We start from the raw sequence: 283,042 nt of genomic DNA, 5'->3' as shown, positions 1-283,042 counted from the left end.
GCAGGACCCACATGGCAAGGAGCTGAGGGTGGCCTCTGGCCAGTGGCCTCTGGCTAGCAGCCTCCAAGACACTGAGGCCCTCAGTCTGTCAACCCACAAGAAACAGAATGCTCCTGACAACCATGTGAGCAAGGAAGTATATCCTTTCCCACTCTCACCCCAGAAGAGACCACAGCCCCAGTGATCACCTTGATTACAGCCTTGCAGCAGACACAGCTCAGCTGTGCCTGGACTCCTGATCTATAGAAACTGTGGAGTCATGACTGTGTGTTGTTTTAAGCCACAGAGTTTGTGGTGACTTTGCTCTGTAGAAATAGGTAACGAATACAACTAGATAATAAAAGTATGAAAAAATATTTATATCCTCACTACCCAGAGATTACCATTGTTCACGGTTTCGTGGATATTTTCTGGAGTAAAATTAATACATAATCTTTGAAAAATCATAATTTAGGGGCATCTGGGTGGCTCAGTCCATTAAGCATCCAACTTTGGTTCAGGTCATGATCTCGCAGTTCGTGAGATCAAGCCCCGCGTCGAGATGTCTGTTGTCAGCATGGAGCCTGCTTCGGATCCTCTGCCCCCGTCTCTCTCTGCCCCTACCCCACCCCCTCAAAAATAAACATTAAATTAAAAAAAAAAAGCTTTCTCTTACCCATACTCACCCACACTAACTCCCCCAGCTCCTTGTATTAGAGTTATCGTCACAACATAGTATGCATATGTTTACCTGTCTGTCACTTTCACGTCCAATTAGGACAGAGCCGTGGACCAGTCTCAGTCGGAAACAGGTGCCACTGCCAAGTTGGGAAAGTCCATGGGGACTTAATAAGGGACAATTCAGCAAGACAAAGGCTGGCAGAGGGGGAACCACAGAGGATGCCACAGTACCCAGAGCCAGTAAAGCCAGAAGGAGACAATCAAGTGGAAAAGGGTCTCCTTTACAGGAGGGACATAAACAGCCCGAGCCAAGCATACAGGGACAGGAAAGGACAGTCCAGGCAAATCCATACCCCAGCCTCACCCCCCTCCTGCCCTCTGGTCTCTACCAAGGCTCCCCATGGGCTGAACCGATGCCAGAGGGCAAGGAGTCCCGGGAGGTGGTCCACAGAATCAAGCACACTTCTGGCAGAGAGCAGGGAGGGGGGGGTGGAGAGCCGATCTGGCTGGGCAAGGGGAGCTACCCAGCGCGGAGTGTGTCCCATTTAATATTTATGTCCCTTGGGCCCAGAACAACCCTCGTTTAAGATTTACATCCCCAGTGCCCAGGAAAATCCTTGATAGTAGGGGAGAAATTGTAGGTATATTTCAACCATATTGCCAGGCACCAGAGATAAAAGCATAAATGTTAATAATCATTTGGCTGGAAGGAGAGCATGAAAGATGAAGTAGAGAGGATGGAGGAGGGAAGGAAGAAAACTTTGCTAAGGCATGGGTGTCTGATTAACTGGAGGGTGCAAGCTTGCGGGGCTCCAGACCTTCTCTCTGGGGACTGAGTCAGGTGCCCCAAAGCTGAGGGCTTGTTTGGGGAACCCAGGAAGAATATTCACCCATCCTCTTTGCTTTAATGTTTTATTTATTTATTTTGAGAGAGAGAGTGCAGGGGAGGGGCAGAGAGAGGGAGACGCAGAACCCAAAGCAGGCTCCAGGCTCCGAGCTGTCAGCACAGAGCCTGACGCGGGGCTCGAACTCCCGAACCGCAAGATCGTGACCTGAGCTGAAATCAAGAGTCTGTCGCTTAACCGACTGAGCCACCCAGGCACCCTGCTTGAGACTTTAAATGACCGTTGGTCCTCTCCACCACCTTTGAGGAGCAAGCAGACTGACAAAGCTGTCCCTCCCCCAAGAATGTCCTCTACTAGTGCCCTATTCAAATGACATCTAGGAGAGTGATCAAACAGCAAAGCCGAACCGCAGGCCATGGGCAGCACAGACAGGGAGCTGGCTCCAGGGAGCTGAATCAGGGCCCTTCAAGAACGATGCTCTCCCTGCCGAGGTGGAGGAGTGGGGGCTTCTCAGAATGTCTGCGCGCCCTCAGTCTTCCTCTTGACCGGTGACTGTGGTGCACTTCCTATTTTCCTTTGCCGAAGGAGTGGTTAGTGCACGGATCCTGTCGTGACACAGCCATTGCGTACGGGGTGGGGGACACAGCTAGCCCAGCTTTCCTGCTCACTGGTTTCCAGGTAGATAAGACTGCACCTCATTCACTAAAGTACAGGCTGTCCTGAGACCCCGAATTGTGAACTGGAGACTGAAAATGGATGGGACATCTGGGCTCCAAGGGGCAGGAGAGAGGGATGAGTATATTCTGCGCCCAGCGGGAGGGTGAGCCGGGTACTGGGCCACCAGGTGGGCAGAGTGTGGGGACCCCTGATGATGTTCGCTCACTAAGCACTCTGATTTTCTCCTGTTCTGGGTACAGAGTAAGGTTGCACTTCTGGCCCCCGAAAGTAGAAACTTCTCTCTACTTCCGTCCTTTGTGATTGGAAGGACTGAATTATACTAGTGCAGTTTTTTGCCTTTTGTTCTCACTGCTGATACGTGTGCACCAAGAAGGTAGTCTGCGAATCAACATATTAGAAAGTACAAGTATAGGTTTGAAAGAAAGAAAGAAAGAAAGAAAGAAAGAAAGAAAGAAAGAAAGAAAGAAAGAAAGAAAGGAGAAAGAAGGAAGGAAGGAAGGAACGAAAGAGAGAGAAAAGAAAGAAAAGAAAAGAGAAAGAAAGAAAGAAAGAAAGAAAGAAGAAAGAAAGAAAGAAAGAAAGAAAGAAAGAAGAAAGAAAGAAAGAAAGAAAGAAAGAAAAAGAAAGAAAGAAAGAAAGAAAGAAAGAAGAAAGGAGAAAGAAAGAAAGAAAGAAAGAAAGAAAGAAAGAAGAAAGAAAGAAAGAAAGAAAGAAAGAAAGAAAGAAAAAGAAAGAAAGAAAGAGAAAGAAAGAAGAAAGGAGAAAGAAAGAAAGAAAAAGAAAAAAAGAAAGAAAGAAGAAAGAAAGAAAGAAAAAGAAAGAAAGAAAGAAAGAAAGAGAAAGAAAGAAAGAAGAAAGGAGAAAGAAAGAAAGAAAGGAGAAAGAAAGAAAGAAAGAAAGAAAGAAAGAAAGAAAGAAAGAAAAAGAAAGAAAGAAAGAAAAACGTAAACAAATTATGGGTACAATAAGAGCTTAGATAAGCAGACGGGAGAATATTAAGAGAAGAGGGGCCAACAGTGGCACTAAGTAGGAAGAGGGCAACTTGGGCCCCCATGACTGGCAACTTGATGAGGTGCTTTGGTTCATTTATCGGCTCAGTACTGGGGTTTCCAGCCCATCGCTGACTCCCAGCAACCCGCGTGGAGATTACAGAGGAATCACATCGCGAGCGAAGTGTGTTCTTGGGCATGACATTAAGGCTACACTTTGTATCTTCCATAATGTGGGGTTGGTGCCACTGGCTTGCTAACTCCAATCTAGCACGGAATCCCACACCTGGCAGCTTTTCCGGGAAGAAAAGGCCCATTGGAAGGATCCATTGGCCAGCACTCAGATATAATTGGTTATATGCATCCAGACCAGCGACAGAAACATATTGAGAGGGTTTTATGGGGATTTGCAATTTTGTTTTATTTATGTAATTAAAAATTATTTTAATGTTTATTTATTTTTGAGAAAGAGAGCGCACGAGCCAGGGGAGGGGCAGATAGAGAGGGAGACAGAGGGTCCGAAGCAGGCCTTGTGCTATCAGCGTAAAGCCTGATGTGGGGCCCGAACCCACGAACTGTGAGATCGTGACCTGAGCCAAAGTTGGACACTCAACTGACTGAACCACCCACGTGCTCCAATTTATGTAATTTTTTTTTAAATTGCCCAACCCTGGGACTTGGGATTTTAAAGCTCTTCTGCTGGGGTGGGAGAGGTGGTGGGGAGGAGGGTGTTACCGTGACTTAAGACAGTGGTGATGGGTCCACGGCCACCACGGATCCCAAAGGAATTAGGCAAGGTGGATGAGTCAGCCAGACCACCACCACACAGAAGGGCAGCATTGCTGTTCAAGGCCATCCTAGCTCCTCCTATGGGCAGGCGCCTTGGTTTCTGCCACAGAATTCAAAGAGAAAAGGCCTTGGTAATCGAGAAGCCTAAGTCTTTGGAAGAGCCCAGAAGGAGGTAGGTGACCTCCTGGATAGGTGCGCTTCCTCCCGTGACACTTAGCAGCCCTGACCGGAAGCTTGATGTGATCATCGAAGGAGACGTGCTTGGCTTTTCACCCCTGAAAAAAGACTGAGACTCTCCAATCGTCTACACCATGGTCAAGTCTGCCTCCTTCTCCATCTCTGGATTTCTCTGTCCCTGGAGCACCTGTCTCTCACTCGGCCACCCCAGCTTGCTTTCGGAAGTGGATCTTATTCCAAATGTGATGTCATCATTCCGTGGCGCCCAGCGGCCGTGTGGCGAGCAAATACAGGAAGGCACACACACCGCCAGGAGGGGCCTGCAACAACAGAAATGTATTCTCTAGCTGTTCTGGAGGCTAGATGTCCAAAATCAAGGTGAAGTCGGGGTCACGCTCTCTCTCAAGGCTCTAGGGGAGGATCCTTGTCTCTTGTCGCTTCCGGTGGGTGCCGGCAGTCTGACTCGCAGACGAGTTACTCCAGACCTTCCTCTCTGTGGGTCCGCGTCCACATTTCCGTCTTCTGACAGGGACACCGGCCATTGTGACCTCACTTTAACTTGTCTGATTATTTCTGCAAAGACCCTATTTCTGAATGAGGTCACATGGTGAGGTTCTAGGTGCACATGGCTTTTAGGGGACAGTAGTCAACCTGGGGACACCGCAGTGACTAATCACAGGAATGCAAGTCTGTCTGGGCATCAGGGCGTGTCCCAGAGTGGCTGCTCCGTTCTCCCTCCCGTGCAACACCTTTACCTTGGCCTCTGGTCTGCCCCAAGGTGGCCATCACAGTTGAGCACTTACTCTGGGCCAGGCTTTATATAGTTTTCTGTGCAGTAGCTCATTATTGGCACACAAAGCCCAATAGGCTGACTCTCATCTTCCTCGTTTGGCAAAGGACACTAAAGGTGCTGAGAAGGCGAGTGCATCGTAGACGGACCCCCACAGAGGCACCAGACCACCTCTGTGCAGAGCATTTCGGTGTGGACAAGGTTTGCTTTCATCTGTTTATTTTGCTTTTTGTATTTCTAAGACAGGTAAAACTTTAATTCCATTGAGAAAGAGTACATCAATGTCCAAGTTTTTTAAATCATAGATTTGAAAAGTGAATTAACCGAGATAACGCAAACAACCATCTAGGAATGAGAACACAGAAGCCTGCCTATGAAGAAGACAGCACAAATGTCTTCCAATCGGCCATGTCCAGCTAACTTAAACCAAGTCCCGGGGTTGGACACCTGAGTGCTATGAGCTAGGTTTTCCGCAAAAGCGATGAGCATCGTGTCAGAAAGGTGCCTCATGTGTGGTCTCCGTGACTGTGACAGCAGCCGATCTCCACCTTCAGCAGCAGCCCGGAAGAAGGGACAACCATTCTGGCCCTAATCAACTCCTCTCTAACTGAGTGACTAAGATGGCCCTTCCATGGGGCGCCTCCCTCTCCTCTGTCCCCGCGAGTCCATCAGGCTATCTCTGGAGAGACGGAGCACCCCCACACGTTTTAGAGAAACCACGTTCCCTGACACTGCCTCTCTCACCGGCCACAGCTGTGACACGGGCACTGTGGTCCTGGGGCTGCCCAACCGTGCCTCGTCGTTTATTCCAAATAGTCATTGGAGCCTGCTGGGCAGCGGGTAGGGGAGGCAGGGAGAAGCCACGGTGACAAGGTGGGCAAGTCACTTTCCCACTTATGTTCTGGTGGGGAGAAGGGCATTGAACAAATCAATGAGCTCATTGCAAAGAATGAGATGGACCGAGGAGACAATGACACTGGTGGTGGGGAGTGACCTCCGGGGTGAGCAACACGAGTTTGGGGCCCTGGCGGAGGGCTTCCGTAAGGAGATGATGTTTGAACTGAGAGCTGAACACGAGAGGGGAAGCATTTGTCAGCCAGAGCGGGACTGAAGGGACATCCTCCCGGCCACCTGGATCTTGGGGGCTCGCGGATCCCGCCAAGGACACAGACGTCCCCGCTGCGGCTCAGCGCCCTGCTAGACTTTACACTCGGTACGGGCACAGCAATGTCACCTAATAGGACAGGTGTAAATTAAGTATAAAGGTGTGTGTATGAAGCTCTCGCTCTGACTGCAAATGGAATGTGTTCAAACGGATGTGCTTTTAGGGGCGCCTGGGTGGCTCAGTCGGTTGAGCATCCAACTTCTGTGCTGCCAGCACAGAGTCTGGAGCCTGCTTTGATTTTGTGTCTCTGTCTCTCTCTGCCCCTCCCCTGCTCATTCTCTCTCTCTGTCTCTCAAAAGTAAATAAACATTAAAAAAAACATCTTTTTTTAAATTTTTTTTTCAACATTTATTTATTTTTGGGACAGAGAGAGACAGAGCATGAACAGGGGAGGGGCAGAGAGAGAGGGAGACACAGAATCGGAAGCAGGCTCCAGGCTCTGAGCCATCAGCCCAGAGCCTGACGCGGGGCTCGAACTCACGGACCACGAGATTGTGACCTGGCTGAAGTCGGACGCTTAACCGACTGTGCCACCCAGGCGCCCCAAAAAAACATTTTTTTTAAAGAGTCAAATGCTTAACGGACTGAGCCACCCAGGCCCTCCACCCCCCCCCCCCCCCATTACCCTTTTAAGGTCTGATTCCTCCTTTCTCCTGCCGGCTGCCTTGTTACTTTGTGTAATTTCCTGTGTGTATAAAAGCCTGTGTGGCCTTGCTGGAGGTTCTGTGCATCAGCTAATATCCTTTGGTAAACCCCTTTCTGCTGGAAGGAGCTCGAGGGGCTCCTATTGTCTGCCACTAAGAGCCCTGATCCGCAGAAGGCTATTGGTCCTCCGTACGGATGCTCGAAGCCTTCTTGTATTTCTCTAGCGAATCCTCCCGTCTCCTCGCTGGGGGTCTGCAGGGCAGTGCTCCGTCCCTGGCTCTGTTGCTTGTACAAGTCCCGTGCCTCATGCTGATGCAAACCCCGTCCCACCAAATGTTCTTCGTTCGACAATCATAGCCCAATAACTCCCTCTCGTTCTGGGACAGTTCCAATCCCCCCACTTTCTCCAAAAATTGAAGAAAAAAAAATAAACTTATAAGAAAGTCTTTTTATCTACCAGAGGGGAGAAAAGTCCAAGGCCAGGTGCCTTCTTCATGCTCAGTTTTTTTTTTTTAGTGTTTTTTTATGTTTATTCATTTTTGATACAGAGAGACAGAGTGCAAGCGGGGGAGGGGCAGAGAGAGAGAGGAAGGCACAGAATCCGAAGCAGGCTCCCGGCTCTGAGCTGTCAGCACAGAGCCTGACACAGGACTTGAACTCACAAACTGTCAGACCGTGACCTGAACTGAAGTCGGACGCCCAGCTGACTGAGCCAGCCAGGAGTCCGTAATACTCAGTTTTTAAAGACCTGATCCTTTTTCTTGTTTTCTTCCTTTTTTTTGTCTTTGGTAAAGTATCTTAATGTAAAATTTAAAATAAAAACCACCTAGGGGCATCTCGGTGGCTCAGTTATTTGAGCATCCAACCTAAGCTCAGGGTCGTAATCTTGCAGTTCATGAGTTCGAGCTCCACATGGGGTCAGAACCTGCTTTGGATCCTCTGTCCCCCTACCCCTACCCCTACCCCTCCCCGACATGTGCTGTCTCAAAAAAAAAAATAAACATTTTTAATAAATAAGTAAAATAAAAACAACCTAAAAGATCCCTCTTTGAAGAGTATGAGAGTGGGTAAGATTGATTCAATGGCATCTTGCTTAGACACATCTGTTTAAAAATTGGTTAAAAGGTATTATTTAACCAATGAACCATAAGGGCTCAAAAAAAAAAATCCCAACACAATAACACTCCCTCAGGTAAATGCCCCTTCAGACAGTTTTTTAAATGTGTATCATTTATTTGATAAAGCATAGCAGCTTATCCAGAGAGGAGTTATGGTCTATTGCATAAATAGGCATTTGGACAGCTTTAAAAATGCATACTCTTTACACCCAAATGCCGAGTGAAAATCCCAACAGAAAGTGGTCATTATGCGCAAAGAGCAGCCACTTGTCAAACCCAAGAGGTGATCCAGCCAAATGATGCCTTTCAAAATTTTCTTCTCCGAGAGCTGCATAAACATCTACTTATTTACTTATTTAAATGACCACTAGTCGCTTCTGGGTCTGGGTCAAGAGGCTCCCCAGTACGAGTGAACTGACCTTCCCTGAGCACGGGCTTATCGGGGTTCTCACCCTTGTGTGCTCACCAGAATCACCAGGAAGCCTATCCAGACCCCACCCCGAAAAGCCTAGGATACGGTTCTGAAACCTCCCCAGGGGATTCTGATGTGCAGTCAGGGTTGAGAACCGCCAGGCTTAAGATAAAGAATCCAAAGCCCAGAGAGGCCAAGTGACTTGCCCAAGGTCACACAGCAAGCCTGGGGGAGACGTAGGTATCTGGATCCTAGGCTTCACTCTTGCTGCTCCTGTATACTCTCTCTTTTCCGTGTAGAGTTGCCTTTTTGGTTTACTTTTAATACAGTTTCGTGCTTTCTTTCATTACATCTACGTTGCAACTATATAAATGGTGTGTAAAGTAGTTATATAATTACACCAAGCAAACATTTAGAAAACACAATGAGGAAAAACATACTTCCATTTTCCAAATACCAGATCAATGAGTCCTTTTGTATTAATTGTACCAGATAGCCTTAGATCTAAGTTTCTTCTTTATGTATTTCCCTTCCTTGTAAATGTGAGTTTATATGTTTGTGTGTTTTAAAATTTCATACCCCAGGTATTCTACCTTACTGCAAATTCTCTATTGGTTTTAAATTAATTATTTTATTTAAGTTGAGAGAGAGAGAGAGAGAGAGAGAGAGAGAAGGAGAGAGAGAATCCTAAGCAGGCTCCGTGCTGTCAGCGCAGAGCCTGATGTGGGGCTGGGACTCACAAACTGTGAGATCATGACCTGAGCCGAAATCAAGAGTTGGACATTTCATCTACTGAGCCACCCAGATGCTCTGGTTTTAAATTAATTTTAAAAATAATAGATGTTCACTGAAAATTTCAAGGAATATAAACATATGTAAGATAGAAAATAGAAGGCCCTAAACCCTTCCCATCCCAGTTGCTAGAAGAAATCTTTTTTTTCTGTATATATGCTGAAATGGGAATGAATAATGGATACAATTCTGTAATTTGTTCTTTTTTTTTTCCTTTTTTTCCTCCTAACTAAATGCTTTGGGCATCTTTCCACGTCCCTACATACTTATTATTTCATTCACACTATGCCATTAAGTGGGTATGCCATAATTTATTTAACCCATCTTCTATGGAAACATTTAGAAGCCTTTTCTATCAAAAACATCAAGCACGTAAACAAACACCTAACCATGTGAATGTCAGGGCTTCCCAGCTGCGGCTGCGGCCCACCCGGGCTGCCCCCTCCAAGCTGCCCTGCCCACTCGGATGCAGGTCTCCCAGGCACACAGTGTACTCTGCAGACAGAGGGCTGGAAAGACTCCTGTGGTTGACTCCCCGACCCGTGCTTAGAAAAGCAGCCCACAAGGAGGGACACTGATAATTTGCCTCGTTTCCAAGGCAACTCAAAGAACAGGGAGGGCGGGGCCCAGGATGCATCTGATCTGCATGTGCTTTCAGAAATCCCCAAAGCTGCCAGAATTCAAGGACTGTGGGTCTCCTGTGCAGACTCACTGCTGTTTTCTGGGTCCCTCCTCCTGCTGCCAGCTCAGGGATGGGGTTGGGGGGGGGGGCAGGATATAAATAGAACCATTCAGCCATAGCAACACAGGTGTTTTTGTCTTTCACTTTTGTTTTTAAACATCAAGGAAGGAAGGGAAATAGAAACTCATTGTCAAAGAGTGGATTGTGCAGAAAGCAATTTAGCAATGTTTCAAGAGCCTTAAAAAGGGAAACTCTGACCTGGAGATTCTACTAAAGACATGATCACACCTATGCAGAAATATTAGGAGCCCCGGCCCTGGAGGTCCTACTTACACCAGGGTTTTCCTGGCCTGTGACTCTGGACAAGATACCTCTCGGTGCCTGTTTGCTCATCTCTAAAATACGAATAATCCTTGGACTTCCTCACTAAGGTCTTGTGAAGATGAGGTGAATTAACCCACGTAAGCCATGTAGACAAGGACCAAGAAAGCTTTGTAAATGTTGGCCGTTGTCGTATTTAACAGCAGAGATGGATAGAGGAACCATGAAATAAACAATGGAATATTACGTAGCCATGAAAAAAATCACCCTGAGACAATGCTCACAACATAGTGTTAATTGAGAAAGAATCAAAAACAAGTGTACATAATGTATGCTATTAATGACACAAAAATGACAGCAAAGTATTAGATATGTCCAGATTATAAGATTATGAGCATTTTTATATTAAAAAAAATTTTTTTAATGTTTATTTCATTTCTGAGAGAGAGACAGAGCACAAATGGGAGAGGGGAAGACAGAGAGGGAGACACAGAATCCCAAGCAGGCTCCAGGCTCTGAGCTGTCAGTACAGAGCCCGACATAGGGCTTGAACTCATGAAAGGTGAGATCATGACTGGAGCTGAAGTCATATGCTTAACCGACTGAGCCCCCCAGGCACCCGAGCATTTTTATATTTTTACATATTTTATGAGGTTTTCTATAATAAGAATCTATGACTTTTATGATCAGGAATCAATAGTTTTTTTTTTTAATACAAAAGGATCTTGAAATATGGATACGTATCAAACAATCCTAATCCTTTTCTCCCAACATTAGCGCCAATGCCACTCCAAAGTGGGGGGTTCAAGGGTTGTTTGTTCTCTTGGTGTCCCCACTGTGTGTGGCCCTTCCTGAACCACTGTCTTGTCACTTACTTCCTTTCTCCCTTACTTGGCTTCCTTTCAAGATAGGAGTCTATGAAGTCATTTACTCAGGCTCAACTGTCAAAGACTGTTAATGCTTAACATGTGATGCTACCCGCGACAATATGTCTCACCAGGGAACAAAGGCAAAGGATGACATCCCTAACAGTAGAATTTTAGACACCTCTAGACAGTGGAGAATACTGTTAAATAAGCAGGAAGGAAAGTGGTTTCCTAATGCCTCTGAAATCACATCCTGGTGATTCATTAGGCTGACTCAGCCCAAAACCACCAAAGGTTCAAAGTGCAAAATCCTCATCTCCTGAGAGGTGCAGACCTTGACCTAGTTACTAGGAATGAATACGCCAGGTTGGAGGTGGGGTGGAAGAGGGCTATAGAAAGGGCAAGTTCACCTAGGAGAGAGTTTTACCCTTTTGAATATAATATCAGTCCTTAACGAGCCTGTAGGGTGTTGAGAAGGAGATTCTGGGAAATGATGCAAAGTCCTTAGTGAGGGTAAGAAAAACACCAGTGGCCTCCAAGAACTGGCCTCCAAGAACCTGACTTTCTGCCCACTGGAGGTAGAAGGAAGGAAAAATGAATGCCCTTCCCAAGTTCAAAGGGCACTGGGAAAAGGAAGCCACTGGAAATTGACATTGTCTGAACCCAGGTTTGTAACAAAGAAATTGCTTCATAATTTTAAAATTATTCATTCCCACCTATGCTGTGGCTTCATCCCAGGAAGTAGCAAGTCAACTGTGTCCAAGGAGGGATTAAAGATAATAAATAAAAGAATAGCAATTAATTGTGCATCCTGATTTAAGAGTCCGCACTGCCTGGGTCATGCTCGGATGGCTTATCAAATTTAGGTCTATTATGATTGTCTTGTATTTCAATTGATGTCTGTGCTCACGTCTGAAGGCACTCGTGCCATGAGGCTTTTCAGATATAAAAGAGTTTAAACGTACAGATTGTTCCAGGATTCTATCATTCTTACAGCATGAGGCAAAAGTGTTCAAAATGGCAGTTTAATGAGTCATGCAAAGCGGCTCAGGATTCAAAGTCGCCGACTCGATTATTTTTCCCTCTCCGAAGGCCATGCGGGGCAGAGTAATATGGTTGTTTTCCAAATGCCATGGTTCTGACTTGCCTTTTTGTAATTCTTGGTAATTTCCTCGCTTTCCGAAAGGCAAAAAAGCATTCCAGGGGGCAAAACCTGAGGTGGTCTGATAAGCAGAATCATTATGGGAGCCAAACAGGAAAACAAAACAAAACAAAACAAAAGGTGAGGAAATGGGCCCTGGGACTTGGGCAGCTCTCTCCGCTCTCCGAGAATCCAGCCCTTCCTGAGCTAGAACATGGCAGTGGAGTCTGGAAGGGCCCTCGCTCAAATGGGCTAAAAATCCCCTCCTCCGTGGCCGTGGCAGTGTCCTTGGCCAGAGACCTGGGAGGGTGCCCTCAGCAGCCCCAGCAGGCAAAGGTTTCCCTGCTTCATCGGCAAATCTAATTTTAACAGTGCACTAATTTCTTTCATTTGCTGCCCTCCAGAGTTTCACCTCCAGGCCATAATTTTACCTGCCAGCTCAGGTAAATAGTCTTTAACGGGACAAAGGCTTCGAAAGGTTATACCGTACCTGCCTTTGTGCTGAGACTGTGTATTTTCATGTTGAGCCCTCCTCAGAGAGATTTTGTCATATAAGCCAAGCGTCACCGCTCCCCTAGGGTCACCTCCTGGCGGTACTTTTGGGAAGAGAAGGGTGGTTATATCTGCTCCTACATCCTATGCTTTCCTCCGTCCAGTTGTGATTGGACCTAAAAGGAGATAAACGTCCCCCTCCCCTTGCCGTCCACCTGTCCTCTCCCTCGATTTTGCAGTGACATGCTGAGGACATGCTAACGGAAATGACAACTTAGGAGAGAAGGATTTTAAACTGAACGGGAATATGGCTTTTCCCATAATACAAGGGAATGGCTCTCAAGAAAGAAAAGGAACAGAACGTAACATCATTATCCTGTGCCGTACTACGTAGAAATCAGGATGCTTAAATTCATCCCTGGTTTTCTGCAACGGCTTTATATGGGGCAGCACAGCTGATCTGTAACACCCCCACGGTTGGGCAGACCAGGCAATCGGAGGTCTCTAGAAACCCCGCAGGCTGATATTACATTGGATTTTAGGAAACCTTCATCATTGGTAGTTTGGCAATCAGTGGCACTCAGGTCCACAGCCACAAATTGCTGTCATATTAATAGTTGGCGTCTGTGGGCTCAGGGAGGTTCTCCTACCTTTTCCGAAGACGTGATCACATTATTTGTGGCCTCCCAAATTCATTAGACACCCGGCAGTCTTGGGTATTGTATTCGTTTGCTGGGCTGCAAACAAAGTACCTCTAAGTAGGGGGCCTAGGCTACAGAAACATACTGGCTCACCGTGCTGGAGGCTGGGGGGGGGGGGGTTCCTCCTGAGGCTGGGAGGGGGGGATCTTGGCCCAAGCTTCTTACTTAGCTTCTGGCGGTTTGCAGGCAATCTTACCTGTTCCTTGGCTTGTAGACACATCATCGCATCATCGTGATCTCCGCCTTCATTTTCACACGGCCTAATCCCTGAGTGCATGTCTGTATGCAAATTTCCCCGTTTGATAAGGACACCAGTCGTACTGGATTAGGGGCCCAGCCTGCTCCAGCTCGATTTCATTTCAAGTTGACTAATTACACCTGCATTGACCCCACTTTCAAAGCAGGCCACGTTCCGAGGCCCTGGGGGTTAGGAGGAATTCAACACATGAGCTCTTGGGGGACACAATTCAACTCCCAATAGATAACTTTGCCTTATTTCTAGAACAAATGGTTGAGTGGGTCGTTGAAATCTGCCAGCATGAACCTGCTTTTGTTCAACACAAAGCTGGTTTATAAATAAAGAAAATAATGTTGGATTTCTTAAAAAAAAAAAAAACAGCGCAAACACAAAACTTGTAAATATTAGCTAGTTAAATGACCTTGGGTGAGTCCTATAATCTCTCTAGATTCTGTTTCCTTATCTATAAAAATGAGAAGTTTGAGATCAGTTTTAACGTTTTCCAGTATTAGAAATCTAAGGGCAAACAGCACACAGGAGAATTTATAACTTGTTTTGAAAATAGAATGCAGAGGGGCGCCTGGGTGGCTCAGTCAGTTAAGCGTCTGACTTTGGCTCAGGTCATGATCTCGCAGTTTGTGAGTTCGAGCCCCGCGTCGAGCTCTGTGCTGACAGCTCAGAGCCTGGAGCCTGTTTCGGATTCTGTGTCTCCGGCTCTCTCTACCCCTTCCCCACTTGCACACACACACACACACACACACACACACACACACACTCTCTCTCTCAATAATAAATAAACATTTAAAAAAAAGCAAATGGAATGCAGACATAATTTTACAGTGGGCTTATGGTCAGATAATAAAAGAATGTCCAAGCATTTTAAAGAAGGGGCTATGTAGCTGCTAAGTAAGACAAGCAGACTGGCTCTTGCCAGAGTTACGCACACACAGTTATTGCGTGAATGGCCCCAACTATCCATCCAAAGGATTCTGGCTCCATTATGGACACACGTGATCCTCTAAAGTCTTTGACATAGCTACCCTGTCAGCAACACAGCCCCCGGCCACGACCATGATCAGAAACAGCCACTGAGGCACCCGGGTGTCTCAGTCTAAGTATCCGACTCTTGATTTCGATTCAGGTCATGATCTCACAGTTTGTGGGTTCAAGCCCCGCATCAGGCTCCGTGCTGACAGTGCAGAGGCTGCTTGGGATTCTCTCTCTCTCTCTCTCTCTCTCTCTCTCTCTCTCTCCCTCCCTCTCTGTCTGCCCCTCCTCCTCCCCCGGCTGTCTCTCTTTCTCTCTCAAAAATAAATAAATAAACTTAAAAAACAAAAGAAATAGCAACTAAAACAAAGCTAACAATAAACGCACAGGTCACTTGTGAAGATGGGGTCTGCCCTCTCAGGGGGTGTAAGCACTTGCATTAGTCTATTGCTAAAAACCAGGTTCTTTCTTACAGGTCACAGAGTGAGCTCCTCGATAAAATTGTTCTCTAAAACAATCATGTTCACAGAACCATGAAAATACCAGCATCTGGAGCAGACGTATTTTAATCACCTAACAGAACACGGGTGAACTGGCAAACCCACTCTGTTCTCTTCCCTTCTATTTGTAAGCAAGGCTCTGCTAGATTCCTTGGCTTTCAATGCCGAGCACAGGAGTGCAGACCTAAGCTCACTAGCTTCAGAACGTTATTCTTCCTGCCTCTGTGACAGTGGCATTCCTGGTCTTAGCCTCTTTTAAGTAGATATGATGCCAGACACGGGGGGTTGGGGGAGGATGGAAAAGACTTGATCACTATGAATTTCTTGCTTTGCTCCTTCATTACTGTGCTTGGTCTTTTTTTTTTTTTAATGTTTTTATTTTTTATTTTTGGGACAGAGAGAGACAGAGCATGAACGGGGGAGGGTCAGAGAGAGGGAGACACAGAATCTGAAACAGACTCCAGGCGGTCAGCACAGAGCCCGACACAGGGCTCAGACTCACGGATAGCGAGATCATGACCCGAGCTGAAGTCGGCCAGCCAACCGACTGAGCCACCCAGGCGCCCCAACTGTGCTTGGTCTTAATGACAGAGTTGTCTAACTCTGCTCCTCTTTTACGGCATTAAACTGTAAACAAGTCAAATGTTCCAACTACAAATGAATTTTTTTTTTAATTTTTATTTATTTTGAGAGAAAGGGAGAGAGAGAACACAGGCGCATGCATGAGCTGAGGAGGGGCAGAGAGCGGGGTGAGAGAGAAGCTCAACCAGTCTCCACGCTCAGCACAGAGCCCAACTCAGGTCTCGATGTCATACCGTGAGATCACGGCCCGAGCCGAAATCAAGAAGCAGCCATTCAACCGAGTGAGCCCCCGGAGCACCCCCAGAAGAACTTTCTTCAGAGAAGCAAGAGGGTCTATTGCAACTAACTTGACTCGATAACAACTGGAAACAATAACAATCAAGCAACTTGTTTAAAAGGACATAATTTTACAATATGCTTCTATTGCCGCACAGGGATATTTGTTAAGAGGATAAACCTTTCATAGGGAAAAAGGTTAATTATTAAAGATCTACTTGGTGGAATTTTATGCATTGATTTTAAACGATGGTCTATGTAATGACATAAGGAAAATTATATTAGTAATGTCCCAGGGAAAAATCAGGGTGATAAATGTGTTTTTACAAATGTATATACAATGATGAACAGAATAAAGTCCCACACTTTTTTGCCTAGGCCTGGATGATCTGGCCCCCTGACTAGCTCTCTGACCACATCTTGTCTCCTGGTCCTAGTTCTGTGCTAGAGCCACCCAGCGCCTCTTATAGTTAACATGCACCCAGCTTGTTTGTACCACAGGGTCTTTGCGCCTGCTCTTCTCTCTGCCCAGAATGTTCTTTGCCTTCTCCTCACATGCTAGCTCCTTCCTCAGTGCAAGTCATGGCTCAACATTACCTCCTCAGGAGGCTTTTCCTGAGCACCTGATCCAAAGACGACACCTCATGTCTCCTGACCCCCTTGTCTGATTTTCTCTATAGTGTTGGCGAAGGGCTGAATTTATCCTTATTCCACTTTTTCACTTATCGTTTTTGTCTGTGATATCAGGAGTTTGCTTATGGTTTACAATTAGATTCCCAGGTCCCAGAATGAAAATCCATCGGATATTTGTTCTATGAAAGAATGAAAAGTTGCATAAGAAAAAGGAAGGCAATACATCAAATTGCCAGCACTTTCTACAAAGATACTGGAATCAAGAGTGATTTTTTCCCTCCTTTTCTATATTTTTTAGGTTTTCTATAATATTCTATTTTATAATTAAAAAAGAAAAAAAAGAAATTATTTACTTTCCAAAATGCCCCCATAAACATAAAAAGCACAGTCCTATTGTATACTCCAAACTATGGTAAATTCATAATTTGTTCCCTTAGTAAACCAGCTCCAAAGATCCCAAAGAAAGTAAGAACATTTGCATCTGCTTTTGGAAACATTAGAGCTAGCTCAAAGAGAAAGTGATCACATGAAATCACTCAAAAATATTGTATTTTTTGTCTTTTTTTCTGGAAAACTATATAATGCAAATTGGGTTTAGAAGTTCTACCCCGACATAAATCAGTTTTTCTGTAGATACCACGGGCTCATACTTATATCTGGCTTCCTGGAAAGTGCTGAATTATGATATCAATTGCAAGTTGCTTGCTTGGATTTTTAAAAATAATCTAACCTCTTCAATGAAAATCATATAAAACTTCTAATCACTAAGTTGATAAAATGGGCAGGATATATATTTGGTAAAATTGATGAAATGCACATAGAAATGCCTGGAGGGGCACCTGGGTGGCTCAGTCGGTTAAGCGTCTAACTCTTGATTTCAGCTCAGGTTATGATCTCACGGTTTGTGGGTTCAAGTCTGGCTTCCAGTTTTGCACAGACAGCGTAGTGCTTGGGATTCTCTGTCTCCCTCTATCTCTGCCCCTGCATTGCTTGCTCTCTCTCACTCTCAAAAATAAATAAACTAAAAAAATCATTTTAGAGGAGCTCTTGGATGACTCAGTCGATTTAGCATCCAACTCTTGATTTCAGCTCAGGTCACGATCTCACGGTTTGTGGGACTGAGCCCCACGTCCAGCTGTGTGCTGACAGTGTAGAGTCTGCTTGGGGTTCTCTCTCCCTCTCTCTCTGCCCCTCACCTGCTCACCCACACTTTCTTTCTCTCTCTCTCAAAATAAATAAATAAACTTTAAAAAAACACACATTAAAAACCATTTTAAATTTTTTTTTTAATGTTTATTTATTTTTGAGACAGAGAGAGACAGAGCATGAACAGGGGAGGGGCAGAGAGAGAGGGAGACACAGAATCTGAAACAGGCTCCAGGCTCTGAGCTGTCAGCACAGAGCCCGACGCGGGGCTCGAACTCACGGACTGCGAGATCATGATCTGAGCTGAAGTCGGACGCTTAACCGACTGAGCCACCCAGGTGCCCCTAAAAACCATTTTAGAAATGTCTGGAAACCATGAATTTTGACCAGAAAACTCTAAGAGGAGACAAGACCAAAAAAAATAATGAATTTGAACTGTTCAGTGGGTCTTTTGATAAGGATTTTCCTGGTTCTGTAAATAAGGGGGCCGAAGAGGAAAAGAAAAAGAAATTCCCTAAATCTCAAAAAAGACAGTGACGAATGAAAGTCCCTCCAAATGAGCGGCCCGTTCATGCCACCTACTGGATTCTTGTTGCACTGCTTACTCATGTCTGGATTTCAAGGCGGGTGGATTCTTGTCCTCGGACCGTCAACAAATCCTCTACCCTCTTTAATCCCCGGTTGGACTTTCTTCTTTCCTTCTTTGAAGGGCTGGGACTGTCACCTGATGTTCACTGGACGTATTAACAAAAAAAAAGGGACCTCTGAAAATGCACTGCAGGAACTTGCCCAAGGCTGGTCCTCTGCAAAGCCCTCCCTGACACACCCCAGGCAGAGATCCTCCCCCCGTCGCACCCCCCCCACCCCCTCACGCCCCCCACCCCCCCCACCCCCCGTCCTTCCCTGCTGACAGCCCAGGTCACCTGTACTGTGAGTGCTGCTGGGTCCGTCCCCACCCCCCAACTCCCCAGTACGTGAGGCCCTGGGGGACACGTTGCTTCGGAGCCTGGAGGATGATTCGGTGTTCATTTCGGCAGGCTTCGTTCAGGCTCTGTAACTCGTTTCATCCCCACAACAACCGTGCGGGTCAATAGTATTCTCCCGATTTCATAAACGAGGAAACAAAGCACAGAGAGGTTAAGTAACCTGTGCAAGGACACCAAGGCAGGCAGGCCGGTTCCATGGGCTGTGCCCACCTCCGTTGCCATTCTATCAGCCGCTCGGTGAACACGCGTTGTCATGTGTGAAACTGGCCCTGTGCTCACCTGTCCCAGAGGGCCCCCGTGCTGGGTTTCAGCACTGCCCTCCAGGCGCCCTGGGCTCTCTGCCCCACTCTGCTCCGTGCGCTGGGGTGCTGCAGCCACGGGCCCCCTTACTGTCTGCCTCCGGCTTGGGTGCGGTCGATGGGGGGCCCTCCTATGGCCTGGGTGGGGGCAGGAGAAGGGCGGGAGGGAGTACTTCCTTCCTTGGTTTTCTCCCCATCGGTGGCCAGAGGCTGGCTCGGGTCTCTGCAGAGGCCGCAGCACCTGTCAGGAGGCCCTCTCCAAGGCTTCGGCAGCTCTCGGGTTCCCAGAACGATTCCTCCCCACACCCCTTCAGGGCCGACGCCAGCCGCAGTGTGCCGAACCGTCCCATGTTGGTGTCTCTTCACCGTCCCCGCACCCCGGTAAACCGTGCCTTTATTCAGTTCTCCTTTCCCCACTGAGGGTCTGTCCCCCTCCTGCCGGTACCTCGAACCAGTCCTGCCTCCAGCACGTCCCCGGCCTGCTGAAATTCTGCCCACCTGCCGAATCCACCGTTCAGTCTTGTGGGTTAAGGTTTTGTGTTTCCGAGCGTCCTTTGTGTAAAGGCAAATGCTAGGCATCTCAGACCGATCATGACAACTGTTCATCAGATGGCCACCCATCCCTGCCCCAGGACAAGTAGGTGTTTTTTGCAGTGGGGAATAGGAACAAGCGAGCCATGTCGGCAAGAGCCAGCCAGGAGGGTAGAGAAGGGAGAAAGGGGATGATGTGGGTCCCAGGGACAAACTCTGCCAAGGTCCTGAGGACAGCTTCAGAGAAGTCTCTCTAGTGTGGCGGTTACAGCCGGGCCCTGGAGGGGACAGCGATGGGTTAGGGTCACAGCTCAGCCACGTGCCAGCTGAGAGCACCGCCCCACGCAGAGCCCCTTAAATTATAAAAGGTGAACAGTAACAGTATATGTTTGCTAAGGTTGTGTTGACGATTAGACGAATAATACAAGCCAACACTGCCACGGTCAAGCGTTCCACGCACATTAGCAGTCGCGGACTCGGTTAGGGAAGCTTTTCGTGTTCCCAGTGCTTTGTGAGGCTGAGCGGAAACCGTTCACTTTGCGATCTGTGAGCTTGGGGAGGGCAGTTGAGGGACAGCAGGTGCCGTCGGGAAAGCAGGGAGCTCTGAAGCCAGGAGGTCCTGGACTCAGATCCTGTTCCATTACATGACCTTGGGCAAGCTTTCTGTCAACGTTGGGTGTCTCAGTTTTCTCCTCTGTGAAATGGAGGTGATTATATCTACCTCACAGCATTGCTGGGGGTGGAGGGGGGGTCCAATGATAGCGGGATGGTGATCACACAAGAGATACTTTATTTTCTTCCTTTTAAACCAAGATCAAATGTATCTAAATCTATATCTACCTCTATTGCTAAGAAAGAGAAAGAGAGAGAGAGAGAGAGAGAGAGAGAGAGAGAGAAATGGATGTATTTTAAAGAAGGAGCTAATGCAACAGTGGAGGCTGTGAGTCAGCGGTCTAAAGTCAGGCCAGAGGGGCTGGACGCCCGCACGTGATTTCTATGTTGCAGCCGTTGAGCAGGATTCTTTCTTAGGGAAAACTGTGTTTGCTCTAGTGGCCCTCACCTGATTGGGTGAGACCCACCCATGTTGAGGACTTAAGTCAACTGATCGTAGATATTAATTACACTACAAAATACCTTCACAGCAGCATGTACATTAGTGTTTAACCAGTTGGGCACCGTAGCCTAGCCAAGGTGACGCGTAATATCAATCAACACGATGATCATCTCAGTTCCATTTAGTACTATCCTTTTTTAAAGTTTTCCTTTTTAAAAAAATTTTTTTTAATGTTTATTGTTGTTTTTTTTGAGAGAGAGAGAGAGAGACAGAGCACAAGCAGGACAGGGGCAAAGAGAGGGAGAGGGAGACACAGAATCCGAAGCAGGCTCCCAGCTGTCAGCACAGAGCCCGATGCAGGGCTCGAACTCACGAAGCTCGAGATCATGATCGGAGCCGAAGTCAGATGCTTAACTGGCTGAGCCACCCGGGGGCCCCTGCACTTACTGTCATCCTTTAAAGACCAGAGGAGAATGTAGCTCTACAATTTGTTTGTGTGTGTGTGCGTGTGCATATGTGTGTATATGTCTGTGCATATGTATGTTTTCTTTCCTTGCTTCTCCTTTAGGTCATGAATTCTCAACAGAAACAGAGGTAAAAATTAATTTCTTGGGGGGGCCAAAAAATTCCTAGACGCTGCAAAGACTTGGGTTCCTCCAAACTCAAACTCTGACAAAATTATACTCCTCAGTATTTAATTTCTCTCATTAGGAAGAAACTGAATTACATAACCATGCATTTCATGTTGAAGAATTTAACAATTTCTTTAAGCTTGGTTAATTGATTTAAATTTATTAAATTAAAATATTTTCCTTCGAGGGTGATAAGGAACAGAGGTGAGGAACACCACCTTAGACCCTTTCGTGGAACATATTAAGACATCTCTGGCAACGAAAGGAAAGGCACGTCCCAGGGTTCTCCATTGACTGGGCTGGATTCGACCCTTTTTGCTCTTCTGTTCTTTAATTTCATGAATGATGAGAGGAGTTTGTGTTCTCTGATTTAGCCCATCTTTAGAAAAATGTGGCCATTAAGTTGTAGTAACTCAATTATTAAAAGAAATTTCCGTAGAAATGTGTTCTGCAGTCAGTAGCTGGGGCACAGCCTCCCCACTACTCATCTTCTGACAGTGAACTTGCACCCTCCACCACAGGGTCTTGGTTCACTCTGCCCAGAAGAACCTCATTACAGGCCGGGTGAAACAAGTTCTTTTTTTTTTTTTTTTTTAACGTTTATTTATTTTTGAGAGAGAGAGAGAGAGACAGATAAAGCATGAGTGAGGGAAGGGCAGAGAGCAAGGGAGACACAGAATCTGAAGCAGCCTCCAGGCTCCAGATCTGTCCGCACAGAGCCCGATGCGGGGCTGGAACTCACGAACCTTGAGATCATGACCTGAGCTGAAGTCGGACGCTTACCCGACTGAGCCATCCAGGCGCCCCGAAACAAGTTCTATTTATGGTGACAACTTACAGTTAAATCTCCAGCTGGGGCCTCTTCCTCCTGAGCCTCTGTCCTATTCAAAAGGCCATTTCTTTCCAGAAAGGGTTAGCTATTTCTATTGAGTGTCGAGGGAGCCGCCAGCCTGTTGCCTGAAAGAAAACCACTTGTTTCTGGGGACCTTTCAAAGTTTCCTTTTCAACGCGAGTCGCTTAAACACCCAGAGCCCAGCCTCCAGCTGTATCCTTCTCTCGGTGTGTGGCCCAGACGGGTGACTTGGCAACGCAGAGCCTTGGTTCCTTCATGGACAAAGCGGGGATTACAATGCCGGCTTGTCCCACCCCAGGAAAACACTCCAGAAGCCATGAAGTGCCACCAAATTTCAGGTCTTTTTTTTTTTTTAAGGTTTTTTTTTTTAAAGCTTTTTATTTATTTTGAGAGAGAGAGAGAAAGAGTGTGAGTAGGGGAGGGGCAGAGAGAGAGGCAGAGAGAATCCCAAGCAGGCTCTCCACTGTCGGTGCACAGCCCGAGGCAGGGCTTGAACCCACGAACCATGAGATCATGTCCTGAGCTGAAATCAAGAGTGAGATGCTTAACCCACGGAGCCACCCAGGCGCCCGTCAGGTCTTATGATAATGAAGCAAAAGCTCCAGTATTTTCTGCAGATAGGTTATTACTAATGAGAAACGACACACACACTGTTCCTCCAGCTCTTCCTTCATCCGCACACTTCAGCCTGACCCCTTGGGTTCATCCCTCGGGTCTCTACATACAGTTACCTCTTCAGAGAAGCCCCCTTGGTCTCTCATGTGCACCACCCCCTGGTTACAAGCCATCACTGCACCCTTCGGTGGATTCTCTGGACGCAGACATTTATTTCTGTGATTCTTGGCAAATGTCTAGTCTCGGCTCCTGGAACGGAAGCTCCAGAGAGCGTGTTCCTCATCTGCGAAGTTCACAGCTGCAGCCCTACTCTCCAGCACGGGGCCTGGTACTTAGTAGGCGTTCGATAAATATTTATTAAGAGGGAATAAACGTGCCTGTCCCTCTTGAGATTCTCTTCCTCAAAATTTGAAGAAAAAAAGCTGGGGCTTATTTTCTCCTCCTAATTTCAGACTTTTTCTTCTTAACCCCAAACAAACAAACCATAAAAGGAGGAAAGAAAGCTTAACTGCCGTTCACACCTTGCTAAATCTGCTTAACAAATCTTCAGAGACTTGCTCGGTGGAAAAGTGACGCTCAAGAAACTGCCCTTCGTACAAAAGTTGGCAGAAGTTGGGACAGCGTTGACAGAAGTCCCTCTCTTGAACGATAGTGTAGTGACCTTGACCTGCAGTGACCTATCTCCGGACACGCCCATCCCTTTCCCTGGGTCCCCTGAGGAGCCTGCTGGCCGTGCCTTTCCTAAGCATCTCTCCTTGGTCTTGAATCTCACCAATATCCGTGTCTCCCCTGTTCTCTGCCAAAACTCCCCTCCATTAGGAGAATGGATTCGGCACCAGTTCGAAATTAAAAGACGATACACGAACTTATTTTCACGTGATCGTATGTTTTCTCTTGGCAATGGGACAGACATTCACGTGACCGTTATTTATGACTGAGTAGCCAGCCTCTGTATGATAGTGGGTTGGGTATGGAGGAAAAGGCAAAGGCTGATAAGAACACAGCTCTTGGCCGACTCCCATTCCCAAAGAAAGAAAAAAGAAAAAAAGGCAGGATAGGTATTTGGGCAACTTCCTGCGATGACAGGCTTATAAATTCGGTATAAAATATTATAAATGTCCTATAAATGCGGAGCCGACAAGAAAATAAGGGAAATCCCCAGAGGTCATTCACAAAGAAGCTGAAAAACTCAGGGTGAGCAAATGGAGTCTTTGGGTACCCTGGTGTGGTCTGTCAGTCTGTACGTTTTTAGCGATCAAGGGGCTGGCTCTTAAGACTGTCACGGGGCCAGGAGGCAAGGCCTTGGGCTCCCGCCTAAAAACTGAATTGGAATCGATACCCAAACACAAAGCAGGGGTTTTCAAGGGGGCGCGCCCTGAACAAAGGAGTGGACTAGATGAGGAGGAAGCTTGCCTGCCTGGGCCTTGGCTTGGGGTGCAGGGGGAGGGTATCAGGAGGATACCTTCCATGAGAATCTATAACAGCAAACCACACATTTGCAGAGTTTTGGAGTTGAAACGTATGCTACCTGTGAAGGCTGAGAATCTCTATGCAGACGTATTAATATAAAAAGTGTTTCTGGGGGCGCCTGCATGGCCCAGTTGGTTGAGCGTTCGACTTCGGCTCAGATCACGATCTCACGGTCCATGAGTTCAAGCCTCGCGTCGGGCTCTGTGCTGACAGCTCGGAACCTGGAGCCTGCTTCCAATTCTGCGTCTCCCTCTCTCTCTGCCCCTCCCCTGCTCGTGCTCTCTCTCTCTCTCTCTCTCTCTCTCTCTCTGTCACTCAAAAATAAAGAAACATTAGAAAATTTTTTAAGTAAGTGTTTCTGGGCTCTTAACACCCATGGAGGGGGGGGGGATTCTGGCAGGATCAAAGGCAAAACATATCTGGAAGAATGTACCCTCAACCCAGGATGCCTCTTCCACAGATGAAGCCCGCCCCATGGACCATGAGTCCGGAGGCCCAAATTTCAAGGCAAAGATACAACATGATTTGGCCCATCCTGGAGCTTACAACCATTCAGAAAGACAAGACACACTTTCAATAGAATGAGATCAATCCACCTCTTCTCTGCTAAAACTCCCCTCCGTTAGGAGAATGGATTCGGCACCAGTTCGTTCATGGGTTCAAGCCCCGCATCTGGCTCTTTGCTGACAGTGCAGAGCCTGCTTGGGATTCTCTCTCTCTGCCCTTCCGTGACTAGCACTTTCTCTCTCTCAAAATAGATAAGTAAATAAAAATTTAAAAAATATAAACAGTTGAGGTCTACCCTGTTAGTCTTTGGGGTTTGCCTTAGGTTTTCACAATGAATGGAAAATTTTAAGCTGTGGGTATGTTTTTGGATGTTGGTTCAGTTTGCACTGTCTGTCTAGCGGAAAGGAAAGAACTGCACGTGGGAAAAGATCTACCAGGACAACAGACTCCGGTGTGGAAAATACTGATCCAGACAAAATAAAGCTCTGGAAAAAAAAAAATATCATTACAAGTGACCAGGAGAGAGATTTCACTCTCCGTAAAAGGTGCAAGCCACTGAGAATATGTAATAATCACGAATCTTTATGCCCCCAGAGCCATGGCCATGTGAAATGAATAGATCTGTGTTTGTGGTTATGGGGACACTCGAGCACGTTGACCTCAGACATCAACAGATCACCCAGGTATAAAGTAAGGATGCAGAGTATATGAAAATAAAATGAGCTTGGATGTATGTTCAAGCTTGAACATATGTTCAGACTTTGCACCTACCAGAAGTAACAGTCTTTTTAAATAACTGAAGAACATGTCCCCAAACTGATCATGTATTAAGTCCCACAGAAGAGCTTAACACGTTCTAAAAATCAGAATTTATTTTCAGGAAAGCCAAACTACATGCATTTTGCTGTGGCGGGAAAGCTTAGAGCATTCACTATGAAAACCCCCTGTCTTGAGTCTCCAGGGTTTTCATTTGCTAAAGACATTCAGCACTTGTGGGTATGATTCCGTTTACCCCCCCGCCCCCGCTTTCTGCCAAGAAGGCTAAGAAATTAAAATCCTACTTGCTTTCTCTTTCTTTATTTTTCTTAGAATTTTATTTGGCCTTACTCCTGTTGATTTAAAGAAAAGGCTTTTTCTTCATCTTCCCCTGGCACTTCTGCCTCGTTCCTTCTAAGCGTTTCCTTCCCTTGCTCTTATTTTTTTTTTTTTCAATTGAGATATAATTGACAGGTAACTTTATATTAGTTCCAGTGCACAACATCATGGTTCAATACTTGTGTATATTGTGATGTGATCATCACCATGAGTCTAGTGACCATCCATTGCCACACATAATTACAATTTTTTTTTCTAGCTTAAAAAAAAATCCCCTCAGGTTTATTTCCTCCTTGTTCCAAGTACCTGTGTACCTACCCTGGGAAGCCCAGCACCAGTCTGCCTCCCTCTGAACATGTGACAGTTTTCCTGGTGACCCTTCCTCCTTGCCTCCCACTCTCCCTTGGCCATTTTCCCCAGTTAGAAATGGGCCTTTCTGGCCCCTTTCTTTGCTCCTTGGTTCTTGACTGCTTACCACGTGCCAGGCACCTGTATTAGGCTCCAGAGAGACAGTGGTGAGTAAAACCGCTCCAGCTTTCATGGAGCTTCCGGAGAAGGTAAAAAACTGCAGCCATGGGGCGGCGCCTGGGTGGCTCAGTCGGTTGAACGTCCAACTTCCGCTCAGGTCATGATCTCACAGTCTGTGAGTTCGAGCCCCGCGTCGGGCTCTGTGCTGACAGCTCAGAGCCTGGAGCCTGCTTCAGATTCTGTGTCTCCCTCTCTCTCTGACCCTCCCCCATTCATGCTCTGTCTCTCTCTGTCTCAAAAATAAATAAACATTAAAAAAAAAAAAAAACTGCACCCAGCCATTTTGCAGATAGGAAAGTTGGAGCTGAAGATCAGCAGGGGTTTGTTTTGTGTTCTTCTGGATTCCTTGACCACAGCTGTGTGATCTCTTTCTCTCTGGGATTGATATGATCCTCCGATCTGTCATTCAAGATTCCTTCAGTATCTATATTCCCTGGTTTCCTACAGGCTGTTTTCCCAGTCTGATGAATTACTGTCTGACCCCTCTGCTTCTTCCTTCACGGGCAACCAGCCTCAATTTTGATACTGAAAACAACAATGGGTGACGGTGGTCAAAAGCACAGACTTCCAGTTATAAACTAAATAAGTCCTGGAGATGAAAAGTGCAGCTTGGTGACTACAGTTAATAAAAGGGTATCGTATATTTGAAAGTTGCCGTGCGAGTAGATCTTAAAAGTTCTCATCCTGGGGCGCCTGGATGGCTTAGTCGGTTAGGCGTCCGACCCTTGGTTTTCATGATCTCATTCATGGTTTGTGGGACTGAGCCCTGCATCAGGCTCTGTGCTGACAGTGTGGATCCTGCTTGGGATTCTCTCTCCCTCTCTTTCTCTGCCCCTTCCCTGCTCCCTCTCTCTGTCTCTCTTTCCCTCTCTCTCTCTCTCTCAGAATAAATAAATATTTTTTTAAAAGTTCCCATCACAATAGAAAAAATGTGTAGCTGTGTGCGGTGATGGATGTTAACTGGCGATCAGTTTGCAACATATACAACTATGCAACCTTTACAGTGTGCGCCTAAAACTACCGTTTTTTGTTGATGATATCTCCATAAAAATTAAATTACATTTTTAAATCTGAGAAAAAAAAAGAGTGTAGGTTAATGCTAACCTTAGTATTCAGCTCCTGCTACAGAATGATGACGTGGGCTAGCTATGTCACTTTTAAGGCAGTTACAGAAGCAGCAGACATCTTGACGTCCCTGGTGGACCACAGGTCTGGATTCCTTACCGATTTCCTGCAGCAAGAAGAAAATACCTCTGCATTCTGTTTATCAGAAAGGTTGTCGCCTTTGTTCCATCTGCAGTGAGGATTCAGAGCGCGTTCCAGGGAGAACTTTTTAGTCTCTGAACTGGCCCTACGATGTGGGACTCGCGGATTCCAGCTGAAGGGGAGCAACGCTTCTGGAGAGCAACATGTTCACGGACCTAGCACAGAGCTTTCCTGCCCAAGCACACTGGGACGTCAACCTCAGGAATGAAACATTGAGATACTGACAGTGCAGTTTGCAAACCCCTCAGTTGTCTGCGAAAGAACTTTTCCTCCCCACAAAGAGTTAAATTTAGCAAACACAAAATATAAGTGATGGGAGGGGTCAAGAGGTAGCCTTCTGGAGGGCCGTGAACAGTCTGCATCTTGCTCTGGATGGCAGTTATCTGGGTATATACAATGTAAAAACTCACGGTGGGGAACACTTTGGATGCTTGCACTTCACATGTGTTCTGCTTCGACATAAAAATTTTCAAATAGACATGGACGGTGGTGATGGTTGCACCGTGTGAACGTGCTCAATGCCGCCGAACTGCACACTTAGAAATGGTTAAAATGGTGCATTTTATGTATATGCTACCATAATTTAAAAAAATTCACGAGCTCGATCTGGTGCAGGTCACGATCATATATTAAAGGATGCTAATTAACCTTAATGATAGCAAAGTTATCCTTACCAGTAGGTGGAAAACCACCTTGAGAATTTGCCTCGGCTCTGTATTCATTTTCCCAAGTTGCTTCCTTCCCAAGGTCTATAATCTCTACTAGAAAGTGGAATAATATCTGTGAACGTGGCTCCTGTCCGGGCCTCCCCATGACCCTGACCTGACCCAGCCCTCACACTCTCCCCTGCGTGCATGGACTTCCAGGGTTGAGGGAAGCTGAACAAAGACCGAGGGTTCAAGGGGAGGGCAGGGTGCAGAACAGGGCAAAGAGAGGTGGGGAGGGGCCCAGCCGGTATCTCTGCTCTCCTCCAGGCTCTCTCTTCCCCTGCCCTCCCTTCCCCCAGCCCCTGGAGGAGGCAAATTACAGACTCATAGATGGCAAGAGACCCGAGGTCATGAAGTTCCACCTCTTTCTTTTAATTTCATTTTGTGATTTAATGAGGCAAGCCAAGCTCAGAGAGGTGAAAGGTGAAGGGCTTTTCCAAGGTCACCCTGCAGTCAGAGGCTGAGCCAGTACTAAGGTTTAGGTGCCTATTGTTGCCCTGGACCTGCATCTTTCTCTCTAGCCCTTTCTCTCGGCTGCTCCTGACTCCTTCTGTCCCTTTTTTCTCCTCTACCTCGCTTTCCCTCCAGGGCATTTTTATTTTTTTTTTTAATTTTTTTTAAGAAAAGTTTATTTATCTATCCTGAGAGAGAGTGTGCGTGGGCCGGGGCACAGAGAGAGAGAAAGAGAGAATCCCAAGCAGGCTCTACACTGTCAGCACAGAGCCTGATGTGGGGCTCAGACTCACAAACCATGAGATCATGACCTGAGCCGAAATCAAGAGTCAGACACTTAACCGACTGAGCCACCCAGGCGCCCCCCTCCAGGGCATTTTTAAATAACAAATTTATGGAAATATAATTCATAAAGTCATGAAATGTGCCCACTGGAACTGTGCAATTCACTGGTTTTTGGTATATTGATAACTGTGCAACGACATCAATTTTAAAACATTTTCATCACCCAGAAATGAAACCTTGTACCCTTAGCACTCACTCCCCCTTTGCCCCCAGCACCCTAGGAAACTATCAACCTATAAATCTTTCTTCTCTGCACGTTTCATACAAACGGAATCATACAATACGTGGTCCTTTGTGGCTGGCGTCTGTTACTTACCAGGCTGTTTTCAAGCTTCCACCATGGGGTAGACTTCCAGATCATCAAGTTGTTCCTGGCAAGGGAGGTGGAATAAAGGTTGGAGGGAAAGATAGGAAAGAGAATTCTGTGGGTCACAGCACAGCAGCAAAACGAAATGAAGGCAGGAATTGGTTCCCTCCTATGTCCCACACACCTAGGCAGGCAACTTCATTTCTTTTGTTTCTTAAAGATTTTATTTTTAGGGGCACCTGGGTGGCGCAGTCGGTTAAGCGTCCAACTTCAGCCAGGTCACGATCTCGAGGTCCATGAGTTCAAGCCCCGCCTCAGGCTCTGGGCTGATGGCTCAGAGCCTGGAGCCTGCTTCCGATTCTGTGTCTCCCTCTCTCTCTGCCCCTCCCCTGTTCATGCTCTGTCTCTCTCTGTCCCAAAAATAAATAAACGTTGAAAAAAAAATTTTTTTTAAATAATAATAAAAAAAAATAAAGATTTTATTTTTGAGAAATCTCTACACCCAACCTAGAGTTCAAACCCCAAACCAGGAGATCAAGAGTCACATGCCCCAAAGCAGTCACATGCCCCAAGGCAGGCTCTGTTCCTTATCTCATTGAATTGAATCTTCATAGCCCGAGAGCATCACGAGCCCCAATTCAGATGTGAAAACTGGGGGATTCAGCCGCTGTTCCGCTGTTCCGGGGGAATGCGGTTCGTAAGGAGCCGAACACAGATGGGAATTCACATTTGTCTGCCCAAAGATCCATTGTCTTTCGCTTGACCAGCTCACCTCTGGAGCTGTCAGATTCTGAGGGTGGGCATTTCACAACCATGGTGGTGGGTGACTTCCGGTGAATCTAAAAAAGTGGTGATTGTTGTGCTCTGAAGTCATTTTGTTTCCGTATCCCAGCGTTTCCTCACTCTCACCCACACATACCCCGTTGCAATGCCACCTCTAGAAGCAAAGGAAGAAAAAGGTGGACATGTACAGTGTAGAGTGGCACATCAATGCAGTGGGCACAGCCCTACGACAGACTATCAGGGAATAATTTCAAAATATGTCTAGCGAGGGGCACCTGGCTGGCTTAATTGGAAAAGCATGCAACTCTTGATCTTGGGGTCGTGGGTTTGAGCGCCACACTGGGTGTGGACATTACCAAAAATAAATAAATAATAAACTTAAAATATATATATGAACAACAGCCATGCACCAAAGCGTGTAAAATATGCTACCACACACACAAAAAAAAAGTGTGTGGGGGGAGAGAATAAATACTTGCACTTACGCGTGCATGCGTGTGCACACACACACACACAGACACGAAGCATTTGCTTGTGTATGCACCCAATAACTGCAAGAAATCTCAAAAAATTTAAAACCTGGCTGCCTGTGTGGAGGGGAACTTGGTGACTGGGGACAGAGGCAGGAAGGAACTTCATTCTCCGGTTTTTTGAATCTTTTAACTTCGGAACCATGGGACTGTATTATCTATTCAAAAATACATATCTATTTTATATTTTTAAGTATTTTTTTTATTTTCAGAGAGAGATAAACAACAGTAGAGTGGCAGCGCGTGCGTGTGCTTGAGAGAGAGAGAGAGGAGAGAGAAAGAGAGAGAGAGAGAGAGAGAAGGAGAGGGGGAGAGGGGGAGAGGGGGAGAGGGGGAGAGGGGGAGAGGGGGAGAGGGGGAGAGGGGGAGAGGGGGAGTGGGAATTCCAACCAGGCTCTGGTCATGAGATCATGACCTCAGCTGAAATCAAGAGTCAAACGCTCAAAGGAATGAGCCAACCAGATGCCCCCAAAATACGTATTTATTTTCAAATTCACTCCTTCATTGAACAAACATTAATGAGCCACTAGGGCATCACAGGTCCTGGTCCAGGTGATGGAGACACAGCTGTGAACAGGACCAAACAAAAACACGAAAGGACTGTCATAGACTTCATACCCCGTGTTTCTCAGAGTCCAAAAGACCAGCTCAAAGGCAGCCCTTCTGCCACCCATTCTAACTCTATGACGAGCAGGAATCTTCCTCCCCTTTCCTCTCTGATCTGCCACAGGATTTTTTGGTCTGCATCACATGTAAACCATGAATTACCTGCCCCCTTTGTTTTGTTTGCTGTGGCTTCAGAAAAGCTCATTGTAAATCACCCTGATTAAGTTGCTATCGCCGTTCACACTGTTAACCCTAAAAATAAACTGTTTAACGAGTTTGTTTGCGAACATCAGAGAATTGCAATCCAGCAAACCCAAACCACGTGAAAACAACAGGCAACCCTGAGAACAACGGGGAGAAACATCTTTTTATAGAGGGAAGGGGGGCGTTGGGCAGGGCTGTAATAAGCAAAGCGTCCATTGGGATAAACTGGGAGTTTGAAGTATACTGGCTCCTCATTGGCTGGGTTGTGACCGTCTCCCATTGGCTGGGCCGTTCCTGGGCAAGGAGAAAACCTTCCCTCCTCCCGCCGGAATAGTCAAGTACAGGCTTGTTCCTGCGGGGAACGAAAGGTACTGTCTCTTCCTGTTGGGGTCTGCAAGTGGCAGGGTGCCAGAGCCCGGAACCCAATGCGGAGCTTTAGCTCAAGACCCTGAAATCAAGACCTGAGCTAAGATCAAGAGTCAGTCACTTAACTGAGCCACCCAACTCCATTTTATTTATTTGTTTGTTTGTTTGTTTATGAGAGAGAGCATGAGCAGGGGAGGGGGCAGAGGGAGAGAGAGAGTGAATCCAGGCAGGATCTGCCCTCAGCGCAGAGCCTGACGCAGGGTTCAGTACCACCACCCTGGGATCATGACCTGAGCGAAATCAAGAGTCAGTCAACTGGTTGAGCCACCCAGGAGCCCGGATAGACTTCCTTAATACATGTCCAGTAGAGCCCTTGATTTACGTGTCTGTCTCCCCTGGTAATCGCGAGCTGGGGCAAGAGAGGGTTTATGTCATGTTCTTCCTTCAACCCACCAGCCAGCAGGGGCTTGGCAGGGAGAGACCCTGAGGGGTAAAGACTGGAGCCCCATTTTATTTTATTTTATTATATATATATATATATATATATATATATATATATTTAATGTTTATTCATTTTTGCGAGGGAGAGTGAACGAGCAGGGGAGGGGCAGAAAGGGAGACACAGAATCTGAAGCAGGTTCCAGGCTCTGAGCTGCAGCACAGAGCCTGACGCAGGACTTGAACTCACAAACCCTGAGATCATGAGCTGAGCCAAAGTCGGACACTTAAGGGACTGAGTCACCCAGGCACCCCTGGAGCACGATTTTAAACCAAGCCTGCTGTCCACAGAAGACTTTCAGTGTACCTCCAAATGTGTTTTCCCAGTTGGAAATACTGTCATTTGTTTTTTAAGTCATACTGGGAGTCTCAAAAAAAAAAAAAAGAAAAAGAAAAAGAAAGAAAGAAAGAAAGAAAGAAAGAAAGAAAGAAAGAAAGAAAGAAAGAAAGAAAGAAAGAAAGAAAAAGAAAAGGAAATCCATAGCAGGGATCCACACTCTTTTTAGGTAACAGGACCAAATAATAAATATTTTAAGCTTTGTGAGCCATGTGGCCTCTGTTGCCACTCCTGGCCCCTGCCCTCCTATCTCTGAAGCAGCTACGAGCCGGTACATAAAGGAGTGAGTGGAACTGTGTTCCTATAAAACTTTATTTACAGGCACAGAAATTGGAATTTCATGTAATTTTATGTATCACAAAACTTGTACTTTTGATTTTCTCAGACATTTAAAAATGTATAACCCAGGAGCACCTGGGTGGCTCATTCGGTTAAGCAACCACCTCTTGATTTTGGCTCAGGTCGTGATCTCACAGTTCATGGGTTCAAGCCCAGCATAAGGCTCTTCGCTGATGGCAGGGAGCCTGCTTGGGATTCTCTCTCTCCCTCTCTCTCTCTTCCCTTCCTCCACTTGTGCTCTCTCTATCTCTCTCTCTCTCTCTCTCTCAAAATAAATAAAGCTTCAGAAAAACGTAGAACACATTCTTAGCCCACTGGCTATACAAAACATACAGTTACCTGAATTTGGCATATGGGGATATAGCTGGAGGACCCCTGGCCCTAAAGGTTTTTTTTTTCCCTACTTCTAAGAAGACTTGGGGGAAGTCATTTTTCCAAGAACCGGTAAAATTAGAATCGCCATATTTGGCGAGTTAAAATACAGAAATTCAACCTGTTTCTGTGTTGAAATTCAATCTCAGATAAACAAGGGTAATATTTTTTAGTATAAGTATGTCCCAGGCAATATTTATGTATTTTATCTGGCTCCCTTGCTTAACAGAGTATTGGTTGTATTCTCTGGGTATGAGGCTATCAATCCCACCCTCTAGTCCCACCACCTGTCACCTCCAACACCACTGTGCTGGTGCCTACCTCGCACGTGGAGACCACTTTCAGCTCACAGTGTGTGGGGGGGGACACACAGACACTACCTGTCAATCACTGTGGAGGAGGGGCTCTTCTGGGCAGGAAATAGGGCCTGAAAGGGAGCAGGAGGAAGCTTCCTTGCTCCACCCAGGACCCCCCACCCCCCACACCGGTGCATGTGTGCAAGATGACCCAGTCCTGTGGGCCAAACATACTGGCTCGCAGAGGCACTGTGTAAAGATGATGCCTGTCTTGCGGTGGCAAACATGGCCGTGGGCTGGTGGAGCCCTAGAGGGTGACCCTTCCCTTGGGAGTCCCCAGGAACTGGGGCGTGTGCAAGCAGGGGTGTGTCCATTTATGGCAGTCTGGGGTTATTTCCTTGTTTGCCCCAGCTTCTCTGAGTATTTTTTGTAATGTTTATTTATTTTTGAGAGAGAGAGAGAGAGAGAGAGTGAACACGAGTGCGGGAGGGGAAGAAAGAGAGGGAGGCACAGAATCTGAAGCGGCTTCACGCACAGAGCCCGAAGTGGGGCTCCAACCCATGAGCCCTGAGATCATGACCTGAGCTGGAGTCGGATGCTCAACCAACTTAGCCACCCGGGTACCCATTTTCTGAGTATTTGTAAGTAATAATAAATTGAAAGTACTTCATCCTTGTCTCAGTAAGATTCCTAAAGGCAAAGAAAGGCTTTGTGTGCCTCCTGAGTCTATTGAAAGCAGGAGAGATGTGTCCATTAGGAATGCCCATCCAAGTAGGGCAGTGAGGAATGATGGGGGCTGGAGGAAGTGCGCACCCTGGGGACAAAAATTTTCAGGACAGAGTAGAGGCTGCCTGAATGTCCCCATCATGAGACAGCCCCGTTTCCCCCTTTGGAAGATGTGATTCTAGTTCGTACCAGTCTACCACCCCTTCCTGATTTGGTTCATTAATCCCAATGCTTCTCTCCTGAAAGCCTGCTTCTTCCAAGAAGCCCCCCAGCACTCCCTCCAGTCTTCAGTGTGTTTGTCTTCTAAACTCCTTAGTGCTTAATGTCATCCTCCATTTGGGGATGAATTCTGCACTAACTCACGACCTTTCTTGAGCTGAACGGTTACTGGTGTTTTCTTTGGTGAAATATTTTACACGTTTGTCTTGTTTTCCGAGCACCAGATACATGCTTTATAGTGTTCTGAAGTCACGTTTGGTTAGGGGTGTTCTGCCCCTTCAAGTCATAGTAGCCAACTGTGACAATAACCATATTCAGTAATCAACTTGAAGCAACATTTATGAAAGTAGTATAGAAATGTATAATTATTTCTTTTGCCATTTTAGACTTAGAGGTCATTTTAAAATAATTTGTGCTAATAATTGCAATGAGTAGCCTCAGTCTAATTGTTGGCATCCAGTACCACAGTCATCCTCACTCTCTAGCTTCTTGGCTAGAAGATTCTAGAATAGAAGATTCCTTCTTGAATTAGACAAATTTTTGTTTTTACACCAGATTTCTAAAACTTACTGTAGTTTTCTTCCATTTGCCGGGAAAGGAGAAACCTGACAAGGCCTTCTTTGGGGGAAAACAACAACAACAATAACACAAAGTTTGCTGAAGCACATAATAACTGATGTGTCTATTAAAGGTTTCAATTTTTAAACTTTGAATCAGCCACAAAATAATTCATTTTACTATTCTCAACGGCTTCTGCCTCATGAAATGGCCCGTGGTAAAAATCCAAGCATACTCACATTGTTATTTATCTTGGCAGTATTTGCACTCTGAATCTATCTGTTTATCTTATTTTTATTTTGGTAGCAAACTGAGAAATTGGCCAGAGAGTGGCTATTGAACCCCATGGGAGATGTATCTGAGCACCTTTGTTGATATACATTTTAACTTCCGATTCATTTGAAACTCTTAAATGAAAAGTTATTTCAAGATTTGTGATTACTGTTTCCTCTGGTCTTTTAAATCTGTGATGGCAGAAGGCACAGGAAAACCCTTGCAAGAGCCTCCGTTTACCAGAGCATTAGCTGTATAAGAAAGTACTTAAATAGACAGTAATTTCAGGGGGATTATTAACATGAAAAGTAGGGGCACCTGGGTGTCTCAGTCGGTTAAGCATCTAACTATTGATTTCAGCTCAGGTAATGATCTCACAGTTTGTGAGTTTGAGCCCCGACTCAGGCTCTGTGCTGATAATGCACAGCCTGCTTGGGATTGTCTCTGCCTCTCTCTGTGCCACTCCCCAACTTATATGTGTGCACGCTCACTCTCTCTCTCTCTCTCTCTCTCAAAATAAATCTTAAAAAAGTTTTTTTAATTTGACACTGATTTTTAATGTTTATTTTTGAGAGAGAGTGGGGGGGCAGAAGCGGGGGAGGGACAGAGAGCAAGGGAGACACAGAATTTGAAGCAGGCTCCAGGCTCTAAACTGTCCCATGCAGGGCTCGAACCCATGAACGATGAGATCATGACGTGTGCCAAAGTTGGACACCACCGACTGAGCCACCAGGCGCCCCTAGACACCTTGGATTTTAAAGTATTTTATTTTTAGGGGCTCCTGGGTGGTTCAGTTTGCTAAGCGTCAAGGTCTTGATTGGCTCAGGTCATGATCTAATGGTTCGTGAGTTGGAGCCCAGCAACAGGCTCCGTGCTGACAGCTCAGAGCCTGGAGCCTGCTTTGGATTGTGTCTCCCTCTCTGCCCCTCCCCTGCTCATGTTCTGTCTCTCTCCAAAAAATAAATAAATAAATAAATAAATAAACAAACATTGAAAATAAATGTAAAGTTTTTTATTTTTTTATTTTATTTTGAGAGAGAGAGAGAGAGAGAGAGAGAGAGAACAAGCTGGGGCGGGGCAGAGAGAGAGAGAGAGAGAGAGAGAGAGAGAGAGAGAGAGACAATCCCAAGCAGGCTTCATGCAATCCGCACAGAACCCCTCATGGGGCTTGAACCCATAAACTCTAAGATCATAACCTGAGCTGAAATCACAAGTTGGATACCTAACTGACTGAGCCACCCAGGTGCCCCGGTGTACTGTTTTCTCTCCCCACCAAAATAAATTTTATAAAATAAATTTTTTGGACCTAATATTTTATTTTTTGAAGCTTTTAAAACATTTTTTTATTTTAAATTCTAGTTAACATACAGTGTAATATTAGTTTCAGGTGTAGAATTTAATGATTCAGTAATTCTATACATTCCTCAGTGCTCATCATGATATGTGTACTCTTCAATTCCCATCCAAAATAAATATTTTTAACCAAATTTCTTCTTGACATTTTAAACAATTGATCCTACAAGAAAAACTTACAATGGCAAGCCATTTTCTTTCTTTAGCTTAATATAAAAGGGTCAAGATGCTGCTGACAATTTTGGAACAGCAATTAAGACTGAAAAATCCTCTATAGTTATCTTCAAAATACATTTTTAAATTTCTCTGGATGATGAGTATTTTTTTCTGGATCACTTCATTTGACTATCAGGTTAAGTAATTTTTTTCCCCCACATAACTTAAGCTTTCCCTTCATTTTTTTAAAGATTTTTTTTTTTTTTTTAATTTTAGAGAGAGAAAGGTGGGGGGGGGGGAAGGGCAGAGAGAGAGAATCTCAAGCAGGCTCCACACTCAGCCCAAAGCCCGTCTTGGGGCTCCATCCCAGGACCCTGGGATCATGACCAAAGCGGAATTCAAGAGTCAGGCTCTCAACCTACTGAGCCACCCAGGTGCCCCAAGCTTTCCCTTTAAATGTCATAACATTTACATTTTAACAATTTTTCCTGGGGGAAAAAAATCAAATATTTATATTCTTTGCTTAAACGAAGAGTAAGGACTAGAACAGGATTTAAATTTGTGTTGATGACCCACAGGGCGTTACTTGGGAAAAATCAATCCTTGCATGGTCTTAGAAAATCCGGACGCCCGGGGCCGGGGGCGGTGGGGGGCGGGGGGGGGGGGGTCCTGCAAGCCGCAAGCCTCTGCACCGAGTTAACTCAGAGCCCCGCCTCCCGCGTGCTGTCTCCTCCCTCCCATTGGCTCCCACCTGTGCCGCTCTTCCTGCACTACCTTACTGTGTCAGTCTTCCTCGGAGTTGGGTCCCAGATGCTCAGATAAGGTGGGGGGCATTGTGCCTTGTGACAGATGTTAGCTACTCAGAGGTTCCATCACTTAATTCCAAGTTCCAGGCGGGGCTCCTAATTACTGACTTTGTCAGGACCTAATGTTTACTCAGGAAGAATTAGCAGCCTGTCCAGATCCGAAAACCTGCCTCCTAGTTCCCCTCATGTCCCCTCTGTGCTTCAAGATTCCTCCTGTGGAATTCTGAAACACCTGCTCACACCCGGATGGTGCTTATTCTCTTGCAGGCACCAAACTCAGCCCTTGATGTATGGTAGTTACTGCATCATTACAATTCTCAGATCCTCTCCAATTTCCAGATGAAGAGAGGGAGGCTCAGAGACATTAAGTGGTTCGTTCAAATCACACAGTAATTGGCAGACCCGCCATTTTTATTCCCCAAACACCTCAAGGACAAAAACCTTCATCATTCTCCGTTTGCCTATAGGATAGAAGCCAAATTCCTCCCTGGCAGGCAAGGTGCCACGCTATCTTTCCAACCTTATCTCCTGCTGGGCTCCAGCTTGACTCCTCTGTTCCAGACTGGCATGCCTGTGCCCTCTCCCCCAACCCACAGGCTCACTCCCCGTGTCCAGCCTTCCATCCGTTGTTCCCACGACCTAGAAGGTCCTGTTTTCTCCTTTGTGCCTGCTCACATCCTGCGCGACTGCAGGCCATGGGGCAGTGTGGCCTTATGGCAGGTCCCCCTGCACGCCGTGCCTCAGGTTCTATTGCTCTCATCCCTCCTTAGACTCCTACTGCTCATACCGGTCGCTGGGTCATTGCCCACACACAGATGCACACCAAGGCTTTAGTTCAGGCCAGTAGACTCAGGGCTCCACGCTTGACCCTTGAGCTGAATATTTTGAGTGGTATAGTATCTACCTTCACATATTTGGTTAGAAGCACCACAGAGAATTTTCCTTCTAATCTATTGTACGTAGACCTTAGGCAAAAACTGCTTCCTGTGGACAAAATGCAAAGTAGATGTAATTTATCATTGGTGCTTTCTAATATAGCTCCCCCCGCTAAATTATACTAACGTGTGGAAGGTTAGACGTATCTGTACCCTGCTTTCTCCCTACTCTTTTTTCTTTCCAATATGGAAATAACAATAACAACAATAATGATAATAATGATAATAATAATAATAACCCTATTACTGGTAACCAGATACTTTGCTAAGCACTTCATGAGTATTAACTAATTTAGTATTTCTAACAATCCTTTAGGCAGATATTATTATTATCCTCTTATTCTCCTATTACAGATAAACAGACTAAGACACAGAGAGGTTAAGAAACTTGTCTAAGGTCACACAGCTGGGATTCAAAGCTAGGCATTTCATTATGATGCTATACTGCCTCGCTCATAAAATAATGTATTTTTTTTTCTGATGGTGAAAGTAATGCCTCCTAAACACTTATAAAAATCAGATAAAGTGTAAGCACCACTGAGCTATAGTAGTTAGAAAGCAAAACACATAATAATTTTTTGTGAAATGAGCTTAGTTTCTGAATTATTATTTTTTTCAATGTTTATTCTTGAGAGAGAGAGAGAGAGAGAGAGAGAGAGATCACGAGTGGGGAAAGGGCAGAGAGAGAGAGGGAGACACAGAATCTGAAACAGGCTCCAGGCTCTGAGCTGTCAGCACAGAGTTCAGCTCTCACGAACCGTGAGATCATGACCTGAGCCGAAGTCTGACGCCTAATTGAGTGAGCCACCCAGGTGCCCCTAGTTTCTGAATTCTAATGCTAAGAGTGCTGGCAAATTGGGGTTGACCACGGGACTGAGGCTGCACCAGCTCAGCCCAAACCTAGTTATCAGCTCTTACCATACAGTCATGGAAAAGAGACAGAATGGAGGGTTCCAGAATCTGGATCGACTTTGCAAAATTATAAAATAAAAACAAACTATAAGATTATCACCCATAATCCTGTAACCCAGGAAGAACTAAATAGCCTATCAAACAGATATAAATCCACATTAGTTTCTATTTCAGAAATGGAACCACATTGTATATCATGGTGTTTTTTGTTTGTTGCCTTTCAGCACAAAATTATAAACAGCTTCATTGAGCTATAATTTATATACATAAAATTCTCTTGTTTTAGTCATACCGATAATTTTAATAAATTTGCAGAACTTTGCAACCATTACCACAATACTATTTTATTTTTTAAATATTTTATTCATTTTTGAGAGAGAGAGAGAGAGAGAGAGAGCAAGCAGGGGAGGGGCAGAGACAGAGGGAGACACAGAATCCAAAGCAGGCTCCAGGCTCTGAATTGTCAGCACAGAGCCAGACACGGGGCTCGAACCCACGAACCGTGAGATCATGACCTGAGCCGAAGTCGGACGCTTAACCTACCAAGCCACCCAGGCGCCTCTACCACAGTGCAATTTTAGACCGTTGCATCACCCCCGAAAGACCCCTTATACCCGTTTGCACTTCCTTTTCATCCCTCCCCCAGCTCCTGGTGAATGCTCGTCTATCTTCTCTATATTGGTTTGCCTCTTCTGGACATTTGATATAAATGGGAACATACGATATGTGGTATTTTGAATCTTTTCCTTAGCATGTTTTCAAGGTTCATTCTTGCTTCAGCATGTATCACTATTGTCATCCCTTTTGATGCCTGGATAATATTCCTTTGTATGCATATACCATATTTTGTTTATCCATTCATGTGTCGATGAATTGGGATTCTTTAAAATGAATAATGGTGCTATGGATATTCATGTCCGGGGATTTGTTTGGACTCATATTTTCATGTCTCTGCGGTAGATATCTAGGGGCGAAATAATTTGGTCACATGGTAAAGCTTTCTTCCAAAATGGCTATGCCATTTTACATTCCCACCAGCACTATATCAGAATTCTGGTTTCCCTACATCCTACCCAGTACTTGCTACTGTCCATGTTTTCGACCACAGCCATCTTCGTGGGTGTGAGGTGACACCTCGCTGTTGTTTTGATTTGCATTTCCCTGGTGACTGACCATACCAAGCATCTTTCCATGTGCTTACTGGCCATTCGAATAATTTCTTCGGTGAAATGTCCATTCAAAATGTTGCCCATTCTTCGACTGGGTGTCTCTTTATTATTGAATCTCAAGAGTTTTTTTTTTTTTTTTTTTTTTTTATGTATTCTAGATACAAGTCCTTTATTAGGTATGATTTCCAAGTATTTTCTCCCAGTCTGTGGCTTTTCAGTTTCTTAGAGGCACAAAGATTTTTGAATTTTGATAAAGTCAGTTTAGCTTTTTTTTTTTTTTTTTTTGGCTCTTATCACCTGTGATTTGGTGTCATATCTAAGAAGTCTTTGCCTAACCCTGCCACGTTTTAGAACAGGCTTCCCCACCTCCACCGCTCATCAGTATGTCTTCACCATGTTTCTGCCTCAGTACATAGAGATCTGCATCATCAGCCTTCATAGATCTGGTTTCTGGAAAGAGGGGCGGGAAGAAAGGAGACAAGAGGGCCAGGCCACTCGGAATATCCAGAGCCACTCGGCTCATCCTTGGGAGCTCCCTACTTTCCTTTTGGATCATCTTGCGCCTGGTACCTCCTCTGTGGTTTGTGAATAAAAACTTTATTAGGCCGTTAGCTTCATCACATTTTATGTGTTAGCACCTTGGTCGCACAGATTCCTAGCCTCAATGTTTCTGTAGCCTTAAACCCCTCCATCACAGATCCCAGGGAGGGGAGGCTCCCCTGTAACATAGAATTTGACAGTCACTGCTTCCAACATTTACTCCATTCTCTAAAACTGGATTGGCCTTTGGGAATAATTCTGCTCTAGCTAATGTATTAAAGTATAAATGTATGGAAAAAGGTAAATAAATAGTACCTAACAGCAATTGGCCTGTGTGTTTTAATGGCAGTATTCCTCCACAAACTGGTGGTGATCACGTAACAGGTTCCAGAACAAGATGATTGGTTGGATCCTGGCCTCTGTCCGGAATAGAGCTTCACTGACTCGATGGGTAGCGTATGAGGGATTGTGTAAAGCTAGAAGCTTCTTTAGAAAATAATTTGCAGCCAGAGAACACTAATGGAGAATGTGAAAAATGCTCATTTGCTAAGTGAGGGTAACCAGATAACCACCTCGATGAGAAGCCAAGTAGGGTGGGTTCCATCCTTTGCAAACCTAACCCCCCCCCATGGGGGCCCAGAGTTTGGAACCTGAGAACTAATACTGGAGAAAACAAGGAGAGTGGGGGGAGGGCAATGTTAGGGCAGCCCCCTGGCTGGACAAGGGCTGTTGTGGGGTTAGGGAGGTGTCACCAAGTAAACGGGTAGGTAAAGGACCCACAACAGTCCTCCATGCTGGGTGGAAACTCTATGAGGCTGAGAAATGCAGAGGGAGGTCATTCAAAGTCCTTTAAGACACAGCCTTCGGTTTTTTAACTTTTGGTTTTCACAAGGCAAACAATACCAAGCCACTGCAGGGGCCAGCTGCTGTTTGCATGGAATATACTGGAATACTAAGAAACAGGGAGACCCGCTGGGAGCTACTGCAGATCCAGACAAGGGAAGGGCTGGTGTTCCAGGGACACGTGGGTGTGTAGGAAGAAATGATCTGCGGGCCTTGGGAAGGGATTTGCTGTACCTGTGAACAGAGAGGAAACACACATGGGTGGGGTGGGGGTGGGGGGAAGGCTGTAAGATGACTGACGGTTTTTAGAGGGATAATTACAGTGAATGCACAGATCTTAAGTGTGGGATGACTTTTGAGAAATATCTACATCTGTTAAGCACACCCCACCCCCATCAAGGTTTTTTTAAAGGCTGAATTTCACGTGCCTGCAGATCCTATGTGAAGCTGCCTCAAGGCAAGAAGCTGTATGCCCCCAAAGTGAGAAGCGACAAGAGCTGGAGCTGTGGATTTGAAAGTTATCTGGAGCCAGCAGGTGGAAATCCTGTGAACGAATGAACATAAGTGCACGAAGGGATAACTGGAGAACAGAAAGGCCCAATTTTTGGTGCCATCGAGCCCCACACAGTGAGAGTCTCATTTGCTGATTAAGTGCAAAGACTTCTCTTTTCTCAGGCCTTCAATATCATACTTCGTTCTCTTAAGTGAGACAGAAGGCGCTTTACTTTCAGAGTTGGCTTCTGCCAACCTCTGCCTTAGTTACCCAACTAACTTGGAGAATGGGGGAAGGGAGCGAGAGAACCCCACCGGGGGGTCTGCATCTCCTCCAAGCAGCTTGCACGACCAGGATGCACAACTACGCCCTCGCCCTGGGGAGCTGAGCTTCCTGCTGGTGCAGCGCGCTTTCGCACCTGGGCGGGCACAGAGATCGCAGGATCGCCGCGGCTCTGCATCTCTGGCTGCACTTGCAGCCACCCTGCAGCAGTGCCCTCGGCGTTTGCAGCCAGTGCAAGCTAGCTCGCGGCCGGAACGCTAGGGCCAGAGTTGGGGGGCGGTGGGCGTGGCTGCATTCCCTTTCGCCTTCTCCCGCCCAGGCAGTCCCGGGAACGTTCTGAAAAGTATCTAAAAGTTGGGCGCCGCGCGCGCGCGCGCCAAAAAAAAAAAAAAAAAGGCACAACCTCCTCCCTCCCCACTCCCGCCAGTCTGAGCGTTGTGTGGCTCGACCTCGCCACTCCGGCTGCACCTCCGGCTGCGGCGCGCACGCTTTCTGCGCCTTCCGCTCCCGAGCCTCGCCGTCGGCTGGGCTCTTTCCTTGCAGCCGGCTCCAGACCAGAGAGGAGTCCAGAGGGTCCTAGCACTTCTCTCTGGGGCACCATGCCCAACGACGAAGCATTTAGCAAGCCTTCGGCACCGTCGGAGGCCGGGGCACCCCCGCAGGGCAAGACGGGGGGCTTCGGCAAAGCGGCAGGACCGCAGCTAACTAGCAACGGTGGTGCGGGCGCCGGGGGCAGCGGCGGCGGCGGCGGAGGCGGCGGCTCGGGCTCGGGCTCCGGCTCCGGCTCCGGGTCGTCGGGCATGGGCTCCGGGGGCAAGAAGTCCCCGCGGCTGCCCAAGTGCGCCCGATGCAGGAACCACGGCTACGCGTCGCCGCTCAAGGGCCACAAGCGCTTCTGCATGTGGCGGGACTGCCAGTGCAAGAAGTGCAACCTGATCGCCGAGAGACAGCGCGTGATGGCCGCGCAGGTGAGTGCGGGCGTCCAGGAACAGGGGGATCAGCCCCGAGCTTAAAGTCCCTCGAACGAGGCGGGCGCCACGCGGTCCAGGGGTTCTGGAGGGAGGCCGTGGGGCTCGCTGACGGCCGCGGGGCCCAGGCCTCCCAGCTACGCGACGCGCCACGCCACCCTTGGAGGACCGGGAGTCGTCTCCCATCCGGCCCGCGGAGGGGGGAGGTGCGGGCTTTGCCCGAGGCCCCGGAATCCCTGATCTCGCCCTTAAATAGAGTTGCGGGGTTCGCCCCTTTGGGGGTCCCCAGGATTTCGGCCCTTTTTCAGAACAGAGTTAGTTGCTGGGTTTGCGCTGTTCGGAGTCTCGGGATCCCCGACCCCGCCCTCTAGCAGACAGTTGAGGGGTTCGCCTCTTCGGGCGTTCCCAGAATCCATCCCTAGGATGGCTGATCCTTTCCAAGCAGTACGTTTCAGGGCTCGCTCTGTCCCGGAGTCCCTGGATCCCTGACCCCGTCCTCCAGGAGAGTTACGGGGTTCGCGCCTTCGGGGGTCCCCAGAATTCCTTGGATCTCTGATGGTTTTCTTGGAGCACAGAGGTGCAGGGTTCGCCCCTTGGGGGGTCACCAACATCCCCAGGATCTCTGATCCCGCTTTCAGAGCAGAGAGTGTTGGGAGGCCAACCCGCCCGCGGTCCCGAGGATCTCCGACCTCGCTGTTGGAGCACAGAGTTGGGGAACCCACCCCGCTCCGGAGGCCCTAGGATCCCCGCCCCCGAGCAGAGACTAGCTCTCACTTTGGGGAGGGTGCTGGAGGGCTCCCGCTCGGCAGATTGGGGGGGAGGGGGGGCAGCACGGAGGTCACAGCGGCCGCCGCTCTTTCGTGTACCGCGCGGGTGGCGAGATCCTCCTGGAAAAGTCGCTGCGGCGCGCGTGGTCCCCGCGCACCGCCAGGCGCCCTTCCCAAGCTCGCCGCCCGCGGGTCCGCGCCACGCGCATCAGCCATTTTGAGCCGCGGAAATTTTACTAGCGTTTCAACTTTTGCCGCCTGGACCTGGCCTACTCAGGTCCAAGTTCCTTTGAGTCTGTTTTAAAGCACTCCTAAGGATATTTGAAAATCAACTCAGGGGAGAAAATGGCAAGGGTTTAAGGGTAGATCTGTAGTTCTCTTTTTTTTTTTTCTAAAGCACCCCAAGCAGGACAGTAGTTTAGCGTCTTCAACGGAAATAGTTAGCGTCCTTGGTATCCTGAAAGGATTTTTAGGGGAGAATAATATACATTCTTTCCAGCTAAAATTTGTTTCATCCTTTTAAGACAGTTTATTTAAGATTAAAAGATACCAAAGAAATGTTTACTAACGATGCGCTACTTTTGACTGGGATCGTGTAGATATCCTCCGTGGAGAAGAACTCCTATAAGCGGTTTAACAAGACTGTGCTTTTTTATATCCGTCTGAATTTTGAAAATGTGTCTGCAATTGGTTGTATGTTGCCTTCACGGGTCGCAAGTGGACACGCAGGTTATTTTCCTTCGTTTCCTTATGGATTTTTAGCTTAATCTGGAGTGGGTGAAGAGAGAACGCTGATGGAGGGTTAAAATGCATCCCCGTGAGCTTACTGAGAAAGACTTCGGGGCATTGAAGTTGTGTTTGTAGGTAGAAAAATATTCTGAACGTTTAGTTGTTAGCTTAAATATTTAGTGTGGAGAGTATGCTTGAGAGGGGAGTTGTCCTCAAAATATAATTAAAAATCTGTATTGAAATAGGGCCATTCATTTTGAATAAGCTTGCTTATTACAAGGGGCACCAACTTGGAAAAAGCCTGTTTGCTTATGTTAAAAACAAAAACGACGCAGGGTTACTGGTATAATATGAAACTTCAGCATTTTCTGCACCAGAAAGCTTGCACTGTGCTAGATGAAATCCTTTAAAATTTCCCATAACAGCCATTCTTTTCGTTCTGAGTGTGTGAAATTGAATTTAAATATGACCTTCAAGTGGTAGTGTTTCAATCAATTGCCCCACCTTTCTGGATTAAATAACATTTCTTTAAGATCTTTGAGAGGTCTTCTCTGTCCCTCTCCTGCTCGCCTTCTCTCTCCCTCCCTCTCAAAATAAATAACTTAAAAAAGTAAGTAAAATATTTGAGAGGTCTTTATAACAGTGTCCTTAGTTTATGGCGTATATAATAAACACCCTGTGCATTTTGTGCATGCGTGGGATTTGTGTAAATTGGGGTATAAGCATGCATTGACGTATTTCAGAGATCTGTGGGTATTTTTTGCTGTTGTTGCTGCTGTTTCCGTGAAATCTTTCATATTCTGTTTCTAAACTTAGTTATTAATGGAGAATCCAAGACTTAAGGCTAGTCGTTTTATCTTGATTATTTAAGGATTTTGTTTTGTAAGTTGAGGATTCTTGTTGTGAGGGAAATTATTTTCAGGTTAATCAGTTTGCTAAATGTGGACTACAGTTTTCCTAAAACAATATATAAATCGTAACCGTGTTTCTGGTTAACCATTTTGATTTCGACTTTGGGCTTGTAGTTGGGCCGCTGAGGTAGAGATATTTTACTTTCTCATTTCGCTCTTACCAATAGTCCAGTTTCAACAGAAATACTCCTCTTCTGTTATGTGTGGGAGGCAAAAGTACTTTACTTCTATTTGCTTTACACTTTTTCCCCCCCACCGAACCTTTAACAATGTTATTTAAAAGCAGATAAATTGAAGAGGGACCGTGAGGAGTCTCTCTCCTAGGTTAGGTCCCTTACACCCTCACTTCCGGCTCCTTCCTGCCAGCCTGTCCTCTGCCTTTCTTTCCCCCTGCAGCCTCTCCCTTCCTTTCCTTTCCCCAAGGACCTCAACACGGTGTTCCAGCCCCTTCCTCCCATTTTGGCTCTGCATGCTCCTCCATTCCAGAGATCTGGGCCCTGTGGGGTTTCCTGGACAGCCCCTGCCTTTCCCACCTACCCTGCTCCCCTGTGCTATGTTGTTCTGACCCTTCCTTCTTGCCGGTCCAGGCGTGCCTCATTCTGTCCTTCGAGGCCCTGTTCCAGTACCACTTCTGGCTGATTCTTGCACTCAAAGCCATCTCTGTCTCCAGAGTCCTGCTGTGGGGGTGGGTGTGTCCCTGTCCTGTGGTATTTGCCACATTGCGTGGTGAGTTGTGGCTGCCCATGTGCACCTCCTGCTTCTGCTTTTCAACAGTGAGTACCTTGGGATGGTGGACTCTAATCTCGCTGTGTCTTGCTGGTTGCTGTTCCCAGCATGGCGGCCTTTTATGTGTGGAGAGAAGGAGTGAGTGACCTCACTCTCCTTCCTTCCTGTTCTACCCTCGCTGACTTCTCTTCAGACTGAACAACTCTGCTTGGCTGACTCTACGGGTGTCCCCCCCCCAACCCTGCCCATCCTCCCTGGCCAGGCTCATTTCCTGCTCCTCTACATACTCCTGGGTGTAGGGGACAGGCTGTGACCCACCGTGGGCTCTAAACCACCTTCTACTTTGGCTGCACCTCCTAGGTATCGAGGTGGCTCTCTTTCGCAAGGAATGAGAGGATCTTGGGCCTCTGTCCTGAAGCCCCTAAATCAGCACGCCTGGGGGGACGGGGGCCTGGTGGTTGTGGCGCAGCTGTGCTGTCCAGGTGACGGGGGTCGGGGGGTGCAGGAGGGCTGACCTGCTGCCCTGTGCTTGCAGGTGGCCCTGAGAAGGCAGCAGGCCCAGGAAGAGGAGCTGGGGATCAGCCACCCCATCCCGCTCCCCAGCGCTGCCGAACTGCTTGTCAAGAGAGAGAGCAATGGCAACAACCCGTGCCTGATGACCGAGAGCAGCAGCCCCTCGCAGCCGGGGCCGGCCAGCACCCCCACCACTGCCGCATCAGGTAAGGGGCCCGAGGCGCACGTGGTCGCCGGCCAGGACGGAAGAAGGGCCGCGGTCCACGAAAATGGTCTCGGGACTGGCCTGAGCCACGCGTCACATCCAGAACGTGAGCCGTCTCCCTCTGCGGGTCTGTTTTTAGCTACCTCACGAAGGAGATGGCCAGGAATTCTCGAATTGGAAGTCTGGTAGCTTCGATTTCCCGTTGGCTAATAGCTAAGTCTGAATCTGGACAGAGTCGGACTCACTTGATATCAGAGGGCCGAGATCGGCCCAGAGTCCATCTCAGTCCACCCTCTGTTTTGAGGCCCTCTTGGTGGGAGGTAAAGATCCTTGTGTTCTAGAACCGTAAGTCCCATTTCTCTGGCAAGGACTGCGGTCCATTTGGGGAAAGTATCTGCAAAGGTCCTGAGGGGTAGGGAGGTTAAGTGACCGGCTGAGTCCACTGAGCTAGAAAGTATCTGACGTGGTCCATGTGCCTCCAGAGCTCATTGTGCTAAACTGGTCTCCAAATGACCTCAGCAATCATGACGGTCTAGAGTCGCATTGTCCAGGATGGACGCCCCTTGCCAGGTGTGGCCATTGAAATTTAACCTAAGTACAGTGAAATAAGATGAAAACATGAGACCAAAGAAGGTATACAATGAGCGTTAGCGATCATTAGGGAAATGCAAGTCAAAACTATAGTGAAATACCACTTTGCACCCATTAGGTTGGCGGCTCTCAAAAAAAACGAAAATAAAAACAAACAAAACCCCAGAAAATAACAATATTGGCAAGGATGGGGGGAAATTGGATCCTTTGTGCACTCTTGGTGGAAATGTAAAATGGTGTAGCTGACATAGAAACCAATATGGCGTTTCTTCCAAACATAGCAAAGAGAATGATCTGTGACTCAGCAACACCTCTTCTGGGTTTGTACCCAAAAGAACTGGAAGCAGGGTCTCGTAGAGACCCCTATACTTGTACACCCACGTTGATAATAGCATTCATAATGTGGAAGCAACCCGTGTGTCCACGGACAGGTGAGCGAGTAACAAAAATGTGGTAATGTGGTCTATACATATAGTGGAATGTTATTCACCCTTTAGGAGGAAGGGAATTCTAAACTTTTTTTTTAACCTTTTTTTAATGTTTATTTATTTTTGAGAGGGGGAGAGAGAGAGAGAGAGAGAGAGAGAGAGAGAGAGAGACATAGTGTGAGCAAGGGAGAGGCAGAGACAGAGAGGGAGACCCAGAAGCTGAAGCAGGCTCCAGGGTCTGAGCTGTCAGCACAGAGCCAGACGCAGGGCTTGAACCCACGAGTTGTGAGATCATGGCCTGAGCCAAAATCAGACACTCAACCCACTGAGACGCCCCAAGAAGAAGGGAATTCTGCCACACACTAAGACATGGATCATCTTGAGGATATTATGCTAAGCGAAATGAGCCGGTCACAAAAAGACGGATACCGTATGGTTCTGCTTATATACTTAAGAGTATCAAAATCATAGGGACAGAAAGTGGATTGGTGGTTGCCAGGGGCTGGGGGGAGAAGGGAATGGCGAGTTAGTGTTCTGTGGGTGTAGAGCTGCACTTTACAAGGTGCAAAGAGTTCTGGAGACAGATGGTGGCAATGGTGGCAACATTACAGAGGTGTTTAATGTCACTGAAGCGTGCATTTAAAAGTGGTTAAGACGGGAGATTTTACGTTACATGCATTTTACCATTATAAAAAAAAAATGTGTTTAAAAACGTAAAACCTTTATCTCCTCAGTTGCACTACCACATTTCAAGTGCTCAGAAGGCACTTAGAGCTCAGGTTCTAATTATTTAAATTATCAGAAAGCGTACATTTCCATTTTTCACAGAGTTCCTTTGAATGGCACTGGCCTAGAATGCAGGAGTTCTAGGAAATCCACCAAGATCTGTGAAATCCTGTTGACAAATATTTATACTGTTGACCCTTAACAACACGGGGGTCAGGAGTACCAACACCCTTCTCAGTCAAAAATGCATGTATAACCTTTGGCTTTCCAACAACTTAACTGCTAATAGGCTACTGTTGAGTAGAAGCCTTACCAATGATATAAAACAGTCAATGATATAAAACATATTTTGTATGTTATGTGTATTATATAATATATTTTTATAATGAAGTAAGCTAGAGAGAAGAAATGTTACAAAGAATGTCATAAGGGGGAGAAAATACGTTAAAAGAACTGCTGTATTTATTTTAAAAAATTCACGTGTCAGTGGACCTTTGCAGTTCAAATCTGTGTTGTTCGGTAGTCCACTGTATTACATGCTAAAAATTCATGCCGAAGGGCGTCTGGGTGGCTCAGTCAGTTGAGCAACCAACTTTTGATTTCGGCTCAGGTCATGATCCCAGGGTTGTGGGATTGAGCCCCGCACCCAACTCCATACTGAGCTTGGAACCTGCTTAAGATTCTGTCTCATTCTCCCTCTGCCCCTCTCCCCAACTCATGTTCTCTCTCTAAAATAAAATAAAAATAAAATAAATAAAAACATACGCTGAGATTCATAGAAGATCTTTAGAGTCCACTAAGGCTCCCTGAAATACAGCCTTGCAGTGTGATTCCTCTTCACTAAGCTTTTCTTGAGTTACTCGGTTTGTTCAGCGGGGCTGAAGTTATTCAGCTGCCTTGCCACTTATTTGCTGTGCAACTTCAAACAAGTCACTTAAGCTCTCTGGGCCTTTGGTTTCCTCATATCAAAATGGGGGAGGAGGTCTTTGAGGGTTTTGAAGCCTGAGTCCCGACCATTATAAAGAAGGTAAAGGTAAGTGGGCACCGAAGAAAGCCAGTGAGAGATGGAACCCTTGTCTCTGTGCAGCAGGTAGGTGTACCTCTCACTGTGAGTATTGCTGCGGCTCTAGGTTCTGTAATCTACAAGGAGAACCGCCTTTTTTTTCTTTGGCTTGGTTTCTCATAATGTATGCTTACAAAGGGTTTCCAGACTTCCCTTTTGTTAGGAAGGACTGAATACATTTATCAGCAGTGGGATCTTTACACTTTGAGATTATATGCTGTGTTTAAGGTTGATTACCAAATAATACCGGGTCAGGGGCTGGTCTGGTGGGTTTCGCTGGAGGGCTGAAATGGGAAAGGGGTGTGTCAGAGGAATAAAGAGGGGAGTAACTCATTTGATTTTCACAAACATCTTCTGAGGTAGGCACTATTCCCCGTTACAGCTAGGGAAACCAGTGGTAAGGGAGCTGCCTCAGAATAAAGCTGAGTTGAACTTGGATTCTGTCCAGGGCTGTAAGGCCTCAAAGCCCATGGATTTTCCATTTTACCTGCCTGTGAAGAGAGGCTGGGGGAACAGTTGCCATGTTTCCTTGTCAAAAGGACCAATCACAATTCGAGGCTGTGGTTTAATCTTCAGAAGGGATTTAGGGCTACCCGAGACATTAAGAACAACTTAATTAGGGACAGAAGTCCCTGCCATTCACTGTTGTTCTAGAAGGCTGTGGCCACCGGTCTTCATGAGGAGGAACAGAGGGAGAGGCCCGTGATGGGTAGATGTCCAAGCAGGGCAGTTTACAGGGCACCGCAGGTAAGCCTGGCTTAGCCAGCTGTCCTGCACTCCGCCTTGTGGAAGGGATGTCAGAGTTGGATTGTACACCCAAGAGAGGAGCTTTAGAGAAGGATCTCAGGGTTGACGGAGTTCAGCGTGACAAAGACGTTCTCGAAGAGTATTTCAGAGTAGCAGCAGGGAAAGTCACAAATAGAAGCAGCAGGGGAGCAAGCTAGAAGGTTCAGGGTCAGGGAGGATGTGACCAGATTCTCTTTTTTTGCCTATGGAGCTGGTAGACCTTGGAGTCATTTTGGAGTCTTGGACTCAACACTCAGCAGGAGGGAACGAGGAAGCCAGCAGTGTGCTGTGCTCGTGTGCTTGGGAGGCATCGCTCTGGAGGCCCTCTGCCTGTGGGCTCTCCCCTCACCAGCCCACCTCCATGGGGCAGGAGCCCCAGGTACATGGTCTCACTCCCAGAGCAGGGGGAGGGGCAGACAGAGAGAGAGAGAGAATCCCAAGCAGGCTCCATGCTGTCAGCTCAGAGCCGAGTGCAGGGCTCAGTCTCAGGAACCTTGAGATCACAACCCGAGCCAAAATCAAGAGTCGGACGCTTAACCGACGGAGCCACCCAGGCACCCCAAGGCTTGCACCAAGGCTCTTGAGTGGAGATTGATAATTTCTGGACTGAGCTAGGATATGAGCAAGAGAAAGACAGAAAAGCCACTAGAGATAAACTACATAAATATATAGAGGGAGGAAAAGAGAGGAAGGGAGGTGGGGAAGAGAGAGAACCAAGAGAGAGAGACAGACAAACAGACTGAAGAGTGTCCTTCAAGGTTTGTGAAGCACGTGGGGCCCAATTTAAGATAGTTTGCTGCTAACACATAAGTAGAGCTTATATTAAACTTCCAGAGATTGGGATTTATTTGAAATAACAGTTAACTTCATGCAGTAAAAGGGAAACAGTACAAAAGCGTATTCAGTGAAATGGGGTTGTACTTCCAGTCCCAACCCGCAAATCCCTTCTGTTTGGCATTCCAGGATTACTGGCTGGACATACAGGCTTATGTGTCTGTCTTTCGCTTTTGTAGATCTATTATTCATGTATTTAACTTAATGAGAGTGCATTGTTCCTACTTGGAGTTAGTTTAGTTTTTTTTTTTTTTCTTAAAACATCTTGAAATTTTTTTTAACGCTTGTTTTTGAGAGCGAGCGCATGCGAGTGAGCGTGGGGGAGGGGCAGAGAGAGAGGAAGACAGAGGATCCGAAGCAGGCTCCAGCCTCTGTACCAACAGCAGACAGCCTGAGAAGGGGCTGGAACTCATGAACCGTGAGATCATGACCTGAGCTAGTCAGAAGCTCAACCGACTGAGCCACCCAGGTGCCCCACAGCTTGGAATTTTTGACTGGGTTAGCCCTCCATCATATAAATGTGAAAGGCTAGAACTTTATTTAGTGAGGGGTGAAAGCTGCCAATGTGGTCAGGGAATAGTTGCCCTACTCACACGGAGGCAAGCTGTTCCCCTTCTCCCTCTAATATCTAATGTTTAGTGTCTACAAGGGCAGTAGTCTAGTGAAATTCAGTAGATTTTCATGTCCTTGAAGTTTCTTAGCTATCTCCTTTTGGCTCCCAAAAGTGCCAAAGTGAGAGTGGAAAGCACCCAAGAATTATTGCCCACATTATTGGCTGCATTCGAAGGATGCTGTGAAGGAAATTGGGTTCATCACCAAGCTGTTTTCACTTATTGGAGAGCAGACTCCCTCTGAATAGGATCCTGTACCTTAGAGGGAAGTCTCTCCACTCCTTAACCAGAGACTGGCTACCATCTACCAAAGATTCCTAGAATAATGGGGTGGAAACGATTTCTTACTATTATTTTCATCTATGACGGTGGGTATTACCGTGGAAGAAACAGCCTTTTGAAGCACTGCCCTATTCATTGTTGTTTCTTACGCTAGCAGGATCATTTTCAGTGCAATGGCAAAGGAAAAAAGAAAAGCATTTTTTATTGTAAATAACAGTGAGTTAACCGCAACTATTCAACATTATCTCAGCGGTTTTCCATTTTTAATTTTAGTGTAAAATATGTCTTAGAATTTTTTCTTTTAACGTTTATTCATTTTTGAGAGAGACAGCGTGTGAGCAGGGGAGGGGCAGAGACAGAGGGAGACACAGAATTCGAAGCAGGCTACAAGCTCTGAGCTGTCAGCACAGAGCCCGACACGGGGCTGGAACTCACAAATCGCGAGATCATGACCTGAGTCGAAGTCTGACACTTAACCGACTGAGCCACCCAGGCGCCCCTAGCATAAAATTCATCTTAATTTTCAAAATTACCAGTTGACTTTAAAAAGTCTCACATAGGCGTTCTTCCTCTTTAAAATTTGCATTCCTCTTTGTTTTAGTTTTCATTTATTTTTATTTTTGAGAGAGACAGAGTGTGAATGGGGGAGGGGCAGAGAGAGAGAGGGAGACACAGAATCGGAAGCAGGCTCCAGGCTCAGAGCTGTCAGCGCAGAACCTGACCTGGGGCCTGAACCCACGGACCAGGAGATCATGACCTGAGCCGAAGTCGGATGCTTAACCGACTGGGCCACCCAGGCGCCCCTGTTTTATATTCCGCTTGTCCTTCAACTCCTGCACAACCAGTCGGAGGCTGTTTCTTGCATGGCTTGTGCTGAGGTCTGCGTGGTTCTTGGCCTCTCCTTTTCTGGGCACAGCTGTCAGATGAAGGGTTGCATTGTAGCTCATCTGGCGCGTGTGTGTCCTTTGTAAGTAGGGACCTGAATGTTATCGCCCTTGGGGCCCTCCCTTCTGGAGCACCGGGCACTTCCACACACATTCACAGTCACACTCCCTCGCATCAGACCACCTCCTACCGTCTCTGGCCTCCCCCCTGCTGCCGGGCCGCCTGTGGCCTGTGGCCCACTTTCACTCACCTTTCCCCTGTTGGAAGGGTCAGTCAGGTCTGTGTCTGATAATGATGCGCCCCCCCCCCCCACCGCCTCCAACTTCGCTGCTCTTCCTTCACAGTAATTTCTCACTCGAGCATACACAGGGAGCAAGCACATGCTGGTAGGGGAACACATTTCATTGTGTGTCTTCTCCGTGCTTTACAAATGGGAAATGTGGCAGTTTGAAAATGGAATCGTGTGTCCGTGCAGCTCTTACCAGTAAGAACTGTGGCCGATGAATTAACAACAGAAGATACTGAGTTTAGATTTTGTTTTTTTTTTTTAAATAAACCGTATTCTTTAGAGCAGTTACAGGTTCACGTCGTGGCGAAGAGGAAGGGACAGGGATTTCCTGTGTGCCCCCGTCCCCACACATGCACAGCCTCCCCTGCCATCAACGTCCCCCACCAGAGCAGGACACTTGGTACAGTTGAACCTGCGCGGACATGTCGTTACCCCTGAACTTTGTAGTTTACGTGAGGATCCAGGCTTCGTGTTGTGTGTTCTATGGGTTTGGACAAATTTAATGACCGTTTGTACCCACCATTGTAGTGTCACACAGAATTGTTTCAGTGACCTGAAAACCCTGTGTGGAGTTATTGAAATTTAAAATAACATTCCAGGGGTACCTGGGTGGCTCAGTCGGTTAAGTCCCTGACTTCGGCTCCGGTCGTGACCTTCTGGTTTGTGAGTTCGAGCCCTGAGTCGGGCTCTGTGCTGACAGCTCAGAGCCTGGAGCCTGCTTCAGATTCTGTGTCTCCCTGTCTCTCTGTCCCTTCCCTGCTTGTGATTTCTCTCTCTGTCTCTTTCTTTCTCTCTCTCTGTCTCAAAAATAAATAAACATTTAAAAAATAACATTTCAATTAAAAAATTTTTAATGTTAATTTTTGAGAGAGAGAGTGCAAGCTGGGGAGGGGCAGAGAGAGGGAGACACAGAATCTGAGGCAGGCTCAAGCTTTGAGCTATTAGCACAGGGCCCAATGTGGGGCTCGAACTCACAAACCATGAGATGACAACCTAAGCCAAAATCAAACGCTTCACCGACTGAGCCACGCAGGCGCCCTCATTTCAGTTGTTATCTTTGCAGTTTTCCATTATTGTAAAGAAGGAAGCACTTCATTTAAATGAATACCCAAAGCATTTCATCTAAACCGCTTTGAAGATTCACTTTTGAGGAATTCTGGCCACTTATATGAGATGAGCTCCATCAATTCTAGACGGAGTTCTCAATTTCTGTTAGAATAGAAAATGTAGATACTTGTTTTTAAAAAGAGTTTTGATAAAAGTATGCCCCAATTTTACTTTCACAGTCAGGGAAATTTCTAGAATGTTGTACAAAACAAAAACTCCTTCACCCAAGCTACAGTTGGAGGCTTGAATACAAAAAAGGAACACTGAAGAGTCATGGTGCCGATCATCAAGTATCTGTTATTTTAGATCGGCTCTCACTTGATTTTATTTCTTCCGAGGGAAGTCTTTGCTTGCGTGGCAGACGTGGCAATTAATTGGGCTGATAGAAATTCTCTGTAGATAGTATTTCCGGAGAGCAGTGGCAGTCAACAAGGTACACAGGAGGTAGCCTTCTGGTTTCCCTGCGGCTAAAGAGAAAAGTTAGAAAACATCTAGAGCCACAAAAAGATAAATGCTAGGTTTCAAGCACAAATTAGTTGTGTAACAGCATTTGCAAAAGACATGAAAACGTTTTGATAGGTTTACATCTTTATCTCCTTTGTGAAAATGTGATCTTCTGGGCAGGGACTGTATTTTGTTTATCCCTGTGTCCACGTGCACAGCGCAGTACCTGGTTTTACAGTAAGCGGTCATAAACCATTGTTGAGTGAGTGAATGGTGATAGTTAGCATTGGAAGTTGTGTTTTAAACACTAGACTAGTTGTTGGCGGCGGGGGGCGGGGGGGCAGGTGCCTGGGTGGCATGGTTGGCTAAGCGTCCGTTGCTTGATTTCGGCTCAGGTCATGATGTCAGGGTTTGTGGGATCAAGCCTCACTTTAGGCTCTGTGCTGACAGCATGGGGCCTGCTTGAGATTCTCTCTCTTCCTCTCTCTCTCTCTCTCTCTCTCTCTCTCTCTCTGCCCTCCCCCCCCCCATAAAAATAAAAAAATAAAAAGTAAAAAGGTTAAAGCACTAGACTAGTGGCCATGCACCCATCTGCAGATGTCAGGGAGTAAAATCATTGATCAATGTGCGTTTTTGTTTTGTGATATTCTTAAAATGTATCTGGAGTTTTGAAATGCTAAAATGCCAAACATAATTTAACAACTCAGAGGTGTAATTCATGTACTGTATAATTCCTGTATTTAAAATGCACAACTCATTGTTTTTTGGTGAATTCACAGAGTTGTGCAACCATCACCAGACTCTAATTGTGGAACATTTTTGCCTCCTCCTAAAATGAAACTCTGTCCATCAGCAGTCACTACCTTCCTCCCAATCCCATACCAGCCCTAGGTAACCACTAATATGTTTTCTGTCCACACAGATTTACCTACTCTGGACATTTTGTGTTTTTGGACACTTCCTGTAAATGAAATCATATATGTGGCCTTTCGTGTCTGGCTTCTTTCACTTATCCTGATGTTAGCAAAGTTTATCCATGTTGTAGCATGCATTAATTACTAATTTTTAAATTAAAGTTTATTTATTTATTTTGAGAGAGAGAGAGAGAGAGTGCGCAAGCAGGGGAGGGCAGGCAGAGAGAGAGAATCCCAAGCAAGCTCCGTGCCCAGCACGGAGCCTGATGTGGGGCTCGTTCTCACAACTGTGAGATCATGACCTGAGCCGAAATTAAGAGTTGGAGGCTCAACTGACTGGCCACCCAGGTGCCCCTTCATTTTTTAAATTAATATTCCATTATATGCATATATCCTATTTTTTTCATCAACTGATGGACATTTGGGTTGCTTACACTTTTTGGCTCTTAAGGAGTAATTTTTCTGTAACATTTTTGTACCAGTTTTTGTATGAACGTGCGTTTCATTTTCTTAGGTATGTACCAAGTAGTCCCAATTGCTGAATCATATGGTAACACTATGTTTTTTAACCTTTTTGAGAACTTTTGAGAATGTTTTCCAAAGAGGCTGCATTGCTTTACATTCCCACAAGGATGGTATGAGGGTTCCAGAAAATTCAAATTTAAGTTTTTTTACTGCTTATTATTTTTTTTAAGTTTATTTATTTTGAGGGAGAGAGAGAGGAATGCAAGTGGGGAAGGGGTGGAGAGAGAGGATCCCTAGCAAGCTCTGCACCGTCAGCACAGAGCCTGACCTGGGACTCGAACTCATGAACCATGAGATCGTGACCTGAGTTGAAATCAAGAGTCAGATGCCTAACTGACTGAACCACCCAGGTAGGTGTCCCCAAACTTAAGTTTTTAAAAATTTTTTTAATGTTTATTTTTGAGAGAGAGAGAGAGAGGGGGCAGAGAGAGAGGGAGACACAGAATCTGAAGCAGGCTCCGGGCTCAGAGCTGTCAGCACAGAGCCTCACGTTGAGCTTGAACCCATGAATCCTGAGATCATGACCTGAGCTGAAGTCGGACACTTAACTGACTGAGCTACCCAGGCGCCCCAAGTTTTTTAAAATTAAAAGGTAAGATACCTTCATCCTGGTAAACATTACAGATATAAAACCCAGTGAGAGTCTCCTTGATGACCAGAAGTTTAGATCATGGAGGATTCTCTAGGTTTGCATTTTATTTTCACTGGAAGTATGTTAATATTCAGTCTCTTACAGTGTTTCCTCTTTTACCTCGTTATCACATACAGTTTTTAGTGAAAGGAATGGTGTTTGAGAAGGTACACCACAGAGGACCTGGTGATGGGCTTTCTTTGCTGTATTTTGGCTAACGTAACTCTTCAGACCTTGGGGGACAAGCATTTCCTCAGAACAATGGAGAAAGAATTCTGTTGCCTTAGAAACTTGGCAAGAATAATTTTTATCCTTGGATTTCTGAACATAAAAAACCACCATTGCTTTGGTGGAACCCAAAAGCGGAAAGCTGAGGGTCGGTGAATATGGACCCCTGTCCTCCATATTCCGGTGGGAAAAGGGTATGGTTCATAGACTGTCTTAGAATTTACTGCCAATAGCTGGTCACAGCAGTAGGTGTTGTCGTCGTGTGACACAGCCTTGCATTTTCTGTCATGGGAAACTCTTGCGTGTCCAAAAGCTCACCTGTGTCATCTGTTCGCTTGCCCACTCTGCACCATCCCCCGGAGTCCTTGAACCATGGATTCCTGTTAACTGCTGATTCAAGAGTCCTGTCCATTGACCACCCACTCATCACTCACTGTTTTTTGCATCTTGTGGACGCCTTTCCGTACCTCCTGTTGTTTTATGTAACTGACTTTTTAAAAATTTTTATTGCGTCAAAATATACATGGCGTAAAATTGACCATTTTGACTCTTGCTGGCGTGCAGTTTTGTGGCCTGCAGCAGTCAGGCTGCTGTGCCGCTGTCCCCACCATTCGTCTCCAGAATTTTTTTCATCTTCCTAAACGAAAAGCCCATCCCCACCAAGCGGTAACTCCCCATTCTCTCCCTCTCATTAACTGTTTTGCTGGCACAGCTTTCTTCAAAGCTTCTCGGTCTTTGAAATCACCTGTAGACTCACATGAGATAAGATGATCCCTTTTTATCTCTGTCCGCATCCTTTCTTTCTCCTCCTCTTCTCCCAGCCCCTCAAGTTCTGCTTTATTGCGGACTTCTCTCTTTGTTTTACACGCTGCGCCAATCCATGGCTCTGGGGTAATGAGGACTGAGGTTTCTCCAAGGACTGAGGTTTATAGAGAGAGGGGCACAGGGGAGTGTCTGCTAACACCCCCTTCAGGACACTATAAATTCTGTACCTCTGGCAGGTGATCTCAACTCCTCCGAGACTTGCAGTGTTCCATGCGGTGCCGTGAAGCAAGGGGAGAAGGGGAGGGATGCCCGTGGGACCCGTGGCTCCGGCCACCATCCCGTGGGTTCTTCACTTGTCAGGGTCCCTTTTGTCGTTGTCACAGGCAACTCGGTAGTGCAGATCTGTGTTTCTGTTCCAGCCTCTGTCTCTTAGTTTTCTTTTTTTCAACTTTTTTTTTTTTTTTGGGGGGGGGACAGAGAGACAGAGCATGAACGGGGGAGGGGCAGAGAGAGAGGGAGACACAGAATCGGAAACAGGCTCCAGGCTCCGAGCCATCAGCCCAGAGCCCGACGCGGGGCTCGAACTCACGGACCGCGAGATCGTGACCTGGCTGAAGTCGGACGCTTAACCGACTGCGCCACACAGGCGCCCTGTCTCTTAGTTTTCAACTTACAAAAAATTCAATGTGACAGCCGTTTCGACTCCCCTAAGAAAATGCACATAAATATTGGTCCCCGTTGCTGAAGCAAATTACAGTTCAAACCCAGTTTACTGTAGTCTCCTGATGTCTGTTGGTGGACATCACAATCATTAATCTGGTGTTACTGTACAAGCTCACTGAACATGCTTTTCGGGAGAAAATATGCACAAGAAACTTTTTTTTTTTTAATTTTTTTTTCAACGTTTATTTATTTTTTGGGGGGACAGAGAGAGACAGAGCACGAACGGGGGAGGGGCAGAGAGAGAGGGAGACACAGAATCGGAAACAGGCTCCAGGCTCTGAGCCATCAGCCCAGAGCCTGACTCGGGGCTCGAACTCACGGACCGCGAGATCGTGACCTGGCTGAAGTCGGACGCTTAACCGACTGCGCCACCCAGGCGCCCCTAGAAACTCTTAAAGTATACTATAAATAGCTGGTTTCTTGTCAAAAGAAAATATCAATTCAGTGTTCTAGTAATAGCAGGGTTTTTTGATTTTATTGGTATTAAGAATTCTTACATATTGCTTCAACCATCCAATATCAGTTCATTATATATTAACAGATGACTATTGATCTCAGCACTTATAAAACTACTGTTTTTGCACTATCCCTTAACTCTGGTCCTGAGGTTTGAGGTTTATCTAAAATATAGGCTATGAGTAAATTTAGGGAAGCAGATTGCATATATCAAACACTAATATGTTTGCTGAACTGCATTGAATTATCTTGGTTGGTGAGTCTGCTTTCTGAACAAGATTCCCTCCTTTCTTCTCTTTCTTCCTTCTGTGTTTTTTTTTTTTTTTTAAATCTAACTTTTCATTCAGTCAGCAAATGTTCATCATGCGACTTGGGTCAGACCTTTTTCTAGACGTGGGATAGACAGCAGCACGTAAAAAGCGTGTGCCTCACGCGGATCTTACAGATCCAGAAGGGGAGACAGTTTATAAATAAGTACACTAGTAAACACAAGGTATTTTCAGAAAGTGTTCACAGCTATGAAGAAAGACAAAATGATATGATGGTCGTGTCCAAGGGGACAGTGGGTGTTTGATAGGATAGTTCAGGAACGGGAGCCTCTCTAAGGGGAGTCAATGGAAGCCAGTCCTGAGTGATAGTGAGCCCTTGTGGTCAAGGCCTGGGGCAAGAGACTTCCAGGTGGGGCAGAGAGGTCGCCTGGAATGGGAAGGAGGCCCGTGTGCCAAAACCAGGGGCTGCCGTCCCCGGAGACCACATCTCCGGGGGCCTGACAGGACGGGAGAGAGTTGGGGTTTTATTAGGAGTGCAATGGGAAGTCACTGGAGTGTTGAAGCACTGAGTGACGTGACCTGATTTACTCAGGTCTCTCTGCTGCGGCGCTGGGCGTCAGTGCGAAGGGGAGGAGTGGGTCAGAAACTGAAGCGAAGGCTGCAAGTGCCCAGGTGGGGGGAGAGCTGCTCTCACGGGGGCGGGGGGGAGTAGAGATGGAAAGAAATGGTGGGACCCGAGGTCTCTTTGGGAGGTCAGTTTAAATGCAACTTTGGGGGATATCGTGGACGGCACCCCGTGCAGAGAGCGGCTGCCGCATCATTGCCAGTGGTAGGTACGGTGTCGTGGGCGCCTTACCGGCCTGACAGGTGAAGCGTTGTACATTGCTGTGGTCGTTAAAGTAATGGCCCCCGAGAAATGCCACACCCCAGCCTGGGACTTGTGAGGATGTCACCTTCGATGGCAGATGTGATGAAGTCAGACATTTTGGGATGGGAAGGTGGTCCTGAATTTTTCAGGTGGGTCCGTTCTAGTGGTGTGAATCTGGAGAACCGGAGGAGCCTTCCTGGCTACCCCCCTCCCCCCCCCCCACAATATACCACAGTGGGAGGAGTTACAGAGGGGTGGGGTTTGAAGCAGGAGCCTTGACCTTTGCTGGCTTTGGAGGTCGAAGAAGGGGCCCCGAGGCCAAGAGTTCGGGAGGCCTCTAGGAACTTGGGACAGCCCTCAGCTGACAGCCAGCAGGGACAGGGGACCTCAGTCGTCCCACTGCCAGGAACTGAGCTCTGCCGGCGCCCTGACTGAGCAAGGCCCCAGACTCTCCCCTGGAGCCTCCAGAAGAGAGTGCGGCCCTGTGGATGCCTTGCTTTTAGCCCAGAGAGACTCGCGGGCCCACAGAGCTGGAAGATAATAAATCTGTGTTGCTTTAAGCTGCTAAGTTTGTGGTAATTGTTGTATGGCAGTAGAAAACAAATCTGGTACGTGATCATCTTTTTTCTTGCGTTAGTGAGGTTGAACCTTTTTCACATGTTTAAGGGCCATTTGTAATTTTTTCTCTGTGTGTCCTTTGCCCGTTTCTCTGCTGAATCCCCTACATCTAGGTGTCCCTCATTCATTATGGAGACTGGTCCTCTGTGGTGTGAGGTGCAGCCCCCAGCTCCCCCATTGCCTGGTGTTTCGAGAGACCAGCTGGTGTTCCGTGAGACCACTTGCGGACAGACTGCAGAGATGAGGGGCCCAAGGCCTGAGCCCTGGCCGCCGCACTCCTTGGGGGTCAGGTGGAGAAAGCGGAGCTGAAGCCCGTGGCTCTTCTGGTTCCCCGTGAGCCGGCCGTTAGCCAAGTGAAAACGGACATGGCAGATGGCTAAATCTGTTGTGTCCTTCGTATTCTTCCAGCTTCTGCTCCTCAGTTTAACCTTGGGCAGACCTCATGTGAATCCAATGGCCCCAATGGCTTAAACCATCTCAGGGTCATGTCCAGTGTTGTGGTCTGGCAGGTGTGTACAGGAGGACTATTGGGTGTGTGTAAACTGGTATGGTGTGACTGAGGAATGGGATGTAGTGTCTAGTCAGATATTCTGCTTACTAGAGAGTAAAATTTCTCTTACCAGTGTTACATGACATTAGAGTGCACGTTACCATCAAATACTTCAGAGTAATTTTATTGCTTTCTTTAGTTGATGTGGGACATACCCAGGGCCCTGCTTCTCCTGGGGCAGGTTGTTAGTACCACGTGGCTGTGCTGGGTTCCTCCCCGGAAGAAGGACATATGGTAGTAGAAGCTTGATCAGAGGTCTTGGAGATTGAAGGCATCTAGAAAAAGAGTTTGGCTGGTCTCTTGAAACTTCCTACCTGGGGAGGAAGCCCCATGTCGTGAAGGAAACCTAAGATCCAGGGGTGCCTGGGTAGCTCAGTTGGTTAAACATCCTGACTTTGGTTCAGGTCATGATCTCACGGTTCATGAGTTCGAGCCCCGTGTCGGGCTCTGTGCTGACAGCTCAAAGCCTGGAGCCTGCTTCAGATTCTGGGTCTCCCTCTCTCTCTGCTCCTCTCCCACTCCTGCTCTGTCTCTGTCTCTCTCTCGAAAATGCAAATAAACATTAAAAAATATTTAAAAACAAAAACCTAAGATCCAGAGTCCGAGACCTGGCTGAGGTACCTGCCACCTCTCTGATTTTGAGCACTTGGGTTCACTTCTTTGTCTGTTTCTTCATTTGTGATATGGAGAGAATAATAATGCCTGCCCAGTTTACAGTGCTCCCCTAAGAAGTGTATGTGAAGGGTCTTTGTCAACCCTGACAAAGTACATAAACGTGTTTAGCACTCAAGTCTCAGATACTGGTGGGGGAACGGGACAGTGAGCTTGGGTTCGGTCCGTCCTAAAGCCATGACCTGGTTTCTTGCACAGACAAAGCTGCATGAACTGATAGGAAAAGGGTGATGTCCCTGGGTGAAGGTTATGTAGCCTGTCACATTTCCCTCCACCCCACCTGCACCCTGATGGCCAGGAATCTCTGGCGTGCATCTTAAGTTTTTATTCAAGTACGATTAACGTACAGTGGTATACTATTTTCAGGTATACAATGTAATGGTTCAGCATTTCTATATGTTGTTCGATGCTCCTCATGATTAAGTGTGTTCTTGATCCCCTTTGCCCCTTTCACCCATTGCCCACCCCCTGCCAACCACCGGTTTGTTCTCTGTAGTTGAGTCTGTTTTTCTGTCATCTCTGTTTCTTTGTTTTGTTTCTTAAATCCCACATGAGCGCAACCATATGGTATTTGTCTTTCTCTGACTGACTTCTTTCACTTACCATTATATTCTCTAGTTGTAGTCACGTCGCTGCAAATGGTAAGATCTTTCTTTTTATGACTGAGTAATACTCCGTTGTATGATATACTACATCTTTATCCATTCATCAGTTGATTCACCCTTGGGTTGCTTCTACATCTCGGCTATTGTACATAATGCTGCAGTAAACATAGGGATGCATATATCTTTTTGATACACGCAAGACTGGAATTGCAGGATCATATGGTAATTCTGTCTTTAATTTTTTGAGGACCCTCCATACTGTTTTCCACAGTGGCTGCACCAATTTACATTCCCACCAACAGTCCACGAGGGTTCCTTTTTTTCCACATTCTTGCCAACATTTGTTGTTTCTTGTGTTTTTGAATTTAGCCATTCTGACAGATGTGAGGTGATACCTCATTGTGGTTTTGATTTACATTCTCCTGATGAGCGATGATTGGCCATCTTTCCATGTGTGTGTTGGCCATCTGGATGTCTTTGGAAAAATCTCTATTGAGGTCTTCTACCCATTTTTAACTAAGATTATTTGGGTTTTTTTGGTGTTGAGTCACAGAAGTTCTTTACATGATTTGGATATTAACCCCTTATTGGACATATCACTTGCAAATACATTCTCCCACTCAGTAGGTTGGGTTTTTGTTTTCTTGATTGTTTCCTTTGCTCTGCAGAAGTTTTTTATTTGAGGTTTTGTGAATGGTGTAAGAAGGTGGTCCGGTTTTCCCAGCACCATTTATTGAAGAGACTGTCTTTTCTCATCGCATATTCTTTTCTGCTTTGTTGAAGATTGACCATATAATCGTGGGTTTACTTTTGGGCCGTTTTGTTCCATTGATCTATGTGTCTGTTTTTGTACCAGTCCCATACTGTTTTAATTACTATAGTTTTGTAGTATATCTTGAAATCTGGGCTTGTGATACCTCCAGCTTTGTTCTCTGTTTTTCTTTTTTTTCAAGATTTCTTTGGCAATTTGGCATCTGCCGTGGTTCTACAAATTTTAGGATTATTTGTTCTAGTCGTGTGAAAAAGGCTGTTGGTATTCTGATGGGGATTGCATTGAATCTGTAGATTGCTTTGCATAGTATGGACATTTAAAAAATACTGGTTCTTCCAATTCAGGGGTCTTCCTTTTCCTTTTAAAATTTTTTTAATGTTTTTTTATTTTTGAGAGAGAAAGAACGAGAACAAGCACGGGGGAGGGGCAGAGAGAGAGGGAGGCACAGAATGTGAAGCAGGCTCCAGGCTCTGAGCTGTCAGTAGGGAGCCCGACGTGGGGCTCAAACTCAAGAACTGTGAGATCATGACTTGAGCCGAAGTTGGACACTTAACCAATTGAGCCACCCAGGGGTCTCCCAATTCAGCCTCTTGATGCTTACACACAGGAAATGCATTGTGTCCTCACATTAAAATAGGAGTAAGCTTCTCCCTTTTCTTGGCCTCACTTTTCTTTGTTTTACTAATTTTACTGACTTCTGCCTGTAGTGTTAGCCATCTCTTATCCTTTCTAAGGGTATAGGAATGTTGTGTAGCCACACAAATACTCAGGGCTCTGAGACAAGGAACTAGCCTTCAGCAAAACAGGTAAAGCGCCATCAGTACCTTGCTGCCCTTGAGGGTTTGGTCAGAAGGAGCACTTTTTAGAAACCTTTGGCCTTGTGTGTCAGAAGAAAAAGAAGAGAGTGTCGGCATAGACCTGGTGGGGGCGGGGGGAAGACACTTAGACATCACCACCTTCCAGAAGAAGTGTGCAGAAGCTGAACTAGGTGAGTCTCAACTGTTGCCCACCAAAATGAGGTCTGTCTGGTGGTGAGGATAATGTTTGTGTTTAGTTTTATACGTTTTTATTTATTTAAGAAAATTTAACGTTTTATTTATTTTTTTAGAGATAGAGACAGAGTGCTTTATTTTTGAGAGAGAGAGAGGGAGGGAGAGAGCTCGAGCAAAAGAGGGTCCGTGAGAGAAGCAGACACAGAATCCGAAGTAGGCTCCAGGCTCTGAGCTGTTAGCACAGAGCCTGATGCGGGACTCAAACCCACGAACTGTGAGAGCATGACTTGAGCCAAAGTCAGACGCTTAACTGTCTGAGCAACCCAGGTGCCCCTAGAAGTTTTCATTTTTTTTTTTTTTAATTTTTTTTTCAACGTTTTTTATTTATTTTTGGGACAGAGAGAGACAGAGCAAGAACGGGGGAGGGGCAGAGAGAGAGGGAGACACAGAATCGGAAGCAGGCTCCAGGCTCTGAGCTGTCAGCCCAGAGCCCGACGTGGGGCTCGAACTCACGGACCGCGAGATCGTGACCTGGCTGAAGTCGGACGCTTAACCGACTGCGCCACCCAGGCGCCCCTAGAAGTTTTCATTTTTAATAACACTTCCAAATGTGTGTGGAACATAAACGGTTTTTGAAAACAAAATGTTTGAAAATGAACACCGTCAGATGTTTTTGTGAGGGGCCGAGGGCGTCTCAAGGCCACCGTTCTGATGCACGCACATGCAAGTCCGTGGCTATGGATGGGGAAGGGATGAGTGGAGCCTAGCACACAATTCCTCATTAGCGAGCCTGAGCCTCTCTGGGACCGCCCGGCCAGCCACGCCGGGACTGCTACCTCTGAGAGCCCCGGCCATCCTCTTGAGGAGGGTTCTGTTTGTTTCGCTTATCACTCTGTGCCTCGGTTTTTATCTGAGCGATGGAATTATGAGTTACAGAAGGAGAGGAGTAAGAAGCACATCAAAGAATTTTCTTGTGGCTTCTGAATAAGGGGCCTTACTGGTTGAGGGCTGTTCGCTTTGGGTGTGCTGTTTTCATCATGAAGCACCTGGGGTTTGTTTTTCTCCAAAAGATGTAGATAATCTAGAGAGAATCCAGGAGAAGGACAACAAAAATGATGTATGGCCTGGAGAGAAGGAGAATAACAGTCTATAAATATTTGAAAGGTAATATAAAAGAAGGAGAGAGATTATTTACAGCAGCGGGAGGAGTTTGGCAGGGAACACACGCTTGCATCGAGGAGCAGGGGAAAATTGGGTAGAACTGAAAAGACCAAGCATTATAAGGATGATTAAGCAAAGAAATGTAATTCTCACATTCGTTCGTGTTGCCAGGGGCCCGAATGGCAGGAATAAGTAATGTTTCTGAAACAGGATCCACGCACGAGTGTGAATAATGTTTTCCTAATTCTTCAGTGAGAAGGGAGGACAGTGCTTTTGTTCTTTGCCTTCTGAGTGTGTAGTTTAATTCCCAGCTCCTTGACTTTGTGTTTTCAGAGGTGGTAATAATAATTACAGTATTACTAGCTCTCAATTACTGAGGTCTGGCTCATGTCAGGTATGGTCTTGGCTGCTTGGTTATTTATACTCTCATTTAGTCTCTGCAGCAACTCTGTAAAATAGGAACTATTTTTTCCACCTGGAAGGAAACTGAGGTCCAGTCACGTGTTCGGGATCACACGTGTATTGGGTGGTGGGGTCGGGATTCCAACCGAGGTCTGGGACTCACAGCTGGTGCCCTGCCCTGTGTTGGGGTCTGTTACCCTGGTCGTGACAGTAGTTGTTTGGGACCCACTGGGGAGCCAGCTTGCTCAGCCAGGGAGACTTTGCATCCAGGTGTGAGGTGAGCAAAATCATTGGCTGTCCAGAGCTCCCGTTTTCTTTTCTCTCCTCGTTTTCTTGAGATAAATTTGCCCAGTAGCAGTAAGTACCAGGTTATTATTTTACATTTTCCCATTCCAGATTTCCAGTTATACATAAGCTTTTGGTCATCCTTATATAGTGACCTGTACAATATCACATAGGAAAGGGACATTTTATAAGGCGGGTATTGTCCTCAATCTTTTTCATATAATTTTTTTAATGTTTTTATTTATTTTTGAGAGAGACAGAGCATGGAAGGGGGGGCCGGGAGAGAGAGAAGGAGGCACAGAGTTGGAAGCAGGCTCCAGGCTCTGAGCTGTCAGCGCAGAGCCCGACGTGGGGCTTGGACTCAAGAACCGTGAGATCACTGCCTGAGCCGAAGTCTGACGTTTAACCGACTGAGCCACCCAGGCGCCCCTATCCTCGATCTCACGTGCTTGTTGTACTGGAGGTTCCTAGGCAGCTCGTAGGCAGTGTTCTGTACTCCCTTTGGCTTTCTGGCTCTGCAATTTTGTCGCATCCGGTGTATTGATGATTACTAAAAAACAAAACAACACAGAATTAACTATTCAGAACAAAGGCAGAGAGCTGGGTGTCGGGATTTTTATGTGATTGCCAGGGGGTTCCAAACCTGGAATCAGAAGGCCAGTGTTGGGGCGCCTGGGTGGCTCAGTGGGTTAAGCGTCCGACTTCGGCTCAGGTCATGATCTCGCACCTCGTGAGTCCGCGCCCCACATCGGGCTCCGTGCTGACAGCCTGGAGCCTGCTTCGGTTCTGGGTCTCCCTCTCTCTCTGCCCCTTCCCCACTCAAAGCTCTCTCTTTCTCTCTCTCTCTCTCTCTCTCTCAAAAATAAACATAAAAAAAAAAAGGCCAGTGTTGAATCCAGACTCCAGCTGCTGCTTTGTTCCCTTGTGTGGGGGGGGCCCCTGCTAAACCACCACCAGCTCCTCTCCCCAGGGGGCATCGTGCATCATACTTCCTGCTGTCTCCACCCCGCAGTTACTGCAGAGTTCTTGTGGGTAGCAACTGCAAGGATGTACCCAAATGGCGAGATATTCCATAAAATGAAAGGTGATGCTCGCATTAAAAGTTAGCATCATTTGCTTTAGTTCTTTTCTTAGCTCAGCTTTTCTAGAGTTAGTAAGGGTTGAGACTTGCGAGGCAGTTGACATTATTCAAAGGGGGCGGTGTCAGACTTTTACTGGGGGAGAAAGAGCAAGTGTCAAATGAGTTTCAAGGACACTTCTGTATGAATACTGCCACCTTGCTTCTTCCTTCCCTTTGTTCACCGTGGCCTGTGGTAAAGACCACGCCCAATCTGCTCGCTAGAGGTTGATGGTATAGAAATCCAAAATGTGACTCAAGGCTCTGGCAGTTTTCACTTACGCTTTCCCCGTTGCCCATCCTGTTTGTTGCTCTACAGAGGAAGTACCTTCCCTCTGGAGTCTTGTGCCTTTTGAAAATAAAGAGCTTTTTGATTTCTGTCTCCATGTTATTCACCTCGTAGTGGTGTCTAGTGAATTTCTCTCTGAAGTCATCCCTAGATTACTTTTACCGTAAACTGTAATGATTTTACCCTGGTCATAATTTCTCCCCAGGTCTCCTATCTCGGTTACTTGTAAGGCTACTCCTCCCCTCTCATGTTCTCTTTGATCTTTTATAATTGGCTTAAAACTCGCCATATTTAATCTGCAGTGACTTTGTTTCTCCTCCCTGTTTTCGCTTTTCCAGTCCCTGAGAATTTAATAATCTGTTGCTTATTATTTCCTTAGTTTTACCTGAGGCGTCCTATTTTCCGTCGCTCAGCTTAATAGCCTTTCTTTTCTCCTTGTCTACGTTTGTCTCAGCCGTTAATGCAAATCTGCATCTGCCTGTGTTTTGGCTGGCAATAAATAAGGTCCTACATCTTCTGTGGTCTTGATGGGCGTCCTGGTTTCAGACTGAACCCGAAAGCACCTGCAGATGCATATGGTAATGTCACGATAAAGTGACCCTTCGTACCTTGGAGATAAACAGTTGTGCGCTTGGCTGGTATTGAATGAGTGAATGGATGGATGGATGGATGGATGGACGGATGACTCAATCTGAATTGTGAGAGCTTTTTCTTCCAAGTTGACTTCTGTGGGGCAAATGGCTGCGTGACTGCTCAGCTCATATGAAAGAACCACTGTCTTCCCTCGTCCATGGCTCACTTCTTGGTGAATCCTTCCTGTGACAGCCATCTGCTTACAGCGTGGCGGTCTCTTCTCAGGAGAGAGGACTTCTTGGTGCTTTTCTGGTCTGTGTCCAGTCCAGGATGAAGGAGCCACCCCCAGGTGGGTCTCCAGGCTCTGCCTGTTCTATTGTGTCTTCCCCAGGGCTGGGGGGCAACGTACTGTTAAAACTTGTGTGTTTCCAGGAGTGTGTGCTGTTTCGTTGCTGCTCAGATTCTAGCCTTGTCTCATGGTTGAATTGAAAAAAAAATTCTCTTACTTGTCAATCTAGTGTCAGAAGAAACTTTGGTGGTTGACCCAGCCGCAGGCGATAGCAGGTGCTGCCCAGTTTGCCACAGACATGGCTCCCTTAATGCAGCCCCTTGGGTTAGAGATTGTGCACCCCTCCCTCTGTGCCACGGGCTGTGCATCACTGTAGGGATGTTCCTAGGGGCTGGGCGGGCTTCCTTGGGCCTGGGCCATGAAGCAGTTCTTGATAGTGGAGACCTTTCTGTGAAGCGGAATGTCTGCAAGCATGTTAGGTTTCTGGTGATCAGACGGACAGAAATCTGTACGACGCAGGTCACTAGGCGAGGAGGATAAAGGGAGATGTGATGCAGCTGTCCCCGGAGGCATGCGAAGCCGTCCAGTTATGTAGCTTGTGTCATGCTGTTTCTTAGCTGCCGTGAGAAAATTCTAGTTGAGTCTTGGTAATGATTTCTTTTGGTTAAGATTTGGCTTCTCTGCTAAGATGTTGACTGATGTACATAGATAGAGATACAGGTGTGGGTGTAGATCTGTCCGTGTGTGTGCAGATGTGTGTGTGTGTATACATACGTGTCTAAATACGCACGTATGTATCCCAAGGTGTCAGAGACTTCAGAGCTTTGCAGCTGCTGTCTCTGCCATTACTAAAAGCCAGAAGCCTCTGGCTCCAGCCGGGAAGAAAGAAGGAAAGAGAGGGCTCTGTTCCAGGGGGAAGGTCTCACTTGGGCAATCTGATGGGCAGAGCTTGCTTACTGGGTGTACCAAGGCCTGAGCTGCACCGAGGCTGGGGATCGGAGTCCCGGCCTCCATAGTGGGGGAGGCAGGCATGGTCACAGGTATGCCATCTTTTACCGTGCCCTCCCGTCCCCGTGGTTAGTGACACATGCGGGGGAGCAGTTTGCTGTGAGGAGGTCTCAGAGAATCTAGGTGACTTGTATACACACTTTGAGAACAGGATGGCACAGTTGGATTGGCAGCAGCCGGGAAATGAGGCTGGAGTGAGCTGTCTCGGGGGTGAGTCAGTGGAGCCACAAGTCAAGGGTTTGGGGGCCATTGTGATGCCCTCTGGACCAGATCACCACTCTCAGCCCCTGCCCTGCCTGCCCTGTCCCCTGGTGGCAAGGATGAGGTGCTGACTGTCCAGGTCTCCGTCTTTGGGATCTGAGAACCCTCTTGACCTCTGTGTTTGAGGTCTGATGGGCCTCTGCGAGCCTTTAAACCGTTAGCAGTCATGTAGATTCTTCTCCAGGAAGCCTTTGTCAGGAGCAACAGCTGTTTTCTAAACGTCGGATGTTCATTGGTCTGTCTGTGCAGCCTCCTTTTCCCTTGACGACACAGCCCCGTGGTGAAGCATAGGATCTTCAGCCCTGTCACGCTGCCAGTGCTCACATGTCCTTCGACTGGCCGCTCTCTTCCAGGCGTCAGAACGAGGGGCAGAATTACCTCCCAAGCCTTCCCTGCCGCCAGGCTCCAGGAAAAGCTGTTAGGTTTAATTCTCTGTGGCTCACCTTACCTGACTTTGGTAAAAATGATGCTTGAAAGAGTGGACGAGTGTTTATATTTAGGATTGACTTCTGTTCATTTTAGAGGAGCTTCACTGAAAAGGAAGGAAAGACCGCAGGAAAATAAGGATGTCAAGGGCAGGCCGCTCCGCACATCCGGGAGATTCTGGGGGGCCGTGGCAGGGAGCGGCCACACCACAATTGAGTGGTCTCATGTCTGGCAGTCAGTGCCCTTTCAGATTTTGTTGTGAACCGTGTGTGTGCTTAGAGGGGCGTTGCCCACCCCCGGGTTCTGCAAGGAGGCCGTAGTGGGGAAGACACGCAAGTGCCGTGGATGGCTGAGCCCTCCAGCACCCAGGCCACGTGCAGCCAGCGATCGCCGTCCCCTCCTCTCTTGCCCCGCTAATGCTGTTAAGTGACTTGCTGGTGTGACTGAATGTCAGTTCTAGAATTCATATTTTAAGCGCACATGGAATCCCCAAATTCCATTTTCATCACTGATGGGGACGTAGCACTTCTTCCCACTCAAAATAACCCTAAGTGTGGGAGCGTATATATTGAATTTGAGATTTAAAGTTTTGCCCTCCTTTACCTCCACCTTCTCCCAGTAGCAGTCTTTAAAAAAGCGTGATACAATTAAATAGCCAAGTCAAAGAAAAGGGAGTGTGAAGGGCTCCAGATAATTCCCAGTTTGGGTTACCGGCTCCCACATAATGGAGACTTGATTATGCTTTGTTTTCCTGTTTGCTTGGGTGGAGGTGCATCAGGGAAGAAATCTCAACTGTTCCTGATCACAGAAAAGTGTGCCTGAAAAGAGGCTTTCCATGTCAGCTCCGGAACAGACCCTTCAAAGCGCTAAAGGTCAGAAGGGCTTCATTCACGAATTTCGTAAGACCAGCCGTTAGCTGTAACAGAGTGCAACCCTGGAGGTCACAGACCAAGCCGGGAGAAATAATTATGCATGGTAATGGGCAATTACAGATAATGGGCTTCCGGGGGTGGCAGAAAATACACAGCCCCACAGTCTTGCCTGGAATGAACATTGAATAGCACATTAACTTTATAGCAAGCTAAAAGTTCAGCCTTGGAACAGCAGCAATCCCCCCCCCCCCAAATAAATAAAATCCCCAGCTTACTTAAAGGAAGCACCATAGTAGCTGTGCTTCTCAAGAGCAGAACTGCATGCTTAAAGGGGTGGGGCGGGGGGGGGGTGCAGAGAGTCTGGGGAGAGGAAGCAGGGGTCAGTTCTTCTCCACCTGGCCGCATTCACCTCACTAAGTGGAAATGGTTTTCAGGCCTGCGGCAGGTACACAGTGAAAAGGTTGTTTGCTTTCCTGGCTCCAGGTTTGTGTTTGACGTTTTAAAATAGCCCTGTCATGATCGCCTTGTGGGAGAAACAGATTGTTCCCGCATTTCCTGATTATGACTTTAGGGAGTGATATCACACCGACTGTACTCAAGGCTACTGTCTGACCTCCGAGAAGGCCAGGAGGAGAGGATTCCGCTCCTTTCCAAGTTCATTCGCCTCTGCCAGGTGCAGCCCTGCCCTCCTGTGGGACCCCAAGGATGAGCTTTTTTTTTTTTTCCAGAATTATTTGGTGGCTCTCTTGCTTGATGGCAGAGAATGCCATCACTGTGCTGTGACTGTGATCATAACAATAGCGAACATTTCTCAAGTACTTACCGTGTGTCACAGCCTTCCCCCCCACCCGCCCCCCGTGCCCTCTGTGGCGTGTGTAGCAGTGTGATCCCCACATTACAGAGAGACACTGGCGCACAGAGCCCTTAAGTGCCTGGATCCAAGGTCATGGGGCAGAAGACGCCTGCCAAGCACTTTGACTTGGGAGCCGGTGCTCTCAACCAGAAGTTCTGCTGCCTGGCCGTAGTGTGCAGGAGTTAGTGTCTGTTTCACTGAAAGAAGTATTTCAGGCTTAAGCACAGAGCCGAGGCGCCCACTTGAGACTTGACTGCTGAATGCTAACTGTGCAGCTTGCTCACAATGAGACCCTGGACCCCACCTGCCCTGAAATCGGTCTTCTCAGAAAGGGAAGAGCTCATAAGACAGAAGTTTTCAAACCTTTCAGTGGCAAGGACCCCTTCACATTCTACAAAATTATCAAGGACCTCCAAGAGCGTCTGGGGATACGGATTCTGTCGATCAGCATTTATTGAATCAAAGCCAAAAACTGAGAAATCATAAATGTATGTTCATTCCTTTAAAATAATAACATCTATCCGTTGTTAGCATAAGTAACATATTTTAATGAAGAAAGAACTATGTTTTTCCAAAACAAAACTGTGACATTGTACATTTCTGCTAATCTGTTTTCTGTCTGACTTAGTAGGACATAGCTGGGTTCCCAATTGCTGCTTCTTCAGTCTGTCATTTGAAATACATGCAAATTCAGTTCCACATAGAGAAATATTTGGAAAAGGGAGAGAGGTGTTTGAATAGCTTTTTTCAAAAATTTTTTAATGTTTATTTATTTTTGAGAGAGAGAGGGAGACACAGAGTCTGAAGCAGGCTCCAGGCTCTGAGCTGTCAGCACAGAGCCCGACATGGGGCTCGAACCCACGAACCATAAGATCATAACCTGAGCTGAAGTCCGGTGCTTAACTGAGCCAGGCGCCCCTGAATAGCTTTTTAAAAAAAAAATTAATATTTATTTTTGAGAGAGAGAGAGAGCATGAGAGAGGGAGAGGCAGAGAGAGAGAGGGAGACACAGAATCTGAAGCAGGCTCCGGGCTCCAAGCTGTCAGCACAGAGCCCGACATGGGGCTTGAACCCACACACAGTGAGGTCGTGACCTGAGCCGAAGTCGGAGGCTTAACTGACCGAGCCACCCAGGTGCCCCTTGAATAGCTTTTTGAGACCCTTGTGCCTGTTCTCTGAAACTGGACCAAAACTTGAAAGGTGATAATTTCTTAAAGATTAGTTGCAGGGTGGAGTCCAAAACCATGCCAAAGAGCTTTGTTCTCTGTTACATTAAAATCCACTGGTCCATCTTGCACTTTAAATGGATTTTTCACCCATGCATCATTTTGTAACATCATGAACTGGTCGTTTGGAAAATATTAGTTCACTGAGTTGTGCAGGTTTTCCAAAGGTTGTCCTGTTTCATTGCAAAATATCGGGAAAATCCCATTCGTTATTAATACTACAGATCTTGTCAAAAGAGTCTTCAAGTTCGGGAAGCTGTCAAGCCCGTGATGGCAGACTTAAGTTTTCAAAAATTCTGGTTTTTACTTGAAAGCTCGAATTTTGGGCAATAAATCCTATAACTTTTCCTTGAAGGGATAGGCTCACTTTGTTCTTTTTCAAGGCAACATCTACCAAATATCCAAGCCCCAGTAACCGGAGAGTTTCATCACTCTTAGAGTGTATGGTGTTCCAAAAATAAGTCAAGAAGCTCTCTTTTTTTTTAACATTTATTTATTTTTTAGAGAGAGAGCTAGAGTGTGAGGGTGGGAAGGACAGAGAGAGAGAGGGAGACACAGAATCCAAAGAAAGCTCCAGGCTCTGAGCTGTCAGCACAGAGCCCGATGCGGGACTCAAACCCACACACCATGAGATCATGCCCTGAGCTGAAGCCAGATGCTTAGCCGAATGAGCCACCCAGGCGCCCCAAGAGTATAAGCTTATCATTCAGACATTTGCACCAAGTCTTGTTCAAGGAAACCATCACCCTTGGGTTGCAAGAGACCTGCCTCATGAGTCCCTCCCATTTTGTCATGGGCTATTAAAAAGGCGCAAAGGCAGAGATTTAATCCAGTGGGGTTTTTTTTCCTACTTCATCGAGGGCATCGTAAGCAAAATTGACATTTAATTTTGTAATATTAGGGGTGCCTGGGTGGCTCAGTCGGTTAAGCGTCCAACTTCAGTTCAGGTCACGATCTCGCGGTCCGTGAGTTCGAGCCCCGTGGTCGGGCTCTGGGCTGATGGCTCAGAGCCTGGAGCCTGCTTCTGATTCTGTGTCTCCCTCTCTCTCTGCCCCTCCCCCATTCATGCTCTGTCTCTCTCTGTCTCAAAAATAAATAAACGTTAAAAAAAATTAATTTTGTAATATTATACAAAGTAAAATATTCCAAATGAGGACGTCAGTGAGGAATCCAGTGACCACTGGTGCAGTTCGGTGGGACCACCTTGATGTGTTCGAAGGCGGTTTTCCCTGCCACTGCTTCTGCATCACCGGTGCAAGTGTCCACACAGTGAAAAAAGGTGAATGACGTCCTTCTGTTGCTGTGACAATCCATGTGACCTGGACCCTTGGCTGGGACAGCGGCTGGGGGAATATTGCCACCACATTTCTGGAAGGGCCGCAGTAAGATGTCAGGTGTGACTTCTTGGCTTGAAACCTGGGACTTTCAGGAGCAAAGACAAATACCTGGGATCTTATTTTTAAAAGCAAGTTCCGGGGCGCCTGGGTGGCTCAGTCGGTTAAGCGTCCAACTTCAGCCAGGTCACGATCTCGCGGTCCGGGAGTTCGAGCCCCGCGTCAGGCTCTGGGCTGATGGCTCAGAGCCTGGAGCCTGTTTCCGATTCTGTGTCTCCCTCTCTCTCTGCCCCTCCCCCGTTCATGCTCTGTCTCTCTCTGTCCGAAAAATAAATAAACGTTGAAAAAAAAAAAATTAAAAAAATAAATAAATAAATAAATAAAAGCAAGTTCCGAAAGCGGGATCTGACAGCCTTGTGTTGAGCACCCTTCGTGGCCAAGCAGAAGACCCCCGTGGTTGCAGCCCCTGCATTTTAAGTTGTCCGAACACAATTCAAAGCAGAGCTTTCCTGTGGGGACCTAAATTCTACGTTCACAGTCAGTCCGAGATGCCCCTGACCTGAAGTTTTCTCCGTGCGAGGGGTACTAAGGAGAGTGGGGAAGGGATTCCCTCCCCATAAGGTCGCCTTTGGAACAGATCACTGGCCGTCCTTCCTCTCTTCTCTGGTCCCCCCCCCCCCAACCCAGGCCTGGCCACTGGCCTGTTGGTGGCCCCGCAACTCCTCCAGGCCGCTGGCGGTGTTGACGGAGTCTCAGATTGTCTCTGGCATCTCGCCAACGATAGGGAATTCCGAGCTGGCCTAAGGACAGAAAACGTTCCGGCCATGAGATAGGCTTTCACGGCCACCAGACATTCTCTAGCAAAGTCAGAGACATGGCATCTTCTCCATATCTGACTCCCTCTGCAGGCCAACCATGTTCCTGGGTGCCCCCCGCCCCGGAATCCTGAGGCTCACACAGATGGGGTGCGGAAGGGGGAACACACAGGGAAAGCGGAAACCCGGGAATAGGAACACGGGTAGGTGCGTGGGTGTGGGAGGTCGGGGTGGTGAGTGCCAGTCTTTCCAGATCCAGTTAGGATTTTTCCTTGGATGAGTCTGAAGTCCAGCCTCCTGTGCCGGCAGTACCCTCATTCTCGTCCTGCTGGGAAGATAGACATACTTGTGTTTTGTTTTGTTATTTTTAGAGACTCTGCGATGGAAACCTTTTCTGATACCTTGATTTGTCCTTGGGGCTTTTCATCCGCAGAGAGTAAGCTCTTTGAGGCCAGGGATTGCTCTTTGCTCATTGTCGACATTCCAGGAGATGGGAGCCGGCAGGGATGGGACAGCACGTGGCTCCGAGGGGCCCAAACAAACTAGGTGTGGACACTCGCCGTGGACAGAAGTCCACAGGCAGAGAGACAGTAGTGATGAAACGAGTTTATTTCAGTGAGGCTAACACCAGGAAGACAGCGGGCCAGCGTCTCAAACACTGTCTCCAGAAGTGCTGAAAGTACTTCCAGGTTTATCGAAGGAACGTGTTGGGCAGAGGTGGATGAGTCTGTGCAGGTGGGCTGTGAAGGTCAAGTCCATCATTGTCTTGAGGTCAGTGCTTCTGGGTCTCACGGGCTCAGGGCTGTCCTTGTTGCTTGAGGGGGCATTTCATTCCCCATCAGGGTTGGTTTGTCCACAGGGTCTTTTGCCTGAGTTAAGAGATAAACTAGAAAGAAGAACTTAATCATTTAGAAGTTTGAGGTCAAAATGTAGGTAGTTGAAGCCTTCTTTCAGGAATTGCTGCACACAATGGACGTGTGTGTGGCTCACTGGGCTTTTCAGTGGCCCCAGGGCGGCCTGTTTCAAATCTTGGCTGGGTCCCTTGGAAGGCCCGTATTTGCCTTTCCCCGCTTTATATTTTCCCCATTTCCGCCATATGTCCTGCTTGGTCTGTTTGATGCGGTCATGCTTGGCAATCAAGATATTCCTCCCCTCCTCTGTCTCTGTCTCCCCCTCCCTCTCCGGATCCCTTTGCCTCCCACATTAATATTTTACACACCTTTGAACCAAAAACCTGCACCTGGCTTGCAAGACCAACTTCAGGTTCATTTTGTTCTGGAAAGCCTTCACCCTGAGAAAACTGAACTTGGCGGGACCTAATTACACTTAGCAAAATTCCTTGGGCAAAAGGCGACATTGGCTCTAACACATTCCATGCTTTGTGTACAAGAGTGACGTTAGCGAGCCAACACCAGCAGAACTTGTACTTGGGAGGCTGGAGTTGATCTCGCCCTCCCTTCCTGCGGCCTTTGTGTTTTCTCACAGCCTTGGTCTGTCTCTCCTTCTGTGTGTTTGTTCGGAGCCTCCCCTGTGAGTCCTGCCGTGTCAAGGACTACGGCCTTGGTCTGTGCCCCAAAGTCCCAGACAGGTTGCCTCACACACAGCACGTTTCCTGTGTGGGATATGAATTGCGTCCCTATCAGGGGAAGGTGACAGTGGCGATGACAAGTCCCTCGTTCATTCCTCGCTGTCAGCATTCAGGGAACAGTAGGCACACTGCCACCTGTGTAATTGGGCCTCTCCCTGTGCCAACTCTGCTTCCCTCTGAAACCCGACCCGTTCCCTTGTCAGGATGATGAGCTTGTCTTGGGATCATATGAGTGCTTAGAGGGTCCAGGGACGGCCCACAGGACAATGTTCTCTCTCCCCGTGTCTCTCTCCAGGCTCTCACCCTTGTGGGAGAGGAGTCCTGAAGCATCTCACTGGGTTTCTCCATTACTCCTAAATCTAGGAAATGCCAGGAGCTATTACTCTGGACATTGGGTGACCTCGCAGAGAAGAAAGCTAAAAGCAGTTAGCCGAGCCAAGCCTTCTTGTCCCAGGGAGGTACCTCTGCTATCCTGATTCCATCATCATGTCAATCACTGAGCGTAATCTTGAGACCTCAGTTTTCCTTTAAAAAAAAAAAAAAAGAATAGAGAAAATGACTTACACTTTCTCTGTACCCTCCTAACACTCAGCATAACGTGTTAGGTAGATAATTTTGAGATCTTAGACTTAGGAGTAAACAATTTTGCCTGGTGGGTAACTCTTAAAACTAGAAACTAATTATGATAGGAACTAAGCAAGGCATGGGATTACAAAGAAAAATAAAACCTGGTGATGAACGGGTAAAGAAGACGTGGTTTATATATATAGTGGAATACTACTTGGCAATGAGAAAGAATGAAATTCTGCCATTTGCAGCAACATGGATGGAACTGGAGGGTATTAATGGTAAGTGAGATAAGTCGGTCAGAGAAAGACATATCATCTGTTTTCATTCATACATGGAACTTGAGAAACTTAAGACCATGGGGGAAGGGACAGGGAAAAAATAGTTTCAAACAGAGGGAGGCAAACCATAAGAGACTCTTAAGTACCAAGAGCAAACAGGGTTGATTGGAGGTGGAGGGGAAAATGGGTGCTGGGCATTGAGGAGGGCACTTGTTGGGATGAGCACTGGGTATTGTATGTACACAATGAATCATGGGAATCTACCCCCAAAACCAAGAGCACACTTTACACACTGTGTGTTAGCCAACTTGACAATAAATTATATTAAGAAAAAAAAAAAAAACTTGGTATATGCCAGTTAAGTCGAGGATCACTCACAGTGAATCATAAATAGCCTTATTGTTTGTAAATTATAAATTCTGGTTTTCTGTGTGATCTTTCATACAGGAAACTGTGGGGTTTGGTTTTGTCATTGAAAAGGGAGTAGACTCTTGGTTTGAATGTGAATGACTCAAAGTGCAACAGCTCTGGGGATCTTGACACTAGAGGAAGAGCAGGGAAAAAAAGCCTTCACATACCTTAAAATGAATTACTGGTTAACAACTATTAATATGCCACGGGCCCAGAGACCAGCATATAACACTGCAGGATCGATACGGGTATTTATCATGTGTGGGTATTGATCCTTCATGAAGGAGTGAATCATATTTCACGCTGCATATGTTAGTGGGGAAAAAAAAAGTAGCAGAGGGATTGGGAAGCCTTATCCCAGAACTGGATGTGCGGAAGGTAAACGTATAGAGCCACAAATAGGAGTTTCGGAATAAGAGGGATCAAGTCTGTGGGCAATACCTCTGTGTAGACGTCTTTGCTCAGACAAATGCTGTTGGTCGTTTTTTCCAGATACAGACATACTCTTAGTTGTTGAATCCAGTCCTGCTGACCTTTTTTTCCTTCTAGCACAAATTAATGCTAACCCAGTCATAAGTACCAGCACTTAGAACGTCTGGCTTCACTCTTCCATTGGCGTCTTGACAGAGGACCTACAGGTTGATAATTCTTACATGGTACTGCTGGTTAAAAAAGCGACCACACCCTCAGGACGCCTGGCTGGCTCAGTCCAAAGAGCGTGTGACTCTTGGTCTCGGGATTGTGAGTTCGAGCCCCACATTGGGTGTAGAGATTACTTAAATAAAACTTTAAAAATGCACATTAAAAAAAGAAAGAAAGCTACCACATTCTCTTGAGAAAGCCTGTTCTGTTGTGCTTTCTATACTAATACCATCACGAAGTCATCTGGGCCAGTGTTTAGCCTACAAAAATAAACCGTGAGATCCAGCTTCAGAATTTTCAGCAAACTCATTAAGATGTTTCCGCCGTCTTTGTGCTTCGTCATGTTGGCCGTGCAGTTAAAATGTCCCTGTCACACTGTATGTCAGGCGTGGGGGGAGCAGGAGGAATTCATGCGGGCAGCTCAGGTTTGTAGAACCAGCTGTCGGTATTTGCTTTTTTTTTTTTTTTTTTTACCCTGTGACTCAGACAAGGGTTAAGAGTAGCCCAGTAAGAGTTTGGTACGTGGGAAATGGCTTCTTGAATTTATACCTACATATTCATTTCAAGTTTTGTATGGTTAGTTGATCTGTTTTGTGGCTTATGGGTTGTAAATCTTACCTTCGGGTTTATTGCCAATCAGTGACACTTTGCCTGACTTCCCAGCTTTGGTGACGTCCCAGGGTTCAAGGGAATGTCTCTAGTTACTCTTTGGGAACTCTGCTGTAGCAGAGGTCGGAGAGGGGGCACGTGCGGCTTCTGTTCTCACTCTCCCTCAGCCTGGGTGAGAGCTCTGTGTGCCTTTCCAGGCTGGAGTGTCGCATGGTCACTCAGCAATTCAGCAAGTGTCTGATAAGGGAGCTCGGTGGCTTCCCGGCGTCCTGGGTGACAGGTATCAGCAGTGTAACTTGGTCGTTTGGAGGGAATGCCCGGAACAAGACATGCCAGTGATTTTCATGCATTTTTCCCCCATTATTACAACCTCCCTAGATACGCTCATAATTACATCTTCAGGCCTGGAGTATGTAAAGAGCCTAGTATAGGGGTGCCGGGGTGGTTCAGTCGGTTAAGCGTCCGACTGTGTTTCAGCTCTGGTCATGGTCTTGCAGTTTGGTGGGTTTAAGCCCCGTGTCAGGCTCTGCACTGACAGCACGGAGACTACTTGGGATTCTTTTCTTTCCTTCTCTCTCTGCTCCTCTCTCTCTCTCTCTCTCTCTCTCTCTCTCAAAATAAATAAAAAAATTAAAAAAGAAACTAACGAGCCTAGTGTATACTAGCCTATAGACCATATATGCATATATGGAATAGACTATTCTAGAGTAGTCTATACTCCTACCTCCTTAGTCTCTTAGATCTGTCCCTGGTGCTTGGATCAATTCTCCTAAAACATTTTTATTGTTACTTGCTTCCTCTGAAAACCTTCATTGACTCCCTGTAGCTTGAGGAGAAACCCGAAGTCCTTGACTGGCCTCCCCATTCGAGGCCTTCCACAATTTTAACTAAGGTCGCTTCCCATTCTCATTACCTGTGGGCCCTTGACATGAACTGTGTACTGTGGCCAGGCCAATCTGGTCACTGTCCCTGCCATGGGACTTGTGTTTTTCCTCCTTCATGATCCTGTTGGTATCATTCTCTTTCGAGTGTGTCCGCACACCATCATCTCTAAATCCCCTCCACCCTGGCTCCCATCTCCACTGCTTTTGTTGACGGTGACATCTACCTATACTGTCATTGTGGCAATGAGATGATTGCTTTGTAAGTGTCTCAGATATGCTGACAGCTCAGAGCCTGGAGCTTGCTTTGGATTCTGTCTCCCTCTCTCCCTGCCCCTCTCCTGTTCATGCTCGCTCGCTCTCTCTTTCTCTCTCTCTCAAAAATAAATAAACATTTTTTAAAAATTTTAAAGAGAAGAAATGAAACATTTTGAATATTTCTTTGTGCCTTGTACATCTAAAGCAAAGCTTTGGACATAGTTGTTCTGGGATAACCAACGAATGAGCCAAATACAAATACAAAAATACAACTTGAGATCAAGAATAAATGATTCTTACTATGAAAAATTATATGCCAACAAACTGGACAACCTGGAAGAAATGGACAAATTCCTAAGCACCCACCCACTTCCAAAACCCAAACAAGAAGAAATAGAAAACTTGAACAGACCCATAACCAGCGAAGAAATTGAATCAGTTATCAAAAATCTCCCAACAAATAAGAGTCCAGGACCAGATGGCTTCCCAGGGGAATTCTAGCAGACATTTAAAGCAGAGATAATACCTATCCTTCTCAAGCTTTTCCAGAAGTTAGAAAGGGAAGGAAAACTTCCAGACTCATTCTATGAAGCCAGCATTCCTTTGGTTCCCAAACCAGACAGAGACCCAGCAAAAAAAGAGAACTACAGACCAATATCCCTGATGAATATGGATGCAAAAATTCTCAACAAGATACTAGCAAATCAAATTCAACAGCATATAAAAAGAATTATTCACCATGATCAACTGGGATTCATTCCTGGGCTTCAGGACTGGTTCAACATTCGCAAATCAATCAATGTGATACATGACATTAACAAAAGAAAGGATAAGAACCATATGATCCTGTCAATCGATGCAGAAAAAGCATTGGACAAAATTCAGCATCCTTTCTTAATAAAAACGCTTAAGAAAGTCGGGATAGAAGGAACACACTTAAACATAAAAGCCATTTATGAAAAGCCCACAGCTGATATCCTCAATGGGGAAAAACTGAGAGCTTTCCCCCCTGAGATCAGGAACACGACAGGGATGTCCACTCTCACTGCTGTTGTTTAACATAGTGTTGGAAGTTCCAACATCAGCAATCAGGCAACAGAAGGAAATCAAAGGCATCAATATTGGCAAAGATGAAGTCAAGCTTTCACTTTTTGCAGATGACATGATATTTTACATGGAAAATCCGATAGACTCCACCAAAAGTCTGCTAGAACTGATACATGAATTCAGCAAAGTTGCAGGATACAAAATCAATGTACAGAAATCAGTTGCATTCTTATACACTAATAATGAAGCAACAGAAAGACAAATAAAGAAACTGATCCCGGGGCGCCTGGGTGGCGCAGTCGGTTAAGCGTCTGACTTCAGCCAGGTCACGATCTCATGGTCTGTGAGTTCGAGCCCCGCATCAGGCTTTGGGCTGATGGCTCGGAGCCTGGAGCCTGTTTCCGATTCTGTGTCTCCCTCTCTCTCTGCCCCTCCCCCGTTCATGCTCTGTCTCTCTCTGTCCCAAAAATAAATTAAAAAACGTTGAAAAAAAAATTAAAAAAAAAGAAAGAAACTGATCCCATTCACAATTGCACCAAGAAGCCTAAAATACCTAGGGATAAATCTAACCAAAGATGTATAAGATCTGTATGCTGAAAACTATAGAAAGCTTATGAAGGAAATTGAAGAAGATATAAAGAAATGGAAAAACATTCCATGCTCATGGGTTGGAAGAATAAATATTGTTAAAATGTCAATACTACCCAAAGCTATCTACACATTCAATGCAATTCCAATCAGAATTGCACCAGCATTCTTCTTGAAGCTAGAACGAGCAATCCTAAAATTTGTATGGAACCACAAAAAACCCCGAACAGTCAAAGTAGTTTTGAAGAAGAAGACCAAAGCGGGAGGCATCACAATCCCAGACTTTAGCCTCTACTACAAAGCTGTAATCATCAAAACAGCATGGTATTGGCACAAAAACAGACACATAGACCAGTGGAATAGAACAGACCCACAAAAGTATGGCCAACTAATCTTTGACAAAGCAGGAAAGAATATCCAATGGAAAAAAGACAGTCTCTTTAACAAATGGTGCTGGGAGAACTGGACAGCAACATGCAGAAGATTGAAACTAGACGACTTTCTTACACCATACACAAAAATAAACTCAAAGGACCTGAATGTGAGACAGGAAACCATCAAAACCCTAGAGGAGAAAGCAGTAAAAAACCTCTCTGACCTCAGCTGCAGCAATTTCTTACTCAACACATCTCCAAAGGCAAGGGAATTAAAAGCAAAAATGAACTATTGGGATCTCATCAAGATAAAAAGCTTCTGCACTGCAAAGGAAACAATCAACAAAACTAAAAGGCAACAGACAGAATGGGAAAAGATATTTGCAAATGACTTATCGGACAAAGGGCTAGTATCCAAAATCTATAAAGAACTCACCAAACTCCACAGCCAAAAAACAAATAATCCAGTGAAGAAATGGGCAGAAGACATGAATAGACACTTCTCTAAAGAAGACATCCAGATGGCCAACAGGCACATGAAAAGATGCTCACCGTCACTCCTCATCAGGGAAATAGAAATGAAAGCCACACTGAGATATCACCTCATGCCAGTCAGAGTAGCAAAAATGAACACATCAGGAGACTGTAGATGTTGGAGAGGATGTGGAAAAATGGGAACCCTCTTGCACTGTTGGTGGGAATGCAAACTGGTGCAGCCGCTCTGGAAAACAGTGTGGAGGTTCCTCAAAAAATTAAAAACAGATCTACCCTATGACCCAGCAATAGTGCTGCTAGGAATTTACCCAAGGGATACAGGAGGGCTGATGCATAGGGGCACTTGTACCCCAGTGTTTCTAGCAGCACTCTCAACAATAGCCAAATTATGCAATGTCCATCAACTGATGAATGGATAAAGAAATTGTGGTTCATATACACAATGGAGTACTACGTGGCAATGAGAAAGAATGAAATATGGCCCTTTGTAGCAACGTGAATGGAACTGGAGAGTGTGAGGCTAAGTGAAATAAGTCATACAGAGAAAGACTGATACCATATGTTTTCACACTTATGTGGATCCTGAGAAAGTTTAACAGAAGACCATGAGGGTGCGGAAGGAAAAAAAAAAAGAGGTTAGAGAGGGAGGGAGCCAAAACATAAGAGACTCTTAAAAACTGAGAACAAACTGAGGGTTGATGGGGGGTGGGAGGGAGGGGAAAGTGGGTAATGGGCATTGAAGAGGGCACCTGTTGGGATGAGCACTGGGTGTTGTATGGAAGCCAATTTGACAATAAATTTCATATTAAAAAAAAGAATAAATGTTTTTTGCATTACCCACTCCTCTTGGTTTTGCAGAAGCCCTGTGTGGAATATTTCAGTTTTTCGAAGGGAAAAAGCACTTAAATAAATTAAACTTTTGTGGTTAGAATAAATGAAGAAAGCCTGGGTGTGGCCCGTGAGCATCCAAACTGTTAGGCAGCAGTATGCACACCACTTGTGATCCGAGCTCTGCCGTGATTTTGGAGGAGGTGGTATTTATCTGCATGCTCTTGTGGGATAGCCAGGCAGGAGTGTCACAGCAGTGCGGTCAGGGGTCACGTTTTTGGGGATAGCTTCTGAAGCACTTGTTTGCAATCTTCCAAGTAGACCAGTGAGTTTCGATCTGTGAGTGCATCAGAGCCTTCTGAGGACTTTGTCAAACTCAGGACTGCTGGGCCCATCCACCCGTCAGAGTTTCTGATTCAGTGGGTGTGGTGGGGTCCAAGTGGGTGCGCTTTTGCAAGTTCCCGGGGGCCACACTGCGAACTCCACTGGATGAGACACCTGTCAACTGATGGATGCTTATTTCGACCTCGGGAAATTTCCACGTATCAGTGGCATGCACGTAGAGGCTGGGGCTCATAAACCTGTTTTGAACATGGACCAAGAGTTTTGATGTGAACTTTAAAATACAATTTGAGGTTTACAAAATACAGGGTGTGGCAGTTCCACAGGTCCCTAGAGCTTTTTAAAATGTCACTTTTCAAGAGTGCTTAAACATCTTAGGATTGTAAAATCCTTAGGCACCTACTCTTAGAAAGCTCGAAGAGTTTTTATTATTTAAATACTGGTAGGAAATGAAACTTTTCCAGTGTGTTTCTTAATTTATTCTTCAAGGTCAATATAATCTGAAAGAGGAAGTAAAATACCGGGTAAGTGGGAAAGTGATGGCCTCAGTAGCTGATTGATTATACTCAGCTGTAGCAAAACCAGTCCTCGCTCTGACCTGACCTAGAGGCTCCCTGTGTAGTTTGTTGAAGCCATCCTCTTGTTACCTTGAAAATTATTACTGACATCATATTGCTGGATAAAACGGAGGCCTGATAAAAGGTCCTGAGTAGGGGTGTGATTCGGAAATTCACGAACCTGTGTCCTAATCTGAGAATCCTGGTGTCCTTGGGTTTCTTCCCCTTCTTCTTCTTCTTGTTTTTAATTTATTTGAGAGAGAGAGAGTGCAAACAGGGGAGAGGGGCAAAGAGAGGGAGAGAGAGAGAGAGAGAGAGAGAGAGAGAGAGAGAGAGAGAGAGAGAGAGAGAGAGAATCGTAAGCAGCCTCCACGCCCAGTGTGGAGCCCGACACCAGGCTCGATCCCACAACCCTGGGATCATGACCTGAGGGGAAATCAGGAGTCAGGTGTTCAACTGACTGGAGCCACCCAGCTGCCTCCCTTGGCCTTCTATTTAATTCTTTACCTACTAATGTATATTTTTTTTAATTGAGGACCTTGCTTTTGAAGGGCAGGTCCGAAGGGGTATCTGTTTTTTCCCACTGCAAGGACAGAGATAAGCATCGGAAATGCCTTCCTCAATGTCTGTGAGATTACACGTGGATGTCCCACCAATGCTTGTGACTGAGTGGTGAAGCCCGTGTCATTCATTCCTTCCCTGATTTAGACACCCATATAATTTGTCATTTTCACAAAATTTGTATTGCTTAAGTAATGAGGAAAACAGTGAAGAGACAACATTAAACACAAAAGAATTCGCCACTGGAAACCACCTGTTATGCGCGAAATTGGTGTTTAAAATAAGAAAAAGCTGGGGAGTTCAAGAGGCGAGGAGGGCAGGTGCCTTCTCCACACGCGGTGTGGAGAATGGAACTGGAACGAATGTCTCATCTCATTAGCTGGGAAGAGGAGAGAAGGAAGGAAAGAAATAAAATGAAATAGTGCCTTGACAACGTTGGGAGGGCACTAAGGTGGATGGATTAGTATCCTTTCAGAGAAAGGACACTTTAGCCCTGACTTGAAGGTGGGGCTGTGAAAATCCCTTCCGCAGCTTGCCGCCTGCATGTCTTCTCTTTTCCTTCCATATTCGGCCAGTGGACACATGGAGCACCTGCTCTGGGCCACGTGTTGACTCTGCGGGGAATTTTTGTCGACCAGCTTCTCCCCACCTATGCGTGCGCAACCCTTGTCTGTGGGTTAAAAATGAAATGACGCTTTCTTGCTCCGGGGAGCTTCTGTTTCTTCCTCACATCTATTTTGAGGCCTGGCTACTTGGAAAACCGGGACTCGTCGATCTGTTCGGGCACATAATTGACCACCGCGTGTCCCGCGGTGTGCTAGGTTCGGGGATGCACCAGTGAGCCCGGAGCCCTGGTGCCTGCTTTTGCTCCGTCTACATTCTGGCGAAGAGAAGGCTCTTGTGCCCAGCTGGTCTGTTTCCTCATTGCTTACTCGTTCCTCCCTCTCCTGCAAAACCCACAAGGCCCTGAAGCCCTCTGTTGGTTTTTTTCTAGAACTGATTTGCTTGATCTCTTGGCAGCGGTTGACAAGGCCTGCTGGCCCCTCCAGGAGCCACATCAACTTTGGCCTGTGTGATATTGTGTTCTCTCCTTGGTTCTCCCCAGCTCCACTCCTGGCTCCCTTTTCTTCTCCCAGAACTCGCTCTTTGGTAACAACTCCCTCCCCCTCTCCCTGGAGGCTGGTAGAACCACCCCCCCCCCCAGGGCTCCCAGGGCTCCTCCAGCCTCTCCTCTGCTGAGTGCACTTGCCAGTTCCCACCTTCGCTCATCGCCTATAAGTGCCTCCAGCTTGTGGATGCGACAGAACTCATCGCCTCCCTCTCCTACCACACCATACTCCCCACTCTCCCCCAGGTCGGCCAAGTGCCTCCTCCGGCATTCTCCTTCCCTTCCAGATGGAAGTCCAGCCAGCCCCTCCACTTCTGCTGAGTCCTGCCCCCCTGCCCGTAGCTCAGGCCCCTCGCTGCTTTCACAGACTCGAGGTCTCTCTTCCCTTCGCTTGTCCTAAGCTTGCCATCAGGTCACTCACTCTGGAACTCAGTGCTGACCCTCTGCTCCTGGCCCAGAAATTGTCACAGGCTGCAGGGTCTGGAAGGCTGGCCGGAGGCTTCCCCGCCCCTTGCTCCAGCTCCGCCTCTCGTTCCCTTTCGGGCACCCAGTTCTTCAGCTTCGCTGCGCTGCCCTGTCCAGCTCTCGCTCGCACGCCCTCCTCCCGATTTCCCACTCCCATGCCTTTGTCCTCCTTGTCCTTTTCTCAACACTTTCTTTATTTTTCACCTTTCGCTGTTCCTCCCTTAAACTTCAGCTTGGATGCAGTTTCTTTTCCTGAAGGTCTCTGTGGTCCTTTCTAGGCTCCAAGTCCTCTCTCCAGCCTTTGGATTTCCATAAAAGTCTATGGCTATTCCTGTGTGATAATCCTTGTTGGTATTTGTTATCTCATCACATGTCTCACCCCAGACTGTAGAATCCCCGGGCAGCGGCATCCTGACACCTTGCAGCCATCTCAGGCTCCTGGACCACCTCTTAGAACATGGCGTGATGGATGTCCATGGGAGAGAGGATTTAGGAGTCTGCTTGTTTATGAATCGACACAATTTAAAATCTAGACATGGGGTTGACAAAACTGCAGCCTTTAGGCTGCTTCGGCCCACTGCTTGGCTTTGTGAATAAAGTTTTATTGTAACATGACCACTCAGCAATCTGGGCATTCTGCAGTTGAATGGCCTGAAATCGTTACTAACCTTTTACAGAAGAAGTTTGTCTACCCCTGGTCTATACCATTGTCCAGACTTGTGAAGAGTCCAGTATCAGGTGTGGGAGGAAATTAAAGAAATAATGTGTGCTTAAACTCTTAGCCTTTTGCTTTGGCTCTTTGATATATCAATGTGGCTACCATAGTTTGAGCATTGGGATTTTATTACTTTGTTGAAAGTGAAGTACAATTCGTTTTGTTGTAAAAATGATGCCGACACCAAGTTAACTAGATTTGATCTCCAGTTTCCTAACATTGGGGTAGAATTGTCTGGGTCGAAGTTAGGCCTGCCCAGGCTTTATGTCACTAAAATGTTTTTGGTATTCTCAGTGAAAATAAGTCATCTGCAGGGGTCTGCCAGCTGTGTCCCCAGTTTTGCCAGCCTTAGAGACGTGTCCCTTATTTTGGCTGGGGGAGGAAGCAGCGTGTTCCAGAGCCTTGCTCTGTAGCTTTGCAGACGAGGAAGGCCGTACGTTGCCAGGGTTGAGAGGTAGAGTTTTGTGCACCCCCATGTGAATACCGTGTGGTCTTTTCCTTTCCAGAGGGACGCATGGTCATCCAGGATATTCCTGCCGTCACCAGCAGAGGGCACATGGAGAACACACCTGATCTGGTTTCTGACTCCACCTACTACAGCAGCTTTTACCAGCCTTCTCTGTTCCCTTACTACAACAATCTGTACAACTACCCGCAGTACTCCATGGCCTTGGCCGCGGATTCCTCTTCCGGGGATGTGGGAAACCCCCTCGGGGGGTCCCCTGTGAAGAACAGCCTGCGGAGCCTCCCGGCACCCTACGTGCCCAGTCAGCCGGGAAACCAGTGGCAGGTAAGACGTGGCCCAGAGTGACTGGATCTGTCAAGAACACACACACGCACACACAACGACCCTCTCAGCACACATGTGTGCACGTTATGCCAGAGGTGTTAAAAAAAAAAAAAAAAAGTTCCCTCTCCCGGGTTGGCTGCGGGAATTGTAACGTGTAAAGGGATCACACTTGTGTGTGTTTGCACTTCTCTCATTTTGCACTATCATTTTGCATAAATACCCAGTTGGCCGGAGGCAGATTCACGAGGGGCTCACTGTGTGAGGTCTCACCTCTTCCTGTAGCCTCGTCCCCACTTTCTTTGAGCAGCTTAGAAAATGCTGGGTGCGGCCTTCTGGGTGGCCGTAATCTTAGTGATGAATTTGCACCCTGGAAGGGATGAGTGGTATCACCTGTGTGCTCACGTGGAAGCAAGGTAAGAAAAGGAATTAGGTCCCTGTCGTTCTGGGCCAAATTGGGTGCTTTTTTTTTAGCTGGGAATGAAGGTCATCTTTCATATGCTTAAGTGTGCGATCAAGAGCTTGTAGATTAACACGGGGGTAAAACAAAGCATTTTGCATTGTCAGGAAGGAGTGTTTTTCTAGAGCTGTTCTGCTTCCTCAGCTGTAACCGTTTCCTCAGATTTCAAGGCACTGAAAACGTCCACGAGCTGGGTTACCACGCCGCGGGGAGTGTGGCCGCATGAGAGCCAGCACTCCCCACCTGCAAGCCTCCGGCAGCCATAGATGTTACAATTCAGGGAGAACGGTTCTTATTTGGGGTACATTTACCTCGCAGGCTTTCTCAACTGGGCGTTGATTCCAACACAATGGGACGTACATATCTGGAAGTTCGGGGCAAAACTTCGACCTTCTTATGCCCATTTTTTAAAAATGTAAGCTGAAATTTTCCTCTGAGCGATTCTATCCCGTTTTGTATTTTTTAGGTGTGAGGAAGTAGTTAATTTTCAAGCTCCCCCGCTTTTTGGATTCTCTCACTCCCCTTAGGGATCAGACTTCTTCAGCCTATTAATACGTCCACCCTAGTCCCCTGGGATACACATTTTTGTAAGTTTGCCACACATTTTATTTTCAGAACCATGCTTGTTAAAAAGAGGGCTTCACAGGGGCGCCTGGGTGGCTCAGTCAGTTGAGCCTCTGACTTCAGCTCAGATCATGATCCCACAGTTCATAGTTCAAGCCCTGTGTCAGGCTCGAACTGACAGCTTAGAGCCTGGAACCTGCTTTGAATTCTATGTCTGCCCCTCCCCTGCTCATGTTCTCTCTCTCTCAAAAATAAATAAGCTTATGGGGCGCCTGGGTGGCGCAGTCGGTTAAGCGTCCGACTTCAGCCAGGTCACGATCTCGCGGTCCGTGAGTTCGAGCCCCGCGTCAGGCTCTGGGCTGATGGCGCGGAGCCTGGAGCCTGTTTCCGATTCTGTGTCTCCCTCTCTCTCTGCCCCTCCCCCGTTCATGCTCTGTCTCTCTCTGTCTCAAAAAATAAATAAACGTTGAAAAAAAAATTAAAAAAAAAAAAAAGAGGGCTTCACGCATATGGGTGTGAGAACTCGGAGGTAATGTGAGTGTAAAGGAATGCAATGACTTCTACATCTTCAACCTGGACCCCTACAGGCCTTTCAAAGTGCCAACTGGATTTAATTCTTGGGGGCAGGTTTTGGGCTGATTTCCATCAGAAGCTCTCCTCTCTGCAAGGAAGAAGTATCTTGTAGTTCTGAAAACACCAGCGTATCCTGTAGATTCCCACAAGGCAGAGACTACCGCTGGAGCGTCCTGATTTTCTGGCTACTTCTAGGCTTTAAGGATAAAAGTAGGACAGCTCTGTGAACCTGTTGGCCTATGAGAAAAAGGATGAGGGGGGAAAAAAAAAACTTAACTGTTTCCTGAGAGAAAGGCAGGCAACTCTTGGTGAGCTTTCCGATAAAGTCAGACGTCTACTTGTCAGAATCCTTGAGCTGGCCTATAAGACAGCAGACCAGCATCACTGCCTGGTCTTGGAGAGATGTCTCAGGTGCTGTGTGTAAGGAGAGAGAGAGTCTCCGGAGGGCAGGTTCCCACACCTGGAGGAAAAATCGTGGCCAGACTTTCTTAGTCCTGGGGGACAGGCAGTTTTGATGCTGTTCGTGCTGTCTCTAGCACTGCCACTTATGGAGAGAGGTAGAGACGCCCGCCGAGGCATCATTTAACATATAGTTTGTCTTCCTGGAAGGCTGAGCTTAAGACCTTTTATTTCCAGTCGCTGTTGGTAATATATTCTCATGGAACAAATTATTTTGCAGAAATAGGTCCTTCTCTGCTACTGTGGTTGATGCCCCTTCCTCTTAGTTAGAAATGGCACCAGTCATGACAGCTAGCATTTGCTGAGCGGTGAGTCTTCCTCCAAGGCCCAGGAGGCAGATCGTGTTGCCTGCTTTTTACAGGGGAGGACACTGAGACCCAGAGGGCTGACTTGTCCATGGTCACACAGCCACCACACAAGAGAGCTGGAGTTTGAATGTGGATCTGTCTGGTTCCACGGTGTTTCTCAGCAGCGTTTGGTTATCACTGGGTCGGGCCACGGAAACTGCCATCAATATAAATACCAAGGTCCTCTCTAGTTCTTTAGGGCTTAGAATTCCTACCTAAGCGCTTTGCTTTACATTGAGGGTCTTCTTGGAATCGTCTTCCGGTTTTCTTTCCTCCCTTGTGGAGGTTGGAAATATGCAGAAACTTCTGGAACAGTGCTGACGTGTGGTTACTTCGGATGGCCGAGAATGGGGCCTCTGAAGCTTTCCTGAAATATACCGTCTCGGCAATAGCATTTAAAATATGCTGAATTCCCTGCTATCTGAAAGCTGCTTTTGGAATCGGCCTGCAAATCTCCTGTGAATGTGCTTCTCGGGAAAGCATATCTAGACACACCTGCAGTGTTCGTGTAACCTGGAAAACGATCCTAACAGTTGAGATGAGGGGCTTGACCGCGTGGCGTCTCCATCCCTCCTCAGTCTGACGCTGTGTGAGTCTATGGATTAACCTCGTAACCGATACAAACACAAGCTGGACTCACAGCCCTGTTGTTATTCCCACAAAAATTAGTTCTCTTGGAAATAAACTCCTAAGTGCAAGACCCAACGTAGGTAAATAAGCCATCACTTTGCAGAATGGCAGGTGACCATCAGTCCAGTGACGATCAGAGCTGCAGTGGGTCTTAGGAAGCTCCAGTTCACCCCATCCTGGTGCAGGGAGAACGGAGGTCTGAAGCTGAAGGGGTTTACTCCGCACCCACAGATAGTTGATGGCAGAGCCTGGACTAGAAACCAGGTCTGTTGGTTTAGGAGAATACTGGAAGATCCATATTCACTTCTGACTTGGCATTTAAATGTTTGTGAAGCCTGGGGCAAAACACAAAATTGTCTCTGTGTCTCTCTGTTTTGGTCTGTAAAGTGGGCACGGTACCACCTTCAGAGAATTGTTGCCTGCATACGTCTGGCAGTGTAACAGCTGGAGTGAGGTGATTAGTGCCTGTAGACGTTTCTGGGCACACCAGCAAGTGCTATGCCTGTGTTGACTGCGGTTATTTCTTTTCACTAATCATCATTTTTTAGATCTATCTAATTTTCAGCCTTCTGCTGCTATGTATTTTAGTTAGCGATCTCAGATCCCCTTTGTGACAAGATAGGGTATATGTAGGGCGCATTTTAGTATTAAAAGACTGTGACATGTGAGTATGGACCAAGTATGAATGTACGTGGAATAATTTTTTCAGGGTTGAGGAAAAACGTGTTCTGCTCAGCAGATGGAAAACGAGAAGCACAGACAGAAATCATAATGGTGCAACACGTGTTTATGATGTGTGTGTTATGAAGTATTAGTTAAATGGTGAATGCCTACACATAATACTTATGACTAGTAAGCGCTATTGCTCTTAATAAGGAACAAAACGGCTCACTTTTTTTTTAAACATTTTTTTTAACGTTTATTCTTGTGAGAGACAGAGTATGAGTGGGGGAAGGGCAGAGAGAGAGAAGGAGACACAGAATCCGAAGCAGGCCTCAGGCTCCGAGCTGTCAGCACGGAGCCTGACACAGGACTCAAGCTCATGGACCGTGAGATCGTGACCTGAGCTGAAGTCAGAGCCTTAACCTATTGAGCCACCCAGGCACCCCTAGAGGGCTCACTTTTTAACCACGTTGTTAGGGCAGAAGCGTCGGGAACAGCCATCTGGGCCCCAGCCCCGCTGTTTTGGGAGGGTGCTCTGGTTCTGCTCTTGTGCTCCCTCCTGCTGGAAGCTTCCCGGGGGAGGACGGCATGGGGGTGCCCCCTTGATTGTGACCCTGCTTTTCATCTCCTTTGTGGAAGGTGTGCCAGACTGTGCTAGTCCCTCCTGACTGCCTCCTCCCTTGGTCTGACCCTGGCACATCTCCTCCAGAGACTGTCTTGACTTCCTTCCTCACTCCTCACTGGATCAAGTCCCCATTCTGTTAGTTCTCCCCCTCCCCTTACTGCGGGGTATATCCATGTGTGGGGGGTGGGGGTGGGGGAACAGCGGGAATGTTCTTCAACCAAGAGCTCCTTTCTGATCCTAGAAAAAGTGATGGAAGTGGGGATAATCCTAATTTTTTAAAGGTAATAGGGAGGGTATTGAATTATTTGCCAGAAAGTAGCCATTGAGTTTATTGTAAAGATGAGACTTCCGGTAAGTGTCCCTATAAAATCAAGCAAGCCACAAATAATTACAGAGCACCTACTAAGTGCGAAATCTATTAAAGGAAATAGAACAGCGTGCTGGGTCCGCATCCCAGAAGCTCAGGACTCCTTCGTGTTAATGCCCTGCATGCGGAGAACTGCTTTAATCGCTTTTGGTCTGCCTCCAGCCTCTGGAGATTTGTGGCCCAATCATAGATTCCTGTCCTGTTGTGAAACAGGAATAACATTTGTGACACTGGAACAGACTCACGATGAATGGCTGGTTCCACTGACCAGCAGCTCAATTTCACTTCTGCATTTAATTGCCTGCAAAAGCTGTTTATTGCCTTGTGCACTCCTCCACGGCAACATTATCTCTTAAATAAACATGTTGTACCAGGTTGACAAGGGAGAGGTGCATATCAAGGGAGCAGAAATAAATACGGGAGGACTCGAAGCTGTACCTGGGATCTCCTTTCAGCCCCTCTGGCTGGCAACCTCTCGATCGCCTTTCAGAAGCTGGTGCCTCCAGATGTGTAGACTCCTGTGCTGCTCACAGTTCGGGGGTGGTCAGAATGACAACATAGGTGATTTTGTTCCTTCTGGTGGTGATTTTGGGCTCAGTCTGAGATGTCTTGTTTTAGGGTTGCCCACTTACGATTACGCGCCTAGTGGGATGCATTTGTTTTTTAAATAAACACTCATGGGCATTCTGCTATGTGTTAGGGACCTACCACTGAACCAGCAGACAAAAATGGGAAAAGCAGGTCTTGGGGGAAGGCTGCTGTTACCACCTGGAAAGTGAGGCAGAAAGTTGGGGATCATCTCCGTAACCCTGGGTTTGAAACTGAGCTCCAGGCAGGAAGGAAACCAGATCCTGGGATCTGGACTTGGAGTACAGAGAAGGCGCCCCCTTGTGAGCGTTCCTGGGATGGCGCTCTAGTACCTTTGATTGGCTGGGGCCAAAGCATCAGGCAGGGTCTTACAAAAGCCCCTGCCAGTTCAAGCCACCATATAATATTCTCTGTCCCACAGCGAGCAGCCTGATGGGGCCCCTGTTTCCACACTGCTTCCTCTTTTCATTAGCGTTGCTCAGCATGAGAACAACCTGTTAGCCAAAAGGTTGAGAGGAAGTGACTTCTGGAGTGTGTGCTGTGTGGGGGACAGCAACCCTGGAGGGTCCTGGAGGGGCTGCAGGTGGCTCAGACCTGGCTCTTGTTCCCAGGGAGACGATTCTAAGTCATAGTCATTATTTTAAGATATTCCTAAATTTAAAAAACATATCAGAGAGAAGGCAGTAGAATGCAAAATCCATTTCAGTTTTTTTTTAAAGTGTATTTATTTATTTTGAGAGAGAGAGGGAAGGAGGGGCAAAGAGAGAGGAAGAGAGAGAATCCCAAGCATGCTCCGTGCTGTCAGCACAGAGCCTGACGCAGGACTCAAACTCCCGAACCGTGAGACCATGACCTTAACTGAAATCAAGAGTCTGACGCTTAACCGATTGAGCCACCCAGGCACCACCATTTCGGTTTTTAAGATGAAGCAGACTTCAGATAAGTTTCTGGGTTTGCCTCGACCACCAAGCTGTACTGTCAGGGACCCCAGGATGATGCGCATCAGGGCACCTCAGATTCCTGGATAGTTGTGAGCTGCGAAAGTTGAAGTGATTGAGGAACACAGCTGGTTATAGGAGAGCCAGACCCCAGCTGGGCTGTCTGCCTTTGCTCACGTGCTCTCTGTACAGAGCCTTGTGATCAAGGCTGTCTGCTCCAAACTGTCATCCAAACGTGCCAGCAGGTTAATCTCGCCTAGGCTTCCCTGTTGCGAGCAAGCTGGTTATTGGCCGCTGTCTGTTGGTGGATGGACACTAACTGCTTTTTTTCTCTGGGAAGAAAAATTGACAAAGTTTGCAAGCAGACACAAGAGAATCTATAAGAACAAATATAGTTTAAAATATTTAAAGTAATTTCTTACCTTAGGAAAAGGTAATTAAAATAGATACGGTAATGGCCTTGGCCTGTAAACACTAACACCCTTTATTAGGTTTCTTAAAGGGGAATTAGAAAGATGTAAGTTTATGTTGACTGAACGTGTTAATGGGTTCAGGGCGCCTGGGCGGCTCAGTCTGTTAAGTCATCCCACTCTTGATTTCAGCTCAGGTTGTGATCTCACGGGTTGTGAGATCGAGCCTTGTGTCGGGCTCTGACCTGACAGCATGGAGCCTGCTTGGGATTCTCTGTCTCCCTCTCTCTGCCCCTCCCCCACGCATGTGCATGTTTTCTCCCATGTATGCGTGCATCCTCTCTCAAAATAAGAATAAATAAGTTAAACTAAAACTTAGAAAGTATTACAGTTTCCATTGCTATGATGGGGTATACTTATTTTGTATCTGGCCACTTTTGTGATCTCTGTAATTGTAATAATTTTCTAGTTGCTTATTTTGGGGTATCTGGGTCAGATACAGGAGAATATTGGTACTGCCGTTTTCCCCTGTATACCTCCAGTTCTGATACATGTCGTTGGCGTGATACTCAGTTTGGATACTAGCCGTGGATGTTGGTGTCCTCTTGTTCCTCATTTTACTGGGAATGTGTCCAGCGGTTCACTGTCATCTGTGCAGGATGTTACCTGTGCTGGTTTTACAGAGGAATGAGGAAAATAAGGACAAGTGAGTTGTTGTTGTTTTTTTTTTAATGCTTATTATTTTGAGAGCGAGAAAGAGAGACAGAGCATGAGCGGGAAAGGGGGCCAGCGAGAGAGGGAGACACAGAATCCAAAGCAGGCTCCGGGCTCTGAGCTCTTAGCATAGAGCCTGACGGGGGCTCGCGCCCACGGACTATGAGATCATGACCTGAGCCAAAGTCGGATTCTTACCAACTGAGCCATACAGGTGCCCCAGGCCAAGTGAGTTTTTCTTAAAGCTCAGCTATTCAATTTAAAAAATTGCTCTTAGGGACACCTGACTGGCTCAGTCAGAAGAGCATGCGACTCTTGATTGCAGGGTTGTGAGTTCAAGTCCCATATTGGGTGTAGAGCTTACTTTAAAAAAATTGTTTTTATTGCGACTGCTCTTCTAACATTTTGTAAAAATAAAATCCTATTAGGCGGCAGGATTTCTTTTTGTGCAAATGCCCTCACTCAGCAGCACCGTCCCTACCCCTCCCCGTCTCTTTCCCTTTTACATCATGCCAGTCTCTGCAGTCCAGACAGAGTCTGGAAACGTCTGTCACTGTGTCACCATGACAACAGCAAAGTTCCCTGGGTCTTCATCTGCTTCGTTTAGCGATTGTGTCGACTTAACGCTCAGCTTGACTCTTTACAGGGAGAGTGCTTTGGTCTTTTTCTTCCTTTTTACAGCAGTCCTGTGAATGCCCAGCATTCTGTGGGACCCCTTCCCATGCACCCCAAGTAGGCCCTGCTGTCTGTCCAGTGGAGTGAGGACTCTGTTGGGTCGGAGGGCCCGTCTTGGAGAATCTTCTATTTCAGAAAACGTACAAGTCACTACGTACCTCAGAAAGTTTGAATTTTATTTGTTAATGTTTATTTTTGAGAAGGAGGGGGAGGGGCAGAGAGAAAGGGAGACACAGAACATGAAGCAGCCTCCAGGCTCCGAGCCGTCAGCACAGAGCCCAACACGGGGCTCGAACTCATGAACTATAAAATCATGACCTGAGCCGAAGTCGGAGGCTTAACTGACTGAGCCACCCAGGCGCCCCGCACCTCGGAAAGTTTAAAGCCAGTGAAAGGAAGGTGTGCGGCTTCTCCAGGTTTGGAGCCCACATGGCCTCTACTATGAACTTTCCCTTAAGTGGCCTGTCACACCTTGGCCGTATTTATAACTTTCTCCTGTGCAGCACACTTCTTCCTGAGATTCTTCTCTTTCAAGGAGAAATAATGACTCCAGTGCTCCTGGCCTTTACAACACGCCCCCAGTCCTGAGGGAAGCAAGCTTCTGTTGGCCACCAGCTCTGAGGGCGCCGGCAGCAGTTGGGGGGGGGGTGCTCCTGAGACTCCCCAGAGCTCTGCAACCTGGATGAATGCAGTCCTGTCTCCCGGCCTCTAAACCGCCACCTTGCTCACACGCACTTTCACAAAGGAGCTGCTGTTTGGTCTCATTTTAGACGATTACAAGTGATGGTTCTGACGACCGTCAGCTGGTGTCGATTACATCCTTACTCAAAGAATCGGTTTTGTTTGACAGATGATGAACGTTTGATGGCTTGCTTGCTTTGGATCCCTCCGCGAGGGCATTCATTTGTAGGAGTTGGGGCCACAGTGACAGTACTGCTGGGTGGCCCTGGGTCTGGAACAGAACTGAGGGAGGTGGTGGGCATTCTAGATGCTGAAGCCAGACAGATGGCGAGAGGTAAGCTGAGGAATCTCTCCTAACTGCAGCAGGGCACAGGCCAGGCCCTTTTGAGCATTTGGGTTGAAAATGTGTGATTGGCAGAAGAAAGCAGAATTGGGCTCTGGAAACCTGGGCCCCGAGGCAGACGGCTCTGACTCTGAGAATATCTTCGGCCGGGGTTGGTCCTGAACATCCTGATGGGTTGTTTCTCACCCTGGCTGGAGTGGTCCAGTGGCATCCAGACAATCCAGCTGGAGTGTCATCTCGGGTTTTAGGAGCCCTGGGGTACAACATTTCCGTTTTAAGTTCAGTCTGGTCCGGACTGAGTTGGAGAACTTTGCAATGGACTGGCATACCCCGGGGACTACTCCCTATTCAGTCGGAGGCAGAAAGAAATACGTGATCATTCTGTTGCGAGATTGTTACACAACCTGATCTCTGACACAGTGGCATCAAGTTAGTAAATAATACATCATTTGGGGATTCTGTAATCTGCTTGGAAACCAGATAATTAGATCACAGTTTTTGAAAGCTTTCAGATTTGATTTGGTTGGGCCAGTGGCCAAAATCTTATCTGTTGATGTTTTCCCTGGTAGCTTTGATTTTTTTTTTTTCCCCGAAGCAGATGTGAATGTGAGACAAATTTTGTACATGGCCGGTTAAGTGTCCCTCATTAATTGAATAAAGACCAAAATCAGGGGAATGCATAACAGAGGCTGGTTTGCCCTATTTTTAAAAAAAAGTATATTAGGAATATGGCAGTAGAAGGGTCAAAAGACTAAGGTTATGAAAACTCTCTAGGGTACCTGGTTGGCCGGCTCAGTTGGTAAAGCATGGCGACTTTTGATCTCGGGGTCATGTGTTTGAACCCCACATTGGGTGTAGAGATGACCTAAAAATAAAATCTTAAAAAAATTACCATCGAGAAATCTCCATCATGTTACAGAGCACGTAGAAGAAATTTATTCATTTATTCGTTACAATTCATGTATTGAATACTGGCTCCGCCCCCGGAGCTATGTACTGTGCTAGACTCCCTCACCCCCCAGGTCCTAGCACGCAGGGAACTAGGATATACGCAATTCTCTGATGGCTGCTGTGATGGAGTCTGGAGGAGTCTGGGGAGGGCTGTGATGTGGTACCTGGGCAGTGGTGTGCTGGGGGCAGGGTGGGGTGAGGCCAGGATTTCATCACTGCTGTTGTTCGGAATTGCCATCGGATAGTGACAGTTCAGAGCAGATTGACTTAGTGAGTTTCATCGCGTGCGGACCCCTTTGTGGGTCTTGAACTCACAACCCTGTGATCAAGACCTGAGCTGAGATGAAGAGTCGGATGTTTAACTGACTGAGCCGCCCCGGCACCCCAGAGTTTCATTACTTTTTAAACATTCTCTGCAGAGAGGAGACCCCCTCACTGCCTGCGCTCGGGACAGGCTGCTCCCCGTGCTCTGTGGACATCACCCTGGCCATCCACACCCTCCGGGAAGGCGGGTTCACAGGAAGATTGAGAAACAGGGCAAAAGGGATCACCTCCTTGTTTTGTTTTCTCACACCTTTTCATCACCTTCCTTCTCACAAGCGTTATCTTGGGCAGTTAGTAGTTCTTATCAGCCAATCCCGGGAGAATGAAGGGAAGACACATAATCTCCTGTCTTGAGTAATGGTCTAAACTCTAAAAACCTGAAGGAACATTCTTTGTTCTCTTTTTCTCTCACTCTGTACGTAACAGTGGCTATGTAGGAAACAGGTAGATTTTCAACTTTTTAAGATTTGAAAAGTAGAAAAAATTGAGAGAATGGAGTTTTCTTTTGAATACCGAGCAAAAGTTTTATGTACTTAAGATACTTAAGTATGTCATCCAGGGGTGTGTCTGTCTCCCTCTTTGTGACCACATCCCTGGCATACCTGTGAAAGGGCTCAGGGTTACTTGGTAGCATCTCAAAAGTGGGGTCCTTGAGTGTGACCACCACTATCCCACCGATGCTCCCACAGAGGGACGCCCCTTGGGGGAAGGGAGGGTGTAGGCGTGACAGGACAGATGTCACAGGGACAGCTTTCATATCTTCTGTCCCGCTTAACCCTTAACATAGCCTGCAGGGATTGCTCCCGCTTTTGTGGATGAGGAAGCTGACGTTCCGGGAGACAAGTCACTTGCTGGTGTCGCGCAGCTGCTAAGCGGGGGAAAGCGGGTTGAGTTTGAACTGGGGTTTACCTGACTGTAGAGGCACGTCCGCTCCCATTGTATCTCTGCCTTCCTAGCGGGCAATATGCATTTCTTGGTTTCCCTTGCAAGAAGCCTTGAGAGCTGTTCAATGTTTTCTTACGTCTTACGATAGGTCTCATGAGACCTCATTAGTTATAGCGTGTCTTAAATAGTATTTTCGGAGTCTTGACGTTAGAGAAAGCGGACACTCCTGTGTCTTCACAGTATTAACCAAATCGAAATGACTAAACATCTGGTCCTTAAGCATGGTTTTATGGCTCCGCATCCTGTCCTATCCTGCCACCCCTCCCCCACCTTCTATATGCTTTAGGGAAACAGATTTTTGGTCCTTCTTGTGTCATTTTGGTTACTTAGAGGTGGGCTCTCCATCATACTTCCGGAGGGGCCGTTCTGTGCCACTAACCCCCCATGAGTTGGGTATGCCCCTCAACCGTCACTAGCCTGCGTTTGAGTTTCTCATACCACCTCCGGCGGAGTATGTGAGTATATGCGTGTGCTTACACGTAGCAGGTGGCCCCAGACGGTCTCCCCTTGCCCTCCAAGCCGTCTATCATGTTCAGCACTCATAAGATACCCTTCACACTGCTGATTTATGCTAAAAGTATCCTAATGTTTCTGACAGCTCATGTGTGACATGAATAGAATCCATATTTCCTAGAGCAGCTAATCCAAGTGGCTTATTTCCCGATACTGCTGATAGGGCTATATCTCTTGGTGTCACCGCCGTTGAGATTCTGATGGTAACATATTGTTTGTGGGTCACCAGTTTTGTCTAAAACAGTAGGTTGGAACACAGTAGCAAAGGTTAATTAAGTTTGTCCATCAAATAGGAACAGATATGGACGATTCTAATGCTTCCGTCCTAAAATCGAAGTTCCTGAATGTGTGGTTATAGGCATGTTTTCTTATTTTCAGACTCCCTCCTCAAAAAAGTTTATTTGATCTTGGAGCAGTGAAAACAGGAAGAACGGGTAAAAGCCAAAGGCAGTGAGTGAGTAGATCTTCATAATCAGCAGACATCTTAATTTAGTGGGAAAAGCAAGCGAGGTTTAGTGTAGAAGCTTCCAGGGCGGATTTGCTTTGTTTGGATCCTGCTTCTCTGTTTAATCCCTTTATGAGTGGAAACGAGTTACTTGATCCCTCTGAGCAGTTCTTATGCTAATGATTATTTTACTTTGAGGACTCAGGAGAAAACAGGACAGGTCTGTGTAGTATCTCTCAATAAATTTACTTTCTTCCTCTGAAAGTCCGTTAGTTCTGTGGTCAAGAAGCAACATTTTCTCAAGAAAGTTACTTGAAGAATGTCACTATCACAGGCCCCCAGTTCTTTTCTTAAGAGGTGTTAACGCTTCCAGAGACTTGACGTGTTAGAGAAAACGGAGAGTCCTCTTTCTGGCTAGTTATCAGCCCCAAAATAAAAATACAGACCTTTTCCTGCCCTTTTCCACCAGCTACTTTACTGAAGCCGTATTTTCTATCAGCTTTTACGTAAATGATGCATTTCTGTCTGGCTCTGTAGGACTTCACTTGGAAAGTCAGGGTTTGTGTTTTAGATTTGTGAATCAAAGCGTATGTGTAAGTGTTGACTCAGGAACTAGATAATCCCGCATAGATGTGTAGTTTGGGAAAATGAGGGAAGCACTGGGCTCGTTGTGGCCAGAGACTGTCTGCAAACAGACCTCTCCTCTCTGTTTTCTGAGCTCCCTTAAATGCATCTGAATTTTTCCAGGTTGTAGGAAAAGGAACCATTTTTTAAATTGGGCTTTTTCTTATATGTACGTATTTTTCTTTTAATGCTTATTTATTTTTGAGAGACAGCGCGAGCAGGGGAAGAGCAGAGAGAGACACACACATAGAACCTGAAGCAGGCTCCAGGCTCTGAGCTGTCAGCACAGAGCAGGACGTGGGGCTCAAACTTGGAAGCTGTGAGACCATGACCTCCAAAGTCGGACACTTAACCAACTGAGCCCCCCAGGCACCCCCGTGTACCTGGTTTTGAAAGTCCTTGCTTCCTTTCACCAGATTTATATACCAATGCCTTTCAAGCATTTTAGGTGGAGACCCACAGTAAGAAATGTTATACGATGGGATCCAGTATTTGTTTACACAGACATGTAAACACAAAATGAAACTTTTCGTACAGCATCTCTTATTCGTACTGTGCACAGTGAATTGCCAGATTTCTGTTCTACTCTGTTTCATTCCATTCATTTCTGTCCTGTTATTTTTTAAAAATGCTGCTTGCAACCTGCTGAATTATTTGGGGCCCACAGATGGTCAGAGTGCTGCATTTTGGAAAATACTCTCCAAGGAGTAAACTTTGTTCCATCAGCACCCAGACGCAGATGGTGAAAACAAGCAATTGAAAAAAATAAAATAAAATGAAAACAACCAATTGAACAACACAAGTTTAAAAAATTTAATTTTTTTTTTCTGTCTTAATTGTTTTGTATAATCAGGACAAGCATAATGGACCACTGATAAACGCACTCGTGATCCTAATATCCTGTCAGGTGTCCACCCCTTAAAGTTTCTACAAGAGTGGTGTGAATCTTCCGTGCCCTCGCCAGGACCTCCTGGGAGTTGGGAGAAGCTTGCTTTCTCTTCTTGTGATCAGTTTCCAAACACAGAAGACTTGCTTCCCTGGTGCATCTTACGGCTGTTGCTCATGTGTCTGAAATCTGTCTGGTGTTAATCCAGACATTGAGCTCTGCTCCTTCCGTTCTTTTTGAGAAAGCCCACTTACACAAGCTTCGTTGGCTTCTGCCTATGTCACGGACCTTCTGGAGCTGTGGGAATCGTGGGGTTCACAGCTTCAAGCATCTCAAATGTATCCTTTCTTAACCCACCTGTCCGCTCTGCCGTACTGCATGGTCACCCTATTCTGTCTTCTCTCCTCCCTCCTCTCTGAGGAATGAACATTCCTTCCATTTTTGGAGGAACAGCTCTAGTTTCTTCAGCCTCTTAAGTGCTGACCCTCAAACTCCACCCATTCCCTCTCAGTTTACCGGAGGGGTCCACCCAGGCTTGGCGGGAATCTCTTACAGAGGCCTGAGTGTGCTCAAGGCCAATCTCTGCCTGCTGTCCCCTTGTCTTCCTCCTGCTGGGGAGGGGTGAAGGGTATTCCGAATGAGCCCTGAGGAGAGAAGGCAAGGTGGATTCAGTGGAGGAAGTTAAGGAAGGCAGGCGAGAGAAGACAAAGCCCTAGAGGACAGGAGAGACCAGGAGGGAAGAGGGGAGGATGGGCTGTAGCCGGAGGGAGTCCGCTGTGTCATGAGTCCGTCAGCATTTGCCATGTTAACGTTTCAGTAATCTCGGAAATGGGTGCGTAAGAGCGATCACTTTCAGCCCGTATGTTAAGAATAATTCTTGCCACCTGTGATGCGTGGCATGGCAGAGGATGGATGAAATGAGGTGCATTTTAGGAAGTGAACGGGCACTTGCCCTTTGGGTCAAGCGCCCGTGCAGGTAAGGTCTGTGAACGAGGAGGGCTCACAGTGTGCCATCACGTGAGCTTGGAAACAGCCATCCCTTCTGGATGGTTTGAAAAGAAGCTTATACTAAAACTGGAGAGGGGCGCCTGGGTGGCTCAGTGAGTTAAGCGTCTGACTTCGGCTCAGGTCATGAACTCACAGTTCGTGGGTTCGAGCCCCGTGTCGGGCTCTGTGCTGACAGCTCAGAGCCTGGAGCCTGTTTCGGGTTCTGGGTCTTCCTCTCTGTCCCTCCCCTGCTCACGCTCTGTCTCTCTCTCTCTTTCTCAAAAATAAGTTAACATTAAAAAAAAATTTTTTTTAAATAATAAAGAAATCCTTTAATGAGGGCGAAAGTCACCCCCCAGCTTTCACTCTTAGCGTCACCAGGAGACCTGCAGTTCCACAGTGTGTGAAGAACCCTGACCTTTTTCATAAAAACATTTCTGTTTGTAAAACCAGAGGTCCGTCCCACATGTGGCTTCTGCAGCTTAAAAGGCTGCAAGCCACACGTCACTGCCAAGGGCATCTTCTCATTATTGGCTTAAATATCGGAGCTTGCGCTTAGGAATTTGATCCCGTACGGTTCTCGAGAAGTCTGTTCGCTTTCGTGGCCAGCTCTGCTTTGCCGCTGAGCCACGCTCCGTGAACAGCTAGACCGCAGTTTGGTCTTCACGAACCTCTTCCAGCCGTTGCCTGGATGGAGTGTTCGGCTCGGGGTAAGACCAGACTCTTCCTGGCTGACGCGCTCCCGGACAACTGGCGCGTGCTGTTGAGGAATTTTATTTTTTTTTTACAGGAAGTAGGGTCTAATATTTTTACGTTTTGTTGGGATTTTATTGTTACTATAAAAAAGGGGTGACTAAGGTATATAAAAAGGAAACCTGTGGTTCAGATTTACTGCGCTGCGTGTCCTCCACGGTTTAATAAAATAAAACCCAAAGCTCTTAGGTTTTCCTCCGGGGTTAATACTAGCATCATGCACGTTCCCCGCCAGCCCAGCTCCTATCTGTAGGTCACACTCTGGTTCAGAGACTTGGGGTGGGTAATAAGATTATAAAACATGCCTCTTGCTGGCCGGCTAGCACATGCTAATAATCATGGGAGTCGTAATTCACCGGAATACTGGGGTTTTAGGTTTTCCTTGGTTTGAGTGTTTAATTTAAAGGAATAAAAAATAAAACCTTGAGAAGAAACAAGGTAGCACTGCATGAAGCGGAAAAAATTATATCCTTTAAGCAGAACTGAACGCTTCCTCTCGTTTGTGTGCAACTTGTACAACTTCTATCCTTCGGTAGAACTTTGCTGTTTCAGCTGGAGGTGTGGGGGAGGGCAGGGAGGGCGGGGACTAGGCTAGTCTAAAGCGGGTTTTCTCACCCTTGGCCCTCCGTGAAATGTGGGGCCGGATAATTCTTGTTGTGCGGGGCTGGCCTGTGTATCGCAGCACCCGGTCTCTCCTCACCAGATGCCACAGCACACCCTTCTCCTCGCCACCCCCCCCAACTGTGACTCACAAGTGTCTCCCCACTTTGCCAGGTGTCCCCTGGAGGACAGATTGCCCCCAGTTGAGCATTACCGGCTTAGAGTAAAGCAGGTTTCCCCAACATTTCCTTCTTTTACCCATTTGTCTAATCTGAAAGCAGCCAAGGTTGTGGTGGTTTTTTGTTTGTTTGTTTTTGAGTTAGAAGGGAACTAGAGTTTTAATTTATTTTTAGGTTTATATATTTTGAGAGAGAGAGTACGTGAGTGAGGGAGGGGGAGAGAGAGAGACCCAAGCAGGCCCTGCACTCTCAGCGCAGCTGGGCTAGAACCCATGAACCATGAGATCATGACCTGAGCCCAAATCCAGAGTCTGACACTTAACCAGCTGAGCCATCTAGGTGCCCGGGATATACAGTTTTAAATCTCATTCTGCCACTCCTTTTTCTGGACAAATCACAATTCGATTTTAGCTTCAGGTTTCAGAGGGTAACAAATGGACTTAGAAATACTACAGTTGATGCTTGAACCGCACTGGGGGTTTGCACTGCATGAGTCCACTTATGTGCGACTTTGTTGTGAGAAACACAATACTGTCCTGTAAATGTGTTTTCTTTTCCTTGTGTTTTACTTTTTTTTAATTTTTTTTGTGTGTTTATTTATTTTTGAGAGAGAGCATGAGTGGGGCAGGGGTAGAGAGAGAGGGAGACGCAGAATCTGAAGCAGGCTCCAGGCTCCAAGCTGTCAGAGCAGAGCCCCATGTGGGGCTTGAACTCATGAACCACGAGATCATGACCTGAGCCGAAGTCAGACGCCCAGCCAACTGAGCCACCCAGGCACCCCTCCTTGTGTTTTCTTAATAGCATTTTCTTTCTCCTAGCTTTCTTCATTCTAAGAATACAGTTTATGTGTATTAATTTGCTATTTATGTTATGGGTAGGACTTCCAGTCAACAGTAAGCTATTTAGTAGTTAAATTTGGGGAGAGTGAGAAGTTATATGTGGATTTTCAACTGCACAGGGAGTTGGCACCCCTAACCCGCTGTCCTGTTCAAGAGCCAGCTGTACATACAAGTCTACAGCCTTATGTCCAGAGATCACATGGATGGTTATTTGTGGATTATTCTTCATGTTGGATGTGGCTGAAGTGATAAATGGCTTCAGAAAATTCACATTTTAATAACCTCAAATGGAGTCTGACCCTTTGTATCTTTCTCTTTTCCTCACAGTCTTTTATAGCTCAGTGATCTTGGGATTCATTAGGAAAATCGAATGTTTGAGATCAAATCAGTCCTTTTCTATTTCCAAATAATCCTTGTTATCAGGTGCTTTCTAAAAACAGAAGAGGCATTAAAGGAAAACAGACGTGCATGGGTTTGAAATGTGTTTATCTTTCGGTAAGCTCTTTTCGAAAGAAGAAAAACACTACAGTTTATTTGAATTTCTTTTCAAATAATATGCAACTTGAAATTGGCAGCAGTTGACCTATCTATCAGACTTGACCTTTTGCCTTTTTTACTTAATACTGGAGATGTTGGGGTTTCACACTTCTTGGGGGCGTAGGAGATATGTCAGTACATCTAGGACACTGCTTCTCAGTCTTGGTGTTACATTAGAATTACCTGGGGAGCTTTGAAATAGCCCAAGGCCGGGCCACCTCCCAGATCACTGAAATCAGACACTCTAGGGGTGGAGCCCAGGCATCAGTGCTAGGTGATCTCCTCCCACTCCTCCAGTGGGAGTGAAGGTTGTGACCCAGGCGTGCCTTTTTATGAATAAAGTTTTATAGGAACATAGCCATGTTCATTCATTTACCAGTTGTCTAGGGACCATGCTGTTTGCAAAGCCTTAAATATTTCCTGTTTGGCCATTTACCAAAAAAAAAAAAAAAAAAAAAAGGCATGCTGATCCCTGCTGTAGACTCATAGTGAACATTTTTCAAACGTTTTGAAAAGAGGCTTTATACAAATTCCCAGTAGAAGAAAAAAAAATCCAGCATTTTGCAGAGCCAGCAGGTTCAAGTACTGTCGGTTTACTTGTACACTGGGAAAATTGAAAAGCATTTTTCTTGAAGAACTGACTTGCAGATGTTGTCACACCGGGAGGAGATGTCACCAGCTCCGTGCCTGGAGTGGGTGGTGAGGAGGCTTCATCGTGTGTATGATGGCGCTTTGTGCTCTAAAGCTGACCCCTGGCTTCCCATTCAGTGTTCATTACTTAGACTGTGTAATTGACTTGAGGGAAGTGTGTAGAGGCAGAAACGGCTATTTGAGGGTTTGAAGATTGTTTGAGGTTGTTACCACCACTGCAGCGATTCTAGATGGCAGCAGACCCCTGAAAAGATTCCTTTCACGCCGAGGAATCTCACGTATGAAAAGAAAAACAGTGAAAAGTGCTCTTTACTTGGTTTCCATCCTCCCTCAGCTCAAGCGGAAAGTTGATGGTTGTAAACCGTGTTGGTCGCTGGCCTCTTACAGGTGTGAAGTAGGAGAGAATGTATCATTTGCTCTAGTCCCTGGTCACCAAAGTGAGAGTTTTGAGCCAGCAGAATCAGCATCTCCTGGGACTGTGCCAGACTGAGGCCCCGCCCCATATTTACTGAATCAGGATCCACTTAGCCTCAGGCCATTTGCATGCCCAGGAAGAGAGCCCTGGGATGCACTGGTTTAACTGATAACTGGGTGCTGTGCAGTTAGGTGACTGCTGATTGTCACCACCCTCCTAAATGATTTCATGGCCCCTTAATTGCTCTCCTGATGTGGGCTGCTCATTAAGGGCAGCCAATTTTCCCCCTTTGCCTATTTCCAAGTATGGCTTGCTTGCCCTCTTAGTAAGGACTTAGGTGAAGGTAGAAGATGAAAATTGGGTGACTGAGCTAGGAGAGATACTGTTTCATATGCTTCAGGGAAACAAACTGGAAAGAGTAAAGGGAACTTCCCAGAAAACTTCAGTTGAAAGAAATTAATCAACCAGAATAGAGTCTTCTGGGCTTCTCCAAGAAGTAATGTGCCCATCAGAGCATTCATTTGTGCTGGGGGGGGGGGCACTTGGGAGGGGCAAAAATGAGTCCCTTGAGCTTCTCAAATCGGCAGACAGAAGGTTAGGAACTCTGGCCTTTCCGTGTCAAACACTCAAAGTACACGTAGGCCTGTAGTAATTGGAAAACTGTCCAAAATTTAACATTCATAGATAATCTTGAGGAACCCTGCCAGCCTCTGTCATGTTAGTATGATTTATTTGATTGAAAGACATGATTTTGAAAGTACCCTTTAATCCTTGGACAATATTGATTTTTCCTGAACGTTCCCTTAAATTGACTTTTAAATAAAGTTAATGTCACCTAAATTTAATTTTTTTGTTTATTGTTGAGATAGCGTGTGAGCAGGGGAGCGGCAGGGAGCAAGGGAGACAGAGGATCTGAAGCAGGCTCTGTGCTGACAGAGAGAGAGCCTGATGCGGGGCTTGAACTCCTAGGCCGTGAGATCATGACCTGAGCTGAAGTCGAAAGCTTAACTGACTTGAGCCACCCAGGTGCCCCTAAGTTTAATTTTTTAAATGCAGTATAAATCATTGAAGTCTAGCTGTTCTTGCTGGGGAGATAACGATCACATGTGTAAAGCTCAGTGTCTGTTCCAGGGGCCATGCGGGAAACAGAACAGGTCTCCATGTTTGTGGAAATGGCCAGGAAGTGTTGAGAAAGCAGAAGGGGGGCCCTTTTAAGTCTTTGAGTGAGAGGTCAGGAAGCGATGGGGTGCTGTTCCTTAGTTAAAAGCTGCCTCACTGTCCCAAAGACAGAGTCCGGTTGCCATAAAGACACATGACCGCTGAGGCTTGCTGCCACCGCTGCTGGAGGGGACGGCACGTGCCTGCCTTCTGCCCTCCACGTATCACTGCATGTCCGGTTTGCAGAATCCGCCTCACCTCCAGAACCCTGGTGACAGGAGGGTCTGGGAAGCGGAGATCCCACACTTGGGTTTCTTGCTGCAGGAAGAGCATGGAACAGGGTGGGAACAGACGTTGAGGACAGTATCCAGCACATCACCATCGTGATGACAACAGCTTACCCTTACACATGCTTTGTGTGTTGTCTTTTTAAAAATATTCTCTTAAATATTTTTGAGAGAGAGAGAGAGTGCGCAAGCAGGGGAGGGGCAGAGAGAGGGAGACACAGAATCCAAAGAAGGTTCCAGCTCCTGAACCGTGAGATCATGACCTGAGCCACCCAGGCGCCTCTAAAATATTCTTTTTCTCTGAATACCGTGAGCTAACCCAAGGTAAGATGCCAGGTTTACACGTGAGGCTCCTGGCCAAATAAGTTAGACGGAGTTACAGCGACGAGCCAGCTCCTACGCCGTGCTGTCTCCTCTCTATTGGTGTGTTTTCCGTAGTGCTGGTTAATTGAGTATCATGTGACTAAGTGGGGCTTTAGGGGAGCTCTAGTAGGGACCCCAAGATAGAAGAGGCACTGTGAGGATGCACACATCCTTAGTATAGCTGGGGTCCATGCTCTGTTCATGGTTGAGGATACTCCCAGCATCAGTGGGCTATTCCCCTTATAGGCAGGTCTTGTAATAATTGTAAAATGCAGCTTTGGGCTCAACGTCGCCTTTCTTTTTTTCTCAAGCAGATGAAGAACTCGGAGAACCGCCACCCAATGAGCTCGCAGTACAGAATGCATTCTTACTACCCGCCTCCCTCCTACCTGGGCCAGAGCGTGTCCCAGATCTTCACTTTTGAGGACGGCCCCTCTTACTCGGAAGCCAAAGCAAGCGGTAGGTGCCCGGTTGTGCAGAGCCTGGATTGGGGTGGAGGGAGGCCGAGCGTCCAAGGCCGGCTCTCTAGACCTCTCCGAGGGCTTGCCGGTCAGGAGCCCTTGGAAGATCACTGTGCCTCCTCTGTGAGTATTCTTTACAGCTTTTAGTTGTGGGATGTTTTTGCTTCTCTAAATTAATACCACATGATTCTTTTCTCAATACTTGGAGTGCCAAGAATACAGTGAGAGCCTCCCTCCCATCAGAAGCTAACAGATATATTTTCAGGAGGATCAATATGAAATACAAACTCAAAGGAAACCGTGGTTCAAATCCTGATCATTTTTGGCGAAGTGTTTCTGTGTGCTGAATACCTGTTTTCCAAAACTTTTCCATTCTCAAATTGAAGGCGTATTCATCTTTTGGGGGAGCAAATAGAATAATAAAACATTTTTGAATACCATAGGCCTCAGAGTTTATGCAGTAGCAATGCAAATAACTCTGGTATAAAGGCTTTAAAATAAAAATGACTTTAATGAGCCAAAGCACTTTGAAATACACAGTTCCTCAACTTCAATTTTAACCTTCTCCCCAGTATTTACACTGTTGAAGATGGGCAGGTCTCTCATGGCGGCTGTTTCCAGACCCCATTTTTAAGATCTTTATATTTAAGCTTTATCTTTTGACCTAGGAAAGTGAGACGCGTATACATTCAAGGCAGAAGTAGAAATCAGGGCAGTAGCAAGTGGTGTGGTAGTAAATCGACTCTTGGAACCCACCCTGTACTACATAAAAAGAGAGGTTTTCAAAATAACTTGACCGTCTACAAAATAACTTGACTCTCTTGGTAAAGCAAGTGTTTAGGGAAGGAGAATCAGAACCATGCTTTGATTTCCAACTTCAAAACAAGTCTAAAAAAGGTGGGCAATTTATACTTTATTTGCCATACCAAGATGAAATAGAGGACTTCATTAATGTTGAATATAGAGTACAAGGGAACCGATCACTTTGAACTATAGACGGATGGAAGTACACGTTGATTTTTTTTTTTTTTTTACTTTGACTCTTGTCAGGAGTGTACAAACACAACTCTGTATTATAAATATTCATACCATAGAACGTATGCCCAGATGGTCCTTCTTTCTTACTGTCTCTGATTCTATGTATTTTTCTGGATTTTAAGCTCTTTGGGGACAGCGAACACATGTTACATACCTTTTTACCTGCTATGATGCCTTTTATTTGTTGTTGATTGGTTGAGCCAGTGGATGAATGAATGAATAAATGAATCAGGTATTATTTTTTAAGTGAGCTCGCTCTGTAAAGAAATACCAGCCTAAAGGGTCAGGATCCTAACTCCTTGTCTGATGGAGTCAGCGCAGAATTTAGCGATGAAGCAGTTAAAGAAACGTTCGTTCGTACAGAAAATTAGGAGCGAAACCTACTTCCAGGAAGAGATTGCCTGAGCTTCTTGCTCCTGGAATAATGGAATATTTTCAGAAGCCACTCACACTCATGAGAGAAAGGTGTAAATTCAGAGCAGGGCAGGAAGATAAAAAGATAAGAGGAAATTTATTAGAGCGGAGAGGGACAGCTCTGAGGAGGAGCAGGGGGTTTTTGAATTTATGGCAGCAAAGGCAGAGGCTCAGAAGGAGAGAGGTTACAGTCCAGGACCTGAAGGACCAGCGCTTAGAGGGAAATAACTGTGTGAATAACCGTGAGGATTGGTTACAACTTCGCTGGTGATACTTGGGCTTGAAAGTGAGAGGAGGCCTCAGACTTGCACTTCTGGCGCCCCGCCCACTCACCACTAATTAATCAGGAGGGTGGAGCTTCCCACAGGAGGGGCTCAGCTGGGAAGGGCCACAGTGAAACTCAGTAACCTCTGCTTTCCAGTTGCCATGGAGCAGGAGAATGTGAATTCATAGAAAATCTACATGTCAGCTAATTTTTTAAAGACGTGCGGCTTCATGACTTCCAAACGCCTGGTATTTGGGGCTTCTGCGTTGCATGCAGTGTTTACAGAGCAGGTGGAAGGGAAGAGGAAGTTGTGTTTGGGGGCCACCAAGGGCACCCTAGGCGTTATCTCTTGGAACAATGGATCCTCAGTTTTACCGTCAGCACTGACACAAGCAGGAAGCACTTGGGGCAACGTAGGCCCTTTTGCCAAGTGGGGCTGAGGCTGGCGGCAGGGTGCAGTGGGCGGGGGTAGGGGCAGCCGTGTGTTCACTTGTGACAAGGTGGCAGAGGCTGGCCATCAGCCAGTTGCGTTTCTCACTCCTGTCAGGTTTGAGTTGAGATCCTTTGATCGGTTGAGTTAATAAGATATGATTGGAAGATCTAAGTGGGGACTTGTAAGTAATGAGAAAAGTTGGTTGGTTTGCAGTAGGTTTAATGTTTAAAGTATACATTTGTCCATTAAATTAAATTTTTCTTCAGTTTCTTTTTTTTCAAATGTGTATTTTTGAGGGGTGCCTGGGTGGCTCAGTTGGCTAAGTGTCCGACTTCAGCTCAGGTCATGATCTTGTGGTTTGTGAGCTCAAGCCCCACGTCGGGCTCTGTGCTGACAGCTCAGAGCCTGGATCCTGCTTAGGATTCTGTGTCTCCCTCTCTCTCTGCCCCTCCACTGCTCATTTTCTGTCTCTCTTTGTCTCAGAAATAAAACATTAAAAAAAATTTTTTTAATGTTTTATTTTTAAGAGAGGAGGGAGAGAGAGAGAGAGAGAGAGAGAGAGAGAGAGACGAGTGGGGGAGAAGGGCAGACAGAGAGGGAGACCCAGAATCCGAAGCAGGCTCCAGGCTCTGAGCTGTCAGCACAGAGCCCAGTGCGAGGCTCAAACTCACAAACTGTGATCATGACCTGAGCCGAATCGGGTGCTTAACTGACCGAGCCACCCAGTCACCCCTCTTCAGTTTCTTTCAAGACAAGCTTAACCTCTGTACCGCTTAAATGAGTCCCGGTTCAAAGTTTTCGTCTGCTTTTGCTGCAGATTGCAACGTATGAATAGACTGTGTGTGGGGGAGGATTACAGGGAAAGTTTCCATTTTCCTGTGTTGCTGTTTAATGGCTTTCTTTGTCAAAAAGCTAGGAAGCATTTCTTCCCCTTTCCATGTCCTGACTCCATGTCAGGAGGTAGATCAGAGAGACGGCGAGGCCTGGTCGTGGTGTAGGACTTTGTAAGCCACCGCGAGCACTTTGGCTTTTATTTCAAGTGACACGAGAAGCCATGGAGTTCCAGTGAAGAGGTGACATGGGAGATATGTCTGTTTTGTGGTTTTGGAATATCGCGCTCGCAGCTGCGTAAGAACAGACGGTAGGGATGAAGGTGAAGGCGGGGGGGCGGCAGAAGTTGTCATAATCGTCGCAGAAGGTGGCAGTGGCTTGGTCAGGGTGGGAGTGTGGTGGTGAGGCAGGTGGTTTCATTCTAGATCCGTTTTGGAGAGAGAACCAGCAGGATTTGCTCATGGATTTGGGATGGGCCAGCAAGGGGGAAGTGAGGGAGGACTCCCTAAGTTCTGACCTGACCCAGGAGTTTCCATTTATTGAGGTAAAGAAGACCGTGGGAAAAAGAGGTTTGTGGGGAGCTAGGACTTGAATTCTGCACATAGGAAGTTAGAGATGTTCATGAGTCATCCGAGTGGATCGTCCAGTAGGAATTGGATGTATGAAGTCCCAAGTTGAGAGACCGTTGCTGGAAATAAAAAAACCTGCGAGTGGGGCGCCTGGGTGGCTCAGTCACTTACGCATTCGACTTCAGCTCAGGTCATGACCTCACAGCTGTGGGAAGGTCGGGCTCTGTGCTGACAGCTCAGAGCCCGGAGCCTGCGTCACATTCTGTGTCTCCCTCCCTGTCTGGCCCTCCCCCTCTCAAACTCTGTCTCTCTCTCTCTCTCTCTCTCTGAAAAAGTAAATAAACATTAAAAAAAAAACTTACAAAAAAAAAAACCCTGCGAGTTCCGTGCCTCAGTGTTCCTTGAAGCCAGTGTGATGACAGCCCCCAGGGAAGCGAGTGTAGACAGAGCAGAACGAATGATGGAAGTTGGAGCCCCAGGGCCCTCCAGTCTCCGCAGGTGCGTCGCATACGAAGAGGACCAGTGAAGGAGATCGTGACAGGAGCAGCCCGTGGGGTGGGGGGAGAGCTCACGGGGATTGCTATCTTGGAAGCCATGCGAAGACAATGATGCATTGAGCAGAGCCACGGAAGTTGGTGGGTCAGATGAGGGCTGGGATCGACCACTGGCTGTTGGGAGGTAGAAATGATGGGGGACCGAGGCCAGCGGGGTTGGAGGTGGGAACCAAAGCCGGACTGCATTCGGGAGTGCGTGGGAGAGAAGGTTGGGGGCCCCCCAGGCTGGGCACAGACAGGTCTTCAGGGAGTTCTGCTGGGAGGGCAGAAGTGACGTGGGCTAGCCGCGGGAGGGGAGCGGAGTTCAAGGAAGATCTTTCTGTCTTTTTCGAAGAAAGGAGACGGGTTTGTGAGCTGACGGGAGTGATCCTCGTGGAGGGAAGTTTGCTGGTACGGGGTGTGTGGGGCAGGGCCACCGCCAGCAGGTTCCATGGCAGGGTGTTGAGTCAGCAAGACCAGATGGGATGGGGGGGAGGCAGCTGTGAGTGCTGAGTTACTGGTTAAGGAGAGGTAAGCAAAGGACCTAAAAGCAAACAAAAACTTAGTTTGACACAGCGATTTTATGTCTGTTGACTCTCACCTGAAACTTGAGGCTTGAATTTTTTTGTCCTTCCTTTTTCTAGGAATTCATTTGTTTGTTTATTTGTTTGTTTGTTTGTTTGTTTGTTTTGGAAGCACAATCCACCTGTCATAAAATTAACGATTCACCATTTTGAAGTATACAATTAAGTGGCGCTTAGGACCTTTGCAGTGTTCAGCAGCCATGACCTTTATTTAGTTCAAAGGCATCTTTATCTCCCCAGAAGGAAATCCCATACCCACTAAGTGGTCTTCCCTTACTCAACCCTACTCCCCCCACCCCCAGCGCCCTGGCAACCACAAATTTGCTTTCTGTCTTAATGGACTTGCCTATTCGGAAGGTTCATGGGAATCGTACAACATGTGGTATTTTGTGACTGGCTTCTTTCCCTTTGCGTAACATTTTCAGGGTTCTTCCACGTTGTGACAGGTAGTAAGTACTTCACTCCTTTTTATGGCCTACTGAGAGTCCATTGTGTGACTAAACCACGTCGTCTTCTGTTCATCAGTTGATGGACATTTGGGTTGTTAGTACCTTTTACTGGTTATTGTGAATAGCACCGCCGGGAATCTTCGTGTTCTTTATTTGAAGACCCGTTTTCAGCTCTTCCGAGTACATCCTCAGCAGCGGAATTGCTAGATCGTATAAGTCTGTGTTTAACTTTTTGAGGACCTGTCGAACTCCTCTGCCACGCCATTGCATGTTCCCACCAGTGTATGAGGGTTCTGATTTCTCCAGCCAGCTCTCGTTACTTTCCATCTTTTTATTACGATCTTAGTAATTCATTTTTGTTGTATCTTATTAAAGCATCAGACCTTGGGGGATTGTAAAATGTTCATAGTAACAGATGCAGGTGGTTCCCGAAATGGTGGCAGGACCGCCCTGAAACTAACGCTTCCTGGCTCCCAGTAAAGAGGTGCGCCTCCACAGCAGCGTCTCTGCGTTAACAGATACACCCGTGCTTATGGGCGGGCGACATTTTCATGTCCGTAAGCAGGCATCTTTCTCTGCGTGTTGGATTCTTGTGTATAGGTTCTTGGAGTATACTTGACTGGCCAACCCCTGAGAAACGGTTTCAGTTCACAATGAGGAAGATGAACACACTTTGATTTTGTTGTCTGTTTATTTTGCAGTCTCGGTGTAAAGTTAGAGCTGGTACGTTTCGGTTTCTTCTGGCTCTTTGGCGCCTTCCGGTACAGACCCAAGTGGCAGGCCCCCTGTGCAAACACCCTTCCTTTACATTCAACCTCTGCTCTTTCCGGGAGAAAGAAACACTCATTTGAGATGCTCCTTATATATCATGAGCTCTTCTTGTATTATTCATTTTGCACCCATAGGATGTCAGCAGCTCCGTGAAGCAAGATACAAAGCATTTAAGTTTTCCCCCAAAGGTCAGATGGCCAAGGACAGTGGAAGGGCCTCTCTGAGTTGAAGGCCTTGTCTTCCTTCTGTGGTGTCTGGGAAGCTTGCAGAAGTCTAGGTGTTCCCAGACATGACTTTTTTAATCCATTCGGCATTAGCAATGTTGTAGCTGAGTGACTCTAGAGGTGCCTGATTTCACTGATGGCATCGGCTCCCTCCCCCACTGTTGTCACGACCACATGCAAAGTGGTTAAGCTTTCACCCCATGGAGTGGTTTTGCTTCCTGCCGCATGTTGGATTTTAGCAAAAGACCATCCATCTCATTTCTCAGGTGAGAACACTGACGCGGCGCTGCCTGTTGGAAGCACCCTCAGGTCTCCCCCTGCTCACGATCTGGGATGTCACCACCGCCCTTTCGTGAGGGGATGTGAGCTTCTGCCACGGCCCCTGGGTGGGGTGCTGGAAACATTCTGTGCTGAGCATCTCAGTGGAGCCACCACTAACCAGCTGTGTAGCCTTGGGAGTACCAGACTCTCCTCCTGGACCCTTGCTTCCCTCACCCCTTAACAGAAGGCGAGGGGGTGGGATGTGTCAAACCCACACAGGTGTTATGAGGATGAAATCATGTCGCCTATGGAAACAAGCTCTGTAAATCACAAAATGCAGCAAGAGACGGCGAAATACTGTACAAACTTCCACCATTCCTTTCTGCAAGGGGTGTGTTGACATTTCAGGCAGTTCTTCTTGTCAGGGAGAAAGATGTTCTGGAAATGTTTTAGAGTCCTGCTCAGACAGGAAGGAGGGGAGGCCAAGGCATCCGAGGGCTGCTTTTCTTGTGTATATTCTGCTCTGAAGTGTATGGCAAGCCTGCAGGGGAGAAAAACATTGACCCTTTTCTTTCTCTGCTTTAAGGAAAGCTGAGTATGTTTTATGCAACATTTGTAAAATGTTGAGTTTAAACTTGGCTCTTTAGGAAATGACTTACCATTCGCTAAATTTTAAAGAAAAGCGCTTGACTAGTAAACCTGTCTTTATGTAACCGTCTTATTTTCAGCTCCAGCTTTGCACAGAAAAGTATGTGGGGCATTCATTGGCAATGACATAGAGGCCAGTGTGTGCAAGGCAATGGATCCCACCCCAGGAGAGGAGATCTGGCTCAGATCCCTAGCTCTGGGCCTGATTGTACCATGCTCATTTAATCTCTTCCAGCCTTACTTCCCTCATCTGGAAAGTTGAAAAACGTAATAACAGCTTTACCTATTCTATATGGGCCACGTAAACAATTATGTTAAAAAGGCATGGAGGAAGTTGTCAACTCCCTTATTCCCATATGAAGACCTGTCACCATGTCTTAAATATCGTCTATTCCTGCAGGTGACTGGCAGTGAACTGTGCAAATAAAAGTCCTTACAATCTAAGGAGGGCCTACTGTTTAGCCCTACGGGGGCCCTGTTTGAAACTAACTACATGTGTATTGTGATTCTTGAAATTAGTTAGTCATTGTGGTATTCTGAGTAAGGAAGATGAAGCATAATAATTTAATAAGCATATAATAAACATTTAGAACTAGCAGCTTTGGAGGCTTATTTTTAATGTATCACAAGTGATATGTTTGCTAAGAAAAGCAGAGGGAACAACCAAGGAAGAGGGGTACAGAAGGACACCAGCAGGTTTCTTTGTAGCTAAAGAATATCCCTGAAAGCGAACTGAAGTGCCGTTTGATGCGGGCACACTGATTTCCATTGTTTCTTCAAACCTCTTTTTCTTCCAACTTGAAAAGAGCCCCCTACAAGGCAATGTGTGGGAAAGATTGAGAACTGAGGGGCCTCCAGCATGTCTTCTGTGTAAAACACTGCCCCCTGACCAGGCCAGCACCAGTCTAGAAAGAACAGGCACTTCCCAAGGACGTACCTGAGGAAGGTCGGACTCACATAAGAAGTTCACTCACTGTGGCCCTTTCTGCAAGAGTTATCAGAGTGTGGCCTCACACAGGGAGCACAGCTATCGTGCTCATTCAGGTTTGCGCTTTGCCAGGGGGCCTCACATCATGCCCTGTTCTCAAAGGGCTCCTGGGGTCGTTCGTAGGTTCTTGGATGAATAAGAAACCGACCTCTGGATCCTTCCTGCTGGTGCCTCACCAGCCTGGAGTCAGGTGTTCTGGTGAACCAGTCAGTGAAATTAAGCAGACATGGGCAAATGTAGGGTACAACCTCCAGGCTACAACGTATCGTGGATTCATGTCACGTAGAATATTCCCCATATTCCCTTTGGAAAACTCAAACTTAAAAGACTTATTTCTTTGCATATATTGCATATATTGTTATTTTGATGAGTAACACAGCCCTGCGAGTGAGGTCAAGAGGGGCTTCCTCACTAACCATACTTAAGAGAGGCCGGGTGGGGGTGGGGCACTGTGACATCTCTGGCCTTGTTGTCAGTGTTGAGGAACAGGAGCCAGCATAGGAACTCAGGTCTCTGAAGCACTCCTCCGGGCGTTCCTTCTGCTAGGATATCTTATGGTTTCTCTTCCCGCCCTTCCTTCACAGTTAGATAGCTCTTCCAACGTCTGTAAGACAAAGTTCTGTGTGCTCGGTGGGGATAACTCATTTAATTCTTTTTTTTTTTTTTTCCCTGAGAGAGAGAGAGAGCACATGCAAACAGGGTAGGGGCAGGTAGAGAGAGAGAAAATCTTAAGCAGGCTCTATGCTCAGTGTAGAGCCCGACATGGGCTCAATCTCCTGACCTGAACTGAAATCAAGAGTTGAACACTTAACTGACTGAGCCACCCAGGTGCCCCTCATTTAATTTTTTTTAAAGTTTATTTCATTATTTGTTTTGTGAGAGAGAGAGAGCATGTACACATGAGCTGGGGAGGGGCAGAGAGAGAGAGAGAATCCCAAGCAGGCTCTGCACTGTCAGCACGGAGGCCGATGCAGGGCTTGAACTCACATACCATGAGATCACGACCAGAGCTGAAATCACGAGTCAGACGCTTAACCGATTAAGCCATTCAGGCGCCCCCAATTCTTACAGTAGTATTATTACCCCCATATTATGGATGAGGACAATGAGGCACAGAGACAGTGAGAGGAGAAGAGGTCCTCATTTCCAAGTGGCAGATAGAGAAACTGAGGAACAGTGATGACTGACTTAGCTTGTCTAAGGCCTCACTGAGCAACAGTTTGGCATTCTCATGTGTGAAAAACTTTCATGGAAGTGGTGGCTGTCATCGGGGGTTGGAAATGTTCTATCTGCTGAGATCAAAGATATGCATGCAATAGTAATACTTTTTCTGTAACAATAAAACTCTGGAACCTACTCTTTCATCATATGCATCATGCAGGAATAGCCCTTCTAGGGATGTCTTTCTATAGCATGTGGTTATCACAGAAAACAAAAACAGGGGCGCCTGGATGGCGCAGTCGGTTAAGCGTCCGACTTCAGCCAGGTCACGATCTCGCGGTCTGTGAGTTCGAGCCCCGCGTCAGGCTCTGGGCTGATGGCTCAGAGCCTGGAGCCTGTTTCCGATTCTGTGTCTCCCTCTCTCTCTGCCCCTCCCCCGTTCATGCTCTGTCTCTCTCTGTCCCAAAAATAAATAAACGTTGAAAAAAAAAATTAAAAAAAAAAAAGAAAACAAAAACAACAACAACGCTGTAGACTTAAAAAACCCACCAGCGTATCAGGTATAATATTTACATTGCTCTTCCCAAAGCTAAATGTAAACTATAGAATGTCTCTTTGACATAGCACAGTAAAGCCAACTTTTAATTTTGTGGTTATATATGTATTTTCTTTGTATTTAACAGGACAGACTGTTGATATTTGATGAAGGCAGACATAGTAAAATTAAATAACTAGTTATCAGATTTGAAATTATAAATGTAAATAGAAACACAATCAGCTACTTTTCTATAGTAATTTTTATTTTCTGTGGCTATTCTGTGTTATTTTAAAATTAGGGTGAATAAGGGTCGCCTGGGTGGCTCAGTCGGTTAAGCATCCGACTTCAGCTCAGATCGTGATCTCATGGCTTGTGGGTTCGAGTCCCACGTTGGGCTCTGTGCTGACAGCTCGGAGCCTGGATCCTGCTTCAGATTCTGTGTCTACCTTTCTCTCTCCTCCTTCTCTGCTCATTCTCTCTCTGTCTCTCACTTTCTCTCTCAAAAATAAATAAACATTAAAAAGAAATTAGGGTGAATTGAAGGCTTGTCTGTTTTCCCCAGATATTTTTGAGAAAGGCAGTATTTTACATTCTCCCTGGTCTGTCCGCAGCTTATTACGAGGCTGCTTTTTACATCTTTAACTTATTTATTCTCTTAAAACTCTCAGTTCAGTATACAGGGCCCCCTTTGCAGGGGTTTTCCTTTGGGCTGAAGAAGATGGGTCTAGAACAGGGCACAGAGGGTGAGCTCTGGAAACTATGCTTTTAGGAACTCCTGCGTGTCCTGACATAACTAGACTGAACGTAATTAACTAGAAGACCGTGCGTGCCCGTGTCGTCTGTGCTGATTTTACGTTGATGGAGTTCAAGTGAGATGTCTGGTCCCCTGCCTGCCTGATCATGCAGGGAACCCAGCCTTCTGTGGGCACATCACACATCACTGAGTTTGCCGATTCTGTTGCTCATTCAGCGACCACTTCTACTTAAAAATCCTGAAGAGGTAGCATCCCCCTGGGCACAAACTTGGGGGATACAACAGCCACTCTGGCTAGAGCATCCGATGTCCTCACACGTGAGATTTCATCTCCGTCTGACCTGAATGCACTGGGCCTCAGTGATGCTTTCCCGGCCTGGTGCGGAGTAACTCGGGAGTTTATTTCCCCCCTTCGGCTCCTCAGAGGCACGGCCCAGGCCAAGTACAACTTGAATAACCTTCAGGAGAGCTGTGCTGTCCTTCTGTCGGCCGCTGTCTTTGAAAATTGCCTCCAGAGTTAGTGAGCAGGAACAGTTAAGATTTACAAACAATGATGAAGCTTGTCAAGCATCTTTCACCATCCATCATCCAGGTGCCGTGCCTGGGCGGTGAAGTGTTCTTCATAAAAACCAGCTCAGTGTGAAATACACCTCGCTGCAATGTTTACTGCTCTGAAGCTCGTCAGCGGCCCTTTATAGTAAATCCAGATTGCGATGTGACATTACAGTATATCATTGCCCGGCGCGGTGGGGTTTACACTGCGAATGAGTGCACTGCACACCAGATGAGGTGTCCAAATTGAGTTATGTCAGAATTTGGCTGTTATATGGGGATAGCTTTTGTTTTCCGAACACTGAAAGTTAGCTTTATATGTATTTATATATAGGCATATACTTCCCTTCTTGCGCATATACACGGGTATACAATAGAGGCTGAGGTCAGCTTCCAACTGGGCTTCTGCTGTAAAGAATGGTGGCCAGCGTTTATGTGCCTTCCAACCGTTGTTCCCTGAGACTGGCATAACTTTATGGAATCTTCGCGGGGGGCTAGGGTAGATGGTTACTTCACTGCAGAAGTGGGGTGCACTGCATGCACTGGTCATTTTCACCGTCCTTTCTTACAAAGCCAAGGAACCCTTTCTCCCGGGATTATTGCAATATGCGGGAATGATCCCTGTGATGAGGGGCAAAGCGAAGAAACCCCACAGGACCGCTCTGCCCGCCGTGGAGCGCTGCACCTGTCAGCCGAGCACATGCACTTGGGGAGGTCTCTGTGAAGGCAGTTGCTTATTTATGGTTTTTCTAGTGGGTATCAAAATCCTAGTGCTGCCTCTGTTATCTTGAAAGATGCTGCTTCCAAGAAAAGATTTATGGTGTTTTAGCTTAAATCTGCAAAATAAAAGAGCACACTGAATTTATTGCAGGATCGGGTTTATTTACATTCACCCTAAAAGTGCTGATATTAAAAATGAGCTCCATAAAAAAAAAATATTCAGGCCCTGCAGCCCCAGGATCATCTTCTTAACACATATATTTTTAAATTCTGTCGTCAGTGTAGCAGGGAACTCGTCAGGAGAACCGTCTTGCGGTCTTTTCGTATCTGGCGCCACAGTGAATCCGGGGCTCCCGGTGTCGCTACAGTGAATCCGGGGCTCCCGGTGTACACCCAGCCTAGGGTGGGGGTCCTCCCCCTTCTTTAAACGCAGTGGTAAGCCCCCCTCCCGCCCCTGCCCTCTGCTCTTCTTGTGGCCGTTCTCTCTGAGTCGCAATGTCTTCTTACTGGAGATTGATTAACGGTGCCACTTCTGAGCTTCCTCAAGCGGCACAGGACACAATTGCGGGAATGCGGTGCTGGCCTCTAGAGGTGGGACAGGGGCCAGAAGCCGTCCATTGGCTCCGGCGCCAGGGGAGGGAGAGAACAGCCCCCACGTCCGCCCAACGCATTCTGTCCCTCGGGGGCTTCGCCATCAAACGCAGGATGGCCAGTTAAAGTCAAATTTCAGATTGAACCACAAAAAATGATTTTAATATAATCATGTCCACAACACTTTATTATGCTAGAAGTTCTCTATTTTGTCTGAAATTTAAATTTAATTCAGTGTCCCGTGTTTTTATTTGTTAAATCTAGCCATCTTCATGCTCCATTCGAGTCTTAAGCACCGATTTAGGGCGCTGGGGTGAAAGGCAGAAATGAAACGTGGACACAGGCCAGCGATGCTTTCTGGAAGCATCTTCAGCAGTTGTAAGAGTCGCTTCGTTTATATTTCTATAAAAACTAGTACAAGAGGCAGTGCTGACTATGCTTGGGGATGGTCTCTTTTGGTGAAAGCCGTTTGTGGGTTTCTCAGTGTCCCACTAATACAGCAGCGAATAAAAATTACTCCGCTGGCCACTCAGAATCAGAATGGAAATGTACACAGTCTGTGTGTTTGGTTCAGTTGTATCCGTGTGCAGTTTTGCCAGGCACAACAACAGCTCTTGAAACTCTCAGCAGGACCAGTTTCTCTCTGTCTCCCCCCGCCCACCACCAGGATACACGCGGACGGCTCGGTCCGTACCCGAGTAATAAACTCCAGGAGTGCCGTGACCTGGCCTCGTGCCTGGGATGTGAACCATGGTGGAGAGCACGGGACAGGGACCCTTTCATGTCAGCAGATCTCGGGAACACATGCCCTTCCCTTCCTGTCCACAGAACAGCTTTGCCTCATCAAAGCCTTGCGGGGCGGGACGGTGGAGGGGAGTTGCCACGTACCCAGCCGTCTCGCTCTTATTCGGGACTTGGTCGAGGTCTCTCTGTAACCTAAGGGGGAGGTTTTGCTTCCTCACGTAGAAACCGGGATCACAACCGAACTTTATGGACGAAGGTTCCAAATACGTAGCCCTGCCCGGGAATGTTTGCCTTTGTTACTAACACGGTTAAGAGGTGGCCTGGGGCTTGATTGATTGATTTGTTTGCTTATAACAGCTTTATTGATACATAGTTCACACACCATAAAATTCATCTCCTTAAAGCGTACAGTTCAGTGGTTTTTAGTGTGTTGACAAAATTGTGCCACCATCACTACAATCTAATCCCAGAATGTTTCCATCACCCCAAAAGGTTCCCCATATGCAGTCGCCCCTCATTTCTGCCTCCCTCCCAGCCCCTGGAAGAAGCTACTGTCTATTTTCTGTCTGTGGATTTGCCTATTCTAGATATTTCCTATAAATAGAATGCTAGAAGATGTGACCTTTAGCGCATGGCTTTTTTTCACTTAGTATGACGTCTGCGAAGTTTGTCCACGTGGTACCCATGTGACAGCGCTTTGTTCCTTGTCGTGGCCGAACAATATTCCATTACGTGGAAGGGCTTGGTTGGTTTTGAGTTCAGAAACTGTTGCAGGGCCCAGCAAAACTATTAAACCGCAAGATTCTCAAGTGAAATACGTGTTTAATCGCATTTTAGTAAATCTCTAGCTCTTTCAACTCGACACATGAATGCCTGTAATGAGGAGAACCCTACTACAGGAAATGAGACCAGCGGGTGTCTACGGACGTTGAACAAAGCAAGGCTGTGTTATCTTCTTGTTTTCTGCTAATACCATTTATGTTCTTCTGCCAGGCTGCCATAGTAAACTCACACAGACTGGGCGGGTTAAATAACATCTTTATGTCCTCACAGCTCTGGAGGTTAGAAGTCCCAGGTCAAGGTGTGGTTGGGGTTATGGCCGGCCGCCTCGCCGTGTCCTTCTCACGTGGCCTTTTCTCGCTGTGTGCTCAGAGAGCCAGAAAGAAAAAGAGCTCTGACCTTCTCTTATTCTTCTTAGAAGAACACTAGTCCTGTCCAGCTGGGGCCCCACCCTTTTGACCCCATTTAACCTCAGTTAACTGTCTCCCTGAAGGACCAATTTCCAATACAGTCTTACTGGGGTCTAGGGATTCCACATAGGAATTTGGGGCAACACAGTGGAGTCTGTAACACTGTTGAAGAATTCAGTGTCTCTAAACATCTCCTCCTCTTGATGAGGTTCTTGGGACATAGGAGAAGGACGGCGAGGCCTGGTGAACCAGTGTGTTCCTGGTCCCGTGCTAATGTCTGGAATTTGCTGACCACTCACTCGCCTTCCAAACTCTCTGACATGCCGATTAGCCCATGGCAAACCCTGGTCTCACGGTCAAATCCCCAAAGCAGGGTTTTTTCCCAGAGATGGAGTCTTCCACAGTCGAGTACACTCCAGTCACCAGGAGTACTTCCCTTCCAGGTTGTTTCTCTTCTTTCCAGCATTCCCCGCCCACCCTCCCCCACCCCCCCAAGAGTTTGGTAACTCTCTTTTTTTCCTATTTCTGATTTTGGGAGAAGGATTTCCAATTTGTCATCACTGCCCTTGTAGTGCACTGCATAACTTTAAACAATTCACGCCAACGTAGTGCTACAAATTAGTCTTTGCTTATTTTCCCAGCCATTGTGGCAGAGATTTAGGGCCTTCACACACAGGAAAATGAATGAGACAGCAACACGTTGTTTCCAGATGTTATTATGAACGAATGCAAAGGTTACTTACGGTGAACTTATCACAGCACTCATGGCCCAGCTAACGTACCTTACAGATCAGCCAAATACTAAAAATGATCTCTTACTCCAGAGAAGCCCTTTGACATACATCATTTTGTTTAATCCTTTTTATTTTATTTTATTTTATTTTATTTTATTTTATTTTATTTTATTTTATTTTACTTTACTTTACTTTACTTTACTTTACTTTACTTTATTTTATTTTTTATTTTTAAGGAGGCTCCTCCCCCAATGTGGGCCTTGAACTCACAACCCCAAAGATCAAAGAGTCATATGCTATACCAACTGAACCAACCAGATGCCCCCATTTTGTTTGATCCTAACACCAGTCTTGTCAGGTAGTGGGAGGAGTTTTCCTTCTGACACCACTGGGTGTCCTGCGGTTAAATTAGGTTCTGACACTAACTACCCGAAGTTAGCCCAGATCCCATAGGTTAAGAGACGAAACCCCCCAAGACTGTCCCCACTATAGACGCCAGCCAGAAATGGGGTTTCCAGGCTACCCACGTTTTTGCCTGGCCTACTACAATTTGGGGGGTTCCCACAACTCCTCCACAGGTTTGATAAATCAGTAGAATGACTCAAGGAACTCAGGAAAGTACTTTACATATTATTACTGGCTTAATATAGAGGATACAACTCAGTAATAGCCAAATGGAAGAGATGTATAGGGCATGGAATGGGGACAGGGTGGAGGGCTTCCGTGCCCTTTTCTCACCACCCTCCCAGCACTTCAATGAGTTCACTAACCCAGAAGCTCTCTGAACCCTGTCATTAAGGGGGTTTTATGGAGGGTTCATCATTAGGCATGGTTGATTGAATCATTGGCCATTGATGGTTAACTCAATCCCAGCCCCTCTCCCACCCCTGGATGTTGATGGGGTAGGGCTAGAACTTCCAAGCTTCTAACAAAGCCTGGGTCTTTTTGGCACTCGACCCCTATCTTAAAGCTGTCTAGGGGCCCACTAAGTGCCACCTTATCAAAATCAAAGAGGCTTCTATCTCCCTTATCATTCAGGAAATTCCAAGGGTTTTAGGAGCTCTATGCGAGGAGCCAAGGAGGAAGACCAAGTATCTTTCTTTGAATCCATGGGTAAGTGGAGATAAAATCATTGACCCTATTTTAGAGCAGAGCAAACTTCTGAATAGAGAGAATAAGTGGCACAGCTTGGAATGGACTGTCTCCTGACTCCATGTTTCTCTTCCCAACCTCAGACTGTCAGCCTTGCAGCTCTCCTCTTCAGTCTGCTATCTTTGGCCTGCACCATCAAATACAGGAGCTTCTATAGACAGGAGCTTCTGTCTTCTATAGACAAATAGGAGCTTCTATAGACAAATAGGGCTATTTTAATTTAAATGAATTAAAATTTAAAATCGAGTTCTACTGTCACACTAGCCACATTCTAGTGCCCAGCAACCACATGTGGCTAGTGGCCGCCATATTGGATAATGCAGAAATAAGACATGTCCATTATCACAGGCGTTCTATTGGACGGTGGTTCCATCTTAGACAAGTGGGAGCTACTTTCTTATGGAAGAGGCTCATGGTCTTTAAACCTGAGACAGAGGAGTCACTCAAATAACACAACTTCAACAAACATTATTTTAAAAGTCTAACTTTTGGGATGCCTGGCTGGCTCAGTTGGGAGAGCGTGTGACTCTTGATCATGGGGTCATGAGTTCAAGGCCCACATTGGGTGTAGAGATTAAAGAAAGAAAGAAGGAAAGATTCAGCAACATATAATAAAAGCCTGACTTTTGTGGGAGTATCGGCCCTTCTTCAAATAACGTGTGGGGTTGAGGAGGACTTTTTAGGGAAAAGTGATTGAATGATTAAAGGGAACAGTAGCCTAACCCATCTTTGGACCTGACCCGTGTTGTACACTTTTGCTTTTAAATAGCAGATGGAAGTGAGTAAACTAGAACTTGGTTAATCTCAGTCCAAGAATGGGTAGAAAATGTGTCTTCTGGCCATGGCAAGGCATGTGAGCTTCGGGGACTTACCAGGGCTTGCTTGCATTAAAACCTAGAGGAGAAAAGTAGCATGGATCACCTGTCAGAGGGACCACTTGCAAATATGGTTTCCCATTCTGTGAATTTCACTCTGGATTATGTTGTATCCTTTGATACACACAGACATTTTTAATTGTGATGAAATCCAATCTGTCTTTTCTCTTCTGTTGCCTGTGCATTTGGGGTTGTATCCAAGAAGCCATTTCCAAATCTAACATCATGAAGCTTCCCTCCCCCATGTTTTCTTCCAAGTGTTCTGTACTTTAAGCTCTAACATTTAGGTCTTTCATCCATCTTGAGTTCATTTTTCTGTAAGGCAAGGGTCCAATTTCATTCTTTTTTTTAATGTTTATGAGAGGGAGAGACAGAGTGAGCAGGGGAGGGGCAGAGAGAGAGGGAGACACAGACTATGAACCAGGTTCCAGGCTCTCAGCTGTCAGCACAGAGCCCGACATGGGGCTCAAACCCATGAACCCACAATCATGACCTGAGCCAAAGTTGGACGATCAACCGACTGAGCCACCCAGGTGCCCCCAACTTCATCCTTTTTTGCATGTAGATACGCAGTTTTCCCAGAACCATTTATTGAAGGCTCCTTTCCCTTTTGAATGGTCTTGGCACCAAGAGGGAAAAGGGGCAGAAGGGTTAACATTTGACACTCATCTGTGGCCTTTTTCTGTGATCATCAGAGAACACTAGGCATTGTGGGTCAGATTCCACAGTACAAGCCTATAAAGTTGCCAGTTGGAGATTCCTGTGGATATCATTGGTGAATAGATCGTCTTGGTTATTATTTTTTTTACTTTTGTTTACTTGTCTCTCCCTGCTATCTCAACTGTACCTTTTTTTCTTCCCCTTACAGTTGTGAAATAAAGGAGAATAGAATAAAGAAAGGAATGGGGGGCACCTGGGTGTCTCAATCAGTTAAGTGTCTGACTTTGGCTCAGGCCATGATCTCACATTACGTGAGTTCCAGCCCCACATTGGGCTCTGTGCTGACAGCTCAGAGCCTGGAGTCTGCTTCCGATTCTGTGTCTCCCTTTCTCTCTGCCCCTCCCCTGCTCGCTCGCTCTCTCTCTCTCTCTCTCTCTCTCTCTCTGTCAAAAATAAATAAACATTTAAAAAAAAGGGGGGGGGAGGGACTCCTTCCAACATCAGGATCATAGTAGAGCAGTGAGCATAGTAGTGTGGGTAAAAGACTGACTGATTTTCCAATTTTCTAATTGGAAACGGAGTTTTTCTACAAGAACAGTGACAAATACTAAATTTTAAAATGCCCAGTTTTTTAAGGTGATCTGAAGCTGTTTATATGTAAGAGATGATAGACTCTCCTTAGGTGAGCTCTGGGGGGGGGGGGAGCCCTGAAATCCTTCAGTGTTCTGTAGGAATATTCCAAAGCAAACAGACTAGGGAGCAGAGAGCAGATCAGCAAGAGAGGGGGATGATAATGCCTGGCTGGCTGCAGCCTGAAGTTGTCAATCACCCCTTAATGTTTACAGAAGCAAAAAGTCAATGTGTAGTTGTTTTAATTTGACACACTCTTGGGTTGAGAGAGTGTAATGGCTGGAGGGGATAGTTAAGTGGCTGTCTGGGTCTGACTCCTGTGCTAAGCGCTTTTCTGATGAGCAATAGATTGCGTTAAATACCAGCGTAATTGCTCGCTTCCACATACCAGCCTCGCACAGCCTTGTACGACATTTCTGTTGCCTGAGGCTGTTGGGGTTTATGCTGCAAAGAGAGTCCGTATGTTCATTTTCATGAATCAATGTCGGTTTTTGAAAAGCAGTTGTTACAGCGCTAAGTGGACTGAAATAAATTACAACCCCTCCAGGCCCATTGGAGTAAATCAGAACTGCTTATATCCATCTGAGTGGTCTTTTGAGTATAAATGACTTTTTGTTTACTTATCAAACCAAATGTTTGTCTCCAGGAAATGGAGGCAAATGATTTGCTCATTTTTTAATCCTGCGAATAGCACTGTGCTGCTGTTAAACCAGAGAGGTTTATTGTGTATTGTTCTGGGCATTGATAGGTAGAAAAGTGTCCCCATGCAGTAAGTGACATTATCCCCAAATCGTTTTCAAGGCCGGGAACACTTTATTGTAATTACAGCAAATGTGAGTGTCACCTCGTCTCCAGCCACTACCAATAAGGGCAGTAGTGCACTGGGCTCTAGAAGGAGAGCATGCTATGCTGTCTCGCCCCAGAACTTTCTTAGCAGAGGAACTACATGTTGAGAGATGGATTTCTCTCCTTGTGTTTGGCTCTGCTTTTCTAGGAAAGGCGTGTGCTACCTGATACTTCGGGTGTTGAGTGAAAACTGCTAAAGTGGCTGCATTCGTTCCTTTTGCAAATTCAGGTGACAGGAGGTCTGACTCTTCGTAGTTGGGACTCAGATACTGCCGATTTGATCGTGCTGGCTCTGTTATCGGGAAATATCTGGTACACATTTTTTTAATGTGTATTTTATTTTTGAGAAAGGGAGACAGAATTTGAGCAGGGGTGGGGCAGAGAGAGAAGGAGACACAGAATCTGAAGCAGGGTCCGGGCTCTAAGCGGTCAGCACAGAGCCTGACGCGGGGCTGGAACCCACGAGCAGTGAGACCATGACCTGAGCCGAAGTCCAACTCTTCACTGACCGAGCCACCCAGGCACCACTCTCGCGCATTTAATAGTGGGTGAGAGAACAATCTCATGATTTCCTTTTCTTCATTTCTTTATCTTCTGTTTTCTTTTTGGTCAGGGCATTGTCTTCTTCCACTTACCTGTTCCAGTCCACAGAGCTTGCTGGGTCATGTTAGTAACATGTGAAGCACTCATAATTTTTGGGTTTTTTTGAGAGAGAGAGAGAGAGAGAGAGAGAGAGAGCGAGAGAGCGCGCGCGCGCGCAAAGGGGGAGGGGCAAAGGAGAGAGAGAGAATCCTAAGCTGGCTCCATGCTCAGTGCAGAGCCCAGTACAGGGCTCGATCCCACAACCCTGACATCATGGCCTCAGCTGAAATCAAGAGTCAGATGCTCAACCAACTGAGCTACCCAGCACCCCTCATTTATTTTCAATTATACTTTTTCTTCGATGCTAAATATATATAACATAAAAACGGGCATTTTAAAGTGTATAGTTGAGTGGCATCAAATACATTCCGAGGGTTGTGTAACAGTCCAAGGTTAGGCTAAGGTCAGTGGCAATCCGTGATCTGGGAGAGGCAAGGTGGTGGGGTTTTCAACTCCCGGGTGGCCTCCTAACACTACACCTGTGGCTGTATCCACTTTCTCATGTTTGATGCTTTTCTCTTTACTTACTTATTTTCTTGGGTTCATGGTCAAATTTTCTAAAGGTTTTCACTGGCTTTATTGGTCATTTCATAGCAGCATCGTACAAGTTCATGTGTAGATTTTGCTGACATAACTTAAGTTCTTGAAGAGATTTTTGAAATTACTGCCAGATTTTTCTTTCAATCCCAACAACAACAACAACAACAAAAAGTGTGGGTGTTTGTGGTAATAAAGCCACTGACTTCACGAAGTCACTTTCCCAAAGAATGTGACCAGTAAATGGCAGAGCTGGGATTCAAAGTCAGATCTGTCTTTCAAGCTCACATCCCCACCCCATCAACACTCGGTTATTAGGCAACTTGGTGGGATATAACGAAAGCCTGTCTCCGCTTGGGTTCTGCTGAAAAGCAGAGCTCAAGACAAGGACTGCTGTGCTGTGGTACGGTCGGTGGTAGTTCCAAGGAGGAAGAGTGAAGGAAGGAGGAAAGGCCAGCGTAAAGCTGTGTTATGATCTGAGTGACTGAGGACAGCAACAGGCGTTAGATCTGGAACCTTCTGAAGAGCTCCTGGAAACCTCTCAAAGTTGTCTACCTGGGGGTAAAGCAGGGGAAGCATTTATCCATAGGCTCCCATCCCCCACCGGCTAAGGCATCAAGCCCCTCACTCTACGTGTGCTGGAAGAACTGTGGTATCCGTGGCATCAGAGAAGCCCTGGGACAGGAAGTCAGTGACCCACGGTCTGCTCTGGATGCAGGATGCTGTTGCAGGGACGTGAGTTCAAGCTCGCGTGGAGGTGTTGCCTCTAGGGTGTAGGTCAGACACCACGGGCATCTAGTGCTGTTTGCTTATTGGAGTATCATTTCAACTCACATATGACAGTGAATTTACCCAGCTCTGTTTTCCATGAAAGTAACACATAGCTGCCTGACACTTAGGTCCTGGATTCCGGGTAGTGTGAATTATTTTTATTTCCTTAAATTCCAAAAGTCATTGGGATGGTGGGATACACGGCCAGTTGCCAAGTGGATTTCCTTTCCATCTGGGAACATCAGCCAGGGAAAGGAACTGGAAAGACTGGTGGAAATTAGCCCGTTGGAGATGTGCAGGAGTGCCCCATTCTAGAGATGATTTACTGAGGTAAGAAAGAAAAGATACCATGGTAAAGAAATTATTTTTACCTTTCTTAACCAAAATATATGGATTTAACAAAAGATTAAAGGTACGAGTGAGCCGGGCGCCTGGGTGGCTCGGTTGGTTGAGCATCTGACTCTCGATTTTGGCTCAGGTCGCTATCTCAGGGTCACGGGATCAAGCCCCGAGTCGGGCTCCATGCTGACAGTGTGGAGCCTGCTTGAGGTTCTCTCTTCTCTTCTCTGCTCTTCTCCCCAGCTCACGTGCTCTTTCTAAAATAAATGACGTGAAAAAAAAGCGACCCTTCAGAGAATGTGGTTGGTTTGGGGGATTAAACAGTGATTCGTGGTCAAATGACTCTCTTTTTCTGTGTAACTTTTGAGGGGAGGGATGAGACACCATTGAGTAGTGGAGCATTGAGTTGGGTGTGTCTCAGACGTGGGTTGTCGAGTAGTGCCGCGTGACCCTGAACTTCAGTTTTCATACCTGTAAGTTGGAGGTAAGAGTATGCATTTCGTTGTGTTAGTGTGAATCAAGTGAAGTAATGTATGAAAAGGAATTAGGATTGCATATGGCACGTGGTTAGTGTTCAATAAACTGTAGCACCTGTTACTGGTTTTCTGGTGATTCCATGATCTCCATTGAAAGTTCCGGATTGAATTTATGCCTGCCAAAATTATTAGATTGCAGTTGAAGGTGTTGAAGGAACCAAATCCAGAAAAGAAATGAAGGGATTAGTAGGGTTGGCTATGATCATCCTTTCCAACTTCTTCACGCAGTAAGGGACACACACGTCTAGGACTTTCTCTCATTTTCAGTATTCTGGCCCCCCTCTTTTGAGAGAGAATGATCTGGTAAATAACATGGTAAAATACTATTGGTTTTACGTCTTCGTCCTGATTATTTGCATTTTAAAAAGACATCCGTGTTTATTCTGAAGAATCTTTCATAGTAGAATTTCAGATATTTAGGTCTGCGGGTAGCAGGTGTATTTTGAGGACAGAATCTCTTGTCCCCTGGATCTCAAATCACTTGTTCGTAAGTAACCCCCTTTTTTGTGTGCATGGAGCCAAGCCTGATTCAAGCATCTGGGTTTTTGACTTGCTTTAAATTTGGCTTTATTCCAAACATTTATAAGCATATTATAATATCACACATTTATAACAACAGGCTATGCGTTGTAAGGTATTACTCTTCTATAATGTTTCAGAGACATCATAGTATATTTTTATTCTAGTTCTTTGCTTTGCAAGGTGTTTGAAGCTGTATTTTAGAAGGTTATTAACAAGATAATTTGGTGAATCTCATTGCCTAAAGCAATACACATTGCAAAGTGACCAGTTTAACCATAGGATTGTTCAGACCTCTGTCGGATAAAGACCTGCTGTATCACAACAAATTGGCGGTATTAATGAAATGCATTGCAAATTTTATCAGCAAATTAGACCTTCTATGAAGTAGCATTTTCAAAAATCAAAATAGTTTACAGTGGTCCCTATGAACAGTATAACTAGGCTGTAGTTAATTTTTTCTTTCTACTAGTTTGCAGTCAGGAATTCCACGCTTCCATCAAGATGAAACTTGCTGTGTACAGCTATGTTTTGTGCTGTATTCACCTCAAAAGTACCTTTTTAAGTCGTATTTAAGAGCAGTTAAAAATAATTTTGGAAAACTGGTTTCTCAGAACATGTTTCTGAGTGAACAGTTAAAATAACTCTTTTTTCCTAAATTTTTTTAGTGTTTATTCTTGAGAGAGACACAGCGCAAGTGGGGGAGAGGCAGAGAGAGAGAGAGAATATGAAGCAGGCTCCAGGCTGCAAGCTGTCAGCACAGAGCCCATCGTGGAGCTGGAACTTCCAGACCTCAAGATCATGACCTGAGCCGGTCGGATGGCTCAACCAACTGAGCCACCCAGGCACCCCTCACTTTATCTTTTCTTAGATGAACAGAACACTGCTGTTTTTATTTTCTTTGTAATTCCTGATTTGTCTTTTTTTTTTCAACATTTATTTATTTTTGGGACAGAGAGAGACAGAGCATGAACGGGGGAGGGGCAGACAGAGAGGGAGACACAGAATCAGAAACAGGCTCCAGGCTCCGAGCCATCAGCCCAGAGCCCGACGCGGGGCTCGAACGCACGGACCGCGAGATCGTGACCTGGCTGAAGTCGGACGCTTAACCGACTGCGCCACCCAGGCGCCCTGTCTTTTTTTTTTTTTAATACACATACATTTTTTTGTTGTTTTCAAAGTTTACTTAAAAAAATTTTTTTTAATGTTCATTTATTTTTGAGAGACAGAGAGTGGAGGGGTGGGGGCAGAGAGAGAAGGAGACACAGAATCTGAAGGAGGCTCTAGGCTCTGAGCTGTCAGCACAGAGCCCGATGTGGGGCTCGAACTCACAGACCATGAGATCATGAGCTGAGCCGAAGTCAAGAGCCCAAATGACTGAGCCACCCAGGTGCCCCTAAAGTTTACTTTTATTCAAGCAGTCTCTACACCCAATGTGGGGCTTGAGCTCATGACCCCGAGATCAAGAGTCACGCACTCTCCTTACTGACCCAGCCAGGCACCCTACGCACATATTTTTTAACCAGTGGTAATTTTGCTGTGTGTACTGTGCTGTGGTCTTTTCCCTCATTAATTTAATTTAATTTAATTTAATTTAATTTAATTTAATTTAATTTAATTTATTTTATTTACTTATTTTATTTATTTTATTTTATTTATTTTTAAAATGTATTTTTTTCAGTTTATTCCTTTATTTTGAGAGAGAGAGAGCGCGAGAGAGTGGGCGAGCATGAATGGGGGAGGGGCAGAGAGAGAGGGAGACACAGAATCTGAAGCAGGTTCCAGGCTCTGAGCTGTCAGCACAGAGCCCAACACGGGGTTTGAATCCATGAACTATGAGATCAGGACCTGAGCTGAAATCAAGAGTTGGACGCTTAACTGACTGAGCCACCCAGCCACCCCTAAAACGTTTTTAACATTTATTTACTTTTGAGAGACAGATAGAGCACGAGTGGGGGAAGGACAGAGAGAAGGAGACACAGAGGCCAAAGAGTCCTGAGCTGTCAGCACAGAGCCCGAAGCGGGGCTTAAAACCACGAACCTTGAGATCATGACCTGAGCTGACGTCAGGATGCTTACCTCACTGAGGCATCCAAGCGCGCCCCCCCCCCCTTCATTTATTTTAACAGTTACCTCAAGAGCTAAATTCTTAATTTAGCATTTTAGACTTTTTGCTATGAAGTCACACAGATACATGTTTCTGTAGAAATACATAGTTTTCTTGGCTTTTTAATATAAATGCAGTTGTAACGTATCGTTGCTCGCATACAGTTTTTTCAGATAACATTTGGTCTTAGAGATCTTTCGTGTTGGTTTATTCTTTCTCACTGGCTCCTACTGTTGTACAGTTTGGATGGACCACAGTTTATTGGTTCATTGTACGAATGCACACTCTATATACATGTTTTTCTGGGGAGACACTAAGAAGGGACATTCCGAAGGAAGCCTGCGTCTCAGATTGTATTAAATGTCACCCCATTAACCGCCACGCTGAGCTATACTGGTTCGCTAAGCAGCACTGTGTGAAAGTACCACTTCCCCCAATCTTTTGCTAGCGTGATTCTATTGAACGTCTATATTTTTGTCAATCTGGTGGATGGAGAATGGAGTCTGGGGGTCCCTTTCATTTCCTTCGGAGCCAGAGCACCTCTTAAATGGCCTGGCAGGAAAGGAGGCGCCCTTATCTAGGGTCCCGGCAGTGCCTGAGGTACCGAGTGACTGGACCACTTTGTCCATCACCGCTCCCTCCTGTCCCTGCAGGAAAAGTACAAGAGCAGGTGACAGGTCACAGGCCTAGTCCCCCAGCATGGTCCACCTGTGCCTAACATACAGCTTGTACTAAATCCCAGTCTGTGTCCAGCTCTGGTACCGGCAGAGGTGCTCTTAAAGGCCCGAGCGATTCTTCTCTCTCGTAGCTGCTTTCTTGTCACTAGAGGATCTGGTCTAACAGGAGGCGGTTCGAAATACAGGAAGCAGGAGGCGATCCCACCTGCTTTCTGGATGATACGGTGTAGAGACAACTGTGTTTTCGGGGCATTTAAAAATGTGCTGTCCCCTTTGTGGGAAAGGCTGGGGATGTGTCCTCTCTACGCTAAGGGGTGTAGGGGGGTGTGTCCAGGTTTAAGAGGTCATGCGGATACCGGTTGAAATTCACACGAAAGAGCAGTAGTTGACGCTCCACCAACACTGAGCCCATCAAGATTGCAGAGAATCAGTCGAGCTAGGAGATTCCTTGTGCGAAATCTGCCAATCTAGTTTCCACCAAGTCATCGTCACGTGATCAGCGTTTGATTCTTTTTTCTTTAAATGTTTGTTTTTATTTTTGACAGAGAGAGCTTGACAGGGTAGGGGCAGAGAGGGGGGCACGGAGGATCTGAAGCAGGCCCTATGCTGACAGCAGCTAAACCGACAGCAGGCTCGAACTCAGGAACTATGAGGTCACGACCTGAGCCAGAGTCCGGCGTGCCACCGACTGAGCCACCCAGGTGCCCCTGATCACTGTTTGGTTCTGAAGCAGAAGCTGTCACATGTCACCTGAAGCTGCTTTCTATAGCAGCATAAAGAGAGATTCAACCTCCCATTTAGTGGCCGAATCCCAGTGATTGCAAGGAGCTTTTAGTCAGTTATTGACAGAAAATGTTAATGCCTCTATTAGGGAAGAAAAGGCCTTAATTTCTTGCTTCAGAACTAATCACTTGATGTTAAACTTCCCGACTCTGCTTTGTTCTGCTTTGTACTTCGTTAACTCTGACTTTGAGCTGGCACTTAAACCTTTAGAGCCTAAAAGAAACGGAGATTTAAGGAATCAGAACATGAGAATCAGAACACAGAATTTTAGGGCTGAAAGAGAAATTATAAGTCATTGAGCTCAAACCCTGAGCTGTAAAGATGTGGAAACTGAGGTCCTGAAGATAACTTGCCCAAGAGGCAGCATGGTTTTTTTTTTTTTTTTTTAACGTTTTTTAATGTTTATTCATTTTTGAGAGAGAGAGAGACAGAGCATGGGTGGGGGCGGGGCTGAGAGAGAGGGAGACACAGAATCTAGAGCAGACTCCAGGCTCTCAGCTGTCAGCACAGAGCCTGACGCACGGCTCAAACTACCGAACTGTGAGATCATGACCTGAGCCAAAGTCGGACGCTTAACCGACTGAGCCACCCAGGCGCCCCAAGAGACAGGATAGTCTTAAAGACAATACTGCCTGAATCCAGGAGTTAATTATTGTACCGTGAGCCATTTCCTGCCGCTGCGGCTTCAGATTTGAGCAGGACCCGGACTCTGTGTTAGTTTCATTGATTGATAGGTTCTTCCCGCCGGTGGCCCCGGTCAGGCGCCGCGGCATTTCTGTTAGATGTATCAGGAGCCCTTGATACTGCTGACCGTGAGGTGCTGGAGCCTGCTGGGGTGAATTGGTTCATTTTTCATCGTCTCCATCCTGACTTCATGAAAGGTCACAAGAGGTGGAATTGGATAATTACTTAGCTACGCTGAAAACTCACCTACATGGATGTGCCCAGAAGTGGGCTGTCTCGTGCCTCTCTGTGCTCTGGGTGCGTGCCGGGACTGTGAGGTCTGTCACCTCGGTGCCCACCTGCCCCTGCTTCCTCAGCCCCCGCTCTTGCCGCCCTGTCACAGGTGAGCTTTGCTCAACCGTCTTCATTCTCTCAGATGGGAGGAGGGGAAAAGCAAAGCTCTGACACTGGGAAGGGTCTTGTCTTGCCTTCCTCTCCTCTCCTGAGACTCCTGCAACCTGGAAGCAAAAGCTCTCTCGGACGCGTCCGTGCGTGCTAGCGATCACATTCCCAGATCCTGTGGTTCTGTTTCTGACGCTCCTGCCAAGTGCTCAGGAGTCTGTGGTGGAAATCCGCGCTCTGTCCCTGCTGGCCCAGGACGGACTGTCCTCTCCCCTGTGCTCTGCCGCTTTGGGGCTCACGAGGCTCTGCAGCGGAGGCTGCTCTTGAAGAGAATGCAGGCTTCTGCCAAGTGACTCCTACTTTATTTTCTTGAACCGCCCAGAATCTGACAATCAGCGGCAAACACATAAGTTGCCCCCAACCCTTCCCTCTACTGAATCACGTGATGGATTCCTCAGGTCTCTTTGGCGTGGAAGACAGATTTAAATTTTTTTTTTTCCAACGTTTATTTATTTTTGGGACAGAGAGAGACAGCATGAACGGGGGAGAGGCAGAGAGAGAGGGAGACACAGAATCGGAAACAGGCTCCAGGCTCTGAGCCATCAGCCCAGAGCCCGACGTGGGGCTCGAACCCACGGACCGCGAGATCGTGACCTGGCTGAAGTCGGACGCTTAACCGACTGCGCCACCCAGGCGCCCCGAAGATAGTTTTAAAAGATGTGAGAATGGGGGGCCCTTGGGCAGCTGGTGATGCTTAAACTTCAAAGCTGTCTCTTTGAGCACAACCGTGGCTTTCTGGAGGGGATCTCAGGCAGCAACTTGGTAACTGGGTGCAGAGGGCTCCCTGGAAGGAGGGGGGTGTCTGCAGGAGGCAGGGGGAGACAGCAGACTGGTGGTTCTGCACTGTGGTCTTGTGGTGGACAGTCCGGTTCAAGGCCACCCAGGCACAGATTCTGGCTCTGACACTCCGTGCTTGTGTGACCTTGGATGTTAATCACCACCTCTGGGCCTCAGTTTGTAAAATCTGCCAAATGAGGTTGTTAATACCCACCTCCCCAAAGGGTTTTTTTGTGTGTGTGTGTGAAGGTAATAAGCAAAGTGCAGCCTGGAACACAATAGGGCTTCAATGAATGATAGTGATTATTATTAATAATTATGCTAATAAATAATGTGGGCTGAGGCTCATTTCACCAGCCTGCTTACCTAGGTCAGCACTTAGCTCCTGCCTGAGGCTGGGAGGTCCAGCCTTCCTAAGAATCCCTGTTTCATCTGCCAGTGTCCACGCCTGCCCTCATTAAAGAGCTGACTCCTACAGTTCCAGAGGGGGAGCTGGGTTTCCAGCATGGCCTGTGTTTTCTTTGATTTCCTTTTATCCTTCCTTTCTGCCATTTTCTATCACTTTTTATTACTACAAAAAGAATACATGTTTATTAAAGCAAAGTAAATCCTTTGGTATATTATAGTTGATTTTGACATAGAAAGTTCTAAGTACTTCTGCTATAAATGGATGACCTTGGTTTAGCATAAGTTCCCCCCCTTCGCTCCCAAGCACATGGTTAGCTAACGCTAATATTTGTGTCTTTGCTTTTTCTCTCAATTTTACCTGGTTTAGTGTGAACGCTAGCAATATTTCCTAACAAAAATAATTAAAAGCTCATTCTATTCACTGCTCTGACAAATACGTCATTAGGATTCTGGAGCATCAGTGAAGTGCTAGAAAACAGGAGAGTTACCGTTAGCGGGGAAATAATTGTCTTGTGACTTTGATTCTTTAAGTACTAGTGGTTTTCTGGTCCGCCCTAGAATTGCATTCTAATGAAGCTCCAGGAAGGGAAGCTGATTATCAGCTGGAGAGTCTCTCACTAGATTTATTTATTTATTTATTTATTTATTTATTTATTTATTTAGTATTTGAGACAGAGGGAGAGAGTGCAAGAATCTTAAGCAGGCTCCACACTGAGCTTGGAGCCCGATGCAGGACTTGATCCCATGACCCTGGTCATGGCCTGAGCCAAAATCAAGAGTCGGAAGTTCAACCAACTGAGCCACCCAGGCGCCCCCGGGGGTAGATGCTTTGAAAGGCTGTGACTGCGGCCTGGGATGGGAATGCAGACTGTGCATGGACCAGAACCTCACTCAGCAGGAGTGTGTCTTTGCTGTACATTACAAAAACTTGACCTCGTCAAAGCGAATCTCAGGATGTACCTGCTTAATAGCGGTACGGTCTGCATACCGAGTGGTACAGGCAATACTTTGGAAATTTTCCCCGCCCCCAGACGACTCGTCGTCCGAAATGCCTGGAAGCCACCTCCTTGAAATGAACACATCCACAAGAGGGTCAAAGCGTGAAGCCTGCATTTACCTTGTGAATTAGTTTAATTGGATGCTTTTCATCAAGAGCTTCAAGGGGTTACTTGAAAGAATAGAATTCTGGAATGGGCTGAGGGGCAGGGGAAGGTGTAATTTGGCAGAGGGAGGACCAGGGACCACAGATTCTGAAGAACAGAAAAGAAGTGCAAAGAGGTGAAGAAGACACAAAGGCAGGCAAACAAAGAATTGAGAAAAAACACCACCTTCCTCCTGATTTTGCTTCCGATGGTCCCTGGGGTACTGATTATCTGCTCCCGTATTACGGAAAGGAACAACCAGAGGAAGAGACTAGTGTTGATCGAATACTCAGTGTATTTTATTTTTAATTGCAACAGCCTTTAATCTTACTGGGTTTTTTTTATTTTTTTAATGTTTATTTAATTTTGAGAGAGAGAGAGAGAGAGACAGAACATGAGTGGGGGAGGGGCGGAGACAGAGAGGGAGACACAGAATCTGAAACAGGCTCCAGGCTCTGAGCTGTCAGCACAGAGCCCGACGTGGAGCTCGAATTCTGGAACTGGGAACGATGCGATCACCACCTGAGCCGACAAGTTGGATGCTTAACGGACTGAGCCCACCCAGCTGCCCCCGTTGTTTTTCGTTAATAGATCATGAAGAGAAGTTCAGAGCTGTGAAAATATTCCCCATGTCACATCACCAGTAAGTGACCTGGCCGGAATCCCTTCCCAGGTGTTGGTGATTACAGGTGTCCCTGGTGTTTCCTTATGAGAACGGAGACTTGTTTTACTCACAGCTCTATTTCCTGTGGCTACAGCCTTGCAGGGCACAGAGCAGATGCTTAATAAGTTTCTAAGAGTTAATAATCAGTTTGTACCACACTGCCTTTTTTTATGCCTAAGAAGAGTTTTAGGTCATTCTGGAGGTAGAGGAGAAGAGTAAAAGGGACCAGTGCTAGTATTCGCGTTCCTAACACTCAGCTCCCTAACAGGCCTCTTCCCACACGTTGGATATGAAATAAAGCACGTTCTGAAGTTTATGCCTTAAAGATGATGGTGTGAGCAAAAGGCCAGGCAGCACATAAACTTGACGGTTTATGCAATTTAAATAACATTTCTGATTCCCAGGAAGCTTGCCAGTTAACTGTGGAAAGCACTTCCACTTGTAAATTGGCCACTTTTGAGAGGAGCCGGTACCTTCTGAAATTAGCAGATTACTTAAGCTTGAAGGAGCTAAGGTCACCATTTGTTATTTGATTGCTCTTTGCTCTAAGCTTCGAGGGCAGCCAATAATGCAGAGTGCTGGACCTTCACTCTTGTTTTCAAATTAAAGATTTAATTACAGTCTTCACTGAAGATGAACCATGTGTGAAAATACCTGGTCTGCTTGGAATGGGGGATCGAGGAGGAGTGTGTGGGTTGGAGTCAGTGCCTGGGCATTTAAATACTTTCAACAGTAGCATTGAGGGTGAAATCAATTATATTGTGACCAAATGCTGGCCTGCTGGTTAGTCAGAGTCGGTGATATTTATATTCTTCTTGTTTGTCTTTTGTTTTTTAAAGCTGAAAGGTCTGTTTCTTAGTAGTGATAAGACTACTTCTTACTGTGATAGACTACAGACTTGAATGTCCAAGACTTCAAAGGTTTGGAAGATACGTATCTCTGAAATATGTAGAGGCTTGCTTTGCAGACAAGTCCGTGGCCATTGTGTATTAATGTGTCAGGGGTGCTTGTGAAGAGGGTTGAGGCCAGAGTTCTCTGTACGTCTGTTGAATTAAGTCTGTTTATTATGGTGTTCTCATTCTCAATCAATAATAGGAAGCAGTCTTTGCAAAACCTATGTGATGGCGTCACATTACCTACCTTTTTCAGGGAGTAGTTTTAATAAGGTTCTGTCATTGGAGGAAAAAAAGTGCCTACGTACTTTTCAGTCTTGCGATTTCACATCTAACATTTCTGTTAGTGTCTAGAGTGAAATTACATCATCCAAGGACTGAGTTTGGTTTTTTTTTAATGTTTATTTTAAAAGAGATTGTGAGTGTGTGTGCGAGCAGAGAGGGGCAGAGAGAGAGTCCCCAGCAGGTTCCACACTATCAGTACAGAGCCTGACGTGGGGTTCGATCTCACGAACCCATGAGATCTTGATCTTTGCTGAAACCAAGAGTCGAGGCAGACGTTCAACCAACTGAGCCACCCAGGCGCCCCGAGGACTGAGTTTAAGAGAAGATTCATGGTGCCTCGTTAACTCTTGGTCACTGAGAAATTAGCGATTTCACATAAATGAATTCCCCAAATGACTGGTCATTTCCCCTGCTGTCGCCAAAGTTTCCTGCCTCCCAGCCTCAGACAACAGGGAGGTTTACAAGTGGATCCTTGCCTTCAGCATGCTGAACCTTTCTGGAGGATTCAGATTCACTGTCACGTGTCGTCATGGCTCCGTTGGCTCTCTCACCCCTTCCTGGATGTGGGACTGGCAGCCATGCCTCTGCCTATCACTCCAGCTGCCTCCCCGCCATTGTTCTTGTGGGAGCTCACGTAGTGTGTGGCTCAGGGTGGGTTGGGCTCTAGGAAACAGATCCGCTTGCTTTGACCAGTGAGTCCGATCTCTCATTCATTCATCAACTAGTATGTGTTGAGTGCTTACCAGACAGCAGGCTTTTAACTGGTGGCCACCAAAGGGCCCCAAAGACAAATATGACATGGATCCTCCCCTGTTCTGTGGGGAGAGTTGTTAGGTCAGTGATGGGAGAGGCGGAGAGGCAGGGCTAGGAAGGTGGGAGTGAGCACCACAAGAAAGGCAGAGGCAAAATACTCTGGGCCTTTGAGGAGGGAGAGGAAAGTAGCTCTGAGCTGGGTTTCGACCTGTGGAGACTGGGGGACAGCGAGACCAGCACGAGCACGTGTCAAAGGCCAGGATCCTGGGTCTGAGCTGGGGGTGGGGAGAGCAGGATGAGTCAAGTGCAGGGGAGATGTGGGCAAACCGGTCGCTGCTCCTCAGATGAGTCTGGGCTTTTCCAGATGCCACCAGAGGTGCTGATTGAGGGGAGATGTTTCTCTGGAAGTAGGGTGGCCGTTGTGGGGAAGGTGAAGGAGAGATCGAGAAGACAGAGCAGGACAACCAGATTCTGGTAGGTTAGGGTACAGGTAATGAGGGTGGGATCCAGTCTGGGGCGTGGAGGGACAGAGTGAAATGGGAAGGAGAGAGCTGAGGAAGAGCCCCACGGGGTTCACAGGAGCAGGACTTTGCCAGTGCTGGGAGGTAGGGGAGAGGTGAAGGGAGAAGTTTCCTAAGATAATCCTGAGGCTTAGAGGCTGAGCCAGTGACATGGGCGTGCTCCGGACCCAAGAGAAGAGGGTCGTATTTACTCTGCAGAGAATGGTAGGTTTAATTTTACACACAGTGAATTTACATTGCAGGAAGCAGCTGAGGGAAGACCGGAGCAGCCGTGGGCTGTGGGGATCTGAAAGTCGTGGGGGACCTGGAGGAAACCTGTCTGGGAATAAGACAGCCACCAGTTGGCCGGGCCCAACCCAGCAAATGGGCCGTGAGGCCTACTCTTCAGTTAAATTCGGTGGTAGTGAAATGGAGACAGCACACTAAGGGTAAAGAAGGGCAGGGAGAAATTGAGGAAAGGGTTAATAGGAAAAGACCAAATCCCTGTTAGGATGGCTGTAATTTAAACAAACAAAAGAATAAGTGTTCACAAGGTTGTGGAGAAACTGGAACGCTGTGTGTTGCTGGTGGGAATGTAAAATGGTATAGCTACTCTGAAAAACTGTAACACTGGTTCCTCAAAACATTGAAAGTGGAATTACCATATGACTTTTTAATGTTTTATTCATTTTTTTGAGAGAGCGAGAGCGTGAGCAGGGGAGGGGCAGAGAGAGAGGGAGACACAGAATCCGAAGCAGGCTACAGGCTCTGAGCGGTCAGCACAGAGCCCGACGCGGGGCTCGAACTCCCAGACCGAGAGATCATGACCTGAGCCGAAGTCGGACGCTTAACCGACTGAACCACCCAGGCGCCCCTGAAAATGGGTTTACCATATAATCCAGCAGTCACACTTCTGGGTATGTTCCCCCAAAGAATTGCCAGCAAGGACGTTAGCAGACATTTGAACACCAGTGATTACACCAGCATTTTTTATAATAGCCAAAGGCAGACACAGCCCACATAGCCACCGAGAAATGAGTAGGTAAACAAAATGTGGTGTCTACATACAGTGGAACATTATTCAGCCTTCAGAAGGACAGAAATTCTGCCGCACACTACAACATGGATGAACCCTGAGGACATTATGCCAACTGAAATAAGCCAGTCACAGAACGACAAACACTGTATGACCCACTTCCGTGAGGTTCCCAGAGTGGTCCTTGCACAAACACAGAAAACAGAAGGGTGCTCACTGGGCGCTGAGGGAGGAGGGAATGGAGAGTCCTCGTTCAGCGGGTGTGGACTTTTTGTTTGCAAACATGAAGACGTTCTGGAGATGGCAAGTGCATCACAACATGTGTGGACGTAATACCCCTCCACTGTACGCTTAAAAATGGTTAAAATGTTCTATGTGATGTGCGTTTCACCACAGTAAAAAAGAAACGAAAAACGGAAAACTAAGTCCTGAAAGGGAAACCCAGTCTGTTGACCAGAGGAAGGAAGAGCTAAATAAGAATTTGTCCCCTGCTTTGGTAAAAAATGCTGGTATCGGTTCCCTTCGGTTCAGAGCGGAGCTGGGCTGACGGGCACCCGCCGCCCCCCGTGCGGAGCCTTTCGGCCAAGGAGGCCACAGGCGGCCATTCCCGGAGCGCCCCAAACAAAGGCCGCGGCTCACGTTGGCTTCAAGAAGCAGTTGTGGAGGAAAAGGAAGACCTTTTCTTGTCCACACATGAGCTCTTCTCTCTCGAAACAGTTAGAAAGTACCACAAACGTCTAGAGGGAAGAAGGCGCAATCACAGTCCCCAAATGCCTCATATCACCCACAGATTCACTTCGCACAGGGTGGATGTCCTTTCTTGGGGGCTAAGTGAAAAGACAGCACTTGACCTAAAAATGATTTCAGAAATACATCTATTGAATTTTTTATTTTATTTTATTTTTTTAGCTTTTGGAGTCTTGGGCAAAGTGTAGAAATTCTCTTTTGGAAAAACACACACTCTGTGCTCTTATTTTCTTATTTCTGTTCACCCTTAACGTGAACCATTCCAAAATAGTGTATTCTCGCTCTTGTAACCTGAACTTCCCTTAACTGTCCATGATGGCGGTATTGTATTGAGGCGGCAAAATCACTCGTGTGGCTGTGAGTTAGGCATGTATGCTCCTGTCTGGAAATGCCTGGAATTTTCTGTCCTGATTGATTTCATCTGGCATATGTTTTATTTGGATGTGTCTGCTTCCTTATCCTGTACCAGAGAAAAATATTAATAATTACTAGTCTTAGATTTCCTGTAACGCTAGCTAGAAAGGGGAGTAACAAGTTGGCATAGAATGGTAGCCAGTACTGATGAGTTTTGCGTTTGCTTTTGAAAGAAGATGGAGTCCCCTTGAGGTAAAGGTAAAATAATGTACACAACACAGTTTTCTACCCTGCTTGCTGGCATTTCATTTGGGGCACAATATTTACTTTTATTTTGTTTTTAATTAATTTATTTATTTTGAGAGAGTGAGAGACCGCGTGTGTGCGCAAGTGGGGGAGGGGCAGAGAGAGAGAGAGAGAGAGAGAGAATTCCACACAGGCTCTGAGCTGTCAGTGCAGACCCTGATGTGGGGCTCAAACTCAAAAACTGTGAGATCATGACCTGAGCTGAAACCAAGAGTCGGACACTTTAACTGACTGAGCCACCCGGGGCCTCCCACAATATTTACTTCCATTTTTTATTTTTAATTTTTTTTAGCGGTTTTTATTTTTTGAGAGACAGAGCATGATCAGGGGAGGGGCAGAGAGAGAGGGAGATACAGAACCCAGAGCAGGCTCCCGACTCTGAGGGGCTCTAACCCATGAACACGAGATTGTGACCTGAGCCGAAGTCAGACCCTCCACCGACCGAGCCACCCAGGTGCGCCAATATTTACTTTTAAATTACAAGCTGCAAATTTTATACAGGTTCTATTTGAGAAATGGCTCCCGAACTTTCTCTTATGTCCACTTCGTGGCAAAACGTCTCAGAATATTTCTAAACGAAAAGCTTCCTTAACCGTGCATCTAAAGCTGCATATCTTAAATGTTTTGTTAAACAGCACGTTTTATGGAAGATGATGTAATCCCAAAGTGAAAGACAGGCCACAGGCTGGTGGTTTAGCCAGCAACCGAGTTCCTTTCAGGCCTTAGGTTCGAAGGCAGCATTCACTGTCCTTCACCGACCAGCCCTCCCGGTGGTGGTGTGAACTCCAAACTTTGATCCTTTTTCTTAGCTTCAACAAGATGCCCATCAAGGTCGATGTTCCCATCAATTATATTACCCATTAAGGTCAAAGCATCTGTGATCCTTTCTTCTCAACGTGAAGAAAAACACAAGGCTACTTGAAAATGTTCTCTTGTTGCAAAATAATCTGGACAGAGCTGAGCTAGTTTTTGGCATGGCAAATGCCCCCCGCAGCCTGCTTTGTGAGCGTGAATCCTTCTGTATCTGAGAAAACCGCTTTCCCAGGATTGCATGGAAAACCTCCTGCAGAGATGACTTTTGAGCATCTGGTTTGCCTGGTCTGCTTTAGTTTCTGAGATTGTATTCCGTGTTTATGCTCTGTTTGCAAATGCAGCTGTCCATGTGACCACCCAGTCATGGCACCGTTCTTGGACTTGAGCTGTGTTTGCATTGCAGAGTCCCCAGGAACACGGTCCCCATGCTCACTAAGAGCCGGGCTCTTTGGCCTTGGCCCGGGCTGAGATCCTGGTCCCAGGGTGTGTTTGATGTGGCTTTTCTCTGCCTCTGTACCCAGGCTTTGCTTAGAGTCTGTGCAGTAAATACAGATGGAATTCAGTAAAACCCTTGCAGTTTATAGCCCTCAAAACTGGTTTTAGGCTTGCGACTCTGGCCAGCGTGCGAGTTCGCCCCGTTCTGTGGTTACGGCGTGTCTTGCGAAGACTGAATTCCACGGTCTCTCCCACACGTTTGTCATTATTAAACACCCACTGTGTGCACTGCCCTGTGCCAGACAACGTATGGTAGATGTTCTCCATTTCAGCATACCAGATGTCTGTCTTTGACCTGTTTTTGCCATGAGGCTCTGACGGCTCCACCTGCTTCAGCCCTGACTGCTGACCTGTTGACCTGGCTTCTGGAAATCCTGTGTGTAACGCCAGTGCTGTGAAAAGCACAGACTCACAGGCCCCGGGGTCAACTTGGAATTAATTCATCGTAACTGTCAGTATCTTGGTGTGTGCAGAAGGGTGAATAAAGTAAAAGTCCCCTTTCCCTGAACGTCAGAATTGAAACTTGTCTGAGAACGTTCAGGGATGTTTGGGCTGTGTCATCACTAAGTCCCCCCCCCCCCTTTTTTTTTCTTTCTCAACCAGAGTTAATACGAATCTTACTCATTTCTTGGTTCTGTGCCGGGCAGTGGGGTGCACAGAGTCCCTGGCTTCTTCCCACAGAAGTTTGCGGACTCCTGTGGGGTTGGGGGAGCGGCGGGGGCTCGTCGTGACTGACGGGTGTGTATATTCTGCAGGTTTGCCAGGCAACTATTCCGTCAGATTCCGTCTCCTCGATCCTCTAGTCAGCTTTGTGAGACACACGGTTATTCTCCTTTAACAGTTAAAGAAACCGGGTCTCAGGTGTTCACTGAGGTGCTGGTGTCCGAGCTCCGAGCTCAGAGTCTTCTGGCGCGGACTCTCGGAGGCTGCTGGGGGCAGCGGGGAGGGGGGTGGAGGCCGGGAGGTGGTGCTAGGGACAGGGCTCACACAGTGCTGAAGTCCCGCTGCCTTAGCCAGGCCCCGCGTGGGGGTCACCAAAGCCTGAAGCTTGGCGGGATTTGAATGTGGGCTTTTCGGCGGCGTCAGACTTTACAGAGCCCCACCGCTTTGTGTAGAACCATCTACTCTGTTCCCGTTTCACAGACGAGGAAACTCAGGCACGGAGAGGGTACGGAACTGACCGAAGCCCGCATACCTAACAGGGGCTCTGCCCTGTTGCCCTCTGAGGGTCAGCCTCCGCCAGCCCAGCGAGCCCCGTTCTCAGGGCTCCAGGTAGCCAGTGATTGAAGATTGGGAACCGGTGAGACCCCTACTTCTTTTGGGTCATCGATGCCTCTGCCCAGGACTTCCCAGAGTTCCCCTTTTCAGACAGACTTAGGCTCAAACACAAGAGAGTCTTCCTGCTTCCAGATAGTGCTGTCTTAAAGGGATGGTGTCCAAAGGAAGCAAACCTGCATTCCTCTTCCGGGCTTTCTCAAGAAGGCAACTGTGTATGTGGCCCAGGATGAATAGACCTTGTCCTAAATCCCGATTGAATTCCTGCACCTTCAAAGGCAAGAATCTTCTAACTTTAAGACCTTAAGACTGAGACTTGCAGACATAAAATGAGGCAACTGATTAATGTTACTCGGTAATTATCACAGTGGCCTGTTAATAGTCTCATTTCACAGATGGGGAAACCGAGGCCCAGGATGCTTCCGTCCATCCCCCGGGCAGCGTAGGGGGTTTCTTCAGAGTCTGCTTCGTATTCAGTTCACCGAAGGGCAAAGGAGGGCAGAGTCAGCCAGTGTGAGCCTTTATCCCAGGATGTTGTCACCTAAGAGAAGTCGAAGCCACGCTGCACAGTTTTGAGACGCAGTGTATTTTGGTTAAAACACACTGAGGAAATGTGAATGTTTGGATTGTGTGGGTCACCAAAAATGCTGCCTCCCTCGGGTGGGCCAGCCCTGATGAGTTAACCCCGCATGTGCTCACTTCAGAAAGAGTTCAGGAATGAGTGAGTCAGCGAGAGAGTCCTCCACTACTGATGGGGACAGTTTGGGGTCAGGGAGCCGCCAGCAGCATCACCACTGCTGACGGGCAGGAAGTTTTGGGGTAGAGGTGCGACGGGTGGGGTCCTTGGAGGTGCCGAGCCCCTGTTAGGGCTGCTGTCGCGGGCACACTGCTAATTCATGGGCTTGCTCTGACACTCCAGTTGGTTTTATGACCCTAAGCAATAAGCCATGTAGTAGTTCTGTCTTGCAGAGGGGGCGTGGGGAGCGTCTGGTCCGAGAGGATTCTGCCCCGGGGTCCCAGGTCGGGTGCAAGGCTGAGTGGAGTCCTTCCTTCCTCTCGTTTTTGTTTTTTGGGCACTACATTAAAACAGTCAAGGATTGTTTCCTCTGTGTTGAACTCTAGGGGGGTAAGGGAGAAGGTTTGGCATATCCTCGCCGATTTTGTGGAGCGGTAGAATGAGCCAGCTGGTGGGCTGCAAACCGCCAGGCCAGGCTGTGACTCGGGTCCTCAGCCCCCCCCCCTTCCCCCCCCCCCCCCCCCCGGGGCCCTCACTCTCTCCAGTGTGCTCCTGAAGGGTGCTCCATGGGCTTCTGCTTACTTTGAGAATGAAAGTGTTCTGGCGTGATTTGGGGAGTTGTGTCTCCTTGTTATGCAAGAAATTTAGAGGGACGGAGGTACTGTTAATATTGCATAATGGGTACTTTCTCTTACGGCCCTTCCCAGTGCTTCAAAAGGTCGTGAGGGTTCCGTCAAGAGAGAAGCAGTGACCTGTGCCTGCTGCCAACCACAGGAACCTTCCTTTACCGTGGCTCGGCCACTTGTCTCGACAACATGCAGAGCACAGAGCTGGCCCCTCTCAGAATCGGTGTTAGATTTTAGAACTGCCCGTGAAGACGTGTTTTCAAGGAAGGCGTAATCCTCAACAGCTCTCTCTTGTCACTGTCCTTTAATTACACTTAGGTTGGGGGAAAAAACACACTTAATTGTTTCAAAGATTTTATATATATGTATATATACATATATATATATATACACATATATATTTTTTAGTAAATACATAGTAAATGGGGAGATTAATAAAGGGCTATTTTTTCTCAGCTTGTGGTTTCTAATTACATCAGTTACAGCTTTGCCCTCCCCTTAACTGGAGTGCAGGCATGAACTGGAAAAGAATGAACTAATCCGTGATAGATCGGGTTGAATAAAGATCTCCATTCATATCTTTACCTTTTATCCCTTGTTCCGAGTGCCAAGAATTAATGCTGTTTGAAAGTACAGACTGAACCTGCCAAGCTTCGGACTGGCTCAGATAATCCTAATTATTTTAAACGTTAGTGAGAAGGGGCAGCAGTTTCACAGCGGAAAAGAGCTCCATTGTGAAACATTAAATATCTGCTAAGTGGTATTGATTGGAAGGGATTTTATTTCCAAACACTACGGTTTATCATGAAGCGGAAGAATTTGTTGTTTGAGAAATTTTCATTAGCTTTTTCATCAGACTCCGAGGCCAGCACTTTTGTTTTTCTCCCTGTCCCCTCGGAGGTGAAGAGTTGCTAACAATTGAAGAATGCTGCTTGCATTCTTATTTTTAAGTGGTTTCTTAGTGGGCGTTGAATAGTATTTAACATAGAGAGGGAGAAAAATTTTTCTCAAGCATGAATATCCTGTTTTCTCACATCATTGGAGGAGAATTATTCGTTCCAGCCCACTGACTTCCAACAGATCATTCAAGTTAAAAGTCAGGGGTCTTTGCAGTGTCGAAAGATTTAGCAGTTAGAGTGGTTTTTGTTTGGTTTTTTTGGTGAGGTGGGTTTTGGGGGTGGCGGTGCGGTGATGGTTAGATGGCGTTGCTGCCATTATCTTAAATTTTTTTCTTTTTCCCCAGCACCGGGAAGAGTGATTATGTGCAAGGTTTTTTGCTTTTAAGTAATAGTAAAAGAAAGCCCCTCCTTCGGTGGACAAATAGGCTACTTGAGAGAAAACAGATACTGGGCTTGCTGGTTCAATCAAGGGTCAGCCCCGAGGTCTCCCCACCTTTCACTGGAACCGGAGAAAAGAGCAGATGGGCAAGTCTTCCTTTTTCTTACTTTTTAGGCTCTACCTCGGTCTCCAGAAGCCATTTCTTCCATTTCTGTAAATGCTGGGAGCCTGCCCGCGATCGAGGGGTAGCATAATCCTGAATTGTTTATTGCCTTGTGAAAGCTTCCTGCCCCCCCCCTCCCCGAGCTCAGCTGTCCCCATCCCCCCACCGCCCAGTCCCAGCCCGGAGCGAAGCACTGACATCTTCAGTGATGCAAATAGTCGTGTGTTGAGCATCTCTGGGCCAATTATTCTTTCTTTCTTTGGGTTTATTCCCCAGAGTGGAATTACCGGGTCAGAGGGGATGAACAGTTTTACGGTTCTCATTACATGTCACTAGATTGCTGTCCAGAAAGACCGAACCAATTTCTAGTGCTACCAACACTGTACCTTTTCTTACAGTCCCACTGACACAAGGCATTAGCATTTTTACAAAATAATTAAGAGGAACCTTTTGAGTTGAAATGAGCCTTGTGTCAGGCTCATTAAAATCAACTTAAAAAGCAGAAAGGATAACTCTGACTTTGGAATTTTTAATTGGTATAAAATGATTTACAGTGACCAATTACTACTCTTCCCCCAACAGAGTTTAATGAAGCTGCATTAAAACGGAGAGTGTACCTTTAAGGACAGTACTAAAACACATTTTGGACATTCGTCTCCAGGATAACACTTCTGAAATCCTTAACTACTCTTAGGAGGGGGCCACACAAAATGAGTTCAGCAAACACTGTCCCACTATTCAAAGACGATGCCAAGCCTTGGACAAAAGTAAAAATGACATCGATTTAAATTTTGAGTGGAGAAACCCTGAAAAATGCTGACACTTTCCAAAACCGGTTGAGTTCATTTATTTGCATCTTCCCTGAGTGCAGTCATGGATTAGTGGTGCTTGGAGCCTCCCCCGTCTCTGCAGGTGACACTGCGTGTGTCTCTGTAGCCTGAGTCACAGGAATACTTTCCAAGAAAACACGCACAAGGCAACTGAGGGCCAAAGGGAGCTATCCCCACATTTCTTCCTTTTGCAGAATTCCTGCCCCTCCCTTTTCTGGTCACGGATCAGTTAAATGGGGGTAAGAGGTGCACGGCTGGGGTGGAGGGGCATCTCGTGGGTCAGCTGCTGACTGAAGGCAGAAGGCAGGCCCAGGGCTCAGAACGTGGCAGAGAGCACTCACTCACTCCTTTCTGGCCACTGCATCAGTCTGACAAGGGTCAGTTCTTTTGCCTCCTTAAACTCGGCGCAGCACGGAGATGAGGAGGGTTCCCAGGCCAGTGTGGCACCCAAGGAGGGTGGGACGGTCCAGGGGGAGCAACCCAGGGGGTGGTGCTGACAAGTGCCACAGGCACGGGGTCCCCTCCATCAACCGGCGGGGGCGATTCTTTCGGTGACTGGTTTGAGGATTAAGTATTTCATTACAGTTTGTGGCATACAGGAGGTAGGGCAGTAAACCTTCTCGTCCCCAGCGCTTCCAGACAGAGAAGGTTCCATCACTGGTTTGAGGTGGGTTGAGGGCAGTGGGCAGATAACTCATACCCTCTCCCTGGTTGGTTCTTAGATGGCTCTCCAGATCTTTGTGTAGTTCCAAGATGTCAGAGCAAAGTGCCGCCTTTGGAAAACATTTCTTTGTATATACAACGTGCTGTGTATGTAGCACAATTCATAAATCATCTTGGATTTGTGGGGATTTTTAAATCCATGTAACAGTTCAAATGTAGCCTTTATGGACTGCAGTAAAATGAAGGTTTCAGGTTTTTTAGGTTCCCAGTTGTTTTGGTTGGCGTGCATGTGTATGCTTTGTTGGGGTCTGTAAAGTACTATTTAACAGCGCTCCACTTAAAAAGGCTTACACACTATTACCCTTGCTTTTTAATTTCAGTTACTAAGCAAATACTATCAGTATCAAAGGTAATTGTTTGTCAGGAAATTGCCCAAATTGTTTTTCAGATTTATTCACTAAGTTTCCAGATCATGCCTTTCCTTCTTGGAGGTTTTGAGGCAGCCCTACAAAACTCTCCGTTCTTCTGTCTATCCATCCATATGTCACGTTAGAAGAAAGGAGCCTTCTGAGATAATTTGGTCCAGTGGAGTGGTTTTAAAGGTCCGCTTCTTAAATCCTAGCTCTGCTCTTTTAGTTCTGTGTGTTTCCACTAGCCGCAGCAAACCTTTTCCAAACCCATAACAAGCGTAAATAGTGTTCTCTTGTAAAAAGGTCTCTTTTCAGCACGGTAATATACCTTATTAAATCCCAAACATAATAAGTATTGATGGCAAACACATCAGGACTCGGTGCAGCTTCTACGATGATTTAGTTCCCTACAAATGACTTCAGCACTCAGTTCCCAGTGCATTTTGCTAATTACATCATAGATTTCCCTATTGATGAACACAAGCTGAATTAACACAGGAGCACTAATGTACCCTTTCACCATTATTGTTGTACAAGAAGCCGTGGCAGATGCTGGCAGTTAGTTACACAAACATTAGTATTAACGATTGGCCATTTGGAATTGGTGACAAACTACTGCCCGGCAGAATCCTGAGGCTGAAACCAATCAGGAAGTTAATGAGGAGAGAAATTGCCACTGCAGCTTCCCCTTAATTACGTTCACACTAGGCAGGAAGGGAGTTCTGGGGGTGGATCTGAACTCGGCTAAGGTTAAGAAGGTCAGAGACCCTTTTGCTTAAATTTTGTATCTACTGTGGCTTGTGAGGTTGCAAACATTGTTGAGCACATTTAGCATCTTTCATATTTAATGTCAGTTTCCTAGTAGAGTTTTATGTTCACAGATTTGCTTTTAAAATCTTTACCTGACTTCTGTTTTTGTGAAGGTATTAAACTTTTCATATTTTGTAAAAAGTTTCCCTCCCATTTCCTGCTTTTTGGTTTGCAGAAGTTATGTAAACAGCAAGTGTTTGTCCCTGTATATCGAAGAGAAATCACAGGAAAATTGATAAGCTATCACCTTTGCTTGCTATATGTTGAAAAACTTAGGGTTACCTGTCAAATGGTGGAAATACATGGGTGGATTCTTGCTGGGGGTAATTTGTCAGACGGATCATTTGACAAGACAAGTTCTATTAGCATCCTTTACATAAAGGGGAGGGGTTCAGTGAAGGGTGGAAATAGTTTCCCCAAAGAGGGGGATGCAGATTGGTTATTTTTTTTCCTTATGCACATAAATCCAGAATTCTGCTCCCTAACTTTCCCTTTCAAATGCAAACAGATAACTGAATAGATATTGTGCAGAAATACTGTTGTTGTTGTTGTTTTTAATTCTAAAGAAACGCTGGGGGTTGTAATGACTGCCTGTAACCACGCTTTGAACGCAGGATGGAGATGCAGAGCGCCTCTATCTTTGTTGAAACCTCACCGAATCCTCAATGTAGAAAGACTGGCTACTTTTAACGTGCTCTTCTCCCTCCCTGTCTTTCCCCACGACCCAGTATTCTCGCCGCCCAGCAGTCAAGATTCTGGCTTGGTTTCCCTCTCCAGCAGCTCTCCCATTAGTAACGAGAGCACAAAGGGAGTGCTCGAATGCGAGTCCGCCTCGGAGCCAAGCAGCTTCAGCGTTACTCCGGTCATCGAAGAGGACGAGTGAATGGTGCCCGATGCTTTTGGCGGTTCACTTGGAGTAGCAGGTGTATTCCATTTAGACACAGGGTTTGTTGTTCATATTTTGTCTTGACTCAGGTCGACTTAACTGTTGAGAACGTGTTTGGTTTCCACTCCTTAGAGCTTAGCCCAGGGGCCAGAATGTATTTGGAATAGTTTAGGATCCAGGACTACCATCCACAAGAATTAAGTGCTTTGCTCACGGAGTTAGATAGTAGTATTCCCTCCACCCCTACTTTGTGGATGATATTGGTTTACATTGTAGTTTTCAAGAAATACAGTAATTCACTAAAGTAAAGCAGTACATTTGCATCTCAGTGTGTCATGATTAGATATTACCTCTGATTTTAAAATGAAATCTTAGGTGCCTTAGACGTTTCTATTTTAGTATTTTAATAAAGCTGCAAAAATATAAATTTAGCCAAATACCTGACCGGTGAGAAGAAAAGAGCAGACAAACTTAGTGATTGTTTTAGAAATCCACAGAAAGAGTAAATGGAAATACGGCGTGTTTGTGTTGCTGTTGGAAAAGCCGAGCCCTACCCCACCCCCCACCCCACGCCCCCAAATCCAAAACATGATTGAAATACAGTCAGAAAAAGAAAGCTCCTGAGAACCACTGCCCTTTCCATAAGGGGTTATTTCAAAACAACACAATTGAAAGTAACCTCAGTAATGCAGAATTCCTGGATTTGTTTCTAGAATAATAGGAGAGTTTATCATACACATTCCTTCTGCTACAGGGGAAAAATAAATGGATGCAATCTAGACTATTTTGTAACCTTAGGTTGTAATCTGATTTGAAAATAAGTACATCTTTAAAAGTTACTACAGATTTCTGAGTTCATTACTTTGTTAAAAATTGCTTGTGGAGTACTTCCTTATGTAACAGAAGCCATCCTGAAATGAAACTAGTCTAAAAAAATTCATTGTTCTGTGTAGTTGCAGCTGTACCTGAAATAAAAATGTTATTGATGACTGAATTTTCTTGTGTGTATATTTGGTGAGCGGTATTAAACAGGAAAAAAGAAATTACTTGTATTTTCTTCGCTCTGTGCTTTGAAAACATCTATTTGATTTCACCCCCATCTGTTGTAATCAATAACCTGACCATCTTGTTTTTTATTAAATGCACTTACTCTTAATTTCATCCACCAGTGGTTTTAGAGAGAATAATGTGGAGTTACCTATATAGGTTTGACATTATAAATCACTTCTTGGGGCTGAATCGTATAGTGGTATCGATTGATCCTGATATATCACAGAAATTTACTGTCACTTCTGTTTTCAATTAAAGATACAATCAGTCAGATAATGACTTAATTGGATTTTACAGAAGATTGAGTTTTATTGCCCAGTGCTTTACGAGTTTAGTTAAGGAAGATCATTTTATCACACTTGTCAGGCTGCTGCTACTGCAGCCGTGTGCCCTTCGGGGCGGCTGTAGCTGTAGCTATTGTGGCGGCGACGCCAGAAGGCTGCGGGTGCGCAAGGAAGGGACCTGGCGGCGGAGTCGCCACCTCCAAGGCGTTAAGGGCGGCTTTTCTGAAGATGAAGATACTTCGTGCACTTGCTGCCCACTGCCCAGGCTCCCTACGTTTTTTGAATAATCCTGGCTTCCGCGGACCCAGGAGTCTTCCAGTTCCAGCCTTTCTGTATAGATGCCCCCAACACACGGATTTTGCGGGGTGTTTTTGTTGGAGAAGTCGGACACGCCCCCTCAGTGGGGCGGGGGGCGGGTAGGGTGCCTCCTCTGGGAACGTGCGTCTTAAGTGTCCCTACGTTTCTGAAAAGCCAGCGGAGCCTGGGTAAACTTGACAGGGCGCTGCCAAAGATTTGACCCAGCATCTTCTGGGCCCCTGGTGCCCACCCCCACGTCCCCAGGGACGGGCTCTGGTATCTGCCGCCGCGCGCATCCCGGCCTCCTGCCGCCCTGAGTTCGAGTTCTACTCCCAGCTGCCTGCACCCAGGGAAACAGGCAGGTCGGGTGGGAAGCGTCCGTCCTTCGGAGAGGCCCCTCCTGCCGCTCCCAAAGCCCGATTTGGTTCTGAATCCCGCTACCCCCACCAGAGGGCTACTCCTGGCGCTAAAACCGGCCCCGGGGCCACTGCACCTAGGCTGTTTATTCCTGACTGCTAGGGAGGGAGCCAGGCCGGTCCAGGGTGCTCAGCTGTAGGAATTTAGCAAATTCTGAACACCAGTAGAGCAACCGCGGGAAGGCTTGGTTGCTCCATTTTAACCGTATTTGAATACACACATTTGAGGCACTTTAAAGCTTTGATCCCTTGTAGGAAGACCTGTCACAGCAAGGCCGCATCTCCCTGCAGGCGATATCCCTGGAGTGTGCGGTATACACGTATGCCCAACACGTGTGTGCGAGTGTGGGCGTGCCAGGCATCCCGTGAGCATCTGGCGGACGGCCGGGACAGCCCTGAGCACTTAGGAGCGCTTCTGCTGCTCCAACGCGGGGAAACCGAGGCAGGATCGCCGCGCCTTCCCCTCCTGGACGCTGGGCAAACGAAACGCGCCGTCTCGGGCTCCCGCAGGAGCTGCGGGCGAGGGTGACCGTGCCCCTACTACATGTATGCGGACGCGGCCCCGGGCGGGCGCCTCACTCGGGTGCCCCTTGCTCTCACCCTTAATGCGCTGCGGGCCCCACCCTGCGGATCTAGGGCCTCAGGGAAAGCTGCCTGAGAGGCCTAGGTTGACCTTGGTGACACTGCTTTCTCGCTGCCACCGCCACTGCCACACCCATAGCGAGGGTTCCCTCCGAAACCCACACATAAAACCTCAGTTCGGGGCAGGGGTGGGAACCAGACCCGCCTAGCCGTCACCATTGTCCCTTGCACCTCGTGGAAACCGAACTGCTGCGCACGCCTAAAAATCGAGCCCCTCTCCGGTTCGGGTGAACTCCAGTGCTGAACCGGTTTCACACGTACACGTATATTGCACCGCATTTTGATGTTTTGCACCAAGTGGTATTAAAAGCGCTTCGTGGAAAGCGCTATGCGTCAAAAATACGCCGAAGGTCAACGGCTGCAAGGAGAGGGATCGTTCTCGGCTCCGTCCCGCCCCAGCAGGAAGTGGCCCGGGGCCGGAGGCCTTCGCCCCTTGGCGCGTACACAAGGACAAGGCCTGAGCCCAGTTGCTGCCAGCTCGGCCCGCTCCGGCCACTGCCGACGACTCGCGATCTTCGCCGGGGAAAGACGCCTCCTCCCCCTCAACAGAAACGCGAGAGGCCTTCGCTCAGCCACTATTTCGTCAAGTTCTCCGCACTCCCTACCCCAGAACAACCGGCAAACTTTCCAACAGTTCAAAGCTGCGGCCAGGAGGGCTGCCTCGGACCCCCAGGCGGGGGCGGGGGGGGGGGCGGGGTGAGCAGGGTAGGAGGCGGGGCGCTGGTTGGGCGGGCGGAGCCTCGAGTGCTCCGGAAGTCGCCCCGCCCAGGAGGATACTGAGCGGGCCTCGAGAGCTGAGGGTGTAGGTGTCGGCCCCCTGCCGTGGGGCGCCCTTCGGGTGCGCCGCTCCCAGCCTCCCAGCGTTGCTCTCCCGCCTCTGGTCGGGCCTCCGTGCGTAGAGTTCGCAGCCAGGTCCCCTGGGGTGCGGGCCGCGTCCGCCGTTTCCCATTATCCCCGGGACTCCCTGGGACGGAACTGGAACGTGTTTCTGGGAAGGCGGCAGAGCCTCCCACTTTCCCCGCAGCGGGGCTTTGTTACGGGGCCGCGGGACGACAGCGGGGGCGGAGGGAGAAGAGCGTTCTGGAAGAGTGGCTCGTCCTGGGGAAGAACTGCACCGGCGCCCCGAGAGCGGGCACTGGAGCAAAGATTCTCTGCCCCTTGAACGTTACTCGAAGTACCTAAAAAGATTTCCCTGGCCTTTTTGTTTGCTTTTGCTTTGAGCGTTCAAGTCCAAGGGAAACACGATCTTTAAAATGTTCTCAGGTCCGCGCCGCTCTCGTTTTCCTTCGGAGAGTACATGCTGCTTTTCCCCCTTTGCTCAGAAGGCGCGCGGGTTTGCAGGCCGCCCCACTGCGAGCCTCTAGCGAGGCGGGTAGGGACGGCACCGACGCCGCAGCCCACCCCGGCCTCCCGCTGCCCCGCGGGAGTGAGTAGGCAGGGCCCAAGAGCCCCACCTCTGCGCGCGGAGAGGGAGCGGCGGCGCCCGAGGCCTGCGGGGGAAGCGGGCCGGGGCCCTGGCCCAGTGGGGAGCGCTGCGAGGTCGCGCTTTTCCACTTTCCCTTGCGAAGCGCGGGGTAGAGGTCGGCTTTCAGTGGGCCCCTCGGATAAAGCAAAGCTAGAGCGACACCCCCCCCCCCAAAGATGGGGGGCGGGCACGGCCTGGTGTTTGGGCTGCGTCTGAGGCATCTGCATGGGTGGGAGCGCTCGTGCCCAGGCACGACCCCTGCTGGTTTCGAGAATTCGAGAACGTGAAAGAACGAACGGGCACCTGCACTGTCTGCACAGGGCCTGCGGGCTGTTCTGCGCCCCTGTTTGCTTAAGAAGGCTTCGGCCCTTTAAGATCTTCAGGTCGCCCACTGCCAAAATGGCGTGGGGACGCGACCGTCGTGGACCTTCTTTCTGTTCGGCCGCGTTTCCCGGGCCCGCCAGACCCAGGTTCACTCGCTTCCCCCCACCCCGGCCTCACGTGGCCTCTGTCCTCCACCCCGCGCCCCAGAGGGCGGCTACGGGGATGCTATGGGAGGTGCGCAGGAGTCTCTTCCCCAATTAATTGAGGGAGAACAAGAGCATTATTGTCACCTCAAGAAATTGGTTGCTGGTTGCCCCACCGCCTCCCCAGACATCCGTCCCCCACTTTCAATTTGAAGCTGGCCAAAGGGCGATGCCTAGAGGCAGGGACGGGATGAGAGATGAGAAGTTCACGCGCGGGCAGAGGGGGCTCGTTTTCTTGCATTTTCGGGGCTTTCTGCAAGCCCTGGCCTCCAGCGTCACCATGGTCGCGATTAAAAAACGGCAAAATAGGAACCCTGACCTCCCCCTCCATGAGAATCCAGCAAAGCAGAAAATTTTCTGATGCATTATACATCCGGGACAATGTGAAACTGCCCTTTTGATAAGTGGGTGGTTTTTGTTTTTGTTTTTTGTTTTTGTGGGGTTTTTTGTTTGTTTTTTGATTTTTTTTTTTTCGGGGAGGAACATCTACCAGGACTCCTGGATTTGGAGGCAGAACATCCTCGGCTTCTCAGCTGGCACATCTGCAGCCCCAGCTTTTAAATGTGTACACGCCATGAAATTGTAAGCTAAGAGAGCGACAACCACATACGCACATTATCTTTCACCCTTTCCGCTGTTAATACCTGTCACAATTCTACCTAGTTAATTGTGGTCTGAGCGCACACACCATCACCCAGAGAACTTGAGTGGATCCAATCTAGTGAGGTTACGTTTACTCATAATCCTCCTCCCTCCCTTTGCAATTTCTTTGATGCTTTTTCCCATAAGTGTGTAAGTGGCGGGGACTTAGTAGAAGCAGGCCGCTCCTTCTAAACGTGATTCGGACCATATGCTTTCTACATTCATCCCCGCTTGGGCTTTTCTTCTCCGCACTAACTGCTAACACGTTATAGTCACCTTGAAATTTCCTCTGCTATTTTCCAATTAAAAGCTTAATAGCCCTGGAAACGGAGTTCATGTGGTGAAGTTTACCATAGCCCCTTGTTCAGGAAGGCTTTCTGCTGGGATCCCATTATGTGCTTGAATAAACCCTTTCTGCAAACAGAAATGGGACTCGGGGTTGTCAGGTGTTGGGTTACAATAGACTTTGAGGCAGGGGACATTTTACCAACATAAATACAAACCTGTTCCTATAGGGAGATGTTGTCAAATACTGGGATATGGAAAACATTCCCATCAAATATGAGAAAAGGATTATTGCGCTATATCAAATGAGTATTTAGATCTCAGCCCCCGATGTGCACTGGAGTGAAATGGGGCCCCGGCCCAAATAATGCCAGACTGTTTGAGTGGCAAAGGGATAGGATGGCTAGGTGAGTGGAGGAGGAAAGGAGGTCGCCTTAGTAGTGGGAATGCCCCCCAAACCCGTTTTGAGATCTGTTCTTTTCCTTCAAAAAATTCTTTACTCCCAAGTCACATTCCTAAGTTTTGCTGACCATTAGGAGAAAATTGGGAGGCAGGCGTCTGACAAAAAAAAGAAAAAGAAAAAAAAAAAGTCCGTGGTCTTCGCATTCCCAAGAGATCTAGAGACTTCCCCGCGAAAGTTCCCAGATTCAGTGTCATTCTGGGCCCTTCTTGTCTGTCTTTATGTGAAGGGACTGGCCAACAATTCCCACTTCCCAGTCTCAGGTCCGCGGGGTGTGTGTGGGGGGGGGGGGGGGGCGGTGCCGGTGACCTCTGCCTCCGATCCCGAAAGTGTAGGAAGTTCCCTCCAGTTGTGTTTTAGGGCTTGTTTTCCTAACAGAGGTCGGGAGAAGAGGGGTTGAGGGTGGGGGTGGATGAGGGGGAATGAGAGGCGACACTGAGGGAGTCTGTACTGACCCAAGTTTGGCCCAGGGGTAGCACTGCTCCTCACAGGTTTCCTGCCCACGCCCCCCCCCCCCCACCAGGCCAACATCCAGTGATCCCCAACCTCCGGACTAGTCTGACAAAGGGGGCGGCTAGGACTTCAAGGGACACCGGGTTCCCTTTTTAATCCTCCTCCCTTCCCGAAATCTGGTGGAGGGTTGCCGCCAGAACGCCTGGCGATGCTTTATTTGAATTCACAGCAAACACAGAGGGACGTTTTCCTGTTACTTGCTTCCAGGGCAGTGCAGAGAAAAACGGCTTCCCAGGGAGGACAAGGGGCGCTGTGCAGCCCAAGGGTTGGCCATTCTTGCGGACTCCTCTCGAATTCGATTCGCCGAGACCTCCAAGAGATGAGCTCAGTGTCCTCTCAGGAGCCCGCGGAACGAAGGCTCCGGGAATGCCATCTCCCCCGCTTTGCACTGAACCATTGTGCTACCCTGCACCGTTGTGTCCTCCCGTTTTTGCTTGTTTCTTTGTTTTCTTGCGTTGTGTGTGTGCATGTGTGCGCGTGTGTGCGTGTGTGCGTGTGTGTTTGCTTAGTCTTCGCGGCGCACTTCCAGCGGGAGTCTGCATTAGGCCAAACCGGTACTCCGAGATTAGAGACACGCCGCTAACAGTTTGAACAAAGTTTGCTTCTTTCTGTCATCTGGTGCAAGCGCGCTCTTCCACGCCTACCCAAAGACGCTGGGGGGTGGGGGGAGGGCAGGGATGGCCCCATCCCTCATCCATAATTCAGTCACTGAGTCTGTGGCCATTTGAACTGGCCGACTCCAGACCTCCGTTTGATGGTGCGGCAATGACTGTTGGGCAGAACAGAGGGGAGATCGTCGTCACATCCGGCAGCTCGTGGGGTGCTAACGTGGCTCCTCCGTCCGCTGAGAGAAAGTTAGATCCCGCACGTAAGCAGATCCTCCACAGGAGCACTTCCTGGCGTTTCAGGACTGAAACTTTTTTTTTCCTAAAATTACTATTATTATTAAAACATGGGTTGGGGAGTAGAGAAACTCAAGGCCAGAGAGGGCGGTCTTTTTTCCCCTTGAAATAGCCCGCAAGATGGGTTGTCATCCTCGGGCCAGCAGGTTTTCATAAACATACATTTTGTCCTACAGCAGCAAAAGAAAAAGAAATGTTGCAAAGGAAATCAAGAAAGTCAAAATTTCCCCGAACCAGTGGCACTGCCCTACCCCAACTGCACCCGCCAGTGGCCGCAGGGCCTGGCTCGCCCTAAGTGAAACCCTCTCGGCTCCTGCTGGGTCCCAAGTGCACGCGCAAGGCTCGGGTAGGCTCCGGATCTCGCCGAGCCATTTCGGCCGCCAAGTGTGGGGATGAAAGTGGCCTCGGGCTCGGTGCCGACAAATCAGGCCTGCAGGGAGGGGAGGAGAGAGAAGGGGAGCGGCCAGCTCACTGGCCTACGGGCACCTCCACCCGCACCCCCGCCGGCCCTCCTCTTCCCCGCCCCGCGTGCACCGCCGCGTCCCGGAGCGCCGCAGTCCGGCCGAGCGAAGAGAGCTTGGAGTAGGGGGCCGTGAGCGCCCCCGCCAGAGTGGCCTGGCTGCAGGTGGCAAGGAAGGTGAAGTGCAGGGACTCTGGGGGCGCGAGCGGGAAGGAAAGAGGAAGGCGTGGAGTGGGGTGGGGAGTGGGGAGTGCAAGGAGATCGGGACCCTAGGGGTGGGGGTGACAGTGGGAGGGAGGAGGAGTGGAGGGGGGAGGGCGGCGGAGGAGGTGCTGGGGCCGCCCGGCGCGCGCGGGAGCTGCAGACGAGCTGGCTCAGACCTTAACCAGAGCTCTCGCCGGCTCTTTGCAGCCGCCGCAACGCCTCTGCGAGGAAGGACGTGCCAGCCGAAGCAGCCTCTGGCAGAGAGACGCGACGCGCGTGGGATTGCGGAGCACCGGAGGGAGGCTGAGGGTGCGGGCGTCGCGGGATCCTTGAAGACGGCCGCTGCACCTCCCGCCATCCCGGAGCGCACGCGGCCGCCGGGGCTGCGGGACCGAGGACCGCGCCGCCCGGAGGCCGCCCGAGAGCGGGCCTCTCTGCCCCGCCGTCCAGCGCCCCCTGGCCCGCTGCCGCCGCCAGCCCGCCTGCTCTTCCTGGAGTCCGGGACATGAACGGCTACGGCTCCCCCTACCTGTACATGGGCGGCCCGGTGTCGCAGCCGCCGCGGGCGCCCCTGCAGCGCACGCCCAAGTGCGCGCGTTGCCGCAACCACGGCGTGCTGTCCTGGCTCAAGGGCCACAAGCGCTATTGCCGCTTCAAGGACTGCACCTGTGAGAAGTGCATCCTCATCATCGAGCGGCAGCGGGTCATGGCAGCGCAGGTGGCGCTGCGCAGGCAGCAGGCCAACGAGAGCCTCGAGAGCCTCATCCCGGACTCCCTGCGCGCCCTGCCGGGACCCCCGCCGCCGGGGGACGCCGCCGCCGCCCCGCAGCCGCCGCCGACCTCGCAGCCTTCTCAGCCGCCGCCGCCGCCGCCGCCGCCGCGCCCCGCAGCCGAGTTGGCTGCGGCCGCCGCGCTGCGCTGGGCCGCCGAGTCCCAGCCCGGGGCGTTGCAGGCGCCCCTCGCCAAGCCAGGTACGAGCGTCTTGCGGTGCGGGAGCCGGGCGCGGCGCGTGGGCGAAAACTTGGGAGCGGCCGCCGCGGTTTGGCCCGGGAGGCCCCGAGGCAGGGGTTCGGGCCTTCCCTCCAAAGTCCCGCCAAGCCGGTTCACACTCTCCCGGCGCGGGCTGGTTTTCAGTCCGGACCCGGAGCAGGTAGAGCCCGGGCACGGGCCGGACAGGCGCGGCGCCGGCGAGCCAAACGGCGGGACCGTGCATTGGGCTTGCCAAATACCTTCCCCAGGTAAAAAGGGGGACGTGGCTGCTTCAGCCGGTAAATAAAGAGCTCGAAACAGGACCAAATTAAAACCCACGCGGGCACACACCCCATCGCGTGGCCCGGCTTTTCAGGCTGCGGGCTTAGGGGGCCTTGTCTTTGGAGGTTGGAACAGGTAGGTGCAGGTGACTAGTCTAGGCCAGGGCTTGGCTGAGTCCGAGCTGGGCTTGCTTCTCGGACTCCAAGGGACTGGAGCGGACCCGAAGCCTTTCCAGTAGCGCACGGTGGCTTCCAGCTTCTTGCAATTTGTTGAAGAAGCCTCATTTACAAGCCAAGTTAAAAAGAGCCGGAAACGTTCCCGAATTCGTAGCGGGGACCCAGAATCTGGCGCACCCAGCTTTTGCAGAGCTGCTCAAATCCTTTAAACACCGTTCCCCGGCCGCCCTCATCTGTGTCTCAGAACCTGACCTCCAATGGAGAAGGACGCCTCTGCCCTGCCCTTTCCCAGGTTCTGGGCCCCATGCTGCTAAGCCACGGATTTGGAGCAAAGGCTCTGTCACCTCCCCTTTCCTCTCTTGGGTGCTGTAGAGAGGATGGGTCTACCCAGTGTCCCGGAGGTGGTCATAGGCCCCCACCCCACCTCCCCACTTCCGTTTCCTTCCTCCAGGCCTCAGTTGAGTGTCTTTGCTCCTGGGGAGTCTCTAGCTTGCTGTCCTGCCCAGCCCAAGTGCCGCTTTGATTTTAGGCTCTTCGATTTGAGTGGACATGTGTTTGACGTTTCCCTTGGACTGGGACTGGGGCAAATATATACAAGAAGAAAGCCCATCTTCCTAGGAAGGGGAGTAGGGGCTGTGCTGGACTTGGGAGAGCGAAGGCCCTGGAAGTCCCAGCACCCTCCTGTAGGGAGAACTGATAGAGCTTATGACCACCCCACCGCCAAAAAAGACATCACTCCTGGCTTCTGGAGAGATGCTTTCAGGAGCACTGGACTGCTGGGTGCAGCTGGGGAAATACAGACTCACTCATTTTGGGGTGAGTTGGTAGGCAGCCTGGATGGCCCAGTTCGGCTGTCCCCATTGCTCAGTTATGATCTGCAGGCCTGAAGCTCTGAGAACGTGTTATGTGAAGAGTAAGACTGGGCGTTTTCTGGACAGAGGACAGTTTGCTGAACGTGGGTTTTGTGGACATTTAATCCAAAGTAGGTCTCTGAGTAATGTAGTACTGTCTCTGAGTAATGAGCCCCCCCACCCCGCCCCTACTCGCTTTTGTCCCACCCGATCTCTTTGTATTTATAGATTTACCACAGAGGAAGAGGAGGTAGGGAGAAAGAAGATCCGTTTTGCTTTTCTCCTTTAAGTTAGGACAAGTTAGTAACTAGGAGAGCTTTGTCTTCTCGGTTCTAGAAGCTGATCCATGCCACTGACTCTGCTTAGCCTTTCCGTTTCCAGTTTCCCTGTCTTCATCTCCCCAGCACCAGAGCAGGAGTTGGAGTTCCTGGGGAGGGGGTAGTAGCATTTTGCAGGGGCCATCTGCCCGACGGCACCCCAAGGGCATTGGCTTCTGGAGTCTTTGTCCAGGAGATTCTTTCACATCCTGTGCTCTTCAAACCATCCCTTGGGATAGCCAAAGTTCAGGGTCTCTGAAGAGTCCCCAAACCAAAACAGCCAGGGTAGGAGGGGGAGGGAGAGCCAGCCGGAAGGGGGGAAGGAGGGTGGGGTAGCAGCTGTGGCAGTGTGCTGTGGGGGAATAAAAGAGGGAGACAGATTTCAACTGGACAAACCAGACTTGGTGCTCTCTCTCTTACTTCATACCAATTATTCCGGGATAGCCTGAGCCTTCCAAGTTGAAAACAAATAATTGAAAAGGAGACTAGGATTTACCACAAGGAGAGGTCAGAGTGATGGCGCAGGGGTGGGGTGGGGGGGTTGGTGAACCATCAGGGACCAAAAGCTCAGTTTCCAGCTGGTCACACCACATACCTTGCACGTTCATTTATACAACTTTTGTTCTCTTCTTTCAATTGGTTCAACCCCATAATTCCGTTCTTAACAAAAAAAAAAAAAAAAAAAGCCAACCACCAATCCAGTGGTGGGAGGAGGCAGGAAAAGAACAGATAATTATTCCCCCTTAGGAAGTCTTGCACACAAGTGGATCAGTTCTATGCAGTGCTTTTTATGGAGAAAGGCTCTTTGGGGTTTAAGTTAGGGAAAACTGTCTAGATGTGATTGCTCTGGCTGTCTGTATTATACCTTTTTGCAATTATTCTTGTACTGTGTTTGTATGTCACATGCCATGCGCATTGAGAAGCACATCCGAAACTCCTGTACGAGTAGCTCACTACGGTTTAGAGAGGTAGGTGAAGGTCTGTTGGAATAGTACATCCACGTGTCCACACGGACAAGAAGCTCACAGACCATTAGGAATGTAAATATCTGCTGACACATGACCGAGATTTGTTTCTTTGTGCTACCGGTGTCAAAAACGCGCTTCGTTTTGCAAAGGGCCTCTTTAGTACACAGCTATGGAGACATAGGTTTTTTTTTTTTGTTGTTGGATACAAACACAGGTGCACAAACTCAGGAATCTTTTTCCCTCTCCAGAAATCCTTGAGAAAAGCGCTGGCCTGAGAGAGAGAAGGGTACCTTTGCTGGGCACCCATTGGAGCCCAGTTAGGGGAGTGACAGGTTAACCCCCAGACTCGGTTTTGTTGCTCGAAGAAATCTTTCCCAAAATCCTGCATCAAATTCTTAGAAGGAATAGGGGTTATTTAATCTAACGGTGTAGTTCATGGAGCATTCCTGGTGTAGTTCATGGAGCATTCCTTTCAATGTGGTGGTGGTTTTAAGGAGAAGTTTCATACCCCAATGTTATTAATTCTAGTTACGGATTGAAGCATTCTTTTTTCCTCCCTTGCTGCTTGATTATCGTCTATGGCTGGTCTGATATTATTAGATTTTGATTGAGCCCCAAATTCGAATTTAGGCTTCTTTATACCATTGACTCGCTTATTTTCCTAAGTTCCCTCCTCACTCTCTCCCCTCCCCCCATGAAAATATCATGGGAAGTGTGAACATCTTTCAGCTCTTAGTGTGTCTGAGTCAGCAGCTTCAACCAGCCAAGCCAGCCTTTCAGGACGTGGGCTCAAGAGCTGAGGAAAGTTAAGGGTCACGACCAAGGTGAGGAGCTAAAGTTACATTCCTGTGTTCTCATCCCTCCCCCCAACCCCCCGGCTTTCCTCTGGGAGTGTGTCCTCGGTGTCCTCCCCACTGTGCAAGGAAAGACCTGTAGTTATAGATTCTTCCTACATTTATCTACAAAATAAATATGCACACAAGTTCTTTAAAATGTTCTTAAAGGAAAAAGAAAGAAACAGAAAGCCAGCTTATTTGGTTAGGAATAGAAGAACAGGATCATATAGGAAAGTAGGAGCTCCTTTCCTGGGTGTTTCTCCTGAAAAGGAGCAAAGAGACTTACAGGGAAAGAAGTAAGGAGGTTTTGGAAAACTGCCTTTATTTAATTTTACCTCCTGCGGGGCACCTCCTAGCAACTTAATGCAGACTCTGTGCTTTTCTGCTCCAGCTTGATTGGGTCCTGTCCAGTCTGCTTCCTAATTTTTAATTTTACTTTAAATTTTTTTTTTTTTTTTTTTAAAGAGACAGAGGCACCTGCAAGTATGATTGTTACTGGATCACTGGTCCAGGCCAGAATGGAAAACCCTGGTGAATACAGGCTAGAAGCAAACGAAAAAAGCGGGGAAGACTTCAAAGTCATTCATGCAGGGTACCTATGAATTTTTTTAAAACGGGGGTCTGGTTATTTAAGGAGGCCAGATTTGAGGCGAGGAGCCCGACTCGCACGCAAGTTGCACTCTGAAACACAGAAACTAACCCAATGCAGAGGAAGGAGCGGTCCTGTACCAGTGGCCTCTTCCAAGCCCTTACTCCGGGGCCGGTTTAGGGGGTGCGAAGCGGGGGCTGTGCACGCTGCCCCCGGAGCGCCGCAAGTGCGGGCGGTGGCCCCGGGCCGCGGTCCGGGACTCGGGGAGCCCGCGGCGGCACCCGGGGCTGGGGCTTTCCTCTCCGAGGGCGGCGGTGCGGGAAGGCTAGGGAAGGCGTTTGCGCGGCGGCACTGGGCCGCCGTCCCCTTGCACTCGGTCCCGGGGAGACAGCGGGCGGCGGGTCGGGCGCCGCGGTCGGCTCCCTCCCCGCTCGCTCCCGGGCCGGCGCGCTGCAGGGTGGAGAAGCCGGCGGCCCCTCTGCGCCCTCCCCGCTGCCTCTCGAGCTCCGGTGGGGTGTCAGAGGTAGCACAAAAATGTGCAAATAGGCAAACACACACAAAAATAACATGTCAAATATCGCATGGGGCATATTTCGACTCAAAAACCCTTGGTTATTCATCTGAAGTTCACATTTAACGGGGCGACCTGCATGTCTGGCGGCCCCAGGCCGAGGCCGAACCCACCCAATCACCCCGCAGGGCGCCACTCCGGGTGGGGGTCGCTCCTGCGCGTCCACCAGCTTCTTTCTCTCCTCGGGGCCCCGAGTGTCCGTCTTGTGGCGCTGAGGACAGGGTTGGCAGGAAAAACGCGTCTGGGAGCGGCAGGTCCGCTGCCGCCCGGGAACGATCCCCCCACCCCCACCCCAACACACTCCTCCGGGTTATAAATCTGGCCGATAGCCGCGCTCTCGACTTACACAACCAACTTTTCTTTTCCCTGATGGATGAACTCCCGGGTTTAAAAGATTACAGTAATCACAGGAGGACAGTGTAAATCGAATCTGATAGCAATAACTTTCGGGGAAGGTCAGGCTCAAGTGAAATGTTACCAAGCAACAGGCATTTTGTTTGCAAAATACAATCAAAGAGCATTGATGAGAAATTCTTTGCTGCAGCCAGTCAGCACTTTCTGCTAACAGCTTTACAGAGAGAAAGTGAGTAAATCTTCATAAATCAACGTCCCTGGAGGACTTGGAGCCCCTTTCTGGAACTGTTGCACTTCTTCCTGGGAGGGAGGAGCTCAGCAAAAATCTTTTGCCTCCTCCCTGCCTCCCTTTCTCCTCCCTCCCCCTCTTCCTCCCCTCTGGCTTTCCTCCTTTCTTTGGCTTTTTAACTTGTTCTGGCTTCTCAGGTCCCTGGATCTTCTTGTCTGGGGAGGAGATGAGGCAGTGGGCGGGGAACTGGGGTATGGACTTGGGACTGGGGAATGGGAGGGGGGGCTCAAGGCAGAGATCAAGGCCTGAGTAGTAACAGCTGGTGGTCACAGGTCCATCTGCTGCCTGAGCACTGCAGACTCCAGGTTCTCCAAGGAAACTAAGGGAAACCGAAAACAAAACTATGTGTAGTTTTTTTTCCATTTTATTTTATAATTAAATAGCTATAAAAATAAGCACAGTCAAGTGCTGAGTAACAGTATTATGGAAAACTGAACATTCAGAAGGTCAGTTCTTTACTGAATCTCTAATCTCTCTCTCTCTTTTTATTGCAATGACTAGGCAGGCATACATTGTACAAAGCGGGGATTGGTATTCTGCCCCCCCCTCACCGTTTATTACTTTTAGTTTATTACTTTTATTAGTTCAGGGATGAGTATTTGTTGCAAGCTTTGTCTCTCCAGGTGAATGTTTACAACAATGTGAACCCCGTGGATACAGCACAGTCTGCCCAGCTCCCGGCCTTTTAGTTATTTGCTGCATTTCAGTGTAAGATGTGACCAACCGCATAGGTGACGGAAATTTTTACAGAATATGAATCAGTAAACTGTAAGCCTGTCAGTGGCCGAGAGGCAAGGTTTTGATCAGCTCTGTATAATCTTCCCTAATACAGTGCCTGGGAACATAGTAGGAGACTTAAGGTTTTTGTTAAATAGTTGTATGAATGAGTAGACAGCTACATTTAAAAAATGCTGATTAATTTTTTTGAGAGAGAGAAAAAATGCTGATTAATTTTTTTTGAGAGAGAGAAAGAGAATCCCAAGCAGGCTCCTCCCTGTCAGGCCAGAGCCCTACGTAGGGCTCGAACTCACAAAACATGAGATCATGACCTGAGCCACCCAGGCGCCCCACTGGCCGCATTTTTATAAGTACCAAATAAACAGGTAGATTTATAGGTAATTTTCCTCCTTCTTGAAAAGTGTTCCTGAGTCAACAAAGTTCAAAACTAAATTTTTGCAAGACATACAAAGTCCACTGTTGCAAGCCTTATTTCCTTAAGTTCTGCCCAATGTTCCCCCAAATATTGATCCCAAGGAACCATCCTGATTCCTTCACACATTAGTAAGCTAGTGTTGTTAATGAATTTTAAAAAGCAAAGCATGACTGTCTATACTTTTCACAGGATCCATACCACCCATCCCCCCCACACACACACAGAAGAAAAGGAATGATTTTCCACCTACATTCATTCCCCGCTATACTTTAGATCTTCACCCATTCAGTTTTTCATTTTTGTTTTTTTATGATGCAGCACTTCTAGCGTGAGATAAAAATAACAGAAAATGTAAAAAAGTATGTTGGGCATTCTGATTGGGCATTGGTCTCTTCGAGAAGCCCTGTCCAGCCTAGGTTCCTTCCTTTTCTGTCATTGCTGTAAGACTGGTGTGCTTGGAAAATGACCCTTCAGGGAACAGTTAGTTACAGGTGTGTCCCCCCTCCCCCAAGCTCAAGTCGACAGAACAAGGGGTACAATTCATGTTTCAAAATGTATGACATAATTTCAAAAGAAAAAAAAAAGTCCACTGACTTTCGCACTAGGAAACATCCCTCTCTATGCCAATGTTTTTGTGTTTTCATTCAAGATCTATTTTTGTTTTTGTAGCTATAATTGGATAGAATGGATAAATCCACCACGTTAGAGTCTGAAAGAGTCTCTCTCTATTTTTATGTGTATTGAGCAGAATGTTTATTTCCCGTCCATGGTAGACTTCCCCAAATATTTGAAATGAATACCTAGGGTTTTTTTTTTTTAAACATGTAACTACATTTTCATATTTAAAAAGTCCTCTAAAGACTTTTTGCAAACTGTAGTTTTAGATTGGAAGTCACTTTTGTGTGACTATTCAGTTTCCCTCCCTAGTTATAGTCTGTAGCAAAAGAAAAAAAAAGTCTTGGAGCTATCTTAAGGTTTATGTATTTTTTGAAGTTGGTAGCATTATCACGGATGGAAAAAAATTCCTTCTGAATTGAATATCTACTTCTTTTAAATACTTAAAGCTTAGTGAATGGTTTAGTTGAGGGGTGGCTAGGACTAATTTTTTTTTTTAATGTTTATTGTTGAGAGAGAGACAGAGCATGAGCAGGGGAAGGGCAGAAAGAGAGGGAGACACAGAATACGAAGCAGGCTCCAGGCTCTGAGCTGTTAGCACAGAGCCTGAAGCAGGGCTGGAACTCACAAGTTGTGAGATCATGACCTGAGCCGATGTCAGACGCTCAACTGACTGAGCCACCCAGGCGCCCCTAGGACTAATTCTGTATCATGAAAAATATGACATGGAAGAATGAATAGAAAGATTTTTAAAATACCTGGATGTTTAAGCATTAGAAACAGCAGATTATAGGGTACCAGGGTGGCTCAGTCATTTAAGCCTCCGACTTCAGCTCAGGTCATGATCTCACAGCTTGTGGGTTCGAGCCCCACATCAGGCTCTGTGTTGACAGTTCAGAGTCTGGAGCCTGCTATGGATTCTGGGTCTCCCTCTCTTTCTGTCCCTCACTTGCTCATTCTCTGTCTCTCTCTCAACAATAAATAAACATTTTTAAAAAAATTAAAAAAAAAAGATTGTATCACTTTCAATAGGTAATTTGAAATATCAGATGAAATTGATTTCTTTCTCCTTTTTGAAGATGAGGTTTGGCTTTGTGTACCCCTATTACCAGGGGTAGACATGTTATCAGTTGGAGTATATTCTTACTCTCCACGTTCTAGGAATGAGGGTGTCAGTTTCAAAAAGAAAGAGGGTAGAGTGTTTGGGGACGATTTCCCTTTCCATTCCGTTGGTTAGCAGTGTCACATTTCCGTATCTAGAAAGGCCTTTGTGTTTTAAGCCAACATGAACATTTTGCAAAGTTCGTTTAGGGGAAAAAAAAAAACCTAGAGATGTAAAGAAACACCTGTTATTAAGTTGTACTTTATCACGGGCCGCAAAACTCACCCTCTATAATTACTTGTGGAAGTCTGTATTTATAGAATAATTTACAGTACATCTGGGTAATTTACAATACATCTAGGTTAGGGACAACAGTACAACCAGTTGTAGATACCACAGTGCCACAGGAGTGCAGGGACTCTCCATTCTGCCCTTGAGAAGTTACTGCTGGGTGAACAGAAGTGCCACAAAGTGAGAGCCTAGTCTTCCCTTGTCCACTTTTGAAACCCCAAGAGCCTTGGCTGTTGATAGGAATTCTGCTCACGCAGTACTCAGGTGCATGAAGGCCATAGATGTGTCCCACACCTTGTTCCCTTCAATGGCTTCTGTCTTCCCTTTGAACAGGATATGAACAGTGCTGAGCCCAGTTAGTTGGAATGCCCTGAATTTGTAGACTTGATTCCTGTGACATCCTGTTAGCTTTTTATTTTTTATTTTTTGACCACTGGGCCGTAGCCCGGGCACTGAGCTGAGGAGGCTGACCGCCCAGAAACCTGAGAAGAGTGTCTGGATGAATCGGCACAATCCACCCCCCCTGGCTGAGAAGGAACAGGAAGCAAGCACAGGCTGCTGGGGGCGTGTCACCATAGCAGGGGGACAGGGTCGCACAAGAAAATAAAGGAAGGGACTGTTGCAGTCTGGAGGTTCACAGTTGGTGAACGAGCTGGTACCCGTAGAAGATGCTATTGTGGCCTCTTCTGCAAGACAGGAAAATAGTTACAAAACTGGCATTTTGCGTTGTCAGATTTATAGTCCTGTCATCCAGTATCCAGTAGATTGGGGGGAAAAATACGTTTTCACAACGGCAGATAGGTCAGATGAGCCAGAACATCCTTCTCTAGCTCTTCTGTGACTGAACTTCGGCTCCTTGACTCACTTTCTTCTGGAGTCTGACGTGTTCTGTGGAGGACTGAATTTGGTGGTAGACTTCAGGACATTTTCCACAAATATTTTCAGCATTTGCAACTTATCCAGCATGGGAAAAATGATCTTTAAAAAAAATTTAAAAAAAAAATTTTTTTTTTCAACGTTTATTTATTTTTGGGACAGAGAGAGACAGAGCATGAACGGGGGAGGGGCAGAGAGAGAGGGAGACACAGAATCGGAAACAGGCTCCAGGCTCCGAGCCATCAGCCCAGAGCCTGACACGGGGCTCGAACTCACAGACCGCGAGATCGTGACCTGGCTGAAGTCGGACGCTTAACCGACTGCGCCACCCAGGCGCCCCCAAAAAAATTTTTTTAAAGTAAATTCTACCCTCAACGTGGGGCTTGAACACACTACCTAGAGATCAAGAGTCACATGCTTTGTGGACTGAGCCAGACAGATGTCCTGAGAAAAATTGTCGTTTGAAAGAAGACGCTTGGGGCACCTGGGTGGCTCAGTCGGTTAAGCGTCCAACTTCCGTCAAGTCACTATCTCGTAGTTCGTGGGTTCGAGCCCGCATCGGGCTCTGTGCTGACAGCTCAGAGCCTGGAGCCTGCTTTGGATTCTGTGTCTCCCTCTCTCTCTGCCCTGCCCCAGCTTGTGCTCTGTCTCTGTCCCTCAAAGGTGAATAAATGTTAAAAAAAATTTTTTTTAAATCTCACCATCTCCTATACTGCTCTGATACTGTGTGTCCCATTCCTTCTCTTTTCTTATTGTGGTAAAATACACATAATGTGAGATTTAACTCTTTTAACCTTTTTTAGGGTTACAATGTAGTGACATTAAGTGCATTCATAATGTTGTGCAACCACACTAGTGTCCATTTCCAGAACCTTTTCATCTGAAATTGAAACCCTGTACCTATTAAACCATATGTCCCCATTTCCTCTTTTCCCTCTGGCCCTGGTAACGATTATTCTACTTTCTTTAAAAAATTTTTTTAAACATTTATTTATTTTTGAGACAGAGAGAGACAGAACATGAACGGGGGAGGGTCAGAGAGAGAGGAAGACACAGAATCCGAAGCAGGCTCCGGGCTCTGAGCTGTCAGCACAGATCCCGACGCGGGGCTTGAACCCATGAACTGCGAGATCGTGACCTGGCTGAAGTCGGACGCTTAACCGACTGCGCCACCCAAGCGCCCCTAAAATTTTTGTTTTAATGTTTGTGTATTTTTTGAGAAAGAGAGACAGAGAGAGAGCAAGGAAGGGACAGAGACAGAGGGAGCCCCAGAATCCAAAGCAGGCTCCAGGCTCTGAGCTGTCAGCGCAGAGCCCCACAGGGGGCTTGAACTCAGGAGCCATCAGATCATGACTTGAACGGAAGCTGGATGCTCAGATCACGACCTGAGCCAAACGCGGATACTTAACCAACTGAATCACCCAGCCGCTCCCAATCTACTTTTTATCTCTGAATTTGTCTATTCAAGTTACCTCATATAAACGGAACCATAGAATATGTGTCCTTTTGTGATGGGCTTATTTCACTTAGTATATTTTCAAGGTTCATCCCCACAGTAGCATGTGTCAGAATTACATTTTGAGACTGAATAATACTGCATTGTACGTATGCACCACATTTTATTTATCTATTCATCCTTCCGTGGACATTTGGGCTCCTTCCACCTTTGAGCTATGGCAGATAATGCTACTATGAATGTTTGTGTACGGTAAGTATCATATTTGATACTAAGCAAGTTCTGTCTGGCTGTGTTTGCTTTTCTTCCCGCACATGCCTTTTATCTGCTCAGCTAGATCATAAGTTCCTCCAGTCAGGGACAAGTCTTATACTTCCTGGTATTTTTCACTCCCTTTTTTCTATGTCCCTCGGCGTCTTGCATATTACAGGGATACAAATACTCGATGCTGATAATGATAGGTAAGGAAAGCTAAAGTTAAATTAAAAAAACCCTGCTTAGAGGCACATAGTATTTAAAACATTATTTAATATTTACCTGGGGAGTGTATTTGACTTGTTTTCCTAAGCTCCACGGGGCAGGGGCCAAAGTCCAATTGTGTGTTCAGTTCAGTGCAGAGCTGACATACTGTCCCTGTCCACTCATTTTCAAGGGTTTAATAATAGAGTAACTGCCAAAAGGCGTGCATGGGGTCATGAGTCAGGAAAGTTGACATAGGTCTCTCTGATTAGAATCTCTAGAAGCTTTTTTGTCCTTGTTTTTCTCTTTTGGATCAAGAACAAATACCGCATTAACTCAGGAGAGGACATGTGGATCCCCTGTCCTGGGGAATTGTGAGAGGGAATATGTCAAATTCCTCTTGCAAAGATAGGTCTTCTGTACCTCCCCCCACACCCCCCCCCCCCAACCCGAGCTGTGCTCGAAAGCAGAGCTGGCATGATATATGTGGGCTGCAGATGATCCCCACATACAAACCTCACATTTTGTCTTAGAAAAAGCAGTCGTTTACTTAAAATGCAAATTGGGGATAAGTGAATTTGTACCAGATCAGTCATAGGACTGAAGGTTGTACTGATACAGTTTAAGCACATTTTAAAAGGTGCTCATTTATGCTTGGCGCATAGTTATTGCTCTGTTGAAGAACTCACCTTCTAGTTTTCCATTATGCTTGAAGTAAATCCCATATTAGAAGAATGTTCATAAACGGGCCTTTGTTTAAGGCTTTTAAAATAAACAACAACAAATAGAAGGAGATAGATTTTTTGACAGGGCCGTGATGAAATTTCACCGGCTGGCATTCTAAAGATAATCAGGTGTGCCCACAGAGAAAATGACAAGGAAGCTATTCAGGCAGGCCGTAGAAAACACAGGCAAACCGATTGTTTACAACCTGACAACTGGGTCATTAATAATTTTCATCTTTAGATCAGTTGCATACTTGCATATAGCGTGCTAATAAAGAATATGTTCTTTTATTATAGAGGCCTGTTGGCATGTCCAAAGCAAGCAAACCAGTCTTACCTACTCCTTTCTGCCTGCGTAGAAATCCTAGCCCTTTGGGGGGTAATATCTTAAGTCAAAATGTTAAAATTGCACCTGGTTTAAGTTCACAGCCAATCTCTGCTTTACCCAGGAAACTACCCCCCCACCCCTTTTAATATAATTCAAGAAGGTATCTTTAAATCCTTTCCATGAACCTTACTAATAAAACAGCTGGTGAAACATTTTTACCTCTTGCACTCTGTGGTCCTGGAGTTATGGGCGCACTGTTTCATTGACGGGTCATGACCCCTGTGCAGTTTGACAAAGCTCTCCAGCCATTTCCTTCTTTCCGTCATGCGACCTGCCTCGCTGTCCAGAATTCACAGCTGGTTTTGCCTTGCCTCTGCTTCCAGTCTGTCAGTCCCTCCAGTGGCTTTTAAAGAACGATTTCAATGTGTCGTGGCTCCTTTCTTTCACCTTGGAAATGATATTGACTAATTATTGTACATGGTAACCTGATGAAATATACGACCAGTTCACGAGACACATGTACCACAAAATCTGCCTGTGGGAAATGGATTGAAAATATTAAAATTCCCTTCTATGGATCTAGGGGTCATGTACCAGGCGATGATGTCCGTAGATGTCACCAGCCACCTCATTTGCAGAAAAGTAGCCAGAAGACAAACCCAAGCTCATTTTCCTATTCTTCCCTGTGCTGTTTTTATCCCTAGAACTACAGAGCGTCCTTATTTAGATGGTTACTGCTACGACAGCTGCATCTTTAACGTTTATAGGGATCACATCACTGTTCTGTGTTTAGGGCAAGGCTTCTCTGCACCTTCTTAGTCTGAGAATTCACTCCAATGTCTAGATTTTTATTTAGTCTTCCCTCCCCTCCATTTGCCAATGAGGTGGTTTGCATTTTTCTTAAAAGGCTTTCTGCACAGGAGTGTCTGGCTGGCTCAGTCATAGAGCATGTGACTCTTGATCTCAAGGTCATGAGTTCAAGCCTTTTTTTAGGAAGCAAGCAAGCAGGCAGGCAGGCTTTTAAGTGTGTTAGCAAACACCGAGCCGTGGTTCCCTTCCAAAATGCGTGTGTGGGGCTCTCTCCAATTGCTCCTCTCCATGCGCACCAGCAAAGGATTAACTTAGCTGTTCTCTGCTTTTCAGACCTGACTGAAGAACGACTGGGGGACAGCAGCTCGGCTGATAACACAGAGACCTTCAGCGACAAAGACGCCGACCAGAGGAGCTCCCCGGATGTGGCCAAAAGTAAGGGCTGCTTCACCCCTGAGAGCCCCGAGATCGTGTCGGTGGACGAAGGCGGCTACGCGGTCCAGAAAAACGGCGGGAACCCGGAGAGCCGCCCCGACAGCCCCAAGTACCACGCGGAGCAGAACCACCTGCTGATCGAGGGCCCCTCGGGGACCGTGTCCCTGCCCTTCAGCCTGAAAGCCAACAGACCGCCCCTGGAAGTGTTAAAAAAAATATTCCCCAACCAGAAGCCGACGGTGCTGGAGCTGATCCTGAAGGGCTGCGGGGGCGACCTGGTGAGCGCCGTGGAGGTCCTTCTGTCCAGCCGCTCGTCCGTCTCCGCGGCGGCAGACAGAACTGCGGCCGAGCCCGAGGGGCTGGTGCTGCCCTCCAACGGCCACATCTTCGAACACAGCCTGAGCTCCTACCCCATCTCCTCGTCCAAGTGGTCCGTGGGCTCGGCCTTCAGGGTCCCGGACACGCTGAGGTTTTCCGCCGACTCCAGTAACGTTGTCCCCAACCCCTTGGCGGTTCCCCTGCAGCACCCCTTCCCCCAGCCGCCCCGCTACCCGCTGATGCTGAGGAATACCTTGGCGAGGAACCAGTCCAGCCCCTTTTTGCCCAACGACGTCACCCTGTGGAACACGATGACGCTGCAGCAGCAGTACCAGCTGAGGTCCCAGTACGTGGGCCCCTTCCCCACTAACTCAGCCGGCGTCTTCCGGAGCTCGCCTGTCCTCCCCGCGCGCGCCCCCGAGGACCCCCGCATCTCCATCCCCGACGACGGCTGTCCGATCGTGGCCAAGCAGTCCATCTACACCGAGGACGACTACGACGAGCGGTCCGACTCCTCGGACTCCAGGATACTCAACACATCCTCTTAAAGGGCTTACCTGCCGGGTGGGGACCAGGTGACGTTTTCTGTGCATCTGCCCCTCCCCCACACCCCCTCCCCCTCGCGAGGAGAGGTCACGACCTGTGTATACCCCCCTTTCCTTCTGTTTCACCAAGTGACTGTGCTTGATTCTATACCTTGGCAATAAAAAAAAAAAACACATAACTTATTTAATTTCTTGCACTTCATTGGAAAATGCCAAATAGCTCTACTCTGTGGCTTTAGTGCTGAATGTGTATTGTAAAAGAGAGTCTGATGCTAAGAATAGTCTTGGGAAAAGCCGGGTCCACTGGAAGATGTTATTTGGGGATGTGAGGCTGAAGGTCAGCCTCGTTCCTCAACTCAACCCGGAATGTCCCATTAAATAGTATACTTGAATGCAGTTTTGTGAAAGAGGATTCCTCAGGATATGTAAAGCCTAAAGGAAATGGTTTAGTTGCAAATGGACTCGGAACAGGGACCTTATATTCTTATGCTAAAAATCCTTCTTGCATATTTGAGAGAGACTGCACTTGAGAATAGAGTGAACTGCTCACATGCTTATTTAAGCTTGGACGGTTTTCAGAGACAAACTCCATTAAGAATTAATTCTTTTCACATGGCTGAATTGACACATGCGTCCTGTCGATGTAAACCCAAATCACAGCTGTGAACTGCATGAAATGTATTGTGAAATGAACACAAGATAAAGCTTTGTCAGGTTATTGTAGCATGCTGAGGGCTCTAGAAAAAAAAATAAACTAAGGAGATGACCTTCGTTTATGTCATTTCTACTGGTGGAAAGAGGATCTGGAAAGATAGAAACTGGATGTAAAAGCCACTTGCTTGCACACGGATCAGGAATCAAGGTATCAGTGAAAGGGGGCACTCCTCGAGAAATATGGAGAATTTGTTGCTTAAGAATAGAGTTAAATTCAGCCCCTCCATCCATTTTTTGAATTCTTCAACTGATACTTGGCGAGAGCCTATTTTGTGTAAGAGAACGCTTTCTGTATGCAATTGTCCAACTTACCGGTCCACGAGTCCAAGATAAACAGGGATTATAATGGAGGATCCCGTTCAAGAATAAGGTAACAATGAGTGGCGCCTGGGTGGCTCAGTCGGTTGGGCGTAGGACTTCGGCTCAGGTCATGTTCTCACGGTCCGTGGGTTCGAGCCCCACGTCTGGCTCTGTGCTGACAGCTCAGAGCCTGGAGCTTGCTTCTGATTCTGTGTCTCCCTCTCTCTGGCCCTCCCCTGCTCATGCTCCGTCTCACTCTCTCTCTCAAAAATAAATAAACATTAAAAAAAATTTTTTTTAAAAAAAGAATAAAGTAACAATGAAACAATCTATCGCCCCCGGACCTGTCGTAGAGAAAGCACTCGATAAATGGGAGCTATTATTACTACTGTTAATTAAGCTTGGTAGACTTTGCATTCTTGCTCGGGGGTTTTAAAAAGTGAGTTTTCCAACAATACTATCTGGTGGTGCCCACACAGATCACTTCTCTTGCTGTGTCCATTCTTCAAAGAGAGTGAAAGCAAAGATGGCTGTTTAAGTCAGAAAATACACTTAGGAAGGTGGAAGAGAAAGTAAGCAAATAAAAGCCTCTACATGACAAGGACGCAGAAAGAGCTCCCAATGCCAGAATAGGTCTGGAAGGGAGAGTGCTAATCCTCTTGGCCTGGGGGATAGGAGCTAATATCAGCTGCCGACCATCCTTGAATGGGTCCCAGGAGACAGAGATATTTAAAACTGAAAAAAACCCCAACTCATCTTTATTTCTGTAGGGCACTTTGGGGATGAGAATCTTTGATGGGGAAAAAAAAATTCCTTATATTAGCCGGACTAATGTGTATTTCAGTGACATAGTTACATACCAGGGTGTTTAAAAGTACATACTATTTGTTGTTAGGATTGTATTTAAACATTAGCGTATACATAAAGGAAGAAAGTAAGGGAGTGGAGAGCAAAATAATTTGCCCCTGATTCTAAAGACACATATCCAGGACGTTTCATGTGTTGTGATGGGCCAATGTCTAGGCCTAACTAGGACAAATGTATTTTCCAAGGTATCTTCATCTCAAAAGCCAATCGGCATATATTTAGCAAGCAGCAATGATAACAGATCCCCTGGGAGCCAAAGGTGCTACAAAATCTTTCAGCTGTTACTTCTCCAGGTTGAATGGCCCAATTGAGCAAAACTCGCCTTAAGATATGGGTGCCTTTACAGCATGTGATTTAACCTCCACAGATCATCAAAATCATGGACTTCTTTTGACAATGGCCAGCAAAATGGAATGATCTGTAAGACAGCGAACTCAAAGGCTAGTACAGGTATGTTTGATCCTCGATATAATCTTCTGGAGCAAGAAATATTTATTTTGGTGCAAGTGTGGTCAGGGGGCTGATGGGAGAAACTGGTTAAGATCCTACATCCCGCTCCCAGCATTCCCTTTTGCTTCCTCTGTGATCCTGTCTGTGGGGCCCCCCTCTGGCGAAAGTGTCAGAACGTGTTAGATTCTAGCTCAACTCCCAGAGACTATCCTGCGAGGACATGTAGCAAAGCGGCACACGGTTATTTTTTCACATGAGGGAGTAAAAATCAGCCAGCTCCTTCTGGCTCAATCCCGTGTGTCACACGACAAAATGACGGGGTGCTTGAAGGTAAACTTGGAGCTGAGTCAAGCCAGCCTTAGGGCAAGTTAGTCCACATTAAACCAGGGTGCCTCTCTCTCCCCTTCTAGGCAGCACCTGCCAGCTGCTCGTCTTAAATGCTTTATTCATCTACCGTGTGAGTGTGGCTGGGGCAGTCTGTTCTATGGCATTTGTCTGTGGTCCACGCACCCCAGTGCTTACATTTCTAGTTTAGATTCCCGGGCTCTGCTTGTTGAGTTCGGAATCCCTGGAAGCATCAGCACCTACATTTTTGTCATTTTTCCCAGGTGATTTTTTTTTTTAATTTTTAATGTTGATTTCTTTTTGAGATAGTGCAGGAGCACACATGTGGGAGAGGGGCAGAGAGAGAGGGAGACACAGAATCCGAAGCAGGCTCCAGGCTCCGAGCTATCGGCACAGAGCCTGATGCAGAGCTCAAACCCATGAACCGTGACATCATGACCCGAGCTGAAGTCGAATGCTCAACTGAGCTGAGCCACCCAGGTGCCCTGCCCTCCCCCGCTCTGCCAGGTGATTCTTAAACTCACTAAGATTTGAGAACCACCTCCCTGTGCATCACACACATCTTTGGGTTTTCTTCTTAGATCCATGCCAAGCAAAAGAGCTGAAGGATAAAAACTCTCATGCTGGAGGCTTCTAAATACGTACATCCTCCACTCCTGTGTCCTTCTCTATGGCAACAGTAAATAAACGCCCACCTGTAAGCAGTCTTGGTACCTGCCCTACAGGTAGTTCAAGTAACTTCAGCGGCAGTGTTAACGTTTGAACCAAGTACACATTTGAGATCAGAAATGCCTGTGTTTGGAAACTTCTGATTGGCGAAGCACCAGATGTTAGCATAAGTGTGCCCTCCTTCCTATCAAGGGGAGCACCACTTAAAGCTCCTGAGATTTGCCAGTGCTGCTGACCCTTAAGGTATGCCATGATTCCAGGTTTCCTAATGACGCCTGGAAATAAGCTTTGCTCTGGGGCTGGAGATTTGAGTTTTAAGAATCATCAAGAATCCCCTTCCCCCGCCCAGTTTTACAGAGATATAATTGACATACAACATTGTGTAAGTTTAAGGTTGTATGAGGTGATGATTTGATATAGGTATTATTACAAAATGATCACCACAATAAGGTTAGTTAACACATTCATCACCTCACCTAATTATCCCTTTTTGGTGATGAGAACATTGAAGGTCTTTTCTCAGCAACTTTTTTTAATTACTCTTTTTAAAAAAACTTTATTTATTTATTTTGCGAAAGAGAGCAAGGGAGTGGGAGTGCGTGTGCATGAGTGGGAGAGGGGCAAAGAGAGAGAATCCCAAGCAGGCTTCACGTTGTCAGTGCAGAGCCTGATGCAGGGCTCGAACCTGTGAACTCTGAGATCACCATCTGAGCCGAAACCAAGAGTCAGAAACTTAATCGACAGCCACCCAGTTGCCCCTCTTCTCAGCAACTTTCGAGCATGCAATATGCAGCAGGCACAATGCTGCACATTGGATATCCAGAATTTACTCATCTTACGAGTGGAAGCCTGTACCCTTTGACTAACATCTCCCCGTTCCTCCCACCCCCATCCCCTGGCAACCATGATTCTACTCCTTGTTTCTGTGAGTTTGGTTTTTTTAGATTCCATGAGTAAGGGAGACCACACACTACTTGTCTTTTTGTGATTGCCGTGTCTCACTTAGTTTGTAACACTTGCTTTATCTGTTAATGTGTTGATGGACAGATTAGGTTTCCATCTAGGTTGTTTCCATGTCTTGGCTGTTGTGAATAACGTTCCCGTGAATACGGGGTGCAGATATCTTTTTGAGATATTGATTTCATTTTCTTCAGATATATACCCAGAGTTGGCATTGCTGGGTCATATGATAGTTCTATTTTTAATTTTTTAAGCAGCTTCCATACTGTTTTCCATAGTGGCTGCACCATTTTACATTCTTACCAATAGTGCACAAGGGCTCCCTTTCTCCTTATCCTGGCCAGCCCTCAAGATCTCTTGTCTTTTTGATAACAGCCATTCTAACAGGTGTGAGGTGATGTCTTACTACGGAATACCAATCCTCTTGGTGAAGGGAAAAACAAAAGCAGTTGCACAGAAATTTTGAGCAGCAAGGCATTTCTTAGCCAGGTACGTGGCTGCGGTTGAAATTAATAGCAGAGAAACTGGGGAGGTGACGGGAAGGGGGCAGTGATTCTGAACCCCTGGTCCAGCCTGTTGCAATCAATCAAAGCCTTCTAAGAGCCTAAGAACATTTAAAATTTACGGAAAGAAATAGGACCAGAGGAAGAGGTAGACCATGTAGCAGTTACGTATTTATGGGGTCTGCTCTTTAGGGACTCATCTTCCAAAGTCCCCAAGTTGCCCTATGGCTAGGTTGGTGGGAGGCAATGGGAAGGGGGGGTATCCTGGGAACATTTGTTGGGTGCCCAGAGAACAGGCGCTGACTGCATTTGATCTGACATATTTGAAAAATGAACTTGATTTCACTGCATACTGTTTCAGTGATTCATTCTTTTTATGTGCATTTACTCAGCAGAAGTGAGTTGAAAATGAGACGGATGCTAAATTTATATGTTAATTTTAATATTGAAGCTATCCTATACTTGAAGAATAAGATCAATGCTTCAATTTCATTCCTTAGGTGGTACTGAACGTTGTCATTACTGAGGGGAAAAAAAAATCATTTCCAATGCATCCTCCCTGAATTCCAATCTCAGGGGACAGAGGAGTCTTGGGAGAGGCAATCTTGCCTCTTGCCGATGGTCCGTTCAGTGTCGTCCGTCAGTGTTCCCACAGTATCATTTACTATTTCAATGTGAAGGGTCAATAAAAAGGGTAGTGGTTTTCCTTACATCTCAATGGAGTTTATTTACCAATTGGATTCTGAGAGTTGGCGATGGTGGGGGTGGGGGGTGCGGGGGGGGGCGTTAGGCTGTGTTAAGAGTTTCATGTATCCCACGGGCAAAGCCACTGAGCTTAACCAAAAGTAAACTCACCAGTTGCAGGAAAATTATACCTCCGAATACTTGAGTCACTGCTTGGTTGTTTTAGACCACGACCTCACACTTGCACTGTGATTTAAGGGAAAGATTCCAAAGGTCTATGGAAGGTTGTTTGGGGGAAAGAAGGAACCTCTGTCTCCCGGCCAGATCTGGTAGAGTCAGATGTGGAATGGCTTCGATAGAGCCATAGGGTTGGTGAATGTGACTTGGCACCCAGGGCCTCCACGGGGTTACATGTGAGCTGTATCACCAGCAGACTCTGTACTGGCCTTGGCCTTCCTCATTGGGTTCTGCCTTCAGGGAGCCCCTGGTGACATTGGCTGCTGTGGGTGGTCATGCATTTTGTGTGTTGCACCAAGGGGCTTGGCCAAGAGAGCAAGCGGGGGCTCAGATCTGGAATGGGTGCTCTTTTCTGATTTGCCAGATGATCAGAGAGGGTGCTGTTTGGGGAGGTGCTTATTTCTACTTTGCACGAAGTTATGGTCCAGTGTAGCAGGTGCTCAGGGGGAAGGTAGGGAGAAGGGAAAAGAGTGAATGAGTTGCAAGAGAACAGCGTGAGCATTAAAAGGATTAGCTGTAGATGCTATTGATAGATCATTGCCCCCTCATCTCCTTCAGCCTGTTCCCTTAGACAAAATAGGATGTGGTTGGTTCACTTAAAGTTTGAAAGAAATCTCACTCACTGAATTTGAGACTAGAAAGGAAGATGTCAGGGAGGGAGGAGAACCAGCTTTTATTGAGCACCTACGGCTGGCATTGATCCGACCCTGGTACGTCCCTAAGGGCTGTCCCCACTCTGAAATCAACCCAGGCCACCGGCAGCTGGGCAGTCAGATGTCACTTGGGGCTTCCTGAGTGGGCAGCAGTGTATGGAAAATAAAGCTGATGAGTAAACGAAAATGCCTACAGCAAGCACTGATAGATGCACTTTCCTATCTTCAGAAAAGCTCTGTGAACCAGCCTGTCCGCGTATCTCCAACACAGTAAAATCCAAGGGTCACTACAGACCCTGATGCTTCGAGAAACTATGTATCTAATGTGGTTTACTATTAACGATATTATATGTAGGGTCTTAAAAATTGCCAATTGGGCATGATGCATCCTTACCCCCCTATTACATAGAATATTTGATATACCAAAGCTCTCTATATGTATGTCAAAAACATGTTCCAAAAATCTAGCTATATTCCTAGAGAAAATTTGGTGAATCCAACATGATTTATTAAAATTAGCAATTCAGAGCACCTGTTAGATGTTATTAATCAGTTTAAAATATGTCTAGATCCAATCCAGATGCCAATTAACTTATTAAGTTTTTTTAATTTTAATTATATTTGTTTATTGAGAGAGAGAGAGAGAGAGAGAGAGAGAGAGAGCATGTCCATGTGAACAGGGGAGGGACAGAGAGAGATTCTCAAGCAGACTCCACACCCAGCCTTGAGCCCACCATGGGATGATCCCGTGACCCTGGGATCATGACCTGAGCTGAAATCAAGCGTTGGACGCTCAACTGACTGAGCCACCCAGGTGCACCGTTCCCCCCCACCCCAACAATTAATCTATTAAAAACAAATGCTACCCAGAATCCAGCATTTTCCGGAAATAGTTCGGAGTTAAGTGTGACTCAGGAACAATTATTCATAAAGTTCTTACTCTGTGCTAGCGTTTTTGTACATGATGATGAACATGTATTAAATCATGTTATCACTCAACAACCACAAGAGATTGTTAGTATTACTATTCCCCTTTCATAGATGAGGAAGCAAGGAAGTAACTTGTCCAAGGACCACTACCTTGAAGTGACAGACGTGGGTGGGGTTCAGACCTTTGGATTCATTTTATGGACTTAGAGTTCACGGATTTTAATTAAAAAAAATGTCTTTAGGGGCGCCTGGGTGGCTCAGTTGGTTTAGCGTCCGATTTCCACTTAGGTCATGGTCTCACGGCTTGTGAGTTCGAGCCCCGCATTGGGCCCTGTGCTGACAGCTCAGAGCCTGAAGCCTGCTTCAAATTCTGTGTCTCCCTCTCTCTGCCCCTCCCCTGCTCGTGCTTTCTTTCTCTCTCAAAATAAATAAACATTAAGTTTAAAAAAATGTATTTAAGTTGGCTCTATACTCAGCCTGGGGCTTGAACACACAACCTCCATATCAAAGAGTTGTATGCTCTACAGACTGAGCCAGCCAGGTGCCCCTAGGGCTCACAGGGATTTTTAGAATTCTGGTTCCTTTCTTTGGCGAGCTCCCTGGTTTTCTCTGGAAATGCCTCCATCAGATCTGGGAAATGTGGCTGTGGCTGCAGATTCCTGGGCGTTGGAGCATCCGGAACCTTTCCTGTCCATCAGCCAGCCAGTCAAGTGCAGCCAGCTGTACAGACCGTGACCAGCCGTCTGCATTAATGAGTGTTCTTCTTAGCTCTGATGCCCCCTGGAGGTCAGTGGGAGTAAAACAGATGAAATCAGTGTTTTCCCTCTGCTCCTTGTGCTGAAGGAGGAAGAGGGGAGGGGGGAGGAAGAGGGAGACTCTCTGCGACAGAACAGGGCTCCCCCCACATTCGGTTGTGCAGTTAGGTCCATGGTCTGTGTAAGAGTTCTGCGACAGAACAGGGCTCCCCCCACATTCGGTTGTGCAGTTAGGTCCATGGTCTGTGTAAGAGTTTGGGGTTGGTGCTGATAGCGTGTGGGGCCTCTGCTTTGCTTCTTGACCAACAGCAATATCCACTACAGCTCCACCTGGGCGGGGGGCGGGGGGGAGGATCAGAATATGTCATCCCAAATATGCCACTTTGGCATAAGGATTATTTTGAGCTGAAGGCAATTGAGAATCAACAGATGCAGGAAGAGTTCTCTGCTCTCCCCATATCTGCCTAAAAGCAGGGTATAAATTTCCCTTTGGAGAAGTTGACTGCCTTGTACCAGTGAAAGAAGAGCAACTCTTATGACTGAAAGTAGGAAATCAATGCCAAGACGAGCTTGCAGAAAAACACCTTGCATAAACATAGCCCTTGTCTTCCGTTAGTTCCCCCCCACCCACCATGTATTTCCTAGTCACTTCCCTGCAACTTACCAGCTTTGAAACTGAAACCCTCTTTCCTTTTATTTTTTAATTTTATTTTTTATTTTTTAAAATTTACATCCAGATTAGTTACCATATCGTGCCACAATGATTTCAGGAGTAGATTCCTTAGTGCCTCTTTCCTTTTATAAAAAGGTGTGTAAGCCCCCAAGCCTAACCCCTTCTGTGAGATTCACCTCTTTTCTGTGAACTGACATGCATGTAAGCATTCATAAAAATTATGTGCCTTTTGCCCTTTTCATCTGCCTTTTGTGAGTTTAATTTGCAGACCTCCGGTCAATGAACTTAAGAGGGTAGAGGAAAAGTTTTTCCTTCCTGACAGGGGACAGGGTCAGACAGTGAAGTCCACAGTAAGGAGGGAGGATTATGCTTTCTGAGCGCCCTCTCAGGGGGGCAGGAGGAGACCTGGAATAACCCTCCTGAGCTCCACAGCACCACCAGCCCCCACCAGGACCTACGCGCACGATGAATGTTCCAAGGGCAGGATAGATGAGCAAACCTGTGCTCTGGGATTTCAAGAATCTTGAGGCAGTCCTTATGGCAGAGACGGTAATGCACCCAGGGGCAGTAGGCCTGTCCCCCAGGGGATCGAAGGAAAGAGTGACCTGCCCACTGTCACCTGGACAGAAATAAGCTTGCTGGGGGAATGCCTGACCAGACAGCCAGTTCCAATGGTCTGGGGCTACACTTGCCCATGGGAGTGCCTCTGTGTGGGTGGGATTAAGTCTACTTCTTAATCCCACCTGGCAATTACCCTTAATTCAGTCAGGCATCTGACTCCCGATTTTGGCTCAGTTCATGATCTTGTAGTTCATGGGTTCGAGCCCTTCATCGGGCTCTTCACTGACAATGTGAAGCCTGCTTGGGGTTCCCTCTGCCCCTGGCCCCACTCCTCCCCTTCCCCCCTCTCTCTTTCAACATAAATAAATAAACTTAAAAAAAAAAAGTCTACTTCTTCCTTCACTGAGGCAGGAAGTGATTCACACTACAGAGCTTTGGTGACTCTTGCTCTGAGCCTAGTTGGCCCCAAAGACCTTTGTATTTCAGATTTCCTGGCCAATTGAGGCCAAAGAAAGAGCTCATTGATGAGCTAGGTCAGATACTGCCAGATCCAGAATACCAGTTAAAATGGAATTTAAGATAAACAGTGAATAAATTTTTAGCCTGAGTATGTCCTGGGTAGTATTTGTATCAGTATCTATGTGTGTGTGTGTGTACATATATATAGCATATATAGATATTTGTATATATATGTATATGGTATATTTGTATCAGTATCTATTTATATATAAATATTTGCAATATTTGTATCAGTATCTATGTTCATATATATATATACATAGCATAGACTATATATATATGTATATATATATGTATATGGTATATTTGTATCAGTATCTATTTATATATAAATATTTGCAATATTTGTATCAGGATCTATGTTCATATATATATATATATATATATACATAGCATAGACTATATATATGTATATATATGTATACAGTATATTTTTATAAATATCTATTTATATATAAATATTTGCAGTATTTGTATCAGTATTTATGTTCATATATATTTATGTATGTATATATGTATATACATGGTATAGACTGTAAGTATGTCCCAGGCATAAGTATTGCCTTAGACATTTTTATATTCTCCCATATAAGTATTACCTATACATATTTATACTAAAAAGTATTCATTGTTTGCCTGAAGTCCAGCTGAACTGGGTGTCCTCTGTTTTCATTTGCTGAATCTGGTGACTTTACCAGGAGAACAATGCATTTGTGTCCTGCCTGTGGCCATGGCTGTGGTCCTCTCTCTGCAGTCAAGGAAACGGGAGGGCTGAGGTCTCGGCTCAATGGACTGAAAGCCTCCTCCAGCCCTCAGATGTATTTTGTTTGACCCATATGGAGTTTTTGCTTTCATTTTCGACTGACTGCCAACACTGAAAAATTGGGAGATCTCACATAGATGCCAGCTTTTTGGGCTTTTCTGGAAAAAGTGGGAGGTCTGGGAATATTGCATGGAAATGAACTTGTTAGAGCCTGCCTTGGTCTCACTTCCTTGTGCCTGGTGCCTGTAGCTGCATTTGGGACCAACTCATTTAGTTTCCTAAATCTTGTCCTAGGTGGGGAGGATTTTTCTTTGGGCTCATCATCCCTGAGTGACTGTTGGCCCTGACCCAGCTGATCGGGGGTGTGGGGGCTCTGTCTCTCTGACCCTCCACTTTTGACCTGGTAACTTGCTTCTCAGAAGGACTGAGGTGTAAGGTGGCCAAAAGTCCCTGAGCCCTCCCTCTGGGTCTCCCTTTTCACCTCTAAAATGAGGGGGAAGTGGGGCACCTGGCTGGCTCAGTCAGAAGAGCATGTGACTCTTGATCACAGGGTTGTGAGTTCGAGCCCCACGTTAGGTGTAGAGGTTACTTAAATAAATACAACTTAAAATGAGAAGGAAGTCAATCCAGGTTTCCAACAGTCTCTCTCTCTCTCTCTCTCTCTCTCTCTCTCTCTCTCTCTCTCTCTCTCTCTCCTTTTGGTACCAAAAGTTCATTTTATCAACCCATGCCACCGCAGACCCAGTGTTTTGAAAGAACTTGTTTCCCCGAGCAAATGACATATACCGCCAGCAGCCTGTGAATTCTGGTCAGCCTCAAGGCCAACCCGTGTCACCGCACCTCGGTGATCAAATTCCCTCTAAAAGCAAAGACATTTTGTAAGCTCATGTAACCTTACTGAAAATATGTTCAGGTCCCCCTGCTGCTACCTTTAGAGCCACTAGGGGTTGGGAGCCTCATCGGTCAGGTTGGTCTAGTCTACACTGGGGTAACAAACTCCCAGATTTCAGTGGCTGAACACAGAAGAGTTCAACGTGCGTCATGGGTGTGGCAGGTGCACAGGTAGGGACCCAAGGATTCTGTTTCTCACCCGTGGCTCCGCTGTCTCAACATGTGGCTTTTGGGGAAGGAGGCGAGATAGAGGAAGGGCTTTTCCGGCCCCGCTCTGTTCACGGTTCGCTGGCGGGATCCAATTTCAGGGCTTCACGTGAGGGCAAGGGGCTGGGAATTACAGTTTTCCGCCTGCCGGGGAAGGAGCAGAGAAATGCACATAGTGAGCAGTGAAAGGAGACCCAGGATGAGCCATGGGGTCCCTTCAGCCCCAAGAGCCCTGCCCTCCTCCAGAGTGATCAGAGGGAATGGCCCGCGCTTTGTGGTGACCGACATCTACCGAGTAGAACAGATGCTACAGATACTCCAGTCTGTAGTTCCAATCTCATCATTTTGTTCCTGATAATGATAGCTAACCTGTACTCATTATTTATTTTTTTAAGTTTATTTATTTTGAGAGTGAGCGGGTGGGGAGGGGCAGAGAGAGAGGGTGAGAGAGAGAATCCCAAGCAGGCTCTGCACAGAGCCTGATGCGGGGCTGGAACTCACGGACTGTGAGATCATGACCTGGGCCAAAGTCAACAGCTGGATAGGTAACCGACGGAGCCACCCAGACACCCTGATAGTTAACCTTTATTTTAACTCTTTATGTGCATGAATTGACACCTGCCCCACCAGGCCCTGGCTTCACCAACCAGGCTTCGGGGCTCTGACAGGCCCAGCCTGCTTTCCGAGTCCCCTCCTCGGGATTTCAGAGACCACATCATCTGAGGACATCAGCCTCGGTGGGAGATGAAACTGACATCGTCTGACCAGCTACAGGGACTTGGCGTTGTATTTCATTATTTCATTTCCTTTCATTTCTTTTCATTTATTTAAGTAATCTGTACACCCAATGTACAGATTAGCTTGAACTCATGACCCCGAGGTTAAGAGTCACAGGGTCTACCCACTGAGACAGGCTGGGGCCCCTACAGGGACTTGGCTTTAATTTGATTTAAAATGTATTCTGTTTTGCCCTACAGGGGGCTTGAACCGTGTTTTGTTATTTTTGCAGCATGGTGGCCCACATTCCAGCACATTGTCCAGCTCTCTGGCCCAGCCTAGCCTCGAATCCAAATAACTACTGTTTCCTTTAAGCTTGGTTTGAAAGTCAACGGACTCCTTTTTATTGTTAGGACATTAATTTTATCTGAACAGGTCACGTTTATACATTTACAGAGTTCAAAAGTCAAGAGAAGATTCTCCCTCCTCCCAACTACCTGAAGGTAACCAATGTCATTAATGTGTTGGGCATTCTCCCAGAAGTATTTTTTTAATGTTTATTTTGAGAGAGAGAGAGAGAGAGAGAGAGAGCGATTGTGCATAGGGAAGTGCAGAGAGAGAGAGAGAGAGAGAGAGAGAGAGAGAGAGAAAGAGACAGAATCCCAAGCAGGCTGCATCAGCACAGAGCCCAGCTCAGGGCTCGAACTCGCGAACCGTGAGATCATGACCTGAGCTGAAATCAAAAGTCGGACGCTTAAGCGACTGAGCCATTTAGGTGTCTCCCCCAGAAATACTTTGTACTCACAACCAGAGGTATTCTTTTTTCCTTTTCTACACAAATGATTGCATACTGTATATACAGTTGCTTTATCTTGCTTCCCCCCCTCACTTAATATGACCTGGAGGTGGTTTGATATAATTATAGAAATGATTTCGTCATTAAAAAGTTACGTATTATTCCATTGTGTGTGACTGTTCCGTGATTTATGAAGCAGTTCCCTTCTGATAGGTAAGTTTTCAGATCATCTACTGTTACAAGCAATGTGGCAATGAAAGCAGACACAGGTGGCTTCAGGTGGGAGCAGGTGTAAGTGGGATACATTCATACGAAGCGGAATTCCTGGGCACAAGGCCATATGCATTTGTAATAGTACTAGATGCTGCCAAATTAGCACCAGCTAAAAATCCCACTGATAAAGTATCCATTTCCCTACACTTTCAGCAAGGGTGTTTTCCGTTGGTCTGACTTGCTACAACCTGAAAATCTCACTGTGTTTTAATTTGCATTCTGTTATGAATGAGGGCGAGCATCTTTCATGCATCTTAGAGTCAACTGTGTGAGTGTGCATTTCTTTTTTTTTGTTTTTTTTTAACATTTATTTATATTTGAGAGAGAGAGAGAGAGAGAGAGAGAGAGAGAGAGAGAGAGCATGAGCAGGGGAGGGGCAGAGAGAGAGAGAGAAACACACACAGAGAATCCGAAGCAGGTTCCAGGCTCCAAGCTGTCAGCACAGAGCCCAATGGGGGGCTTGAAGTCACAAACCATGAGGTTATGACCTGAGCCGGAGTCAGAAGCTTAACCTACCGATCCACCCAGACACCCCAGTTTGCACTTCTTTTTATGAGTTCAGGGACAACACTTGCCTTTGAACTGGTGCCTGACCTAACCTAAAGCTGGTGGAACCCGTTGCAGCCAACCAGCAGGATTCCCAGGTGAAGTTCGTAGGTGAACTACAAGGTGTAGTGCATCCCATTGGAAGTGCTTGGAGGAACTGAATCCAGTCCTAAATCAGGCTGGTGGCGACATCTGTCCTTCTGGGATGGATAAACAGAATGCAATGCAGTTTGATAAGGGGAATATTTGGGTCCTGGCTTAACACTGACGGAGATCGAATATAGGCTGTGGGTGTGTCCCATCCAAGCTGAAAATGATCTCATTGACCTGCTGAATTTTCTTTTGTACCACAGAATATCACAGAAATAGGTATGACTTTTTATTTTTTGATTATTGTTTTAATGTTTATTTACTTTTTAAAAATTTTATTTATTAAAAAATTTTTTAATGTTTATTTTTTGAGAAAGAGACAGATCACGAGTGGGGGAGGGGCAGGGAGAGAGGGAGACACAGAATCTGAAGCAGGTTCCAGGCTCTGAGCTGTCAGCACAGAGCCCAATGTGGGGCTCGAACTCACAAGCTGTGAGATCATGACCTGAGCCAAAGTTGAACGCTTAATCGATTGAGCTACCCCGGTGCCCCCTTTTGATTCAGATTTTAAGGTGGATAATGTCATTTCACCCTTGTATGCTTCAGTAAATATCTCCAAAAAAAAAAAAAAAAAAAGAATGCGTTCGTACATTACTAGAATGCTGCTATCGTATCTGACAAAATTAACAGTAATACCTTGGGGTCATCAAATACATCGTCCTTGTAAAAATTCCCCAGTTGTCTCAAGTCTCTCTACCATTGGTTGGCTTGGTTCACAGTCCACATGCTGCATTTGGTTCTTCTGTTTCTTAAGTGCCTGATTTCAGAGCAGACCCTCTCTCCCCTTTTTGTGAGGAACTGAGTCCATTGCCCCCCATGTGGCAGAATGCCATCCACTGTGAAATTGCATATTTGCTCCCTTGTGGAGTCATTTAATTTGTTCCTGTATCCTCCGTATTTCTCATAGAGTGGGAGCTAGCTCTAGAAACTCACTCGATGAGGCTTCAGATTTTTTGGGTGAGAGTTCATAGGCTATACTGGATACCTCCTACTGCATGAATTCGGAAGGCACACAGTGGGTCTGTTTTCGCACTAAGTAACAACGGTGGGGTCAAGCCGTGTCAGCCAGACCCTCCATTGCAAATGTCCCCTTCACTCCTCCATAGTGGGTTTCACCTGCCCACTGTGTTTGCTCAAATTGGTTATATCATTAGTGGGTGAAAAATGGAGATGTTCTACTTCTTTCATTTTCTTCACAGTTATTAGCTAGATTTTTTTAATGTTTATTTATTTTTGAACCAGAGAGAGACAGAGCATGAGCAGGGGAGGGGCAGAGAGAGAGGGAGACACTGAATCCGAAGCGGGCTCCAGGCTCTGAGTTGTCAGCACAGAGCCCAACGCGGGGCTAGAACTCACAGACCGTGAGATCATTGACCTGGGCTGAAGTCAGACGCTCAACCGACTGAGCCACCCAGGCACCCCTAGATTTTTTTTTTAATATAAAGAAAAGCAGGGCTATTTGGTCACCCTGGAAGAGTTTATATCATTCGTAAAGTGGTGAAGGATTTCCTCAGGTTTCTTTGCTCCTTAATTAGTCCAAACTTTTCCAGTCGAGAAACATAAAAGACAAGAGGACCAGAGAAGGTTCAAACCATGGAAGTAGCCTAGGAGAGAGCTTTCTTCATAGCTGTTATTATTCTGTGTTCAGCACTGAGTGTGCCTGTAATTTCATAATTACTAGTTGATTCATTTTAACTGCTGGTCTTATCTTTTCTCCTTGCCTTTTGTCTTCTCTTCAGGGTCGATCTCCTTGAATAATGAAAGTATTGAGATATGAACAGCCATATAGACTGAAATATCATCACTGATTTATTCTCTTAGGTCTAATGCCAAACACATCTTATTTGGATTACATAATGCAGTGACTATCAGTCATGTACACTTTAGTGAGAATTAATACAACCAGCTTGCTTTCCATTTAACAGATTAGTTTATTGAGGAAGAATACAATTTGTTTGGAAGTTGATGGGGAGGGATAGACCTAGGAAGAAAGGGCTTTAGTGAAGTAGTAAAGAAGTAAAGAGGTACTAAAACGCAGGGAACGAGATAAAGACGTTCCAGGAAATTTTTGCTGCTTAAGAATGGGTTAGGTGCTCCTGTTATGGACTGCTTGTATATACTCATTCTTCCCTTATCACACTGTATCACGCAAGATGTTTTTGTTGCAAGTCACAGAATACCAGACTAAGAAAGACCAGTGTTGGAACATGTGTATTTGTAAATGAATATTGATTGGGAAGTAATATAGCACTGTGGTTAAATTTACAGGATTTGGGACAGATCAAAGTGGGTTCGGGTCCTGGCTTCACAATTTGGGTAAGTGCTTTAATCATTTCGGCCCTCAGTTTCTCCACCTGTAGAATGGGAATGATGATAAGGCCACAGGGGTGTTATGAATATTAAGTGAAAAATGTACTTAAAGTACTAAACACATTTCCCTTCCCATAAGCCCCTAATACCCAATAACTTAAAAAAAAGTTTAAAAACAAAAAATAGAAGAGGTTTTATTTATTTATTTATCCCCCCCCCCCCCTCCACAAAAGGATTCTACTAGTGTTTGTAGAGAAAGATCACATTTTCACCCATTCACTGGGCATACAATTCCTCCAGGAATCCTTGTGTCATGTAAACAAGAGTGACCTGGTTAGCCCCCCACAGCTGGAGGCCTCTTAGACATTGCTAGATTGTTCCAAATGTCAAAGGTTCCTGGCCTGATGAAAAACAGCTTCTAGCAGCCCTGATTTTTCACTCCTATCTTATTCCTTCCACCTGTCGAAGGATCATTCCCTAAAGCAGGGCTGAGATGAAATCCACACGGCACGGGTTCCGACGCTTTACGTTCCTCGAGCCAACGGCGCCATCGTGTGGTGGCCTTACGCTAACACACAGTTCGGCCCCCGTCCCAGGTTTTGCACGAACTTTCCGATTTACCAGGAGGGCTCCCAAGAGTCTCTGTTTTGTTTTCGTTTCTGTTTTAGAACATCTTGTCTTTCACCCTTAATAGAGAAAGTGCAGCCAGGTGCCGGGGCTTCTTCAGCTCTGAAGATGATGGCAACATTGTTCACTGTTCCTCTCTTTCTGGCTCTACTGTATTCCTGTGCCTCTCAGTGTGGCTTTCAGCTGTGACACGGATGGTGCCATTTGTGTGGCCCTACTTATGCTTAGAAGTGATGCCAAATGCCAGGAACAGGTTAAAACAATGTAAGTCTGTTCTTTTTTTTTTTTTTTAACGTTTATTTATTTTTGAGACAGAGAGAGACAGGGCATGAACGGGGGAGGGGCAGAGAGAGAGGGAGACACAGAATCGGAAGCAGGCTCCAGGCTCTGAGCCATCAGCCCAGAGCCCGACACGGGGCTCGAACTCATGGACTGCAAGATTGTGACCTGGCTGAAGTCGGACGCTTAACCGACTGAGCCACCCAGGTGCCCCTCTTTTTTTTTTTAATTTCTTTTTTTAACGATTATTTATGATTGAGAGACAGAGAGACAGAGCATGAGTGGGGGAGGGGCAGAGAGAGGGAGACACAGAATCCGAAGCAGGCTCCAGGCTCTGAGCTGTCAGTACAGAGCCCGACTCGGGGCTCGAACCCACAAACGGTGAGATCATGACCTGAGCCGAAGTGGCACGCTTAACGGACTAAGCCACCCAGGTGCCCCTGTAAGTCTGTTCTAAAGTAGGATTTGAGGAGATGCTTTTACCTCTTACATATCCTTCTTCAAATCCTAAGAATTTGAGAATTTCCAGTCTCTGTAATTAGAACTCACAGCCACACACGTTTGGAGCACTTTTGAAAAAAAGCACAATCCATATACACGACTGTACTGTGCTTCAGGTAAGGCGTCTGTCCCCCTGAGGGGATGTCACAAGGCCACGGTGTCAGTCTGTGGATGTGAGGGATCAAGAGTATGCAGGCAAGGGGGCACCTGGATGGCTCGGTCTGTTGGAGCATCCACTTTGGCTCAGGTCATGATCTCCCTGTTCATGAGTTTGAGCCCCGCAACAGGCTCGTTGTTGTCGGTGCAGAGCCTGCTTGGGATTCTCTCTCTCCCTCTCTCTCTCTCTCTGCCTTGCTTCTCTCTCTCTCTCTCTCTCTCTCTCTCTCAAAAACAAAACAAAACAAAACAAAACAACAAAAACACACACAAATGACAAACAAAATAAAACAAAACAAAGCAAAACAAAACAAAAAAAAACATTGAAAGTTAAAAAAAAAACAGGTTAAAACCAGAAAGAGCATCCAGGCAGGAGTGTCAGCCAGAACCTTGCTACAAGGTGTGGTCAAGGGATCCAGAGGAACCACTGCAGCGGCATTGAGAGCTAGTTAGCAATGCAGACTCTTGAGTGACATCCTGGGCCCTCCAAGGCAGAATCTGAATTTTAACTAGACCCTCAGTGGTTGGCATGCACATTAAAATTTGAAAAGCACCGAACTATAGCAGTTGCTTCAATAACCCAGGGAGCTTTTAAAGATCCTGATACCGAGGCCTCCCCCAAGACTGATGTCCTTGGGAATCTCTGCAGGTGGGACAAACATTTAGAAAGAGGTTGACCATTTATTTTTATTTTATTTTATTTTATTTTTTTTAAATTTCTTTTCAACGTTTATTTATTTTTGGGACAGAGAGAGACAGAGCATGAACGGGGGAGGGGCAGAGAGAGAGGGAGACACAGAATCGGAAACAGGCTCCAGGCTCCGAGCCATCAGCCCAGAACCTGACGCGGGGCTCGAACTCACGGACCGCGAGATCGTGACCTGGCCGAAGTCGGACGCTTAACCGACTGCGCCACCCAGGCGCCCCAAGAGGTTGACCATTTAGAACAGAACCATACAGTTACCCAGAGCTGGACTTCACCATAACGATGGTTTAGGGAAGCTGGACCACGGACCCTTCCTTCCATAAGACCTCACAAAAGGAACAAAAAAAGTATCAAAACCCAGGAAAAAAAAAAAAAAAAGCAAAGAAAGAGGTACAAATTCTTGCTAGAACTTTTAAAATGTGGTGGCCAAGAGAATAAATAGAATATTCTGATGTGGGACAGAGAAGTCCCTACCTACTCCAACCTTCCCACCAGAAGATGTTTCAAGGAGAGAAGGCTGGTGGCAAAATCTTGAGAATTCTCACCACTATTATCTACTACTAGAAAGAAAAAAAAAAAAACTAGAGAAATAAATAGTCAGTGTAAAGGAAAAGTTAAGAGTGCTGTGAGTTCTTGAGACCTCAGCAGAGGCAAGAAAGTAAACTAACAGATCTGGCTGGCTCTTTTCCAATGATGCATCAGAATTGGGTGAATGTCCCCTGAAGGTCCATCATCTGCCTGTACAGAACATGTATAAAAGCTGTTAACCTCGTGTGAACAGGGAGCCCAGGACCTTCAGCGAGGACCTGCCCTGTCCCAGCAGGGCTTCTATGCCTGTAGGCTGGGAGAAGTGGGTCACACAACACTATGCAGCCTTCCAGTAGCAGTCTGGCTGGTGGACGACCAGGTCTCAGGTGGTCAAGGAAAATTCAGATCAAATATAGATCACAGGTTTTATAATCATAATTGCCTACAGCGGCCAGACAGGTGCTGTAAATAAGTGACAGTAGAGACGACAGGAAGTGGTCTAGAGAGGAAGGAAGTAACTAGAGAGGGAAAGCAATGGTTCTCAAAGTGTGTTCCCCAGAGCAGCTGCAGCAGCGGCAGTGCCTGGGAGCTTGTTAGAAGTGCATATTTCTTTTCTTTTTATTTTTTTTAAGTTTATTTATTTATTTTGAGAGAGACAGAGACAGGTAAGTGGGGGAGCGGCAGAGAGAGTGAGAGTGAGAGAGAGAGAGTGCAGAGCCTGATGTGGGGCTTGAACTCATGAACTGTGAGATCATGACCTGAACCAAAACCAAGAGTCGGATGCTTAACCAACTGAGCCACCCAGGCACCTCTTCTTTTTTTTTATATATATTTGTTTTTGAGAGAGAGAGAGAATGTGAGCAGGGGAGGGGCAGAGAGAGAGGGGGACAGAGGATCCAAAGCGGGCTCTGTGCTGACAGCAGAGAGCCTGGTGCGGGGCTTGAACTCACATACTAGGAGATCATGACCTCAGTTGAAGCCCCAAGCTTAACTGACTGAGCCACATAGGTGCCCCAAAGTCACATGTGTTAAAGAAATTGTGGAGGTGGAGCCTAGGAAAAACTATTTTAACACCCTCTCTAGATGGTCCTGATGCTCACCAAAGTTTAAGAACCTCCAGTGTAAAAATTCTCTAGCTGATAGTTGATATCAGAGAAGGTTGTCATGTTTTCTGATTGTTTTCTTATTTTTTTTAAAGTTTTTCTTTATTGATTTTGAGAGGTGGGGGAGGAGCAGAGAGGGAGAGAGAGAATCCCAAGCAGGCATGGAGCCTAATGCAAGGCTTGATCTCAAGGACCACAAGATCATGTCCTGAGCCGAAATCCAGAATCCATTGCTTAACTGAGTGAGCCACCCAGGCACCACTAGTTGTTTTCAAGAGAATCTGTAAGTCTGCAATTTCATGAGGAACCTCCCAATTTTTAAGTGCTGGTAACAAATTTGCATTTTGCAGAAAATGCCCGGTGGACCAAACAAAATATATGTTTTTTACCACAGGGTGCGAGTTTGTTTGATGTGCAATGTCTGGATGAATTGCCCATGTTAAGCATAAAAAAAATGAAAAGAAATGACATGGCAAATGTACAAAATACTACAGAAAGGAATGAGAGAGACAGAGAGGATGCAAAGATAGATGAACAACCCAGTCTAGAAGGAAAAAATACCCACAAATACTCAAAGGAAAAATAATAAAAAATGGGATGACAAAATGGCAAGAAAATGGTGCCATTGCACTGTAAAGATACTGGAGACAAACAGGTTTTCCCCGCTATCCAAAAGTAGCTTTACTTACATGAGTACCTGTTTCCCTCAATGAGAGGAATCTGAGGACTTTCACTAATAGGTAAAAAAAAAAAAAAAAAAAAAAAAAAAAAAAAAGAAAAAGAAAAAAAGTCTGATCCTATTAATGAAGGTCTTCCATAAAAGCGAAGTGGTGGAATGTGAACTTTCGGAAAGCGGGAGTACCCTTGTAGGTCTGGCTTAAAACCCTGACAACCGATCATTAGCACTGGAATTCCGAGAACGGGCTTTTGCAAGCCAACCAATCAGTGCCAACCTCCTCTCTGAAAATCGGCCAACCAGGAAGGGACTTGCTGCCATAAACACGCCTCTGAGTGCCAACCAATCAACAGTAGTCTCATCAGACGACGCCATCTAGGTACCGTTCTGAGTGCTCCGTCCCTAAACCATAGCTGAGATCAATAGCCTTTTCTTCTGGAGAGACCCTAGGAAAGCAGTAACTCCAGGTTTGTCTTTTTTTTTTTTTTTTTTTTTTTTTAATGTTTATTTACTTTTGAGAGGGGGGGGGAGGGGCAGAGAGAGAGACACACACACACAGAATCCGAAGCAGCCTCCAGGCTTTGGGCTGTCAGCACGCGGAACCCGACGTCGGGCTCGAACACTCCAACCGTGAGATCATGACCTGAGCCGAAGTCCCGCGCTTTAACCGGCTGAGCCACCCAGGCGCCCCTCCAGGTTTGTCTTTTTATTTCAGATATTGAATGGTGGTCTCATCCTTTAACGAACGTGGTGATGAAAAGTTGATGTAAAGGGATTGTGGTAAGCAAATAGTACAAACCAGAACTAAGGAGGAAACAGTCATGAGGTTGTGATTCTTGAAAACGACTTCAGTGTTTAAGAGACAGAGTAAAATGAAAGTAAAGAGAACGACAACAGGAAGAAACAAAGTTGAGGAAGGAAAGTGGAAGGGACTTTTGAGAGGTTTGATTTCCTGAATTTTTTATCTGGCATCATTTAGCAATATCTAAAATTCAACCAATGCGTTAAAAAATGATTCTAATACGTTAACATTCCCTCTAATATCTTCTTAAATTATTTTTATTATAATATAATTTAAATGTGCGCCAACACGACTAGATATTATCCTCAAATCCTTATAGTTTTCATACAAAGTTAATACAAACAAAACTAGTAAAATTCAGACTGGTGACAACAGTTTATTTTATTTTATTTTGTTAAAGTAAGCTGTTTGCCCACAGTGGGGCTGGAACTCCCCACCCAGACACCAAGAGTCACACGCTCTACTGACTGAGCAGGCCAGGCACCCTCAGCCACAACAATTTAGAAATAAATTTTGAGTATAACAGGTGTGGGAAAAAAAGCACAAATCCCCGTGCAGCAAAGTGAATTTTCACGAGAACACACGCAGGCAGTGAGCCCCTGGATCAAGATTTAAAACATTGCCAGGACCTCAGAGGCACCTCTTGTTCCTCCTTCTACTCATCTGTTTGTACCCCCAACAAAAGTGTCCCCAAATCTAATTTTTTAAAAAAGTTAAGTTTCGGAGAGAAAGCATAAGCAGGAAGGGGCAGAGAGGAAAGACAGAATCCCAAGCAGGCTCTGTACCATCAGCACAGAGCCCCATGTGGGGCTTGAACTCACCCTCTGTGAGATCATGACCTGAGCCAAGATCAAGAGTGGGTCGCTTAACCGACTGTGCCACCCAGGCACCCCCAAATCTGATTTCTAACACTAGATTCATTTTGCCTTTTTTTTTGAACTTTATAAAAATGGAATCATACAATGTGCTCTCTTTGGTGACTGGCTGCTTTCCCTCAATGTTCCATCTGTGACATTCATCCACATTGTTGCATGTGGTTGTAGTTTATTTTCTTTTTTGCATTGATCGTATCTATGAATGCACCAGCATTATCCATTCTACCGATGATGGACATTTGAGCTATTTCTGGGTTTTGGCTCCTACTAGTAGGGCTTCTGTGAATATTCTTACACAGATCTTTTGGTGAACATATGTGCATATCTCTGTTATGTATGTTGGTAGGAGTGGAGTTGCTTGGGCAGAGTATACGTATGATCAGTTTAAGCAGATGCGGCTAAACACTTATTCAAAGGGGTTGTAGCAATTTAGACTTCCAGCAGCAGTGCGGGAACACTACAGATGTTCTATATTCTTGCCAACAGTTGGGACTGTCAGTCTGTCTAATTTTAGCCACTCTGCTGAGTGTTCAGTGATTATCTCCTCGTAATGTTGTGTGCGTTTCCCTGACAACGAATGACGTTGAACGCTTTTTACATATGTTTATTAAACCATGTGGGTGTTCTTTCTTACGTAGTGTCTACTCACATTTTTAAACTTTAAAATAGGATTATCTGTCTTTATCGATTTGTGGACGTTTTTACATATTGTGAGTTTAAGCCTATTAGTTGCTGTAGTTATAACAGAAGTTCTTTATTTTTAATGGAGTCTAAGGCTATAAAGGTAATTCTGTTGTGTTTTCATCTAGGAGCTTTATTGTTTTACATTTCATATGTAGATTTGTAATCCATCTGGCATTGATCTTTGTGTATAGGGTGAGGTAGGGGGTCAAGATTCATTTTTCTCCCCATATGGATTTCTAGTTGACCCAACACCACTTACTGAGAAGACCATCTTTCCTTCACTGCCTTGCGATTCCATCATAAATCAAATGGCTGTATAAACGTTTGTTTCTGGAGTGTTTTTAGGTCCATTTGTCGATCTGTCTATCCCTTTGCCAATAACATTGTCTTAATTACTATAACTTTATAGTCAGTTTTGTTATCTTACCATATAAGTCCTTTAAGTCCTTACCATGTAAGTCCTTTTGCCCATTAAGATTTTATTGACTTTTCTTTTTATTGCCATATAAATTTTAGGTTTAGATTGTCAATTTCTTTGGGGGTGGGGGAGCCTGTTGGGGTTTTGACTGGGAATAAGTTGAATCTAGAGATAGGTTGGGGAGAACTGATATCTTTCCAATATTGAGTCTTCCAACTTAGGATGTTTTCCTCCGTTGATCTAAGCCTTCTTTAATTGTACTGAATGACATTTTGTAGTTTTCTGTGTAGAGGTCTTACCTATCTTTTGATGGATTTATTTCCAGACGTTTGATTTTTTAAAACTGTTTATTTATTTTTGAGAGAGAGAGTGAGCACAAGTGGGGGACTGTCAGAGAGAGAGGGAGACAGAGGATCCCAAGCAGGCTCTGAGCTGTCAGTGCAGAGCCCGACACAGGGCTCAAACCCACGACATGAGATCATGACCTGAGCCGAAGTTGGCTGCTCAACCAACTGAGTCGCCCAGGTGCCCCAGACATTTGATTTTTTTGATGCTATTGTAAATGGTACAGTTCTAAATATTTCACTTACAATATTTTCTTATGTACAAACACATTTGTACCTTGGTCTTTTATTCAGGTACCTTGTTAACTTCAAATATTGATTCCAACGGTTTATCTATTGATTTATCTTTTTTTTTTTTTTTTTTAACTTTCGCCGTCTTTGTATATCTTCTTGGGAGAAAAGTCATTCAGATCCTTTGTCTATTTTAAAATTGTGTTATTTGCCTTTTTTAGTATTGAGCCGTAAGAGTCCTTTGTGTGTTTTGGAGACCAGTCCCTCCTCAGATCTTCAATTTGCAAATATCCTCTCCCATCCTGTGAGCTGTCCTTTTACTCTCTCGACAGTGTTGTTTGCCACCAAAAGTTTTTAATTTTGATGAAGTCCAATTTCTTTCTTTTTCCTTCTGTTGCCTGTGCTTTTGGTGTCGTGTCTAACAGGGCTTTGCGTACTTCAGGGTCACAAAGCTTTCCTCCTGTGTTGTCTCCTAAGGGTTTCACGGTTTAAGCTCTTACGTGCATCTGTACGTTTAGGTCTGTGCTCCATTTTGAGTTAATTTTTGTGTGTGGTGTGAGGAAGGGGCCCTTTGTTCTCTTGCCTGTGGGTATCTTGTCCCAGAGCTATTTGTCCCATAGCTCCTGAATCATTTTTTCATGGTCCCCACAGGGACTCGAGCACCCTCACGCCTCCATGGTCTCATGCTTGCCCACAGACTGCTGATCCTGGAGGTTTCCCTCACGACGCAATTGGTTCTTACACATTTCTTCCCCAGAACCTGCAGTAAATTAGAGACGGCTTCAGTCAAGAATTTTAGCCTTGTCATCTTCATGGCTTAGTACAGAGTAAGGAATATATGTAATTTTGTGGGAAGATATTGGTGAGGCGACTACGTTACAAAAGACACCCACTCACGGGGCACCTGGGTGGCTCAGCTGGTTAAGCATCTGACTTCGGCTCTGCTCATGATCTCGTGTTCTCGAGTTCGAGCCCCGCGTCGGGTTCTGTGCTGACAGCTCAGAGCCTGGAGTCTGCTTCAGATTCTGTTTCTCTCTGTCTCTCTGCCCTTGCCCCTCTCATTCTGTCTCTCTTTGTCTCTCAAAAATAAATAAATGCTAAAAAACATTAAACAAATTGGACGCACCTCACAGGCCCCTGGCTTCCGTTGGTGGAGGAAACCTCTAGGTCTGGCAGTCAGAGTTTGCTCTATGTCAACACCTGCCACATTCCTCTGTCTCCCCAAGTTTTGCGTCCAAGCTCATTCCTTCGTTGCAGGGAACTGTTCCCATGATGGGCATGGAAGAAAAATGACTTTTTTTTTTTGCCTCAAAAGGAACGTCCCGAGTGCAAACCAAGTGCCTAAAGATTTCCTGGGCGCCCAGTGCGCGGGAGGCCTGCTTTTTGTTACTCTTTAGAAGTTTCCACGTAGCTTTGAGTACACGGCTTCAATTTCTCTTTCTGGAAAGCGGGGCTTTACAGTCTCTGCCTTTAAGCGTAAAGACAAAGACACTGCTGTTCTCCTGAAATTTGGGATAGAATCCTGGGATGTGGATGCTGTTCATGAAGTACAGAGGTATCTGGATGGTAGCCTGATGACTATGAAGTTCTGTGTTCCTGCACTTTCTTTCTTGGCCCCATGCGTTCAGCTATCACTTAGCAACTGTAAATAGCTCTTCCTCTGGAAGAGTCACAAAAACTTCATGGTTGCGAAGGACCTCATCCTCCTTCCTGCTACTCTGTCCCTGCAGTAACCAAAGCAGAAAGCAGAATGGGCACTAGGAGGGAGTGTTTAGCCACCAGAGGGAACACTTCCCCTCTGGGCCAGGGTCTTTGACATTCTGGAAGACTCTGATGCTGGGAGCTGCAGCAGACGTGGGAGCAGAGCAAGGGGGGTCTGTATCCCGCATTGCTAGGTCTCTGAAGAATACAAAAGGAAAAACGAAAAACTGATGTAAATCTTGGGCACCAAGCTGAGAAAAGGTGGACAAACTGTACCTTTCGCTGAGTTATGCTTTATCTGGCGCCTTACCTTGTGGTGAACTTCCAGTAAAGTTTCATTTTCTATATTTCTTTTTTTTTTTAATGTTTATTTATTTTTGAGAGAGAGACAGAGTGTGAACGGGGGAGGGGCAGAGAGAGAGGGAGACACAGAATCGGAAGCAGGCTCCAGGCTCAGAGCCGTCAGCACAGAACCCGACACGAGACTCGAACTCACGAACCGCGAGATCATGACCTGAGCTGAAGTCGGACGCTTAACCGACTGAGCCACCCAGGCGCCCCTCAAACTTCTTTTAAACATATTTATTTAGTTAGTTATTTTTATTTAATGTTTATTTATTTTTGAGGGAGAGAGAGTGCGAGCAGGGAAGGGGCAGAGGGAGAGAGGGAGACAACAGAATCGGAAGCAGGCTCCAGGCTCTGAGCTGTCAGCACAGAACCCGACACGAGACTCGAACTCACGAACCGCGAGATCATGACCTGAACTGGTCAGATGCTTAACTGACTGAGCCACCCAGGCACCCCAAGGTTTCGTTTTTCAATCGGTTATTAATTCAGTCAACAAATACTGATCAGGCACCTACTGTGTGCCTGGCTTGCTGCTTGAGATAGCAAGGGACCTGGAGCTTCTGGTCCAGCAGGGAAATCTGGAAATAGATATAAATCTGGAAATCTATACACATATAAATACTGATAAACTACAAACTCATAACTGTAATGAAGAACAAAGTAAAGAGTAACAGTAAGATACAAGAGCCAAGAACCTGACTAGTTGGGGGAGGGCTTTCTGAATTTGATGGCTGACTTTTTTTTAATCCTTTTTTTAAAAAATTTGGGTGTAGTCGACACACAATGTTACACTAGTTTTAGGTGTGCAACATAGTAGGAGTCCAATGAGCTGCCACGATTCATTTTACGTGTCAGCATAACTGGGCTGAGGGATGCGGAGAGAGAGAGCTGGTAAAATATGGTTTCTGGGTGTGTCTGTGAGGATATTTCTAGAAGGGGTTAACAATTGAATTGGTGAAATTGAGTGAAGCAGAAGGCCCTCCCCAGTGTGGGTGAGCATCACCCAATCCCCTGAGGACCGCAACAGAACAGAAAGGCAGAGGAAGGTGAGCGTGTGCTCTTGCTGATTGATCTGAACACATACCTTGTCCTGCCCTTCTGCCCTGGGATGGGGGTTTCAGACTTAGGCTTACACCATCAGCCCATGTTCTGAGGCCTTTGAACTTGGACCGAATAACACCACTGGCTCCCCTGGGTCTCTAGCTACCAGGTGGCAGACTGTGGGACTTCTCAGCCTTATGACTGCATGAGCCAATTCCCATAATAGAGCTCTTCTTTTGTGTGTGTGTGTGTGTATATATATATATATATATATATATATATATTTTTTTTTTTTTTTTTTTTTTTTTTTTTTTTTTTTAATGTTCTTTTACTTTTGAGAGAGAGACAGAGTGCGAGCCGGGGAAGGGCAGGGAGAGAGGGAGACACAGAATCCTAAGCAGGCTCCAGGCTCCAAGCTATCAGTCCAGAGCCTGATGCAGGGCTCGAACTCGCAATCTGTGAGATCGTGACCTGAGCCAAAGTTGGACACTTAACCAACTGAGCCACCCAGGTGCCCCAATAGATCTTTTCTTGTATGTATCTGTATGTATCCTATTGATTGTTATTCTGGAGAATTCTGATTAATACACAGAGTGTGCAATAGACTAGAAATGGGGAATACTGGGAGGAAGAAGGTTCTAGGAAGGGGGAACAGCAGGTGCTAAGTGCCTGGGGTCAGAATGAACTTGCTGCCTGTGAGGAATTGAAGAAGCCAGTGTGCATTGGTGAACATGTAAAAAGCACAGAGGTGAGTCTGAGAGACTTAGCAGGGATGTGCTAAATGCCTTGACTTTCTATCCTAAGTGGAGCGGGATACCATTCTGGGACTTTCAGTGTGGGAGTGATACGGTCAGATTTTATATGCACGTCTTTATATGCACGTCAGATTTTATATGCCTCCGTGAGGACGGTAAACTCTTGAAAGCAGGACCAGAGTCTTATGCTTCTTTACATGCTTCACGGAGCCAGCATTGTGCTGTGTGGACCCCAGGGGCCTGGCAGGCTGTGTGTTATGATGGTGTTCACGCAGGAATTCTCTTAACTTTAGGTTCAAAGGTTTGTTTTGTTGCGCTTGATAAAAACAGAGTATCTGTGTTCCTGGTAACACATTATAGGAAAACCAGGGTTCTTTTCGTGTACTGCAAGGATAAATACTCTTCGCTTACACACACACACACACACACACACACACACACACACATCTACATGGGCACACGTTTCGAACGAGACCATTTCTTACCACTGGCAGTCCATAAACGATTTATTACTTTTCCTAACCCCTCTCTATTTCTAGTTGAAGACTATTGCTTTTTTCAGTTTGCCTAAAATATTGTCCAGCTAATAAATAGGTTCAAAGACAGACAAAAGGAGTTTCCACAGGTTATGAGAGAATGCCGGGCTCTTGAAAGACCTCCACAGACACAAAAACATAAATCTCACAAAGCTCTTTTGAAATGTCACTCACCTTCCTTTCTCATAGGAAATCAGGGTCCGGAGAGAAATTAACTAACGTTACAGTTCATCTGGACCTTGTTACTCAAACCAGGATAAGGATGGACCCAGTAGAAGTAGGCCTGTTTGGAGTTTTATAGTTTCCCATTAAGAAAAAAAAAACCCCTGAGCTTTCTAGTAAGACAAATGTATTTATCCAGCATTTGGCACCTGGAAGATATTATTCACTGATGACAATCCAAGGAGTTATCTGTTAGCCAGGGTTGGGATTGCAAACTAACAATGCAGGAACAGAAGTCATCACTTGGTTCTGAAGCAATGGGGCTTCTAGAAGTCATAAAGCCATCAGGGACGTTTTAACATCATGAAGCCTGAGGCCTTAGCAGGATGGGGAAGTTTCCTTCTTAATATCACTTCTGGTTACTAGCATTAGCATTTTAAGAAAATACAGCTTGGGGCACCTGGGTGGTTCAGTGGTTTAAGGCTCCGACCTTTGATTTCAGCTCAGGTCATGATCTCACTGTTTGTGAGTTCAAGCCCTGTATCCGGCTCTGCACTGACGGTGTGGAATCTGGTTGGGGTTCTCTCTCTCTGCCTCTCTCTGCCCCTTCCCTGCTTGCACACACATACCCTCTCCCTCTCTCAAAATAAGTAACTTAAAAAAAAAGAGAAAATATGGCTTTATTCATTTATTCACTCATTGTCTCCCTCCCTCTTTTCTTTCTTTCCTTCCTTCCTTCCTTCCTTCCTTCCTTCCTTCCTTCCTTCCTTCCTTCCTTCCTTCTTTTTGTCTATCAGACACGGTCCATTGGTAATGTATAGTAGATGCCAAGGTGGATACACAGAAGTTTAAGCAGAGTCACTGCCTTCCTAGAATTTTCATTCTAATGGGAAATAAAACATATGCGATATGTGCCACACAGAATCAGAAAAGTACCCCAAGAATGTAAAAAAGCGTCTGGGGCAGGGACACCATCTCAGGTGGGCGAGGAGGAGGCTGTTAAGGATGACCAGGTAGCCATGACTCAAGACTTGCAGGGCACAGAGGTTCTAAGGAGGTCCCCCTGCTGTCAGTTTGCTTTGGAAAGGAGCTGATTCATCCTCACACAATGGCTCGAGGGGGAAGATTTCCATTGTCAGGTGATTTTTCTCGATATAGTACTGATGCGTGGCACCAACGTTAACCTCCCCGTGTCCCTTCCCTGAGGGATTAGCCAAAGAGAAGCTTTGTATGCTCCTGCAAAGGTGGGCATTGAGAATTTCTTTTCCTTTCTTCCCTCCTAGTCCTCTCTGTTCCAAACGAGAGGAGATTTCACATGCCACCTCGTTCTTCGTCCTGGGGACCTGGCAGACACTTCCCTTCTCAGTGTTTTTTATCCAGTGCATGTTTATGCCCCTTCTTGGGTTAACTAGCTTAGGACTCAATTTGTTGGCCTGGGTGTGTGTCTACTTTACTGAGCACACAAAGACTCTGTCTTATAGTTTCCAGCAGAGGTAAGGAGTGGCGAGGGCTTTCAGATGTTTGAATCCAAATCTGTTTGAATCTGTGCTGCTGCCAGAAAAAATTACCTGTGTCAAGAGTTGCCCGTTTCCTTTCAGAAAATAGAAAAACCTATTTATCCCTGTTGGGATGAGCCCCTTGTGCCATCTAGGACTATTCTTAGTGATACTTCTTTTTTTTTTAATTTTAATTTTTTTTTTTATTTGGAGAGAGAGAGAGAGAGTGAGCGAGCAAGCACGACTGAAGGAGAAGGACAGAGGGAGAGAGAGAGGATGTTAAGCTGGCTCCATGCTTTAGCACAGAGCCTGACGCACAGCTCAATGTGGGGCTGGATCCCAGGACCCTGGGAGCATGACCTGAGCTAAAATCAAGAGTCGGACACTCAACCAACTGAACCACTCAGGTGCCCCTTTAGTGATGCTTCTAAGAGATCCTTCTTAAACTCTCTGGGCCAAAATAATACCTGCTCCGAGAGGCAGTATTAGGAAAGTGGTTAAGGAAGCAGATTCCCCGGGGCACCTGGGTGGCTCAGTCGATTAAGCGTCTGACTTTGGCTCAGGTCATGATCTCATGGTTTGTGAGTTTGAGCCCCCCATCAGGCTCTGTGCTGACAGCCTGGAGCCTGCTTGGGATTCTCTGTCTCCCTCTCTCTCTGCCCCTCTGGTGTGCTCTCTCTCTCTCTCAAAAATAAATAAACATTAAAAAAAAAAAAAAAAAAAGGGAAGCACATTCCTGAAGCCACACTGCCTGTCCAAACCCTAGTTCAGCCACTTTTCAGCAGAGACACCTCCTACCTAAGGCATCCTGTCTCTACCTAAGTTTCCTCAATTAGGAGGTTAATACTAGTATGTACCTCCTATGCTCCTGAGAGGATTAAATACCTAATGTGTCTAGGAAGGGCCCTGGCACAGAATAAGTTTCACACAAGCTTTCTCTATTATTATTTCACCTTGGATTATAGGGAAAATCTATTCTTCAACTAAATTCTCATCAGCAGCTTTTTTCTGTCTTATTTGGTAAGAAGTGGTTTGCTAAAGGAATACTGATAACTTGTTCCTGCCGTTAAAGAGAGGGATTGGGAATCACTGACTTTCTTGTGTCCCTTCCCAGTGAGTGTTCCCCAACCCCAGCCCCATGTAACTACTGTCCTGCTTTCTGTCACATTATATCGTAGAGTGTTGTGCAAATGAAAGAGTGTATAGTATGCAGTCTTCCATGTCTGACTTAGTTTGCTCAGCATAATGTTTTCCAGCTCCAACCGTTACTGGACATGTTAGTTCCGTTTGTTTTATTGCTGAGTACCATTCCATGGCAGGCACAGATCTATGTCACAATTTGTGTATCCATTTACCTGTTGGTGGGCATTTGTTTTATTTCTGGTTTGGGCTATTCTAAATAAGAGTGCTATGAGCATTCTGTTTTTAAAATGTTTATTTATTTAGTTAGAGAGAGAGAGAGAGAGAGAGAGAGAGAGAGAGAGAAAGAAAGGGCAGAGAGAATCCCAAGTGGTATGGGGCTTGATGCCATGAACCATGAGATCATGAACTGAGCTGAAATCAAGAGTTGGACGCTTAACCAGCTGAGCCACCTAGGCGCCCCTGTACAAGTCTTCTTTTTTTTTAAATTTTTGTTTAATGTCTGTTTATTTTTGAGAGCGAGAAAGAGAGAGAGACAGAGCATGAGCAGGGGAGGGGCAGAGAGACAGGGAGACACAGAATCCGAGGCAGGCTCCAGGCTCTGAGCCCTTAGCACAGAGCCTGATGTGGGGCTTGAATTCATGAACCATGAGATCATGACCTGAGCTAAAGTCAGATGCTTAACTGACTAGCCACCGAGGCGCCCCCTGTACAAGTCTTTATGTAGACATATATTTTAATTTTTCTTGAGTGAATACCCAGGTATGGGATTACTGGGTCATATGGCCAGTGTATGTTTTACTTTATAGACAACTTCCAAAACGTTTTCTCAAATAGTGGTACTATTTTCAATCTCACTAGCCATGTAGGAGAATTCTAGCCGCTTTATACCATAAACACATGGTATTGTTAAATTTAAATTTTTTTTAGTTATTCTAATAGATATAGAGTGCTATTTCATTATGGTTTTAATTGCATTTTGCTGATGACTAATCATGTTAAGCATCTTTTCATGTGTTTATTAAGAATTTGTATATTTTCTTTGGTGAAGTGTCTGTTGAAGTCTTTTACCCGTGTTTCTTTAAATTGGATCTTTTGCCTTTTTATTGTTGAATTGCAAGAGTTCTTTATATATTCTAGTTACCAGTCCCTTGTCAACTATATGTATTACGGCTCTTTTCTTCCAATCTCAGTTCTAAAACCCTTGCTCCTTCCATGCAATATTGGGTGTTGATCATGAGTTAACTTACCCGCGAGTGGCCCCGAACCAGGGGATCCTTAAAGAAACACTAAGTAATTGCTTGCCCCTGCAACCTGGTATTTCTTCCATTCTTGGAGCTAAATGTTTACGTTTGGAGTTGAAAAGACACCCTGTGTGAGCACAGAAACGGCATTCCATCTAATGCTGTCAGAAAAAACAGCTCTTAGACCCAGCATTCCCAAATCTGCAAGATGGAACAAACAGATGTTTTGTCCATCACCGAAGGGGGTCTATCACATTTCTGAAAAGTTGTCTCTTTCTCTGCAGCATCCTGGCTTTTATTAGTGAGCAGTCTGACCAGCTGGGCCGTCCCTGGCCTCTTTGATTCTCTTCCAGCAAAGAGTAAAGTTATCTGAGACCTGCAAGGTAGGTCCTGTCTATTCCTGTAGGCTTAGAGATGGGCAGTGGAGGCCACTCCAGCCCCATGGGGCAGGACCCAGAAGGCATTTATCAGACCAGGAAAATAAACCTCTTCACCAAAAGCAGCTGAAGAAGAAAGAGGTGGTTTAGGCAGTCAGGCGTCATTCTGGAACAGGTAGTAAAGTAATAAACATAATGCTAAACGTTAATCGAGCACTTACTAGTTGTCGGGCACGGCGATGAACAGTTCACACAGATCTCGTTGAATCTTCCTAAGAACCCAAAGAGATGCCCATTTCAGAGAAGGAAATGGAAGCTTGGAGCGATTATATAACTGATAATGCTCTGGGACATTAACTCACGTCTAACACCAAGTCTTTGCTTGACATACTTCCGAAACCTTTTCCTTCACGGAATAGGGGGTAGTCTTTGTTGTTAGCTTATGTGTTCTTTTTCTCTTTCTGGCTGCCTGTTTCTCTGCTCATCCTGCAAATTCCAGAGGAAAGGATGAGGCCCATTTCTTTTCTGACTCCTTTGCTTAGGATAAAGCTCCTGATTTCGGGGCTGGGTAGGGGGGCTGTCTCTACATCCTGTACATGCTGATTTACTGACTGATGCATGCACATTGTACTGTGAACACAGCTCACAGAACCAAATCTTCATCCTCATCCATGCTAAGGATATATTTCCTGATTTCTTTATAACAGTGAGAGGGAAGGCTGACCCATGACATTCTGCAGACACATTCCAGGACTTTCGTGAGAGCCCCATACGTATTCCCATCTTCCCTTTTTCCGTACAATGCATTCTAGATTTTGAGAAGACAGCCACATAGCTGAGCTGAGATGCACATACTGGGCTCTCAGCGAGGCTCACTTACTATACTTAAGGAGTTCGTTTCCACACGAGCCACGCACTGACCCTGATTCAGGTTTGTGCCCCAGAAACATCACACAGGTCCACATGTCCTGATCTTCAAGTTTGCTGAAGCTGGAGCCATGAATGTTGAACTGATGAATGCCGAGAGTGCACGCTCCTTAATCCAGCGTAAGCCTTGATTTCTCTGCCAAGTAACTTTGTCCATATCCTGGGATATTAAATAAAAGGAGGAATTAGGAAATGTCTTTTCAAAAGTAAAAGAGGGAATACCCAAGCCCATCAGGGAAGCAGAGGCTCAGGAAGGCCTTGGCTGTGTCCCTAGACACCGGTCCGCAGAGCCTGGGGGAGGGTGTGCTTTTCAGCAGTGAGAGTCATGGAGGAGGGGGAGGGAGATGAACTGGAGAAGGAAAATGCATGTGTTGTACATGCAGATTCCCTCAGGAGCTGGCCTGGTGGGTAGGCGGAGTGTGTTTCTGCACACCCTTGAGCAACGGGAGGGAGGTGGGTGTGCGTGTGTGTGCCCCTGCAGATGGCAGGTCAGTCCTAGCTGTGCTCTGTGCCCTGGCCTGGCCCCTGGCAGGACTGAGGGCTTTTAAATACGAGGAGACCCTCTTCAGGAGCCCTGCTCGGAAGCCTGCAGTAGTGGAAATGTGCCAGGCTCTTGGGTAGCTCAGCTTGAGACTTTTGATCACTGCCCACACCAAAAGCTGTTAACAAGTTCCTTTACCAGCCCGAAACAGTGCACCGAAGTTTTGTTTTGGTTTAGATTAGCTTGGTGGTTGTAAGGCTTTGGGGAGAATAAAGGCAACACTTACTTCCTTTTTAAAAAAAATAGGTCAGTACCTAGATTAGTGCCTACTTATTTTTGATTTTGAAGAAGAGGAGGGAGAATCTGGAGGCTGATTCTGGGAGGGAACAGGGCTCCCTGCCTGAGCCTGGATCCTCATCACCATCCCCACGTCTCCATCTTTCAGGCATTAGTTTCTGCCCCTGCTTTCAGGAAGGGCTCTGCATACTAGCCATTTACCCATGGTGTAAATTTTGGTAGTCAGTCTCTTCCTAAGGAGGTGGAGTGGTGTAGTGGTTAATGCAACCAGCCTGCCCGAGTCCAAATCCCTTAATAAATGAATGCATTTACTTAGCTGTTCTCTACTTGTTACTCTTTTTAGATTGCTTCCAACTTTTCCGCATGTTACATCATGCCACCACAAATATATTTGCATATAGACATTTTCATTCCTGTGGGCTAATTTACTCCCAGCAGTGGGATCTCGGGGTCAGAAGGCATGCCGTTAGTGTGTGAGCTTGACAAGTTACTCTAGGCTTACGTTCCCTCATGCGTAAAGAGGGATTGAAAGGAATCGTATGGCTTCTCGTATTAAATGAATGACACCTGCAAAACACTTCGTATATGTGGCACATAGCAAGTACTCTTCCTTGATGCTTAATCTGCTATTATTATGAAGTTGCGAAATGAAGGGTTCTCTCTTACTGGAAGACATCTTAGGTGTTAGGGAGTGGGGGAAAAGCAGCTCCTTTAGAGGGGGGCATTTTAGCTGATACCTGGAGGCAGGAGTCTTAGGTTAACGCCGTGGGCAGCCCTCTTGCCCAGGGACGTGGGTGCTGCTGTCAGAGGCAGGTGGGACGTGGTGCAGCCTGGAGAGCTCTCGACCCGAGCGGTCCAGGGTCCGAAGCAGGTCAGCTCCCTTGACTGCAAGCTTGTGCACAGTGCCGAGCACATCAGAAGGGCTGAGAGATTGTGTTTGAGAAAAGGAGCCCGTCGGGGAACAGTGCGGCTTCCTCACCTGCTTCTGCCTGTCATCTCTGCTGCCCCCAGGACCCAGGCATCACGTAAACATTTATAGGGCTCTTTGAAGGCAAGTGGTTGCTGAGGCCCTGGGGCCCTAGTACACTAAAGTTCAAGTCCTTAAAGCAGTGGACTGTGAATTCTGGCCTCCTGGGAGCCCTGGCATAACTGTCTCCCATGATTTTCCCAAGGCTCTCTTCAAATGCCTTTAAATAGTTAACTGGGTCTCAAGGAACAAGTGCCATCAGCTTCCTTGATATTTATATACTAGGCATTTGAATTGATATTTATTTTATTTTTATTTTTTCCAGATTTGTTGAGATATAATTGCCGTATAACTTGTACGTTTAAGGGGTACAACCTTTTGATCTGATCGGCTTCTATATTGCCAGATGGTTACTGCCACGGTGTTAGCTCACAGCTCTGTCACATTGCATAATTACCATTTCTCTTCTGTGGTGAGAACATTGCAGACCTACCCTCTTAGCAACAGTCAAGTATATAATACAGTGTTAGTAAATATAATCACTATGCTGTGCTTTACATCATCAGAACTTACTCGTCTTGTAACTGGAAGCTTGTGCCCTTTGACCAACATCTCCCCATCCCCCAGCCCTGGGTAACCACCATTGTAGTCTCTCTTTCTGTGAGTTTGGCTGTTTTAGATTCCACATATAAGTGATATCATGCAGTATTTGTCTTCGAGTGCCTTATTTCACTTAGCGTGATGCCCTCAGGGTTCATCCATATTGTAGCAAATGGCAGGATTTCCTTCTTTCTCATGGCTGAGTCCTAGTCCATTGAATATAGGTACCACATTTTCTTGATTCGTTCATTCACTGATAGACACTTTGGTTCTTTCCATATCTTGGCTATTGTGAATAATGGCACAGTGTACATGGGGATACAGATGTCTCTTCCAGGTCCTGATTTTGTTTCCTTTGGATTGCAGCCAGAAATGGAGGGTAGGGTAGGGTAGTTCTATTTTTAATTTTTTGAGGAACCTCCACACTGTTTTCCACAGCAGCTATACCCATGTACATTCCCACCAACAGTGCACGAGGGTTCCCTTTTCTCCACATCCTCATCAACACTTGTTATCTTTCATTTTTTTTGAAGACAGACATTCTTACAGTACACTGGGCATTTTATTCCCTGATGATTTGGGTGAAAATACATACCAGTGGTCTACTGAAGGCTGACGTTTCTTGATTTAAAGGGAAATAATCTAAATGTCTTTTTCAAATCTCCTTTATCTGTAATTGATTACTCTTAGATTTTGACAGTGGAGAAGGAGTGAGTGACTAGGGAAGGATGGTGATTAATAATTGTTTGGTGAATAAATGAATGGGTGGATGTACCATAGTTTACCTAGCTGTTCTATATTGTTGGGCTTTTAGGTTGCTTCCATTTGAAAAAAGTTATGAATAATGTTACCTTGAATATATTTGTGTTTGCAGCTTTTTCTTTTATTTGTGTTATTTCCTTTTAGAATTAGGATTTCTGGGTCAAAGGCTATGAACAATTTTATGGCATTTGATAAGTTTCTAAACTTCTTTGCTCAAGGGTTGTACCATTTTGAATGCTCCCAGCAATGTTTTGATGAGGTTCACACTACTGGCTTTGGGTTGTCAACATAACATTCTTTCTTGCTATGTTATTAGGTGAATAATGGTATCTCGATATTTACAATTTTGTACTTCTTTGATTTCCAGTGAGGCTGACTCTTTTTCCGTATTCGCTTACTTGTATTTATTCTTTTGTGACTTCTGATCATTTCTCTTTTCTATTATCAATTAAATAACACTTTCATCTACTTAAGATATTAACCGTTTATCCTATTTGCTGCAAATGTTTTTCCTAGTATGTTGGTTTTTCCTTTCCTTTTCCTCCCTTCCTCCCTTCCATTATTTTCATGTTCACATAGTCAAATCTGTTGATCTGTCCCTTTGACTTCTTTGTTTATAAGCTGTAAGATGTAAATACTAGTAACAGGGGCAAGACAGGCACCTGATATGTGAGGTGGGAAAATTTCTCTCATTTTGTGTGGCTGGCTCATTAACACCTCTCTCCGTATTCATGTTAGGAATTTTCGGGTCATGTGATTAGTTCCTAGTGTGAAGGGTATGATATGGTTAGAACATTTTTGACACTGAACTTCTGTTCTGTGGGATTTAGGAACACATGGGCAGGAGGGCCACTTGCTTCTTCCTCCTTCCACACTCCCTTTGTGGAGACTCAAGATGGCAGGAGAGGAGAAAAGCAGCCAGCCTGGGTGCTGGAGGAAGGAAGATGATCGTAGTGAAATGCCTTTGGAGGGACCAGCTACCTTCTAAGTGGAACACGTGAAAAAGAGGAAAGGATAGAGTCTGTGTTTCTTGGCTCAGGCAAAGCTGGCTTTTAGGGTCGAGTTAGGGGGTCATTGTGCAGTGGGAATGCTGTGCTCACACTGGTGTGCACCTGCTGTACGAAAGGGAAGAAAATGAGCCGTTAAATAAGGTGGACATTTTGGTCAGGCGTCTTCTGGGTATATCCCAGAATCAGAATACTGAGGCTCCAAAAGGCTAGGGCCGCGGAAAACCTGAAGGGGTTTCCCCGCCGCCCCAGGGCTTTCCATCTGGGGTTCCTACACTGTACTGTGTTTCTCCTGGTCATCACATGCAGGCCAGGGGTGGGGCTCCTTGTTCTGTAATCAAACAGAGCACGTGTGCTATCTCCCCAGCTGCCGGGAACTGCTGTCCAGGCAGTTCACGTGGGAACGAGGGAGGAATAAACATTCTCTTTCTCGGTTGGTGATTTCTACTTTCCCGTATGTTATTGTAAGCATCTAGCTACCATGGCCCGTGGCCTGACCCCAGGTTGTGGCTTGCATAAGGTGTGTTAGCAAAAAACCAATTATTTGATCTACTAGCATAATTGACCTAAAAAGCCATGAAGGGTTCACGATTCGCCCCTCCCTTGTTAGTTACACAGAGAACGCAGTGGGCTTGGGGCAATTAGTAGTTGTAGTGGGAGGTGAATATAAGAAGTTACATCATTTTTGGGCTGTTTAAGGGAAGTGTTAAGACTCAAAATGCAAGATTTCTGAAGAATTGGTGACACAGAATATAAATTCTGTGCTTCACTCAAGAATCAGTCACATCTGGTTCTAAGAGTGCTGAAGAGCTATGAGCCATCAGCCCTCTGTCCTTACCAATTAATGCAAGTGCTGTCCGGGGCGTATATGTGATCAGCTACTGAAACACAAACATGCCAACGTGAGTGCCTGATGGAGGGACATCTGCCCTCTGGGGGTTTCTTCTTTTGGCTGGGGTCCTTAGGAAGTAATCCGAGTTTTGATTTCTGCTTCTTTAGTATGTGTGCCTTTTATTTTAAATGTTTATTTATTTTTGAGAGCGCGAGCTAGAGCATGAGCATGGGAGGGGCAGAGAGGGAGACACAGAGCCCAAAGCAGGCTCCAGGCTCTGAGCTGTCAGCACAGAGCCCAATGTGGGGCTCAAACCCATGAACCATGAGATCATGACCTGGGCTGAAGTTGGACACTTAACCGACTGAACCACCCTGGCACCCCAGTATATGTGCCTTTTAGCCCTAACTGATCTCTCTCTCTCTCAGAGCTGGTTCCCAGTGAACACTCAGATGGGGGTGATCTGTTGACCCACTGCTGGAAAGAACGGAAGAGTGAATGCTGTCCCTGCTATTCCTTGTTTGATGGCAGCTGAAGTTTTCTTAGATCCTCAGGAGCCCTTCTAGGATAGTATGTTCATTTAGGAATGGCCTGGGGTCTTCGTGGCATGGTCCTTATTTATAGGCAAAGGCTCTGACTTCTTCAATTTGACAATAATAACAGCCAGTATTTAATGAATTCTAGGCACCGTATTGAAACTTATAGCATGGTTCTCCATGTGTGGGCTCTAGCCCAGCTGTATCATCATCACCTGGGCATTTGTTACAAATGCAAATGCCCCCCCTGAAAACTTGTTAGAAATGTACATCCTCAGGCTCCAGCTGAGATCTACTGAATGTGAAAATGTGGGTTTGAGGCCAGCCATCCGTGTTTTAGCACGCCGTCTGCATGACCCTGATGCATACTGAAGTTTGAATAGCACTATTTTTTTTAAAAACTTTTTTTTAATGTTTTTAAAATTTATTTCTGAGACAGAGAGAGACAGAGCATGAGTAGGGTAGGGCCAGAGAGAGAGGGAGACACAGGATCAGAAGCAGGCTCCAGGCTCTGAGCTGTCAGCACAGAGCCTGACACGGGGCTCGAACTCACAGACCACGAGATCATGATCTGAGCTGAAGTTGGTCGCTCAACTGACTGAGCCACCCAGGCGCCCCTGAATAGCACTATTTTAGAGTGTGCTAAGTTATTTAATCCACACAGCATCCCTATGGAGGAGAACCTACTTTGCAAAGTCTCAATTTTGTAGACAAGGAAAGAGACAAAGGGATGCACACTAGATTTCACAGCAGCAGAACTGGGATTTGAAGCAGATGTACTGACTTGGGTCCCAAGATCTGATTTACTCTGCTAAGATGTGTGGATGATAACAGAGGGGAGAAGAGGACCATCGTTACAGATAATGAGGAGTGGGGCTGATTTTTTTTTTTTTTTCAACGTTTATTTATTTTTGGGACAGAGAGAGACAGAGCATGAACGGGGGAGGGGCAGAGAGAGAGGGAGACACAGAATCGGAAATAGGCTCCAGGCTCCGAGCCATCAGCCCAGAGCCTGACGCGGGGCTCGAACTCATGGACCGCGAGATCGTGACCTGGCTGAAGTCGGACGCTTAACCGACTGCGCCACCCAGGCGCCCCAAGTGGGGCTGATTTTTATTCACATGTATTTATTCAGCTCGTGACGTGCTAGAGCCTGTTGCCACTGGCTTGTGAGAAACCGCGGCGAACATCTCTCCCCGGGCTCTCCATTCCCTGATGTCAGGTTGGTAGCTTGAAACTGGCCGTGGTGGGAATGTTTACACCACATAAACCAGCAGGCACTGCATATCAGGGCTTCCTCCCCTCCCCCTCAGCCAGTTGTGCCACATTTACCAGCACACCACTGCCCAAACGTGTATACACATACCCCAGATTCTCAGTAGGCATTGCACACCAGTTATACAGGCTCACTGAAAGCAAGCACCATTCATAGATTCATGAGTATTTTAGCCACTTGTAAAAAAACATTTTAGCCACTTCTGTGTTTTCTCGTGTCTACACAATTGCTTTGACAACATGAAAACTCGGGAACCTTACCAGGAGAAGGCAACTTGGAATCTACCCTCTCAAAGTCCTGTGATCTTACAAGAATAGGCCGGTGATAACCACCTGCCTGGGAGGAGTGCCGGGATTTTAGACATCCTTTCTGAGCCTTTTTGGTACCTGCTAGGCTGAGGTCCAGGTCTGGGAGGCAGCAGCGGGTCTAAAACCCGGTGAGAAGGAAGAGTGAGAATTCCCCTCCCTGTGGCCGGCCAACAAGGGTGTGGGAGCGATCGGGAGCAGGGTTCCCTGCTTCTGGAACAGGGCAATGAATTGAAATGTCAACACAGAGCCTTCTCTGAACTTCTGTCTCAGAGGGATTCGTGTAGGAACAACTGAGGATTTGAGATTTCAGGGTTCCCAGGGCGGGGGGCCGGGGCTTTCTGTAGTTTCCCGCCCGCCTCTCATTCCATCTCTGTCTTGGATGACAGGTTACACCACTCACAGGCCGATGGGGTGTCCCTCTCCCCAGACGGTATCAGGAATGAATTAGCATGTTTCCCTCTTGTAAGTGATCCTCTTTTTGAGTAAACATCCCCTGGGTTTCTGTGATGTGTAACTAATGGAGTGCTAAACTATCAGGGCTGGTTTCAGACTCAGAGCGCACACGTGTTGCCAATCCATCATGCTTCTAGTACTAATTAACATAGCAGGGACACAATAAAGCCACAGATCCTCCACACATTACCCGGCTCAGGTTACCCTCTATAACAATCTCGCTATTGACCCAGTGAGAGCCCACGTTGGGAAAACTTGCTCTGGCCTCTTCTCCCTGGCTAGACCTGCCCCATCGAATAAAAAATGCCCGTGTGCATCGTTATCACCATGGTGCCCACTGGCCACTTGGCCGTCTGGATTCGGAGACGGTGCCTGTGTTTCTAGAATGGTGGCGTGGGCCTTCCCGGCTGTACTTGACCAGGAATCCTTGTCTAACGTCCTGGGCTGCTGTTCGGACTGGGACTTCAGGCCCCTGCCTGATCCTGTGCTCCTAAGCCTCTCAGGAAGACTTTCGGTCTGAGAACGCCTTATCTGCACCCTGCAGAGAGCATTTATCTGTCACCCCAAAGTCAGCTGAACGGAAATGCATCTACATCTCGACTGGGGTGTTGGTTACATGTGACACGTTTATTATTGAATTGTATGCTTAGTATCTAGTCATTTCCCTGGATGTGAATTCTCTTGTCAATTAAAAAGTTTGAACAATCAACCCTTGCTTATACCTTTTGCTTAAACCTATCTGAATAGACTTCTAGGGGCACTTGGGTGGCTCAGTCAGTTAAGTGTATGACCTCGGCCCGGGTCATGATCTTGTGGTTGAGTTTGAGCCCTGCATCAGGCTTTGTGCTGACAGCTCAGAGCCTGGAGCCTGCTTTGGATTCTGTGTCTCCCTCTCTCTCTGCCCCTCCCATGATCCCGCTCTGTCCCTCTCTCTCTCAAAAATAAATGAACGTTAAAAAAAAAAAAAATGAGTAGACTTCTGAATGCCTAAGAATTGAAATATGATACAGAAACAGAGTCTGTGGTTAATATGACAATAGGACCCATAACTTGTATGTCAAATTGTGTGATTGTTATTCTCCAATAATATTATTCTCATTCATTAAGATGATTGTGGATGTAAACTTGTAAATTATTTAAAAAAATAAAAGGAAGGAGGGGCCCCTGGGTGGCTCAATTGATTAAGTATCTGACTTCAGTGCAGGTCATGATCTCGTGGTCTATTAGTTTGAGCCCCACGTTGGGTTCTGTGCTGACAGCTCAGAGCCTGGAGCCTGTTTCAGATTCTGTGTCTCCCTCTCTCTCTGCCCCTCCCCCGCTCATACTCTGTCTCTCTCAAAAATAAACATTGAAAAATTAAAAAATAAAAAGAACGGTATGTTCGAAGCCTGTTCGTGGTGTAGCCTCAAGTTCGAGTGGTGGTTGGCATATAAAACATTGTGAATTCCTGCTTTCAGGGACTCTCCTAAAGGAGCGATCCAAGGGAAACCTGATAAAGTGTTTGTCGTCTGGCGTTGAAATGCTCAGCAAACAAATCCTGCATACTGTAGCATCCCACTAAGCCCCCCTTTCCTCAATGTCCATGATTTAGGGACCACCAGGCTGGGCTGGGCCGGGGGAAAGTGCAGAGGCACAGGGTTCCCGCTCCTCTTCCGATCAGTTAAGCGTTTCGCACTGGGGCCTTCTCAGACGCTTGCTTTTGTTGAATGGCGTCTTCAGCTAAAATATATTTGAAAACCACTTGAGTAAATGATTTCTAAGGTGTCTTCCAGTTCTCAATTAAATGTCTCCATCATTCCATGCATAATTAGGAGATGTTTGCATGAGCACACATCTCATGTGATATGTGCTTGATTATTTTTCCATAATCAATAAACCTTGTTGTGTTGAAGTATGCCTAACATGTAATATAGAAAAATGATAGTTACGCATAATGTAAGATGTTCAGTGTTTTAAAAAATCCACATATACTCAATAGTTATGTGAAAGAAAATAACTATGTATCATATAGAATATTGTATTTTAGGGCACCTGAGTGGCTCCGTCGGTTAAGCAGCCAACTTTAGCTCTGGTCACGATCTCACAGTTTGTGGGTTCGAGCCCCGCATCAGGCTCTGTGCTGATTGCTCAGAGACTGGAGCCTGGTTTGGCTTCTGTGTCTCCCTCTCTCTCTGCCCCTCCCTTCCTCCCCCACACTCTGTGTCTCTGTCTCTCTCAAAAATAAATAAACATTAAAAAATAATAGTATATTTTAAATGTTACATATGACAGATTGTTTCATGAAAATAGGAAAAAAAATCAAAATAGTTTTGAGGCTTGTATTGCATGCAGAGAGAAAGATGCCCTAAAAATTGTTTGCTTGTGTCCTCCTTGCCTAAATATTTTTAAAGATCAGATTGTTAGCAAAATGATGACATGTTTTTCACGTATCCTTGGCTGAGGTATTTGTTTATTTGACTGTCCAACAAGTTGGCACATCTAGAGAATATTAAAACAAACCAATAATAAACCTTGGGGGAAAAAAAGACAAAAAAACCCCCCAAAAAACAAAAAAACCCAAACAATGTCACACTGCCAGGGTCAGAAAACAGAGGAAGAAGCTAAAAGCTTAGAAGAGAGACAGTAGCCAGCAGTTAAATAAAGAAGCCATTAAATTAAAAACACTGGTGTCAGCACATTGGCAATTTGGTAATTAGCTAATTGTTGATGGCTTTGATCCAGCCTCGGGACTATAATAGAATAGAGCTTCATTAACCGTGATAGGTTTTATAAACCCCCCTGATTAAATTTGTCCTTCCTCTTAAACATTAACATTATTAGCTAAGTTAATAAATAACATTAAAGGCTGGGCTTTCTCTTGAGATCTCAGTCTGGATACCCCTACGATTAAGTAGAGAAGAGGTGGGTTTTTACCTGCTAACCATCAATGCCGACGTTTCTTGAAACTTCATTTCTTCTTTTGTATCGGGAAGGATGCCTTTCTCTGATGTGTAGCCTCCCACTTGGCTCTCATATGAACCGTGCTGTTGCATGTACACGTTCATGGCAAATGTTGCTAATCCATCACCCCGCTCTTTCCTGCCCGGCCTCAGAATCCTTGTCACGGTGCAGTGGGCCTGGCAGCCACAGCCAGCAATCTGAGCTGATGCTGGAATGAAACCCGTTTGCCATCTTGCCTCCTGACTACCACTGCTTCTGAGGATTCAAAGATCCCGTTGGCCAGCGGGTACCTCTCTTTGTGGTGATGCTTCCTGCCCCCTTTTTGCATATTAGAGTACCTGTCAATGGCTCCTCTTTTTACATATTCAGGTCCAAACACTGCCTCTAGAAGTTCATCTGACTGACACAATGTTTTATGATTCTAAAATGAAAATGAAAAAGAAAAAAAAGAGGAGAATTTGTCCGAGAGATATTTGCCAAGTAAGCCTTCCAATTATTACATCAGAGCTGGACTAATTCCCTGGCTATCATGGCTCTAACAGACCATTTGAGCACCTAGGTCAAGGATTTTTAATCCTTAGTGGGCATCAAAGTGCCTGGTTTTCAATTCAGATCTGTTGATTCAGCACCTGCAGGAGTGCTGGCCTGGGCACCATTTTTGGAGGGGGAAGAGCCAAAATTTTGCAGGTGATTCCCATCTGTTCTGGAAGTTGAGACCCCTCTGCCCTTGGGGATACGTGCTCAGTATTTGCCCCTTTTTGGGTGTTCTCCAGACCAGTGGGGCAGCTGCAAGAATAGGATGCTGGAGCCGGGATGTGGAAGAGTAGTTTAAAGAGCTTTATTAATGAGAGAGGGAGACAGAGCGAGAGCAGAGGAGGGACAGAGACAGAGGGAGACACAGAATCCCAAGCAGGCTCCAGGCTCTGAGCTGTCAGCACACAGCCTGACGCAGGGCTCGAACTCACACACTGTGAGATCATGACCTGAGCCAAAGTCATACGCTTCACCAACTGAGCCACCCAGGCGCCCCACGGAGGAGGTCTTAATACAGAACTCTCACTCTCAGGGCCTCCATGCAACTTTATTCCACAAGAGAATTGCTAGCAATGCATTAATGGCAGATAACCTATCACCTGTGTAGGGCCACTTGCCAACAATCTACATCCAGATTCTCAGATGTTAGACATAGTAAAATGTCATACAGGTGACCTTGACTCTTTTATACACAAGTCATCTGTACTCAAGTGTAACATTTGAGATTTCTGCTGTTTTTATGGACAGTGGTTAAGGGATTATGCTCTGGAGTTAGATCTACCTGGATTTGAATTTCGCAACCCCCCCCCCCCCACTAATTTATCAGATATGTGACCTTGGGCAAATTAGACATAATGCTTCACAGCATTGTTTTGAGAAGTTAATTAGATAATATATTCATGCCTCTGGCCTGGGTGGGTACTCTATAAATGTAGTGGTGTTTCTGTTTTACACAAATAGTTTGAGTCCTAGTCTAATCTTAAACACTGTTGTTCATGATGAATGATAGAAACCTGCTTTAATGTTTTATATTTCTGTTTATTTAGGCCCAGGCTAAATAAGAGTGTCTCCCACAGAGTGAACACCCAGGTTTTCTAGACTATATAACTTGTTCCTCCCCAAACATCCATTCACCACCACTGTTTCCTGTACTTACTCAAATACAGCTGCATTTGCTACTTCTTGTTCCTTAAACACGCCAAGCACATTCCTGCCTCAGGGCCTTTGCACGCGCTGTTTTTGCTGGCTAGAATGTTTTTCCACAGATATCATTACACCTCCTTTAGGTCTCTGCTCAGATGTCCCTTATCTGTGAGGCTCAGTATATAAGCTAGTACCCCTGAAGCCATTCCTGTCCTTCTCACTCGGGTTTTTTAAAATTTTTTTCCTTATGTAATTTATCACCATCTAACATATTGTGTACTTTCTTGTTTATTTGTTATTGTCTGTCTTTCTCCATGAGGGTGGGAGACTTTGTTTTGCTCACTGCTGTGTCCCCGGAGTTTAGAACTAGGCTGAACATGTACTAAATCCTCAACGGATGAATGAGAGACCTTTTTTTTTTTGCCACTTACAAATTAACAGCTTACTCATTTAATCAACAAATATACACTGACCATGTATTTTTTAATGGTATTGTTCTCGGTTCTGTTGGGAATGTGAAGAGTTTTAAGATATGGTCCCTACTCCTAAGAAATTTAAGCCTAGATTTGGAAAACATGACTTAGACCAAAATGATAAGGACTAAATAAAACAATATAAACATAACTAAAAATGCAAAATGGCAGATTATGAAGAGCACAGACAATGAGATAAATCAGAGGTCAAAGCAGAAGAGAATTTCTTGGTGAGGGTGGGCATAGAAGGCTTTTCATCCAACACAGATCTGAGCAAATCCTTAAGAGATGATAGGCTGGCGGAGTTCTGACGGGCTGGCAGCCGTGGAAGGGCGTAGGGAAGGCATCTATATATAAAGACCTGCAGGAGTGTGAGAGGGCACCGGGGAGCCCAGTGTGGGTGGATTCTTCCAGGTAAAAGTGGTGATTGAGGCGTGGATGGCTTTGCAAGCTGGACAAGAGCCATGGCTGGTGGCAGTGTACTGGGGCACTGAGGAGGGAGTGATGGCTTTGGAGAGTGGACCATAGCTGTGTCATCAGATGCTGCATCTGCTGATGTGTGCGGGAGGGCCTGCCAACAGAGGAGGCTATGGAGAGAGGCCAGGCCGAGGGCATGCGAGACTGAGCCATACACCAGGGAAAAAGGCTGGCTTTGAAAACAAACTCTTGGGGCACCTGGGTGGCTCAGGGGGTTGAGCGTCTGACTTCAGCTCAGGTCGTAATCTCACAGTTCGTGAGTTCAAGCCCCACATCGGGCTCGCTGCTGTCAGTGTAGAGCCCGCTTCAGATCCTCTGTCCCTATCCCTCTCTCTGCCCCTCTGCCAAGTGTGCTCTCTCATAAATAAATAAACATTAAAAAAAAAAAATAAACAGTCGATCACACAGAAGCTGGTTAGCGAGACTGGCCATTATCTAGGCTCACCTGTCACTTTTTATCTTCCTTATCTTAACATTAAGCTTTTTGGCAATTTCATGGCTCTTGGCCCCTTTAACTAAATAAGAAGGCTGAAACCTAGTCTTTGAAAACCTTTTTCAATCCTATTTTTATTTCGAGAGTGTGAGTGAGCAGGGAGAGAGGGGGAGAGGGACAGAGGGAAGAGGAGAGAGAGAGAGAGAGAGAGAGAGAGAGAGAGAGAGAATCCCAAGCAGCCTCCACACAGCACAGAGCCCGACACGGGGCTTGATCCCACTACCCTGATATCATGACCTGAGCTAAAACCAAGAATCAGACGCTTAGCTGACTGAGCCATCCAGGCGCCCCCCCCGCTCCAACTCCCATTTTTAAATTGGTTTTCAGAGGGACAGAGAGAATGTTTTATAAACATTACAAGAAATAAACATTGTGAACATTGATTTTAGTGTTTTATAATGTTTTGTAGACGTTGAGTACATCCGGCTGCACGTTTAGCAAGGTAAGTTCACATCCCCTGCCCACCGCTAGTCCCAGGTGCCTGCAGTCAGGGATGGGGCTCCCTCCTGTAGACTGTTCCTGCCCTCTTCCTCCTACAGCTCTCACAAGTGTGTTTAGCTTAGACACTGCTCCATGTGCGAGGCCCAGTAATGGCGTTGAACTACTGTTGTGCTGGTCGCTGAGGCCCTGGCAGGTTAACAGACCTGACCACTGCTTGTGCCTGTAAGAGTCGTCTGTGCAGGTTCGTGTGGAGACATGGTCTGCTCTCCCACTCCCCGAACCCACGTGTTAGAGGCACTTTGAGTCTCTGATTTACTTAGCTTGTTGCCTCAACCGTCCTCTGGATGTTCTTTTTGTAACAGCTTATGCGACAGGTAGAGTTTTATTTCTCAAACACATTAGAATGATCTCGCCGTGACTTGGAATCACAGAGAGCCATCCACATGTGGACAGAAAATCCTTCTTATAATTTTGCTGGTGGATGAATAAAAAAAGAAGTGATTGCATACAAAGGAAGGAAACTCTTAACGTTTTTCAGTGTTAAGTAGATTGCGTGATAGGAGTATCAGTAGATTGGAAGAAAAATGGAGTCATAGAAATGCCTTTTTTTTTTAAAAAATTTTTTTTTTTCAACGTTTATTTATTTTTGGGACAGAGAGAGACAGAGCATGAACGGGGGAGGGGCAGAGAGAGAGGGAGACACAGAATCGGAAACAGGCTCCAGGCTCTGAGCCATCAGCCCAGAGCCTGATGCGGGGCTCGAACTCACGGACCGCGAGATCGTGACCTGGCTGAAGTCGGACGCTCAACCGACTGCGCCACCCAGGCGCCCCTAGAAATGCCTTTTAAAGCTGACTAAGATCTGCGTTCAGAGAGGCAGTGAATGAATTCACAGAGTATTATGGGAAGCTCTTCCTTCCATTCTGGTCTTTCTGAAGGCAGCTGCCCAAAATTTCACCATGACTCCACTGAAGCCTAGTAGGGCTGACTTGGACTGAGATTAATTACTTCTCGGTTGGATGAGACTCAAAACGAAGGTGGGACTGGCACCGAGGTCCCTGAGGACGGCTATCAAGTAACACAGTAGCATAAAGCAAGCGGCATCACATGAAAAGTCTCCTGCCTGTCACTCCTGGGTAACTCCGGTACACATGATAAATTGCATTCCCAACTTCCTTTATGAGAGTACTGTAACTACTGAATCATTTGGAAGTAGCCTATTTTGTCCATTTTCATGTAAAATTTTGCCCACAACAAGAAATAGACATGCAATGGTTAGCACCTGGGAGAAAAGTCTCCTTCCCCAAATACAGACTTTGTATTTTTCATATCAGTTTAATCAGTTTTACAGTGTTTAGAAACTAATTTTGCAACAGCAGTAAAAGTGAATTGTACTTTTAGCAAGTTTGTAAATTCTATTTCTGATTTATATCAAGTATCAGAAATTTGGTTAATAAAACTTGATTGCTTTTCAAACATACAGGCAAACCATATATAGGGGTAATGTCATTCTGATATAAATTTTTAAAAATCTCTAGATAAAATTTCACATTTAAGAATTAATACCTTCCTAGAAATTATCACTTATATACAATGTGGATTTTTAAGTGGATGCTCTAAAATTTCCTATACTTATTTTCTGGGTGATCGGAAATTTCTTTTATTTCCCCTCCTTTTTTTTTTTTTTAAACAGAGGCATTATTCAAAAAAACAAAACAAACAAGAAAATATTTCCTGTAGCAGAGAGAACAGAATTATAATTATTTGAGCCTACCAAATACATATACCCCCATAGCAATGAATGCTTACAATTCCGGAACGTAGGGAACATGGAAATCATTTTGTTGTGTTGCAGAATCTGTATTGTAAAATGGTTTTTAAGCCACTTTTTGCCCTTACCATGAAGTATTTGGTAAGCTCCAAAGGACTCAAGAATCTTTCTCAGCACAGGCTAAATGTGTGGATTCTTTTCCTCTTTCCATTTTGAATCATCAACGTGCTCAAATTTAGGTTTAAAAACCAGTGTATACATTACCTCCCTCAAATAACCGAGAATTGGTGTTCTCAAGCTTGCCTTTAAAAAAATTCATTGGCTGAACTGAGTTTATGCGTGAAAAATTTCTCCCCAGAAGGATAATATTTTTGGAAAGGAGTTAAAACAGGGCTTTGAATGAAGGCATGTGTAACCGAATGTGCAGGGCAAAAAGGTTGTAATTGACAGGTCCCTTCTGTGGTGCAAAAGTCACCATTACAGTAACTTTAAGCTCCACTCAATTAAGCCGTTACTCTACTTGTGTCTTGACCTGAGAAATGTTTGAAATTCAGGAAGTGTGATCCTGTAGTCAGAAAGGAAAATTAAAACATGTTACGCGAGGAAGTTCATTGATTTGAAAAATGTCTTATCATCAGTCAGGAACAGGCATGTTAGGAAGATGTAAAAAAAATGTTTTTTAAGACACCACTAATCCACAGAGACAAATAAAAAAAAAAAGAAGAAGAAAATATTACAATGAAACTCTGCATCTGGTTGACATTTAAGTAAAGCTGCCAGAGTACAAACAAATTTCAGGACAACAACTCTAGTGACATATTTTTTAAAGAGTGCAGAAAAGAAATACTTGGCTGAGCAAATCTTAACACCACATGTGAAGGAACCATCAATATTTATTACATTATAGATTTGCCAAATGACGTGGAGCATCTGGGAGTAGTATAGAGAGTGCCGTAACTGGAACTTGATTATGTGCTTTTATATATTGGGCTGGGTACTGGTTCTTTTGGAAAAGATAAGTGAAATCTACGGACTTCGTAACTCTTTAGTAGATGAAAGTTAAGTGTATAGATGTCTGGGTGCACTGTGCAAGATGGGATGGAAAACACTGCAGAAAAGACGACAACAAAACCCCTGTTCTTTGAGACCATGGAGTTGTGTTTATGTGAACTCAGTGCAGGCAAAGATGGGTTAGGCTGGGCTCGGGAGTGTTTTTATTAGTGGGCAGAGTAAAATTCCCTGAAGGGAGAGGAGCCCAGCAGGTGCACAGTTCCAAATTCAAGGCTGCTTCCAGCCCCTTCCAGAGGAACAAAACTAAACCTTTGAGGGAGTAATTAATTACTGTTTGTTTTAGAAGCCCTCCACTCCACCGTTGGTGGGAAACGCAGGCTGCAAGAAATTGGGTTACTAGACTGTAGAATCTACAGCCACCATTCACTTCTGCCTCCTGCGTGTCTTGCCCTGGTCCACTGGCGCCAAGCCAGGTGCCCAAACAGTGTTCTGCTAGAATGATTTGTCACAAGGTTGTGAATTCTAGAAAGTATAAGATCTGAGGCCCAAGAAATTCCATCCACTTGGTACACCAGTTCAGCCAAAGGGGCTGTAGCTTTAATGGACAGAAATGCCGTGGACTTTCTCAAGCATCTTCTGAACAGGGAGGGGCAGAAAAAATGGCCCATGACAACTGCTAATTCTGGCTAATGGATATACAGATATTATATATCCGAATGGATATATGGATAGCATGGATATTATACAATTGGATTATAGTAATGGATATTTTACTATTCGGCCTACTTTTGTATATTATTTAAAATTGTCATTATTTAAAGTTTAAGTAAGAGAAAGGGAAAGAAACAGCTCAGCTTCGAGCTCCAGCTGGAAACCAGCTTTAGCAGACTGAGGTACAACAGAGGAAGGCAAACCTGTTCTTTCCCACACAATAGCACAGAGTTTCTTTGGAAGAGAAACGAGAAGTATTTGGGTCGACCTGTTTATTTAGCAAGGTTTTGTTATCTTTCTGCATCCCTACTGCTTTTCAAAATGGGAGTACTATTTCCTTCTCAGTGCTTCTGCAGGGATAAAGAAATCTATGTAAACATTCCATAGCTTGGTTCCCTGTTGGCCATAAGGGAGGTAAGGCCCTGGATTTTTGTGTTTGGTGGATGAAGGAATATAATGGCAGTTTCATTTGAGGGAAGGGCATTGCTTAAACAGTCAATAAAACAGCACCTGCTCTTTCTCTCTGTGGCCTGTCACCCACAGCATCTTACTTGGTCTTATCAACTTGCTACCCAGGGCATGATGTTCCTGATTTGAAAGTGGGCAAAATAAGTCAAAGGGAACCTCGATACCTCTTATGCTCAAAATGCTTTATGGTTTTCAAAGAATTCTAAATTTATTTTGAACTTAGGACACCACTGATAGAGGCAAGGAGAAATATTTATTATCTCCATTTTACAAGTGAGCAACTGAGGCTTAGAGAGGTTAAGTGACTTGTCCACGACTTCTTGGGTCCAGAAATGATTGGGATCTTCTATGTTTTCAAAACACCTTGAGTTGGTCTACACAGCTTCCTGTAATGTTTGCATTATGTGGACATCTTGGAGCATTTCCTACTACCACCCTTCAGTGTTCCTCACCGGCTACAAAGTGAAATTCTAAAAATCTGTTCCTTACTGAGAATGCTCTTTGCTGCTCAGGGCGGTCTCTGCAAAGTGAAAACAGTGGAGTATGGGAGAGGAGAAGGGCTGAGAGCGAGGATATGGTAGGGGCTGGGCAGTTCTGAGAAGAGGGCTTGCCAAATCAGTGTTTGTGGAGTTCAAGTTGGCTTCTCCTGGAAGAAAAACTTGGAGGCCTGGGCGGGTGGGGTTTCCTGCAGGGACAGCTGGGACCTACGTCCCTTTTCATTTGGGCCCCTCTGGCTGACTCCTGGAGGGGAGCGTGCTAGAATGGGTGGCATCACATTCAGACCTGGGTTCTGTGGTCCTCACCCTGTGCTCTGGACGGCCCTGGCTCTGTTACCTGCACGATGAAGAGCTGGCATGAGTCCACAACGCCGGTACAGAACCTGACAGTGGTGGACCCTCCATAACTGCGTCCTTTCTACTCCTTTCCTTCCTGGCAAAATCCTCCCAAGAATCTATTCTTTGGAGGAGGCGCTTAAAGGCTGGAACGAGAGGAATCAGAGTCCCCAGGGAAGCAAGCCCATGAGCCCAACAGCCTTCTGTTCCTCTGCCAGTGACTCCAAACTTCCAAGCCAATCGCTGTTCGCTGGAACAGCAGACCCTCCCGGAAAAGCGGGCGGGGGCGAACACTGAACGCCGCGGGTGCCGCTCGGTTCCGAGGCCGGTTCTGAGGCCCGAACTGGCCGCTGGGTCTCAGGTCTGCATGCGCGCTCCACAGCGTCCCCTCGCGGCCTCTGGCCACAGGGAGGACGAACCTGCCACCGGGTTCTCCGAAGCTGGGTCCTGCAGCAGCGACCCCGCCGCAGGGGTCGCTGGCATTTGGCAATGCAATCGCCTGGGGACCACTAGACACTGGGAGAGGATCAAAGCATTCTTGTGGAGCCCGAAGCGCCCAGGGTTGCACTTTTGTTAGCCTGGCTTCACCTCGCCAATAAATTTTTCTGCGAAAGAAGGGGCAGGAGTAGAGGGCCAAGGGGGGTGGGGCTGGTGGCCACGCGGAGGGGACGGGAGTGACGTGCACCTGTGCTCCTGCCGCGTTAAATCAGTATGAAGCAAGTGACATTTCCCCCTTGCTTGCCCACTTGGAACTGCTCATCTTCCTGCTTTAGAACACCCGCCGGCTCTTGTAGGGTCAGCGTTTTCAAAGAGTTATTTCCTCCAGGCTCTTAAAGTTTATGGAGCACTTTGTTACAAGGGGCCCGCCCTCAAGCAGGGCTTTCGTCTCTCCCTGTCCCTCCGGCCTCTTCTCCACACACCTCTCCGGAGAAACCTTTACACAGGCCATTTCCATTTCCTCACCCCACCTAGAGGTATAAAAAAATATATGGGACATAACTTTAGAGGTGATTTGTTTCAACTTCAGGTCTTTCATTTTGCACAATAACACATGGAAGCCTAAAGGAGTGAGGGTAAGGAAAGTGGCCCAAGGCAAGGGTTACTTTAGTTGGCAAAACCAAGGACAGGACAAGCAAATCCCTAGAGAACCTTACTACCCCCCTTTTTTTTTTTCCTTCACTACTTATTTCGTAGAGGGAAAGAATCCCAGAACTATTTCAGGCGGGTCAAGTACTTTGTAGAGGTGTCTGTGTTTTCGCCAATTGGCTTTGAGGCATGGAATCACACCTGCAGTAACTTGGATATATGGACAGTCACTTGCTATCCACGTGAAAACAAAGACAGAGCCAAGTACAGTTGGAGCCTCTCTTCTTACCCACTCCCCCCCACCCCCAGTCCTACACTATGGTGCGTCTGAGCTGTGCAATTTACTCTGTTGGAGTCGTCTACCAGTTTGGGGTAGAGCTTGAACATAGGGCTGTTTCTGGTAAAAATTAGGAGGAATCCCTCCTGCCAGTAAAGACACTTTTCAGAGAGACCTCCTGGGGCTATCAGCATAGGAAATATTTTGGCTCTCCCCAAAGCCCAGACTCAGACCCCAGAAGGAGCATATCACACAGAACAGGGATAGGAAGGCCCTGGAAAGTTTCTGCTTAAAATCCTAGTTTAGAGCCTTGGTGAGTTGTGAGAACCCTCTTTGTCACTGAATGAATCCTCATTGGGTCTAGGCTCTTTTGTGAAACTATGTTCCCTTCTTTCACTGGTTCAGGTTTGCTCTCACAGTTTTGATTAGTATTTTGACTAGACAGGATCAATCTTAGCAGTACGGTGGAACAGAAATCCCGCAAAGACTTCACAATCAACACAAGTTTGTTTCTTTTCTTTTTTCTTTTTACAAGTCCTTTTAAAAAATGTTTATTTATTTTGAAAGAGATAGAGACACACACACACACACAAAGGGGGAGAGGGAGAGAGAGAGAGAGAGAGAGAGAGAGAGAGAGAGAGAGAATCTGAATCAGGCTCCAGACTCTGAGCTGTCAGCACAGAGCCTGATTCAGGGCTTGAATCCACAAACCATGAGATCATTACTAAGTCGGATGCTTAACCAGCTGAGCCACCCAGGCGCCCCTAAGGTTTGTTTCTAATTACTTTCCCTTTCCTCTTCCTCTTGTCCAACTTGGACTTTTTTCATGCACCATGAGCCATGAGTCCAATAACAGAAGTTAAATTTTGTTATAGCCTTTGAGGTTTGAGAGAGAACTTGGGAATCACTGAGCTGTACTCCTTCACTTTATAGTCAAGGAATCAGAGGCCTAGCACGGTGAAACGATATGCCCAATGCCTGCTACACATGGATGAAATTATATTTTCACCATAGTGCCTGACCCCTCTCTGCTTCCTCCTCTCTCTCTCTCTCTCTCTCTCTCTCTCTCTCGATTTCTTTCTACTTGGTATAGTTGGACTGTGGGGAAAATATTGAGAGTGATTTGAGCATGGATAAAATCTGCCCCCTCCCAAGTGTTAAACCCCAATATGGGATGGGAGTAGGGGGTGGAAAGCTCTTAGGGTTAAGAGTTTACTGTTTCAGTTAGTCATGAGGCCCCCTAGGGGCTGCAGGAGGAGCGGGAGTGCACACACACACACACACACACACACACACGGCCTCCTGATGTGGCAACAAGCTGCTTGTCCTCTGATGGAAGGCAGCCATAGCAAGGACACTGCCCCTGGGGTGGAACCCAGACTCCACTATCACTCTTGAGTCTATACCTCCCCTGACCACCATTTGGAATGGGTACTGAGAAGTCAAGGTCTGTGGTTGCCTCATCTCCTAGCTGCGACATGACCCTCCAGTGAATTGAGCCACATTCCCAGCGTAGAAGATGAACATTGTCTGGGGCAAACAGGCTGGCAGATCCAGGCAGCACGATTGCTTCACAGTTAGGGCATCAGACTCCATATCCCGCTGCAAAGGGCACTTTTTTTTTTTTTAATTGTATGAAGGCATCAAGCCGGAAGAGAAGTCACTGGTGGTCCCTTTGGTCCTGTGAAGGCGCTGTGTAGCTGTGTGTCTCCCTAGCAAATCCCATGAGCTTCTCTGAGCCTCAGTTTTCCTTCCCATTTATAAAACCAGGGGCCAGGGCTAATCACGTTCCCTCGTGGTTTCAAATGCCTGTGATTTAAACCCTGCTTCATACGGAGGAGGGATGAGAACCCAGATTGCATTGTCTTTTTGTTCAGCCCCTCCCTTTTTTTTGGACACGCAGAGCAAGGAAAGGGAGGACAGTTATCTTCCGAAAGCTGCCCCCCCCCCATCCCCATTGCTTGTGACAGGTCGTATATTTGATTACGCAAAGCAAATTGGGAAATCATATCTCTGCAATCCCATCTGGGATTATTTATTTCGCCGCGTCCACAGCCGGTCAAAGTTGTGAGAGGATACAATGTTAAAAGTAGCTTCCCGCCAGAGGAGGTGGATTCGAGTTCATCTGTAGAGAAACCAGAGCCATACACCCGCTGCAGCAAAGCACTTTTGTGAGACCCAGGAGTTTCCAGAAGTTATTCACCACCCCAGGCACTCGAGGCTGGTTGATCTAGCGGGTGACTCAGGCTGGTGGTGGTGGTGGCGGGGTTCTTACCGGGCCCAGGCCCCTGTCTCCAAGCCTGGGAAGCTGGAAAGTCGGTCGCGATGGGGAGGAAGGAGATCGGGCTTCGAATTTTCCCGGCCTCGGGGCGTTCTGCAGGCTAGCTCTCGGAGTTAAAAATAACAACCACAAACTAATCCAAGTAACAACTTCCAGGTACTCCAGGTTCAGTGTGGCCCGGTCACCGAGCCAGGGGATGGATCTCCAGTGTCTTGTGCTTTGAGGTCCGCCCCCCACTTCGCAGCTGGGGAGAGTGAAGCGCAGAGGGATGTGGAGGATGTTCCTCGCTACCACCCAGCCGGGGAGCGGCACACCAGGCATTTTACGCCCCGTCTGCCACCTCCGGAACGGAACGCGGGCGCTTGGCCTCCCAGAAAACGGTCCACGGCCCGCTACACTCCGGAGGCCTGGGGCGGGGGTGTGGGGGCCTCAAGGCACGGGGCGAGAGGTGGCCGGGCCGGGGAGGCCAAGCGCCCTCGAGCCACGGGGCAGCAGGCACTCGCCGCCTGCGGCGGGGCTGGGGGCTGGCCCGCGGGGTGCGCCTCGAGGGAAGCACCGGCCCCGGGAGCTGATCCGCAACGCGCTTCCCCCTTTTTCTTTCTCTCTTCTTCTTTTTCGAGGGGTGTTTGAAGTAAAAAAGAAAGCCACCCTTCTCAAGAAAAAGACCACCCCTCTCCCTTCCGCTTTGTTGTTCAAGTTCCCTTGCTTGACTTGCGAAAAGAGATCTTTACACCGGTAGATCCGAGCTGTGCGGGAACCGGGAGGGGTGTGGGTGAGAGAGATTTGGGGGAAAGGGAAGGGAAGCAGAGGCAGAAGCGCTGAGCCGCTAAGAGAGAAGATCCCGCTGGCCTCCCCCCACCAAGCCGGACGCGCAGAGTCGATGGGGCGGCCCCACTGCGTTGTCGTTTCCAAGAAGGACTCCGAATTGAATTTGGTAATTTGGTGCCGGCTTACCAGCCAGAGGACTTCTGTTTCCTCACCTCACAGGTCCTCAAGCCACAGCCGACCCCTTTTTGGAGAGGAACGTGGAGAAAGGAGCCGGATCCCCTGGGCCCTCCGTCAAGCTTGTGAGGCAGGACCCTCCCCGAGCTGCATGCGAAGGCGCGTCCGGAAGTTCATGAAGCTGCTCCTACCAGGTCAAGACTCTTCTCCTGGACACCGAGTCTTCGCAAGGACTATGCGAGGAAGGCCGGTCTCCCCGTTTTGCAGATGAGACAGCTGAGGCACAGAAAAATAATTGACCAAGATCACGCGGTCCGTGGCACAACCAGCCTAGAACTCAGGCTCTCTGAATCCTTTTGCTTCAGCACGTTTAATTTACTAACCAGTTTGTGCAACCTTAGATTCCTTTTGAATTTTCCCAGAAAAAATGAAGATAATTTCGCGTGTAATATCGGAGTTGCTCAGAGTTACTGAAGCTCATCCCATGATAAAAAGCAAAACAAAACAAAACAAAACACATCCCTTTCCCCACTCTCCGCCCACATACCTCACTTCGAAGCAATTGTAGGAATTGTGATTCTCTGGGGGGCCTTCAGGGCCAGGGGTTTGAAGTGTAATTCAACTGGATCACCATTACAGCTGCACGCCTCCGAGTGGCAGATGGGGTGCAGAGAAGGTGGTGGGACAGGTGGGGGTGAGCGTGGAAGCGGACTCCTGGAGAAAGGCAGGGAAGTATAGAGGAAGCAGTGGGGACTGTCCTGTAGGTTTCTGCTAGGGGTGGGGGAGTGCTGAGAAGGGAAGGGTCCTGGGCCCACCCACCTGAAACCCACGGGCCCAATCCCTCCAGCAAACGGGAGAGCCCACCTCCCCACATTGGGCCGGGCACTGCACCCGGGAAGGCCGGTCCAGCCGACCCACGTTCTCAGGGTTTGCTCCGAGTCCCAGGAGCCAGCGCCACAGTCCTCGGGTCCCTGTACCTCCCCCCACCCCCAGCCCCCATCTCCCGTCCTAGTTTCACCCGTTTGGTTTACTGTACACAAATCCCTCTTGTTTCCTCCTTGTATAGCAGCTTTGACAACTCCAACTAGTTCAGGGGCTGTTTGGGTGATTTTCTGTTTAGGAAACTGCCACTCAACGCCCCTTTGCTCTCCTGTTTCTTCCTGGTACCCCTTCCCCTCAATCTATTACCCTCCCAAATTAGCAAACCTTTCTTGATTTTGTTTCTTAATAATCAAAATAACTAGCGAAAGGCTAATGATCCTCCCCCCCCCCCAAAAGCAATAAACAAAATAAAAGCCCAGGGTGCCAACCGCCAGCACACAGAGCCAGCTCTGGGAGAGGTTTGTAGTTCACTTTCACATCCAGGGGAGAAGCACTGATATGCGTGTTTGCAAAAGCAGAAATGTAGCTAGCAGGAGTAGACGCAGAAAAAAAAAAAAAAACAAAAAACAACCCACAATAGTTGATAAAAACAGGCTGTGTCCTCTTACATGAGGGTTGCTCAGACGCCAGTTACTAAAATCAGATGGGGAGCGGGGGAATAAAAAACGCGGACCCATTGTGAGTTTCTCTGGTTAGGAGCGGAGGGCTTCGCGAAGTTTCTCAGACTTTAGGGCAGAGGCCGACCAGTTCCTTTGCTCTCTGGGCGACTTCTGCGTGACCCAGGACTCCTCTTTGAACCTCACAGTTTCATCATTGGAAAAATGTCTGGCGCTGTGGTGGTGCAAATAACGCATATCTGCTGTGGTCAAAATTTCAAATGCTCTAACGTAGATGAACAAATGCATTTCAAAGAGTATAAAAAACTACGCAAAAGGTGATAAAACTGGTGTCATGAGGTGGTGCCAAGAGAGAGGCACGAAGGGTCTGCGTGACTCTTTGTCCCATGTCTGAGCGCGCAAGGCTCCCAAGTTACCCTCTTGAGACGCCCAGAGGGACTGAGCAGTCTCCTGGAATAAGCAGAACTGTTCCTCTGCTTCCTTTACTGGACACTGCAAGAGGCTTTGGGGAGAAGCATCCACACAAAAGGAAATGCCAGTGTCCCGTTACCAGAAAAGCGCTTTCCAACTCCGCCAAAGGCTTGGGAATACCTACCTGCGGGTCCCGCCGCGGGGTCTCGCCTTACTTCCATAGTAATTCCTAAACTGCCTCCTTTCCACCTCTCAGAACTTGGTTAATTAACTTCTTTCCCCGGGCTCCGAGAAAGGAAACGTTAGAATCAGTTCAGCGATTTCCTTCCTTTAACGCATATTTATCGCAGGCCTACTATGTGCTCCGTGCAGCAGCACTCAGTCTCCCAATTTGTCTCTCAAACCGATCCCGTGAGGCATTGATTATTTAAAGGGGTGACTAGACAAAACGCCGTCTAAGTGATTTTAAATTCACTTCAATAAATAAAATGTAGCGTTGGATTAAGGGACTAGTTCTTTAGACATGTTGGAAGTTCAATTTATTAAACATTTGTGTAAGGGATTTTTGAGAGAGACAGAAAGTATTTCTTTATAAATACATTCATGCACACTAAAGAAAGTCATCTTAAAAAATAGCTTCATTTTAAAACATGCTTAGAGTGGATATGTTGCACCTAAATCTCTAAATGGCACGTATTTCCGCCCTCTCCCCCCCCATCGGGGAAAAATGACATCGGAGAAAAATGTAAGTGACGTCGGTGACTTGGCGACCCGCCGGCCTCACCGGTAAGATGAAAGTTACGAAGAACTACTTTGCACTTTAAGGATGAGCGGCGCTAGCCATAAAAATATCTACAGATCATTTGTCCGCCAGTCTGGCGCTGTGGTGGTGCAGGGTGACCACTGATTTAGCCTTGCAGGAGAAAGTAGGATGCAGCTGTGTGCCCGATTAGAAAGGCCTCATTTCCAAGCCCAACTTTGGGTTAATTACTGAGTCGCAGAAATACTGGACTTGATGATAACGTAGAGACCAACACCAGTCTTTTCCGACCGCTGCCTTGAGCATTACCTTCTTTTGTAAACAGTGCGATTCGCAAGAGTGTGTTTCCTATTGTCCGCGAGATAAACGGCGACTTCACCCCAACAGACCACCGTCACACTTCGGGTTTAGCGCTGGGACAGACAACCCGGCTGCACCGAACGTTGCGCGGGTGGATTCTGGAGGAGCGCCGAAGGGAGGGGCGCGACAGCCGCCAGGAGGCGGGGAGCGCCAGGCCGGCGCGCCTCGGCCAATCAGCGTGCACACCGCCTGACAACCGTCCAATTAGAGGGCGCGGTGCTCGGGGCCCCGAGCCGATAATACTAGGAAAGGGAGCAGAGACTAACTATTGCAGCCAGGGGCGCTGCGCCGCACGCAGCTGCGTACGCCCGCCGGGAGAGCCCGAAATCTGAGGCCAGGGCCGCCCAACCTTCCCGCCCAGATTGGGTCACAGGAAGCAGAAAGCAGCTCCTGCGAGGTGAAGCGCTCGGGGCTGCCAAGGACCGATTAGAACTTTGCGGAGTCCGGGATGTGCGGGGCGAGGCTGCTGAGGACTTGATTCATCTTCTCCACCCATCCCCCGTACTCCCCGTCCACTGGGCTCTGAGCCTCCAGCTGTCAGCCCCCGATTTCGTGGCAGGGTGTGGCGACCCTGATTTGTATTTGCAAGCACAGCCAGCAGCCCAAGAGCCAGGTCCTAAAGCTGGATATCTTTTGCCTCGGCTGCTAGCTCGGGCCTCAGAGTCTTGGTGAGTGCTGTGATGTCGCTCCGGGTGTCAGGGAGGGCAAAATCGCCGTTCCTTATCTTTTCTATTTTATCTGGATGTCTTGCCTTAAGGTGCAAACCATGCCCGATGTATATGGAGACCGCGCAGCTCAGCCGTGCGAGGCTCAAGCATTATTGATGTTGGAAGGGCATCTGCAGCTCCTTGCGCGGTGTCCTTATGGGTCTCTGACAGAAGAACATTTTTTGGGCTTGAGTTGACTATTTGCTAGGGGTGGGGGGCGTAAAAGGACCTCTCCAAGCTCAAAAGAGGGTCCTTGTAGTGGTGTAAGAGGATGAGGCATTTGAGAGGCAGAGAATGGTACTTCGCTGGGTCTGAAGGGGCCCCTTGTGATCCAAAGGAAAGTAACTCTCCCATCGATAGTTTCATATTCATCATGGCCCTAGTACTTGGCTATGGGGAAGCCTGACAAGTGGCCTAGGTCGGCCCAGTTGGACACAATACTTTTGTGTGTGTGATCCGTGCGTTACCCCGGGACTTGTCCCGAAAGCTGGTGTAAAGAGGCAGAGAGGTCTGTGGTTAAAGATCAGGTGCTCCTAGAGCACTTAGAATCAGTTAAGATAGAAACCTTGTTGAGTTGGGAATTTCTGGGGGCCCTAAAGGTACAAGAAACGCAGTGTGGTGTGGATGCGAGGGACGTGAAGAGAACAGGGCTCCTCCAAGGGCCAGAGGCCCTAGACCAGGAGCTCTGGGCTCAAGGCCCGGGGGTCGGTGCCTGACGGTGGTTGGTGCGTCTTCGGGTCTTTTCGTGTCCCCCCCCTCCCCCCCACCAGGGCGCGGGAGACTGAGCGTAGGCCGGAGCCCGAGCGCCGCGCCGCGCGCCATGGCCGACCGGCCCGCGGGCCCGGCGGCCGGGGACTGGGAGATCGACGTGGAGAGCCTGGAGCTGGAGGAGGACGGCCGCGGGCCGCCGCCGCCTACGCCGCCCGGGCCCAGCCCGCCGTCGGCCGACGGGGACGGCGAGGACGACGAGGACGAGGACGAGGACGACGACGCGGAGGATGAGGGCGACGGCCTGGAGGCGGGCGCTTCCCCGGGGGTGCAGGGCCGGCCGGAGCAGCAGCGGGGAGCGCCGCGGGGGCCGATCCCCGCGCCGCAGGCCTCGCCGGCGCCGGCCGGACCCCCGGAGCGCGGCGCGAACGCGGGCGGCGGCGCGGAGCCGCGCAAGCTCAGCCGCACGCCCAAGTGCGCGCGCTGCCGCAACCACGGCGTGGTGTCCTGCCTCAAGGGCCACAAGCGCTTCTGCCGCTGGCGCGACTGCCAGTGCGCCAACTGCCTGCTGGTGGTGGAGCGCCAGCGCGTCATGGCCGCCCAGGTGGCGCTCCGGAGGCAGCAGGCCACCGAGGTGCGTACCCGCCGGGCCCTGGGTCGCTCCTCGCGGGGACGTCCGGGCCGCCGTGGGGGTCGGGCGTGGGAAGGGACGGGCAGCCCCCTTCCCCCCGCCCGGCGGAGGGCCGCGGCGCGTGGCGCTTCTGGGGGGGACGGGTGGTGAAGACGCTTCTCTGGTCCCGGTGGCCTGGGGGGGGTCGGGGTCGGGGCAGGGAGGCAGCCGCGGGCATCGCCGGGGAACTTGACCAAAAAGATTTTGTAATTTTAAAAGCAGGCAGAAAGGCCTTGAGAGTGGTCTGGGAGGTTTTGGGGAAAGATATTTTATCTTTTACGTGTTTATTTTGGTGGTGTTGGGGAGCGGGGGGAGGACAGTGGTGGCTGCAGTCGCTGTGTTACTGGTGCTGTTCTCGAAAAAGAACCGCGCAGCTTCCGCTGTCAAAGGGAGAGGCAGAAAGTGCCGCCCATTTTACAGATGAGACCAAGGGTGGCGTGGGAAGTTAGGTGCCCGAAGCCCTAGGTCCTGAAGCCAGCTTCTGATTTAAGCTAAGGGGCCGGTGGAGGGGTCCCTGGTGCCTCCCACCGGGGGGCTCCAGCTGTGAGGAGAGCCAGCGTTTTCTTTAAGGGTGAGGCTTTTCTTGACCTTTGGATTTCCTGTGTCCATGTGTTCCTGCACTTGGGAGAGCTCAGAGCCAGGGAAGCTTCGGGGTTCCCCCCCCCACCCCTTACAGACTCAGGTCCTGGGAAGATTTTTGCTTTTACGTTTTCTCTAGGAGGGACTGGGGAGGGGTTCACATCCTCATCGGAGGCAGTGACCCTAATGGAAAGCTTTCTGAGGGCCCGGAGAGTGCTCTGGATGACCGAGGTGGCCTCGGCCCTGGGCTGGGCCTCCTCCAGAGTGAGGCGCTTGGCACCGAGGGCTCCTACATCCCTCAAGGGTCCCTGGGCGTTCAGGGCTGGACTCAGGCATAGAAGGACCCAGAATCCCACCAACCAGGAGGTGACAGAGGGAGCGAAGTTGGGTTTCCCCTTGTCCCGTGCCCCAGGTGGCCGCTGAGGTTTTTGTTTTTGCCTTCATGTATCCCAGGCTCCCGCTGTTTTTGGCCAGACCCGGGAGAGTGTGAGAGACAGGTTCCCTCATACCTCTCGCTCAACCCCCTGTACCCCATTCCACCTGCCTCACTGCTCAATGGCAGGCCACGGACACCTTTGGCCCTACCTCCGCGTGCCCCGGACACAGCTGTCCCCCGCAGCTCTCCTTCAGGGCCTGGCTCCTACGATCTTGACTGTGGGATGTCCCCCAACTTCTAGCTGTGGGATGAATCTGGAGTGACTCTAGCAAAGTGGCCGCAGAGAAAATCTCGTCTACTGCCTGTCAACTGAAGTAGCTTGTTGCCCTGGAGTTAAGGGGTGCTGATGTGAATTTGTTGAGAATGATTTTTACATGGGATGGGAAAATAAATACATTTAGACCGGGGAGGGTTGCTGATGCCCCTTCCTTCTCTTTCTTGTGGGGCATTGTTGATTATGTTTCTTGTGTTTACAGGACAAGAAGGGGCTTTCCGGGAAACAGAATAATTTCGAGCGCAAAGCCGTGTATCAGAGGCAAGTCAGGGCACCCAGTTTGCTGGCCAAAAGCATTTTAGAAGGTAAAGCAATGCAGAATTTTCCTTTAGCCTTTTAAACCAAGTTCTGAGGGCTTCTCATTATTCACACATATGGCATTTTTATTAACCTGTGAAGGAGCACTCTGAGGGGAGGGTACTTTGTATTAGGAAGTTTTGCTTTAGGGAGGAAATCAGGGTGTGGGGAAATGGATCTCACATACCTCTTGAGGTTTCTGTCACCGGTAATTTTGTTGTCTGCATAATAGTTGTAGTCTGCTTAATAGGTAAGGGGTTAACGTGGAGTGCATTTGAAATTGGCCCTGGTGTGAGGGCATGCCACCAGATCATGGACGGAGCAAGGAAATAAATTAAGAACAAATTCTTTGGGTGTAATTGTAGCTGAAGTAAGTCAAGTGAGGAGCTGAACAGCTACCCACGCCAATAAAGACCTCTAGTCCGACTGATGCATCATCTAATACCACTCTTTTTCGCTGTACTGTATTCCTCCCTGGATTAGCTACATCAGTTTACTATTTCTTATTTTTCGGTTTACTGTTTCTTATTTCTAACTGTCAAGATTGTAGAATCTGGAAAAGGTTTTGAATCAAACAAGAGAAGTGGAGGTTGAATTTGAATTTGAACGGCGTGAATTCTCTCTACCAAGTTTTCACTTTCTCTAATGCTTGGGGATACATTAATTTTACTTAAAATATTGCTGATTTTTAAAAGCAGCTCTCTTTGGGGGTGGGATTTATGGCTCTGATAAACAATATATTGATCACCCTTCACCATTTAAATAAAGGAAAGTTTGTATTTGTTGTAATCACTCCTCCTTCATAAGATTCAGGTTGAAAAGCAGTTTGTTTTTTTTTAAGTAGATACTTGCAGTCTGTTTTTTCTCATGTGGCTTCTAATTGAGTTGGTTGTAGACAGGTTGTAGAGTTTGTTCGTGTGTTAATCCTGTGCTGTATACTTCTGATCTCAGAATGGTTTCGCGTGCGTTAAAAATGAATTTGGTTGCAAACTGGGTAAACAGATTTATAGCCGTAGGGACAGCACGGATAAATTGAAAAGGTGCCAAAACAACTTGAGAAGTGGGAGGGCAAAATGGAATAGTAAATTCAAGTAAATAACTTCCTGGCAAAAACTTACCTTAGAAATAGAAACACTAATTTTCACATTTTATTTTATTTGCAAATGAGGGCGTTGGGCTTGTCACAATGGATCCTTCAAACAAATTTGCTAGTACTCAGTGCTTGGGGATAGTGAAATACTCAAAGCATTTCATGCTACTAGGAATTCTATTTATGCCGTACTAATCTCAGGTTTTTAAAATCTCTGCCCTTGCTCGTGAAATGTGCAATGAGTTTATACTGTAATGATTGTCTGCTCAACCATTTTGGTAACTGGCCAACATGATTGGGAGAAATGTTTTAGATCAGTTATTTTCAATAGAGAGGCTGATCTCCTCTCCTGCCTTTAGTTTTGTTTGTTTTTACTGCAAGTCTGGGGGAGGGGGCTGGTTAAATTGTTCTCTGCAGAATCTGTTTGACTAGTTAACAGCTCTTTTCAATTTTCTGTGCTTCCCTGTTTCCTTAGTCTTTTCTGTTTTTCTCCTCACTAATCTGCTGTCACTTTCTCTTTTTTCTAGTTCTCCTTGGATTATTCTCCACCTGTAACAATGTCCATAATGAACCGTCTTTAGAAAATAACAATGCCATCAGCTTTAGGTATAGATATCTTTTTTGATAATGGAAAAAGATGACACGGATAGTAATAAAGCATTGACTGAAGCAAGATGAGCAGACTTGTCTCTTAATATGTAGGAGCCTGGGAAGTAGATTAAACTTTCAGCCAGTGAAGTGTGCCTGTAAAGGTAAACAAACAAACCTGTAATGGCAAAAACAACAATAACAAAAAGTTACAATCTGGATCTCCTGCTCCCCAAAGAGAACTCTTTTCACTTGAACCTATACTTTTGTTTTCTGTGTAAAACATTAGTGTTTTAGAACTGTAAATTGTTCTTGTTCTTGTCCTGCCCATTTGCAGTGTCTCTGTTACCTTCTGGGTTTCCGGAATTTTCTTCCCTAGTTGTTAATCTCTTTCCTGTGCAATGCTTGCTTATTTTAGGCTACCGCCCAATTCCAGCAGAGACTTATGTGGGAGGGAGCTTACCCCTACCTCCCCCGGTAAGTGACCGGATGAGGAAAAGGCGAGCCTTTGCTGATAAAGAGTTGGAGAACATTATGCTGGAGAGAGAATATAAAGAGAGGGAGATGCTGGAAGCTTCCCAAGCTGCTGCCTTGTTCCTGCCCAACCGTATGGTGCACGGACCTGAATATAACTCCTACAAAAGTGCCTATAGCCCCTCCCCAGTGGAGCCTCCAAACAAAGACTTCTGCAATTTTTTGCCCACCTGTCTTGATCTAACCATGCAGTATTCAGGCTCTGGGAATATGGAACTCATCTCTTCCAACGTCAGCGTGGCTACGACTTACAGACAGTATCCCTTGTCCTCAAGATTTTTAGTTTGGCCCAAGTGTGGCCCCATTAGTGACACTCTTCTTTATCAGCAATGCCTGCTAAACACCACCACCTCAGTTCAAGCCCTGAAACCCGGGGCCAGCTGGGACTTGAAGGGAGTGCGAGTCCAGGATGGCCTTGTCGCAGAGCACGACATGGTACCACCCAAACTAGAAGGCTCGCTGGTGTCGCCTCATGCTGCAGAGGTCCAGACCTCGAGAAGTGACCTTCACGGTCACCAGGCTGTCCCTGAGAGGTCTGCGTTCTCCCCACCCCAGCGGAATTTCTCTCCCATTGTTGACACGGACTCCCTGGCGGCTCAAGGGCACGTCTTAACCAAGATCAGCAAAGAAAGCACCAGGCACCCTGTGCCACTTAAACATAATCCATTCCATTCATTATTCCAGCAAACTCTTAATGACACATCAGGCCCTGAGCTGAAAACGCCATTTGTCAAAGGGGCCTTTGAAGACGCCCCTAAGAAGCCCAGAGAGTGTTTAGTCAAGGGGAACCAGAAGTACACGTTTACAATAGATAGATACGCGCAAGACCTTTTCGTCGCCAAGCAAGTTGGAACAAAACTCTCTGTGAATGAACCCCTGTCATTTTCTGTCGAGTCTATTCTGAAGAGGCCTTCATCTGCCATCACTCACGTCTCTCAGTGAAAGGCTGCTTACACAGAAAGCTGGATTTTCTGCCATCTTGGAGGGTTCCTACCAGTGGCTAATTTTTTTTTTTCTTTTTTAAGAAGAAGGGTTCACTTGTTTGTATAAAGAAATTTCTAATGTAAATGGGGATGATTTAAAAAAATTATATATATTCATATGCATGTACTTTTTCTCACCACATAAATCTATTTAAACTTAAAGATGGAAATTGCTTATGTGCAAACTGTAAAGTTCCATGCTTTACACAGCATTTCAAAAAGCAATAAAGTTGACACTGTCTTCTAAAAAGACCCAGTGTTTGCAGAAGTACCTAGTTGTCCTTGTCTAGGTGAAAAACTAGTGTCTGTGAAATGTTTTCTTTATTTTTCTAGGATTTGGTGTATTTTCAAGCGCTCTTAATGGTCAGTGGGGATCATGGGAAGTGCCTTACAATGCCTTAGTTTTGCATTTTGGAGGATGGGTAAATTTTTCTATTCAAGATTGAGGGAAAAATAGCTTTACAGAGAACACAGAACAGATGTGCATGTCTATAGAGTCATAATTGCACGTGATTGGACAAAGTAGAATTAATTTCCAGGGAAATCAAGTTTAAGATCTCATATCATGACCTGGCTTCTTGGGATGGATGTCTTTTAGCTCTCTGAGTCCCAGTGTCCTGATTGCAGGGTTTACCTGGGGCTTCAAGCTTCCGTTCTAGATTGAACTTTCTGACTTCTAGGTTGCTAGGGGGTCACAGAGCAGGTCCACTTGTAAGGTGCAGTTGGTTCAAACCATGATAGTGTATGTTTGAACCCCCTCTCAGCCCTGTGTATTTCACTGTCTCCTAAGGGCTGGTGACAGCAGGCATTTATTTTATTTTATTTTATTTTATTTTATTTTATTTTATTTTTTATTTTATTTTATTTTTGCTTTTTTCTTGTGTTGATTTGTTTTTATTTATTTTTAATATAATTTATTGTCAAATTGGCTAACATACAGTGTGTAATGTGTGCTCTTGGTTTTGGGGGTAGATTCCCGTGATGCATCGCTTACATACAACAACACCCAGTGCTCATCCCAACAAGTGCCCTCCTCAATGCCCATCACCCATTTTCCCTTCTCCCCCGCCCCCCATCATCTGTCAGTCTGTTCTCTGTATTTAAGAGTCTCTTTTGGTTTGCCTCTCTCCCTCTCTGTTTGTAACTATTTTTTTCCCCTTCCCCTCCCCCGTGGTCTTCTGTTAAGTTTCTTAAGATCCACATGAATGAAAACATATGATATCTGTCCTTCTCTGACTGACTTCTCTCACTCAGCAAACTACCCTCAGTTCCATCCACGTTGCTGAAAATGGCATGATTTCATTCTCATTGCCAGGTGGTATTCCATTGTGTATGTAAACCACATCTTCATCCATTCATCAGTTGATGGACATTCGGGTTCTTTCCATGATTTGACTGTTGTTGAAAAGCGCTGATTCATAGGGGCACATGTACCCCAATGTTTACAGCAGCGCTTTCAACAGTAGACAGCAGGCATTTAGAGGTAGGTGCAGTCAGGACCAACTGGTCCCCGAGTATCAGCTTTATGCTCCCACCTTGTTGCCCCTGCAAGAGGGTTTCCATATAGCTCTCTTCTGAGATTAAAAAAAAAAAAATCGCTATTCAAATAGCTTCAGGTGACAGTTTGCCGAAGACTGCAGATGCTCGTCATGTCATGAGGGTGGCTTCTTGAGTCTTAACCACCCCTCCCTTCAGTTTTGAGTTCCTTATTACCCTCTAGTTTTGCTCAATAAACTGTTGACTGTTGTTCTATATGATTGATAAAATGAGAGTAAGACATTTATGAGAGTGTTCCCTTCTTCTCTGAAAGCCTCATCTGTGGACCCCAAATGAAGTCTTCAGATGCCACAGTCTTTTCAACCCAGAAAATCCAGAGCTAAATATCCGACCTTGAGTTTTGTGATGGAGTAAGTTGTTGCTTCCAATTCTCCTCTCACTTGGGGAACAAGAGCACTGGTTGGGCATGTGGGATGTGCCAAGAAGTTTGGCAATGTAAGGAGTTTCTGTCTTGCTCTGGAAAGCATTTAAAATTACTTAAAAATGATTTTGCTACTGATGAGCTCATGTAAACCTCCAGGGGTTCTCTGAATTGTTGCTTAAAATTAGAATCGGTTTCAAAAACAACAGGCCAAACCTTAGATTGATTTCCAGTTTGTACTTGTAAAGTAATACTTGGTTTTATTGAGTCAAATTTACTTATTTTTACTCTTGCAAAAGCCAGAGCAAGTGGAAGTTTGCCAGAGGAAAAGAAAATGAAAGAGGGCAGGGCTCCCAATGACTGTTGAAGATTATTTTCATTAAGTGGAAATATGTTTTCCAGTCATGAATGCCCTGGTGTCAGAGACAGGATCTAACTTCATTCACCCCCTCTGCTCCCCCAGTCATCTTTGTTTTATCTGGTTGTTAATTTTTATCTCCCTATTAGGAATTTATTTTTTGTGTCCAGTGTTAAGTGTAGACTTAACATTCAATCTGACTGCTGCAGAGGTAATGGGGAAAACCCATCATAATAAACCCACATAAAAATAATCCCAAGAAGAAGTCCTACTTTTTAAAAAAATTTAATGTTTATTTATTTTTGAGAGAGACAGAGAGACAGAGCACAATGAGGGAGGAGCAGAGAGAGAGCAGCTGAGCTGTCAGCACAGAGGCTCGAACTGATGAAGTCAGACGCTTAACTGACTGAGCCACCCAGGTACCCCAAGAAGAAGCCCTTCTTAATCCAAACATGGATTTTCTTTCTTTCTTACTCTATTTTAATATTTTGAATACTTAACATTGGCCAATTTTTCCCCCTTTTGTGTTCAGTGAACATTTTGGGACATCTTTTCTGTCCTGTTATCTTTTTAATCTCATTAAGTGAATCCAGTTGACTGTGGGTATTAGTGCTTTTTCTCACATTATCAGTGACCAGAATTTTATTGTTCTTGAACATTTATAAGGGTGAGTACTTTCCTTGGTGAATTATTATTGTGCATTAATTCTGCTATCATGCTGAATTCTTGGGATTTCAAACCTGCCATCAGCCACAAGAGATTTGTGCTTGTTTTAATCATTTTACTTCAATCACAGCTACTGTTTGATTCTGTAGACTCTTCAAAGAATACTGTCACTAACACATTAAATCCAACTTGTGGATCAGTATAAGCATTTTCTGTGTTCAAGGCAATAAATGGATTTGGGTTTAATTATTTTTAAGAATGTAAAGAAGAATAAAACATGGACCTTTCCCTCGATTTAACTCCCCATATAATGCGGCTCTAATGACATAGTTTTCTTCCATCTTGACTGGTCAAACGTTACATGATTTTTTGCTCAGTTTGCTGTGATGGGTGGTTTACACCAGTGCTTCCCAAACTTTAATGGACGGTGAATCACGTGGGTATCAGATTCTGGTTTTCTGTAGGTCTGAGGAAGGGCATATGATTCTGCCTTTCTACCCCCCACCCCAACCCCACCATGGGATGCTGATGTTGCTGGTTTTCAGCCTACTTTGAGTAGTGAATGTTTTCCATATTTCTGTTAGTCCAATGCACATTTAATATACCCTTCCGTGGGTTTGACTTCTAATACGATGGAGTTATCATAAATAATTTAATATATGGGAATAATTAAAAAATTTTTTTTCCTCCACGGGGCGCCTGGGTGGCGCAGTCAGTTAAGCGTCCGAGTTCAGCCAGGTCACGATCTCGCGGTCCGTGAGTTCGAGCCCCGCGTCGGGCTCTGGGCTGATGATGGCTCAGAGCCTGGAGCCTGTTTCCGATTCTGTGTCTCCCTCTCTCTCTGCCTCCCCTGTTCATGCTCTGTCTCTCTCTGTCCCAAAAATAAACGTTGAAAAAAAAATTAAAAAAAATTTTTTTTTTCCTCCAAACCTCCAGAATGTACAACATCAAGAGTGAATCATAATGTAAAATGGGCTTTGCTGATTATGAAGCATCAGTGAAGGTTCATCAGTTGTAACAAATGTACCACTCTGGTGGGAGATTTGTTAATGGGGGAGGCTATGCATGAGTTGGGGTAGCGTGGTGGGGGGGGGTGGATATGGAAAATCCCTGTACCTTTCTCTCAATTTTGCCATGAACCTAAAACTGTTCTAAAACAATAAAGTAAAAAACACAAACAAAAAAAACCTTTTTTAACCCTTTGGTGGCAGAAAGTAGGACAAGACCTAGGCGTAGTTATAAAGGAGACAAATTGCTTCCCTCTCTCTTTTTTCAAAACTAGAAGATCTTTTAGTTTGGTCAAAAAGAAACCATATTTTTATGGGGCACCTGGGTGGCTCAGTCCGTTAAGCGCCCAGCTCTTGGTTTCGGCTCAGGTCATGACCTCATGGTTGTTGGGATCGAGCCCCATGTTGGGCTCTGTGCTAACAGAATCTGCTTGGGATTTTCTCCCTCTCGTTCTCTCTCTCTGACCCTTCCCCCACTTTCATGCGGGTGCATGCACCCACCTTCTGTCTCTCTCAAAATAAGTAAACTTCAAAAAATATATTTTAAACTGTGGTAAAGTACGCATCACGTAAAATTTACCATTGTAACCAATTTTAAGGGTACAGTTCATTGATGTTAAGTGTATTTATCCTGTTGCTCAACCATTACCACCATCCATCTCCAGAACTCTTTTTATCTTGCAAAACTGAAACTCTGTGCTCATTACACATAAGTTTCTCCTCCCTGCCTGCTCCTGGAAACCATCCTTCTACTCTGCATTTGACTACTCTAGGTGCCTCATACTGAGTGGGACCATTCTCTATTTGTCCTTTTGTGATGGGCTTATTTCACTTAGAATAATGTCTTCAAGGTTCATTTATACTATAGCATATGTCAGAACTTCCTTCCTTTTTAAGGTTGAATAATATTCCATTGTATAGACCTCACTTTTTCTTTCCTTTTATCTGTCCATGGCCACTTGGGTTACCATAGCAGTGAATAGTGCTGCTATGAACACGGGTGTGCAAATATCTCTTCACTTAGTCCTTACTTCCTGATTTCACCTTCTTCCCATCTTCAGGAACTCAGTTTTTCTCAAGTATACATCCCTCCCACACTAACCGCCTGCCCCCAGTGTGTGCACCTAACTAACCAAGGCAATACCACTCTGCCCAGAGAGGCTCCAATATCAGCTGTGCACTTTTTGATGTGGTTTAAGTGAGTGTGTTATCACATCATCTGCGTTTAAAAGCTTAACCCCAATTGTGGAATGAAGGACTTGCATTCAGAAACTTTCTGGAATTCCTTATGCCAAGTCTCTGCAGTGCTAAAAGAGTAAAGAAACAGCTGAGAGTCAAGATAAAGAAGAAAAGAGAACCCACAGTTCCCTGTAAAATAATGACATTAGTTAGGATCAAGTCTGGGTTTTCATCTGGTACTAGAATTCTTACTGGCCCACCTGGTTTTATTTATTTTTGGGTTAACTGTTTTTGTTATTTTTCTAGGTCTGTGAGTTCAGGCTTATTTCCCTCTAGGATCCAATCTGGAGCGGTGATAGTTCTTTAGATGGCTGGATCCTGAAATACATAAACTCTGTTCCACTTGTATTTATTTTAATGTTTGTACAAAGCTTTTATCATATTACCCTCAGTTATTTTGATTTTTACCTTGTTATATCTAAACACATTTAGGGGATGTTGAATAGAGAGAGCTGGAGATAGGTTGGTATTTGGAGTGATGGTAAATGTGCATAATAATAATTAACATGTGTTTAGTGCCTGCTGATTTACAGAGCACATTCACATTTATTAACTCTTCTGTTCCTCATATAAATTCTCTATGAGAATGGCAGATGGCCATATAACGAGTTTAATCTACATCTCTGTGTGTGGACACAAATTTGGGGAATTTTTTTCCCAGGATACATGACTTGGTCTGATCTACTTTTAAGATTTTTTATGTACATGTTAAGTACATTTAATTTTTTATATATAATACATAATACATTATATATGTATTTATATAATGTTATGTGTTTGCCTATATCTCTATATAGAAATATTTAGGTATCTATAACTTCATGAAGTAACACACACACACACACACACACACACACACACACATGGTTTCATGAAGTTGTGAGAACAACTGAGATAAAGAATGAGAAAGAGAACCTACTGGTGAGGCATAATTGACAGCCCCAGCTGTCAGACCTTTCTATCCACTGCAGTGTTCAGGCCAAGGCCACACTTTCCGTGGGCTGCTTCCAGCAAGGGACAGTAAGCAGGGTTGCTAGAACGGAATAATTTCTGCCCTGAAATGGGATGCTTCTGCCAGGCATCCTTGGCTGGGGAACTCTCTGTCTAAGTATTTCATTATGCATGGTTGAGAGACCTAAAAACTAGCACCTCTGTTACATGCCTGGGATTCAATCAAGAAATAAGACAAAAGAGTTGGTGTTTGGAGATTAGAATATACCTTACCTACCTTTATTACTGATTATGATTATACCCAGAAGGACTTATATTCAGGAGCAAGGACATCTCTAAAACTAACCTTTGGGACTGATCTCTAATAGCTCCAGGATTAATTAGACCTACCTACCTAGATACAGTCAGCAGTGGCCCCACACCTCCCCTGCATGCAAAGAGTAACTGAGTATCTCTATTTCCTGATCCACGTTGGCTCTTACAAGGAAGGGAAGAGGAGTAGGCAGAGATCCCCATCCCTCTTTCTCTATCCCAAACTTGCCAATCAGGTATATTACTCTCCTTCCACCTTTTGATTTAACATACATTTTGTTACCTTCTTTGTTTTGGATTGAGGTCAATCCAAAGAACACATACCCTTGAGTTTGAGGACTGCAATCAGAGTTTAAGTCATTGCTGAAGATACAAGCTAGGGGATGGGAAATGGTGTGATTACTTCATATGTGCAAATAGGCTAACAGCTATATGCATTTTTTAGAACAAAAAAGAAACCATGAGAAATGACTTAGTTTACCCCAGATGGAACCTAGGGCATTACATATAACATTCTGGCAAGCATTGAAGTATTTCACTAGTGAGTATATCATTTGATATTGTCCAGTAGCATGACCCAAAGGGTTTCTATCAGCCACCATCATATTGTCTTAATAGAATATCATCATGAAAAGTTATCATAGGAATGTACTTGAGACTTGAAGCCATTAAGCACAACTAATACCATTTCCTTTTTAAACAATTTTTAAAAATGTTTTTATTTTATTTTTAAGACAGAGACAGAACATGAGTGGGGATGGGGCAGAGAGAGAGGGAGACACAGAATCTGAAGCAGGCTCCAGGCTCTGAGCTGTTAGCACAGAGCCCGAAGCGGGGCTCGAACTCACGAACTGTGAGATCATGACCTCAGCTGAAGTCGGACGCTCAACCAATTGAGCCACCCAGGTGCCCCTATCATTTCCTTTTTGACAGGGTTTTTTAGAGAGGAATCAAGGGAATGCCATAGACCAAATGTATCTCATTTTAGCAAGGCATTTAACAAAATCTTTCATGGTAGAGAGTTGTGGTTGGAAAACAGTGAAGTCAGGTAGATTTGTAGCTATTTGAACAGATACTTTCAAAAGGCATTGAGTAGTAAGTCAATGCCAATTTTGAGGAAGGCTTTTAGTCTTGTGATCTGTAGGTCTTCTTGTTTTTGATCTTGGTTAGCAAATGAAGATATAATGGGTGTATTATCAATATGTAGAAGACATTGGGTTGGGAGATCTGACCACTATCTTGATGGCTTCTACTGGGACTATACATCAAATGGAAAATCTTGTATTTGAATTTTACAAGCAACTGACACCCAATTATGAAACTATATTTTGAAGGGGAGTTAACTTGACATTAGCTTCTGTGAAAATGATCTGGGAGTCATAGGGGATCACAAAGCTCAAAAGGAAGCAAGAATGAATCATGGCTGTAAGAAATTACTAATGCAAACTTGGTTTCTGTTAATAGAGTCTCCCAAGATGAATGGGAATGCTAACGTGTATTTCTCCCCACCCCACTCCACCCCTCTTTACCCCACCACTGCCCTTGGTCAGAGCACATCTGGGAATTTATGTCCACTTCTGGACATTATTTCTTAAATGGGGATATTGATGGACTTAATTCCATAGGAGTGGAACCAAGGATAAGGACAGTGAAAGACCTTCACATCTTGTCTAACTATAGACAGTAAGGACACTGGTGTCCTAGAGACACCATGATGTGCTGGATAAGAGATATCTTAAGGGAAAAGTGCTCAATTTGTGGCTTCATATTAATCTATTCATCAATTCAGTTCCATTGGGAGTCTCTAGAAGAAGGAATCAGGGCTGAGTATGTTATAGTGAGTGAGATACAGCTAAGTAAAAGGGAGACCGTCTTTCCGTTTGAGTCGTCCATGAATAGACTGGTGTGCCTTGTAACGAGCTTACTCGGAGGCCTTCGTGTTGGACACAGAAGGAAGCCTTGCATTGGGCATGACATTGAGTTAGCCAGCAGAGACCCTGCTTCATTTATCTTTGTGTCCCACGTCCTACCACACCATTGAGTGTTTGGTGAATGAGGTGAATATTTTTCAACTCCAGTAATTCCTGATTTTATGACATCACCTATAAACAGGATTAGATGAAAGTATTTTTTTTCTCTTCCAGCCAAACTCTTTAGACTATCACACCATCAATTTGTTCTTTTAATTTAAAAGATGGCACAAAGAAATGACTCACTGACTATCTTAAATCAGACATCACTATGAATAAGAACATTGTAGCTTTATTCTGTATAATCGCAATTTGAGAAATGAAAAGTCTCAAAAATGTCTAGATTGGATAAATGCCCTAACGTAGTTGGTTTTTTTTCCTCATATGATATTTTTTAAGTCTTTTTTCTTTTTCATTCCAGAAGCATTTATTGAGTGTTTTTTGAGGTTTTGTGACAATGGAAGACCCATTATAAATAAGCAATTGGTTTTTTTTTTTTTTTTTTTTTTTAATTTTTTTTTCAACTTTTATTTATTTTTGGGACAGAGAGAGACAGAGCATGAACGGGGGAGGGGCAGAGAGAGAGGGAGACACAGAATCGGAAGCAGGCTCCAGGCTCTGAGCCATCAGCCCAGAGCCCGACGCGGGGCTCGAACTCACGGACCGCGAGATCGTGACCTGGCTGAAGTCGGACGCTTAACCGACTGCGCCACCCAGGCGCCCCATCAATTGGTTTGTTTTTGAATGAAATTAATTTTACATATGAATTCTTGGAATTAATTGGATTAAGATTATTGTCTATATGATAATAATTCAAAAGTGGCTTCTCTGTTTTAGCTACTTTGATAACTGGTCAATTTTGATTTAAAACTATATTCAATATGGTTAAAAAAACAAAAGGGATTTGAGATTATTGATTTAGATCAAGTCTGAGTCTGTTCAAGCATAGTGAAGTAGAAATTCAGTTCTACTTTGTATTGTATGGATAAATCAAGTTATTTATTTATTTATTTATTTATTTATTTATTTATTTATTTATTTATAAATTTTTAAAAATGTTTTATTTATTTTTGAAAGAGAGAGAGAGAGACAGAGCATGAGTGGGGGAGGGGCAGAGAAAGAGGGAGACACACAGAATCTGAAACAGGCTCCAGGCTCTGAGCTGTCAGCACAGAGCCTGAAGTGGGGCTTGAACTTGGGAACAAGTTCATGCCATGAGCCAAAGTCAGATGCTCAACCAACTGAGCCACCCAGGCGCCCCAAGTACTGGTTTTATTTAATTCAGTAAACATTTACTAAGCACCTACAGTGGGCTGAGTAATGTTGAGCTCTTAGAGATGAGACGACTAAGACCTAGCTTTCAAAAACTGATATCTCAAGATTAATTTAGATATGTTCACAATTTCTCTATTATATTTTGTGAATGCAAGTAGCCCTTCTGCATCCCTGTTTCCTCTATCCCCTCCTTGGAGAGAATCCACAGCTATTTCCTGTCATTTCAGGCGCAGATTGTTTGGATGTGACTCAGCTCTGTTTTATTCTCACTCTCTATTTTTTATTTCAGTCAGAGCTTTTTAAATGAAACTTGTAGACTCAGGAGTTCCCTGCAGGAAAATAGTGGGTTTGGCCTCAATTTTCCCAATTTCCTATAAAACTCAAGCTTGGTGACAATGGCCCTAAAATCAACAAAGGACCATCATTCTTCAATGCACACACTAACACAATGAAGGACCCATTGTGATCCACAAGCCAGAAAACACCCAAAGGCTTAATGCATGAAATACTGGCAAAATTCGAGTGAAAAATAAACATAAAAAAACCCAGCACTGTCTTCTGAGATAATGCAGCTGAAGATTCAGGATGGGCAGATAGCTGATGGGTAGAGGATAGAGCCACGTGATTGTGTGATTGTTCATGGAATGTACTTCAGTTGAGTGAACATTTACTGAGAAATTTCTGCATGCTAGATACATGCCAGATGCTGGGCTCGTGTGTTGTTTAGGTAGAATAAAACCACCCCAAACTCCAGAGGCCTACTTATTTTTAAAAATAACAGTTTGAGGGGCGCCTGGGTGGCGCAGTCGGTTAAGCGTCCGACTTCAGCCAGGTCGTGATCTCGCGGTCCGTGAGTTCGAGCCCCGAGTCAGGCTCTGGGCTGATGGCTCGGAGCCTGGAGCCTGTTTCCGATTCTGTGTCTCCCTCTCTCTCTGCCCCTCCCCCGTTCATGCTCTGTCTCTCTCTGTCCCAAAAATAAATAAACGTTGAAAAAAAAAATAACAGTTTGAGAAGAGATAAATAAGGAAGGTGAGACTCTTGATCCTTAGCGGGTCTCACGAAGACTGGAACATGGCCTGGGCACTGGAAGGTGGTTCAGCCTGGTGGAGCAGACTGACATCCTTGTTGTTCCCTTGGCAGGGAAAGGCGTGACCTATGGAGAGTACCAGAAAGTACTAATTGTTTGATATCCACTCTCTTCTTTAATAACAGAGCCCTGGTTTTATTCAGACTGGTGACACACCCAGCTAAAAGGCAACATTTCCCAACCTCATGTGCATATTGGTGTGGCCATTTAGATGCAGGTGCACAGCCTTGGGTGACATCAGGAAATCTCTACCAAGGGGGACTAGAACAACAGGAAGGAGAACCTTTGGATTTTTTCTCTTTTGCTATCTTTATTCCTGGAATTTGAAAGTCTAGTAGCATCTTATGACCTTGTGGTTGGCAACCATGTTCAAAGGAGGTTGGAGCAGAGAAACCAAAGGAACCAGGATGCCTGTTCACATGAGGATCTACTATTCTAGCTCTGGATTGTTTTCCTCAGTTCGATCATCTTTTATGGGAGTCAATATCTCTTTATGTGCATGAGCTATTGTCATTGGCTCTTGGTTATTAACATCTGAGTGTAATTTCTGCTGATAGGGGAGGGCTCTTGTGTTCTGATGAAGAGGTGTCTGCTGTCTATATCTGCTCTTCCTCTGGTTCCTACTCTAATTTCTAAATTTTTTTCTTCCCATCATGGCTTCTCTTTACTATATCTCTGTGTGCATCTTTTGGCTTCTTTCTTTATCATCTGTTGTCCCCTCATACTGTAAGCCTTTCATTCAAGCCTGAGAGTGGGATCTGATGAATTCAGTTAATTCCTGTTGTCTTCTTTCAGCCAAGTCTTATAGGTGAGTTATCTGTACCTGGTCTCTGTGGGGAGCCACATGGTGTAAACCATAGCAGTCTCTCGTATGAAACCCCTCAGTGGAGTCCTGGATATAGTAGGCTCTTGGAATATAATAAATATTTCTCCCAAATTGATTTCATAAATGAGTAGGGCATGGTCCCTGCACTCTAAGAGCTCAGAGCCTGCTTCAGAAGAAGCACCCATACCGTTAAAATCCATTTCCAACTACAAGTCAGATAATAACAACAGTCAAAACAGCTCACATTTATTGTGTTCTTTGGTTTTTGTCTGACATTTTGCATGCATTATTTCACTTCATCCACACAAAGTTTAACTTGGGAAGTAGGTAAAATAGTTCCTCTCCGTTTACATGTAAGGATACAGGCTTGGAGAAGTGAAGCAGCTAGCTGAGTACCATACATCTGGGGAGTGAATAGGCAGAGAAGAATATCAAGTCACTGGAACCAGTGCCTTGTGCCATCTCCCAGAAATGAAAAATGGCTCATTTTTACATGGCAACATCTTGGTGTAGGAGGAAGGATACAGGATGGAGAGGTGGGAGATCTCAGTTCTGACGCACAGCTTTCTCTGTCTTTTTCCTTCTCTGGACCTCAGATCTTTTTCCATCTGTAAGACAGGGGGAGTAGATGAAATGGGTTTGAGTTTAAATCCTGGCTGGGCCTCGTGCTTGTCACATGGCACGAAGAGCCTCAGAACCATCAGAGCCGTGGAGGTTCTGGCCACTCTATTCAGCTTGGGCTCCAAGTGTAGCATTAATCCTCTGGGAAGAGACTCTTTAAAAAATCCACTTCATGTAGAATAGATCTACATTGTCCAGGGGACATCTGAGGCATGAACCAGAAGATGTGTTAAAGAAGCTTACCATGATGCTGAACAGCCCACACCTGGAGGCAGACAAGGCTCTTGGCAACTAGGTCAGCTCTAGTCCACCTTTTATATGGTATTTCCCCTCCTTTCCCTACTCACGTAAGTGACCAGTGTTCTTAATGTGAACCTGTTCCCTAGATTGCTTGCAGGAGGCAGCATAGCAAACTGGAATGCGTATGGGCATGTACTAGTCCGAGTTCTCCAGAGAAGCAGAACTGGAGAACTGTCTACCTATATCTATACCTGCTTATGTGGAAATTTATTATGAATTCGTTGATGTGATTATGGATGCTGAGAAGTCCCATGATCTGCCGGCTGCAAGCTGGAAACCCGGGAAAGCTGGTGGTATAATTTAATCTGAGTCTGAAGGCCAGTGAACCAGGGGAGCCAATGGTATAAATCTCAGTCTGAAGGCAGGAGAAGATGAGATGGAACGTCCCAGGTCAAGCAGAGGCAGGAAAGAAGGAGCAGGTTTTTCCTTCCTCTGCCTTTTCTTCTCCTCAGGTCCTTAATGGATTGGATGATGTCCACCTACATTGGGAAGGCAGTGGACTGAGTCCACAGATTCAAGCACTGATCTCATTGGGAAACACCCTCACAGACATATCCAGAAATACTGTTTAATCTGGGCACCCCGTGGCCTAGCCAAGTTGACAGAATTAACCATTGCAAGTCTGCCCCTGTCAGTTTGGCACCCACTTAATCTCCAAATGAAGTTAATAACAAGGTCCTAATTGTGCCTAACATGATACATCTATCCTGCGTACAACCAAAAATGGACTAGCCCCTTCCTTAGGAGCGGAGGTGAAGTCCTTGAGTGCTGATTACTCTTCTTGATATCCTGTAACTGAAATACTGCCATGATGTAAAATTAGCAATACTTAACTACTATGATATAAAACCAGTCCATCTTATGTTACATGATAAGGGAGTAAGAGAGGAAGGAAAACAAAGATGATATCTACATATATGTATACACACAAATGTACTCATACCAAAACGAGTGGAAGGTGGAAATATTCATGACACTACCTGTGAACAGGGAGGGCTACCTTCAACCTGCCAGAAAAAGGCAGACCCCAGCCAGAGGGGGCCAGCTACTGCAGCTGTGGCCACATTTTCACATCGTCACCGTTCATAGTCCACTCTGCATTAGGACTGCGCGTCTAATGTTGCAAAGCAGCCCTTGCAGGGGTCAGGACCCAAGAATCAAGTTGGGGTGATAGAGAACATGGTGGATTTGAAGTCAGGTGATCTGCACTTTAATTTTTTTTTACAGCTTTGTTGAGATGTAGTTCATTTACCATACGATTCACCCACTTGAAGTGTATAATGCATTGGCTTTTAGTATTATTCAAAGTTGTGCAACCATCCCCACCATCAATTCTAGAGCATTGTCATTGCCCCCCAAAGAAGCCCTGCATCCCTAATATGTCATTCTCAACTTTTGCATTCCCTGAGCCCTGGTCAACCGTGAATCTACTTCTGTTGGTATAGATTTGTGCATTCAGGACATTTCATATAAATGTATTCGTGCAATGTGTGGTCCTTTGTGACTGTCTTCTTTCATCTAGCCTGACGTTTTCAAGGTTCATCCATGTTGTAGCATCTATCAGTACTTGATTCCTTGTTATGGAAGAATAAAATTTCATTGTATAAACATAAGACATTTAGTTTATTCATCAGTTGGTAGACATTTGGGCTGTTGCCACTTTCTATTATGTATGAACATTCATGAGCTAGTTTTTGTGTGAACCTGGGTTTTCATTTCTCTTCAGTATCCACAACACCATTTCTTGAGACCTCTTTCCAAGAGCCCTAGGTCTCTATATAAGAGATGCTTATATAGAGCATCTTATAAGCATGCTTGTGCTCCCAAGCATCTGGGAGGTTGGAATTAAGAATTTCCTGCAAGAATGTTACTTCTGTTTCCCTGTGTTGCACTTTTGCTGCCACTTTCCAAGACCAGAGATTGTGCCCCCTCAAACAGGGTGTCAAGATCATACTACACAGTCCTAAGAAGAAATGCCCATAGTCTGAACACATCAGAGCCCTGCTCTGGTTGGCTTTCTAGAACAATCAGGGTAAATTATACAGAGAGGCCCCTGTTATGAACCTCTCTGTTGGGTGCCAGCCTCCACCCTTGCTTTGTAATCCCATGGGCACAGTTAAATTCCCCAGAGAAATGAGCTACCTGGTGGTTCGTTGGGGCTATCCATTCCAGACAAGTCTGCTCCACTCAAACTGCCCTTCCCCAATCCACTTCTCTATCCTCTCCCCTGCCTGAGCCCTTCACTCACCGTTCCCCTGCATGACCCGAGTCTTGGCCTAAACTGCCTGTGTATGGTGTTCCAGCATTTTCTGTTCTCCGAGAAGAAGACAAGTTTTCTCAGATCTGGGTAAAAAGGCCTTCTTTGCTGACACATGACTGTTGGGAATAGTTAACATATGTAAAGGATTATACTTTGTTGACTGGACTTTTAAATGGGTAAATGAGAAGTTAGAGAATTGAAAGTGAGGAGAACATTTGAGTCTGGTTGAATGTGTTCTGATGAAAAGCCATGAGGAACTTTTCAAAGTAATGGTACCATTCAGTAGGAGTAATGTCAACAAAGCATAACCTGTTCTACCAGTAATATTATGACTAATATTCAACATGTAACCCACCTGATCCGAAATCCTGTTTGTTTTCATAGGAGAAATATTACTATATAACTAGGATTCTATAGCACTCCAATACCTCGTAAAATACAGAATCATACTAAAGTGAAAATGTATAATTATTTTAGGGGCACCTGGGTGGCTCGGTCAGTTAAGTGTCTGGCTCTTGATTTTGGCTTAGGTCATGATCTCACAGTTCGTGGGTTTGAGCCCTGTGTTGGGCTCCATACTGACAGTGAAGATCCTGCTTGGAATTGTCTCTCTCTTTCTCTCTGCCACGCCTTGACTCATGCTCTTTCTCTTAAAGAAATAAACTTAAAAAATGAATAATCGTAAACCGATTATTGGCTACTTTTTTGGTACCTAAGTTCAGATCAATATATCAGAGAAATGTCACCAAATCAGCAAATGCATATTGAATATCTACTAGGTTGCTAACAGTAGACCATACGCTATGGAATACAGAGGGAGGTATACCCACGGACACAGGGAGGCACGCAGAAGGATGTTTACTGCAGCATTATTTAAAACCAGAGCAACTGAGGAAAAAAATCCACATGTCCATAAATAAGAAATGGAGAAAAATATAGTTCATCCAAACCATGAGATACTGGGCAGACTTTTTAAAAAAATCAAGCTTGATATATATGTACAAGCATGAGAAGATAGTACTGAATACAAATAATGCAGGACAAGGACATAGATTGTGACATACAGGTTAAAAAAACATATCCACACAGTGCTGTGCTATTTGCTAGATTACATATATGTGGATGTAGAAGCACAGAAAAAGGTGTTGAAGGACACATCCTAACCTGGTAATAGTTACCACATTTCACTCAGGGCCAAGGTGAGTGAGGCAGTGGAATTTTAACCTTGACTGCAATATACCCTTTTGTTTTACAAGGAAAAACCACTCGTGGATTCTTAGTGAATTTAAAACTGACATTTCTTTAAAGAATATAGATGCAATTTTGACCTAAAACAAAGCATAAAATTTTAAATAGTAAAATGATATCTGTTTGTAGGAATCAAGAAGCTACTTTAATAGGTAAGATCTATGTATTTAAAGTATTAAATAATAAACACTTTTTAAGTGTCCTAAACCACTCTGGGCAATTACAAGAGAAGATATGAGGCAAAATATGATTAATATCCAAATAAATGGTACAGACAAAAAGTGATAGAGAAATAGAATGGAATAAGAAAATAAGTTATTCCAACAGGTCAGCAAATTCTAGAACAAGATTTGATACACTGTCTTGTGTCAAAACTTTTTTTTAATTAAAAAAAAGTTTTTAAATGTTTATTTCTGAGCGAGAGAGAAAAAGAGCGAGAGAGAGAGCGAGAGAATGCATGGGACAGGCAGAGAGAGAGGGAGACACAGAATCCTAAGTAGGCTCCAGGCTCTGAGCTGTCAGCACAGAGCCTGATGCGGGGCTTAAACCCACGAGCCATGAGATCATGACCTGAGCTGAAGTCAAGGCTTAACTGACTGAGCCATCCAGGCGCCCCTCAAGACATTCTTTTTAAAATTTAATTAAAAAATTTGAATATGTAGTACATTCTCATAGTTCAAACTCCAAAGCATAAGAAAGTGTATACAATGAAAATTTGCCTTTCTACCCATGTCCCTTGGCCACCCAGTTTATTCTAGCAGGCGCAATCACTGTATTTTTTCCAGAGAAAATTTTAAAGTATATACAGAAAATACATGTAGACGTTTTTCTTCCTCCTCTTTAATGCAAATGGTAGCAAATGACTCTCTCTCCTTCATCTTGTTTTTTCATTAAATAATATATCTTCAAGAACATTCAGTATAGTATAGCTAGTCTCTTTCTTTTATTTGGAAGTGCTACAATTTATTTAAATGGTCCACTATTGATAGGGATCTAGAATGTTGGCATCATTTTGCAGGATGATCAACACATTCTTGAGTAACTTAAGTGATTCCCAATTGGTGGTGTCCTCATGTTCCACACTGGAAACCAATATCACATACTTTTGGTCATTAGCTATTTTTAGGGTTGAAAATGTACAGAGTTCAACAACAAGGGCTCTTGATTAGCGTAACTGAAAAAAAAAATCATGAGTCTCTTGGAAGTATTATGGCAGGTTATTAGATGTTACTTGATGCTTACCCAAGCTGTGGGCAAAACTATAGTGACTGAAAACAGATCCATGGTTGTCAGGGGTCAAGGTGGTGGGAGTTGATTCACTGAAAAAGGACACAAAGGAAATTTTGGAGGTGATGGAAAATGTTGTATATCATAATTGTGATAGTGGTCATAAAAGTGTATACACTGAATTGTACACTTAAAATTAGTGAGTTTTATTGCATGTAAATTATATCTCGATAGAGCTGATTTTAAGAAAAAGGAGCCTTGGCATTTTCCCATTGGGCCAAATCAAAGACAGATTTTTCAGGAGTAACTGGTCACTGCTGTTATTTTTTCCTATACTCCTCCAAAGTGAGAAATGCTCAGTTATCCTCAGAGGTACTTCTAGAGAAGTAGCCATCACAGACTTTAGAGAGAAAGGCCAACTCATGCAATATTCCAAAAATTTAGCATCTGGTCCTGTTATTGTGCTAATTCCTAATTAGATACAGTGGCCATATTTAAGTTCAGTTATGGCATCTAACTCCTTTCTAAATTCAGATCCTCATCACTCAACTTTTGCTGCTTTCCCCCATCATTGGAAAACCATTGAGTTGGAGACAGCGAATTTAACTTCCGAGTCCTGCTTCCCTTCTGATTCTTCTGCTACCAGGTAGTGGTGATCAGTTACGGTCTCATAGATCAGATAGCTACTGAGAATATGGATTAGCATGCTGTTCTGTGAGAAGGTAACCAAGGGAAAAAGTTTCATAAACCTTTCGCTAGGATGCATACAGCTTTTGTAAAATTTCGTGCAAGCTGTTAATAGTCTATGTTTTTTTGTTCTTGTCTATAAAGTGGAAATACTTATATACACGTAACAGGGATGTGTCACACGTATTATATTAGCTCCTATATTGCATGTACTCAATAAGTATAAGTTACCTTTAAAAAGTTAATAGTTTACCATGTCTGTGATTTTCCAAAAATGGATTTCCTGGTAGCTATATTTTATGTTCTAACCTGTCCTTTTTGTGAAAAAGTCTTTCAATTCACAGCCCACCTTTGTGATCAAGGAAGTTTTTTTTTTTAATGTTTATTGTTGAGAGAGAGAGAGATAGTGCATGAGCAGGGAAGGGGCAGAAAGAGAGGGAGACACAGAATCCAAAGCAGGCTCCAGGCTCTGAGCTGTCAGCACAGAGCATGACGCGGGGCTCGAACTCATGAACTGTGAGATCGTGACCTTAACGTGAGTCGGACACTTAACTGACTGAGCCACCCAGGTGCCCCAGGGAAGATTTTTATAACATGGATGTCCACCATCTCCAATCTCCCTTCCAAACATACTACTGATTTTTAAACAAGACATATTTTCCTAGACTACACTATTTCAAAATACTTAATCAGAATCCAGCATTCTTTCTTAGAGAATATAGGATGCATTTTTTTTACACAATGCATTACAAGAAAACCTGATCTTTAGGAGCATAAGAACAACTCCTTATTTTTTAACTTGTTTTACTTTTTATTTTTTTAAAATTTACATCCAAATTAGTTAGCATATAATGCAACAATGATTTCAGGAGTAGATTCCTTACTGCCCCTTACCTGTTTAGCCCATCACCCCTCCCACAACCCCTCCCATAACCCTCAGTTTGTTCTCCATGAGTCTCTTCTGTTATGTTCCCCTCCCTGTTTTTATATTATTTTTGTTTCCCTTCCCTATGTTCATCTGTTTTGTCTCTTAAAGTCCTCATATGAGTGAAGTCGTATGATTTTTGTCTTTCTCTGACTGACTAATTTCACTTAGCATAATACCCTCCAGTTCCATCCACATAGTTGCAAATGGCAAGATTTCATTCTTTTTGATTGCCACATACTACTCTATTGTATATATATATTACATCTTCTTTATCCATTCATCCATCAATGGACATTTGGGCTTTTTCCATAATTTGGCTATTGTTGATAGTGCTGCTATCAACATGGGGGTGCATGTGTCCCTTCAAAACAGCATACCTGTATCCCTTGGGTAAATGCCTAGTAGTGCAATTGCTGGGTCATAGGGTAGTTCTATTTTCAGTTTTTTGAGGAATCTCCATACTCTTTTCCAGAGTGGCTGCACAAGGTTGCACTCCCAAGAACAACTCCATATTTTTAGTACCTAACTTTTTGCTAATGAATTAATAACTGGAAATGGATTACACTCAAGGTGAAGCCCACTGAGCATTAGAATGCCAGATATTAAGTATTCCCAAGTGGGGACAGGTGGAAGTATGCCTTTTATCCAGACTACTGCTGTAATCTTTAAGTGTTTTACTCATGAGAAGACCCAAACCCTGATTATACAGAATAAACTTCACTGAAATGAAGGTGGGTATGAGGAAGGCATTGTCATGGTCCATTCATGCTTATTCTCAAAATTCAGTGTAGTTTGAATAATTTTGACTGTGAGCCCCACAGATTTAGGGCAACTTTATTTACTATCATGGTGCAGACTTGAAGTTCAGCTTTGTTGAAACACCACTACCTTCCCTAAGTTGGTATGAGCCTGGGAGAAGAATATCTATGCTCCAACTTCTACTTACGGGATTCTTTATTGGGTGATGTGTTAGAAATGCTTTGGGTTGATCAGGGAAATACAAATCAAAACTATAATGGCTAAAATTAACAACACAGGAAACAACAGGTGTTGGCGAGAATGTGGAGAAAGGGCCACCTTTTACACTATTGGAGGAAATGCCGACTGGTGCAGCCACTCTGGAACACAGAATGGAGTTTCCTCCAAAAGTTAAAAATAGAACTACACTATGATCCAGCAATTGCCCTACTAGGTATTTACCAACAGGATACAAAAGTACTAATTTGAAGGGATACATGCACCCTGATGTTTATAACAGCACTATCAACAATAGCCAAATTACGGAAAAAGTCCAAATATCTATTAACTTATCAAAAGAAGATGTGGTGTGTATATACAATGGAACATTACTCAGCCCTAAAAAACAGTGAATTCTTGCCATTTGCAACACCATGGATGGAGCTAGAGAGTATTATACTAAGCGAAATGAGTCAGTCAGAGAAAGACAAATACCATATGATTTCATTCATATGTGGAATTTAAGAAACACAACAGATGAACATGGGGGGGGGAGGAGAGGAAAACCAAGAAACAGACTCTTAAATTTTTTTTTAACATTTATTTATTTTTGAGACAGAGAGAGACAGAGCATGAACAGGGGAGGGGCAGAGAGAGGGAGACACAGAATCTGAAACAGGCTCCAGGCTCTGAGCTGTCAGCACAGAGCCCGACGCGGGGCTCAAACTCACGGACCGTGAGATCATGACCTGAGCTGAAGTCGGACGCTCAACCGACCAAGCCACCCAGGCGCCCCTAGAAACAGACTCTTAACTATAGAGAATGAACTGATAGTTATCAGAGGGGAGGTGGGCAGAAGGGTTACATAGGTGATGGGGATGAAGGAGTGAACTTGTTGTGATGAGTACCAGGTGATGTACAGAATTGTTGATTCACTAAATTGTATACCTGAAACTAATGTTACACTGTATGTTAACTAACGAATATAAATAGACACTTGGAACAAAACGAAAGCTTTGTGTTGCAAGTGACAGAAACCCAACCCGTAAGCGTGTACTTGAAGTAGAAATGGAGAATTTGTGGAATGCAAGGATTTCTTATCGAGTTGAAGAAGGATTTATAAATAAAATCTCAGAAAAAGCAAGGAAACATCTGAGCTTCAGAAATTATTAGCAGCCAGAACCTTTATCTCTGCAGGATTCTTTTTAGTCTGTCATCTCTTCTTGCCACATTTCTCCATTCTCTCTGATTGCAGACCAGGTCCCTCCCAAGAATTGTATTCCATAGCTTTTACCCCCGAGAATACTGAATCCCTGCTCCTACCTCAGTTAAAATCCTCTGAGTAGTCAGGCTTGGGTGGAGTACTATCCCCAAACCAGCAAACCTTGGCCAGGAAGGTGAAGACACAAAGCAAAGGTAAGCCTCCTGGAGACCAGAAGAGAGACTCCTGAGCCAGGCAGACTCCCGTTTGGTGCCCATCACAGTGACCTGGTCCTAGGACTCTCCAGGTGCCTGGGCATCTCTGTATTTCCTGCAAAACACCCTATGTGCCTGATATGCTTCTGTGCTGACCTCCAGGTGCAGAAACATGGTGGGACTCTGGGTGAAAACACCTGGAGACCACATCTAAATCTTGGGCCCAGGGCAAAAGATTCTCTTGGCCACAGGAGAAAGTGTGGGAAAGGTGCAGAGAAATTTCTTGTGCCATGCATCCTAAAGCAACGCCCATTTCTTAGAGCCAGGGGTGAACATGAGCACTTTGACAGTTTCTTTTCCCTCGGAAAGACATGTCAAAGGGCTAACTCATTCATTTACCTTACTACCTTTGAAAAGACTCATTCCGCCTCTCCGTCTTTGAGATGCCCAACAGAGACACTCATTGGATTTTATATCACAAATAATTTGTTCTTTTGGATGAAAGGGTTTGCTGAGGCAGCAGATTCCCCTGATCGATTCTTTATTTGTGCATTAAAATAGAGTAGGTCTGCTGTTTTAATCCTGGACCAGAAAGGATGTAAAAGGCGTTTGATCTCTGGTTCGTGATGGAGCTCCTCAGGTCTTGGATAGATTATTTCTGAATAGGTGCCCTTCGCCCAGAATTCTAGTGACTTCTCCAGGGCCAGAGGTAAACTGTATCCAGAGATGAAAGGACAGTTGTTTCCCTATAAAGCCTCATAAATCAGTTTCGATATCATCCCTGTTTTGTTTTATTTTATTTTTTCTGGCACCACAACATTGGGGCTGTTTGATGCATTTCACGGCAAATATGTGTTCAGAGCCATTCGGTTTTCTTTTGTGATGAAAAGTGTTACCTCAAAAAAACGAGCTGATAAACGGAGAGGCAAAGTGAAGTGAACACCCACCCAGCACCAGGCTCTGAGAATCCAACATCTGATTGTACTTACTGGGGAGGAAACTTAAAAAAAAAATACCACAACAACCCAACTTTCATTTCTTGCTTCTTTTATCCTTAAGCTCAGCAATAAACTAACACTCTTTGGTTAAAAAGTCAAGGGAACAGATGTATAATTCTGGTGCTTCAGCATCTAGATTTCAAATGGAGTGTGTAAATTACGAGAGCGCCTCTTGTGGCTCAGTGGGGAGGAGCCTCGAGGAGCATTCATGGCATGGCTGTCCGTCATCCAGGCCTTCTGCCCATCCTGGGAAACAGCCTCTCTCCTGGCTGGCTGGCTCAGTTGGCTGGAGGATGGTGCAAACAGATGCCCTTTGGAAGGCTGTTCGTTGCTCAGAGTGGAAATAAGTTGTTGAAACGCACAGACCTATAATACCAAGATTTGACAGCTGGTGGGTCACAGGCAGGGCCTGGAAAAGATGCTGCAGATAACTGGGGACAAAAGTCAGAGACAGTTTTAAAAAGCAAAGACAGGGGCGCCCGAGTGGCTCAGTTGGTTAAGTGTCTGACTCTTGGTTTCGGCTCAGGTCGTGATCTCATGATTCCTGAGTTCCAGCCCCATGTCAGCTCGGTGCTGACAGTGTGGAGCCTGCTTGGGATTCTCTCTCTCCTTCTGTCTCTCTACCCCTCCCTTGCTTGCTTTCTCTCTTTCTCAAAGTAAATAAATAAATGTAAAACAAACAAAAAAAAAAAGGTAGAGACAGTGTGAGGTCTCCAGTTCTGTCCCAGAAGACCCAGATTGTGTTCCACCCAGCCTCTGCTAGTTATTTGACCACAGGGAACGTACTTAGTTTTGTGCTCTCAACACTGGGCATTTCCATGCCTACTTTACAGGACTGTTGGGTGGATTGAGAAGACAATAATGTGTGTAAAATACTTAGCTCGTGTTCCAATGTAGGTGTCTTTTTTTTTTTTTTAAGAACTCATTACGTATAGGAAAGCTGGAAAAGTATTTATTAAAGTTTCATTCAAAATGTCCAGTTAAAAACCTGGAAGTTAAGGACCTTTGAAGTGATCTGGCCCATCTTCCCCATTTTGAGGTGGGCAGTGGCTTTCCCCAAGGGATGACTGGCAGAGGGGGCTGGAAGGGTACACGTTTCAGTCCTTGCTGAGTGCTGTTTCTGCTAAATCGCACCACTACAGACTCCACTGGGGCAGGGACCCAAAAGGTGTATTCAGCACCTGCTATGGTGCCTGGCACTCACTGATTTGTTCAGTTTGCGATGAAACTCTGGCATGTCAGACATGTCACCAGAAGAGATTGGTTTTTGCTTTGAGCTTCAGTATCTAGGTCTTTTTGAAGAGTCAATGAGCATAATATTGTGACCTGCTTAGTGCATGACACAAGTTATTAAATAGCTTAATATATGAACTGAGCAAAAAACAAAAAAGAACTGCTAATTGATGTATGAAATTACAGTTCTAATTCATTCTTCAGCAGCCAGAAAATACTTTTTAAAGTGCCTACCTCACATCTTGGATTATATTGTGTGGGTTGAGGGGTGCCTGGATGGCTCAGTTGGTTGAGCGTCTGGCTTAGGCTCAGGTCGTGATCTCACAGGTTGTGGGTTTCAAGCCCCGAGTTGGGCTCTGTGCTGTTGGTGCAGAGCCAGCTTCAGATCCCCTGTCCTCCTCTCTCTGCACCTCTCTCGCTCACTCTCTCTCTCTCTCTCTCTCAAAAACAAATAAACATTTTAAAAAATCGTGTGAGATTAAGTTGAATGGAAGTTAAAGAGTTATGGTTGCCAAACATCCCACAAAATTATCCTCAAACTAACAATTCTCTTGATAATACCTTTAAAGTTTTAGAGTTTATTTATTTTGAGAGAGAGAGCGAGCGAGCGCATGTGTGTGCAAATGGGAGAGGGACAGAGAGCAAGAGAATCCCAAGCAGGCTCTGCACTGTCAGCGAGGAGCCCGATGCAGGGCTCTATCCCAGGAACATGAGATCATGACCTGAGCAGAAATCAAGAGTTGGATGCTCAAACAGCTGAGCCACCCAGGTGCCCCCCCCCCCCCCCCCCCGCCTCCCCAAATGCCTTTAGAAATTAGTAGTGCTCCATCCCTCTTCCCTAAGAATTAGGGTTAAATAAAGACACTTGTCCCTCTTCTCAAAAAGGCCCTCCTGTAGGGTCAGGTTAAAATTCTCGGCTTGGTTTTACGCACAGCCTTGCCAACTTCATTCTACGAGCCAATGGAATCCACAGAGGATCCCTTGACAGGCCTCTGCCATCTGCCATCAGCTGCTCTCACCCCTTCCTGCCATTTAAGAAAGGGCGGCCAGATGAAAAGCATGATTAAATTCTGAAGGCCTGGCAGGATGGGAGTGACGGTCAGGCCTCAACATCCAAAAAAGAAGGAACTTCTGTGATTCTGTCCCGGAAGTAGAGCCAGATAGAGCAGGTGACAGGAACAGATGTTAAAATCTTGGTGCCTTGATAGCACTCAGCTTGTCCTTGCTCTTCCTAAGCAATTCAACTCTAGCCCCCAGCGTGCTTACCCAATGTATGATACAAAAGCCTTGCATTCTGATTGAGTGGGACATTTGTTCACCTACATGGTTAAGTAACCCTCCTAAGGAGGTAGTTTAAACAGGCCACCATGGACAGTCTTGCCAGTCATTCGTAAAAGACATCTTCTGGAGTTGTGCACAACTCTACAGTGTGGCCTTGTGGCCCGGAATTTAAATAACTCCTCTTATTATTTGTGTATTTCCCTGGGAGAGGAGCCACACACACACAGCCCCACCCCACACCATCTATAACTGATTCTTTCTAATCTTGCAAAGCAGTCTCTGTAACAGGAGTGCTAGAAAAAATAATGTTTTCCCTCTTGCCATAATTCTAGCGATATTTTTAGCACCTCTTAAATTCTAGCACTCCAGGCAACTCCTGTCTGACCCACTCCTTAATCTGGCTCGGTATGGAATAGAATATAAAAAAGAGGAAAGAAGAAATTTGTGGTAATGAGGGATCACTGGAAATATTTAAAAGCTCATGAAATACAGATGAACTTCCAACGTGTGATGCTTAGCCAATGTGTAAATCACCATTTTTCAGAATTCAGCGAAGATCCAAAAAATTGGGAGTCAAATCTTCTTTGGCTCATTTCACTCCTCTTCAAATGAAGGAAATAATAAACTATAAACTGTTAAACTTTATGTTCTTTCAAAGTGTTTTCACGTGTATGATGTCATTTCGTTTTAGCTGAAGGTGCAAACTTCTCAGTTCATAATGTCTTATTGTCGTTCATCATTGGTCCATGTAACACCCCTCTTGGTTTATTACTTTTCCCCTTAATCCCCAGCCTCTGTTCCTAGTTTTCTCTCTGAACTAATAAGTTTCCAAACTAATGTGATGATAATGAGTCTTTAAAGATGTGTATGTCCTAGCAAATTATGGAGCATTGGTTGGAACATGTTTGTGTTTTTAAATTGTCACTCAATCCTGTTACTAATATCATGAGGCTACAATACAGTCAGCTCAATATTTTTAACTTCTGCTAAGTATTTTAGAGTGTACATCCAGTCTATTTTAAAAATAATTAAAAATTTGTGGTAAAATATACATAACATAAAATTTACCATTTTAACCATTTTTTAGTGTTGGCGTTAGCAACATTCACACTCCACACTGTTCCACAACCATAACCACTATTCTCTAGAACTTTTGCCTCTTCCTAACCCAAACTCTCCAGCTGGTAAACACTGACTCCTCATTTCCCCTTCCCCTTCACCCCCAGAAACCACCACTGCATCGTTCCCCTACTGATTGACAGTGAGGTTGTCTTCAAGTCCCAGGAACAGAAAATGACTTTATATTGATCCCTCATGGAGCTGTGGAAGAATTTCTCTGATATCTAGAACTTGAGGAGGATCTTGGAGTCATAGAGGACACACAATTTTCTAGAATGATAGTACAGCTTACAGTTTCCTCACCAGTATACCAGAGTTTCTACTGTGCTACATTCTGTCATCTCTGGCTGGACTTACCTCCCTTTTCATTTTTTCCAGGCTAATAGTCTTGTTTTCATTTGACTTTCTTTGTTTACTGAAGAGTTTCTTTAGATTCTTATTGGTTACTTGGGTTTCCCTTTTGAGAATTGCCTGTTCAATACTTTACTCATTAAAAAAAGTTTTTTTTTTTAAATTTTAGAAAGAGAGAGAGAGAGCAGGAGAGAGGGTTAGAAGGAGAGAGAGAGAGAGAGGGAGACAGAGAATCTTAGGCAGGCTCCACACTCAGCACAGAGCCTGTCGCAGGGCTGGATCCCACAAACCATGAGATCATGACCCGAGCCGAAATCAAGAGACGGAAGCTCAACCGACTGAGCCACCCAGGTGCCCAATACTTTACCTAAAAGTAGGTTTCCCACTTTTTTCCTTATTGATTTTCAGGAGATGTTTGCATATTATGGGCGTTAAGTTCTTGCTGTTTTTTTATGTCACAAATATTTCCCCCCAAACTCTCATCTGTTAGCCTTGTTGTGTATGGTGTCCTTTATCTTGACAGATTCAAATTCGTTAAGTTTTGTCTTAGCATTTGTGTTTTTAGGCACTTGTTCAGAAGTTCTCCCTCCTCCCTTGTATAAAAAACATACTATTACACATTTTCTTTGAAATCTTTATGTGTCTTTTAGTTTCTTCATATTTATTCTACGTTTTCTGTATAAGTTTTCCTCTCATGTTTGTGTTGAAATCCATGTGAAGCGGGCCTTTTTATAGTTTCATAGAAGTTGGAAGGTCCAGCCTCAATTTGCCTCATCATAGTGATCCACTTTCCCTTCGCAGTTTATGAACACCCATCGTGTATGCCCATCGTGTATGGCACCAACTTTATATGAGTTGGAGTTCCCATATATCTGTGGTCCTACTTCTAAGAACTCTGTTCTTTTCCACTGGCCCATTTGCTGATTCCTGATTCAGAACCATGTTGGTTTTTATGGATTCATAATATGTCTCAGTGTCTGGTGTGTTGAATATCCCTCCTTGTTATCTCTTTCTAAACAGCCTTAGCTATTTGTGGAACTTTATTTTCCCATATAAATTTTAGGATGAGTTCATGGAATTCTTTTAAAAGTCCCATTGGAAATTTGATGGGTTTGCCATGAATGTATAGGTTAGTTTGGGGAGCGTTGACATCATTACTTCCATATGTCATTCTCTACTTGAATAATTGCAATTTGTCCATTTATTCAGACTTTCCTTTATGTCCTTTAATAGAATATTTTTAGTGTTTTATTCTATAAAGGCCATATACATTTCTTGTTAATTTCTAGATACTTTATCATTTTTGTGACTCTTGTGAATGGCATCTTTCTTTCTAGTTCATGGCTCTGGTATAGTACGCTTTGTCTCCACAGTTTTCCATAATCAAGGGAATTTAATCCTCAGCACCACATTGCCTCTCAATGCAAGGAACAAAAGGAAGGGAAGAGAAGGTGGGAATTACTATATGCAACTCCACTTCTGGATATACACCCAAAAGAACTGCAAACAGGGACTTGAACAGATGTGTGCACTCCATTGTTCATACCAGCATTATTCACAAGAGCCAGAAGGTGAGCACACCCCACCTGTTCATCAATGGATGAATGGATGAACACAACGTGGCATATGTATAAAGTGGAATATTGTTCAGCCTTGAAAAGAAAAAAAATTAAGGTTATTTATTTTGAGAGATAGCAGATTTGGGGCAGAGAGAGAGAGACAGAGAGAGAGAGAGAATCTCAAGCAGGCTCTGCACTGTCAGCACAGAGCCCAACACGGGGCTCGAACTCACAAACTGAGACTGTGACCTGACCAGAAATCAAGAGTCAGATGCTCAATCGACTGAGCCACCCAGGCGCCCTGAAAAAAAATGTGACACCTGCTGCAAGATGAATGAACCTTGAGGACATTATGCTAAGTGAAATAAACCAGTCACAAAAGGGCAACTACAGTATGATTCCAGTTGTATGCAGTACCCAAAATAGTCAAATTCATAGAGACAGAAAATAGAATGGTGGCTTCCAGGGTCTGGGGCAGGGAGGGAAGTAGGGAGTTATTGTTCAACAGGCACAGAGTTTCAGTTTTCAAGATGAAAAGAATTCTATGGGTAAATGGTGATGGTAACACACATTCTGGATGTACTTAATGCCTCTGAGGTGTACACTTAAAAATCATTAAGGTGGAAAATGTTATGTGATGTGTATTTTAACGCCATTTTAAAATGTATTTTCAAGCAAAAGAGACAGACAGAGAGAGAGAGAGAGAGAGAGAGAGAGAGAGAGAGACAACTTATAAAATCCCTATTCGCTTCTGATAAGCAAAGTATTAGATACAGTACAATCAGGGTGACTTCCTTGGTACCACCTAAGCCACATCCCAAAGGTGACTCTGAACTCCACACAAAATTTTGGAAAACAGTTGGAGATTAAACCAAAGATCAAGTGGTTTTTAAGTCCCCTCAGGTGCAGGGTGTCACTGAGGGGTGATTTCTTAAAGAGTTTTATTATAAATACATTAAGTTGGGAAACAGAGATATGACTCTTAGCAAGGATGCAGCTATTAAGCTGGCATATACCATTTTGAGGAAAGATAAAGATAAAACACCTCACTGTCTTATAATAATGTTTTTAAACTTACAAACAAGAGATGGCAGTTAAGCCAACAAGGAGGTCTCTACTCCTAATGAGTCTGACTTGGGGACAAATATTCCCTTCAGGAGTGCTATTAATCCACTCTTTTGGGAAAACAGAGATGGACCGGGTCCAATGTTGGTCGCCTAAATATGTCAGTGGTTTTTGAAAAGGGGCCATACTTACTAATTTCTGTCATGTTTTATGAGGACTCCTTCACTTTCTGGCCTAATAACATGTTCCAAGGTCACCCATACATATACTGTTCCAGTCCTGGAATCACTCACTTCTGGTTTATTGTCCTTTCTCCCAAATGTAACCTATTGAGGTGGAATAGCTTTGTTTTGTTTCTGATGGCTGACTGGCTTTCATTTTCATATCTTTTTCATATTATCATTAAAGATCTTTTAAGGGATATAATTCGGTATATAGGAAAGACGTGAGCTTTGGAAAGAGACCCGAGTTTGATCACTGGCTCTATCACTTGCTAGCTTTAAGAACTCAGGATAGTTATTTAACTTCTTCAAGCATTTATTTCTTTATCTTTTTTTTTTTTTAAAGAGAGAGTGCATGCAAGCAGGGGAGAGGGGCAGAGGGAGAGAGAATCCTAAGCAGGCTCCACACTCAGCACAGAGCCTTATATGGGGCTCGATCCCACAAACCTGGGATGACCTGAACCAAAATCAAGAGTCGGCTGCTCAACACACTGAGCCACCCAGGTGCCCTCATCTTTGAAACAGGAGGGAAAAGGTTTACCTCAAATCACTATTACGAGGCTTAAGAGAAACAATAGCTTTAAAATGCCCAATTTTTAAGTTGTCTACCTCAGAGCCTGACACATAGTAAATATTCAATAAATTTAGATTACTTTTTAGTCTTTTAGTCACAATATTGTACAATTTTAATGCACCCCTTTTCCTCTCACAACCCCTTCGACGCTTCCTATGAAACCCTGGAGAACTGCAGGTTATGTGTCCCAGTCTTGTTCTTTGGAATCTGCCTGTAATGTCCAATTCCCCCTTTAACCTATCAGGATTCCTTGGAATAGCACAGTTGTGTAAAATTCCCTTGAGAAGGACAAACAGACATGTTATCAGATGTAAATACTCTAGAGTGAGTTGGTTTGTAAGATTTTCTCCTTTTCTCAGAAGGACAGCTCCCACTAGAATGAGGCAGTTAACACGTGTGTCTGCATGGAAAATACTTGTATGTGGTAAAAACAGCCCGAGCTTAGAGCCAGAAGGCCTGTCTCCAACACATTACAGTGAGGCCTTTGATAAGTCAATACAACCCACAAAAGCCTCAATTTCTTGATCTGAAAAATGTGCATAATCCTCTACAGGAAGGTTTCTCAAACTTGAGCACACATCTGAGTCACCTGCAAGGCTTGATAAAGCAGACATCACTGCACCTACCCTTCAGAGTTTGGATTCAGTGAATGTTGGGTGTGTCCCAGGACTTTGCATTTCTACATGTGACGCTGATGTTGCCAGACCAAGGACCACACTTGACTGCTCTATGGACTTGTTTTAGGAGTGAGATAATATAAGTGAAATAATTACCTACGCTTTTTGGACACTGTGAAATGCCAGAGCTTAATTTAATCATGCGAGGACAGAGAGCTGTCCCGAAGTAGGCAGTGCAATCTAACAGCGTGGTCCTTTTCTGGAACTGCACTAAAATCTTTGAGGCTGAAGCATTCAGAGAAGTGGGCCAGTGAGGAGAGATATCACAAAGGAGATGGACTTTGGGAGTGAAGCTGGCAAAATGTCAGTAAGTCATTTTACCTAATATTAGTGCAAGCTTGCCCATGACCATTCTAGCTCCTCTTTGAGGCTTCTCTGTCAGTAAAGAACTCCCTTTGGCTGCAAGGAAGAACTCTGTTAATGGGCACAATAACTGCTTAAACAGTTGCTTTTTCCTCGTGCAACAAGAAACCGAGAGGTAGAAAGTTACTGGCATTGATTCAGTGCCTCAGAGATTTCAGTACTGAGATCTGCAATTTCTTGCCCTTTTCTGTCATGTGCACAATGTAGCTGCTGCAGGTCTAGACATGACATCTGCCGTCCACACAGGTATAAATGGAAAAAGACAAGGAGGAAAGGTCAGCGTCTTTGCCAGAAAAGCAAAACTTTCCCAGAAGATTTCAGCAGGCTTCTGTTCATACCTCAATGTCCAGAGCTGTCCCTTAGGCATTCACAGCTTCAAGCATGGCTGAAAGATGTCTCAGTTGGGTGCATTGCTACCCCAAACTAAATTAGGATTATGTTAGTAAGGTGGAATATGTCTGCTCCAGCTTTGTAATTTTTTTCTGCCTCTAGTGATTTCAGAGTAAGGTAGTGAGGCCACCATGGGCAAAACTGTTAGTCTGCATTCTCTTATCCTTCTTAAATAACTCAGTGTTCTTTTTTGTGGTTAGTGTCATTATTTTAATGTGTTACGGAAGATTGAAACTTGAGATTGCTTTCACTTACTTTGGCTCAGTTGTTTCTTTGAGTCATGTTAGGAGGCCCTTTCTGCTGTATGTATGGGGATCGTGGCTTGCTCTCCCTTTGTATGCCTTGAGTATCCACTGTACCTCTAACTTTCTGTAGCCTGTCGTCACACTTTGGCCTCTCCCAGAAAAGGGCATTCTTTCCAAATTTCCTAGCGAAAATCCCAGCTTCTTCTATGTCCTGTTGCCCCCAGGAACTATGTGGTGACCAAGTGTCTTACCAGAGACTTAACATTAAAAGTCCTTTTGCAGAAGTGAATATCCAGGGAGATTTGAAAGAGGAGAAGGTGTAGCTGGGCCACCAGGCTGGTGGCAGGCACAGGCATCATGGGGAAGACAGTGGGAAGCAGGGGAAGAAGAAGGAGATAGAGGCAGTGGTGAGTGAGCACGCCTTGGCAGGTGGAATAGCACTGGGAGGGAAGGAGTGCTGACAGTGACAGTCTCTAAAGATGGGTGGAAGGGTGTGAATGGCAGCTTAAGGGGGCCGGCTCTAGGTGCTGTGGTCTAGGCAGGAGAGCAGAAAAGGAGACAGAAAGGTAGACGGACTTGTGGGAAGCACAGAGTACCCAGAAGGGAGAAGATATGATGTTCCTGAGAAAGTAGGAGTCTGGGAAGAAGTGTGTCACCATAGATTACTCCACTTGAATCCAACTGAGCGAACATTTATTGTCATAGGTATACGACTCCCTATACACCTTCCTCACCCCCTTTTTTCCTCCATGTCCTCATCCCCAGAACCTGTGAATGTGCTACTTTATACTTGGCTGATGTAATTAAATTAATGATGTGGAAATGGGGAGACTATTTTGGATTATCCCAAGAGACCCAAAGCAACCACAGCCTCCTTACAAGGATGAGCACAAGACTCCCGAGAGCATTGAAATTGGAGCTAGTGGGCCACAAGTCAAGGAATGCAGTTGGCTTCTAGAATCCAAGAGGAAAAAGGGGGCAGGTTCATTTTTTGGTTAAAGCCACAAAGCTTGGGTAATTCTCAACGGTAGCAATGAACTGACCTATTGAACAAATACCAAATGTGTTGATGATGGGGGAATACAGAGGTGAATAAGATAATGATGCTTGCCTTTAAAGGATTACTAGATTACCAGCTTAGTGGTCCAAGTCAGTGATCCTCCAACCTGAGTGTGCGTAGAAATTGACTAGATCCCGGGTGGTCCTGAGGGGGTGCTGGTGCTGTTGCTCTGGGGACCATGCTCTGAGTCTGTTCCAGGGGCTGGACAGCCAAAAATGGCAAAGCTTTTTAGTTGTTATGATGGAGAAAATGATCCTGGTTTTGGGCATAGAAAATGGTTGAAATAATTATTAGACTTTAAAGATTTGAAACTTAGTGGTAGAGGGAACTTGGGGCTCCAAACTCTTTTTAGAAGAATTGTTGTGATAACCATCACGATGAGACATGTGAACACAGTGGGCAGCTTATAAAACACTGTGTACAAACGTTAGTCGTCTCTTTAGATGTCAGATGAGAGCAGGTTTGGCAAGAAAGTACACATGTCAGTCCAGACTCATACTCTTATTTGCTAAACTGAAGTAAAGGAAGGAATCTTTGGGTGAAAAAACATCCTAGTGTTTAAGTGCTTCGTTTTGGTACAATTCTAAAGCACATGTGGAGTGGAACACTTGAAAGCAGACTTACAGAGGATAAAGTAAGTCACCTGTATTCTGGTAATTCAAAGAGAAGCAGGAACTAGCGCTTTTCCAGGAGCTGGGGTTGACTCGATGTTTCTGGGGAGTCTGTGCAAACTTTTGTCTCCCCTCGGTGTTATAGAAAAGCTCCACTGTATGCTCTTGCATTGTGCACTGTTACTGATACTCTATAGCTTCATCGTCTAATAATTCCACTCACACGAGGGAACACTGTACCATAAAGCAATAGTTCTCAACCAGGGGTAATTTTGCCTTCCAGGAACATTTCACAATGTCTGGAGACAGTTTTTTCTTGTCGTGACTGGGGTGTGGGTTGCTACTGGCATCTAGTGGGGATTGGCCAGGGATGCTGCTCAGAACGCCACGATACAAAGGAAGCACTCTTCGCAAGAATTATGTGGCCTGAAATGTCCACAGTGCTGAGTTTGAGAAACCTGGCTGCAGAGTGGGGGAGTTTTTAATTTTTACTGGTCATCAAAATCACCTGGAAGGCTTGTTAAACCAAAGATCGCCCCCACCCTCCACCAAATTTCTGGCTTAGTAGGTCTGGGAGGAGACTGAAAATTTGCATTTCTAACAAGTTTTCAGGTGATGGTAATGCTGCTGGTCTGGGAGCCACATTTCGAGAACACTAGCCATAGGTTTAACAACTACACAACTGTGACTGGTCTCATAGAAAGTATTACTTCCATAATTGTGTCCTCACCCATATTTAGTGAGACGTATATCTCTGGTGTGTTGCAAACGTCTGTTGGGCACGGGCTAGATCTCCCCCTTCCTTTGGCGTGTTCTGGGATGCTAAGAACAGGCTTCTCATTACTGTGGGCCGGATGATTTCATTTGGCTCTGTGGGCTTGGCACCATGTAAATGGCTCTGAGGACATATGCGTGAATTGTTGGCTTGGGGCAGGTGGATGGAGAGTGGGGAGAGATGGGATGGCCTTACTGGTGTTGGGGAAGGCTTAACTTTTTACTGTCTTCACACCAGCAGACCCTAAAGAGGCGGGGGGTATCCCTATGCTCCTGGGTTCTCCAAGGATTATTTCTCCCACCCTGTCCCATGTCATCATCACCTGTCCATTCAGCATGGGGCCAGAGCTCACCCATCTCTGATACACATTATCTTGAGACCTTGGCTAGAGGTCCTGGATTCAACACAGGGAAAACTGAGGCAGGGTTGGGAATGAAAGGGAAGCCAGACCCAGGCATGGGCTAGACCAAGAAGGGCCTAGAGCCTAGGGCAGAAACCAAGGAACCCTTTGACCCTGGGGCTCAAAATGAGGCAGGAGGTCAGAGAGATTGGGAAAGGCTGGGGATGAAGTGCCCAGGGTGGGAGAGTTCACAGCTGAAGTGAGGCCAATCTTTGAAGCCTCTTGTGACTTCTGCTGGGTCAGCAAAAAAAAAAAAAAAAAAAAAAAACCCAAAAACAAAAAAAAAACAGGTGCCCATCTTTTAAGTGCTAAATTGGTTAACACGTCTGATGGGGTTGACTTCAGGGTGTGAGTAAAACAGCGCATGTTTTCTCGGTGGAGGATGGAGAACGGCTCCGGCTCCGAGCATTTCAAAGGTACTGCTGGTCTTCTTTTTCTTAGGCTGGACACTAGTATTTATTTTATTGCTATTTTAATACTTAAAAGGCCTTGTATTTGATCATAGTCAATGTGTAACAACTGTAGAATAACAGATGACATTATTCAAGCATCTCCTTTTCCTCTCAAGACTGCTGCAAGGTAACTTTCTCCCTTTCTCAGAAATAAGGACGTGGGACCTGGGAGGCGTCCTTTGTGTGAGCGTCCCACTGGACTTTGTGCCCAGTTGGCTCTGTCCTAGTCTGCACTCCGTTCGTGGAGGCGTGAGGCAGTTTGGGTCACGGGTTTCCAGGGCTCCTGCTGATCATTCTGGAGTTCTCCCTGTCACCCCCAGTAATGGGTTGTCACAACTCTGCTCCAGCTTGCTAAAATCTAGCCATCTCTTTAGGAGAGTATTGTTTTGTGTGTGTGTGTGTGTGTGTGTATGTGTGTGTGTGTGTTTGGCTTTCCTTCAAATATGACAAAATTCTCAAATCATAAACATGGCCATTCAGTTCCTCCTAACTTGCAAATCTGGGGAAGGGAAAACTCTGAAAATTAAACTTGGTAGCCCCTTTAATGGGCATGCCTATCCCTGGTGAAAAACTGCAGTGCACAGTCCCACCCCCATCACCGGGCATGCCTCTGGCATGTGGGAGTCCCCTCTTCACCTCTGTGAGTGAGAGTCACCCCAGTTTTCTTGAAACCTGTGCTGTATCACTCAAGAATGTTCCGGCCTCATCCACACGGTTGGAGTCGGGTCTGAGTGGCACCTTAAAATTGAGTTTATAACACTGACGGGTCACGGAGGAGGAGAGGCCTGGGCAGAAGTGGAGCCAGCAACAGAACCAGGTAAAGAGGTAGAAGGTGGAGCCCACGGTTTAGGGGTCATAAGGGCCTAGGAATCCTGGGTTGACACCCACGTCAGTGCACCCTGGTGTTGGGGGGGTGCAGTCACAGCATCTTAAGAAGTCAAGAACAGAGTGGCTAGTCCAACCTAATAGTTTTTACAGGACAAACACTGATAGGAAAGCAGGGCTGTGTCCGTGGGCTAGAGCCAAACGAGATGTGTGTTGATTTTTCCTTCTGAAACCCAAGTTGGGATGCAAAACTTCTCAGAACTTTCTTTGAAAAAAAATTTTTAAATGTTTATTTATTTATTTATTTATTTATTTTTGAGAGAGAGTGTGAATGGGGAAGGGACAGAGAGAGAGAGGGAGACCCAGAATCCAAAACAGGCTCCAGGCTCTGAGCTGTCAGTACAGAGCCTGAAATGGGGCTGGAACTCACCAGCTGTGAGGTTATGACCTGAGCCAAAGTCGGACACTTAACCGACTGAGGCACCCAGGCGCCCCTCAGATCTTGTGTTTAAATATGGAACTTTAAATGTGTCCTCAAATTCTTTTTCTTCTTCTCCGTTTGTATCCAAGAAACTTAGTGCTGTTTGGTTAGAACCCCCAGACCCCCTTTGTAGCCAGCTGGGCCTGGAGTTGCTTTGCTGGGGAGTAAAATGTCCGTGGTTGAAGCCGGGTCACCAGACGTCAGCGTGTGCCTGCCTCAGAGGCCACTTCCCTCTCAGCAATGCCCACTAGGTGACGCCTGTGAATGAAACAGGCTTTCCAGAGTACAGGCTTCCTCTGTTCTTCCCTTTCCCAGGCCCACTTCTGGCCGAGAAGATGCTTAAGTGGCAGGCATCTGAAGAAAGGTCTCTGTGCCTAATGCTCAAGCGAGAGGGCATGTGAGGATCTCAGTCAGCCGCTCTCTTGTCACAGGAGATTGGTATCTCTGCTTGGTGTCTGTGATGATTCGTGTACAGAAGCAGGAAAACAGCCGCAAACCCTGCATAACCCAAACAGCTTTAGACTTCTGGGCAGGTGTACAACCGCTTTATAGGTGCCAACAAAATTCTCCCAGCGAAGGTGATTTACAATGGTCTCAGGGTGGCGAACGTAATATGTGAGCATTCTGGAAGGAGGGTTGGAAGCAGGTGTGATGTCTTTCTTTCTTTCTTTCTTTCTTTCTTTCTTCCTTTCTTCCTTTCTTCCTTTCTTCCTTTCTTCCTTTCTTCCTTTCTTCCTTTCTTCCTTTCTTCCTTTCTTCCTTTCTTCCTTTCTTCCTTTCTTCCTTTCTTCCTTTCTTCCTTTCTTCCTTTCTTCCTTTCTTCCTTTCTCCCTCCCTCCTTCCTTTCTCCCTCCCTCCTTCCTTTCTCCCTCCCTCCTTCCTTTCTCCCTCCCTCCTTCCTTTCTCCCTCCCTCCTTCCTTTCTCCCTCCCTCCTTCCTTTCTCCCTCCCTCCTTCCTTTCTCCCTCCCTCCTTCCTTTCTCCCTCCCTCCTTCCTTTCTCCCTCCCTCCTTCCTTTCTCCCTCCCTCCTTCCTTTCTCCCTCCCTCCTTCCTTTCTCCCTCCCTCCTTCCTTTCTCCCTCCCTCCTTCCTTTCTCCCTCCCTCCTTCCTTTCTCCCTCCCTCCTTCCTTTCTCCCTCCCTCCTTCCTTTCTCCCTCCCTCCTTCCTTTCTCCCTCCCTCCTTCCTTTCTCCCTCCCTCCTTCCTTTCTCCCTCCCTCCTTCCTTTCTCCCTCCCTCCTTCCTTTCTCCCTCCCTCCTTCCTTTCTCCCTCCCTCCTTCCTTTCTCCCTCCCTCCTTCCTTTCTCCCTCCCTCCTTCCTTTCTCCCTCCCTCCTTCCTTTCTCCCTCCCTCCTTCCTTTCTCCCTCCCTCCTTCCTTTCTCCCTCCCTCCTTCCTTTCTCCCTCCCTCCTTCCTTTCTCCCTCCCTCCTTCCTTTCTCCCTCCCTTTCTTTCTCTCTCCTTCCTTCCTTCCTTCCTTTCTCTCTCCTTCCTTCCTTCCTTCCTTTCTCTCTCCTTCCTTCCTTCCTTCCTTTCTCTCTCCTTCCTTCCTTCCTTCCTTTCTCTCTCCTTCCTTCCTTCCTTCCTTCAACTGTACCAGTGGTTCCTGTACTGAAGGCACATCACAGTCACTAGAAGGGATTGTTAAGTTATGGATTTTTGGGTCTCACTCAGAGATCCTGGTTTCGTAAGTCTTGGGTGAGGTCTGAGAATTTGCATTTCTAACAGGTTCCCAGGTGATGTTAATGCTCCTGTTTTTGGGGAACCTCGCTCAGAGAACCCCTCTTTGACAGCATTGTTGAGAGTATGTGGGTGAGAGAAAATGTGTGGACGGAGGCCTGGGGGCTGGGAGCTGGGCCACTGGGCATGGGCTAGGGGACACCCAACTAGG

The 283,042-nt window shown here is 46.1% G+C and overlaps 3 protein-coding genes and 1 long non-coding RNA gene across 7 annotated transcripts; 3 read left to right on the top strand and 1 right to left on the bottom strand.

The window, feature by feature from the left end:
- The first annotated feature begins 43,294 nt into the window (after positions 1-43,294).
- DMRT1 (doublesex and mab-3 related transcription factor 1) lies at positions 43,295-155,327 on the top strand. Of its 2 annotated transcripts, none has more exons than XM_023243314.1 (5): positions 43,295-43,837; positions 47,506-47,689; positions 89,057-89,340; positions 110,143-110,290; positions 154,176-155,327. In XM_023243314.1, the coding sequence occupies exons 1-5, from the start codon at positions 43,469-43,471 to the stop codon at positions 154,328-154,330; spliced, it is 1,140 nt and encodes a 379-aa protein (XP_023099082.1). In that variant the 5' UTR covers positions 43,295-43,468; the 3' UTR covers positions 154,331-155,327. The 2 variants fall into 2 exon arrangements, with proteins under 2 accessions (XP_023099082.1, XP_023099083.1); XM_023243315.2 differs by having other exon boundaries at positions 43,298-43,837; positions 110,146-110,290.
- Positions 155,328-160,933: 5,606 nt separating this feature from the next.
- DMRT3 (doublesex and mab-3 related transcription factor 3) lies at positions 160,934-178,561 on the top strand. Its single transcript, XM_023243312.2, has 3 exons — positions 160,934-162,453; positions 162,688-163,451; positions 176,831-178,561. Exons 2-3 carry the CDS (start codon positions 162,986-162,988, stop codon positions 177,796-177,798), a joined length of 1,434 nt encoding a protein of 477 aa, XP_023099080.1. The 5' UTR covers positions 160,934-162,453; positions 162,688-162,985; the 3' UTR covers positions 177,799-178,561.
- On the bottom strand, positions 170,605-177,296 carry LOC109493704. Of its 2 annotated transcripts, XR_002737811.2 has the most exons (3): positions 177,160-177,296; positions 175,907-176,134; positions 170,605-172,821 (listed from the first exon to the last, which is right to left on the bottom strand). It is a non-coding gene; the product is annotated as an uncharacterized LOC109493704 (long non-coding RNA). The 2 variants fall into 2 exon arrangements; XR_002148027.2 differs by lacking the exon at positions 177,160-177,296 and having other exon boundaries at positions 175,907-176,833.
- Positions 178,562-199,357: 20,796 nt separating the features above from the next.
- On the top strand, positions 199,358-245,473 carry DMRT2 (doublesex and mab-3 related transcription factor 2). 2 transcript variants are annotated; one of them, XM_045043725.1, is made up of 7 exons: positions 199,358-199,540; positions 210,906-211,004; positions 235,371-239,023; positions 239,833-240,404; positions 241,932-242,034; positions 243,644-243,722; positions 244,123-244,326. In XM_045043725.1, exons 4-7 carry the CDS (start codon positions 239,883-239,885, stop codon positions 244,187-244,189), a joined length of 771 nt encoding a protein of 256 aa, XP_044899660.1. In that variant the 5' UTR covers positions 199,358-199,540; positions 210,906-211,004; positions 235,371-239,023; positions 239,833-239,882; the 3' UTR covers positions 244,190-244,326. The 2 variants fall into 2 exon arrangements, with proteins under 2 accessions (XP_044899660.1, XP_023099078.2); XM_023243310.2 differs by lacking the exons at positions 199,358-199,540; positions 210,906-211,004; positions 243,644-243,722 and having other exon boundaries at positions 238,612-239,023; positions 244,123-245,473.
- Positions 245,474-283,042: the final 37,569 nt, after the last annotated feature.

Source organism: Felis catus, chromosome D4 (assembly GCF_018350175.1).
Source record: "Felis catus isolate Fca126 chromosome D4, F.catus_Fca126_mat1.0, whole genome shotgun sequence".
NCBI classification, from domain to species: Eukaryota; Metazoa; Chordata; class Mammalia; order Carnivora; family Felidae; genus Felis; species Felis catus.
This window is presented reverse-complemented; position numbering and strand designations above follow the sequence as displayed.

Excerpts from the sequence above, each read along its gene's own strand:
- DMRT1 (XM_023243314.1), top strand. The coding sequence starts at position 43,469 with ATGCCCAACGACGAAGCATTTAGCAAGCCTTCGGCACCGTCGGAGGCC. Across the intron at positions 47,690-89,056 it reads CCCCACCACTGCCGCATCAG|AGGGACGCATGGTCATCCAG; the intron begins GTAAGGGGCCCG and ends TTTCCTTTCCAG. Across the intron at positions 110,291-154,175 it reads CTCGGAAGCCAAAGCAAGCG|TATTCTCGCCGCCCAGCAGT; the intron begins GTAGGTGCCCGG and ends CCCACGACCCAG.
- DMRT3 (XM_023243312.2), top strand. The coding sequence starts at position 162,986 with ATGAACGGCTACGGCTCCCCCTACCTGTACATGGGCGGCCCGGTGTCG. Across the intron at positions 163,452-176,830 it reads GGCGCCCCTCGCCAAGCCAG|ACCTGACTGAAGAACGACTG; the intron begins GTACGAGCGTCT and ends TCTGCTTTTCAG.
- DMRT2 (XM_023243310.2), top strand. The coding sequence starts at position 239,883 with ATGGCCGACCGGCCCGCGGGCCCGGCGGCCGGGGACTGGGAGATCGAC. Across the intron at positions 240,405-241,931 it reads GGAGGCAGCAGGCCACCGAG|GACAAGAAGGGGCTTTCCGG; the intron begins GTGCGTACCCGC and ends TTGTGTTTACAG. Across the intron at positions 242,035-244,122 it reads GGCCAAAAGCATTTTAGAAG|GCTACCGCCCAATTCCAGCA; the intron begins GTAAAGCAATGC and ends TGCTTATTTTAG.